We start from the raw sequence: 272,041 nt of genomic DNA, 5'->3' as shown, positions 1-272,041 counted from the left end.
ACAAACTTGCATCATTAAGTGCAATTTACTACTTGAGAACTAACCATACTACGCCTAGTGTTAAGAATCAATAGGGTGTTCAGCTGATTTTCAATCTTGGACTAGTCTTAGGTTGGATGGGGCCGAAAATTGATTAAAGTTGATAAGTAGATTGAAAATCGAACTAAATTTTGAACACCCTTACACCCAAATCCTTTGCAAAACACCACACTCGAATTCGATATCTCTAATTTGTTTTTGAAGTCAACTTCTGTCTTAATGTCACTTTGAGATAAAATCAATGTTTTTCTCGTTGATGAGAAAAATGTTATAATAAGACTCAAAATTATTTTGTTAGGATTCATTTTGTCATGACCCGATACTTGATGCGCATTTTAGTGATCTTTAATATTTTGTTATAAAATATTCATGATTAGTAACATTATTCAACGATAATAATGATTTAACACGATTTTAATCTATAATTTCATATAGGAGTAAATATTCATCAAATTAATCGAATTGAATCGACCAAATAAATGTTCAAACTAAACAAATTAAAAATTCAAAAAAAGAAAAGAAACAACTGAAAAAATCAGAAAATAAAAAAAATTAAAATTAAAATTTTAGTAAAAAAATGATATTATTTTTGACATTTTAGTTTTTTTAGGTATTTTTATTTTTTTTAATATAAAGACTAAACTAAAACAAAATGATCGAAACATTCAAATTTAAAAACTAAATCGAATCAAAATATAAATTAAATTAAATTGAATTATTAATTTTGGCCAATTTATTTTAATTATTTTGATTTAATTAAAATTTAAGTAGTCGTACATGTGTATGAAAATGGTTGCAAAATTTATGATTACCAAAGGGCCAACAAGAGCACGTGACGCGCACGGTGTTTCCGCAAGTTGCCAAGGTGGCACATCAACTGGCAATGGCATATCCCCCAAAATCATTTCTTTTTTATTTTTCTTTTCAGAAACCAATAAGATAAAAAGCCAACCCCCAAGTGCGATTTTGCCCTCTCTGTTCATCCCCCTTTTAACGGTGGTGAACGTAATTTGGGGGTTAAAAAAATAATTATATTAAAAAAAAATATTTTTAATTATATTTTTTAAAAAAATTATTTTTAATCACTCAAATAAATTAATTACTGAAAATAGTCACTTTTTAATTTTAATTATGTCAATTATTTTTGTAAGTTTGTTATTTTTTTTGTGAGTTCTAATCCATCTAATTTTAATCCGGTCACATTTTTAATTAAATTTTAAAAATAATATTTTTTAAAAATATAATTAATTTTTTTTAAAACAGTTTTGTAATTTTTTTCAGTTAAGGGGTTATTTTTTTAACCCCACTAACGGGGTTACGTTCACCCCCGTTAAAGGGGTGAACAAAATCACACTCCCCCTAACAATGCCACGTTTTTATTTTCATTTTAATTTAATTTTAAACCATAAAAAATTGTACACGTCAATTAATTACTTTATAAATTATTGACTTTTTAAATAGTTTATGCCATCCAAATTTAGAAGACACTCAAAAATTAAATAAAACCCACCACTTTCGAGAACTTTTCTTGATTAACGTATAATTTTTGAGCTAATTATTTTATATTTTTTAAAATTCATGATTTATCATTTTCTTAATCCCAACGAACTAATAAATGAGTTGTAGGCCAAAATATTGAGATTTGATCTTTTGAATAGAAATAGATTATCGACAGCCATATAGAGACAGATTCGAGTTCATGATCTTGCGGTAATTTAAATTCTCGGACATATGTGGTGAATCATTTACGCTATCTCAAGAAATTATCAATTTATGAGAGTTATTTGTCAAATTTATTTATATATATAATAATTCCTAAAAAATAGAGTTTAGATGGGGTTTTAACTTATTCATTTCTAGTCTACTTTTGTTTTGCTAACCACTTCTTCTAGATGGTCTCGAACAACAAATCGAGTCTTTCTCGGTGCTCTCCCAAACGATATTGTTCTCTGTTAGATCTTGTCGGTTTCTTATTAATTTTTTTTAAAATAAATAAATTTTAATTATTATATTCAAACAACAATAAATTCACTTCATTTGGCTTATGATGTTTGATTCAGTTTCCAAATAATATTCTTCTCCTTCATTTATCTATTTTTAACAAAAACCCTAACCAGAGTTTACTATTGAAATAATTTAATAGGTGAATTAAAACATTTAAATGATTAAAAAATAGTATTTTCTTTAATAAATTTGTCCAAAATAATATAATTGCAGACGCTGCAATAACGAATTCAGCTTCCGTCTCTGCTATATATCTAACAGTTGCAGTCAGAGCAGATTCATATGAAGCTCTCTCTCACTCTCTCTCTCTCTCACTGTGTAAGTTGATCGGAAGATATTTCGGATGGGTTTTCCGGTGGTTTACACGGAAGATTTGATCCCAAAGCTCTTCATCTGCGGGCTCTCTCTTCTGGGCTTAATCCGAAGCCTCATCCTCTCTCTGCTGCGCTTCATGGGCCTGCCGGAATTTCTCGAGCCGGCCGACGCTTCACTCCTGGAGAATCCGACCCGGGGACCGGAGACCCCGCCCATATCGGCAGTCCTGATAAGGGAGCTGCTGCAGGTGGCGAAGCTGGCGGGAGAGGCGGGGGAGAGCTGCGCCGTGTGCCTGTACGAGATGGAGGTGGGGGATGAGATCCGGTGGCTGAGGAACTGCCGGCACATATTCCACCGGAGCTGCCTGGAGCGATGGATGGACCACGATCAGAAGACGTGTCCGCTCTGCAGGACGCCATTTGTGCCGCACGAAAAGCTTGATGAGTTCAATCAACGGCTCTGGGCAGCCCCCGGCGCCGCCGACCCGTACAGTGACTACTACAGTTCAGTTTCGTCTTTGTAGACTAATATTGTAAAGCTTGATTAATTTGTTAACCAAAATGAGAAGAGAAGAAAATTTGTCTTTCGTATGAATTTAGATCTAATAACAATCCTTAATTTATATAAGTTGGATCGGTTATATAAATTTTAGATTTTTAATTATTTTTTTGTTACTAAAAAGAGGTATTTTGAATCAAGAGTTGGTCGTGTTAGTTCGATCAAACTAAGTTTTTTGATCATGACGGTTCAAATTCTCTCATTTTTAGTATAATTTATATTAAAGAATTCTTAAATTTAGTTTATTAAATCTCGAAATAATAAGATTATTTAAAAATAATGATGGCATGATCCAAAACTTTCCTTCTGATATTCCAATCTTTTAAGAGTGTATGGTGAATTATTTGTACCATCTGAAGGGATTAATTGTCCAATATATTTTCTTTTATAATGTGAAAAACTCAAGAGCTTCCTCAATCACAAATAATTTTCGATCCCAAGTCCACTTCAATATCTTTAAAGCTCTTAATCTACCTCCACTTCAATATCTTTAAAGCTCTTAATTTACCTGTTCTACAGTTTTAAGTAAATGGACAAATTTATTATAAACCAAAAAAAAAGAGTCTAGTTTTTCGAATAGACATAAACAATTACATAATCTACACTACACACGAAGGCAGCATCAGACCCACAACTTTAGGGCTCTTGTGATTACTGTAGGGCTCCACTTATCACACAACAGAACTCTGCTCAAGTAATCTGAAATGAGGAGCTTGCATAGCCTCGTGGCTAGTTTACTTGAGTGGAAAGTAGAAATATCTCATGTCATAAAAAAAATATATTATGTTGAGATATAAAATATGATTAAAAGATTAATTTTTCTTCACATTATGATGGTAGCAGCTTAGGAAAGTCCAACTGTAATTATTTTTATTGACACATCACTTAAAAAGTATCGTCTTTAAAGAAATATCACCAGTGAATGTTGTAAAAGTATTACGTTATTAAATGTATCGAAATTTTTTTCCTAATCAATATCACTTCGACTTTTTAAAAATACATAAAAGATAAATAAACTACAGTCTAACACCTTTAAAGTATAGATTAGATGTAAGTGACCCCCACAGTCATAGCCTACTGGTTGAGACCGTACACGCGTTGGAACCAAAATCATAAGACTTTAGCCACTATATAGTCGGTACAGGTCCCATGTTCGAATCTTGCTCTAAATTTCGTAATTTACCTCATTCGCTGTAATCTTAGAGTTGAACTACGAGGGCCTTTAAGGTGAAAGATTTCACATTTTGAAACCAAGACATAAATAATAGTCTCTAATTACTCGAGCAAGTGAGTAAATTAAGGAATTTAGGCAATGAATCTGTTTGCAGTTTTCCTTGACATTTGTATATAAATTCTCATTGTTAAAGAGAAATGTAAATATGCGACAGTAATTTACATTAATTTTTTATACATTTTTATTTTTGATGGTGTTGCTCAAGATATACCCTAACTTAAAGTTATAGACATTTTGAAATTTTTTAATGCAATTCTTACATAATAGATATAGGAGTTTATTCTCACCCAATCTCTTTCAATTTGGGGGAGACTAAACTTATTTAGAGGAGATTGGATGGAGAAAGGTTTCATCCAAACTCTTTCTATTTTATTATTATTTCTAATAGGTCTCTCAAACAAAGAAAATCATTTTCTATTACTTATTATTTCATCTATTTCTATTACTTCGTTATCTTCTCAAACACTTCCTAAATATAAAGAAATGACGGGGAGAGACTACTGTCCTACCAAGTGAAAGCAAACCTCTTATGTAGTGACGTCATTTTAAAGTTTATAATAATTAGATATACTTATTTTTAGTTTATATTTTCAATATACTTAGAAACGATACTTTGTTGTAGCGATCACTTTCCGCATCACAAAATTCCCGCTTTGCAAGCGATAATAAAGGATCATCTTTTTTATACACAATTTTATTTGTATTTTACAAGAACAGTATTTCTACAACTCGACTATGACCGACAATTTATCTAATCACAAGAAAAAAAATCAATCTTACCATTACTACCAATGTTCTTCGCAATAGTCAAGAAAATCAAATGAACAAACAAGCAACAATAAAATCAACAAATTCACACACAATGAGAATGATAATAAACGGAATACCAAGGCTGTGCAACTAGGTGCATACTAACCAGGCTTCTTATTTATAACACAAAACACACCTATAGTATATATACTGAGTTCTAGTGTTGCCTTGCTAATAGATAGATAATTTCCCTAAATCAACTAAGAATCTGAAATGGCAGCCATGTCCAGACAACAACTCAAGCCTTCAAATCATATGGTAAGGATCACCTGGGATAACCGGCGGGGGCTGGGGGGTAGCCTTGGCCTTGTGGCGGCGGGTAGCTTCCATATGGCTGCTGTCCGTAAGCTGGCGGGGGTGGGTATGCGGCTGGTGCAGGTGGTGGGTAGCCGACTGATGGAGGGACGGGCTGATCAATACGGGACATGTATTGAGGTGGCGGCACAGCCATTGCTGGTTGTGGCCCAAACTTGCCATCCCTTTTGTCCATTTCAACCTTGTGCTGTGTCTGCAATGTTCCACAGTAGGATCATTCGATACTGAGGATATGTAGGGGCCTAACAGTAGTAGTAGAGTTGAGAATTGGAATCAGGTAAAAGAGAGCCCATGAATATGAACCGACAAAATGGGTGGCGTACGATCAAAATTAATTGCGTAGTCATCAAACAATTCACTAAAGGTTCTTAAATTTTAAGAGTTTAAACCATCTGATTCCCAGTAAAGTTATGCGCATAGAAGATTTTTACTGTAGCAATGTTTAAAATCAATCGTGTCCATGGAGAATTAGGTTAAATACTACTTACAAACCAAAATGAAAATTCTTGAAAGGGTGATAGTAACTAACCTGCATACAAGCACAAACCCTGCAAAAAAAGGAGAAGGAAAATATGTAATGAGAATAAAGATCTCTTTTTTCTGAACATTTTGGTTCAGGTAAGAAAGCAATGTGTTAACAGCCTTACGTGCAATAAACCAAATCTGCCGCACATGACAGGATCTGAGACGCCTCTTGAAGTTCATCTATTCCAGAAATGCAAGCAACCAGAGAAAATATACAGGCCAATTGTTGAAGGCAGAACATGAAACCCTGTACAAGGACCAAATGAATATTAGTGACGTTGATAGATAATTAAGAACAAAGACCTGTAGGGAGAGACAGATAAGAGTACAATAATGCAGTTGTCACACTTCGTGGTCTGTATGTTGAACTCATCTTGCAGCATGAAGCGTGTTGACGCAACTGAATTTGCAAAGCATAAGAAAACCTGAACCAAGGAAAAAAAGTATTGAGGACTATGAAACAGATTTAAATAATATAATTTGAGTAGAGAGCAAGTGCACTGAACCATTTAGTGTAGTAAATCAAACTAAATTTCAGGAATAAGAGATCAAAATGAATTTCTTACCTCAGTGCAAAGACATAATTCGGGGCATTTACTTTCTCCACACCTCCCGCTGCAAGGCATGTAGCCTCCACAGCATGTGTATCTACATCACCCAAAAAAGAGACAGAAAGAACATCAAAGAAACTAGAGCGGCCTTTTCCTCTGATCATATTACATTATCACAAGATTTAATCCCACTAGCAGGGATCAGTTACATGAATTTTAGCTTTTCAATCATCTTATAGTTACATAAAATATTAAGGAAAAACCAAAATCAATACAGAGCAACCTCATCAAGTTACAGTACAAGGGCAAAAAATATAAACATTACCTTGACATGTCATTGTAAAGAGCTCGTTTGCGAAGCAAGTATGATACACAGGGAGCACTACATTATAGGAGAGAAATTAATCATGCTACATCATATTAATAAGATCACCTAACATTTGAAAAAAAACATAGCAAGTCTTTTCCTCATATATTGGCAGACAATATAAAATATAGCAGCTTGACAAAATGAAGGAAATACAAGACAAGTGTTAGTATAAAAAGAGGAGTTTGAGGTTGAGCATGGAACAAAAAAAGGACTTTTCCTCTTACATTATATAACAAAAGCAACATAGATAGTGGAACTTCACATGGAATTTATGAAGACTAAAGGATATGCTGACAAAGAGTCATTCACTTGTTTTGATTTATAAAGAACACTTGTTTATCTTGTGCCCATTTCCCTAGTAAAGATCAGCTCTCACTTATTTTATGGTATAAGGATTCACTCACCCTTTAAGTTGTGTTCATCTCTCTTCAAGTACTTGACATGGAAAACTGAAGCGAGAAGAAAATCTTCTCTTTCGAAATGCAAGATTTCTTCCCTTACTATACAATCATAGACGGTCTCATCAAGTTCACCTCAGTCTTCTTGTTTTTTTTTTATGTTAATTACATTTTTTCGCTCAAGGACTCATTAGGGTGAGTTTGCAGGCGTTATGGTCAAATAGGCTAGCACCAACTTTCCTTGGAAGTATAATTGATCACTTATAGCTCTCAGTTACAGGAGGATATACTCAAGTAGAGGCAGTCACAAGGGAAGGAGAGGGGGAGGGGGAGAGAAAGCTTCAGCGATACTGCATGAACTCTATTTAAAGAAGGCACAACAGATGGAGGCCAATTTACCTGGCCACAAGTGCTTGAATCAAGTTAACAGGACAAGTGAGACCTTTGGCTTGGCCTAGATTATAAATAGGTTCTACAATCACCGATGGCCATGATCATCTCACAAGCCTTAATCTCCACTAGGTGGGGTCAATTACATGAATTCTAACTCTCCCATCATCTCTATCCATGGCCATGTCATTGCTAAGAGTTTCCCACCACGTTTTCTTATATCTCTTTCGCTACAAATTTCTTCCACTTCATTTACTCACCTCATAAGTGCGTCTATTGGTCTTCCTCCCACAGGGTCAAACCACAGTTACCCGGTTCACTCCCACCCCCTGAACTGCAATTTGACTTGTGGTTTCCAACTCGCAGTTCGTCCAGGTCCCCAAGAATAGGGATCCCAAGCCGTGTATGAACTGAAGAATTGGGCCCTAGATTGCGCATGGAAATATATATTTTAGGAGATATTATTCTAGCACAAATATAGAAATTAGTATATTTTGTTTATTTCTTTCCTAGTTAATCTTTGATTATGTTTTCATTATTTAAAATCCTAGTTAGGGTAAGATTTATAGTAGTCTATATAAGGCCTTTTGGGTGTACTCTTTGAGGTAGACTTTGATAATTGAATTGATATTGATTTGAGTTTCTCCATTAAAGTCTTTGTTTGTGTTATTGTTCTTTGTTGGTTCTACATCAATTGGGATTAGAGCCAAAATTCAATCGACGACATCTGATTGTCACATCAGCAGAAACTCAGAACCAGGAAAAATGCCATCAGTTTCTTTCTAGAATAACCAACTTGTTCAACAGCAGCAACACCATTAATTTCGCACAACCATTTTTGCCATCATCAAACTATGGAGCCATTCAGAACAGAATGCACCAACCAGCAAAGCTGATATTGCCCTCATCATCATAGCACCATCATCATTGACATGAGCTTCTGACAAAGCTCTTCCAGTCTTAACTCATCGAAGCTGAGTTCTTTTTAGTCAGGGGAGAATAATGGAGGGCATGAAGGTAAATATTTTGGGAGATATTATTCTATGCACAAATATAGAATTTAGCATATTTTGTTTACAACTTAGCAACACTAAAACTTGACTGCTATACTCAGAGGCCTCCGCTCTCAAGAGCTTCAAGAGTTGCGGAGGACTATGGAGTTTGCTTTGAAAGTTTGCAAACGTCTACTTCGTGTACTGAAAATTGTTGGTCTGACCAGCAGTTATTAGGCATAATTGCTAGTCCCACTAGCAATTTTGCCTTAGCCAAAAATTGTCATGCCAGAACCTTTCTAGAGTGGGAAATGAGTTGAAAGCAAAAGTAGTAGTTTTTTTGAATAGTTTCAGGCCTGTAACATTTTTTAAAATTGTAATTTATCAACTATCATCACCTCATAATTTATCACAACCTATACGAGATCAGAGAGTACTTGCCTGGCTCCCTAGAGTTTACAACTTGTTACCTTTCTTTACAACCCACTACACCTAGCTAGCCCCTTCAGCCTTACCAGACATCCGTCATGACTAAATATAATAAAGTGGCTAACATTAAATCCAAATATGCTAACAACAAAGACAACGCAGATTTACATTTACATATGCTCATGTCGTATCCATTTTTGCAGAAGTAGCAATATAGTAAATAACATAACAAATAATATATTCAGCCCAGTCATCCGATCTCCACTCAAGCAGTAACTCACTGATCTGTTATAATTAATGCATCGTATAGGGGCATATATATTCAAGCTATCCCAGTCACCCAAACTAAACTAAGTCAACAAGACCCAACTCAGTAATGCAACCAAATTTTGTAAGATAAACTATAGCAAGCATTAAATGCCAAAGTATACACCAGATGCATCGACAGGCAGATTGATCATGAAAGCGACACTACGATATTGTCGCCGGATAACAGAAGATAGCATAAGTATCAACATAAATCCAACATTTCACAGTTCAGAGCAGGAAAATAACTCCACCATGACAAATAAATGTACCAGGTCATGCCGAGAGAACGATGATCATTATTTCAAAATCTTTTTCTTTTTACCCTAATTCGAAAGTTCATGTACAATGAAACACTGTAGAAAATTAAAATTATAAATTTCCTCTTCCTACAGGTTATCAGCCGCCAGAAACACGGATCAAATTTAAACTCCCTTTCGAAAGAGTAAAGAGTAAAAAAAAAAAAAAAACAATTCAGTAAACAAGATCGGAGCACTCACCAGAGGGTCGCAAAACAGCAGTCTGCAAACAAAGCGACACCACCAAAACCAAAAAAAAAAAAAAGTTCAAAAACTCGAAACAAATTTCAGAAATTGAAAAAACAAATCATCGAATCTGATAAGTCAAAAGAACAAGGAAACATCGGAATTGACAACGGCGCTCGGCTTACAGGCAGGATCGGCGCATATAGAATGCATGAGATCGGTGCGCCAGAGATTCCGATACCCCTGGCGAGCAGACATTTTGTCAAGATACGCCTGCGACACCATCTTTGCACGAGCAGATACTCCCTTGACAACCTAAATCCTAGGGAGAAAGTGTGATTCTAGAGAGGGGAAGCTCTTCCAAAGCCTCAGATTGTACCCTGCGATTGTTCGACAGAGACCGGTCAGCGTTTTAGGGATCGACGGAGATCGATATATATATAATAAGTCTTCTGATTGGCTAAAGACGCAGCCGCAGAAGAAGATTATAATATCTATCTATATATATATAGATAGAGAGAGAGAGAGAGAGAGAGAGTAAAGAATAAACTACTGATTCTGAAATGCGAATTACAGCTGGCCATTTCGCTTTTCTCGGAGAGAGAGGCGGGACGTACCTGTGGCTGTGGTTAGGGTTAGGGTTAGTTTGTCCGAACTGATTTTATATTAGATAAGATGGAAACTGAAATTAATAAAAATTTTAGATCGAAGATTGAATTATCTAAAAATAGTTAGGATGTGTTTGATAGTATAAAAAATATTACATCTAAAGAATTGAATTTCATGATATAATTATTAAAGCATGTTTTTATCTCTTTTTCATGAAAAATTTCATTTAAGGGAAGATAGTTTTTGTTTTTCTTAAAATATAATTTTCTTTTCAACTAAATGTTATCAAACAAACCCTTAATTGATTTAGTTAGATATAATTTTATTAAATTTGTATGTATGTCTAATATATTGTATTCATAACTTGTATATTAAAAGACAGACTAAATTTGAATGATCCATTACTAACAGGATTGAATGATGTATTGGGCATCTAGAAGTTGGAATGGTAGCATTTGTGTCAGGTGGAAAACTGTTTGTTCTTCGAGGAGTGTTTTATTACATATGGTGCGGGTGCAACAATCATTGTTTCGCAGTTTTAAGTGAATAAACAAGTTCGTCGCGAGCTAAAAATCTGAGTCGAGAGCCTAGCCCCTGGATAAATACAGTCAATTATACAGTTCTATGCGAAAGCAAAATCAAATTCACAATCTTGTGATATCCTAAACTCTTAAACTAGTGCGATGAATTCCCTACCCTATGCTAAGAGATGCGAGATTATTTATTAAGTTCAATCTTTGAAGGAGACAAAAAGAAAATACTTTTTTAATATTTTTTAAAAGGAAAATCATGATGAGCCAAAAAAAAAAATAAATTTGATAATTTTATTTTTTTATAAATTATTAATGATTATTTTCAATGTGAGTTTTGATTATTATTTTGGTTTAATTTGACTTTATTAACAACCTTCGAGAACAAACTTTGACAATTTGGTATGGTATGTTAATGGACCATTCTCTAGAACATTTACTATTTTCTTGTCTTTTTAAAATTTTTAATATAAGAAACTTGGATTTCTGCCGACTAATCTTATAAATCCAGATAAATTATCTTATTTATATAAATCAAATAAAACTTCATCACGTGATAGACGGAGTCTTGCAATAATCACAGACGCCACATACGACATACAATGCTTACACAAACTCTATCATATAACGTGATGGTATCAACCACATATAAACCCCATTACACATCATGGTAGGTGTAGCCTTATGAATTTAGTTAAAAAAAATATAATTTACATACCATCAATGTGACTCAAACCTACACCGAATAACTCCAAAATCATGGCAAGGGCCAATTTTGATAATCCGGAGAATTACTATCTTGTTGTCTATTATTCTCATTTTTCATTTAAGAATGATATTTTATTAATTTTTAATAAGAATATTACAATATAATATGATAATGAGTTGTGCAACTATATATTACATTGAAAATTTTACATAATTATTAACTAAATGTACATAATTGATAATTTAATGCAAATGTGTGAAAAAAAAGGTATTTTATTTGTGATTCATTTGCATATTCACTTTAAATTAAATATTATAATAATGCATTATCATCATTAATTTTATTTTATAGCACCTAACTAGAAGATAGCAAAAGTTTGATTTATTCGAAGTAATCAAATTGAACCAACTAAATTTGTCAGTTTGGTTCGATTTTTTTCTTGCATCTATTTAGTTTGGTTAATTTTTTTGAAAAATTTCATTTTCGATTTGATTTTTTAATTGGAAGAATCGAACCAACTGAATTTTAAAACGATATTATTTTGATATTTATAAAACAACGTTATTTTATTCGATTTTGTGTATTTTTTATCAGTTATTTTGGTTTTCTTTGATTTTTTTACATTTCTTCAATTTAATCGGTTCGATTTGATTTAAAAGGTTTATGTTTGATTTTTTTTAGTTATCGGTTAATTCGATTATTCAGTATAATTGCAATTTTATACCTCAATTTAATTTAATTAATTAGTGAATTTCAGTCAATTCGATAATCAAATTGATCAAACTCGTATAATTTAACACGTATTTACCATCACATTCAAATTCATCATAATTTAAATTTTACTTAAGAATATAAAATATATTTTAATTATTAAATATATTTTTAAATTTACATATATTTTAATTTACACGTACGTAACACCAGCAACCGCACACAAAATCCACCAAAATTTTTTAATTAATATTTTATTTTACACCTTTGAATTAATGTTGATTTGACCGTTCAAACCATCTTTTCTTTGACTTTCTATATCTAACACTCAACTTCAAAGGACTTTTCCTTTAATTTTTTGTTAACTTTATAAAAATTATATTTTTTATTTTCAAGTTAACAAAAATTGACTAAAAATATAAATCCTCATGGAAAGAAATATATTATTGTCTAAATATAATAATAAATTTATAGTTATTAGAAAGTATTCATTTTGAGTCTCTAATTTTTGAAAGACTTGTAAAATACAAGACGATTAGGGATATAAGGTGTTTCTTATATGGGCCATTCAATACTTAAGTCAGTTTCAAAAGAAGTATTTAAATAGTTTATGTAGAAGTTTTTAAGTATCTTGATCAGATGGATGATTCTCTATTTATAGAAGTTAAAATTGACAGGTAAATGAGCATTTACGGCTTTTAGGATTGTTTAGTCACAATCTCTAAGAAAAGATTTTGGATATGAATTGACATATTCTTGTCTTAAGGAGTCATAATTTGAAGGGTTTGGGTTTCTTGGAGACTGTACCTCTTGTTTTAACGAACTATAATTTGAAGGGTTTTCTGGAGAGTATATCTTTGGGATCTAGAAAAGGTCTTCAACTAAGGACGGATTTAAGAATTTAGGTTAGAATGGGCTGAAAAAAATTGGGTTGGGGTGGATTAGATTGAAATTGGGCTGAAAATTTACTTTCAAAATTTAAATTTCATTGTGGGTTGCCCTTGGCTTCAACCTAGGACAACTCACGTATAAATCCGCTCATATGGCTTCAATCTAGGGCAACTCACATATAAATCCGCTCATATTTTTAACAAGATCTCTCGAGAACAACTTTGTCAAGAAAATCTCAAGAACCTTATTTTTTGGCCTTTTTTCCTCTTAAACCTATTTTGGACTTGGGCCTACTTTTCTTGATAGACTAAGATCAATACACATTTCAAAAATTAATAAAAGTGCTGGTAAAATTACAAATAACAAAACAAAATTGCTTAAGGAATTTTAGGCATCTAAAAATATTTGTCATAATTTAATTTTTAATATTTAAAACCTTGAAATAAATTTTAAATAAAAATTTAAATTTTTATTATCAATTGTGTCATGAAAATAGTATCATGAAAGTAGTGTTAATAAAAATATCGTTAAGTAACCGAACATATTGTTATATCTATTAATGCTAAAAATACATATATATTTGTTTATATCATCCAATTAGGCATCGTTTAAGAACATTAAAACTATATTGTACAAATTTAGGATAAAAAACAAACCATAATCAAATCATCAAATACACAAACAAACACAAAAGATTAACGTAAAAAACTTAAATCGAGAAAATCACGAACAAAACAAATAAAATATCACTATGATGGTATCACTACTACAATAGTGATATTATTACCATAATTACAGAGTATTGAGTATCTATTTATATATCTACCACTCATCTATAGATGTATACTAAAAATGATTTAAACAAATCTATATTTTAATTAGAATATGGAACAAAAAAAAAGTAGATATTCAATTATAAATGTATCTCAATCACAATAAAATTTTACATTTCAATCACGATTAAATTTAAATTTTGAATCATAATTATAACATATATAATCATATGCATGGGCAAAATAACATCTTTTTAAGTCTAAGGGACATAGCAAGGTAACTCTCTCACTTCTTCGTAGCCCTTGTTTAATATTTGTCTTCTACAAACACCTACAATGTCGTCATTAAGAGGGACAGTTAACCAAATCAGATCCAACAAAAACTCACAGAATTCATCATCTGCCAATGACTAATTCTTCAATCCACAAAACCCAAACCATTTCTCTGCGAGTTTATGCACAATCTTGAAACAAATCAAGCTTCTTGCTTGGAGCTTATTGGATGAGTTGTAACCTAAGAATTGGGTATCTACAAGAACAGTCCAGCAGCTTCATTAACACCTCTACAGTACTACTGATTCTTCAATGAAATGGTACCTCGGTTGCGAGTTCTTCGCTAAGGGAGGCGGTCCCAAGAGAATAGGCATCTGAAGAAGCCAGAAGCTCTCTGTAATCCTTGCGGATGCTCCACATAATCTGTGCGCATTTCCTCATCGGCGGCCGACTCTGTCTGCGAGGAGCCAGACACTGCAAGGCGAGCTCGAGGATCTTCTCCAGAGCGTAGTCATTGGCCGGAGACCTGTCCAGCCTTGGATCCAAGACTAAGATCGCATCTCCGGCAGCGAACTTCTCCATCGCCTGCATTTATACCAACCCAAGTCGCTTAATAAGCCATTGACATCACTAGATCGTTTGCAAAAGCTGATTGAGAAGAGTAATATTGAGCAGAGAGAGATGCGTACCCATCTGGTTGTTATGCGCTCCCTTAACTCGTTTTTGGGCTCAATGGGGCGCCTGCCTGTGACAAGCTCAACGAGCAGTACCCCGAAGGAGTAAACATCACTCTTCTCGGTTAGCTGATAGGTTCTTAGGTATTCTGGGTCCAAGTAGCCAGCAGTTCCTTTGACTTGAGTGGAAACATGGGTGGCACCCGAATCAGTGTCAGCCGCCAATCTAGCAAAACCGAAGTCAGCCACCTTGGCTCTGAGCTTATCTGTCAGGAGGATGTTGGAAGACTTGATGTCTCTATGGATGATGGGATGATCTGCATTTGAAAGAAACTGTGACGCTTTCATCATCCAAACAGATTAAAATGATGGAGGGATGGAGGGATGGAGGAGACCTGTGTAAGTGTGGAGATAGGTAACAGCATGGGCCACATCAATGGCAATGTCTAGGCGAGCAGCCAGATCAAGAATGCTGCCGTGCAGACCTGCAATAGGTCCTTCCACCATGTTAATCCATGACAGACAAAGAAACAGATTAACAAGAATGAGGAGAAGAGAAGAGAAGAGAAGAGAAGACAACTTACAGTCCAAGTGTTCTCTAAGGGTTCCATTGGGGACATACTCCACAACGACAACCTTCTCCTCTTCATGCTCCAAATACCCATAAAACTTGACCAAATTCAGATGTTCCACATGTGCTAGAGTTTGAACCTCGCTCTGAAACTCGACCCCCAAGTGCTTGTCGTATACACTCTACAATACAAACAAGGACGAGTAGAAACCAAGTTAAAAAAAACCATCCAATTACTCTGTTTCAATAGTCCTTTCTTTCCAAGCTCTTCCATCAATTTAGGGAATTCGTCGTACCTTTTTAGCACGCTTGATCGCGACAAGGGTTCCATCTTCAAGTCGTCCCTTGTAGACGGTCCCAAAACCGCCTTGCCCAATCTTCAGCAAGGGCGAAAAGTTCCTAGTCGCCTTGTAGATCTCTGCCATGCTGAACTTGAGACTCCCTGGCTCTCTCGAGTGGGTAGAAGGACTAGGACTCGCATAGAAACCGCGACTGACCCTGCGCTTCCCCTCTCTACTACCACTCGAAGAGTCTAATCAAATGATCAAAAAATCGAACAATTCAGTCAATACAAACACATTCTAACTCTTATCAAATTCTTCTCATGGGGAAGCATCAAGGTATAGTTAAAGGTGCTTATAAATCGCAAACAAAGAACTTGTTCCAATTGATGAACTCTGTTTCTTATTTTCCTCAAATGTTTTGGCATTTAGTAGTGAATTGGGATGATAAGTTTGCTTCTTTCTTATGATTGTGAATCCAAGCAGAGTTCAGCAAGATAGAGATCAAGATCACAACTCAAGGCATGAGCTTGTTACTCTCTCATTACCCTTTCTTCCATATATGGTGTTTGGCTACCAGGAAAAAATGCAGGCAAATATCAATACCATTGCATTGTGCTACAAGGAAATTTTCAATATTGCTTACTGCATTTCTGACTTTTGATTAGTTCCAAACATCATTTCTCATTAATTCTCAACAATTTTCGTAGAAGCAAATAATATCTTAAAAGATAATGAATGTTATCGCTCTAAATAAGATCAATAAATTATTTTGTGCTTTCGAAGCATCAAATCAGCACTAAAGTATCAGTATTCCAAACCAATGATTTCGTGTCACGTCTTAGAATTAAGGGTAATCTAAATATGTCCCTTACGAAGAAAAATAATGATGTAAATACATTTATCGATTTATTCGAACTCCAAATTCTAAACCTTAAATTCTTTTTAATATATGATAACAAATCATTAGTTGGGGAGACCAATATTTGCCATTGATGTGGTGACTTTGAGGCATGAAATAATCTATTTAATAATATTTTTTCCAAATAAATATAGGAATATATATATATGTATATATATATTTGGTTGGTAGTTGGATGCAATAAATTAGTGAGAAAAAAAAAAAGAATTGAAGAAATTGAATTACCAGGAGATTTGAGTTCGTCTAGCGCGGAGAAGGTCTTGCCGGGCTTGGTCTCCGGTGGAGTGAAACAGCCGGATAAGGCTCCGGCTACGGCTCTGGCAGCGATCTTGACCGCGTCTTTGGCGGAGGTTGACTTCTGGGTGGAGGAGGAAGAAGAGTAGATGGAGATCGGTGACTTAGTGTTATTGTCCGACGCTCCAGTCAAGCCGGAGCTAGAGTTCCTGCTAAACGACGGCGAATTCCAGGTTCTCATTCTCAGAGAGAGAGATGAAAATGGCGGGCGAGCGGGCGGTTGGCGAGGGAAGCGAAAGGAAGAGTATTGCCACAGCGAGGAGACGATGACTTTGATATTTTCCATACGGTGGGTAGGGCTAGCTAACGTATGCTGCTGGAGTTCAACATTTTCAACTGGGCCCAATTTGCTTTAATTTGAATTTATGTATACAGTCTTTATCTTCTGCCCGGATTCTGCAATAGGGCCAGATTAAAAGAGAATATTTTTGAATGAGATTAAAAGATTAAAATTTCATAGTTTATTTTGTAAAGTGGATTACTGTTCTGCTCTCTCTATTCGTATGATCGCGATGCAATTGCTAATCGTTATTCGCCTCGTTATCTCGCCGCCTCGCTGCCATCGCCTCGTCGCATCTCATCGACCATCGCTGCATTCTCCGACGATCGACGAAGTGATGAGGCAACGAGGTGAATGGCGATCGGTAGTCGCATTGTGGCCATGAGAAAAGAGAGCAGGGCAATGACCCATTTAGCAATAAGGGCATTTTAGTTTTTTAATCCCCATTTGATATGTCCCTCAATAAGCCCTTATGGCTCTCAAAAAATTTCTTTTCTGCCCGTGTTGGGCAAGATAAGAAATGACTGATGCAGACGTGTCCCCCTTCCCGGCCCATGTATAAAACCCTTGCTGGAGACCCCCCAACCCCACATACATACATGCATGCGTAAATTATTATTTAAATAAATTATTAATTCTAATTTGTTCAGTTAAAATTATAATTATTTTAATAATTCTAATTATAATTAATAATTTATTTACTTTTTTAATTATAACAAATTTTATATTTTTTTAACTGTATTTGTTAGATAGTAATGTGAACAAATCAATAAAATTATTCAAATTGAACAGACTAATTTTTTTTTTAAAATTTAATCAACTCGATCGAATATATGCTCAAATCAAGCAGATTGAAAAATAAAAAAAATTAAAAATATTAAACCATTTATGTTATCTGACACTGATGTAGTTCAGCTAATAATAGACTTAAAACCCCCTCTCTAATTAAACTCTTTATTTCAACTCCCCCAAATTTAATCACGTCAGACTCTTCTAAATAATTTAATCAATTTGGTTACACTCTTATTTAATAGATACAACTAAAAAATATATAAGATATGTATAAATTATGTTATAATTAAAAATTAATTATGATTATAATTGTAATTATTAAAATAACTATAACTTTAACTGAATAAATCAAAATTAATAATTTATTTAAATAAAAATTTATAATAATATTTAAAAAATATAAAATTATATATATCCATGCGTGTATGTATGGTGGGGATGGGGATGGGGGTATATACTTTTTATATTTTTTAAATATTTTGAAATGGCCCCAAAATTTTTATAAAATTATAGAAACAGTCTAAAATGTTTGTTGGTGTATTTTTAATATTTTTTTAATATTATGAAATGGTCTAAAAACTTCTCTAAAATTATAGAAACAAGTTAGAAACGTGTTTTTTTGTGTGTGTGTTTTTTAACGTTTCAAAAACGAAAATGTTTCTAAAATATCAAAACAACACCCCCGAAATGCTTTTGTGCTTCATAAAATTTTATATTAATTCATTATATTATGTATCTAATTGATATAAATACATAATACGTTCATATAAAAATATCATTTTAAATGTTCAAATAACATTTCATATTCCACTTATGGCCTCAAGAGTAAAGCCATTAAATAACTTCAAAGGTTTCCATCAATGATTAAACTAAGTCATCAGTGAATTAATAATTAATAATAATGACATTAGATTGATAAAAATAATAGTAAATTAACTGGTGGTTTGATGTGTTAATCATGTCATTAATTTCAAGGGGGCCCACAAAGAGCTTTTATTATTATTTTTTTATAATATTAATTATTGTCTTAAAAATAATAATAAATTTATTTGATGTCTAAATAATTATATTAATTAATAATAAATATATTATATTTTGAACCATATAATAATATACAATAAAATTCTGGCCTAAATATTTCGATTTAATATTATTTTATAACTTTTTTGCTTAAATTGATGTGATTATCCATGTATTTTAAAAAATAACACGAACTTCCTATGCTATTAAAATAAAAAGCAAAAAAAACATTATACCCCTAACTATGTTACCCTTTTCCTCTCATATCTCTAACCTCTATTGTATCACGATGCTAATTTTTTATTGAACCCAAATCAAACGTAGACAATGAATGGAGCCTACTCACCTAAAAGATATAGATTTGAGATAAATGAACCCAAATTCATTCATCTCAAACTCAGGTGTTCTAGGTTCGATTATTGAACCTAGAAATCTAAAGATCTATCTCTAACAAAGTCTAAAGTTGGGTTCGATAGATCTATAGATCTTTATAACAAGGTTTAGTTGGGTTTATTCGTTATGATTAAAGGTTTCTTATAACATCTCGCATCGAGCGATAGGAATTATTAGAACAATTTATCCTGATGGTGTAATATCCCAAAAATAAAATAAGTGTAAATTAAATTTATCTAAATTAAATTTATTTAATTAATTAAATTGATTAATTTGTTTAAAAATTTTGTGGCTGTGCGCGTGTGCGTAGGGGTTAAGCAACTGACCATTTTGTCAAAGGGAAAACAGAGAAGAACAGAGGAGCAGAGAGTGAGAGATAGAGATTAGGGGGAGCAGAGAGTGAGCAGGGAGTGAGAGGGCTCGGCTGAGGGAGAGATTGAGGGAGAGAGATCGAGACCGAGAGAGTGAGAAAGAGAGATCGAACGAGGGAGAAAGAAGGAGGTGGCGGCCATGGGAGGCTGGCCGAGCTTTGCTCGGCCATGGCAGCGACAAGGAGCAGCTGTGGCTTGAAGAAACCGCAGCCATGGGCGACGCAAGCAGCTGCGGCGACGCAGGGCAGCGACGGAGCAGCAACGGGCCGCGGTGGCGGGCGCAGCCGTGGGTGGCGACGCCAGCAGCGAGATGGCCAACGAAGCCGCTGGCAGGGGGCAGCGACGGTTGGTGGGGTTGGGCAGCGGCGGTGGCCGCTGGTGCATGCGAGGAAGAAGGCACAGGGAAAAGAAAAGAAAAGAAAGGAAGAAGAAGAAGAAGAAGAAGGCACGCAGGAGCAGTGCGCGGAAGAAGAAGAAGAAGAAGAAAAGAAAAGGAAAAATATGAAAAACAATAGGATTTTGGGATTTTGTCGGCATGGGAAGTGATCAGGTACGTGGGTAAAAATTAATAGAAGCATGTTATGTTTAAATTATAAATTTTTCGCGATTAAAATTAATTAATTTGGGTCCCGGTTGTGTTATTTGTTAGGAAATGATTTAATTTGTATCGGGAGCTCGAGTGAGGTCAAAATCAGCCGATTTCAGGCAAGATCCTAATCCTTTCCTCGTATTCTTTAATTCCTGTGAGAAACCCTGTGATTTCTCATATTTTATACCCTCCATTCGTCTGTTTCGATTCATTTATTAATTATGAAAATTTGAGTCGTCTGATTTATATTTAATTTATTAAGCTAGCTTCGAGGATTTTATTAGCGTGATTTAATTTAAAATAAATATAAGACTCGTTGAGATTTTAATTGTGGTGCGCTTACGTGGGATTTTAGACGGCTAAATTAATTATATTGCACGGTAGATTTATTTAATTAAAGTCGCGATTTTATTTATTGCCAGCGAACGTTTTACTTCGCAACGGGTGCGCAAGAAAAGCAAGGAACGGCCGTGTAAAGGCAAGCTCTTAACCCTCTCTTCTTGATCTTTAATTCCCGTGAAACACCCCGTGATTTCCTGTACTTTATTCTCTCCCTTACTCTAATTCGGCTCCTAACCTTATTTGTTATTCTTATTCATTTGTTTTAATTTAAATTAAATCCGAGACTTCTAGAGTTTTATTTGTTGTGAGCTTATGGGGGTTTGTACCACCCCCACTCCCTTTGGGAATGATGCCAAACCAGCCTGGGAATTAGGTTCCTAGACGGGCGGATTTATTTATGATTTTATCGGGTTTATTTACAGTTTTTCTCGGATTTATTTATGGTTCGGTTAGAGCTATCGAGCAGTAGGGCAGGGGTCGGTTGTTGGTGACGCTGGGGTAGACTATTGTACGGTCCTGATGTGGACTGTCGGGTGGACACCCCTAGTCACTGGCCGTTGACCGGTGCCGGGCACTGCTGACTAGCTCTGCCGGTATGTGATTTACTGCATGATTAGATACATTGTATTACTGTTCATGATTTGATATGCACATGGGTATGGGATGCATATTGGGATATCCATTTATTGAGAATGCTTGGACACGGACATTCTAGTTTGGTTAGGTTGCATTCAGCGCGAGCATATGCATGGCGTGTGGTTTACTATGTGGGCGGAGCATGGCCTGATGCCTGGATGTATGGGCGCCTTGTATCACGTTGATGCTCATTACGCCGTTGTATTTTTATGTGCATTGCATGGATACTGGTAGTATTTAGTTCTCGGACAGGAGTACCGCTCCGAGGGAGCCTATGGCTCGGTTGTCGGGAGTACCGACGGATACAGGTGACGGGAGTACCGGCCTGGGACAGCGCGCGCAGGTTTGTGGAGATATTTGTTGCCTTTCAGGGCGGCGGCAGGTTGGTATGGGACTTGGGTGCTAAGTGTCTTATGTGGGCCCCAAGGACCGGTATGTGTTTTTATTTTGTTATGCTATTGAGCTTTTGTGTTGTAGCGTCTCATGGCTTGTGTGTACCTGGGGGTTTATTCTGGGGTGAGATTTCTGGTTTTGTGTAGCCTTCAGCCTTTTCTTCCTTATGCTTGCTGAGTCTCTCGACTCACCTTGCTTTCCATCATTCCAGGTAGTGGCGGCGTGGGCCATAGCAAGGGAGTCAGCTTTAACGGCAGAGTCGGTGTGGTGTACAGGCAGTCTCGTCAATCCCTATCCACTCTGATGTCTAAGTAGAATTTACTCTATTATTTAGTACTGTGCCAGGTCTTTTCTCGAGTCTCGTGTGTGTCGACACAGGAGTTTGTATTCTTTTACTTATGTTGTGACCGCTGTGTTAGCGGGGTTACCCGTAGTGCATGCATGTCTTGAGCTTTGCTTCCGCTGTTCTTATTTTTGTGTATGCATGCCGGGGTGGTCTTTGTCTGGTGTTTATTACTTTTCTCCTCTCGTAGGCGCTCCCATTCGGGTAGTCCGGGTGGCTGGGGATATCCGGGCGGGGGTGCTTACAATATTGGTATCAGAGCGTAGTTTGAGTCAGTTTTCGGGGACGAGTTAATGTACACCAAAGTTGTCGGGCTAACCTCAGGGTGTTTTCTAATGATTGATTGTCGTACTTGTACGACTGCTATGAGTTTGTGGCCATGCCATTTGGGCTGATCGACGCCCTTGCAGTATTATGGATTGATCGAGATTGGCGATAGAGATAAAGGTCTGGAGTTCCTTTGATCTTACCAGACGTTGTCGACGCCCTATTAAGGCTTGTGTCAATCTCATGAGAGATGAGGTCGTGGTAGAATGTGAGTTGGAGGTCCATGACTGGATTTTACCAGGAGTGGTACGGAAATGTCCCACATGGTGGAAATGTGCTATAGGAACCCGATGATAAACGGCAGATCCGTAGGCACCGAGATGTGTATAGGGTGTATTGGGACGAAAAATTGAAGGTTGGGAGATGTGTTATGTAATTGGATGTGAAGGCAAATTGAAGTCCTAAGGGGTTTGCATTTCCTTGGAGGTTTAGGGTAGCAACCCTGAGTTTAATCAAATCTGGATGGATAAATCGGAACACCAATACGACGTCCCAAGAGAGATCTATGATGGGAAGTAACTGAGGGACTATTATAGGAATTATGGACTTGGAACTTACAGTGGTTATGTTATTTGGAGATTTAACATCACGACCTAAATAGGGTATAGGTCTTTAGTTCTCACAAGTGAAGCGGAGTTCAGGTGACGCCGCGGTTGGCGTGACAAAGGGCTAAGGCTGTGAGATTCTGTAATAAAATGGATAAAGCAAAAGTGGTAGTAAATGTTTTAGTAGATGTTATGGGCTGCCGTGGAGCATCTTGGTAAAGTGAATTAGAAAAAAAAAAAGAAAAGAAAAAGAAAAAAAGAAAACCCCTTTAAGATTGTTGTTGTGAAAGATACCTGGGTATATAGCCAGGACCGGAGTTAGTTGTATGTCTAAGTAACTGTTGGGTTTTGCTGTAGGGATAGTGGTTGCTATGAGTACGTTCGGTACTAATCACAGACCACATGCCCTAGGGTCGGTTATTGACCTATTGAAGGGATGAGATTTCTCTGGGTGCTGGTCAAGTGGTACATCGGCAGAAACATGAGATAGCTTGTTATGCCATTCAGAGGAACGCTTAACCCACATCTTTAAGTTGCTTTTCATTTTTGAGAAGACTTATGAGATGCATTGGGGATTAGAACAGTTACTGATATAGTGAGGTGCTTTTAGTCACGCAGGCTACAGGGCAAATAACACCGGTACTAAAGATCGAGTCCCAACTACCGTATGAGGTTTTTGAGGAGGTCAGGGTTAATATTTAACGATTGAGAAGAAGTATGGCCAATTAGCTATTTGGAGTTAAGATTGGCGGCAGGTCAAGATTGAGGGTTGGTGGTCACCGAATAAGTCAAAATTGGGTGTGTTGATTCCTTTAAGGAGGGGAGATCTGGCGACATTTAAGATCTCGAGGTGTATTGAGTGGAGAATGTTTATTTCTTGATGATTCTGATTAAACGACTACCCATATTTATTGATGGGACCCTAAGCATACGTGGCAAATTGTGGGAGAAAGTACTGTCGAGAAAATGTTGTGTATCTGGTTAAGAATCAGTTGGAAAAAGTCAGACTAAAGGATATTGCTGCTGAATCCTTGATTAAGTATGTCGTATCGTTTCCACATTCCCATGGAGCGTAAGTACGTGGCAGGTTCCGGTCACGTTCTCGAATATTAGCTTCTCGCCATGCAAGAGGATGACCCCACTCCTATCGTTACCGAATGCACTTAAAGTTAGCTGCAGTTGCATTGAGATTTGTGTTGCAAACTAGTTAATCATTGAGATTTAATATCTCTGACTTTTGAGTTTGCCTTTAGGTTGATACGTGGTCGAGATAGCATTGAGGAACAGTTGGATTATGATATGGTAATAAGCGAACCTTGTGGTTATGAGTAATATGATCAATGATGTTCCTTAAGATGATTGAGGTATTAGTGGTCATAATGTGGTCCAATCGAAGTGCTGGATTAGAGAAGTGGTGCTGAGGTGACTTAAGTCAAGTAGGATACGTAGTAGACTTGGATTTGTGGGAACTAGAAAATGATGATATGGAATGTCCTGGAGGTGATGTTGGGTGATATCACGAGCGGTGTAAGCGTATCTTGAGGACATGTACTAGATGCGAATTTCGAGGACGAAATTCTATTAAGGAGGGGAGAATTGTAATATCCCAAAAATAAAATAAGTGTAAATTAAATTTATCTAAATTAAATTTATTTAATTAATTAAATTGATTAATTTGTTTAAAAATTTTGTGGCTGTGCGCGTGTGCGTAGGGGTTAAGCAACTGGCCATTTTGTCAAAGGGAAAACAGAGAAGAACAAAGGAGCAGAGAGTGAGAGATAGAGATCAGGGGGAGCAGAGAGTGAGCAGGGAGTGAGAGGGCTCGGCTGAAAGAGAGATTGAGGGAGAGAGATCGAGACTGAGAGAGTGAGAAAGAGAGATCGAACGAGGGAGAAAGAAGGAGGTGGCGGCCATGGGAGGCTGGCCGAGCTTTGCTCGGCCATGGCAGCGACAAGGAGCAGCTGTGGCTTGAAGAAACTGCAGCCATGGGCGACGCAAGCAGCTGCGGCGACGCAGGGCAGCGATGGAGCAGCAACGGGCCGCGGTGGCGCGCGCAGCCGTGGGTGGCAACGCCAGCAGCGAGGTGGCCAGCGAAGCCGCTGGCAGGGGGCAGCGACGGTTGGTGGGGTTGGGCAGCGGCGGTGGCCGCTGGTGCATGCGAGGAAGAAGGCACAGGAAAAAGAAAAGAAAAGAAAGGAAGAAGAGAAGAAGAAGAAGAAGAAGAAGAAAGAGAAGAAGAGAAGAAGAAGAAGGCGCGCAGGAGCAGTGCGCGGAAGAAGAAGAAGAAGAAGAGAAGAAAAAGAAGAAAAATAAAAGAAAAGGAAAAATATGAAAAACAATAGGATTTTGGGATTTTGTCGGCATGGGAAGTGATCAGGTACGTGGGTAAAAATTAATAGAAGCATGTTATGTTTAAATTATAAATTTTTCGCGATTAAAATTAATTAATTTGGGTCCCGGTTGTATTATTTGTTAGGAAATGATTTAATTTGTATCAGGAGCTCGAGTGAGGTCAGAATCAGCCGATTTCAGGCAAGATCCTAATCCTTTCCTCGTATTCTTTAATTCCTGTGAGAAACCCTGTAATTTCTCATATTTTATACCCTCCCTTCGTCTGTTTCGATTCATTTATTAATTATGAAAATTTGAGTCGTCTGATTTATATTTAATTTATTAAGCTGGCTTCGAGGATTTTATTGGCGTGATTTAATTTAAAATAAATATAAGACTCGTTGAGATTTTAATTGTGGTGTGCTTACGTGGGATTTTAGACGGCTAAATTAATTATATTGCACGGTAGATTTATTTAATTAAAGCCGCGATTTTATTTATTGCCAGCGAACGTTTTACTTCGCAACGGGTGCGCAAGAAAAGCAAGGAACGGCCGTGTAAAGGCAAGCTCTTAACCCTCTCTTCTTGATCTTTAATTCCCGTGAAACACCCCGTGATTTCCTATACTTTATTCTCTCCCTTACTCTAATTCGGCTCCTAACCTTATTTGTTATTCTTATTCATTTGTTTTAATTTAAATTAAATCCGAGACTTCTAGAGTTTTATTTGTTGTGAGCTTATGGGGGTTTGTACCACCCCCACTCCCTTTGGGAATGATGCCAAACCAGCCTGGGAATTAGGTTCCTAGACGGGCAGATTTATTTATGATTTTATCGGGTTTATTTACAGTTTTTCTCGGATTTATTTATGGTTCAGTTAGAGCTATCGAGCAGTAGGGCAGGGGTCGGTTGTTGGTGATGCTGGGGTAGACTATTGTACGGTCCTGATGTGGACTGTCGGGTGGAAACCCCTAGTCACTGGCCGTTGACCGGTGCCGGGCACTGCTGACTAGCTCTGCCGGTATGTGATTTACTACATGATTAGATACATTGTATTACTGTTCATGATTTGATATGCACATGGGTACGGGATGCATATTGGGATATCCATTTATTGAGAATGCTTGGACACGGACATTCTAGTTTGGTTAGGTTGCATCTAGCGCGAGCATATGCATGGCGTGTGGTTTACTATGTGGGCGGAGCATGGCCTGATGCCTGGATGTACGGGCGCCTTGTATCACGTTGATGCTCATTACGCCGTTGCATTTTTATGTGCATTGCATGGATACTGGTAGTATTTAGTTCTCGGACGGGAGTACCGTTCCGAGGGAGCCTATGGCTCGGTTGTCGAGAGTACCGACGGATACAGGTGACGGGAGACCGACCTGGGACAGCGCGCGCAGGTTTGTGGAGATATTTGTTGCCTTTCAGGGCGGCGACAGGTTGGTATGGGACTTGGGTGCTAAGTGTCTTATGTGGGCCCCAAGGACCGGTATGTGTTTTTATTTTGTTATGCTATTGAGCTTTTGTGTTGTAGCGTCTCATGGCTTGTGTGTACCTGGGGGTTTATTCTGGGGTGAGATTTCTGGTTTTGTGTAGCCTTCATCCTTTTCTTCATTATGCTTGCTGAGTCTCTCGACTCACCTTGCTTTCCATCATTCCAGGTAGTGGCGGCGTGGGCCATAGTAAGGGAGTCAGCTTTAACGACAGAGTCGGTGTGGTGTACAGGCAGTCTCGTCAATCCCTATCCACTCTGATGTCTAAGTAGAATTTACTCTATTATTTCGTACTGTGCCAGGTCTTTTCTCGAGTCTCGTGTGTGTCGACACAGGAGTTTGTATTCTTTTACTTATGTTGTGACCGCTGTGTTAGCGGGGTTACCCGTAGTGCATGCATGTCTTGAGCTTTGCTTCCGCTGTTCTTATTTTTGTGTATGCATGCCGGGGTGGTCTTTGTCTGGTGTTTATTACTTTTCTCCTCCCGTAGGCGCTCCCGTTCGGGTAGTCCGGGTGGCTGGGGATATCCAGGCGGGGGTGCTTACAGATGGGCCTACGCAAACTTCTCAGGAGTTACCATTCTTAAGCTTCCCTAACTCAATTACACTTAATTCGAGAGTTTTTTGCCTATATTCAGATCAAAATGTATCCAGCTAGTATTGTTTCATTCCTTACTTATTTTCGATATATACTACCATTCTTTAAACTCTTGGGATATTACATTTATAGGTTCAAGATGAACTAATCTAAAAAAATGAAGTAAATGAAAGAGATAACTCGATCTACCTAGAAAAATGAAGAAAGAGTGAAAGAAAGAAAGACAAAAAAGATGTATAAAGAGAATCAGAGGTCAAAAACCCTATTGAGAAAAGGAGAAGTACCTATTGTTGACGTCATGAAGTAAAAGGCATTGTTGCCCTTATGTTTTTTCCTTATTCCAACCAATGATTCATTTCTCTATTGTTGATGGGGTTATCGTTGAGTACACAACTCTATCCGCAATCAGGGTCGCCCTTGAGGGTAGGCAATCAAGACAGTTGCCTTGGACCTCCCACCAAGGCCGATCCTGGCCTAGGTGGCCTTATTTGAAAATCATTCCCTCTTCTCTTCAGGTTGCCAGTGCCATTTTTATATATATATGTATGCATATATATAATATTATATAATAAATAAAATTTTCAACTCAAAAAAGAAGTCTTCATTTTCATTTTGATGTTGCTCCAGCCCAATAATAAATAAAAATTATTTTTATATAATACAATAAATTTATTTAAATTCATTACATATAATTTTATTTTTAAATATTAGGACCCCATGTAAAATTTCGCTTATACCCCTCACATCTAAGGTAAGGGCCGGCCCTGTCCGCAATGGGTGGTTATCTTTTATTATGTCTCCCAAAGAGAAAGGGATTGTCTGTGTGTGTGAAGCCATGATCACTGGCAGCCTCACTAGTCAACTCTGTCGGTAAGTGATATACGAACAAGAAATAAATAGAGGAGTGAGATGGAAGAGAGATTGAAAGATTGGCAATTATACATATATATATATATATATATTAAATAAGTATATAAAAATTTGTATATATTCACTATAAAAAGAATAAAATTAAGCTATTTGAGACATTATTATTTAATTTTACAAAATTTGGGACCATTATCATTAGAATTTGAGACATGGAGAGACCATTAATCACCATTAAAATAGAGATGATTCAAACATTTTATTTAAAAAAATATGGGCAATTCTAAAAGATTTGAAACTTATCCTAACCTCAAACTAGATTCGAGTTCAAACCAACTTAAATATAACGATTTTTTGAAAAAATAAAACTTATTTGTTTTGTAAATTAATAAAATAAAAAAGATATGAAAGATGCTATCAATATGATTAAACATGCAAGAGAAATCCCGATAAAAGTACTTGTAAGATAGGTGGACAAAATAGAAATAAAATTCAAAAGATATGAGACAAGAGCAACAAAAGAAAATTTGGCGACAAATCCTTAAACACAACCGAGTCTTATAAAGAATATTGTCATGGATTGAGACAATTTAGGGTTTAGAATTCAAATTGATCTTATCTAATGAAACTAATGTTTATAATTGTTATTCATATTTGTTTACATAAGGAGAGACTAGGGATGTTCGTAGATCGAAGTAAACTCGAGAGCTACTCTAAACCAATACACCTTAATTGGCTTGGTTTTGAGCATTTTCTAATTTAATTTGGTTTCGATTTTATTATTCTTATCTAATTGATATCTATTTAAATCATCGTGTGTACATATTCAATCTAGTTCGACTCACACCATCAAAGTTGTGTTGTTTATTAATATGCTTTTTGTTTTTCTTGTTTTGCTCCAGCTCATTGTTTGTTTCCTTAGATTTATGTTAAAATGAGTTATGGTCAATTTTATGATTTTTAAATTATAAAATTTTGACATAATTGTATCTATTTTAAGTCGATACCAAATGAATTAAACCCGAATTTAATTAAATTGAGGTTAAAAAAATCAAATCGATCATCAGCTCATGATTAATTCAAGGTCAAACAGCAAAGAAAAAAAAAATCAAATATTTTCACGAATTTACAAATTTATCCAAATATTTCAATTTTAACAATCTTATACCAATAGCTACAATTGAGTGTAATTTTATCTAATATTTTAAATCAATTTAGGAGGCATGTGACGCGCCATGGGTAAATCACACTAAATGTTACAAAATTTTGGCCTTTTTTTCAATTTGGTCACTAAACTTTAATTCCTTGCAAAGTAATAACAAAATTTTAAAATGTTTTGCAATGTGGTCACTAAAATAATTTTTTGATGGTTCCTAATCGAAATTGCTGACGTGGTAATGATGTGGCGTTGATGTGGAGATAATATGACCATTGTCACATCAACAATTTTGGCGAGAAATTGTCAAAAAATCACTTTAGTAACCATATTGCAAAAACATTTTAAAGTTTTGTGATCATTTTGCAAAGGATTAAAGTTTAGTGATCAAATTGTAAAAGACACTAAAGTTTTATGACCTTTGATGTGATATATCCACCTGTCATAAAAAAAAATATATGAGTGGAACTCACATGTATATATATAAAAAAATAAAATTACACATGTGGGTCCCATTTATATAATTTTTTTTTTAAATGGATGGTTTATCATGTCAATAATGACACACGTCTCTCAAATTATATATATTATATATACCGCATATATTATTTAAATATACATATACATAAAAGTAAAGTAATATTCAATTTCGAGTCGAGCCGAACCGATCCAGCTCGTAGTCATCATCGAGTTAAAAAAAATAAGCTCATATCGAGCTCGAGCCAAGCTATGAGCCAACATAAAATCAATCGAGCTGAGCTCGAGCTGGGCCAAGCTCGGCTCAGCTCGGCTTATTGCTATCCCTACACGTCTGTCATAAAAAAAATATATGAGTGAGATTCACATGTATATATATAAAAAAAATAAAATTATATATGTGAGTCCCATTCATATATATATATATATATATATTTTAAGATAAATGGTTTATCATGTCAATAATGACACACGCCTCCCAAATTAATGTTGGGTGTTAGATAAAATTGCATTCGATTAAGTCAATTGAGATACAATTATTAGAATTAAAATGTTTGGATAAATTTATAAATTTGTCAATTTTTTTTTATTATTTGCCCTTAATTCAAGCTTGAATCTATCAAGAAAAAAAAATTAAAATTAAAATTTATATAAAACTCGAATCGATCCGATCCACAGGATTATTAGAAAGGAGAGATTTTGATTGAAAGTGACCTACAAAATTAGTTTAGTTTTATTAAGGAGGTCAATCACTTGCTACCATCGTTGATTAATAATTTGTTTGGTTGACTGGAAAAGTATTTGAAGCTCAGTGGACATGGACGTCTTAGTTGGTCCCCAGACGGAGTGTACACTCCGTTAGATTGGAGAGCGATGTGCACCGTCCGATTTGATATTTTTTGAGGTCAAACCGTATTTAACGGTTTGAAAAAATTCCTAAATTTGATATTTTTGGTGTTTAATTGTGTTGCTTGGAAAAATACTCGAGAGGCGAGTGAATTGGGTTTTTTAAAAATTTATAATTTTAGTTTTTGTTAAAAACTTTTAAATTATGATCTTATAAAAGGGTGATTGCAATATGAATAAGAATAATAAAATCAAGCAATTATAAAGAACACGAAAATTTTTATAGAATCTCGACTCTTAAAAGAGCCTACTCTTCTCTTTCAAGATTGAGGTTGAGGGTATCATTAAGGAAATATAATACTAATTTTTAATTAGAGAAATAACCAATATACAATCTCTTATCTAAACAAAAATCACTAGTACACTACTAGCAAATACAAATATTTTACACAATAAGTGAATAAAATAACAAACTTATAATTAAAAACAATTTCAAACAAGTCACCAAATATTGAAAATTTCAACAATCAGCACACTCCCGGCACTTTGAATGCTCTTCTAATAGTTTGCTCTATCTTTCTTTTAATCTCCATGCTCGCCTTATATATATAATCTCTAGAGAACTAGCTGTTATATAGGGGGACAAAAAACAATTTTGAAATTAAAAAATTCTTCAACTTTTTCAAGTTGCAACTGAAGCATTTCAACATCTATAGGTATTTTAGTTTACAACCATATCATAAAAATATATTGTACAAAAAATCAATCAGAGAAAGCCGAGGAGATAACCTAGTATCAAATTACTCATAACCTTTTTGAGACAAAAAGTTTTTAAGAGTTAGAGACAACAAAATCAAAATCTACAAAAGTGAAGTCAAAACATATTTTCTTTAAAAAAAAAAATTATTTTTTGCATGAAGAAAAGATATACATATTAGGATTGAAGACAGGGTGAAAAATATTTTACATAAATATCTTTGAATGTGTGTAACATTTCAAAATTTTGAAAAAAAAAATAATTTTTGTAATTAAGATGAATTATTAATGATTTTTGGATTTGAGAAATTTTAATGAAAGAAATTAAAATTTCTATATTTTGGAATAAGGAGATGATTAAAAGTTTTTGAAAATTTCTGGGATTTTAATGAAATTTTAAAAACTCAAAATTGGGATTAGTATAAATTTAATGATTGCATATTAATAAATGAGGAAGTTGGTAGATTGGTTGGCACGTATGTGCGAGGGGTTGGCTGTGGTCGGGGGTTCAAGCTTAGGGTGTGTGCGGGAGTGGAATTTTTACAACCAAGGGGGGTGCCAAAACGACGCCGTTTTGGGCACCACCTGGAGGCCTTGGGCTATTTGCTAATGCCACGCAAATGTTTCTTGAAATCCTTAGCTTTTCGATTGCTTCCAATTGCAAGCAATTGCAGCCACAAGAAATTGAAGCCATGTGGTGAATGAAAAAGCATTACTTGAGAGAAGTGAGAGCAACAACACATTAATTGAAGATGTGAATGGGCATTAAATTGATATGGAATTGATGAATTAAAAGAGCATGCATGAGATTTTAAAATTGGATTTGGCTACCAAGTAGCTTGTGAATTAGAAAACATGTAGCATGCAATCAAAATGTGAATTGAGTATGGAATTAAATTGATTTGAAGGTTCTGCGAGCTAAATAATGATAGCACGTGAAAGGGAGATGAACGAGAGTTAAAAATTTATTAAAATTTTAAAACAGAAATAGAGGAAGAGCTCTATAAATAAAGCACTTCCATGAAAGGAAAGTGCTTGCACTACAAAAAGTTAAAGGAAAGATAAAGCGTTAGTCATAGATTGTGCAAATAATTGAGCAAGTGAGAAAGTTGTGTTCATAATTTAAGGTATGAGGTCCAATAGTATATTCAAAAGTGGTTTAGTAATATTTAATTAAATAATTCTTTTAACCTATTATATTGAATTTTTGTTAGAAGAATTCTAACACATGACAACGATATTTTCAACACCTAAAGGAATCTATTAAGGCATCAAAAGCAAATGGTAACGGTCAATATATATTTTATATGCAAATTTTATAATCATAACTTATATGTGATGACAGAGAAATATCTAAGAGGCTATAAATTTTGGGGATTGAACAGAGCTCGTGTTAGGGTTCATGGAAAATTATATGGGGGCCACTAAGAATCCAAGATGGATGGGGTGGACAAATCTGCATGCATGAATCATTTCATGTTTTCATTTCTATGTTTGTTATGAATTGTGATTTGTTATTTTATATATGTAGCATTTACTGAGTCTTAGGACTCACCCCCTAGCTAACTATATAGATAACTCCGGCCTTAGTTTTGAAAATGTAGTGTGAGTGGAAGCATCGCCCACAAATGCGATCAAAGAGCCATGAAGAGTTTTTTATTCATGAATCATTTTTAAATTTGTGGTTGTAATAAAGTTGTGTGATAAACGACATTTTGGGGTATTTATGTGCGAATCTAGTCATACCTAATAAGGGGTATTGGGTGAATGGTTGGATTTGTTTATAGTTATATTTGAAAAGAAAATATAAGCAAAGGGGTATGCATATAAATTTATTTATAACTTCATTCAAATTTCTCTCAATCCCCAGGAGAGAGGCATCACAATGTGTAACAAAAGAAATGTAGAAAGCAAAATGCAACATAAATGATCGTTGGACTTCGGTCGATTGAAGTTACAACTTTGGTCGACCTAAGTCATCTAACAACTTAATGCATAACTTTAATCGAAGGATCAGTCGAATTAAGATCAGAGGCCAACGTTCTGGCCAACTTCAATCGACCTAATTTAAAATTTCAATCAACCTAAATTGCACACGAACAAATTTAAACATTTTGTCTAACTTTAGTCGACTTAGGCTTAACTATCAGTCGATTTAAGATACATAGTCATGAAAAACACATATTTTTCTTCAAAATAAACTAATAAAATAAATTTATATCAAAAAATATTTTTGTTATCATCAAAATCTTATATTCTTATCCTTAAACTTAACAAATTGATAAAAAAAATAAAAATTATTTTATATCATATACTACTGATGATGGAAGATAAGACTGATCACCAGGTACTGGACAAGATTCATATTTTAACCTTTGTACTTGCACTTTTTTTTATTTAAACACTTGAACTTTGTGTTATTTTCAATTACACATCTGAACTATGTAATTTTGAGTTAATTGCATCCTTGAATTTTTTGTTATTTCACTTATACTCTTAAATTATGCTTAATTCATTGTCCTCAACAAATTTTTCGATATGCAATTAACTTGAAATTGCATAATTCAAATGTGTAATTGAAACGAAAAAAAAGAGGTTCAAGTGTTTAAATAAAAAAAAATACAAGTACGAACGTTAAAATATGTATTTGGCCCCATATGCTTCCTCAAGAACTAGATCTCATGATTGACTTCTTAGGGACAACACGCGAAAGAGAATGAGGCGAGGCTAGGTTTCTTAGTATAGTTTATAATGCTCAAGTTAGTAAAGGAACAAATAGAAATTATGAGATTGTAGTCAAATGATTTTACTCGTAAGGGTTATCCCTTTATGGGATTTTTGAAATTATTCTCAAGATCTCGTCCGAGAGATTCCTAGGGTTAATTGTTTTCAGACATTTGAATTTAATTGGGGATAAATCCATCAGATCTGATTGAAGTCCTTTTAGATTGAGAACTAAAAGTTAGATTAAGGTTACTCCTTTGGATCTAAATTTGGGCTAGAGGAGATGACACATGTCACCCCTTATTGGCTTGAATTTCAAATATATAATGACGTTAGATTGGCTTCCTTAGAGGGACATTTTGATAAATTTGATATGTCACATCATAAAGTAATATATCAACTCAAAATCCATAAATCATTTTCTTATTTACACTAAACCTAATAAACTATTTTTTTTCTTTTGTCAAAACATCATTACATGTATGTATGTAACGAACTCAAGAATCATCTGCAATAGCCTAGCTAGACGACTAATATATGTACATAAGCAATGGAGTGTAAATTAATTTTGTAAAGCCTAATATCTTAAGGTAATGTTTATTAAAATGAATTGAAATATTTTTTAAATTAATATATAAAACAGTCAAGATAAGACTATGAAGTTAAATTTTTTATTAGACTGTTTGTTAATTTTTTTAGAATGTACTGAGAATTATACTTTTTTTTTCTATATATTTATTAAAATACATATGATAAGCACCGAGATAAATTTTTTTTTATCAAAATATCCCTCTCATGATCAAAATAAATAAATAAAACAATGGTGAGTGAGCATATGAATCTTTTTCTCTTATTTGTAAAATCCTAGATAAATTTATTTAGAGGGGGAGAAAGATTTACTTATTTGTTTTTTGATAAATAAAAAAAGTCATATGACTTATTTTCAATGGATTGACAAATAAATTTAACAAATATAATGAAAAACACTTTTATCTTTATTGCTTGCTATATCCTACTTTTTTCTAGCCCATATTTTGATTAACAAACACTATCTAAACAAGACAAGAGATGAACGAGAATTATTCAACACACAAGAAGCCCTCGACATTTAACCTACTTGTAGTTCATTTCCATATGTTTATTAAAATACATATGATAAGTATCAAGATAAAAAAAAATTTATCAAAATATTTCTCTTATTATCAAAATAAATAAATAAAACAATGGTGAGTGAGCATATGAGTTTTTTTCTCTTATTTATAAAATCTCAGATAAATTTATCTAGAGAGGGAGAAAGATTTACTTGTTTGATTTTTGATAGATAAGAAGTTATGTGATTTTTTTTCAATTGATTGATAGATAAATTTAACAAGTATATTAGTAAACATTTTTGTTTAGAATGATTTATATATCTTACTTTTTTTTGTTCATATCTTGATTAACAAACCCCACATAAGCAAGACAAGAGATATCGAGATTTAATATAAAGTTTTAGAGAATTATTTTTTAGAGTAATTTTGATTTAACTGTTTTGGTAACGGTATCAAATTAACGGTCACCATTAACCGAAGTTCCCCATCTCCCATTTGGCAACAAAACCTTGTTCATAGTCACCAACAAAATAATCCAAAACAAAGATCCAAACAAACAAGAGAAAAATCGAAAACTAGATTGGAAACCAAGAAGATCAAGAACAGGGCTTGATTGATCATCACGAAGCAGCAAAAATTGAGGGCAGCAAAGACAATGGAGACGAAGAGGCAGGGGAGAGCAGCAACGGTTCATCCTCTTCCTCTCCAAACCCACCAAAAACAGAGAGAATCCTGCCTCTGGAAATGGAGGCCCCGCCGTTGGCTGTGGACCTGGCAGTTGGGGAGGCCGAGCTCCACCCGGCGCCGTCAACACTGCTGGCCTCCGGCGAGGATGGAGACTACCCCCCCGTCCGAAGCTTCAACGACGCGAAAGCCATCTGGTTCATTGAGTCCGCGAAGCTGTGGGCGATTGCAGGGCCCATTGCTTTCAACATTCTCTGCAATTATGGAACCAATTCCTTCACCAACATATTTGTTGGCCATATTGGGGATTTGGAGCTATCTGCAGTGGCTATTTCCTTGTCTGTTCTTGCAAACTTCTCTTTCGGCTTTTTGGTTAGCTTCTTCTTCTTGTTGAGATTGCGATGAATTTGAATTAGCTCTGCACGAACGCTATGATTGTAGCAGAGTTACGTTGATTGTTTTGAGTCTCGTGTTTCTTCTAACATCGATGGTACTCGAATGCATGCAGCTTGGAATGGGAAGCGCGCTCGAGACTCTATGTGGACAGGCATTCGGAGCAGGGCAGCTAGAATTGCTTGGAGTCTACATGCAAAGATCATGGATCATCCTATTTGCCGCCTGCTTCTTCATCCTGCCACTGTACATTTACGCCACGCCGATCCTGAGGCTGCTAGGCCAGAGAGACGACATCGCAAGGTTAGCCGGGGACTTCTCCATCCAAGTGATCCCTCAAATGTTCTCCCTGTCGATCAACTTCCCGACCCAGAAGTTCCTGCAGGCTCAGAGCAAGGTGTGGATCATGGCCTGGATCGGGTTCGTGGTGCTGTTGGTGCACTTGTGGCTGCTGTATCTGTTCATCAGCGTGCTCGGGTGGGGCACGGTTGGGGCTGCAGCCGCCTACAACGTGTCGGCGTGGCTTGTGGCTCTGGCTCAGGTCGGGTACATTGTTGGTTGGTGCAAGGAGGGGTGGAAGGGGCCGTCTTGGTTGGCTTTGAGGGACCTTTGGCCCTTTGTGAAGCTATCTGTGGCCTCTGCTTTCATGATCTGCCTTGAGATTTGGTACTTCATGAGCATAATTGTCCTCACTGGCCATCTTGATGATCCTGTCATTGCTGTTGGATCTCTTTCCATTTGGTAATTTCACCAATTTGCTTGTTCAAAGTCGCAAAGAAAACTGCTTTCTGTGGCCCCTAAGCTTTTTGTGTTGCCTTGCAGCATGAACATCAATGGCTGGGAAGGCATGTTGTTCATAGGAATCAATGCAGCCATAAGGTCTAGTCTCGTACTGAGGACACCTTTTTTGTTTGTTTGTTGGTGTTACCGATCTAATTTTCTCTTCTTTTCTTGACCTCGACAGTGTTCGAGTCTCAAACGAGCTCGGAGCTAGGCATCCCAGGGCTGCCAAATGCTGTGTCTTCGTGACTGTGGCTCAGGCCCTGCTCATTGGGATCATTTCCATGGCCATGATCATAGCCACAAGGAACCATTTTGCTTTCTTCTTCACTGACAGCAAGGAAATGCAGAAAGCTGTTGCTCACCTGGCCTACCTCCTTGCCATAACTATGCTGCTTAATAGTGTTCAACCAGTTATATCAGGTAAGCAAACTAGTGCTCGAGTCAATCGCTCGAGACTCAAGATTTTAAGTCATCTCTGTACGTAGTCTTACCTTTTATTAACTGTTCTTCGATAATGGAAAAAAATTGCAGGAGTGGCTGTTGGAGGAGGATGGCAAGCCCTTGTGGCTTACATCAATCTGTTCTGCTATTACATTGTTGGCCTGCCCTTTGGATTCTTTCTGGGTTACAGAACAAAGTTGGGAGTGGAGGTATAAAATCAAACAGATCCTTTTTTTTCTCTGATTTTCTCTCTGATTTTCTTTGCTCTTGTTATAGGGAATCTGGATTGGGATGATTTGTGGGACTCTTTTGCAAACATTGATCCTTCTGTTCATCACATGGAAAACAAATTGGAATGAAGAGGTTTGATCACAAAGCTTTCACTATGATATGCATATTTGTTGTTGGGATATCTTCTTAAATTCTAATTTAATTACTATTGTTATCTTTGTCTAATAAGATTAACTTAATGGAGGAAAGACCTCTCAACTAATCTCTATAAGAGGATTGATTTTAGTTAGGGGATTAGAAAGGTTTGGAGAATTTAATTCTGTCGTGATTTTGATTTGGTGCCTATAAATACACGATCTTGGTTCAATGATTGATAGACTATTTTTAATAATCTGTGGAGAGAGATATCTAGATTATTGTACTTATGTGTCTAATAACTTGATTACTAGAATCTTGATGTGTAGTGTGACTAGTTGTCTAAACCCATGAGCTTAGTTTGTTTTGGTTAATGGATCATTCCCGTATAGTAAGATTGTAGGGTTAAATAATATAAATGATCACTGAATTTCAATTTAGTATATAATTCTATAACTATCGTCAACTAGTGTTAAAAGAAACTAATGAGATGTTGGCGTGGCTAATAATGTAAACAATTAAACAACACAAATGGTCATTAAACTTTATACAAAAGTATAAAAAAATTATTGAACTTTGTACTAAAGTACAAAAAATATTAACATTTTGTTAGTATCCTTAAATGGCAATTGAAGGTAATTATGGAATTATATACTAAATTGAAATTCAGTGATATTTTGATTATAAATTAAAGTTTACTGACTTTCTTGTATCTTAATGCAAAATTCAATGACCAATTATGCTATTTAGCTGTGATTGTGAACATAAACTATCAAGACAAAACATGTTAACTTTTTATAAATTATTATTTTTCTTATTTATTTTTTATTTATTATTTTTGAATCGCAGGTAGCACAAGCATCAGAGAGACTAAAACAGTGGAGCGGGCAAGAGCAAGATGAGATTTAATCCCTTGCAAAAGCCAATTCCTCACTCAATTGAGGTTTCATTTTGGTCATAAGTGACCAAATCTAATTACCTTTTTTGTTAACTCAAAAAGATTGCTTAAGACGTGATTTGAGCAACTTCCATTTTTATCGAACACGAAGAGGGTCGATTAGTTTTTTTTTTTTTTTTAAGATTGTTCTTAAACACTCACTAATTTAGGTTTTCTCATGTTGAAATCTTTATAATTTGTATATTTTTGTCTTATTCTTTTATTTTTCATAACAAACTAACCACAAGCTGACGTGTGTCCTTCTTATAAGAGGATGCCATGTCTCACGCTCTTTCTATCTTTTTAAAGAATCTTTTGTATCTGAGGTATCTCTCTAACTGATTCAAGAACTGTGGATCGATCACAATCGAATATCATGCCCCAAAAATTACACAAAAATCTTGTCAATAATCTCACTCACCCATTACAAACTAGGCTATATAAATGATACAATTTTTAGAATATAAAGCAAGACACATCCTCGTAATTTATTACTTTATCACGCTCCTCAGGGTGTGTTTAATAACAAGAAAAATATATGAAAAATATCACATTTAAAAAATTGAATTTCATTTTTGGTGTTTGATACATTATATTTTTCATGAAATTAAATTTCATAGTACAATCAATAAAACATATTTTTGCCTTTTTTTCCATAAAAAAAATTCTATAGAACACACCCTAATTTGATCTTTGAGTTAATTTTGAAGGACATAATACTTGCACTTGCTATAACACTATGGCCTCGTTTGTTACAGCTTAATTAAAGAAATTATAACATCTAGCTTTTTAGATTATAGCTTCTAAAACTTAGAATAAGTTGTGAACCTGTTTGCTGCACCTTCTTAGAAGTTGTAGTTAAGTAGTTGTGGTGTTTGATACCATAAGCTGTAAAATAACTTATTTTTGTATAATTGTTTATAATACCCTTAGTAATTATAGAATGATAATTGAAAAATTAATTAGTGTATATGTATAAGTTTCAAGTGTTATAAAAAAATTAATTAAAGTATAAAGAGAGAGGAAGATGGCGAGAGAGAGGAAGAGATCTAAAAATAGAGATGGCGGTGGAGAAGAAAAACCCATGATTGCGTAGACAAGAGGGTAATTCTTTGTTAAAAATAAGGGTAAAATTGTCATAAAAATGTAATTATTTAAGCAGAAGTTGCAAAAGTTGAGATACCCCAGTTTTGAAAAAGCCAGCTTCTACTCCTTCTAAAAGTTAGTAGAAAGTATAAGTTAGAATTCTATAAACTAAAACAAACACTACATTCCAACTTTTTTGAAGCTAGAAGCTAAAAATTACAGCTTTTAAACTGCAACAAACAGGCCCTATATGTTCCATACTCCAGTTCCTAACAACATTAATGCGCGCGCATATATATATATATGTATCATTTTGCCCATAAAATGATAGTTTTTAGTTTACTTTGTCCTTGAAACTCTAATTTTTTAATTTTTTTTTTGGCTCAAATTCACCTTCCAATTAAATCATTGGAAAAGTTCACGAGTGAATTTAAGTTAAAAAAAAAATTAGAAACTAAATTGACTAAAAAAAAATAAAAAATCATAGATTAAATTATAAGAGTGATCAAATTCGGACAAAAAATAATTGGTCCGATCCTTGGTCCTAATATTAACCATAATTAATTTTTGCTTCACCATGATTCAATCTATTCTCCATCTAAGATTGAAAATCTATTATAGTAATTAAATATTAATAATAATTAAAATAAAAAATAATACATAATATATTAAATATGCATAATATATATAATATTTATCGACGTTCAGAATTAGCCGACTGTAATTCGTAGGCCCGGAATGAGGTAAATATGTCCAAATACAAGAAGGAATCACAAAATAGAAATGACATATGGATTTTTTACGTGGTTCGGTCAGAACGATACTTACTCCACGACTGTTTTCTGGGCATTCCGACAGAGTAACAGTATAGCATTTTTCTTGTTCTTCCCTTACAATGGTGTTTTTAACCCTTATTTATAGCGATTGGTGTTTACAATTGTACAAGATATAAAAGTATAAAGATAAGATATGATGAGGGACTAGCTGTCCTTATCATCTGCATAAAATCGGGAGTGAGATCCTCATTACGAGGGATTTGGCTTGCCTTAGATAAAGTGAGTGGGTCCTTGCTTCCGATTGTTCAATAGCTTTGTTGCTATGCAAGTTGAATAGTTTGACTGGTGAGTTAATAGGTTAGACCAATAAGTTAGAAGCACTGTTGGAGGCTAGTTGGGTATATCGCTGCAAGCTTACTAGAAATCTTGCTGTGAGCTCGCTTGGTTCCGTGATTTGATCTCAGATTTCAATGATGTATGAGCTTGCCCTAACGAGCTCGATTGGGCCCATTGGGTTTTAGGCGATTAGGTCAGGTTATTTAACTGAATCTAACCCATAAGAAATGGTACGAGAAATATATATAACAATATTTATTTTTAAAATTTTATATTGAGAAAATAAAAAATCAGCTCTTGTGGTTGGATTTGGTCCTAACCCTAAGTAATCCAATTTTCAATTTGAAATCTTTACAAATTGAGATCTCTAATCTAGTTTAAACGGAACCAACTTCCCTAACAAATTCAAATTTCTTTCTTCTTTTGTATTAACAAAAAATACTAAAAATTAACACAAATAAACAAAAGTTTTATTCTCATAAAATGGTCTTAATCCTTTCAGCAGCAGCAACAGCAGCAGCCACACAAACCCCTCTCTCTCTCTCTCTCTCTCTCTCTCGCTTCATCATTCATGGCTGCGTTGGCCAGCTTCACCAAGAGAAAACCCATCATATTCAGAGCCAGAAGGTTCTCAACCCAACCCATTGCCGATTTCCCTGCATCATTTGTTCGGAGGCTCAGAGCTCTGCCCAAAGATCTTCCCGGCACTAGCATCAAGAGAGACGTCTCTCAAGTAACTGCCGCAATCTCTCTCTCTCTCTCTTCTTTGAATTTATTGTTCTGGTTTGGGGTTTTTCAATTTCTATCTTCGTTGTACTTTCTTGTCTTCTTGAGAATGTCCTGTGAAGTGGGTGGGTTGAATCGTGCTTTTGCTGCAGCTGTTTCATTGGCTATTAATTGGTGAATTGTTCTTCCCACAAGAAAACAAAAATGGAAAATCAAATTGAAGAAGCACAAGAGTATAGGAAGAACAAGCAGAATGGGAAACAGGACAGAAAAAAATAAAAACCTAACAATTAATTGCAGTCTTTTTGGGAGAAATTTGGTAATGGAAATGGAAAGGAATGAAAAATATATTAAATAGAAAATGATGGTTTTATCCTCTTCATGGAAAAGATAGCGTGTGATAAGTGCAGTGCCAATTTGAACTTTCAAAAAACTATTCAGGTTGAAGTTTTCAGTACACATGATTAAGTTTTCCATCTATTTTACCCAAATTTAGGACTTTGGAGGAGAATGGATGGAAAATGTTTTCATTCCCTTTCATTGTTGTAGTCTCTCTTAGTCTTAGATGGAGAGAATCATTTTCCATTCGTTTCCATTCCATCCCCTCTCCCAGAAGCACTGTAAATTCTTGGATAGCATTACTGATGAAGGCTTACATTGCTTACACCCTAGCTCATTGGAAGAACTCCCCTTGTGTATCTTAACAATGTTACTGAAGGCTGTGGAGCCTATGTTGCTGTCAAGCAAGAGATGATGCAACCTACTGCAAGCATCAAGGACAGGTGATCTAATTTATAAGTTCTTGTTCGTTATGGCTCCATTTTGTTCTTTTTGCCACATCTTGAAATTGATTTGTTTGGCTTCCAGACCGGCCTTGGCCATGATAAAAGATGCAGAAAATAAAGGGTTAATTACTCCAGGAAAGGTTAGCAACACAGTTTTTTTGTTTTAACTAATACGTGAGACACGATTAAGATAGTTTGATTATGAGAATAAAGCTAACAGAGGTTTATGTGAGAAGAGTAAATGGAACAGGACAAGAATTTAGCAAAGAAGGTAGGCCAAGACCAAGAAAAACTTGATGGGAGACTCTTCGGTATGATATGAGTTGTGAAGGCCATTGATAGAAATGATTGAAGAGTTAGAATTCATGTAACCGGCCCCATATAGTAGGATTAAGACTTGATATGTTGTTTTTGTAGCTACTCAATTAATTCGAGTCGGGAAACAACCTCTTAGGGAAAAAAAGGAGAAGATTGCGTACAAATATGACCCTCCTTGACCCTCGCAAGGCAAGGAGTTTCATGCATTAGAGATGCCCTTTTAACTAATTACCCTGTGATTAAGTCACTGAACTCTCTTGATTATCACTTGAACTAACTCTGAGGTAGGGGTAACTCATCAGACAGTGCTGATTGAACCAACATCAGGGAACATGGGGATAAGCATGGCTTTTATGGCAGCCATGAAAGGGTACAAGATGGTTCTTACCATGCCCTCTTATACAAGCTTGGAAAGAAGGGTAACTATGAGAGCATTCGGAGCCGATTTGATTCTCACAGATCCAACCAAGGGGATGGGGGGAACTGTTAAGAAAGCTTATGAACTTTTAGAATCCACACCCAATGCTTTCATGCTGCAACAATTTTCTAATCCTGCCAATACACAGGTACCCAGTCTTAAACCCTTATCTTTTTTATGCAGATGAGCAGTCTCAAATTGATCGCCATGAGTGATTTGAACATTGAAAACAGGTTCACTTTGAGACCACTGGCCCTGAGATATGGGAAGATACTTGTGGGACAGTTGACATCTTCGTTATGGGAATTGGGAGTGGAGGTACAGTATCTGGTGTTGGACGCTACCTGAAATCCCGAAATCCAGATGTTAAGGTAAAACTAGCTATAGAGCATTCTTTCATCTTTTCATGTTATGGTGATTTATATATCCTTGAATTTGATAGTATTTGTGCAGATTTATGGACTTGAGCCTGCTGAAAGCAATGTACTGAATGGAGGTAAACCAGGTAAAGTAACCACATCATTTCGATTTTCATTCTCCTGCTCCAATCTGCAGTTTTGCTTGTCTGTGAAAATGGAATGGAATATAGAACGAAATTCTACTGTAGTTAACAGTTGAAGGCAGCTATATGCCGCTACCCTCCATTTTTTCTTTTCTTTTCTCACCCACCTTTACGAAGAAATGTACCATAGGATGTCGGATTAATATGGGATCTCTTCCGTACAGGGCCTCATCATATAACTGGAAACGGGGTTGGCTTCAAACCAGATATATTGGACATGGATGTAATGGAAGAAGTTCTTATGGTATAACTTATTTGCTAGTCGATTTGGAGAAAGAATCAGTGTGATCTGCATAGAACTAGTCTCATTCCTTATGACCCAACTGATCAAATAGGTTTTGCTCACTCTAAATTTATAGGTTTCTAGTGAAGATGCAGTGAGTATGGCTAGAGAGTTGGCATTGAAGGAGGGACTAATGGTATACTATTCAACAACAATACTCTGAAATCATATTCTATCAATCTCAGTAGTGCAGATGCCCCTAATCTTTTCAGCTAGAGAAGTTTGAACCTTTTCTTATTCCGGTTTTAGTAGGTTAGATTAGACAGCTGATCCTTCTGTTCTTCTAGGTGGGGATATCATCAGGAGCTAATACAGTTGCAGCACTTAGACTTGCAAGGAAGACAGAGAACAAAGGCAAACTTATCGTGGTATGATCAATCTTTTACCTCCTTTTTAGCGTGCCATTAGTTGTACTGAAACTCAGGTTTCGACTACAAATCTTTTACAAAAACTGTTGTCGCTTCGAATGTCAGACTGTTCACCCAAGCTTCGGGGAGCGGTACCTGTCATCTATACTGTTTGAAGGGCTGAAGAAAGAGGCTGAAAACATGGAACCAGTCCCTGTTGATTAGTGCCAGAATGAGCAAAATGCAATGCTTGTTTCAGTTTGTCCTGCAAATGGTGTATTTAAAACTGTTGTAGTCTGGTGAAAAAAGTCATCTTCTAAGGTGTCAATCTTACTTGCAACTGTCAATCGCTGCATCAGAAATGGCCCCCAATCTTAACAAACAATTTTCACCATTCTTATGTTTTCACTTGTAAGGATAACTCTTCGAATTTTAGTTTGATTACGATTGTTGTCTTATTTGATAAGATGGAGGAAGGATCTCTCGAATAATCTTTTATTATATGATGATTTTATTTTTGTTAAGAGGGTTAAGATAGGTTTGGAAAATTTATTCCCGCCATGATTATGATTTTAATCATGATTTTTTATTTATAGATACACTATAGTTCGATGATTAATGGACCATTCATAATATAATAATCTGAGGAGAAATATATTCAAATTATTGTGATTAAGATTATTGTGATTGTGTGTTTCGCATTATATGTTCCACAACTTAATAATTAGAATCTTGTTGTGTGGTATGACTAGTTATTTAAAGTTATGAGATGAGTTTATTTTGACTAGTAAATTATCTCTTTGTGGTGACACCATGTAAGTTATTGGGTCAAATCACATTAGTTTTTGACATTTCATTGTTTTTCTTATTTGATTTTTGTTTATGTTTTTTAAGTTTGCACGACCACTTAGAAAGATTTGAAAACTTAGCAACTAATTCATAAAACTGGACATATTAATCAATGAAAGTATTTGGGCATGAAATTCTAACACTCGTAACTCCATGCAATAAATAATTGTTAACAATTTTATGACCATTAATTATGAGCATTACATGGAGTATTAGAACTACTATGTCTAAATAGTATTTTTGAATTTTCATAACCTAATCACATAAAACACCATATGATCAACAAGCACCCTTTGACAAAAAATAAAATAAAAATAAGAACCCAAATTTGTAGAGTAATAAATTTTTATCCAAATTATTTCACTTAATAAAGATAGATTAGTCATTTTAACTACTCGATCTCCGCATTACAAGAATCAACTAATTTTAAAAAAAAATATTATTACTTTATACACGTTTTATATGCATTTAAAAGTATTTATATTTCTATATTATATTAAAAATATTAGATAAGCATATTTTTTATTTTAAAAACAATCAAAAGTATTTTTTGTTACTAGCAAGAAATGTTTTCTTGTTTATATTTTAAAAAAATTAAAAATAAAAACAAATAGCCAACCCAAAAATAGAACACACACAATGGGCTAAGCCTTATAAGCCCAAAATCCAATTGGGCCTTGGCCCAGCTTACGCATAATGGGAGGGACAATAAGAATTGGCGGGAAATCGTGTTTTGCTTTCTTTTTCCTTTTTCCAATAATTATCGGTTTGCTATATTAGGGTTTGATACGATGGAAGCATGTGAATTGTGATGTGATTCTTGCAGAGATTCCGGAGAATATATCCGGTGACTCGCCGGCGAAATTTTCCGATCAGGTGCTCTTTAACCTTCACTTTCCTTTCTCTTTCTCCTCATCGTCGAGTTTATATGTGCTTAAGAAGAGATTCGTTAATTTTTGTGTTTGCTTTCGCTTGCCGATTTGTCACTTTGCAAACTTAAAAGTCGATTAGAAAGTGTTTTCAAGGGTTTAGTTGATCGGACGTGTTCAACGCGGCTAATAAGGGTCCTATATCTGCCGGGAGTTTGTTTTTTTTACATTTTTGGAGACATGTGCCCAGAGGAAAGTCCACAGGTTACCAGAAGAACGACAAGATTATCCGCTTCGTCCAGCCCCAATTTGAATACTCCTGCTAGAGCCACAAAAACTAGTAAATCCTTGCCTCTGACTCTCAATAATCTCGTGTTTGGAGACGAGCCCTTGAGCTTGGATGATTTGATTTCTAGTTTTCCCGGTAGGCGCATGCAGATTCTTGAATTTATAGGCCTTCTGGGTCCCGTGAATTCTCCATTAATTCCTCTGTTTATATACGGAAGTGCTTCAACGGGGAAAACAAGTGCAGTTCTTCAAATTTTTAGACACTTGAAAAGGCCCTTCGTGTACTCAAGTTGTCTCTCTTGCTACAGTCCTCGGATTTTGTTTGAATCCATATTGAATCAGCTGTTGCTTCATAGGAAAGTTGAAGGGAATGGTTACTCAAGTGCAAAGCGCTGTGAAAGGCCATCTGATTTTGTTAATCTTTTAAGGGGTGCTTTGTTGAGTGTTGTAAATAGTCTCCAGGGATGTACTGGAAAGCCAAGCTCAAAGAAGATAACAGGAGAGATTAATGGAAATATGGTTTACTTGATTATTGACAACCTTGAGCTTGTGCGGGAATGGGATAAGAGTGCTAATATATTGCCTTTTCTGTTTAAGCTCTATGATATTCTGAAGATGCCTGAAGTGGGATTCATTTTTATTAGTAAAAGTCCACCTGATACATATTACTCAGACACAGGTTATATAGAGCCAATCCCTATTTATTTTTCCGACTACACAGAAGATGAGATTCGTCAAATCTTGATCAGGAATCAAGGAAACCGAAAGCTTTATTCTTCTTTTCTTGAGTAAGAACACGAAAAGCTTCTTTGTTCTCAATGCTTTCATTTTCATATTTTCTGTTGCATGTTTTAGTCAATTAGTATGTATGACTTCTGGTTTGATTTTTTAATAGTGTGGTGTTGAGGCCATTCTGTAGAATTACGCGGCGGCTTGAGGAGCTATCAGTTGCCTTTTCACCATTGTTTAAGAAGTATTGTGAACCTTTAAGTGAGTTAGGAGTTGCTCCTAATGAAGAAACAAAGAGAAGATTGTTTAGTCATCTTCAACCGCACGTAGTGCCTTCCCTGAATGAGATATACAGGGTTTCGTCCCATCCCTGCTCTGGAATTGAAATGAGAAAGGAAAAGGCAAAACAGAAGGATAAAATGCAGAAATTGGGAGGTTCTCAAGCATTTGATGAAATAGATTTCCATATGTCTACTTCTGCCAAGTATCTTTTAATATCTGCCTTTCTTGCTTCAAGAAACCCTGCCACCCTTGATGCGTCATTCTTTGACTCAACTGGGGGCTCTGATAATCGAAAGCGTAAGAGAAAGTGAGCAAATGAAAGATTGATAACTTTATCCTATATAATGCTTGCTGGATGTGGTAGGATTTCCTGATCTATGTGTTTTAGCTTGTATATTTGCTAATAAACTTCTGCTGTTGTTGAAGCATTTTTCCTTCTGATGTCTATTACCACTCAAACTTCCTAATAAGGAAATTTTTTTGTAGGAAATCTGTCGGGTGATTCCACAATCTTGTTTGGAATGGATATGTGGCATTCAAATGATTAAGGAGGCAATTGTATTGTATTTCTCTTAAAAATAATGGAGGTCAAGTTAGGATCTTATTAAAACCATGCTATACATAAGATTAAACAAATACCTCCAATTGACCAAGTAATATAGTGATTTGAAGCACTTGCAATCTGTGGTACAACAGGCTTTTCTCATATAGTTTGATAATTAAATACCTATAACTTGTGCCTATTAGTACTTGCCTTCCAAACAGTGTTCCACCTTTCAAATATTGCTACAGCGTTGTGTTCATATAATATACTTCTATTTCATTTGTGATTGTACCTCTTGCTACCATGGTATCTGCTCTGCCTGGCTTGAGTCTCAGTAATTTTTTTTATTTTATTTTTTTCTTTGTTGAATTCTTCCTGCTTAGGAGTTCCGAAAAATCCATGGAACACAAGGAAATTGCAGAACAACAATCTATTGCAAAGGGACCAGGAACTTTCCCGTTAGAGAGGCTGTTAGCCATTTTTCAGTGTATCACATCTGTAGCTGAATGTTCCCTTGATGATGAAGGAAGTAACGGATTAAATATGGAAAGTGTAGATAATGGACTTATGTCTGATGTTCTCTTGCAACTATCTAGTCTATGCAATGTCAATTTTATCAGCAAAGGAGGAAGCTGTCCGTTAGAAGGCTCAACTCGGTACCGATCGATGGTATCTGAAGAAATAGCTTTGAAGGTATTTTTTCCAAAAGGAATGGAGGAGTTTTTAGTTCCTTGTTTGTGTTGAAAGCACGACCATTTAGTTTCTTCCTTACTTTTTTCCCCCTTTATGTTTATAAATGGTTGATAGGTAGCAAGAAGCCTGAAGTTTCCTTTGTCCAAGTATTTATACAGAAGATAGTTTGTGATGGAAAAGCTTCTTGTTCCGTATTCTTCAAAGTTTTTGAAGTTCCTTTTGAAGCAAACTTGAGATCAAAGAGATCATATTGTCTTTACATGAGAAGCGTTGGATGCACAATCAGCAGCACTAAGTGGAAGTAGCTGGCAGCAGTGTCCATCAGTTAGACATCAGACTGAAATAGGCTGGCAGAGATCTTGTTTGGTGATAAAAGTCAACCATGTGGTTGATGTGTGGCCAAGAGTGAATGTAGTATATTTTGACCTTGCCTTCTTGCCATTTTAAGTGAGTTTACCAGGGAGCTTAACAATATATGGTTATTGTTTTCCTACATTTTCTCATAATTGTAATTCTTCAAATATTTTCAATGCAATGCATGTTCTTCACTTTTGAAGCTTTTTTTATTATGTCCAATACTGTAACACTCATGTAGGACTGTTGTACTCCCCGGAACACTTCTTTGTTTTCCAATTTTTCTTTTGGAGATTGTCAACTCAATTTGTTTCATCCTTCATTTAAAACTAGTTCGTTTTGCTCTCATTCTTGTGCTGGTCTTCGCATGATATTAGGGATTACCATGAGACGGCCTACTTCTCAAATTGAGTGATGCTTTTGTTTTTCTGTAATCAATTATGCATTTTCAGGACTATTTAGCTTCAATGGCCTGCCAGCTTTCAAACATGCAGATGCAGCCTGCCTTGGACAGAATGAGTAAAGAAATCTTGTGTGGATTTGCATGTAGTGTGTACTCGTGCGTCTCTTCTCGTGTAATCTGAAGTCTTTCTTGCTCATGCTAAAGGTTGGGCTTTTACTCACTGTTCTATGTGGTTTTCTAGAGATTGCCAGGGACTTCTACTTAGACTTGCTCCAACTTAAAGTTAATCAGAACCTGTGGAACCCACTCTTAATGAATAATCTTATTGTCAGGAGCATTCGTTTAGAATGTGACAGGTTATTTAAGGCAAGGCATTGGAACAGTTCTTTATTTTTAATGGGTTCTTCTACAGGGCCAGACACATTGACAGAGGGGCTTATCGAATGAGGTCAAAAAGACCAAATTGCCTTTGCCCACAATACAAATTTGCAGGGGATGCCATTGCCTTCGCCTCTCTTTCCTCTCTCCCTTCCCATGGCCGCAACCGCGACCGTTGCTGCCATCGTCTCGCCAACTGTCGCTGTATCCTCCGACGGTTGGCAAGGCAACGAGGTGAGGCGGTAAGGCGACGGCAGCAGCGGTCGGCGACAAGGCGAAGTGGCTAGATGAAGGCAGCAGCGGTCGCATCGTGGCCATGCAAAGGGAGAGAGGAGAGAGGCGAATGCTGGGCAAGGGCATTTGGGTCTTTTCGACCCCATTCAGTAAGCCCCTCAGTAACCTTTTCTGGCTCTCAAGAATTTTCCTCTTTTAATTTCGTCTTGTGAGAGCTGCCCTTTTTTGGAAAGCATTTAGTGGGAGTGTACAGGATGATGATTTTATAGATAGGCCTCAGAACTTTTTCTCACATAGTACTCTGCTTCTCTCTGCAGTTTCTGGATTTGCAGAGTTTGATCAGAGTCTTCACTCTGGTAGACAGATCCAGTAGAAAGTCCCAATTTGCAGGAGAATTATTTGAAGCAACAATTATATATACAACTCATGGCAATTAATTTGTGGCAAAGCTTACGTTAGTATGGTGTAACGTCAATGGAGTCAGCTGTACCAACACAGCCAAGAAAGTGCTGGAATTATCTGGGAAATTTCTCAGCAATAGACAGCAACTGGTTGAAGATGGTAGCAGTGGTTCGGCCTGATCGGGATACTGAGGATACAGCAGGCAAGCATATATTGACATGGAAATAAAGTTACATTGCAGGTAGGATTATTAACTTCTCACACAACCAGCTTGAATGGGCAAGAGAAGCTACTGTGGTTGAAGTTGACTCGGGGAATTTCAGACTTTCAGTGACAGGTTTGTTAATTTATGTATGTTCTTTCTTTCCTTGTTAGCTGATTGTGAAGTATACTAAACAAACCGTGTCTTCTTCCCAATTTCATATATGCATATACCATGTTTTCGTGCAAGTTTGACCTCATCTTTATCTGATACTCATTTCACATAACATTTCTCATGATTTAATACAAGTTTTAGACAAAATCTAGTTGCTTATAATGCACTAGGCACTAGACTGGCCCGTATACTGTGGTTGAAGAAAAGCCATAGGACATCCAGTTGTAAGTCCTACAACATTGCTGTGCTGTCAAGCATTTACTGTAAGTAGGGCAGTTGATACACATGATTACCTACAATAAATGTTCCCCTTACCCTTTTATCATGCATTGCTTCTTGTTGTAACTTTCTTTATTCTGGCTGTTACTGTATTATATTATCTATTTAAGGATGTGCATTCATTTGCTTTTGCACCATTATTTACGAAATTTCATCTTGGACTGGGTGGTAATTTGTTTGTAATTATTTCTTCTATTAACACAATCATGGTAGGTGGCAGAATTTATTCACAATGAATCACATAAAAGAGTACAACATATCTTTAATTCTCATCTCATTCCATGGGTAAGTTAAAATGGACATTAGCTTCCTAATAATATATGATGCACGAAAACGTCTCGGGAGAGTAGTTTCGACGTTTCTAAAATATTTTGGTTTTTAAAATACCAAAAAACATTTTTAAGGTCATTTTTACAATTTTAAAAATATTTTAAAGTTATTTTGTAATATTAAAAATACATTTTCCATTTTCGTTCACGATGAAGAGATTAAAGACAAGAAAAAATCGTTTCTAACTCAATTTTTTTTTTTTTTATTTTCAAAATTTGTTTGGATGTATTATAAAATTTATGTTTATTTTTAAATTAAATAATTATTTTTATAATTTTTTATATTAAAAATTATATTTATAAAAAGAGCTTTATATTTTTTTTATTTATGTATTTTCCTCACGTTTTTATTTTATTTCATATCCATTTTCTATTTCCTTTTTTGTGCAACTTAGTTAATAATTTTTATGTATAATAATATTTAAATATTTTTTAAGATTGTTATATTTGATGTTATGTTTGAGGAGATTTTTCTTTTTACCTTTTTGTTTTTAATCCTTTTTATTTATTTTACTATAAATTTCTTTCATTTTGTCTACTTATCTCGATGGTATATTTATTAATTTTTTTTTCATATATCCAAATTGTCTTTTCTTTATTTGTTACTTTAATTATTTATTTTATGTTACATGTACAACAAATTCTCATCATATTTTTTACATATTAGTACTTATAATTGCCCAATATCTTAGTCATACTATATAGATGGTGTGAGACATTTACTAAATTGTCTCTTTTAGCTCTTATTTGTGTGCATATAAGGTGTATGATCGGTTTGATAATCTATTAAATCGACTGATTGAAATTTACAAATTAATTAAATCGAATTGATCGATTAACTCAAAAGATAAAACTAACTTATAATAGAAAAAATCAAATTCAAATCTTATAAATTGATTAATTTGATTAAACTGAATAAATACAAAAAAAAAATTGAAGAAAACTAAAGTAATCAACAGAAAAAATAAAATTGAAAAAAATGACCTTGTTTTATAAATATCAAAATAATATTGTTTTAAATTTGATTTTTCAAATTAAAAAATTAAATTGAAAATTAAATTTTTGAGAAAAATTAATTAAATTGAATTGATGTGAAAAAAATTTGAATTGACCGAACTTTAAAATAATGTTATTTTAATGTTTATAAAATGATATTGTTTTTTTCAGTTTTGTGTATTTTTTTATAGGTTATTTTGATTTTTTTTAAGTTATCAATTAGTTCGGTTTGATTTTGTTGTTCGATTTAATTTAATTAGTTAGTAAATTTTGATCAGTTCGATAACCGAACAGATTATATCCACACCCATAATTAGAATCACATGAATGAGTTGATTACTATAATATGAATGGCATTATAATGGGATAATAGTTAAAATTCATACATCCAAGCCTTTTAAGTATTGGATGAAGAATTGGACAAGAATCAATGGTGCTTGTATTGGTGGCATTGATGTGACCATTCCAATCAATTTATGTGAGCACTTGTACAGCAGCATTGCATTGACAGCATAAATGGAAGGCATTGAATGGAGATAACCCACCTCCTCTTTTTGACTCTTGAAACACATGAATGGCTTCATTACTCACTCACATGCATATTATGAGTCTAAGAATCCAATACCCTTTGAAAATACCCATTTATGACGTTTTAGTGATACTTGTGTCTTGCAGTGACCAAAGAGCCTGGGGGGTGAATCCATAACTTCACTTTTTTTTTTTTTTGAGTCTCCCACCATTTCAAGTCATCAACTATTAGGGTTGAGTATTTTGTGATTAAATTGCTCAAATCGAATAAGATTGAACATCTGTCAAAAATTAAACCGAATTGATTGAAATTTGAAATAACAAAGTGTAAAAATGACGTCGTTTTTGATATTTCAATCGATTCGATTATTTTGATTTTTTTTTAATATCAAAATTGAATTGAACTGAATCGAAATAATCACAATTGTTAAATTTAAAAATCGAATTAAACTGATCTATAGTTTAAATCGAATCAAATTGACAATTTCAATCATTTTGATTATTTCAATTTAATCGAAAGATTGCTCGCCTTCTCCAACCACAATATTTGTTCAAGTCATTTTATTGCATCTCCTGCCTTGCTTAAGTAAATGAACTTCTAAACTTAATCAATTTAGTTTCTTTTTTTGACATGGTTGATTTGATTGGATTTGAATTTATTTTACAAAAGATTTGAGACCCATTTGGTTATAGAAAATATTTTTAATTTTTTTTATTAGCTCTGAATACTAACTTTGACTAAAAACGACACTAAGTACCTCATCATAAATATCCACCAAAATCTTATTTTGATAGAAAATTTTTGAATATCAAAAAATACTATTAGGCCCCATTTGATAGTCATTTTTTTTTATAAGGAAATGGTCTTTTTCCTACCCAAATTTTCACTTCTATAGTGTTTGATAGCCATTTTTTTTCAAGCAACTCATTTTCCCATTTATGATTACGTGATTGGATTTTCTTTCAAATCATGGAAATCAAATTTTTCGATGGGAAGAGCTAGAATTTTTTTGACAATTGAAACAGCCAACTTATTCAGTGAGAGAGCCAGAGAGGTAGTAAACAAGAGACGGAGGGGAAAGCCAACGGCCGACGAAGGCAAGCAATGACCGAGGGCCAGAGGGCAACTAGTGAGATGGTGAGAACTAAGCTAAGATTGAGTCGATGCTGGCAAACGATGAAAAATGTTTAAGGCAAAAGCGATTGAGTGAGGTGAACGAGTAGCTATCGAGGAAAGCGAGTAAGGCAACGACAATCTGAGTTGTCCGATGGAGGCAAGGAGGCCGGAGAGAGAGAAAGACAATGGGGTGGGCTGAGATAACGAGCAAAGCAAGAAAGGGAGAATGGCAGGCGATTGGGCGGCAGTCGAGGAATGATGGAGAAAGGCAAGGGAATAAGGGAGGGTTTGCAAAATAATATATTTTTTATTTTTAATAATTGATAAATATAAATATATAAAAATAAAAAATAAGTATAAATTAATAAGTTTGGAAAACAAAAAATTTTAATTTTGTAATTTCTTTGGAGAAATGATTTAATTAACCTAAACTACGTTATTATTTTAATTTTTCTGTATAGGATTTAATAATTTTCAATATATTTTTGCCATTAAATTTCATGAAAAATGTCATTTTTCATGAAAAATAATACTTATCAAACACGAAATGTCAGAAAAATGATCAAATTTTATAAAAAATATTACCAATTAAATATTAAAAGATGAAAAATAACATTATTTTTTTGATAAAAAATTATACCAATCAAACAGTTTAAACTTTCAATTTTCATAAATTCATTTTTTTTCTAATTCAATTTCTTGAAATTTATTTTATTTTCACATAAATTTTACTTTTACAATCAAACACACCCTTAAAAAGAGTACGAGTAAGATAATTAAAATATCCATATAGTACAAGTAAGGTGGAATTGATAGAATTATCAGCCCATCCTTTACCTTTATATATATACATATTTTATTTAAATTATGAATATAAATGTATTTTAGTAAAATATATCAAATATACAAGTACTCATCAAATACCTATTACTCTACAAATATAAGAATAAAGGATTAACAAAATACCTTGAAGATAAAAATACTAGGACAAGAATAAGAATATAGATGCAAATATGAAAATGGACCAAAGAGTCTTTTACCTATGCCTTTCCATCCCCATCTCTAGTTTTGAGTTTTCAATTGAGATTGTGTTTGTCAATTAATATATGGTCTAAAAAAAATGAAATATGGAAAGTATATTGAATAAAAATATTTTTTTTATTATATTTGTTCAATTTATTTGACAATTCTTAAAAAAAAAATCATGTGACTTTTTATTTGAAATTTTTATATAAATTTATATATCTCCCTCATTTAGATAAATTTATTTTGAATTTTACAAATAAGAATAAAATGACCTATATGTCCCTTAATGTATTTCAAAAAATTTAACAAACAGTCTAATAAAAATCTTAAAATGTTTTTAATTTTATTTTAATAATTCTATATTTTAATCCAAAAATTATTTTAATTTTATCTTAATATAATTTTATTTTATTTATTTTAACAAATATTACCTAATGAATAAATTGATATATATATATATATGTTACGAGCATTTCTTAAACCGCCTTGGGCTATTGACAAAACTGCTCTGGGCTGGGAGTGGTCCAATGATAAAGCCCAACCTCTCGGAGTACAAAGGGCCCAAGAATGAAGATGATTCTGCGAGGTCGCATAATTGTTAAAACGCGAACTCTGATTACGATAACAAGTAAGCTCTCGGCCATGGCTCTAGCTTGCTGGTCAACCTGATTAGCTCGCAAAGAAGACCACAAAACAAAATAACCGGATCTGATGTCTACCTGTCCTTATCTATGAAAAGCCAAACCCACGTGGTGATGACTTTTTACTCCCCATTTTAAGGAGATAAGAATGGCACTTTTGCCCCTTGCGAGGTGGCCCCACCACATTTAACTTTGTGTAAGTTATCTATATCCCACACTATAAATAGGGGATCAAAAACTATTGTTAGGGGCATGATAAAAAATACATATTGTTACTCTACAAAAGTAATCAGAGAACAGTTGTGAATTATGCATCATTCTGGTTGAACCACGTAAAAAACTATTGCGCATTGCTTGTTGATGGTATTATTATTCTCTTCCCCTCGTATTTGTGATTATTGGATCAATACGGGCCAACAAAACTCGGTCGATCATTTCTAAACGTCGACAATATATATATATTTTTTTATGAAAGTACCCTTGGATTTTTAGCTTATTTACAAATATGCCACAAGGTAGAAAAGCATGGTGAGCAAGTACTAAGTAACTGATAATCTGACTAATTAAATGGATAAGGTACATTTGCTTTGATTGCATCCTCTGTTCAAGGATGGCAACCCAATGTTGTACTTGTGAAGATGAACATCAAGTTTTGACTAATATTAATTAATTTGCATGAGATAGATAATTATGTTAATGTTGCTATTGTCAACATCATCAAACAAAAAGAAATTACTCTTGTACTTGTTACGGCTTTGCTATGTTGCCCACTGTGGGGGCAACATAACATTTGCCTGACAGAGGGCGTGAGCCTTATGCACGTGGGGCTCTTAATACTTGTTACTATGTTTTTTTTTTTTTTTTTTAGAATAGTGATAATGATACAAAATTAGAGGTTGATTACATGAAATGTCAAAATTACCCTCGCATTGATTTTCATAATTTATAGTTATAAAAATCAATGAAGGGCAATTTTTGACATTTTACACCATCATTTATAGTTTCATCTCAATTTTTCAAGTCCATAATCATTTTTTTTCTTTTACCTATGAATTGTGATACTTTCTATGATACACAAAAATATCTCATTTGTGTTGTTTTGACATTTTTAAAATGCTTCATATATTAAAATATTAAAAAACAAAAAAAGAAAAAATGTTTTTAACCAATTTTTGTAATTTTAAAGACATTTCGTAATATTAAAAATACGTTTCTATCCAAAGAGGTTAGAGGCAAAAAAAAATGGTTGGAAACTTAAAATTTTTTATTTGTATTAAAATTTATTTTCAAAATTTGTTTGAAAATACAACAATATATTATTCTTTTATATCTTTATCTGAATCCAATTGAAAAGTATTGTTTCTATGTTCTCGTTTTATGCTTTACATATTTTTTGTTTTTATTTTTGTAGAACTTAAAATACTTAGTTTGAACCAAACTCGTTATTGAAAAGGTAAGAAACAAATAAAAATTTAACATCATTCAAGTAAAAAGTAAGAAACAAATTCTTGGTCCGATCCATTTTTAGATGGAGAATTTTGATCCTTTGTCCATGTATGAGTGGGAAGATGTTGGGCAAAGGGCTCGAATTCCGAATGAGCTAAGGGTGGCTGTTGACCTTTGCTTTGCCCAAAAAACCAAGCCCAGTTGACTTTTGTCACTCAGCTCAGCATGCATGCACCTTGCATTGAATTTCAAGCAAGTCAAAGCCACCCACTACCCAGTAACGAAACCACCGGAAGATGTTTCAGAGCCCAAAGATAAACTTCAAGATATATATATATATATATATATGAAGAAGAAAAGTAGAAGAAGAAGAAGGAGGAGGAGGAGGAAGATAAATAGATTCACGTAACCGTGGCAGCTCAACTCCTTATAAATTGTTGGTGGGTCGCTCACCCAACCCTAACCTGCAGCCCACCATGTGATCAAACCCTTTTTCCCTCATATATATATGTAAAATGAAAACTATATGTGATGAGATCAATTTTATAAGCACCCACAATCCAACCCAGAAATTAAACCTCACTGACTGTTGTTTTTGACTTGTAATTTTATTGGGTTTTTATTTATTTATTTGATGATGATGATGATGATCAATACTGGTGGCTACTCTCTCAACCAATCTCATTTATGTCTCCCCCTCTCTCATTGAATGCTTGAATTTATAGTACCCAGCTCCTTTTCCTGCAAATATTAGTTGTAGAGAGAGAAAGCTGCCACCAACAACCACCTCCCTTCTCCTACTCCTCCTCTGTCCATCTATATAGTTTCTTTCTTAATTTGCAGTCGCTAGCAGTTTGTGGTTTGTAGGATTGGGAGATTTGACCCTTTTAATTTCTCTCTCTCTCAATGCTGCTGCATTAATGGCGGTGTATCTGGTGGTGGTTAGAGAGAGAGAAAGGAGGGGGGGGGTGGGGGTGGGGGGATGGTAAAACATAAGCAAACCAGACTGGCCTCACTAATTGCTTCTCTTCTTCCCCTTTTCTCCTATAAATCACCTCTCCCCTCTTCACTCATCTCTCCGTCCATTCTGTAAATTGTTTCTCCTCCTTGGTTTTCTCGGGAAAATCGATAATTTACTTTCCGGGAAGATAATAACTTGCTCGTGATGATGGATGTGTCGATTGCCCTGCTGCTGTTCATGGCCGTCACGGCCTATCTGCTCTGGTTCACCTTCATCTCCCGGACGCTGAAGGGCCCCCGTGTCTGGCCCCTATTGGGCAGCCTGCCAGGCCTCATCGAGAACGGCGACCGGATGCACGAGTGGATCGCCGACAACCTCCGCGCCTGCGCCGGCACCTACCAGACATGCATTTGCGCGCTCCCGCTCCTGGCCCGGAAGCAGGGCCACGTGACCGTCACGTGCGACCCGAGGAACCTAGAGCACATCCTCAAGACCCGGTTCGACAACTACCCGAAAGGCCCGACTTGGCAAGCCGTGTTCCACGATCTGCTAGGCCAGGGGATCTTCAATTCGGACGGCGACACCTGGCTCTTCCAGCGGAAGACGGCTGCGCTCGAGTTCACCACCCGGACGCTGCGCCAGGCCATGGCTCGCTGGGTCAACCGGGCCATCAAGCTCAGGTTTTGCCCGATTCTCGAGCGGGCTCGGGTCGAAGCCCGGCCGGTTGATCTCCAGGACCTCTTGCTCCGGCTCACTTTCGACAACATATGCGGCTTGGCTTTCGGGAAGGACCCGCAGACCCTCGCGCCGGGGCTGCCCGACAACAGCTTCGCGGCGGCTTTTGACCGAGCCACCGAAGCCTCGCTGCAGCGGTTTATATTGCCCGAAGTCCTGTGGAAGCTCAAGAAATCGCTCGGCCTAGGGCTGGAGGTCAGCCTGAGCCGGAGCCTTGTCCACGTGGACGAGTACTTATCCAGCATCATCAGTACACGTAAGCTCGAACTGATGAATCAGCAGAAAGACAGCCACCCCCACGACGACTTGCTCTCTCGGTTCATGAAGAAGAAGGAATCCTACTCTGACAAGTTCCTGCAACACGTGGCACTCAATTTCATCCTAGCTGGACGTGACACGTCATCAGCTGCTCTGAGTTGGTTCTTCTGGTTGATCATCCAACATCCGACGGTCGAAGATGAAATCTTAAAAGAAATCTGCACTGTCCTGATGGAGACACGTGGCGACGACGTGGCCAAATGGGTTGACGAGCCACTGGCATTTGAAGAAGTTGACCGGCTGGTTTATCTGAAGGCGGCATTGTCCGAAACTCTCCGGCTATACCCGTCGGTGCCGGAGGACTCGAAGCACGTGGTCGCCGACGACGTCTTGCCGGACGGCACCTTCGTTCCGGCGGGCTCGTCGGTCACGTATTCCATATACTCCGCCGGAAGAATGAAGTCTACGTGGGGCGACGACTGTCTGGAATTCCGGCCGGAGCGGTGGCTATCGGCCGACGGGAAGCAGTTCCAAATGCACGACCAGTTCAAGTTCGTGTCGTTCAACGCCGGTCCGAGGATATGTCTGGGGAGGGACTTGGCGTATCTGCAGATGAAGTCGATCGCCGCCGCCGTGCTGCTGCGCCACCGCCTGACGGTGGTGCCCGGCCACCGGGTGGAGCAGAAGATGTCGCTCACATTGTTCATGAAGTATGGGCTCAAGGTTAACGTGCACCAAAGGGATTTAACTGCTGCTCTGGACAATGCCAGAGAATCTGGTGGCAAGTGTTATAAGAGCGGCGCCGGATTGGGTGGGGATACGACAGTCGGAGGTGCCTAAAGGCCCGCGGGCGGCGGTGGTTGGTGGTTGGTTTTGTGGATAGAGCCATTTACTATTCAAAACACAGGTTGACTGGCTGGCTGCTGTCTGGTTATGGTTATAGATGCATTCCATTTCATTCATTATTAAGAGAGATGCAGAGTTGGTGAAGAACAGAGAGAGAGAGAGAGATTACTTTGGTAAATTCTGGCTTCTTTTGGCCGACGGTAAAGTGGCTCTTTTTTTCTCTGCTTTTTGCACAAAAATCCTTTTTGTCTATAATGCTCGGATTTTCTATTTATTTGATCCAGTGTAATTTGGTACTTTTCTCATTAATAATAGGTTCAATGATGAAGTTACTTCCTTTTTCCAATAAAATTATTATTATTGGTCTTCTCTGTAATGGCAGCCTAGATGTTGCTTCCATTTTAGCTCTCTTCTTTCATTGTTTTAGGCTCTGCTTTAAGCACCCACCATGAATTCAATTCTGGGCGTTGGGTCCACCTAAATTTCTGTATAATTTGGGTCATTAAATACACCCCAATTGTGATTTATTTTTAGTATTTTAGGTGCTCATAGTTTTAAGATGAATATATTATTGATCTATAGGTTAAGTAAATTAACCGTATAGATGTTCTAAAAATGGTTCAAACTGCGAAGGGTCGGAATGGAATGCGTATCCACAAGCCATTCTTCCTTGAGGTTAGCTTGCAAGTTGCAAGAACAACCATTAATTAGCACCAAATATGAGATGAATTATCAGATCTTGCCACCACTAATCAGTAATCAGTTGATCACATAATGGGAGAGGAAGACACTACTAACATCCTCCTCCTCTGGCTAACATGAGTGTTTTTACAAGTTGTAAACCATCTAATTCTAGGTAAAGCTGTAAAAGCCATAAGAGAAACTTTAACCAACCTGAAACATATGAGGTCAACAAGCACCTTGAACTGATTATGAAAGATCTTGAGATTGATATGAGGTTTGATCCTTTTGAGAGATTACTTGAACTTTAAGCAGCTGTTTCTGTTTATACCCTTCGAGAAGGTGACTGGAGCCAGCCTGCCAAACAGAAGTAAATGCACCCTTTATTCATCAACCAAACAGGATTCTTGAAAACCCTTGTCAAAATGAATTTCATAGCAAAGACGGAAAACCTTGTCAATTTACAATGCACTACAGAATTTGAGCATGAAGGGGCAGAAACCAAGGCTTGTTCAAGTTGATGCATCAAGGCAAATACATCTACCCACACTGGAAATGCAAAAAAGTTTCTCTACATGTACTGCAGAGTTTTCAGATTGGATACTCACGTGCACTGGAAGGATGAGTAAATTTCAATGGACAATAAGGATGATCTTTAGAATATATGATTGTAGAACCAAGGGAACAAAGCAATATTTTTCAAATATGACATCTTAGATCCGGATTATCATTCACAAGAATTATGAAGATCAATATATGGATAGAAAAAATATCAATGCCCAGTTCAGAAAGCCTCAATTTCCTGTTTGGAGTCGGTAGACATCCATGTCAGAAGAATGAAAGTCAGTCCTGCAGTTACGATGACTGCAGTGGGAGATAATGAGCGCCCACACTACTGTCTTGATGAATCAGCTTCTGAGGAGTAGAAGACAAATTCCTTGTAGCTGCAGCCTTCCAGGATAAGACTGCTGGCTGAGCTGTGTGGCTGCTAGAAGCCACAGAATTTTCAGAGAGACCATCCAAGACAAGGTGCCCAAAATGAAACTTGGATTAACTCACTATGTGCATGTTCTTGTAGGCAAGAGAAAGCCAAGAGAAGATGGATATTGAGGTTACAAGGGGGAACATGACTGCCCCAACCTGATGATATGACATCAAAAAGAAAATGAGACAAAGGAACTGAGTTGAAAATGTAGACATATCAAAGGAAACAAGGGGGGTCAGGAGGGCATGATCAACATAAAGATTTTCCACAGTACTGGATAAAATGGCTGAATACCCTTGTGAATTCACCCTCTCAACTGGTGATTCAACAGAAACAGAAAAATCATACAGGGAACAATATTTTGACAAAGTCAAACATATACAGGTAAACCTATTTTGTAGAGTTGCTATACACCTTCTACTTATTGATCAAATGCACATATAGTCACATATTTTTCCCATACTCACGGAGTGAAATAAGATGTGATCCATTTTGTTTTTTTCATTTTTTCATGTGTGATGCCCATCAACTGAAGCAACCTAGCAATGGAGTGAACTAATCCTCCTGCACAGAGATTCTTGGAGAAATACATAATGCAATCTAAACATATGCATGGCATCCCCAAAAATTTCAAAGGCCATAAAAATGTATTTATAATGAGAACATATATAAGGCTAAAAAAAAGGGTGTCCTCAATGCATGAGGTTCCCTGCTTTGCAAGGATTCGGCAGGGTCATTCTTGTACATAGCCTTACCCTTATTTTTCAAAGAGATTGTTTCCAGTACAACTTGAACCCATGACTTTCCAATCATAAAAGAGCAACCTTACCATTACTACTAAGGCTTGCAGTTATACACAAGGGTCATAGACCAAAACATTGGTGCAGCGAGATTTGTATTGAAAGGTCTCGACTTCGCTCATCTTGAGTGGGAAATGGAATTATTTGATACATTCTGTATGCAATGATCATTTTATTAATAATTAAATAAGTACTTGAATGATCACCTTAATAATAAGCATCTAGGTTAAAGCAGTTTGCCATCTTCACTGTATGAATGATCATTTTCTTCTTAGACAGCAATATCTATGAGCAAGATCAACATATCCACTAATATTCAGCATAAAAAGATAAAAGAGAGGTGATAAGAAATTTTGAATAATTTTAATTTTTGGTATTAGAACTTTGATTTGTTTGAACTTAATACCTTTTGTGATAAGATTTTAGTATATAAGTAGGTACTTGTGATACAAAATAATGGATATGGTTGAGTTTGGATAAAATTATTTGGTTTATATTCTATTCTGTTTCCACTCTCTCTCAGGTCTCTCTCTTTGTCTTCTTCTCCCTCTCCCCTGGCTATTTTTTTCCTCTTCACTGTCTGATTTTCCCTGTATTTTTCTTCCACTTCCTACAATTTCTTTCAGTTCGGCATCAAATTTGATCAGAGAAAACCTCATCCAATCCAAGCTGTCTTGCAACCTATCAGCGGTCTCATTGCACAGCCTCTGTAACACCCTGTAATTTGATTGAGGATTTAAAGAATAAGGGTGAGTGAAGGGTCAAGAGTCAACCTACAGTTGACTGGAGATCAACTGTAGGGAGAGTTAATTTGCAAGATGAAGAGTCAACCATCGAATTTTGATCAACTATTGGAAGTGGTAGGTTAAAACTCAAGAAAGCAGCTGACTTTAAACTTGATTTTTTTAAGAGCTTACATGAAAAGATAATTAAGTGCATTTTGATATGTTGGCTATTGAGTCGTGTTATCATGTTGTACAAGTTAGTTTCGCAATATTAACCATGCGATGGCACGCAACCATATCAATTATTTATAATCACTACCATCTCATAAAACCTTTTCACATGAAAATAGTGTTGGAACTTTATTTCATCGTTTCCTCGCTAGAAGGTTGCGTCAAGAAGGGCATTCAGCCTAAATTTTAGCCACATTATTCTTTTGCATGGATTTGTATTTTCAATTTGGCTTTTAGAAATCAATTGACATTTCATATCTAAAAAAGGGGAAGAGTTCTTGTTCACACAACAAGGGTAATAAAGTATAATCTTATTTGTGTTTTTACTTATGAGCATTATTGTATTATGTGGGTTGGGTTGTAATTCCTTTAAACTTTTATCTGATTTGTAAAGGCAAGATAGTGAATTGTTGGTTGTAGTGTGTTGGTACTCCAAGCCAATGAATTTAGGTGTTGAACAAGTTGGGGTAAGCTTGGGTGAGAAAAACCCTAGTGTTTAAATGGTAGAACGCAAGATAGAAATTGATCTTGTAGAGTGGACGTACTACAAGTAATGGCAACGTACTATAAAAGATTTGTGCATATTGTGATTGTTTTCTTTGCTTGATTAATTTTATATTCCGCACCTAAAGAGCTACACAATCTAAAAGAGGTTTAAAAAGTTGACTCAATTACTATTAATATCAGAGCAAGCATCTTCATACCTTTAGAACACTTAGTCTAAATAATTAAGAGCAGATCTTAGCTCGTTACATATACTACATGGCATATACCCTTGACCATCTATCTAGGCCATTATTTTTCGATGGTCTAAAATACACCTACTAGAAAATGAGATGGAATCATTCCTACTCTCAAGTCTCAAAACCCTACAAACTTTGGAAAATAGATAAAGACGGGCTTGACTTATCCACTAAGGAAGAAAAATGGACAGGAAATGATATTAGAAATTCCATGTTAGATTATAGAACAAAATATATTATCTTATATGCTAGATTTTTGTCACGACCCTAGGGAGTAGTGTGTAATATTATAAAAGGTAGGGTCTAAATGATGAAATAACGGAGTTGGTAGAAATGTTGTGAACGGTTAACTAAAACCGTTGGGTAGTTAGAAGTTAGTTAATGTAGCTAGAGGTCCTATAAACATGGACCTACGACATTTTGAGAGATCTTGGAAGTGAATAATAAATTTCTCTCTCTCTTGATTCTCTCTTTCTCTCTTCTTTATTTCTGTTATTTTTCTTTCTATCAATTCTCACGTTCATATATTACCAAATTGCAAGCCCTAATTCAAGGGCTTGACAAAGTGGCATCAGAGTTGGTTGGTTCAGCAGTGGGTAGTAAAAACAGTAGCGAAAGGAACAAGCATGGCCCAGTACAATCGAGGATCAAGAAGTAATGGCCAAAGGAACACACTTGAGGCAACTGGAGGTAAGATTGGAACTATGTTGCACGAAAACGGAAACGAGAAACGTTTTCGATACGAAACGGAAACGCATAAACGATATTTTTCAAAAAAAGTTAGGAAACGGAAACGTGGGGTAAACTGTAATTTTAAAAAATATAAGGGTGTATGTGAAATTAATTTATAATTTATATACTATAAATAATATTAAGTTTAATTTTGTAAACCCTAAATTGCATTTCAGTGTTCACTCCTGTCAAATGGTCGACTGCCGCCGCCAACTTGTCTCGCCGCTCGCTGTCAATGGCCGACCATCGCCGCTTCATCCGTCTCTGCCACTGTCACCGCCTCTCTCGCCGTCGACACATCTCTTGCCCTCGCCCTCGCTATCGATCTCGCCTCTCACAGTCGACGCGTCTTTGCCATTGTCGCTGCCTCTCTCGCCATCGACGAGTCTCTTGCCCTCACCATCGCATTTGATCTCACATCTCTCACAGTCGACGCGTCTCTGCCACCATCGACGAGTTTCTTACCCTCACCCTTGCCTTCGATCGACGCATCTCTGCCATCGTCGCTTGCTTCTCACCCTCGTTGTCAACCACCGATGTACACTCCATCTCTCTCCTCACCGTCGACCGTCACCGCACACTCCATATCTCGCCTCGCCTCTCGGTGACCATTGTCTTCCTCGTTACAAGCGAGCTTATTCGTGGTCGCTGGAAATGCGTTTCCCACATGTTTCTGTAAATTGCGAAACCACCCTCGAAACGTTTCGTAATTTACAGAAACGGTCGCAATTTACAGAAACAGCCCGAAAATCATTTTGGGCAGTATTCGAATTTTCAAAACGGGAAACGGTTCAGAAACGCTGAAACTGCGCCTCTGAGTCGTCTCCGTGCTTCATAGAATTGAAAACCATGGAATTCAGCGTGAATAACACCCAAGAGGTCATGCGCCAAACAAGGGAAGAATTAACCTAGTGGAAGGAGCTCATGCAAGCCGCCTCGGAAAAGCAGCGAGAAACTGTCGAAAGATGCCAAGAATCGGTCCAAAGGTGTTAAGAAACGGTGAAACAAGAAGGGCAGAGAATAAACCAGCAAGATAGAAGATGAAGAAGGCCGGCCTCATCACCAAAACAATGAGGAAGCTGACAAGAAGAGACGAGGGAAAAACAAGAATTGACTCCTCCTTGCTGCTTGGTACATCTATTATTTATATGTGATTCTATTTATTCTACTGATGATGTATTTTGGATCACATTATCAACTCAAGTGTTAGTATGCTAAGAGTCAATCCAGATGCAGCCCTAACTTCAATTCTAAACAGTCAATCCCTTAAACAACCACCCACATAAATCCACAAACAAGAACAAGTCTGCCCAAATTGGGGGGAACAATGCAGAATTCATGTTTTCTAGGTGCCCACTCACATGTACCAGTACCAAGCTTGAGCCCCTCATCGGTTGCTAAATGAATTCAATTGTTCAATTAACACCAGTTCTTCATAATGCAACAATCGGGGTGGGGAAGGCAACAAATAAATTCACCAAATGGAACAAATTCATACTTCGATATATGAAAAATACATATATATATATATATACACATAAGGAGAGATAAAGCGACGGAGATTGGAATGCGAACCGTTGCCTGATGAACCAGGAAAGTAACAGAAATTCGGGTAAGAAGCATCGGAGCCATGTCAACCTCAATCAGGCTGTACTTTCACTCAAGCTCTCAGAAGCCATAGCTATTTCACCTCTCTCTCTCTCTCCCTCCTGAATAAGAGGATAGAAATACTCCATTTCTGTACTTTGGATATAATTCCCTTCCAGGCTTAAAGCCATTGTCGAAGAAGATCGAATCGATCGGGAACCCTCCCGTTCCCGTTCGGTTCCTGCATTCCTTTGTCTGCTAATATAAAATAGAATCAAAGTTTAATTTCGCCGGTCGGTTGAAGTATTAGTGACAAATCTGATATTTCGTCATTTTTAAAAATAATAATTTTTATTTAAAATTAAAACAAAAATAAATTGGCCATTGAATTTCAAAATTGGTAAAAAGCCAAATACATATTTTCGTCCCTATATTTTTACTTTTTTTCCTTGTATCACTCAATTTTTTTATTATTTTAATTACACTCTTATATTATACATTTTCAAATCAATTGCACACCCAATCAGAGCGTGCAACACGTGCACTGAAATACCTAAATTACCTCTTATGCAACTATTATCTCTGTCACAACTTATTCCTTCAATGGCCAGCAACAAAATAAGTCAACCCGACGACTATAGTAAAATGTGCAAAGATCGTTGTCGTTCAAGAAAGGCAAATGGCGAAAAGGCATAAGCATCGGTGGTGGCGAAAGATGCAAATGCCATGATCAGCTTCTACCATTGTTGACACATTTGCCTTTAAAGTTATTATTTTTTATTTTTTTAATTATGTAATTAATTTAAAATATAATGCATGATCAAAACTATCATTCATAATGTTTATTGATTGATCAATGATTTTTAAAAGTCTATTTTTTTACCTTTATTATTATTATGGATAAATTTTACATATCACTCTAAAGTTTATTTAAGTTACATTGACTACTTTTATATTTTTAAAGATATCACTGACCTCTATTACTTTATATATTGCATAATACTAAACCTCGTATCATTAAAGTAACAACTATTAAGGCTCTATTTTTTTTTTCAAGTTGTTTTTAGTTTTTTAAAACAATAAAAATGTATTTATTTTCATATTTTAAAAAACGCATTATCGAAAACAAAGAAAAAATTTGTAAATAAAACTAAAAATAACAAAAAGTCATTTTAACTATTTTCATCACAAATATACTCCAAATTTTTTTAATACGAAAAATGCTACGAACAAAAAAAAAAAAACACTCGTTTTTAAAAATCTCAAAATAAATACTTAGAATACAAAACTGAAAATAAATTCAAAATTTAAAACTAAAACACAATGAAAATAGCGTTTAAATTTTTTAGAATCTCCAAAATGTCATTTTTGTCTCCAAATACTATGATTATACCAACAAATATATATATATATATATATTGGGAATCGTTAGATAAAAATATAGATTAAGAGAGACATATAATTTATTTCAATCACCAACTGTACCACTGTTAACGATAAGGAGAAATCTTATTGGTTTTTTTTAGAGAAAATATCAATATGGGTTCGAATCAAATCTGAACCTAAATTGTTCTTTTCCATAAACAACCCCAGAAGATTAATCTGAGTTCAAATTGATTTGAAGCTATAATAGGTTTATGGAACCAATGTAGGTTCACTGAACCTAGAGGTGTCAAAAGGGCCGGGCCACCCGGCCCAACCCGAGACGGGCCGAGCTTTGGCCTAGCCTGTTACTGTTCAAACGGGTTGGGCCGAGCCCGGCCCCCTTATGGGGGCCAGGCTCGGCCAAAGAAATTAGGCCCACGGCCTGGCCCAGCCCGTCTAAGGGCCCGGCCCGTGGCCCATTGGGCCTAGCCCGTTGGGCCTTTATGGGCCGGGCCCATGAGGCCCTTATGGGCCACTCAGTTAGGCTTTTACTCATTTATTTTTTTAATTATGTTATTTTTTAGTAATTATTGATATTAGATACTAAAAAAATTACATTTCGCAATATATATAAATAATAATCATCAATTTATTTAAAATTTTCAAGCTAAATTTTTATATATTTAAATTATAAATAAACATTATCCTTTTTATATGTACATTATTTTTCATATCAATTCACAAGAAAATTTATAAGGCATATAGAATTTTGAAATATAAAATGATAAAATAATATTTAAAACTTAAGAATTAAGATAGAAAATATTTTTAAAAGGAAAAAAAGAAAAAAAATGATTTTTATATATGTATTATTTTGATATTTATATATGCATATATTATATGCATTATTTTTAAAAAAATAGAAAAAAAAGGTCGGGCCAACCGGGCCTGGCCCGACCCTCTAGCCCACGGGCTGGCTTGGCCCTGCCCGGCCCCCCTGTAGGGGGGCTGTGGGCCCGGCCAGGCCTTATCCACAGCAAAAGGACCTGGGCTCGGCTCGGCCCTTTTAGTAACAAGGCCGGCCCGGCCTGTTTAAAAAGCCCATGGGCTGACTCGGGCCGGCCCTTTTGACACCTCTAATTGAACCCTAATTAGCCTTGGTTTGATTCAAACCTAATATATATATATATATATATAAAGAGAGAGAGAGAGAGAGAGAGAGAGATTTACAACTAGATCATGGTTTCTGCATGACCCATTCTTGGTCGATAATAGTGAGGAGGTTTTTTATAGAAACCTGTAACATTATTACTAATTAATTGCCTTAATCATCATCAAGATAAAATCTTATGGGTTGGTTTATTAAAAATAAATAGACGTGGTTACTTGTGACCATTAAGAAATGTAGAAGGGAGAAACAAATATAACATTATAAAGAGGCGTCGTTATAATCAATGTGGAAGAGATAAGAGAAAAAATGAGATAAAATCAAGGAGAATAAAGATAATACAGAACTATGGAGAAAAATAATTTAAATATTGTGACAAAATAGTTAATGTACTTTGTTTGTTAAGGGAGGCTAGTGTTATTTTTAGAGAAATTATATTTACAGCCTAATATTTTGTTATCCACAACCACATTTAAGTATTACTAAAATAACCCTAAATGAAAACCCATTTTTGCCATATGTTTGCAGCCACACCTCTTCCCCTCTTATTGCCAACCCACCATCATCTTCTTTGTTCATCATCACCACCGACTTACTTATTTAATAGCGACGTGGGCATTATCATTACCTTTCTCTTTGCTTGGATGCGTTCAGACTCAACTGCCATCATCTCCATTTATCATTGCTAGTCACCCCATTCTCTATGTTGTAATCGCCGATGAGAGTGACACACAACCATCGTCTTCATTCAGGGGCTTTGAAAGGCTCTCAAACCCATGGGTTTATGGGCACTTGAACACACCCAAACCTTTTGAGTGCAATGACGGCGATCACATTTATCACAGGTGTTGGCAATGATACACACACCAAACACACAAACACATACACATATATATATATACACACACAAGCGCATACACACACACAATTGGAGAATCGGAACAACATACCCACGACCATAATCAATTAATTAATTAATTAATCTATATTTTTTTTACCATTTTAGTCGGTTGCCCAAAAAATGAAGGATCCTAGAATAAGTTGGAAAAACACACCATTAATTTTAATGATTATTTCTGATCCTACATGCTCACAACTCACTCATCGAAATATGTGAACCCCTAAATATGTACGGCCACTACGTCGTCCACAAGTTTATTGGCAATATCTCATCGTGAGAGGGTGTGATGGATCACTTCCCAAAGCCCTCTGCTAACATAGAAGATCCACGAGAAGGTTGGTAATAGTGTGATACAAAAGTAAACCAAACCAAAATAACATCACATGCATAACTGCTCAGGGCTAAAGATATATTAAAACATATACAAACCAGATCCTTATCACGCTACAACACATCGAAGATACTACATAACACATGTGAGCCCCCAAAATACAAGAGACATGGGGTCTCGGACTCAAACAAAATAAACTCTCAGGACCTTCCTTTTGATGAGCTTTGTACACATACAAACTCGGAGTCAGCCCTTACAAGACTCACCCTCAATCTGGTCCTTACTTTTACCTATAAAGATGGAAAGTGAAATAATGAGCCATAAGGCTCAGCAAGCATATACAAGGATAAATAAACAAGAGACAATAATAAAAAGATAGTGAGAGCATAATTGTTAAATGATGAGAATCAGAACCTGACTGCACTCTCACCCTGCAATTAAAACACAATAAAAACAAATCATAATAAAACTTTTATATTTTTTTTATTTTAGTGAGAGGTTTATACTCGCCAGTGTACGAGTGCAGTTGTAGTCCAAATTTATATTTATATTTTCTGGATGAATCCAGATCGTCCACTGAGAGATTTATTTATGGCAAAAGAAAAAGAATGTCACACACACGCACACGCATTTGGACAAATTGACAACAAGATTTTTTATGGTTTTGTTTTTAGACAACAGATACTAGAAAATAAAGTAAGGCAAAAATTAAAATAAACATTAAACGTAAAAATATGAATTTGGATAGTGCTTGAGTTAAGACAATTTCAGTACCAACCCGTTGATTCCCAAATTTTAGCATAAAAGATTAGCAACATTAATTTAATTTCAGATATGAGGATTTGTTATTAAATGCAATTAGAGATGATGATAGTTCTAGGTTAAGCAATCCCCATACATGATATGCGGGATTCTAATTTAAGCAACCACCATAAATCCAATTGCAATTAATACACAAAACAACTAAATTAATCATCCGGATTTGGGTATGATAGCATTTCCAGTTCTAGTAACTCTCATACATGGCATGAAAGCTCTAAGTTAGGCTTACGCTCCAATCCAAACCTAGTGATTTTTTAATAATTAATACACACTCATACTGAAATTTAAATTAATGTTACTTATTTAAAGCGCAGCTTTCTTTGGGAATCATTGGCGTTGGACACTGTCCTTGCCTTAACCCAAGATTAGATTTAGCTACTCATTTTTATTTGAAAGTTAATTGACATAAATTTAAATGACGTAATTTAAATAACAGAATTTAAATGACAAGAAATTTAAAGGCATAAACTAACCGGCCATTTAGGCGGTGGATAATTAAATGACAAGAATTAAAATTGCAGAAATTTAAAGGCATAAACTAACCGGCCATTTAGGCGGTGAATAATTAAATGACAAGAATTAAAATTGCAGAAATTTAAAGGCACAAATTAACCGGCCATTTAGGCGGTGAATAATAAAGTAATAATAAATGACATAAGAATTTAAAAGAAGAAAGAAAAAAGTAAGATTATAAGAGAAAGTACTAAAGAAAATGAGAAAGAACAATAACAATTCTCAAAGAGAGAATTATAAGGAAACAACTAAACTTTTATTCAAGAATAATAATCACACTTACAAATGCAATCAAGTGAGCTATTTATAGGCCACAAGATGCAATACAAACCACACAATTTCAATTATTCAATTAGACATAATTATATCTAATGGGCACTCACACACTTAAAGTTAAATGAATTTTAGCTATAATACACACCTAATATTAAATGGATTTTAGCTAAAATACATACCTAATAAAGCACTCATAAAGTTAAATGGATTTTAGCTATAATATCCACCTAATAGTTAAATGGATTTTAGCTAAAAAACACACCCAATAAAGCTCTCACATAAAAAATAAAAATAGATTTCTATAAATTGGTTTTTAATCTTCATTAGGATTAAAAATAATCCTTGGGCCTTCTCCAAATAATATTTTCCATGGGTTGCTCAAATTGGGCCTTAATTCTTCATGGGCTTGAATTCTTCATGGACTTTAATTTTTCATGGGTTTGGTTTCTTCATGGATTTGAATTCTTCATGGACTTGATTTCTCCATGGGTTTGATTTCTTCGTGGACTTGAATTCTTCATGGACTTTAAGTCTTCATGGGCTTGAATTCTTCATGCCTAAAAAAAATAAAAATAATTTAATGTTATTAATAAATTATATATTATATATATGTATTACACATGGCACATATATATATTAGATTATATTATATATATATTACATGCATGCATATAATGATATATATGTATTATATATAATTTTATATATTATTATTATTTACTTTAGAACTTCATTTCATTCATCTTTCAATTTAAATTTACATATAACCATAAAATATATATTAATATCTAATTTAAACCATATTTAAGATCGAAAGAAGGGTATAATTATAACAAAATTTTTACAAAATTAACCACTAATCAGAACCTGCATGAGCCACAAGCACACACAGCTCTCACCCCTAATGCCATTGTAAGACATGCATATATGGAGATTACCTATCCACCCTACACACACATAGGGATGGGTGTTCTGACACTTGGGTCTAGACAACTCCACTCCCAGGGTTGTGTTCATGAGTATCCACAACCCTTAAGGCCAGTCAGCTCCACGCAATGTCAAACCATATCCAACACCGCAAGGTCACTAAAGCCAGATAGCTCAACTCCTGGGGTTATACTATTACCCCACACCCAACCCTTAAGGCCAATCAGCTCCCACCTAGCGCCTCGGTTTACACGTGTGTCATGTTTTGGAACCAAGAGGATACCACTCAAAACTTGTTCAAATGGCTTGAATCCTATACCAAAAAGAATCCTATCGAGTCTAGTTTACAAAAAAAAAAAAAAAAAAAAAAAAAAAGATCCCAATTTCGATATTGGCGCAACAAGTTATGGCCGAAATAGTACAAGCTGTGCAGTGCAGTCTTTTTCATGGGAGTCGACTCTTGACACCTCCAATCGACTTTTGGGGAGTCAACTTGTAATACCCACTATTAAATATTAAGAGAAGTTTTGGAAGTTATGGGATCAAAATGGAATTTACAATAGTTTCGGGCTTAAGTGCAATATGCAAAACATAAACAAAAGGCGAGGGACTGTGTCAAGTAGGTCAACAAAGGTCAAAATGGTTCAAATAAGCAATACTCAACACAATCAAGGGATTTTCAAAGGTTTGAAGTCAAAAGTACACAAATAAGGGCGTACGGGCAAAAGTACAGATTTTGTAAAGTATCAGAGGGAGGTCGAATCGACGAATTTTTCAGAAATTCCAAAGGGAAATGGAAAATATAGAACTTGAGGGCCGTTGTGGAAGTGTTGGATAGTTCAAGGGTGTTTAGGGTTAGGAGAAAATACAATTAAAAATTAACTAGGGGCTAAACTGCAAATTCTCAAAAAAATGCCATGGTGTGAACGCGACCGTCGCACATGGGTCGCCGGCCAGCCGCCTCTAGACGCTGGGAAGCTCGCCTAAGGGTGCTAGGATGATCTTCAGGTGATGATGAAGCTTCAGGGGGTGGCCATTGGCCGAGCACGGCGGCGACGTGACCGGTTTTAATGGCGAAAGATTTTTCCGTTTTGGATGAATCTTTCGAGGGCTTAGGCTCGCGGTTTGGGTTCGTTTAATTGGTTTGGAAGCTAGATCTAGGGTTAAGGGGATAAGAGCAATCGATTGGTGGTGGAAATTTGGGTCGAGGTGGAGTATGGGTTCTCGGCCGAGAAGGTTAGCGCATAAGTCGATCAAATTCTGCCCATTTTGGCAAGAATCGAGCAAAGAGATTAGAGGGCTTTTGTTCTACAAGTTGCAAGTATCATTTCTGGAAATTTTCAAGGAGTTTCATGTACGTTTGGTAGAGTTTCAGTGGCTTGGCTGGAAAAGTGAAGGCCGCCAGACTGCGACCTACAACCGCCATTTAAGGCATTTTTCGGTGATCCTTTCGGGCATTTGAGGGTACCATTGAGGTCGCCTCATCGAGATCTTCAAGGCCCCATAGTTGTTTTGGCCAAAGGAGTCGCCGGAGCCGGAGAATACGACTGTACGGTGGCGCGTGGCTCCCACTCGCAGGGCTTCGGGGTGGCGCGTGAGGTAGGGTTTTTATGTGTTTTTAATTTTAGAATTTAGGTAAAATTATTTTAAGAATTATCACGGAAAAATATTTTGTAAAAGTTGATGTTAGGTATTTTTAGTGAATTTTCGAAAGTAGAAATGTTTGAAAAATAAATAAAAATAGAGAAAATTGTGGAAAAATAGAAATGTTGATTCCAAAGGTCTTAAATGATGAAATAGGAGTCAATTGGGCCGTTGGAAGAAGGATTACACAATTTTCGAGGTGTGGCACGTTTTTCGAGGCGAAATCTGGACTTTTCCGATTCGAGGTGAGTGGTTTGATTCTAGCTTTACCTTGTCTTGGAAGTGTTTTTAAGTGCTTGTGGTGGGTTCTAGTGAGCGGTTATACCCTCCTAGACTTGGGTTGTTTACAGGGCTTTACTTATGATCATCGTGTCAACATTTGTTACATTGCATTAACTGATTTACTTTAAAATGTTGGTGCATGGCGTGTAAATTTTCATATCACTTGGAGTCGAATTTCATGTCATCGTTGGGTTCGTATGGGGCGGGATGGGGTCTACCTAAGATCGGGATAATGTTAATCCAGGTGAACGGGTGTCGCACTGGGGCACTCGAGGGAATAATGTTAAACCAGGTGAACGGGTGTTACGACGGTGCACCCGAGGGAATAATGTTAAACCAGGTGAACGGGTGTTACGACGGTGCACCCGAGGGAATAATGTTAAACCAGGTGAACGGGTGTTACGACGGTGCACCCGAGGGATTAACATTAAACCAGGTGAACGGGTGTCACAGTGGGGCATTCGAGGGATTAAGTATGTCAGGGATATCTCTCAAGTTAGACGTGTCTTGCATGTTGTCGTTCAGTATACCATGCTCGTGTGTCTTTCATGCATTGTATAAACTGTTTCATGCCTTCACTTAGATGGTTTATCATCTAACATAGGTTATGCCCCTAGAACATTCAACGTTCCAGTCAGGGACAGCTGCGAGATCGAGGACACGGTCGGTGAGCCAGTGGTGTTTATCTGACAGTTGTTGCATTATTTTGGGAGCATTGATATTTACTATGTTATATGTATGAGTAATCGCTCGACAGTATTGTAATTATTAGTAACGGTGTTATATATATACCAGTGTAGAAACATCTTATGTGTAACACATGGTAGGCCACGTCATTCTGATGCTTAAGTATTTCGCTGTGTTTATATCGTCTCGTTCAGTTATGATTATGTTATTGTTAATTAAACGAGCAAGATTGGAACTCTCGGGGTTTATATCTGCATGTGAAGATTGTTCTTGAATCACTGCGGGTGCCGGCTGTAGTTTTGTGACGTGTGTTTCATCTGCATGTGAAGATTGTGCTCACGGCGCCGCAAAAAACGGACTTGGAGGAAAAAAAAAAAAAAACCCGAGAATTTCCTTATAGTGACACGCCTGTATAAAACAAGGTGTTACACAACTCCTACATCACCCCAATCGACCTGCCTGAGAACCCTTCATACAGAGTCAACTCTTCACACCCTCAAGTTAACTCTTGAGTCTAAAAATCCCAATGGATAAGTAAAATCACCCCAAATCTTGAAAACCTCAACTCTAATGCAAAAATACATATTTTTCAAGGATTTATAGGGTGGAACAATCCCTTATTAGAGTCTGAAGGAGATAAACAAGATCAAATGAAGAGGGGAAGAGATTTACATGCTATTTTACATAACAACCCACAATAGCTCTTTTCCAAAAATTAAAGGAATTCTCCCAAATCAACTAACTCCTCAACAAGAACAAGGAACATAGAAGAGAGGAAATGAGTAAGAGCTCGCCTCTTGGGGCTTTTTTTCAAGGTCTTGCTTGAGATAGCTTTCCTTCAATATACTCGTTCCTACACCCCAAAATGAGATTAATAAGTAAAAAAATAAGAAGATAAGCTAACCCAACTCGTTTAATATCTCTTGGAGGCACAAAATCAAGGAAAAATGGAAGATAAGATAACCCTAGCTCACCTTCCTTTTCTTGATCGACCTCTTGTTCTTTTGCTCTTTCTTACCTTCTTAACTCATTCTCTTTTCATGTAAAAAAAATCAAGCCCTTATATTTATATACACATATTATACTAATTACCAAAATGCTCTTTATACTCAATAAAAGAAATCCTTTATGCACAAGGGTAATTTAGACATTAATTAAGTACCGTAAGCCTCAAATAGTATTCCTTCACATACCTCGGTATACAATGGGTCTTACTTTACTAAGGTCAAATCCTTGACTTTCCCCGTCCCCCTCCTATTTGCCACAACCCCCAATAATGTCATATAAATATTTTAAAATTATCACCAATACAAGTAAATGTCCTAAATATCCTATTCCCACCATGACACCACTCGAACTCGCTACCGGGTCATTACACAGGGCGTCATTATCACCGAGTTGATGTTTAGCTTGTTAATAAGTGTGTATCCGACTTAAACACTCCTGAACACATAGGTTCGAAGGTGCCTGAATGCACCCGAACCACACCCCTGAATACATGAGTTCGAAGGTGCCTGAACGCACCCGAACCTTAGGGTTCGGGTGCATTGTGTTGATGGTGGCCACATTAGTCATGATTGTCGATGGGAGTGAAACGGTCGCTGGGGATGATGGGCGGCTACTTGCTATTGCTGCCTTTTCCTTGCCATGGCCACCATCTTCTCCATGTGGATCCCCAATGCTCACTTGTTGTGTGGGGGATAGTTGTGTGTGTGCAATTGTAAGGGTATTTTTGGTAAATAATAGGTGTAAATAGTGGTGAGTGTGATGAGCAAAGTGTAAAATTTTAATGAAAAATAAGCGTGGATAGCAAAAGATATGATTGCAAATAGAATTTTTCTATTTTTTTAAAACATAACCAATAAATTTAAATAAAATTTAGGGATAGTGTGTGAAATTTATTCTATTACTATCATAAGACTCGTTCCTTCCTTGCCAAGTATAATGAGTCATTTTGAGCAAAGAGCATCCTTAGTGCAACTAAGCTTATAAATGAATCTAATTTTAATTGAGAATTATCATATCCAATCTTAAAATCAATTGTGGCTTAAAATTTAATATCAAATTCAGTTAGTTTACGGATCTCAATAGGCATATTGATCAAATCATCAAACTATTTTTAAACAACCAAACATAATTACCAACTATTCTCAAATTTATAGATTCACAAAATTTTGTCATCTATCTTTCTTGTTATCTTTGTAAGAATATAAACCGAATGGAATCAATCGTTGCATGATACATTTACTCAATATTTAAAATAATAATTAATTATTTTATCAATCATTATTTTTATAACAATCGAACCTATTAACACTTAATTCTCAATATTTGAAATCAAATCACTTTATTTGGATCGAACTTATTAGACAGAGTGCAATTTTGTTCACCCCCTTTAATGGGGTGACCATTACCCTCATAATTTGTGTAAGGGCGAAAAATAACGAAACGGTATGAAGTGAATAAAATTGTCGTTTCGTTATTTTTCACTCTCATAATTTTTGTCAGGGTGATGGTCACCCCATTAAAAAAGGGCGAACAAAATTGCACTCTATTACACATGCATGTCCATTTATTATTATCCATCATTTTAGGTCATGAAATTATAGAACCAACATTTTCTTTTGTATTATAAAAGGGCAAATATTTTATTTTCTCTTCTTAATTTCTTCAAATTTACCCGTTCGCCAATGGCTGCTTGCAAGTTGCAATGGATTCAAAATCGTAAACCCTAATGGTAGACGCGTCGCAGGCTTGGTCGCCCGGTTCGATCGCCCAAGACGACGACGCGGCGAGCTCAGACTCACCAATCACGCGCAGCAGCCTCAACCCGTGCACAATTTCTACAGATTAGGCATATATATATATATATATATAGAGAGAGAGAGAGAGAGAGAGAGAGAGAGAGAGAGAAATCCCTTTCAATTCAACCCGAAACCTTTTCCCCAACACCGACTGCCTTATTTGTCCTCATTTCCAGACGCATACTCGAGCTTTTCTCTCTCTTATCCATTATCGTGGGTTCGCGCGCAGACCGCAAAATTTCTGCAACTCGGTATTGCTTCTAATCGTTCTCCATATCTTCTCTTTCGTTTCCCGACGATTTACTCCAGCAGGTATCCAATTGTTCTCTTTATGCGTACGTGATGCGCAAATTTTGCTACTGAACGTCGGGTTTTTGTTTTGTTTTGTCGTTTTTGTTACTTCATTTGTTTCATCTGGGATGTTTCTTCACTGTAATTGTATCGCAGTTGTTGTTCTTTGTTTGGGACTTGTTAGTGTGATGTATCCGGTGTAGGGTTGGGGTTGTCGTGCAATCGATGGAACTATGAAAAGAACTAATGAATAAGGGTTTTCGAATTTGATGTTTTTGCTAATGTTGGTTTGTGAAGTCCATAAATTTAGTTAAATTAATCATTTTACCAGGTTGAGTCGAAGACGTGCGGTGGCAATATTAATTTTTGGATTTTCCTGTTCTTTCTCCATCAATCACTTAGCAGGACATTAGTTGCACTAGAAAATTGGTTCTTGTGGCATTAGGACGTAGTGATGTTAATTGATTTGAAACTGAGGAATCCTCAAAATTCTGCAAGTGAATTTGATTCTTGCCATAGTTTTAGGAAGTTAAGTTGTTGTTTTGCTGCTCTAATACTTTGCATCTCCGTTTTCAGGTTGTACTTGAAAGAGATTCATATAATACTGTTTTTGGAATTTCCAATGTCAGATGCTGATATGGAAGGAATCAAACCTGAGGTTTGTTCTGTGCACTAGTGTATGCAAAGTATTGTACCAACGGTTGTAGTTATACCAACGGCTGTAGTTATGATCTTTTTTGTTTGTACACTTGTTCATTATGACTTTTTCCTCTCTCTCTCTCACGCGCACAAGCGCGCGTGAACAGACACAGTTCCATTACGAATTTTTTTTTCATTTGCCAGGCCTGCTTTATTTCCATCAAGGCAGTCTCATTATCTTTTCATTTTCCACTCCTTGAGTTATAATTTATAATTTCTTACTTCACCATCTAAGAGAAATTGTTAACTGTAGCTTTCTGGATGTACCTTCAGAAAGGACTAGGAGGGCTCACTTTGTGTTTCATGATCTTATATTAGTCCTCTTGGTAATTGTTTATGAATTGATTTTGATTGGCAGCATCACAGTTCAATATTTGTAATGGCATACTTGCATGTTATTTTTGCAGTCATCCACAATACCAATTGGGTGGTTCCTACATCGATGAGAATAAGGTCCTAGTTCAGCTACTCATGTTTAAAACATGTTGTCTATATGGAAGATATCATTTAAATCACTTGAAAAATAATTAGGCAATCCATCCTAAAACAAGAGGGAAAAAATTGTTACTGCTTGCAGATACTGTTATCTATATGTATATGTTGGGAACTGGACAGGGAATCTGATATTGCTATAATACCAGATTGGTGTGTGGACGTGGGGGCTAACTGATTGGATCAATTGGCAAAACAAAATAATAGTAAAAAAGTAGCAAATGTGGAAGAAACGTATAGGCACAGAGTTTAATGTGGTTTGGCTTTTAGCCTATGTCCAAGCACAAAGATGATAAAACAGATTTCACTAAGGAAATGAAATGAAGAGTACAACGAGATGACTATATGATAAATGTACATATAAAAGCATATTAGTTACAGTAACCATGGAACCAAGGAATTTTTTTTTTTTTTTTTTTTTTTTGGGCGGGGGGTTCAAGCATTAATCTCTAGTTAGCTACAAGTGATGTGTCAACTGATATATGACCTTAGCAACCTTCCTCTCAGGTCTGAGGAATTGTTCACATCTTGACTAAGAGATAAAAGTGCCTGGATTGGGCTTTGTTAATGGTCTCTCCAAAACTTGATCTGGTCTTTTAAAGCAATTCGAGAAAGATGGTGATGCCCCCTGCCTTTGCCCTATGTTCCATCCCTGCAATCTGAGGAAGTTCTGCTTTACATATTTGTTTAAATTCCTAATATCCTCCTGTTGAAGTAACTACTTGAATGAGATCCTACTTGTTAAATGTATATAGCACAATTTTAAAAATTCCAGCAATCTCTCTCTCTCTCTTCCCCCCCCCCCCCCCCCCCCCCCCCTCCACCCTCTTGTTTTTGGTGATGAGATGTGTATTCTGAACAAATCGCATAATTATTTTATAGTCTTTTCACCAAGTTGGAACTAGTTTTGCTGTTTATCTAGTTAAAAATTTGTATTCCATGGTGGTGAATTATATGATTGGTAGCTTCCCAGTCACACCCACAAGTATTTGTTGAGTTCTTCTATTTCAATCATCGTTGTCAATTTGAGATTGTATCATGAATTGGAAGGCCTAATTTTTGAATCGTGAATTGTATTATATCTTAAGATATAATAACAAATTGATAAATAGCTTAAAAATATAATCTAAAATATGTTTATACCTATAACATTAATAAAACAGACTCATTTTTATTAATTTTAACTCCCGTTTGACAATATTGATATCATTCATGCCACTAAATAAGCTACCAAGGATTCCAAAATTAACCATAAATCTTACATAAGTCATGAACTCATAAATCAAAAGTCGTAAAGTCTTAAAATGATGAGAAAATATTACTAAATTTATATCTAATTATCCTCCCTATCAAGATTAAAGTCACTATCACCACTACTATCATCATTGTCATCTAACACGGCCTAATTTCTGGATCGTGAATTATGTGATGCTTGTGATCCATGTGATTCAAAGCAAAATCTGATTCACTCTTTGGTTTGTATTGGTTGGGAGGAGTATTGAACCAAATCATATGATATGTGTTGCATACCATGCAATACTAACAACACTGATTCCCATTGTGCACCAATTGCTCATTGGATATGACAAGGTCCCCACTGCTCAAGTTATGCAGAAACCTAGGGGCTGTTTAGTTGTAGAAAATAACCCCAATTTTCCATAAATTACTCCATAGAAAATGGAAAATTAGAAGTTTAAATACAAAAAATTCCTAAATATAAAATGGAAAACTGGATTTTCCAATTTTCCAAAATTTAACTAAACTTGGAAAACTCCTAAAATGAGTTTTCTAAATTTACCTTACCAATTTGGAGATTTGGAGGACATGCTTTGCCATGCAATTGTTTCCAAATCATCTGCATCTCCTTCTCTAACATAAGTGACACAACAGAAAAACTTTTGTCTCTCTTTTTTGAATATATGTTTCAATTTTCTAGACTGGAAGTTAGTTTTATGTACTTTTAACATTTGAACGCGTTTTTTTGAATTTTCCATGGAAAATGAAAACTAAAGATTTTGTAGAAAATTGGAGATAGAAAACTGGGAGACATTTTCTACAACTAAACAGTCCCCTAGTATCCCAAAAAATGGAGTTAACCTCCCTCCTTATGTTTTCCTATGTGAAAGCTCATCCATTAACAGCTAAGCCAGCTAGAGAAGAGAAGTATGGAAGCCTCCAAAGATTCCTCCTCACACCATGTGTGACTCCCTCCCCCCCCCCCCCCCCCCCCAAAAAAAAAAAGACTTAACCCCCTCCCAGAATAAAACTCCATAAGAAAATTCCTTGCACTTTGTCCAATTTTCTAGTGATGGAAGCTGTAATTGCAAACCTTGACAGAGTACTCTTAAGCAAGCTTCTTCCCGGCGTGTAAGAAATATTTTCTGCCAATGCTTTAATCAACAAACTCTGTAGGATATACACAACGCAATAAGCAACAGTTCCCTTCCTGCAGCACCTGCACTTTTTTCATATCTATCCCTGGTGTGCTAGTTGCTACTGGCTACCCAACCTTCCCTTCCACTAGTTCCTTCACTTAAAAAGACCTATCCCTGCTGGAAGGTCAGTTCTCAAGATCTGTTATTAAGAGCTTCATAGGATTCAACACTAGTCTGAAAGTTGGGTTCTGATCGGATAAAATTCGGATAACAAAAACAGAGCAGTCAAGTAAGAGGGAAAATAAGAAACGGGCAACTCCCCACTAAGTGATAATGCAAGGCAACCACACTTAGATAAGAGCTGGGAATTTCGCCACACTTGAACAAGTGATAAGAAAGGACTGATATAGATTAATAGTCTGGATTCTTCAAAGATTCAAAGCTGTAAATGACTGGAGTCTTCCCTTATATAGGAGAGAAGCCCATGATTACATTGAATGTTTATGGGAATTATAATATACACCTAGGGGCCTCTTAGGTAGCTTAAATGCCTAGTGTTCTGGTGATTTCATGGGGAATATAGGTCAATAACTCAGTGGCATGGGGGAAGATGAGAGATGGATTAATGAGAGAAGCTGGTAAATTGGATCCTTGACTTTCTGCTCTTTACTGAGAATGAGCTGGCACCCATCGGAGGAGAACCTTGGCAGTTGCTGGAGGATTGTTTGTGGGTTGGAGGGCCCATCTTTGCCCTGTACCAGATTTGGGCAGACTGTTTTGGAGATGGCCCGGCTTATTGGACCTTGATATGTGTCAGGTTCAGAAATCTGTCTTTCCCTACCAGCCTGGAAAGCAGGGGATACTATGTCTCATGATTTTTTGAACTGCAATTCCATCCAACCATAAATTAAAAGTGAATGGAACGTCAGATTTGAAGTTCACACGGCAAGACTAGCAGTGATTCTTGGTACAAGCAAGACAGAAATAGTGACGCTTCCAATTGATTGACAGGGATGGCACAAATAAGCAACCAGATTACTAAGATGTGAATGTCGGGGGTGTTACATGACTATTTCCTTGAGCGTTTTTTTTTTTTTTCATATTCATTAATATGTATTTTTTTTCCCTTCAAGGGGGGAGGGAGTTGCAGGGTGTATCCTAGATTCCTTTTGAGAGGTGATGGATCTCATAAATGAACCTGCATGTTTCGGTCATCCGGTGAGGTTAAGACAGTTAATTTGAGATTTCTGGTTCTTGCTTCTGAAACCTGTGTGATTTATAAGATAAAAGGTCAGCTTGCTGTGGTGCATGGCTTTGTTATCAAACTGATGCCATGTTTTCTACTTCTGTGTCGGATTACAAGTCTGACAAGAGAGTTCTTGAGAAATTGAGAATGAGAATTGGGAGAGAATGGAAGATATTTGGGAGGGAGAGAGATTTAGAGAGAGAAAGAATTGGAGGGAAACTAATTTTCTATTTCATTCAACATGTGTAGCTTGGCGCTTGATCAGTTACTTATACTGATCCAGGCTAAGTTTGGGTGCCAAAAATGGTTGGTCCCTTGCCCATGTGTGCTTACAATGGCTAACAACATGCTGAAACATTTTACCAGCTATCCTAAAACGGAAATTCAAATTCTAGTAGCCTAACTACACATTTATTTAGATTACTCAGCTAGCTACCATAACAATCCCCACCCCTTGAAGTATTTCTTGTCCGCAAGAAATATGTAGCAAACTTGCAGCATTGGGAAATTGTTGGAGAAGCTCCGACAAGTATTCCCAGGTGTTATTGTCAGAGTGAAGGGAAGACCACTGGATTAACATCTAGATCAAAGGGACTCCATTGCGGTGTATGACCCTTTTGTCCACAATAGCAGTTGGCACGACGTCTGGAGGTGCTTCTCCTACCATAGGAGGTAATTTTGGGGTAGATCTCTGTGTATCAACGACTTTCTTGAGAAGAGAGATGTGGAAGACAGGGTGTATCCTCGCCTCCTTAGGCAGCTGCAATCAGTAAGCTATTGCCCCTATTTTCTCCAAAATTGTGAAAAGCCCATAATACTTGGGGTTCAACTTGGATATGGGTTGTTTGGTCAGTGCCTTGTAGTGTTGCTGGCTGAGCTTCAAATACACTTCTTCCCCCATTGAGAAATCTCATTCGCTCCTCCTTCAGTCTGTGGAAGGTATCATCTTGATCGAGCTGTGGAAGGTCGAACTGTACCACCACTGAGCCACTGCCAACCACTTGTGCCATCCCCTTGGCTACACAAAACTCAAGCATTGTAGATACCCCTCCAAGCACTGATTCTATTTAACCATCCGTTTATGGATGGTATGCTATAGACATTAGGAGTTTGGTGCTTAGGATTTTCATGAGCTCTTTCTAAAAGAGGCTGGTAAATATTTTGTCACGATCATATACAATTGACCTTGGGATTCCGTGTAGCTTAACCACATTCTCCAAGTAGGCTCTAGCCACTTCCTGTGCTGTAAAAGGATGGGTCAATCCTATGAAGTGGCTAAATTTTGTGAACCGATCCACTACTATCAAAATATAGTCATTTCCTTCAGATTTTGGTAGGCCTTCGATGATCGATGAAGTCCATGGTAATATTGGTCCATGCGCGGTCAGGAACTTCTAGAGGCTGTAGTAGCCCTTGGTGGGCTTCTGTTTCATGCTTGCATCTTCTATATACCTCACACCTCAAGATATAATCCCATATATACTTCCTTAGCTGTGGCCAAAAAAATATCTATCTAACCTTGTGATAGGTACTCTAGATCCCCAAGTGCCCTCCGATGGGTGATTCATGCAATGCATGTACTATCCTATCCTTCAACTCTTTACAATCTCCGATCACCATCCTGCCTTTATGCCTTATTACCTCGTTAGCCAATGAGTAGCTTGGTTTGCTGGCTGCATTAACCATCAAACGTCAATTGCTCTAGTAACTCTTTGGTCCATTCACCCTTTTTGTAGCCGTCAATGACTTCTTGGAGCCAATCGGGCACCATTGTAGAGATGGCTGCAACCATTCCTTCCTCATGGCAGCGTGATAAGGCTTCTGCCGCAACATTCTCCTTCCCTCTCTTGAATTGAATCACATAGTCTAATCTCAAGAGTTTGGTCATACATTTCTTTTATAGTAGGGTTTGCAGCCTCTGTTGTAGGATGAATTTCAAACTCTTGTGGTCCGTTTTGACTACGAACCTTCCATCTTCTAAGTAGTGGCACCACCTCTCCACAGCCATTAACACTGCCATCAGCTCTTTTTCATAAATGCTAAGACTTTGATGTCTGGGAAATAACATGCCCAATGTATTCTACCTGTGGCTGTGCAAAGGCACATTTTGACTACTTGATACATAGCTGATTGAATCGCATGATCTGAAATGTAGCTCTAAGGTGGATAAGGTGTTGATCAAAAGAAGGGCTATAGACTAATATATCATAAAAAAAAAACCAACACGAATTTTCTGAGGTGAGGTTCAAAGATTTGGTTTGTGAGGGTTTGGAATGTAGCTGGGGTATTTGTGAGGCCGAAAGGCATGACTATAAACTCAAAATGCCCATGATGTGTTTTGAATGTTGTCTAAGAAATGTCATCAGGGTCCACACTAATTTGGTGGTATCCTGCCTGTAGGTCCAATTTGGTGAATATAGTTGCATGTTTAAGTTCATTGAGTAGATCCTCAATGATTAAAATGGGGAATTTATCCTTAATGGTGATAGCATTGAGCTATCTGTAATCAACACAAAAGGACCAAGTGCCATCTTTTTTTTTAACCAATAAGACAGGGAAAACAAAATGACCGTGGCTAGGGCGAATAATTGATTGGTCTAGCATTTCTCTGACCATCCTCTCAATTTCAGATTTGAGTTTGGGTGGGTACCGGTAAGAACAAATGTTTACCGGTTCAACATGGGGTATGAGAGTTATGGTGTGGTCTAGTGAACGTTTAGGGGCAAGGCCTTAGGTTCTACGAAGAGATCTTGATATTCATTCAACAATGAATCTAAAAGAGTCAATTCATGTACCTGCCGGGAGGGTTTTGAGCATCCCCTCCTTGAATTCTCCTCCTGTTGATCAGTGGCTTCAATGGAAAATAGTTGAGCCACTTCTGCCCATTTCTTCCTAAACATTCGTTCCAATTTCTTGCCCCTCATCATTTTGCATGCACCCACCTCCATATTGCCCTGTAGAACCACCCTTTTTCCCATTTTTTCCAGTGTTACTTCCATATTGTTGAAATAAAAACTAATAAGACTCACCTCTCACATCCAGTCCACTCCAAGCACAATATGGCAACCCCTCAACCTAAGTAGCCTGAGGTTAGCTTGGAATTCCTCCCCTTGCATCTCCCAACAAAGCCCCAGGCAGGTTGATTTGTTGATCACTTTGTCCCCATTGGTTACCGTCACTGACAACGGTTGAGTTCTAGCCGTTGGGTACCTCATCCTCTTAGTCGTGGCTTCATCGATGAAACTGTGGGTGCTCCCACTATCGATCAATAGGGAATTATCTTGCACCTTCCCTTCAACCTTAATAATTTTGCTATTGGCTACTCCTTTGATGGCATGCAAGGATATGGCTCCACTGCCTTCCTCCTCCTCTTCTTCCATCACAGCCATTTCCTCCTCTTCCTCTTCTTCTTCTTGTCCATCCAGCAACAAAAGTTGTTTTCTACACTGATGCCCCAGGGTGTACTTCTCTCCACACTTGAAGCACAGTCCGACCATCCTTCTAGGGGCTGCAGGTAACATGGGGTACCTGATGCCAAGCCCCACCCTTATCGGCTCCTTCCCCATTGGCCTACTTCCATGGGGTATAATCCCTCCTTGCACTCCTTTGTTCTGCCCCCTCTGCTTCCTCATCAAGGCTTCAAACGTCATTTCTTGTAAGGAGGTCCCTTTTGCTACTTGCCAGAGCACCTGCACTGCTGATCTTAGCTGATCATTTAGTCCCCCTTTGAAACTCAACACGAAGTACTCGTCGGTCAGGCCGGGGTTCCTGTTCAACACCATAAACTTCAGCTCCTCGAATTTTGCTTGATAATCCATCACTGATCCTTCCTGCCTCAAGCGATTGAACTCCTTCACCACATCCAATCAGCCTTGTTCCCCAAACCTCTCATTAAGACCACTTGTGGAATCATCCCAATTATAGCTCTCCCTTGCTTTGGACTTGCCGTGAAACCACACATCCCCTGCATCATGGAGGTATGCTACTGCAAAGGCCACCCTTTGGTTCTCTGGCACCTGGTGAATTTCGAACAATTTCTCGCATCACCTCAACCACCATCAAGGTTTAACACCCTCAAATACTTGTAGTTCTAGCTTAGGTACTAGAAATCCGATCTGTTGTGCCCAGTCTGGTAACCCTCGTCTTCTCCCCAGCATCAATTCTTCCCTTATAGCTGGTTCCCCTTTTGATTCTGCCAGCACTACAGTGATGGACGCCAATTCTTGGTAAAATTGGCTCCGATCATTCTCTAGGTGGAAAATCATGAGAGATCCTCACTTGTGGTTGATTCGTGAACATCATCATGAATTATTGCAGTTGATCCCGCAACAAATTTCCCTGATCTTGAACTTCCTGCATCTTTTCTTGGATCTGCAAACGCATATCCCCCTTGAGGTGACCGGCTAGTGCCTCCAACTTTCTATCTACAACCGAACCTACTCTTTCCTCCATCGTTTCCACCCTTCCTTGCACCTTGGACACCATCTCTATCACTTGTTGGAGTTACATCTCCATCTGCCACATCCTAGTTCCATCTGCCATTGTTCCAATCATCCAGCAAATTTTGGCCAGGAGCTTGCTCTAATACCAATTTGTCTGATTACAAGTCTGACAAGAGAGTTATCAAGGAATTGAGAACGAGAATTGGGAGAGAATGGAAGATATTTGGGAGGGAGAGAGATAAGAACGGAGAGAGATTTAGAGAGAGAGAGAATTGGAGGGAAACTAATTTCCAATTTCATTCAACATGTGTATCTTGGTGCTTGATCAGTTACTTATACTGATTCGGGCTACGTTTGGGCGCCAAAAACAATTGGTCCCTTGCCCATGTGTGCTTACAATGGTTAACAACATGCTGGAACATTCCACCAGCTATGCTAAAATGGAAAATCAAATTCTAGTAGCCTAACTACACATTTATTTAGATTACTCAGCTAGCTATCATAACATTCTGTTTATTCTTCCTATAAGCATTTGGTACGTAATTTATTTTCTTTGCTTGGATCATATTTTATTGTCTCTTTGTATTATGATGAATTCTAATCCATGTTAGCTCTCTTTGTTGCTCAGATAATGAAGTCCTATATATGGCTTCAAACTGCTGATGGTTCAATTCAACAAGTAGAACAAGAGGTTGCAATGTTTTGTCCGATGATATGTCAAGAAATGCATGCAGGAATGGGATCGTCAAAGAATTACCCTATATCCCTTCCACCACGAGTCAATCCCCCAATTTTGAGCTTGATTCTTGATTACTGCCGATTTCATCAAGTACCTGGTCACTCTAACAAGGTTATCAATGTTCAAGAATCGTTGTTTCCTATTTGTGAATTGATGTTCATTTTCATCATTCATATCATGATTCACATGGGCTGACAGGTCGTATTTTGGATGGGTTATGTTTTTAGTGTTATTGTATTTGTATTTGAGCAAGATGACCTTACAATGATTGATTTGGGCTAACAAAGACAAAGAACTTTATATAACTCTTTTTGCAGGAAAGGAAATATTTCGATGAGAAATTCATTAGAATGGACACAAAAAGGCTTTGTGAGTTAACATCTGCTGCTGACAGCCTCCAATTGAAGCCCTTAGTTGACCTTACCAGCCGTGCACTAGCACGCATGATCGAAGGGAAAACTCCTGAGGAGATACGTGAGATATTTCATTTGCCTGATGATCTTACAGAGGTGTCTTGTGCTTGCAAACAGTGTATATGCTTTGCATGTCCTTCAAGTAGCCTTGGGATACAATGGTTCTGTATTTTATATGTTATATTGACATAGACTTAATTGATCCAGGAAGAGAAACTTGAGCCTCTTAAAAACATAACTGATGATCCACGAATTCGGCTCCTGAATAGACTGTATGCAAGAAAGAGAAAAGAGCTAAAGGAGAGAGACAGATTGAAGGTCGCTGCGGTGCTTTCTTTTCTATTCCTTCTTCAGTGCTTGTAATTTTCATTTGATCTGTCTATACTAGTACTACAGTTACGTGGTTTGGTTCAAAGCCATTGCTTGGTAGAAGCAAATGCTGAACCTTTAAATCTTTAACAAGATGCATGCTTGTTTTATACTGATACTGGTTCAGGCTTCCATGTGTTTCAGAATGCTGAACTTGAAGAGGATCGCGTGGATGACCGTTCCATCGATGATCTATTATCATTCATTAATGGAGGTATCTTTGGGATTTATCTCCTTGATTGTCTGTCTTGGTTTCATCAAAACTTGGAATCACCTTTTCTAGCTTGGATTGGATGAAGAAATTTTGCCTCATATATTCTATATGGTGCTTCATATTCTGCTTCTTTAGCTATATTACATGTCTTTTTTTGTTACTAACTGTTAAACACTACTTAAAGGCGTACATATACAACTTGGCAAGAAAAAAGGTGTATATCCAAAATATGTAAAGTGGGATAATGTCTTCTATGACAAAAGAGGGTGAAAGCAAAAACTAAAATCCTTTAAAGAAATGGCTTGAGAGTCTCCACAAATTGGTTCAATAACTGCTTAAGCCAACTATGGAAAAAGTTGAGGATTCTTATATTCAGTTTATATTTTGGAGTCTTACAAGATGAAATCAGGTATTATTCATCCCTAATAATCAACATAATCATAGGACTGATAAGCTCCTCCCCCCCCCCCCCCCCCCTCTCCTCCTCCTTGCCCGCACCATCTGCTTTTTAATCCACAAAGATATCCTTCATTTACCAAGGAAACACCCAAGCAATCCCAAATTGTACTCAATTTGAAGTCTTTAGCTCCTTAGACCGGAAGTTGAACTTGAATATTGTTTGTACTAAGCTGGGTGTGAAATTTCCATGTACTATAGGCTTATGTTAAGCTTGTTTGACATGGTTAGGTATAAGTTGGGTGAAATTTGATTGTATATAAAAGGAAATTGTTATCTTTGTTTATGCATGTATGTTTGCCAAGACAACCTTGTGAGGAATATGATTGTATATTAAAAGGAAATTGTTTATGTTTATGCATAGATGTTATATGTTTTCCAAGACAACCTTGTGAAGATGAGTCTTTGTTCAGTATCAGAATGAAGCCTTTTGTTTATTTTCTTGAAGAAAGTAGAAAAATTGTACTTGATCCATTAGAAAAATTGTATTTGATCCATGTACACTAGGGGATTAAAATTTTTTAGACCTATGAAATGTAAAAATGAGCATGAGGCTCTTATTTTTAACATAATGTTGTGCCTTGGCCAAATTTTGGAAATAATGTTTTAGGGTTTCCACTGAATGACTAATCCCCTCTAACCAAATTCCTCTTGCTTCATGGGACCACCTCCTTTTGCCTTTAAATAATGTCCTCCTATATTGAAGCTTTTAATAGAATTTTGCAGGATATTGATGTTGTCATGTTGTTTTTCTTGCTAAGCTTTTGTGTTTAGCCATATAAAGTTGGACTCTGTTTCCAATCTCAAATAGGAGCTTATAGCATATCCCGACATGAGTTTGGACACTAGTATGAAGTGCTGTTGGTAAACATTGAAAAATACAATTTCAAGACCTCTAGTTGTCTTGGTGGTGGAATCTTAAAAGAAGATTGCTGTTGAGATATCATAGAAGTTATGTCATGTCCCTAGGAGTAATGGAAGGTCAATATTGTAATAGAGATATAATAAAGGGGTAATCTTGTAATAGGTTTATAATAATTGTTAGGATGTATTTCAGGAAGTGGTTAGAAGCATATGGGAGCATGTGCTAGGCTGTTAGAAGGCAAATATGCCTATATAAGGTTGATGTAATGGGTTTGTTTCTTTATTTAGGAATTAATGAATTGAAATCTAATTTCTCCTCTAGATTTTCGCCCTTTCTTGATCTTCATCTCCTTCTTTTCTGTTCTTCTAATCCCCCTAACACTTCTTCTAATTTCCCCCTCATTCTTTCAAATCTCCCCCTAAATTCCTTCTGTTCTTGTACTTAGTTGAATCGGATTCTTTTGATTCCCAAACTGATCCTAGGTTAAACCCTAAGTTCATGACAAATTGGTATCAAAGCAGTCGTTCCTCGACTGTGAGTTCTGAAATTCAGTAGTTGTTCGATCCGATTTTAAAGTAAACAAGCCGATTTGAAGTAGAGCCTACAATTCTTGGCTGAAGGCGAAGAATTCCATAAACGATTTCATAGGCGCTGTAATTCAAGCAATTATCAAAACGCTGTATAGAGTCGATTAAGTCCGGAACATGGTGGAGTTAGGTGATCTAGAATCGGAATTGAAAGATGAAGTAGCATCTAGCCATTAGACAGTTGGGTGAGACAAAGGCGCTGATTCTGACAGGAAAGGAAGGCGCAAAGTGGAAGCAAGTTTGGGGGCAATCGTTGAATCTTAGCAATCGCACACAAATCTGTTGTAATCTTGTGGAGAGAGCGATCAGTGCAAGAGGCTAACGGCTTGTGGCTAAGACTCCAATCTTGTCTGGAATTAAAGGCAAGCAGGCCAGGAGGATTCACGATTGGAGCCTGTGGACGGTGATTGGTTGGCAATTGGTGCAAGGAGGAATTGGACTTGGATTGATTGAGCATCAATTTCGACAGAATCAGCGAGTTCCAGCATTCCAGTGAGTCTGGGTGGGCTCTCAGCAGAGGATTAATTCTCGGCCTTTGTGATTTCAGTAGATTTTAGTTCGAGTATTGAAGACAAGTTCGTCGTGACTCTCGGTTGCGAAATTCAAGAAGCGTGAGTTGCATTAGAGTTGTGCAACGTGCCGAGTGGCATTGATTGGATCCAAGTCGCTGTGTGTGTGTGATAGAGGCAAACAAACCCAAGCGATCTTGGCTATTGCTCCTTAGCAACGGATCTTGGCCATTGGCCACCTTCCGATTCCTCTTACTGCCGCTAAATTTTGTGGGGTCTAAGCCAAATTATAAGAGGCTAAAGTCCAAGATTGCAAGACTGATTGGGTGGTAGGAGGTGGACGAACAATTCTGGCCTAGATTGAGAAGGCTTAAGGTGACTTGCCCGTGGCTCCGGTGACAGGATTGAGCAGCGAATCAGTGAACAGGAATTCCGCAGGCGGTAATTCCAATCAAATTCTAGGCTGCTAATAAGGTAAACAAAGGGTAATTTGGACTTTGAATTTTGGTTAACTTTGTTTGAATTGGAGAGGTAAAGAAGAGCGGTATGTATATAGTTCCTTGGTTTTCAAAGTATGTTGATTGTGAAAAATAGGCTAAGGGGAGCAATACATGTAGGAGACTATTGGAGCCTCAATTGCAGCAAAAGAATGCTTCATTTTCAATTGGAATGGAGCCTTAATGGCAACCAAAGAAGACTGCCTTTTCAATTGGCAACAACAAGGATGAGGAGTAGTGTAGCCAGAAGAATCAAACATGGGGAAAGAAGTTTGAGAATGAGTCTAGCCGAAGGGACAAAGGAACAAACAGTGAGATTCATGAAGAGTGCGAGGAATTTGGTCGTATGTTTTGCGAGAAGCTATAGGAGTTTGCGATGATACTAATCAAGAAGTATCATTATAACTTTCTCGTTGAATACTTGAATGATTATCGCGGGAGTTTTAACAAAGATGAATTCCTTAAAATAGAGTAGCCGAAGGAGAAATTGAGCAGGCGGGAAGCAGATTCACTGCCTACCTCCAATACGGAGTGGAAGAAGTATGCCAAGGTGGAATGGACAAGAAAGGTGACAATAATGATAGTGCTGGCAACATTTGTGGGGGTTCAGTACAGGGTGTGTGGGCAAAAAGAGAATTAAAGGAACACACTGGTTCCTTTGGAATAGAAGTTCTTGATGAGGATGTTCCAAATGAAACTCATGGAAGGCCAAAACTAGAGCTGAATGATGCAGCTAGCTAGATGATAGAGATAACAGGAGGCAGCCAGGAGTTTTTGGAGTTGGAAAAAAATTATCCGATTGAGATTGACAAGATAAAAGAAGAATTAATACGTCAAAGGGCAATTACCAAAAGTTTGCAAGAGGAAAGCTGGGAAGTATTTGATCGAGTGACCAACAAAACCAAGGCGAACTTGTTACCCTTGGCATCTAATGCATGGACTGAAGGATTAGATAACATGGAGGGTTCTTTGTCAAACGATAAGAGGAAGGAAGATAACACCAGCAGAAGCAAGACTTGCTGATCCTAAACCATGCCACTGTGTTGCTGTCAATTTTGAAGATGATGAGAGGAGGGGAGCATATGTGGTAACCTGTCAGATGGGTGAATTTTGGAATGAACATCATTTGAAGGCTTTAGGGTGGCAGGTTTCAACTGCTACCTGTGACAAGAAGCGGCCAAATTCACTGAAGGCACTAGATGTTGACATATTGATGGGATTTGGCATCATATTGGATTCTCAGACTGTAGGTATCAGCAATCTTAATTTGGTAGCTATTATAAACCCAAGGGAAATGGTCTGTTACTCCTTGAAGAAAGATGCAGCCTTGACTGCAATAACCATCATTTTTGTTCCAGTTGATGAGAACTTAAGAACAAAGAAGAAGAGACCTAGAAGTAGAAAGAAAGAAAGGAGGATGATCCACATAGAGAAGACTAGAATTGGATGAAGAGCAATGGCTACTTGCGGCAAGTTCTTGGGGACAAGAACTCTCTCAAAAAGGGGGGGAATTGTCATATCTCTAGGAGTAATGGAAGGTCAATATTGTAATAGAGATATAATAAATGGGTAATCTTGTAATAGGTTTATAATATTTGTTAGGATATATTTTATCAAGTAGTTAGAAGCACATGGGAGCATGTGCTAGGCTATTAGAAGGCAAATATGCCTATATAAAGTTGCTTTAATGGGTTTGTTTCCTTATTCAGGAATTAATGAATTGAAATCTAATTTCTCCTCCTCCAGATTCTCGCCCTTTCTCGATCTTCATCTCCTTATTTTCTGTTCTTCTAATCCTCCTAACAGTTCTTCTAATTTCCCCCTCATTCTTTCAAATCTCCCCCTAAATTCCTTCTGTTCTTGGCCTTAGCTGAATCGGATTCTTCCAATTCCCAAACTGATCCTAGGTTAAGCCCTAGGTTCATGACAAGTTCATTTGTTAATTTTTGAGGCATCACTGAAGTATGTTCTGGTGAGAAACACACCCACACATAAAAGGATACACTGGGTGACACTTAAAACTTGCCCAGCTGATAGCTTCTTTGAGGTCTAACATGCACTTGGATGGCTTAATATTTCTTAATATATAATTTGTATTTCTCATTTTTCTTAGCATACTTAAGGATACATCTCTTTTGGTTCTGATTTTTCATAATATACTTATGCAGTTTCTAGTACAAAACTCTGCCTAATACCCCTAGCAATTAAATTTACTTGTCTCGTGAATGATACCCCGTGATTTGCACATTCTCTAGTTTGTTAATTGCATGTAACGTACCTTTTGAGTTTGCTTTATGCTTTGAAGCCTTTTTAATCTTTATTCCTGGAACCCTGACTTGTCTTTGACTCCTCAACATTCCAAGTGAATATTCAAACTATTTTGTGCTTGCATTTCTGACTGCACTCTGGGGACCTGAGAGCATAGCCTGTGAATTTTCAATGGCGTTACTTTTCTGTTGATTTCCAATTGATACATTCTCTGATACTGAGGAAATTATGTTATGCAGAACCAAAGGAAGTCAAAACTTCTAAAAACAAAAAGAAGAGTCGGAGAAGAAAAGACCAACAGAAGAGTGTTTCTTCCTGCAATGCTGTTTTGAGTGGTGGCTCTTCTTCAAACAATACACTTGAAATTCATAAGAAGGTAACTGTCATGGTCTTTCTGAATCTTCTCACTTTCCATTGTGCTGTGTTAGTCTTTGCATTACAAATTTTCTGATGTATTATGGCCAAGTTTTTAAATGAAAGTAGCTTAGCTAGACAGGATAAGAAAGAAAAGGACAAAAAAGAAACAAAAATTACATCATGTTCGTAATGCCTTTTACGTGTTGCAGGATTCTAATGGACCTTGTGATGTTCTCCCTGATGATACTGAAATTCTAAAGCTGCAAGATGGTGAAGATGACTGTTTTGCACCTGATGATGACTTTGACGAGGATGATATGGATGATGAGATAGATCCTGCAATGAAAGAAAAAATCGATAGGTGGGCTTCAATCATAGTCTATCTGAATACATACATGCACATGCACCCATAAAGTTCTTCAAGATATGTACTACTGTTTATTTTTGTAGAGAAATCATATTTTTCCTATGACTGAGTAGCATCCTCATGCATTTTCTGCACCTTCCATGGGTACATAGGCTGTATTTTGAGCAACTAAATGGACCATAGCTAATCAAGGAACAAAGGCAAAAAGAAATTCATCATGTTCAAACTCTGTGTATGCTTTGAAATATTAGATCTTTGTCTTTGTACCAGTGGAAGTTCTAACAACAACAACAATATATCCAGCCTTTATTCCACTATGTGGGGTCAGCTACATGAATTCTAGACTTTTATGTATTTATATCTTTTGTCATATCTTCATTTAAGGTCATACACTTCATATCAAACTTTAATGTCTCTCCCAAAGTCTTCTTGGGTTTGTCTCTACCTATTTTTTTGATTAATTGTTCTATTTCATCAACTCTCCTCACAGGAGCGTCTCTTGGTCTCCTTCTCACATGATCAAACCATCTTAGTCTAGTCTCTCTTATCTTCTCCTCGATTGGCACTACTCCTACCTTATTACGAATAATTTCATTTCTAATTTTATCTTTTCTTATATAGCCGCACATCCATCTTAGCATCCTCATCTCCGTACTAGTGGAAGTTTCGTGTGATTAAAAACATTCCTTGCAAAAAACTCTGGAACTTAAGAACATCTAGTTATTTGTTTTTTCCAGTTTCTCCATTTACCAAGGTTTGTGGTATTAACTGATCACTGTTCTTGGTTCTTTTGCTTGCCATGGCATTTGGTTTAGCCCGTGCTTTTATTTTTTGTTAGCTTGGATGAGGGAAAGAGAGCCAACACTATTTCTAACATTTATTTTAGTTAAACTGCCAGCAAACCAAAAGTAAGATAATAGATAAGAAAGATGGAAAGAGAAGAGAGGAAGGAAGGTGGGTATTGAGAAACAACTAAGAGCTTAGATTATCTCCTTTAACCCATGTATATATGTGATGTGGTAAAAAATATGCAAGCTCAATTAATTTGGTGTATATATCTTTCCGTATCCAACTTGTGAACAACAATACACTAAGCCATAACTCCACACTGATCTAAAAAAATGGCACACAAGTCAGTGCCCCTTATTGAGTTTTTCTTGCGAACTGTGGATCAATCTTGATGTGCTTAGTTTTGTTATGATGAACTTTGACTGTGAGCAATTTTATTCTCAGAATACAGCTTCATGGGTCCATATATTCCTAAGACTTCTGGTAGGGTCTGAAGCCCGATAAGATCAGATAAGCTTTTTGTGAGATCGAGAACCACATCCTTTTCCTTGACCAATGATCATAACACATCTCACAGCATTGGGGCCAGGTTTTCCTGTTATTGTTTTGAGGCGCTCCAAGGCACACACAACCAAAGTCCTTACTAGGAAGAGAGGAAGGAGCAAAATGTCCCAGAAGACATTGGCAAGGGTTCTTAAATTAAGAATTCTAGAGGGATCAACTGATGAAATAGGTAGAACTGTAGAAGCAATAACATTGCCACAGAATGAGATCCAAAGATGGTTTCAAATTGAAATGTTGACCCCCCATGCTGGGGGGGGGGGGGGGGGGGGGGGGGGAAGTAATTGGAAGTAACAGAATTCCTCTTTTCCACTGTATAGATGTTAATCAAACTGGCATACTTGACTGTTCATGGCTGAATCAATTTGATTTGGTCTACATCCAATATCAATACCTAGGATAGTGGAGGTGCAGTGGTTGATGGAGTGTGTTTTGATGGGAAAGATTTGGAGCATGAAACCTTTGGTTAAGGATTGATGGGTGAGGAGAAATCTCATGATGAGACAAGTCATGGACATGACCCCATGACACTCTGTTTATTTAGTTATGCTAAGTTGGTCCCAGCAGGGAAAGGTTCAGGAGGAGAGGGTGAATGGCTTTCTGGCCACCTTGCAAGGCTGTCTTATGATGACACTCCCTTAGTTGAATGACTCCAGTGGCCTGGCTGTTCTGCTTAGGTACTTAATAATGTGTTTTGAATGGTTTAGGATATTTCTGAATCATTGATGATGATTAATTTTGTGGGTTGTCACTATTTCTTTGGTTGGCTGCTGCCGTCATCATTTGGAAATAGGGTTTCCTATGTGATATTTCTGACTAGGCATGAGCAGGCCCCTTCCTGGGGGAATGTTACTTTATTATTATTTGGCTTCAAAAGGACTATCTATGCGTGGGGGGCCCCTGATTCTTCTTTGGATGTGCTTTTTGTGGTTTGGTTTTTCCTGTCCTTCTATTATTTCTTTTTCATTAATTTGTTGTTGCTGACCAGATGGTAGTCAATATAATAATAGTAATAGAACCCCCCCAACCCCCCCCCCCCAAAAAATAAAAATAAAAATAAAATAATAATAATAATAATAATAATAATAATAATAATAATAATAATAATAATAATAGTAACATAACTACTTTCATTCTAAGTCTTATGCTCTTTTCATCTTTGAATAACATTCTCTTTCCCTTTCTTTCTTTCTTTTTTTATTTTTACTTACTCAGGGAGGTGGAGGATTTTGCACGGAGACTGAATTCACTCTGGCCTGAAAGAATACAAGAGATGTTTTCAGTAGGCCAAGATCAGGGACCTCTTAATCTCTCTTCCAGTGGCAATGGTCCCTTGAAAAGATATGATGGTATTTAGACTATTTCCTGAAACTCTATTGGGCTGGGCTTCAAAGAACTGCTTAGTTTCTATTGTCCCCCCCCCCCCCCCCCCCCCCTCCTCTTTTCCACTCACCCCCTCTTTTTCCCACTCATTTCTTTCCTTTTTGCATCGCCCTTCCCCTATTAATGTTAATATATTTTTTTTTGTTGCATCTTTGGAGCGCTACAAAAATAAGAGTACTATAACCAGAATCAACATGCTTCTTTGTTGTATAGTGCTGCAACATAGATAGATTATATCACAACATTTCTCTCATTTCTCCTATATGCATGAGCTCGAGCACAATGTCATGACCATGATGATCCCTCGAGCCGCTACTTGACACTCAACTTGACCTAGGCCCTCCCTAGTGTGAAGTCAGTTGTCCAGACCCGAACCATCCCCACCTGTGCCATGCCTCAGATTGACCCTTAGAAGCTAGCTAGGCTCAACACGATTCTCTTAGAGGAAAACTCCCACGCACACTTTCTAGTGAAAGTGGCTCTCATACGCACAACCTTTGACCTTTTACCTACCTAGACCTTACACATTACAAGAGAACTACTAGATGTAGACCAGAACCTGCGAGGACATTCAAGAATAATCTGGAGAACTCTAGGGCAATATAGAACCCTTACCGTGAAATCAACCATGTAATTTGCCTAGTCATAACTAGGGTTGGCAATGGTTCGGTTTGGTTTCAGTTTTTGCCAAAACCATAACTAAACCAAATTTAAACTAGTAAAACCAAAACCAAACCATTACCCATTGGTTTTAAAAATTAAAAACCATAACCAAACCATTCGGTTTCGGTTTTAACCATGGTTTTTTTAGTTTGATCCATACTCCTGCCAGGTTTTATTTTTTTAAAATATTTATTTAGTTATTTTTATTAATAATTATGTGATTGTAAAAAATAAAATAATTTAAGATTAGGTTTTATTTTTATTTGTTAATTACTTTATAAATGTTAAATATTTTATATATTTTAATGCATTAGTTTAAATACTTGTAAAATAGTCAATGTATATTATGTGTATATATAATATTTTAAATAAATAAATATATTATATATATGTATATTCGGTTCGGTTACCCATACATTTGGTTCGATTTTGGTTCGGATTTTGGTTTGAATTTAGTGAAAACCATAACCAAATCATACCCATTGAAATAGTATTCGGTTTTTCCCCAAACCAAACCATTACCCAGTCAAACGATTTTTAACTGCGTTGACCGGTTCGATTTTGGTTCGGTTCCCTGCGATTTCAGTTGCAATTGCCATCCCTAGTCATAACTCCTGGCCTACATAGTGGTTGTCTATTATGCCACCATGTAGATACCGTTGAGTGTGCCATGCAACTAGTTGAGTTAGGCCTGTGTGGTGCTTGCATCGTCTTTGGTCCTGCCATGTCTAGTAAGCATGTTGTGCAACTGCATGGGTTATGTCTATGTCTTGTCTACATGGCACTTTCATGGAGTTAACTCCAAAGCTTTAGTGCGCGACACTCTTCCCATGGTTCTGTCCATCTCATTTCTGAGCCCTTTGCTCTCTATCTCTACCACTGTGGACTCATTGCATGGTTCTGAGTTGTTGGGTTGAGCCAACTTTGCACTCTGCTTCACCTCTAGATCAATAGCTCCTTGTTTCACCTTCGCCTTGATGTCTGCGAGCCGCATTCTCTTCATTCTTGGCACAACATGCTCTACCTCTAGGGTTTCAAGTTGCAATTGGGAGCCTCCAATACCTCCTTTAGGTCTTTGGCCCTCGACTAGCTTACCATGGCTCCCATCAAGCACAACCGTGGACACTTACTAAAAATGTGAGGACCTTCACACAGCAGGCACTTTGCCTTGGACACAAATGCCCTTTTTCTCTCTTCGCATGTCTCACACTCAGATTTACCACGATCCTTAGACCTAGTATCCCAACCTCGAGTCTTCTCATCCTAGCCCTCCCACCAAAGGCATGACAGATCCTTGGATAGTCTAGCCAGGCCTTCACCTTTGCCCACTCCTCTCATCATTGTGCCCATCCCCACAACTAAATTTCCAACTGGCACATGGAAAGCCCTAGTCAAGCTAGGTTATTATACCACTTGTCAAGGCCTCGGGCACTCCCTCGAACCAGCCACACTTCACTGTCACAACCCCAAGGATTCCCAAGAATTGGTTAGTAAATATAGTAGTAGTAGCCTACTTGCATTGCACAATAATTGTAATTCTCTTTCCTTTTTCTATTATAAGACTTTGTCCTTAACTATAGGCAGTTAGGCTATTTGTTGTATTGTACATGGGTGCATGTGGGAAAGTTGTTAGGCTATATATAAGCCACAACTGAGGATGGGTAGGATTATGCTTTTAAATTGATAATTGAATCCAACTTTCCCTCTCATCAAATTCTCTTAATCTGCCTCTCATTTCCCTTTGCAACTCTCCCTCGTTTCTCTCTAATTTCTCCCCCCATTTTTGTCTAATTTCCCTCTCCAATTGTTCTGTTCTTGACTCCAAACTCCTCTGATTTCTCTCAATTTCCAATCCAACTCTAGGCTAAACCCTAGGTACGACAATTGGTATCAAAGCAGTTGTTCTTTAACTGCGGTTCATGCAATTTTGGTAGTTGATTTCGATGATTTTCGGCAGAATTGATTGAGCTGAGCAGTTGATCGTTTTCTAGAAGCTGATCATAGATTAGCGATTTTCAGAAGTGTAACAAGCTAGCAATTATCGGAAGCTGGATTTGGAATTGCGAGTTGGTTTTCAAAAGTTGCGAGGTAAGTTGCGAAAAGCGACTTTGAAGGACTGAGCGAATCACAGGAAGTTGGTTCTCGATGGATTAGTTGCCAATGGTTGCTACAATGTGCAATCCAGGAAGAGTCATTTGAATTCCAAAGCCAAGCCAGGGTCATCCTGCCTTTGGACGGTGATTGGGGGTGTGGGTCACAACCGTGTAAGTCTTGATTGGCGCAAGTGCAATGATTCTTAGGTTGCTAATTTTCGATTGAATCAGAGCAAAGCAGTTTCAGCTTGAAACTATAGGTGGATTCCATTTGAAGAGACGGATTCCTCCGACTTCTTTCGCTCCTAAGATCCGACACCCTAGGCTGTTAATTTCTGATCACCTCACGGTCCTAATCGGAAGGCATTTGAGGCGATAGGAGACTCCTGTAGCAGGCAAGCCAGGAGGTGGAGTTGGACCTATTGCCTAGCAGTTCATTTTGCTGGGGAATTGAAGATCATTGATCCATAAGTGAAGTGGATCTTGAGCGATAGCTGATCCATTGTGATCAGCTTGGGTTAGGAAATTGTTGAGTTGCGGCTGCCTTCAGTCCTAATTGGTGATCTGGTGGAATTCTGGCGATCTAGATGGTTGTTCGACTTTGGAGCAGTGATGAATTCCAAAGCAATTCCTTAGTCTTTGGTTTCTTTTGCTTGTGTAAGTCCAAATTTCCTAGGGCAGAATTCAGTGAACAATCCGTTGAAATTGAAGGCAATTTAGATCCAGTGATCCTCGGTCATTGAGTTGCGGAATTGTGACAACATAGTGGAAGCGTGGTGAACCCTATCGAATTGACTGAGCAGTGGATTTTCCACGTTTCAGATCTAAGTCGGAAGGAAACAACATTGATTGGAAATTGACAGCGAGCAGTCCAGACAGTTCCAATGTGCATTCCGATCGATTATTGGCTATGATTTCTATTCAGAATTTGAAGGTAACCTCAGTGAATTGATTCAACAGCAAATTCCAGAATTGGAAGTTCCAACAAGTGACCCTCAGCCACTAATTTCAAAGGTGACTGTTGTGAGGTAGTTATAGAAGGAAAGTGTGGGATTTAGGATGGAAAGAGCTCCGATTTCTTGGCCTGTGGCTTGTCCCGTCTGTGAGATTTCTGCCATGATGGGCAATGCACACATGAGACCATGGGAGCCTCAATTGCAGCAGAAGAATGCTGCATTTTCAATGGGATGTCTTGCTCATGAGGCCATGGGAAGCAGTGCACACATGAAACGAGTGGATCCTAACTTACAACAGAAGAATGATGCATTTTCAGTTGGAGGCAGACATCATGAGGAGTTTCACCAGAAGCCTCAGGCATGGGAAAAGAAGTTTGATAATGAGTTCAGCCAATTGGACAAGGAAACAAGAAGAGTGATACACAAATCGAGCATGGAAATAGGCTGTGCGCTACGAGAGCTACTGCAGGTGTTTGCAAGGATGCTGACTAAGAGATATAATGTCAGTTTTTTCGCTGAATTCTTCGATAAACCGAGAAGGAATGTTGCAGATGACCGCTCCGGAAATTCTAACCAGAAGAAGATTGATTCAGACAATCAATCATCAAGATTGGCTTACCGTAACAGAGGACTCTTGGAGGAGAAAAATGTTGGGAGTGAGCTTCTGAAATATTCAAGTGAACAAAAAGAAGAAGAGTTGCTGGACTACGGACAGGGGATCCTCAAATTCTGACAGAAAAAGTAGTTAAAAGGTTGTTTTGCAGCTAGGGGAAGAGCTAATACATTTGGATGTGCCTAATGAGAGCTGGCAGGAAAAAAACAAAGGGTATTGAAGGGATTGACAAAGGAAGCAAAGCCCCTTACATTACCGCAGGTGTCTAGCCCAATATATGGAGAATCGGCTAATGTGGGGGATGTGGTTTCGGGAAAAGCTGAGGATTCTTTGGCTCAGGTTAAAATATGCAGCGAGAAGGTGAAGACAGCATTAGCTGGAGGGTATCTTACCACCAACATAAAAGACACTAGCACTAAACAATGTGATGGTGTTGCTGCCATTTCAGAAGGTGCAAGCCAGATTGCAAAAGGTGAGAACCCGTTTTCAGTGCTGGTGGTAACAGAGGTAACTAAAGCAGGGGTTTCAAGACACATTTGCTGAAAAGAGAGATGCCGATTTCTCTTTCAGCCGAGGGAAATCTTCTACGAGTTATGACCCTGATAGTAACCTCCACCAGCAGCAGATTCAAAGTTGTGAGGAATGTTGGAAGCCGGCTGTAGCTGGAGAAAAGCTAAGGGAGATAGCAGAAGAAGTCAACGGTTTTGTCGATGGGAACAAAACTCCCGCTGCTGTGTTGGTTCTTCCTCCAACTGGCAAATCCAAATGCTTGCCTATTGCATTGAAGGATGAGCAAATGGCTGGAGAACTAGTTGGTCAACCCTCTGTGCGACTTTTGGCCTTCACCTACCTAGAACTTTAACATTACAAGATAACCTTACTAGAACATTCTAGAATAACCTCGAGAACTCTAGGTCTATTCAATATCCTTGTCGTGCAATCAGCCAAGAAGCTAGCCTAGCTATCGCTTTGTTCCTGCGTGTTGTGCCGCCATGAAGATAGCATGCAGTCTTCAGCCCCCACAGGTCAAATAAACATGCCATGCAGCTGCCTGTGTCATTCCCACACTGTCTTATGTGGTGCCTGCATGGAATTTGACCCCCAAAAATTTAGTGCACGACAACAGGCTCTTTGGTTTATCATGTTTGTTTATAGATATACTTTCTGATTGGTATTTGCTTTATAGAAAAGATGAGTTGAGTTGATAATTTGAATGATCATCCTAATTGGCTGCTTCTCTGGGGCTCTTCCTCTAGTCTTTTCTTCCACCCTATACTTTCAACCTGCATTTCACGTGCCCCTCCCTCTCTCCTTTATCCCAAACAAAAACTCTGCTTTGGGCCCGTTGCCAATCTCATTTACATAATATAGCAACAGAATATAAAATATATACACTGCTACCCCTCATATATGCTTTTCGGGGTAGGAGGATATGTTGAAGTAGAACAGTAGTTTCCTACCATGTCTCCAAGCAATTTTATACTTAATTGTTTTTATTAAATCATAACTAACTAAAGAGGCATTTATCATTTGTTAAGACTTGATTGCTGCTACAATATTATGCTATAGCATGTGAAATCTTGTTTGAATGGGCAGGACAATCCATGGGCAAGAATAATCCTTGATGTGTGGGGTGGGGGAGTTTCACAAGAGTGGCCGGTGGCTGGCTGGCTGGAACAATTTTGACCGAGTTAACAGTGCCATTTACAAGAGTTGTTCTTCAGTTGGTGTATGTAAGCTAAGCTAAGCTAAGCTAGCATTTCGTTAATTGATTTTGATGTTTGTGTTGGATTCTATAAAATGCAATTTTGGTTGGTAGAATTTGGCATACTGCAGGGGAAATAAAGACCCAAAGAAAGGAAAAAAGAAGGCGTGCTTTTTTTTTTATGAGCTGAATCTGGAAGGTCTTTCTAGTTGTGTGCATTTTGATATCTCAGTAGTCCATTCTCATAATGCTTCACTTGTTGGTGCAGCAGATTTTGACCATGTCTTGTATGAGGGCGGGAGCGCTGCAAATGTAACCCAATTGAATAGAATAGAATAGTTTTAAACCTTTTTAAGTTCAAATATTATTAGCTGCTGCGCTTTTTTTTTCTTTTTTTCTTTTTTTTTTGGTCTGAAATGTATCTCCAGTCCCTCAGTTACAGATTCGGCCACTCAAGTCAGCTTTAATCACATTCTTGGCCGAAACTCAAGAGAGTCTCACCGGACAGTGAAAAAGGTTCCTCATGAATTTTTATTGAAACAATAAATAATAAAACGATTTTTAATCTTAGGCTCTTCCATTACTCGAAATTAATTCCTAACTTTTGTCCGGCAGCCCTATATTGCAGATAAAATGAAGGGTATACACATTGTTTTGTGTCCTAATATAACAGATTTAAGAGAAGTATACAGCAAACCTAGATTAGCTATAACCGTATGGTTTCAGAATTGGCTACAGGTTGGTTATCTGCTGTATATTAATTAAAGCAGCAGCTACCATTCTCTAAAACTTTTATTGGGGCGTTGGTTGTGGATGAACGTGCGGACAAGGTCTTTCTGGTTCTCCTCTCGTCCAAAGAATCTTGAGCTCGCCTCTCTTTTTCCCCAATGTCAAGAATGTTCCTGCAACAAAAAAAAATGCTTTACATGTTTCAATCCTTTTCAATCCTACTAGCCGGGCCGGGGTCAAGAAGGCTCCGAAACGATGGCATAGCTTCTTGAATCTCCATAATCATCAGAGAACAATACTCCCTAAAAGAATAATGATATGGCTAGTTCGGGTTTGTTTTGTTTAATTTTGATCTTCGTTTTCATTTGCCTCATGCTAAATACAAATAGCCAAAAATTACATTTGATAATGCTGTCTTTTTCATAATTTTAAAGATAAAAGCTGAAAATTACTGTGTATTTATCACATGATTGAATGTGTAAAAGGTTACTTTTATTGACAAAAGCTCTCCCATCCCCAAGCCCAAAAAATTGGTTGGGTTGATGTAAGGATGGCTAGAAAATCAAATGGAAACAAAAACATAAACTCTATTTTGGTGTTCTTAGTTTTTCACCTTTTTTGAAAACAAGAAATGAGACAAAACTGAAAATGGCGACTCAAACAAACCCTTGTTCACATCCATGCCTGTGGAAGTTAAAAAATTAAAATAATTGTCAGGGTGGGGCCACGTACCTAGAGTGAAAGGAACAATGTAAAGCAGAGCTGGTTGGCCATGTCCGTCCATCAAGTTGAGTGCCACATACGTTATGAGGAGACCTATACAGAAAATTTTGCACAAAGTTAGATTAATGATTACTTTGAGAATTAGTGCAATCCATAGACACAAGCGAAACGGTCACAAGAATTATCCCACCTCATAGCTTCATCACTAGAAAGAGTTGAACTGTACTAGCTTGAGATCTGGGATACCATTCGTCTATTTGTATTACTACTTATCATCACATTGCATTATTTTTACAGAAACACTTCCAAAACTCGAGTCGAGGAAAAGATATAAAAGCAAAGAAGCCAGAAAGAAAATGACAAATGGTGGAGTTAAAAAGATTTTTTCATACCTAATCCATAAGCGATCATTGCCCATAAGAAGTATCCACCTTGCAGATTCTTCTTTGACAGCCAATCATACCTGCAAGGATCAAACACATCAATCTGACGACAGTCCAGGAAGAAAAAACCTGGTTGAGCACAACAAATCTAATGCGAAGAATTCAATGCTCAAATTCCAAAATCAATAACTTGGAAATAGAGTGCATAGAAAAAATAGAAATACTAAACTCCCTTGATGCGTCACTAAGGAGAAAAGGTAAAAGGTCCGAGTACTGCAGGTAAAATCCTAGGAGAATCAACGCACTAAATACATTATGCTAGTGTTGCAGTATGGTATCAGGTAGGAGTGTCAACCAAGGAGACATGTTTGAAGACAAAAGATGCCATGGTGCATTTTTCATCAGCACTCATAAATATTATTCCCGGAATCAACCAACCTTAGTGAAAATGCTACTAGCAATCCTGGTAAGATAATGTCACCAAATCCTATGATACTGTAGCCACCCCAGGGATCAAACATTCGAGGAATCTTTAGCAGCATTGGTATGCCATCTTCTCCGCTATTGTCACCACGAGCAACCTGAAGTAGAAGTAAAGGGACTTGGACATTTATATGCATAGGTCATTTGTATATTGTACAGGTATGCCAGGAATGTCTTAAAAGAAGTACTTACCACAATCATCACACTCTCGTGGAACCACCATTTAGAAACAAACACCCAAAAGATATCATAAAAGAAAGCACAACTGAGAAGAATTGTTCCAACCTGATTCCATCAAGAATGTCATCATTTTACAACACTATTTGAGAGCAATGAAAAACTAATTCAATAGACATTTGTTATGAACAAAAGATTAACAAATGAAACTGTTTCTAGAGCATCCAGTAATACACAAAGAAGTACATCTAACGCCAACCATCTTAACATGTCAAAAATTGGTGTTAGATGAAAGACCTGAAACAGTAGAATATGGTTTCTTAACATCACAAAATTGGTGGGACCAGAACCTAGTAATGGCATTTTATTGTGCTAGATGAAAGACCTGAAACAGTAGAATATGGTTCTCCCTAATGACATGCTGCAATAGACAAGGCAGAAAATGAGGAAACTGGTTCAAGACTTAAAAGAAGTTTGAAGTTCAACTTCTCTGGGCTGTACAATGGGTAAAGAAGATTTAACATCAGCCTCTTAAAGGTGAATCAAAAAGTAAAGACCCAGCATCTGCACTTGTCATTAAAAGAAGGAAAGGGAAAAAAACAAAGATGACAAGGAAAGCAAGAAGTCTATCACAACAACCGTCTGATTGAGAACGTCAAAAGAAAGTACAAAATTTGTTGCCTGCCTAACAATAGAATAAAATATCACCTTCAGATTAGGAACCCGTATAATCTGGAGAACTGTGATTATCAAAGCAATACCCTGTTTAGAGACAAATGGATAAAATAATCATTAGTTGGATCCATAATCAGTTCTATAAATGGCCTTGCTTGGATATGAATTTAATAATGCAACTGCAGCATCCATCACATGGAAGAGATGCGCATTCTCTAGAAGCAGGGGAGCCTACATTATCATGACAGTCAGCACATCAGACTATTCTAAAATGTGTATTTTTCCTTGTCCAATCATATAGATTAACAGAACAAATGCAAATCATCTCATTAGAAGTATAGGATAATGCAAACAAGGCAATCATGTAATACACACAAAAATTAAGGTTCAGTGCAGTAAAAGAAGCAATGCACACAAAAATGAAGGCTAACTCAAAACATATAACATGGCTGAAACCTTTTCCTCTTTAACAAAAAATACAACAGCAGGATGTTCTGATTGTCTTCTTTTCTTCTGGGCAAAGGGTACAAGGGGAGAGGAGGTGAGTGTGTTGTACAGTTCTCAGTAACAAAAGTTGATCAACTAAAAATGTTGAACTGTTTATTTGCAGTCACTGTTGAAGCACCTTCTCTGTCAAACATATTGTTTAAACATCTTCTCTCTCCCATACAGATTAGGTGCTAGTACAACAACAATCCCATGCCTTAAACTGCACTAGGGGGGAAGTTAAGTGCTAGTGAAGTGAAAAAAATTGCAAATATGGATGGTTCTTTCAAATTTGACGTTTTCCCACCTGCAGAACTCCTAAATTTTAGGAAAAAGGCAGTTGTATCTTCATTAATTGTATAAGAGTTGTAAATGCGATAACAGGCAGGAAGTAACATTACAAGGAAGTAACATGATCACTTATTTCGTATGAGGGTTGTCTGAGGAAGGAGGCATTCTTTGTTTCTTTCTAGCTTCAGGAATCAAAACACATAAAAGTGATAGAGTTAAATAAAGAAAATACAGTAGAAAGTTGTTCCTTACAAGGATATCTTGTCCTATCCAAGCAAAGGAGACGCGGCGAAAAACAGCCCAAACAACAGCAAATACTATGCAGAATGGAGAGACAGCTAGTGTCAGATGTGATACAGCTCCAAGGAAAGGTACTTTGACAAATGATTCTGAAGAATGCTCAAACCATCTGAAACTATATTTTATTACATGGTCAGTTCATACTTCAAAAACAAATAATAGTTAATGAACTCAGCCCCAAGAAAAATAACAGAACCATAAGTAAAACATACATACCTTGATAACAAAGCCACCAAACAAGTTTGCAGACCCTGTAAATACAATGAGACCCAAGATTCAGCATTCATGAAATGTGAATAAAAAATTCATAAAATATAACGCTCATGCCTTGATCAATTGTCATATCCCAAATTCTCCCTACATGGAAATAACCAGATTCTCAAGTTTATGTCAGGTTTAAAGCTCAAACCTCTGTGCCTGTGTTACAAGAGCTATACATTTTGTTTCTGTGGCAAACAAAATATTACACAGACAATGCCTTGAGGGCGTAAATCCTGTACGAGAAAAAATCCCCAAGCAAGAGAAACCTGTACATCTAGAGGCATGGACAGGTCATCAATTGAATGAACAGGAGACTAGAGACAAGAAGGGGAAAAGAAGAGGGGCAGGGTGAGGGGCCTATTCGACCATGTCTGTTAAATAAGATCAATTAAGTGAAATTAAGAGACTTGTTCACAAAGCTGTAGGAGAAGGCCAATTTGTTTATAGGCAAAAGACTAGTTTAGTGCCTGAAGTACATCCAAAGCTCAGTTTGGTGCCTATGCTTTTCTTTTTTGGACCATTTACCTGACCTGACTCCACTTGATGGTTCTTCTTACGTTCTAGAGATTGTTCTAGAACCCATCGCTTATGATGGGTGAGATGAGAGAGAAGAAGAAGAAGTTGTGACCCATTGAGCACCATGTGAAGAAGCCATGACCCACCGAGCACCATAGCCACAGTTGCCAACACCTTTTTCTTCACTGTCACCACTGCAAGACCGCCACTCCGATCTTGTCTAATCTCCCTCCTCCCTCAATCTTTGTTGGCCGATACCCCCGGTACCAATGTTTTGCTTTCTCTCTGTGCTCTAATCTGTTACTGACTGATTGGATTAACAAAATTGGATATTCATTGACAGACATCTGGTGCGGCTAACAGAGATCTGAATCACGTTAGCCACGCCAGTAAAAACCGTAAAGTTGAGTTGATTTTTGTTGTTCATGTACTAAATTGGCCCCAAAAAACGTATAGGTATCGAACTGAGGTTGAGTGTATACTTCAAGTACTAAACTGGCCTTTTGGCTTATTTATATTAACTTATTTGTGTTGGTAGGTCATTTTTAAGTTCCAACCTACTTTTATATTAAGGATTATGATATCCACATTCATATTATGGATGTGTGATAGGCACATTACCACTTTTTAGTAGTTGAAATATCACCTGTATGGAAGCTGTGCCACCAAGAAACAAGAGGTATTCATATTTAGTGCAGATAAAACCCTAATAAATTCTTGAGTGTGGTTTTTGTGTGCAAGAAATTCCAGAACCTGAAACTTTGCCTTCCCTCTACTGCTGTTGGCAATCTACCTTGCCACATCTCATCTTTATGTCTCTCCGAACTCTGTTTCTTGCTATAACTTCTTGTTTTCTACCACTTCTACTTGGTTTCAGCAATGCCTTGTTCTCTGGAATCTTTCTCCTCTGTTTCTGCATCTTCTTGTCCTTCCTGTTTCTCTTAACTATTTCTGCTCTCCTAGTCATTTTATTTCTATTTTCTTCTCTTGGTTCCTCTACTGAATCTTCTTTGTTCTATTTCTTTGTGCCTTCTTCATCTGCTGAAACCACTGCTGTGTTCTCCAGCTGCTGCTTCCCCCCATTGTTACTGCTCCTCTTGTACAACTCCCAGTCACTAGCATCTTATGGTGCTAAATAAGTTTGGCACCTCTTTCATTTCTATGTATTAAAATATTGGCATGTCACTTTCAGTGGTTAAATTGAGTCCTATTACCATTTCATAGTTTGGCTTGTGCGGAGATCAGCCAATTGCTTGGTACATACTACTTCAGTTTTGCTTATTTTGTATAGATAGTGTACTTACTAGAATGTGAGGTATATGACACTGAATTTTTAAAGTTTTCCATATTCATGGTACAAAATATCTTGTAAACTTAGGCTGCATCTCTAACCCACTATCAGTTACATGTTTTCCATCATTGCTCTCTGCTTCTCTTAGTTTTCATTTTAAATGTTCAATGAATTCCAATTTGTGCTAAAACTATCATTTTAAAATGTCTCATGGTGTTCAGTAAATCTCACTGAGTTTGATATGCTTTGGAGAAACATCAAATTCATATTCTACCAATTTTTCTGATCAGCTCCCTCCAAATGGAACATTTTTGCAGTTTTCAAAAGAAAATAAACAATATTTTGTTGCTTGCTTCGGGGAAAGACCACCAGAAGTGAGCCATAACTATGCATACAGACACATATTGCAAGAATTTCAGATACACTAATAATTATGCAAGTCTACATACAGAAGAAAAGTTAGATGTTGGAAAAAGGAAAGCCTTTAAACAAGAATAATCAGGATTACTCCAAAAATTGGCAGTGCTGACAACAAACTACCCTGATGGCTTACTTGCTGTTAATTACTTAATTGGGATTTAGGTCTCAAAATTTTAGAACAAATGCTGATAAGTCATTACATGATGTGAGCATGCATTCAGAAAGTCTTGACAAGCATAATGGGCATACCTCTGCCCCACCAATGGCAAACAGAACCACCAGAACCTCAATAAACCAGAGTGACATCAGCTTGTAAAGCATGATCAAGAAACATGAAGCAATCACAACAAAGAGAATCGCTGATGTTGTGCTGATGTCTACCACACTGCTTGAACCAGGGGCCTCCATGCTCAAAAACTCATCGGAACCATCCTACATAGATGGCATCAACCCATAAATCAAGTGAAAGTAATAGAGCTTTCTACAAGTATCCGCATCCTGCAAATGTGAACCTTCAAGAAATAAGAATGCATAAGATAATGACCTTTAAGAGCTTGTCCTGTTCAATAGCTGCTTCCCGGGCACTCCATGCAGACCAATAGGAAGAACACAAGATTGTGCCAACAGCCATAAGCCACAAAAATACTTCAGCTACATCAACCTCTGGCCGCTTTGGGGAGTACAGCTGCACTTTAACTGAACAGGAAGGAACTAATAATCACTAACAACAAAACCATATTGCCTGAGGCAAAGAATACACATAAATAAAGAATGTTAGGGTCGCCCCCTAAGTTAGTTTAAAAACAGGGAGTATCTCTAAACTTCCAGAAATTACATTAAATACCCCTATTGTACAAAAGTTGCATTGCATTACCCCTCCCATTTCATAGCCTTTTGTGAGATGTTCCATCATCAAAATTGCTGAGGAACATCCCCAAATGCCCTCAATTTAGGTTAATGTCTATTACACCCATTGTAAGAGGTTGTAAGAATTAACAAAATGACCCTGTGAGATGTTTGCAAAAGCGCTAGTCCACCTGCAACAACGATGGCAACGGGATATTCAAGGTGACGAGCGGCAACAGCATGTTTGAGAGAATATTTATATTTGATTGTTTGGGGATTGATGAGTACAATCCAAGAAGATCATGGACAGATTTTGCGGTGGTCCTATATTGCCTCTAATCACCATAATTTGCACATCTGTGAAGAACCTAACCCAAATCTGAATCACAGCCACCAAAATCTGACAAATCCAGAAAAACTTCTTCACAAAATCTGAATCACAGCCACCCAAACAAAGCTTTCTTGATTCCGGGTACCAAGCCGAACCCAGAAATACCAATTTTAAATCCCACAGTTCTCTGTATTGGATCTCAGCTGAGGTAGAGCAAGCTACAACTCTACTCTGCTAACTGGATGGCAAGTTTTGGGAGGTGAGCCATGTAGAGTATAAAGAACAGCAGGGAGAATGGAAAGCTATGACCAAATTGAGCTATCGACAGCACAAATCCATGAGTTTATTTTCAGAACTTTGGTTGAATCAAAGAAGGCTATCTGATGGGGGTGGAACTGACCCTTCTGCTGGAAACTGGAAATCTCAAGGAGGCAAAGATCATCAAAGGGGATATATTTTTTGCAACTTGTACAGAGAAGAGATAAAAAAGGAGTTTTAACTTAACCCCCCCCCCCCCCAAAAAAAAAAAAAAAAAAAAAAAAAGATATAGATACAAGGAAAATTCAGTCTTTTAACTTGACTCAATATTTAATATTTTTCATTAAAATTGGTAAATGGTAGTTATATTTATTAACAGTTGTCAAACACAGAGGTGGTTAATGTAATTTCTGAAATGTGACAAGTACTTCTTGTATTTTCGTAAAACCTCAGGGGGGCATGGTATACTTTACTTGTAATTTTATGTAGTTAAACATGCATTTGCTCCTTTAATATTTCCCTACAACCACGCAGAATAAGGCTTACCATGAGAGTTGTTCTTCATAATGTCTTCCAAGCTTCTACCAGCATCTTGTGGCAGCATGACAGCAGGTATGCCTATTGTTACATCAGTTTCAGTTTCTTCACAGACCATCTTAAATAGTTCTGCACAACAAAAGACAGAAAACAAACAAATGAGATGTACCTGACTTGTGCTCTAATTACTTGTCAGTCTCACAGATAAAACATCATAATGGCTTTGCCTACAGCATTAATCCTTATTTTATTTCTAAAATATAACAACTTATGCAATTGATTTGCCTAATAGCTTGATTGTTTTGAACAAAAGGAGTAAATTATACATTATAATAAAACAGAGAAATGGCTTTAGACAGGAAATTCTCTTTGGACAAGTGTACTTAAAGTAGTTATCAACTGATTGTTACAACTAAGACAGTATGATTTCTAATGCCACCATGGCAGCTTCAATATGAGCACCCCTTACAATTAATCTTAATATGTATATGGAACAATTAACATTGACCGTATAAGATTGCTTATAACTTTCAAAAATCCATAGGAAAGCTAAAAAGCTTTTGTCCAGAGCTCCTTTTATGAACACCAATGTGGATCAATTTTACACAGGCAAATTATCCTAACCAAGAATAAGTAATATTATCAATGCTGGGCATCTGCATCCACATTAATAAATCAACTACAATTACACAACAGCTTGATTAGGGCATTGCAAAATACCTGTACGGTTGTTTATAATAAGGATGCCTGAAGCACCAGCATCTTCTGCAGCATTAGCCTTCACTGTGAAACTACATTGACCCCGATACACAATGATGACCTCACCAGTAAGCTACCAAACAACAAGACACTCCAAATTACAAGTTCGTGATATTACTTGGTGCACCTAATGCAAGTGGCATGCATCTATGACTAGAAAATGAGTGGCTAATGTAAAAACATAGTAGAAGAAAATGGAAACCTTGTTTTTCAGTTTACTACAACAATCAGGTGGATCCGCAAGAGCAATTTTAGTTTGATTGGCATCCTTCTCCTTTGATTCTAGGGTGACGCCAAAGCGAGCACCTACACCTACAAATTCGGCCACTTCTTTACCATCAACATAAGTTGGGACTTTCACCTAAAAAAACAGATTCAAAATTCAACTGTGAACTGATAGAGGAGTAAAGAATCAAGAAATTAACAAACCCTGCAGTTACAAACCATGGAGAAATGAGGTCACTTAGACAATGTAAGAAAAGTGTCATACATGCCATGCCGTCACACATGCTCAGTATTCAAATTCAAACCAATCTTATGCGGCACTCATAATTTGAAAAGCCAACAGTCACGTCAATTAGCAGATAAATATGCGATTGTTCGCATATGACCCAGAAAATACAGCTCCAGAAAGGCTTCGCAGTCACCAATTCAGAACATAAAAAAAGGTTACACTTATCAATAGGAAGAACTATTAGAAGAGACAGTTTCTACTGTAACAATTACTATTGTTTCCCCGTTAAAACAAGGAAACTTGAAGACCATCAACCATCAAATCAGTACAAAACAATTTTTAGCAACAACACTCCTGCAAAAAACAGGGGGCAAGAAACTGCTGAAAGTGTGAGAAAACCAATTTGCAAAATCATTTGGCTAATAGTTATAAATAAATAAATAGCATTAGAAGTAACACGGATTGTCAAAACAGGGAAGCAATAAGTAAAACCAGAATAATTCATAAAACAAATCCTAAAGATGAAGCCCGGGTAACAAAAAACTATAACGAAAGCATTAGTAACTAATGATGACAACATCAAAACCAACTGAAAGTGTAGAGGGAAAAGGGCAAATCCTGCAATTAAAAAAAAAAAAAAAAAAAAACTAACACCCCCTTCAATAAAATCCAAAACAAATCGAAAAAAACACGACCTTCTGCTGCAGGTCTCAATTTCCCCTGTCGCCAGCGCAACAATCAGCATAAATCCTAACCGATACAAACCCCAACTCTCTCAAAAACCATTAACTATAAATCTCTAAATTCACAAAAAAAAAAAAAAAATCCGCCTCCACTGTCCAACGTCAAAAGAAGCTAAAAAATCACACTCCACTGCGCGCATCAGTTTGTTCCATCACCACCACCATCAAGCCATCAATCACAGTCGCCTTCCAGCGCCAAACGAATACAAGCTCAAAGAAACCAGTACACGCGCACGTCTACGGATTCACACACACGAATATATCAAATAGACAGACGGAGAGAGACTCACCAGAACGAACTTGTTGTCGCAGCCAGGGCGCTTCGGGGCTTTATCGTCCTGGTGGACGATGTCCCCGGCGCCGGCTGGCGAAGCCCAGAGCAGTAGCAGCAGCAGCGCCGCACACAGAGCTGGCTTCGAGTCCATCGGCCGGCGATCGAGATCACGATCGAGGCGGTGCTTTGGTGAATTTAGGGCTTGGATCGTGGCTCAGGCGACGGAGAACCGGCAAAAAGTACAGCGACAGAGAGAGAGAGAGAGAGAGAAATGGCGGTGGAGACGACTGCTTTGCTGCCGTATTTAAAATACCGTACGCTTTTTATTTATTTGTTTGTTTGGTTCATTCTTCTCTCTCTCTCTCTCTCTCCCCTTCTTTCTACTCAATTATTATAAGTGTACGACAGGAGAGAGAGAGGAGGGGGTCATGTGAACAACGCGGTGCCCTTAACTGTTCACCTGACTTTCTTAACTTTTCTCTTCCACGCGCTGCCACGACCCGTGCCACTCGCCATCCTTCCGCACTTGGTGGAGAAATACTAATAGCATAACCCTTTGGTCCACCAGCGCGTCCTTATCGTTTCATTTGTTAAATTGAATAGATAGTAGAAAAAATAAATGTTTTTTAAATTAAAATATTAAATAATTAAGATAAAATTATAAAATATTTTAATATTTTTATTAAATTTTTTAAAATGTATTCACTGATATATATGATATTTTTTTTACCCATAATAATTAAAATAAGCTTATCATAACTTCTTATATAAAAAAATTTAAATAATAAATTACGTGACTTTTTTTTAATATGCGTTAAATAAATTTAACAAATGTAATTAAAAATACTTTCGTCTGAAATACTTTTCGTATCTTAATTTTTTAATTTTTATTTTGATTAATAAACATTATCTTAAAAATATATTTTTGGACTATTTCTATAATTAAAAAATATTTGATAATTACTTCGTAATATTAAAAAAATGCAAGAAAATATTATGAATATATTATAGAATGTGAATTTATGTTTATTTTTTAAATTGAATATATATTTTTAAAATTCTTCTATTCAAAATTATATTTATAAAAGACCCACATATTTTTTGTTATTTACGCATTTCTCGCATTCTAGTTTCTTATATTTTAAAAAAATATTATTTTTTCATTTTTGTTTTATATAATATATGTTTTTTGTTTTCATTTCCGTGCAATCTACTACGATCAAAAGGAATTAATTTGCATGTTGAGAAATTATTAAATAATATAATAAAACACTACACTATTTGATAAATTATTACATTTCTTTCAATTTGTTTTTAGAAGCAACGAATTACAATAAAACATCTACTCTCATTAACAAATTCAATTTGCCTTAATTTTCACCCTTGATATTAGATAAATTTTTAAATTTTCTCGAACTCTAGTAATGACATACAACAAAACACATTACTCTCAATAATAATTTTAAGGAAACTTGAAAATTTTGTTGAAATGTTGAGCAATTTAGAAAAATGATAGGTAAAATGATGAAATAGAATATATTGAACTTGTTAAAGTGATTGTGAGTTTGACTCTTGAGATGTCTTTTCTTGTGGGGGTCTCCGTCGCTCGATTCCATAATTGTTGATGGTAGATGTATGAGTTTGACTCTTTAAAACACGTGTTCCAACGTGACATGTTAAGTTAAAAGAATTGTAATCATTTGTTAAATAGTTTGAAAAGTATAGCATTTTGTTAAAATGTTTTTAAAAATTTTGATTGAATGTCTGCATGTAACGGTGTTCAAATTTCAATCTAAATCAAGAATTCAATTTGGATCAATTAATTCGATTCAAAATTAATTAAAATTTAGTTTACTTCTTGTTGTCTAGAAAAACACCCAATATGGGGTAAATTGAGTCTTTTCAAAAATTAATAATTTTAACTCTTTTAAAATTTTTTAAATTTGTGATCTTAATATATGATGATTGCAGTATGATTGAAATCAATAAAATCACACAACCACACAGAACAAAAGAAATTTATAGAGGTTCGCCTCTAAAAAGCCTAATCTTCTCTCTCGAGACTTAAAGGCTCTCAAAACTTAGTTTGAGATTCCACTAGAGAGAATCAACACTACATTTTAATTAGAGTTATAACCAACATATAATCTATTGCCTAAGCAAAAACCACTAGCACACTACTAGCAAATACAATTTCCTCACACAACAAATGAGTAAAAATAACAAATTTATAACCCGAGACAATTACAAATAAGTCACAAACGGTTGAGAATTCCACAAGCCAACACTTCAAACTTCTCACTCTTGTTTGAATGTTCTATCAAGTTTGTTCTACCTTGAGCCTCCATATTTACTCTATATATATACATCTTCCAAACACACTAACTATTAAATAAAAGGTTAATATGAAATTTAAAATTCAAAATTTGTTTAGACTTTCTCAAACAATAAGAAAACATGTCTCACATTTAATTCAAAATAAATTTACTTTTTGTATGAGAAATCAAGATTTGAAAATTCAAATATAAGCTTTTGAGATATAAATGATTAAAACAAGAAAACATATCTAAAAGCAATTATCCTTTAATTCAAAATAAATTTACTTTTTACATGAGTAAGAGAAAACATGTCTAAAAATAATTATTTTTTAATTTAAAATTTAAAAATTCAAATATAATCTTTTGAGACATAAATGATTAAAACAAGAAAACATATTTAAAGACAATTCTCTTTTAATTCAAAATAAATTTACTTTTTACATAAGTGAGAGACAACATGTTTAAAACCAATTCTCCTTAATTTAAAATAAATTTACTTTTTATATGAGAAAGATAAAACATGTTTAAAAGCAATTATCCTTTAATTCAAAATAAATATACTTTTTGCATAAATAAGAAATACATTTATCAAGAAATGAAAATTCAAATATAAATTTTTGAGACATAAATTATCAAAATAAATAAACATGTCTAAAGACAACCCATCTTTAATTCAAAATAAATTTATTTTTTGTTATATGAGAAATAAATATATTTATATAATAAAAATATTTTTATTATCATCAAAATCGTATTTACTTACCCTTGAACTTAACACTTCTCGATTTACATTTTAACTTTAATCAATCTTCAATTCGGTCTTTCACAAAGCTACCTTATTTAAACACACTTGAATTGGTGATCATGCTCTAAAGTATTATGAATGTCACTTTTGACATATGGGGTGTCTTGGTTGTTTTGGAAAATTTTAAAGACCGATTTGACACAAAATAAAGTTTAAGGGGTATTCGGGACAAAGGTTAAGAATTAAGATATATGATCAATTTACTTTAACTAGTTAGCAGCAAAACGAATGTCAACACCGAGTCTAAAATATTTAGTAATCAATTTGGTGAAATATATTCATCTTTTTGCTATTGTATGATGTTATTTTGTCCTACATCTATGTTTATATATGTAATTAATTTTTTAAAAATATTTTACAATTCAAACAAACATCAAATAATAAAAAATTGTCTAAAACATTTTACTTGAACACCTTTCATGTGATTATGTGAACACATATTCTTAAATTAAAATTTAAAATGTCAATCTCTAAAAGTCATATCTAACTAGATAGAATTAAGCTTGAAGGAATAAGAATAGGAATAAGATTTTTATAATATGTTGGTTGCTCGTTACGAATTAATGTAATGATCTATCATCTAGATAATGACAATTTTCCTAAATTTATGAAAAGACATAGAAAGTTTTTGCAATCAATTAAAACGAGTGCTATAATTATAATTTTACCTTCAAATTTAATGTGAGAAATCTCTCCAAAATATATCCAGTCGCCATCATCCATTGTTGTCCATTGTTACAGAAATACTCATATATCCTTTATCGCATACACCTGACATCACCACCACCAACCCCTTATTTATTCCATCATCGAGATCACTAGGAACTAAAGGAGAGTAGTCGGTTGGTTTTATTGAACTGACTAAATTGCTAAAACAGAAAAAAAAAATGGTACCTTTCTCAAAAACCAAATTGAACCGATCAAATAGTTGCTCAAACCGGAAATATTAGGAAAAAAATACAAAATGCAAGTAAAAATAAATAGTTAAAAGTGAGCAAAATTTTGATTAAATTAAAATAACAAAATCAAATAAGCCAATCATGATAAAAAAAAACAGCATCGTTTTTTACATTTGAGTTTGTTTAGTTATTCGATTCTTTTTAATAAAGAGACCAAAACGAACGAAAATAATAAAAAAACTCAAATTTAGAAATTAAAGCAAATTGGTTTACAAATTAAACTTAACCAAATAGTCAATTTCAACTAATTTTGCTTGATTATTTCATTTTAACTGAAATTTTACTCACCCTTACCAAGAACCAATATAACCTTTCACCTCATCCTTAATAGATTTGGCCAGAAATATTTTTATAACATTTATTTGATAATTATTTGATTTTAAGAATTAAATATAATTTTTATAATATAAAAATATAATAATTTTAATTAATTACTTTTACCATTTCATTCCATCAAAATCAAAACCTATCAAATATTACAATCAAATAAAATAATTATCTTATTCTCACTCATGCCAAATATATAACAACATGAAATAGACTTTCTATTATATTCCCATTTCCTTTCCATTCAAAACCATTTAGTTGAATCAAACTTAAACTAACATTTATTACCCCAATCTACCTGAATTGTTAAACTACTCATATGTTTTGACCTGCTCCAACTTGGTTATTTCACTAATTAAATATGTTTTTTTATTAAAAATATTAAATAATGATAATTAAACAATACATTTAAATAAATGACTAATAGCCTGATTTATTCTTAATTTTAAATTATTTTTTTATTTTAATTTATTTTAAAATTTACTTCAATTTGGGTTTAATACTTTAAAATTGATGTCAATTTTATCATAAATTGACATGGCGTGAGGACCACTTGACCTAGCGTAAGGCCCACATGACATAGCGGCCAAGGTAGCATTATGATTTTTCTAATAATTTACGCATCAGTAAAACGATGTCATTTTACTTTACTATTTCTACGAACCATTGAATAAGACAAAATGACATCATTTTATCTTATGGTTTACAGAAAGAGTAAGGCAAAACAACTCAATTTTATTGATATGTCAATTATTGAACAAATCAGCATGCTACCTCAATTGGAGCATGCTAGGTCGATCTATGATAAAATTGATATAAATCTTAAAATATTAGACCCAAATTGAAGTAATTATTAAACGAGATAAAATTAAAAAATGACAAAAAATTTAGAATAAATCAGGCTATTAACCCTCGAATAAAATACCTATCATACTTTCGAGCTAAGGTGAGAAGAAAGATTGAATAAAAAATAAAATATTTTAATCTAAACTACCAATTGAGAATATACATCCCTCTCAACATAATGAATATATAAAACATGTTGAAAGATGCACTTTCAATCTTGAAGTCATACTCTGCACTTCTTCTTAACTCTCTTAGTATTATTAATTTTTTTATGCGATTATCCACATTTTATGATGAAAACACTCAAATACTCTAGAAAATGTTTAGTTGGTACAAATGCCATATTTTTTTTCTCATTTCCCTAAACATTATTTAGTTTTTAATGTGAATGTTAATATTTTGAGTTAAAAATACCCAAATATTTCTCTAAGAATGCTTTTAGAGCATAAATGCCATATTTTTTCTTTCTCCTATCCCGAAATTATTTTCCTTTTAACGTGAATATCAATATTTTATGATAAAGAGGCTCGATTACTCCTCAAATATGCATTTTATTTTACATATAAGTTTTGATATCAATTTTATATTGAAAACTAAAAAACAAAAATACAAATTTCAGTCTCGACTTCAACGAAACTCAATCTGTCATCAGCTATCGTATGGGTTGACAATTGATGGCGGATGCTGACAAGAAATAAGAGAAGTTAGGGGGTAATAGGGAAAATAATTATATAATCTGGGGGTAAACTGATTTTTTGTTAAACTTTTAAGATATGGTGCTTACTAGTACAGGGGAGTGGGGCCCAGTACAGCGCGCTGGGCAAGAATTATCTGTTGTCCGGACGGTTACCGGCTACCGGCGGGACCGGTTGTATATTCCGTATCCACCCGTACGAACAAGGCGGCATGGTAATTAATTAATTAAGTCACAGGCAAGGATCCGGTGGGACCAACCTGGACACGTGGCAATATTTGACTGGAACGGGCCCGATGGATTAAGCCCATGTGGCGATGCCTGAATTTTCCATGGTTATTGCTTCAATTAATAACAGAGGAGTCGTGTTTACACAAAGCTGCAGCCCCACGCACACGTCGCGTCGAGTTTTCTGTACGCGCCCAGGCACCAAGTGGGCTTCACCCGTGCCGGGGGGTGTGCACGTGTTAATTAGTACGTTTGAATACCTATTTTTATTTTCAAAATTTTTAAAAATTTCAAACACGTAAATTTTTTTTCATATTTCAATTTCATTTAATAAATTAAAATAATCAAATTGAACTAGCCAAAATTACCACTTCAGTTCAAATTGTAGGCCAAAATTACCACTTCAGTTCAAATTTTTGGTCGTTTTGATTTAATTTTCAAGTTTGATAATTTCGATTAGGTCAATTCGACATTCGTATTAAAAAAATCAAAAAACAGAACCGATCAGAATGTTAAAAATTACATCATTTTTACATCTTGTTATTTCATTATTTTGCTTTTTTTTTTTTTATTTTTTTAGTTTTTTTTTTCAAATTTTCAAATTTTCTTATTAGTTCAATTTTTTTAGTTAATTTGATTTGAGAATTTATTTGGTTGAATCAGTTAGGCTGCGTTTTCTTTGTATTTTTAATTTTTAATTTTGAGTTTTAAATTTATTTTTAGTTTTTTGTTTTGATAGTTTATTTTTAGAAAATTGAAAATATGTTTTTTTTTACATTTTAAAAAATTATTTCTTAAAACAAAAAATTAAAAATGAGTTTGCTTTAAAATTTTAGAAAAAATTATTTTATGATATTTTATTTAATGAATTTGATTATTCAATGATAAAATTAACTCTTTTTAATAAAATTTTATTATTAAAATAAAATAATAACTTTGATTAATAAATTGCTAACGTGATAATTTATATTAAATATTATTATACATATGAGTAATATACTTAATAATATATTATATGTTATCATATATTTTTAATTATAATATATATATACTATAATTTTAAAATTTTAAATAAATATATAATTTTATTTTTAAAATTTAAAATATTTTTTTCCTTTTTTTTTTTACATCGTTTTTTTAGAGTAAAACATGAAAAATGGATTGTGTTTTTCATATTTTAAACTTAGAGATTGTTTTGACTGAAAACAACCAAAATAATATTTTATTGTTTTGAGTTTTCTTTATAATTTTTTTATTATTTTCAAAAATATAATAAAGATATATATTTTTTAATTTTTTCAAAAAATATATTTTTAAAAATAATAAAATAAACGCATTTTCATTGTTTTAAAAAATTAAAAATGGTCTGAAAATAATAAAAAGAACGCAGTCTTAGATTTTTGACACATATTTAGTTTATTCGATTTGAACAATTCGATTAATTCAATAATCGATCTAACCATCTATGTTACACGAAAACACTTCATAGGAGTCGTTTCTCCATTTTTGAAACGTTTCCTATTTCCGTTTCGGACCCTATTTATACTTATTTTTTTAAAAAAATGTCCGTTTCCATATTTCCATTTCTTATCGAAAACATTTCCCGTTTTCGTTTCCGTGCAATATAACCGACCATATAGTCACTCCTACTAATTTGGTCGTTATTAAAAATATCAACTGAGTTAGTTTAATTCAACCCTGACAAACCCATAACTTGATGGATTATGCCAAACTAATCCAATAACTAGTGACCCTTAAGTACAAACTCATTTTATTTTATGATTTAAATAATGATATATAAATTTCAAAATATCTCTTATCATAAAATTAAAATCAATATATGTTATATATTTGAAACAATTTTGTATAGCTTAATGGCTATAAACTAATCATTTTTTAACTTATAACACAGTTGGTATCAGAATTAATGTTATAAATTCTATAAAATTATTGTTTTTAATTATTAGAACAGGGTAATCGTGTGTAGTTTGGACTCGTTTGATATCTCTATTCACTGGTCATATACTAATATTCAATTATCTTCTATAATTTTACTTATTGCTTATTCTCAAATTATTTTTTCTTTTACATGAAACAAATTGTTTAGATTTTATTTTTTTAAATTTTAAAACTAACAACCGTATCAAATTTCATGTCTTAAAATAAAGAGATAAAAACCAATTTGATCCGACCTTTTTTAGTCTGATCCGAGTTAAAGGGAAACAATGATAATAAACTATACCAATAATTAAAACAAAATTATCCACTTTTTGCTAATACATAGCTCGAGCAAGAACCCGAAAGCAAAATCTTAATCTTGCAATGTCCCAAAACAACCCAATCTCATCGCCCCTTCTCAAGCCCCTCCTCCTCACAAACTTCACCATCCAATTATCAGTGAACACGTAGCTCCTGTTCAATCTCCATCTCTTAAACACTAATTCATGAGTAGAGTCAGTATCCATATCCCAAATAGTAACCCTACGTCCACCCTCCTCAATTTCGACCATTGCCGCTCCTTCTACCTCCCACAAAGGTAAGATATGGTTCTCGACTAATCTTTTTGATAGCATTAGCCTACAAAGATTGTTCACATCGCTTTCTTGAAGGACTTTCTTGATCCGCCATGGATCCTCGAAGAGCTTCAGCTTTGTTGAGATGCCCAGTCGCCGCTCCTCAATTTCTTCCTCGACACTGTAGAATCGAAAACTCCGAAGTCTCATATTGACTCTTCTCCTTTCAACGTTTAACCCCTCATTTTCTTCGATGCCAGATGAATCATGTGAATCTTTTCTATCTAATATCTTTCTCTTCTTGGCACTCGTCGATGAACTTTCCTCTTTGCATGGGTTAAAATGGCTTTTGGCTGTAGACTCCATTTAGATTAACAAAGTTTGATGTGGAATGTTAATGATGGATTAAACATATGAATAAACTTAATTTGATGGCTTTGAATATATAGAGGAAATTAATCAATTTCTTAGTGGGATTTTGAATCCATGTTCGTGAAGAAGTTGGTTTTGAAAGGTTTAATTAATTAGAATCTAAGCTTAATCTTTCACGAACTATGATTCAAAACGTTATCCTTCATGAATTGGGATTGAAAGGTTTAATTAATTATAATCTACTTAGGATTATAATTAATTAAACGCATCTTACAAATGTCCTAATAAGACTTAAGAAGTGCATTAAAGACACTTAGTAGCAAAACCATTTTTTTAATTATCGTCAATTTAATGAAAATCTAATAATAGGATTTTCTCTTTGGGTATATAAAATCTAATAAGATTTAATATATTTAAATATACGAGCAAGCGATCAATAATATTGAACAAACTATTATCAATTTAGAATTAAACATTTTCTCTTAACTGTTAAAATCAATGAATAATATTTAATTTTAAAAATAAATTGCATCCTTAGATTTTTGTAATTTATAACAAATTAGTTATCATGTTTTAATTTTATTACTACAGTCACTAAACTTTGATTTATGTGATAATTTATTTTTTATTAAAATTTACTAACAAAAAAATATTTTTGTATCTAAAATATTTTTATATTTTATTTTTTAACTCATATATTAATTAACAAATACTATCTAATTCGGGGGAATTGGGCCGAGTGCCACATGTTGGGTAAGAATCATCTGTTATTGATTATATATTATAGGAAAAAGCTTCTTGTACATTGAGAGTCACACCTTGGGTTATATCCAAGTGCACAAATGACTAAAATGCCTGCACAAAAATTGTAAATTTACTTTCCTTGTCATTGGTTGTCTCTTATCTTTTATATTCCCCCTTCTTCGTACTAGTACCTGCTATAATCACTGGTCGCCGCCTTTCTCTTATCGCCTTTGCCTCTTCTCGCGCGGGTTGTTGCATCGTCTTTCCTCGCACCAATCTTCACATTACCTTGCCTTGTGTTAACTGTCACAGATAGGAAGGATCCGCGATGGTCAATGCAAGGTGAGGCAACACAGCGACCTATATATTTAGAAAAAATATTTCTTATACACTGAGGGTCACACTTTAGGTTACACCCAAGTACACAAATGACCAAAATATCCTCACAAAAAATTATAGATTTGCTTCTCTTGTCATTGGCTGGCTCATCTCCCATTTATTTCCCTTTATTTCCATGGCCACCTATTGCTATCGTTGGTCGTTGCCTTCCTTTAGTTGGTCATTGCGTCACCTTTTCTCATGCCAATTGTCACCTCACCTCGTATCGGCGTGAGGCGATGTAGTGGCTGACGTGAGACTAAGGCAGCGAGAGAAAGGCAATGATTGACGATTACAACGAACGATCGTGAAAACAAGGGAAAAGAGATGGGAGAGGAGACGATCGAGGGCAAGAAAAATAAATTTATAATTTTTTATAAAAATATTTTAATCATTTGTATACCTAAATATAACTCAAAATGTAAGACTTGAGTGTACAATTAGGTAATCCTACATTTCGTATCCAACGGTGCACACAAGCGGCGTGGTCATTAATTAATTGAATCACAGGCAAGAAGGATCAAGTGGGACCAATGTGAACACGTGACAATATTGACTGGAAGGGGCCCGATGCTGGAATTATCCGAGGTTATTGCTTCAATTACTAATCGGAGGAGTCATATTTACACAAAACTGCAGCCCCACGCCCACGCCGCGTTGGGTTTTCAATACGCGCCTACGGACCACGTGTGCTCCACCGGTGCCGGCCATGCTCTTTGCGAGAGTGATCTTTGTGTACATCTTAGATTATATAAAAATATATCAATAATAAAAAAGTCTCTCATAAAATACATAAAGTCGGGTGAGGCATATGTAAGGCGAGGGGTATTTTGATCATAATACCTCTTTATGTAATCTAAAATGTACAAAAGTGATATACATCTAGCATGATTCTAACTATTACTCATTTACTTTGATTTTCAAAATTTTGTGAACATAAAACACAAAATTACGTTTGATTATCTATTTTATTTAACATCTTATTAACAATAAATCAAGATGGTCGAACAAGATCAGTTGAAATTATTAATTCAATTTGATTTAAATTATATATCAGTTCAATTTTTAAGTTTGATAATTTCAGTTATTTTAATTCAATTTATGTACTAAACAAATTAAAATTTTAAATTGATTGAAATGTTAAAAATGATATCGTTTTTACATTTTATTATTTTAATTTTTTAGTTTTTTCAATTTATTCCGTTTGATAATCTATTTTGGTTAATTCAATTCGATTTTTAACACAAGTTTGTTCTATTCAATTTGAACAATTTGATTGGTTTGGTAATTTAACCGAATTGAATGCTCACCCTTCAATTTTCTCTAACTTGTAACTTGATGGGTAGTGCCAAACTAATCCAATAAATATTATGGGCCTTAAGTACAAGTTCATTTTATTTTATTATTTTTAAACTATGATATATGAACTTTAAAATAACTTTTATAAAACCTCTGACACAATTAGTCTAAGAATTAATGTTGTAAACCTTATAGAATTATTATTTTTAGTAATTAGGAGAGGATAATTGTGTGTAATTTGACCCGTTTGATATCTTTACTCATGACTCATACACTAATATTCAATGATTGTCTATTATTTTGACTTATTATTCACTCTCAAATTGATTTTTTTACATCGAACAAATTGTTTAAATTTTATTTTTAAAAATTTTAAAAACCAATTGTGATATCAAATTTCATGTCTTAAGATAAAGAGAAAAAGGGGAAAATACAAATTTAATCCAACATTTTTTAGTCTGATGTGGTTTAAATGGAAACAATTAACAATAATTACAAGCTATACCAATCATCAAAATAAAATTATCTACTTCTTACTAATACATAGCTCGAGCAAAAACCCGAAAACAAAGTCTTGATCTTGCAATGTTTCAAAACAACCAAATCTCATCACCCTTATTCATCACAAACTAACTATCAATAAACATGCAACTCTTGTTCAATCTCCATATCTTAAACACCAATTCATGAGTAGAGATATTATTTAGGTCTTAAAGAGTAAACTTATGTCCACTCTACTCAATTTAAACCCTTATCGCCTTTTCTACATCCCACATCGATAAGATATGGCTTTCGACTAATTCTTTTTGTAGCATCTCAAAAAAAAATTAGAGATAAGTAAAAATAATTAATTTGGGTGTTTGAGGATATTTTAGAATATTTGAATATTTTTTAGGAAATACTTATTTATGATATTTTGAAGAAATAAGAAATTAAGGTGATTAATTAAATTAATTGAAAGTATTTATAAAAATATATATATATATAAAACAAAATATAATAAATAATAATAATAATAATAATAATAATAATAATAATAATACTAATAACAATGGTAATAAAAGAGTTAATCAAATTAAATTAAATTAAATTAATTAATTAACATATATATATATTTATATGTGTGTGCGCGTGGCCTTGTCTTGACCATTAATTTTTGTGGCTTAAAAGCCACTTGAAGTTGGTATTTATATAATGCAATCTTGGGCAGCAAGTATTGAAGCCAATTTTGGCCATTCCAGTGGCCATTTCAGCCACTTTTGCTTCCAAAACAAAGAGAAAAAGAGGGATAGGAATGAGAGGAGAACTGGAGAAGAAAAGGGTGGCGCACGGCAGTGAAGGAATGGGAGAAAATAGAAGAAAACTTGAAGAAAATAAGGGATTTTGAGGTTATTTGGTGTTCAAAATATTCAAGTAAGTGGATAAAAATTAGTAAAAGTAGTATATGTTTAAATTATGTATTTCTCACGGTTAGATTATGTGGATTATGTCGTTAGATTTAATTAATTTGAGTCGTTAACTTGTTATTTTATATAGAACGTTTTACTTTGCAACGGGAGCACAAAAGAGCCAGGAATCAGCTGGTTTCAGGCAAGCTCCTAACCTTCTCCTCGCGTTATTTATTTCCCGTGAAAGTATTCGATGTTTCTTATACTCTAAACCCTCACTCACCTTAACTTGGTTCCACGCATCAATAACAATAATCCGTGTGGTAACCACTTCATGACTTTTATTTTATTAATGGGTTTATTGTTAATGGAATGGGCTAAGCAATGACGTCATGGTGTCTCTCATTTCAACTGTCACGGAGATTCGTATCACTCCGCTTTCCTTAGGAATGATGCCTAGCCCGTTAGGGTTAGGTTCTTAGAGAAATTGGTTATGGTCAGAATTAGGAGAATGTGTTAAAGAGTCTATTATGTATGTTGAGATGGTTTTCTATAAATGAGGAAGAACGAGAATGATATCATGATGTCATGTGGTTATGTATGTGAAGAGTTTTGGAGAAACGTTGTGTAATGTTAAGTTTATAAGCTAATAAGTTAATGGTGTCAGTAAGTGTCTAAGGGTATGGGTACAAAGCCACTGACTGTTGATCATGGGTCGTGGCAGTTGATGGCTGGATGTATGGACGCCAATCATCGGTTGTTACAATAAGCGCTAAACGGACCAAAAGAGCTGGTACTCCAGATTCCCGCCTTGGTTTGTGCATTTCATGATGTGTGTGCTACAAGGGGCTGGGTTGCATTCACGTGGGGACATGCTTTGTATGTGATGGGATGTATGAGCATTTGCATGACCCGGTTGGTCTAAGAGCCAATTTGGGTATCCTGGGTGAGCATATGCATTTAGAGCATGCTGCATGTGTGTATTCCTGTGTGAGGCGTAGCAGGGCCTGATGCTTGGTTTATGGGGGCCTTGTCATCATGTTTATACTACAACGGCCATTGCATTTCTTATGTGTTGCATTGCATGATTTTATTGTTACTGTTATTCTGGTCTGAGTACCGACTCATGTGAGCTTCGGCTCGACTTATATATTAGCTCGGGATTGGCCCGAGGGAAGACCAAGATTGCGGAAGTATATGTTCATGTGATGTATGACAGGAATAACATATGAGGGTATGATGGGTATCAGAAAGAGCATGTAACAAGTATTAGGAAAAGCCGACCATGTTAGGAAAATGTGGGTCTTTATGAATAATGAAATGGTAGCCAATGTTAGGCTACAACAGGTTTGTATGTGGGACCCGGGTGCCAATGTTTGACTTATGTGGGCCCCTGGTTCCTTATGTGCAGTTAATTTTATGTTATGCATGTAGAAGTAAGGTACGTATAGCTCATGACATGGCGTGATTGCATTGACATGAATTGCATGGGGTGTTATGGGAAGAGTCATATCCTAAACCCTCAGCCTTTCTTTCTAGAGCTTGCTGAGTCTCGCGACTCATGTTGTTTTACATCATTCCAGGTACGTTCATCAGGGTTGGGTCTAGATCGGCGTGTCATGATAGCAAGTGCAGAGCTCTCCCAAAACTAGATCCTGGGTGTCATCGTATCTTAATAAGGTTAATGTTTATGTTTTCATAGTATGTCACATGTTATATAAGCCTAGGTGGGCTCAAGTGATGAATGATTTGTAAAGATTATGATGAGATGTTATAATAAAGAAAAATTATGATTTCAAAAAGGGTTATGTGTGTGTTGTAGGTGCGTAATTGTTCGATATCATTTTTATAATGACCATCTCACGGATCCTCTATCCACAGTAGAAGCTCCGGAAGGCAGGCCGTTACAATTTTGATAGCATTAGCCTATAAATATTGTTCACATCGCTTTTCTGAAGGAATTTCTTGATCCGCTATAAATCCTCACAGAATTTCAATTTCGTCTAGATGCCTAGTTGTTACTTCTCATTATCTTCTTCAACACCATAGAATCAAAAACTCTGAAGTTTCACCTTAACTCTTCTTATTTCAACATTTAACTCCTTATTTTGTTTGATGCTTGAGGAATCGCATGAATATTTTCTATCTGTTGTCTTTATTTTCTTGATACTTGCCGACGAACTTTCCTCTTTATAGGGAGTTCAAATGGCTTTCTTTGACTATAGACTCTATTTGGATGAATAAAGTTTGATGTAGAATGTTAGTGATAAAATGTGTTGAATATATGAAAAAAATTAATCAATTTCTTAGTGGAAATTTGAATCCATGCTCACGAAGGAATAGGTTTTGAAATGTTTAATTAATTAGAATCTAAGATAAATCTAATAGAATTTATAACCTAATATTAAACACACCTTACAAATGTCCTAATAAGACTTAAAAAGAAGTGCATTAAAGACACTTAGTAGCAAAACCATTTTTTAATTATTGTCAAATCAATGAAAATTTAATAGAATTTCCTTTTTGGGCACTTAAAATCTAATAGGATTTAACAGATTTAAATATATGGGCAAGGGATCAATAATAAATTATAAAATTAGAATTAAACATTTTCTTTAAGTGTTAAAATCAATTAATAATATTTAATTTTTAAAATAAAATAAATATTTAATATTTAAAATATATATATTTTTATATTCTTAGATTCGGATATTTGGATATAAATATAAATATATATAGATAAAATACACTTGGTACCTTTAAGTTTGGCAAATGATAAAGACACCCATAATATTTGAAAAATAATAAAATATTTGGGTATCTCAAATGACAAGAGTAGATGGTAGACATATATGAGATCTCAAGTTTAAAATATTCTTAAGACATTATATAGAGATTAAACCGTGATTTACTTGAGAATGGGTTGAGATGAGGTCCTCTTTCCTTAAAAATAATGGTAAGTAAGTCTTAATACTTGGGTTATCAAAAGAAATAAAAATAAAAATTATTTTCTTAACTTTACAACTCTAGTTATAGTTCATTTCACATGATAGTTAAATTTATTAATATAACTATTTTCTCTTGTAATGAATGAATCTCGTGATTCTACCAAGGAATTGAGAAGCCTTTTCGAGCATAGAATATCAAAAAAGTTCACAATGATAAAAGTAAGGCAATTTATCAACAAAAACAAATTTTCAATACAAATAGGAAGTCATCAAAAGAAAACGAAAATATTTTTATTTTTTATTATTTTTATTTTGTTTGATTCTATTTATATATTTTTTTATTATCATCGAATTAGAGATGGACAGTGAGAAAAAATATAATTAAATTTCAACTAATTTGTGTATGAGTAAAAGAGATTGATGATGAGAAAAAATATAAAGATATTTTTATCGTATTAAAATTTTTAATATATATGAAATAATATAAAGGAAAAAGTGTCATTAAAGTAATATAATTAAGAGATTTTTTTTTTTGTATTTTTTAAGTGTTAAAAGTATATTTTAAAATTAAGAGAAATATTAGTAAAAAGAGGTGCTTAAGTGTAATTTACTTTATTTAGGTTCGTGTAATTGATCCCAAATTTCGAGAGAGAGAGAGGGGGGGAGAGTCGGCGTTCCGGAGCAGAGCCGAAATCGAAATCGAAGAAGAAGAAGAAGCAGCTGCCATGAAGGGCTTCGGAAGATTGGTGAGGCGAGGACTCGTCCATAGAAGATCGAACCAGTTCCTGGAAGGAGGGGCTCGACGCACTTCTCGTCGCCCCCTATTCGCATGCTCAACGGCGACGAGTAGGAGGCCATATTCGATCTTTCAGAGCCACGATGCATCGTCTGGTTTCACGACGTTGAAATCTACCAGTATTTCTTCATTGCAATCCGCAAAACTGGACCATTTTAAAGGTGAATTTGGCTTGTGCTTTATCTTTCCGTGTGTATTTTGGATTGGCCTCTGTTTGGTTACGAAAAAAGGAAAGGAAAATAGTTTAGGGAATCGATGGACGTTCATTTGTGTGCGTGTCTTCATCTTTATATTTATTGTTCGGTTTCTCGCACTTCATCGGATAGCTTGTTTTATTGGTCCAAAAAACGAAGTTAGTTTGTTACATGGAAGAAGAAAAGGAAAGACAGAAGGGAACTAAGATTGATTTGATATAGGTAGCTTTGACAGCTTGGGAAGCCTTTGTAGAATTTGCAGCTTTTGAACTCTGCATTTCATGCTGTCAGGAAGATGCGTTGGTCATCTTTGTTCATCCTTTGGATTTTGGCTCAGATATTAGTGATTACCCATCATTTGGATATCAAGCAGGCTAAAACTTGAAGAATCTTTTAGGGGCTGAGGCTTGAAGAGTGGGAAATGGAGAGTTTAGCTTCTGTTGGCGTACATGTTGGACTGTCAAAGTAGCGTATAATTCAGAATCAAAAGTACAAGTTTAAAATTGGCAGTTTGCAAGTTGTTTATGAGAGAACTGCAAATTTTTTGGGTTGGTGTATTGATTTTAAAATAAAGAAGGGTCTATTTTGGTTTAGGGACAAACGAGACACTAGCGTTCTCTTCTTGTACTTCAGCCTAAGTTTTCCTGTGGAGAATATCATATGTTAGGAGTTGGTGATGAATTGGTTAAACCGAAAAACTTAGAATATCATCACTATGGGATGTTCCTTGGGGAGATATGAACTTCAAAATGTCCTTTTGGAAAGATAGGTAGAGGCAGCAACATGGGATGGATGTGCCAGCAATGGGGGAGAGAGAGAGAGAGAGAGAGAGAGAGAGAGAGAGAGAGAGAGGGATTTTCAAACCCTTAAGAATTTGGTAGATAGAAACAAGTATACACAAAAAACAAAAGATAAAAACTGGTTGCCTCTGCTCCCTAGAGGGGGTGACTTCACTTCTTTTTCTTAATCAGGATTGTTTGGTTTATAGGAAAAGGCGTGGTTTGTTAGGTTAGAAACTTTTCTAATAGATAAAATAGATGAATTTGTTGTTGAGGCAGGGGTCTTCATCCCATCCTAGCTCTTCGTCTACTCTCCTAACCATTGAAATAGCTAAGTTTCAAAATTTTATTTTATTTTACATTTTTTAATCCCAATTCAGTAGAAAGGACCGTTTTATGGTTTAAAAGCAATAAGAAGAAAGTGAAATATTTAACTTTGTAAAGCAATTCTAGCCACACTGCGGGGAAGGGTTAGATGCATCTCTTACCAAGACTCACTCTCAACTCTTGTCCATGACTTTTTATCAATGGTTTTACTCTTTTCTATTTGTATCTTTTTCTGCTTTAAAGTTTATGGTGATTTTTGAATTGTTGTTAAAAAAGACCTGGTTAGTCTTACAACGGTTTGTTTTTGTGGACACCTGATTCTTACACAGTCTTATCTCTTGGGATGTTTGCTTGGACAGGGCAGAGGAGGACCATGTTTATCCAAACAGAACCGACTCCTAATCCTTCATCCCTTATGTTCTATCCTGGAAGGCCAGTCATGGAAGTTGGGAGTGCAGACTTCCCAAATGCTCGTTCAGCCATGAATTCTCCACTTGCAAATTCACTGTATGGGATTGATGGTTAGCTTTCCTTGTTGCTTACTATCATGTTTTTTTTTTTTATTGTTTGGCATTCTTATTTATTGAACCACTGCTGGCTGGTGTATGCTACCTTTTCACGTTGATTATGCCACCTTTCTTCAATTAATCTAGCTAATGGAACTTGGCTGATCTTTTGAAGTGCTGAGATAGGTATGGAGTAGCACAATCCTCTTGTTTACTTTGAAAAAGAAGTAGAAATAAATAAAGGGTTGCTTGTATAATTGTAGTTAATTTAATGTCACTTAGGCTTGGGTCTCTTTTTTAGGGTAACTCATCCTAAGCTACTTGGTCTCCTAGGGGTCAAAGGCTTGATTATGCTTCTTATTACCTACTTTTAGTTTTGAAATCTTATCTCTTAATTTTCTCTATATGTCATTGTTGATGGGAATATTGAGAATCTGTAACACATGATTTTAACGAACTCATTTGAACTAGGGTTCCCTCTCCTCAACTCTCCACACCCACCTCAAAGGAAAAAAAAGACACTGCGATATTTGATATGAAATTCGGCAAGTTTTAAAAGAAATGAGAATACACAAGCAAGAATCGAAATATAAACGAAGGCACTAGGGATTCAGTGAAATTTACAAAATTGTAAAGGTATTTAGTACACTTAAGCACTAACATGTCATGTCTAGATTGTTCTAGGTGTTGGTGTAATACATAGGTTAATGCAGTTTTGAGTGCATCAAGCTATTGTGTCAAATATCTGGATTCTAAAAATGTTTGCATAGTCTTATGCCAGTTCTTTTATTTTGGTGTATACTGTAGAACGATGTCTAAATTATTACTAACCATATACTTGTTTAAAATTGGTCAGTCATCATTGATGAGGTAGACTGATTTGTCTTCTGTTGACACAGGAATTTCTCGAGTGTTTTTTGGATCAGATTTTATAACTATAACAAAATCAGAAGATAATTCATGGGATCTTCTGAAACCTGAAATTTTTGCTGCAATTATGGACTTTTATTCTACTGGGAAACCACTTTTTCTGGACTCTAGTACCGCTGCTTCAATGGACACTGCTATCCACGAAGTATGTCTTTCAATTTTTGTCTTGTTATAAGAATTCTTTGATACTTATTAGTTCCCACTTTTACTGTGAGAGTACTTTTCAGGCTTCCAGAGAATCTTAAAGAAAACACCTTAGACATGCCTATGCTAGTGAAATTCTATAGGTTCATACCTCAAGGTGCAAGGCACTTGTGTTATGCCTTAAGTGCACCCTTGTGCCTGATTGCCAGCCATATGGGCTCTTGGTGCAGACTCTTTGGAACTTTTAAGTTCTTGCTTTAGATACTATTTCAGTTTTCCTCACAACACTCCTCATGTGCATGTACACAGGAAAATGGCTTGAATATCTATTCCAGCTTGCTAAGATATGATAGCCACAGATTTGGGCTCATTTCTCCTAAACTTGATCAAGTTTAATAACTTACTATTGCTTCTCTTGATGTTAATATAGATGTCCAACTTGCCAAGAATGTGAAGAAAACAAGCTTTGGTGGTTCCATTCTGCCAAAACGGCTAAACTTTGGCAATGGCTTTGTTGTTTATTGTTTTTTATTGATCAAAAAAAAAAAAAAAAAACTACGCTTGTTCCTTCTTGCTAAACTTGGCTCCTAGGTTCTAAGCCTGATCTGTTGTATTAACTGAAAACGTCTCTATGTTTCATGATCTTGGTAGTTAAAGTAAAAATATAAACATATGGGAGATGTTGTGCAACAGAGCACATTTTGTCTTTAGCAGGCATAATGAGGGAAATAGAACAGACATGTTGCATGCTCTTCCTCCATTTTGCACGTTACAGGATGGGTGGGCAGAACTTGTTTGATTTGGTATGTTATTACATTCATGGAACATGGTAATTGAGATTGAGAGAGAACTCAATCTGATAGGCAGAACTCTAGAAGACTTTGTTGCCAACATGGTAAAATTATATATACCTATTGAAGTGCAAGCCCCAGAATTATGATCATCCCATGCTCACCTGCAGGATGATTCAGAAACAGTTGCAATGATTAAAGAACTATTGGAGACTCGCATTCGACCTGCAGTACAAGATGATGGTGGAGATATTGAGTACCGTGGATTTGATCTGTAGGTTTCTTCTCTCCTATTGAAATTAGATTCTTAATGTTGAAGACAATTGAATGGTTTTATTCTTTTTCTAGCACATAGTAGTTAATCCCTATGCATATTTTGCTTTGCTCAGTGATACTGGAGTAGTCAAACTCAGAATGCAAGGAGCATGTAGTGGCTGTCCAAGCTCATCTGTTACCCTGAAATCTGGCATTGAGAACATGTTGATGCACTACGTACCAGAGGTAAGAAGCCATTTTTTCAGATTGTTGCTATCAATCACTGTAGTGAAATTACGGGTTAATCATGAGGACTGACTCTTTGAGCAATCTGCAATAATGGACTATTTATTGAATGCAGTATGTTCTACGAATTTAATTTATTTACAATTGTCATTATTATTGTTTTTTTGGGGTAAGGCAGTTGGATTGTTTGGTTAATCTCACTTGTCAATGAAGAAGTATCTGGTATTAGCTCAATCAAATTTATATTTTGTTGAATTGCAGTGGGAAACTTACATTAATGCAATTAGTATTGGCTTTCCGTTGTGTTACTAGTTGGGAACTGGTAGAGATACGAGAAATACTATTTGTATCTTGTGTTAACTAAAATGCTCAAGAAATAATGGATGGTTCATGTTGGATTAGCTGTTAATTAGCTATTAGACTAGTTATGTTAGTAGACAAGTAGACAACTAGGCCTTAATTTTAGGAGTAATTTTAGCCTTAATTATTGTACATTCCTACTATAAATCTCAATAGAAAGAGGGTAGGCCTCACTAAGTTCTCTGATTCAACATGGTATTAGAGCCACCATACAAACCCTAGATCTAGCCTCCACTGCATGAGTCTCCTCCACCTACGACGTTCGTCCCCTTCCTTCCAATAGTGGCCGTTTCCTTCCCAGCGTGTAATCTTCGTAACCATTGTAGCTGCCTCCAGCCCCTCGCTGCCTCGCTGAAGAGATTCTGTAAGATCTTGTTTGAGCATTGCTGTCGATCCTACTTAGCTTGCCATCGCCGTTGCTATTCTCCATTGCAGCGCCACAAAACGCGACCACTGTTGCCGTTCACCACCGCAACGCCATAGCCCGTGACCATCGTCGTTGTCGTTCATTGCCACAGCGTTACAACTGTCGTTGCCGTTTGCCGCTGCAACCCGTGACCTCCGTCCTCCTGCCGCGGCTCACAGCATCTCTGTCCCTCAGCGATCGCACCTCGAGACCTTTGCCCGCTCCTAGATCTCACGGCCATTGGCTATCGCCAGCTCTTCCTCCCAAATCTAGTCGCTGCCACCCTTAATCCGCCCAGATTCGGCCGCCGATCGCTACTGTTGCAGAAAGCCGTAGCCGCTGACCTTCAGATTTTGGACCAGATCTGCTGTTGTTGCCATCTCTCGTCGGCTGTCAACCTCCAAATCTAGACCAAATATGTTGTTGCTACCATCTCCCGCTAGCCGTCAACCTTCAAATCTGGTCGCGTCATAGTTCTAAAAGGCGCGAGGCGCAAAGGGTCCTGCAGCCTAAGGCGGGAGGCGCATATTTCAGGAAAAAAAACTCAAAATCTTGTAAAATCATAAAAAACTATCAAATTATCAATAATAACACATGCATATCATTAATGATTCATTATCTTTAAATTCTAAACTAATATCATAAAGTTGATTCATTCATCATGCAAATTCTAAACTAGAAATATTATCAAAGTTCAAACTTAAAGTCTCAAACTCAAACAAGTACCAATCATCATGCAAAGTTTTAAACAAACATATAAACACTACAAGTCCACAATCAAGAAAATGTTTTCATTTTGAAAAATGCTATTTTTCTATGTCTGGAAGATTAGCGCATTATAAGAAGACATATAAGAAAATGTTTTCATTTTGAAAAACTATCTCCCGGTATTTTGATAGCTAATATTTATTGTTGTTAAAATGATTTTTAATGAATTTTTCAAGAAATAATAGGTATGTATTTTGAGGGTGCTAAAATCGCTAAATTCCAAGTTTGTACTAAAACCAAAATTCTATTTTCTTATTGTTATGGATTTTGATTTTTTAGATATTTTTATTGAATCTAAATAGGGGATACTTTCTTATTTATATTTATGAATTAAAGTAAATTGAAGGTAAAATATAAATAAAAGAAAATGTAGACATTTACTTAAACTAAAAGAAATATAAACATGTTGTAATGCATATATGCTAGAACCAAGAAGAGGGGAGGAATTGGGCTGCCTAGGTTTTCATTAAAACCTAAGTTTCATGAGGCGTGCCCCTCGCCTCGACGCCTCATCATGCAAGGCGAGGGCCTCGCTGAAATCGCCTCGCCTCAGCCCAGGCGAGGCGCCGATTTGGCGCCTAGGCGCGCCTTTAACAACTATGGGTCGTGTCTTTCTGATCTTCGCTATTCGTGACCTCTTCAGCCTTCGTCGGCCCCAAAAGTTTTCTACCTTTGAAGTAGAAGCCATATCCTTTAATTTGTGAGGAGTCAAAAGCACTCCTTAAAAAGGAGTAAGCTGCTGCCAACTCATATCTCAAATCCAGATCTGGGTTTAACCTGACATGCTAAGCACAGTTTGTTTCAAATATGTTAAGCCTAGATCTAACCTATCAGACTAGATTTGACTTGCCATAACTGTTCAGACCCATCTAAACCAGATCCACTCCAGTTCCGACTGATTTGCCATTGAAAACATTTCAAAAACTACATTCCATCCAAAATATGGAGAGTCCATCATCTTTAGTCACTTTCGGATCTAAATCTGTAGGTTTTTCTTCATTTTTTTCTTCCTCACCTATCATTACTTTTGACGAACTAGTTGGAAGTAGCAGTTACATGTCTTGGGCTGCCTCTGTTAAGTTATGGTTCATGGGCCAAGGAATGGAAAATCACTTGAGTAAGAAAGTAGATGACATTCCTGCTGTTGAGAGAACATGGAAGAAAACTGATGCTCTTCTTTGCAATATGTTATGGTAGACCATTGATCCAAAACTATATGTCATTTACAAGGCATACAAGACTTGTGTTCAGGTATGGACAAAGGCCAAATCTCTTTATACAAATGATATCCAAAGTCTCTACTATGTTGTTTTCACTATCGTTCATTTGAAACAACAAGACATGGATATTTTTGAATTTCTTGGCCGTCTAGAATCCTTGAAGAAAGAGTTCAACTCTCTGTTACCAGTTGGTAATATTGCAGAAGAATAGTTGCAAAAACGAGATAATTTTTTTATGGTTTTGGGATTGATTGCCATTTGATCTAACCTTGCTCTGGTCCAGGATCAAATATTATCCAGTCCCATTGTTTCGATGCTAGAAGATGCCTTTGCTAGATTTCTTCGGGTATCTTCCTCGTCTTTAGTCATCGATGGCTCTCAAGTTGATTCCTCCGTCTTGTTGTCACAAACCTTTGGCAGAGGAGAACAGGGGAACATTCGAGGCGGTAACTCACAACGAGGTAACTGTCCTAAATGCAGTTACTATCATAGGTGGGGCCATCTTCGAGAACGGTGCCACAAACTACATGGTCGACGTGCTGCTAATGTGGCTCGGTCTGTAGCAACTAATTCCCCATTAACACCTTTTGAGAATCATTCTTCTCCTTCCTTTGTTTTGACTAGTCGTGATTACGAGGACTACCTTCAGTATCAGGCTTCTAAATAGACTGTGTCATCATTCACTGCTTCTGTGGTGTACACTGGTAATTCTATTGCCTGTGTTACTCGGTCTACCACTCCTAGACCATGGGTTCTTGATTTTGGTGCAACCGATCATTTCTCTGGTAACCAAAGTCTCTTTTACTATCTTTCTACTTCTTCCTGTTTGCCAACTGTTACTCTTGCCAATGGTTCCAAAACATCTGTTACAGGCATTGGTCAAGCACGATCGCTCCCTTCGTTACCTTTAGATTTTGTTTTATATGTTCCCAGAAGCCCCTTTAATCTTGCTTCTATTAGTAAACTGACACGCACTCTTCATTATTCCATAACCTTTTTGGCTAATTATGTTGTCGTAGAGGACCGGGGTACGGGACAACTGATTGGCGTTAGATGTGAGTCACAAGGACTTTATTATCTCGGCAACCCATCTTCACCAGCAGCTTTCATTTCTACTGAATCTCCAACTCTTCTTCATAATCGTTTGAGACATCCGAGTATATCCAAATTACAAAAGATGGTCCCGCGTCTTTCCACTTTAAATTGTGAGTCGTGTCAGCTTGGAAAACAGTCTCGTACTTCGTTTCTAAAGCGTGTTAATAATCGGGCTACATTCCATTTTGAACTTGTCCATAGTGATGTTTGGGGTTCTTGTCATGTTCCTTTTGTTTTAGGTTTTTGGTATTTTGTCACTTTCATTGACAATTACTCTCGATGTATTTGGGTGTTTTTACTGAAAAATCGTTTAGAGTTATTTACTATCTTTAAGGACTTATGTGTTGAAATTCAAACTCAATTTAATGTTTCTATCCGTGCCTTTCGCAATGACAATGCTAGAGAATATTTCTCGGCTCCTTTCACTACTTTCATGGCTTCTAAGGATATTTTACATCAATCCTCATATGTCTATACACCCCAGCAAAATGGTGTTGTTGAGCGCAAAAATCGTCATTTGATTGAAATCGCTCGCACTCTTTTATTACACAGTCATGCTTCTTTTCATTTTTAAGCTGATGTTGTTCTCACTGCATGTTATCTCATTAATCAGATGCCTTCCTCTGTCTTACAACATGAGGTCCCTCACTTTATCCTTTTCCTTACTCAAGAGTCTTTATCTCCTTCCACTTCGTGTTTTTGGGTGCATTTGTTTCGTTCATGACATGATCCTTGGTTGTCCCAAACTTTCATTTTTCAGTTAAGGCTGTCAAGTGCATTTTCCTTGGTTACTCACAACTTCAAAAAGGCTATCGGTGTTACTCTCTTGATCACCAGCGTTATTTTATCTCTACTGATGATACATTTTTTGAGACATCTCCATTCTTTCTCTCATCCCTTGTCGAGAGTCGTCCAGTTTTTGAGATTCTTCCCACTCCCTACCTTTGTTCTCCTTCATTCGATACTACTCTTACTGTCCCTAAACATCCCCTTTAGGTTTATCATTGTTGTCCACATCCTCTTGCGGCTGCTAACAAAGAATCTGATAACTCACCTCGTGCTCTGACATCTTCACCTGTCTCGAATCAGCCAGTTGCTTTTGAGCCAGATGTTGACCCTTTTCCTGAACCCATTGCCACTCGAAAAGGTATACACTCTACTCGCAACCCTCACCCATATACACATTCCTTAGCTATCATCGCTTGGCTTCTCTCTATTATGCTTTTGTGTCTACTTTATCTCCTATTAGAATTCCTAAAACTACTAGTGAAGCACTTTTAGATCCAGGATGGCGTTAGGCTATGGTTGATGAGATGGATGCTCTACATTCTAGTGGCATTTGAGAATTGGTTTCTCTTTCTCTTGGTAAATCTATTGTTGGTTGTCGCTGGGTCTATAATGTGAATGTTGGTCCTGATGGGAAGATTGATCGCCTTAAGGCACGTTTGGTTGCCAAAGGCTACATGAAATTAATCTGCGATAATCAAGTTGCCTTGCATATCGCCTCAAATCTAGTCTTTCATGAGAGGACCACACCCACACACATAGAAATTGACTGTCATTTCATGAGAAAAAAGATTTTAGCTGGATGTATTGCCACTAACTTTGTTAATTCAGCTGAACAACTGGCAGGTATCTTCACTAAATCTCTTTGGGGTTCTCGTATTAGTTTCATTTGTAACAAGTTTGGTGCATATGACTTATATGTTCCAGCTTGAAGGGGAGTGTTGGATTAACTGTCAATTAGCAATTAGACTAACTATGATTAGTAGACAAGTAGACAGCTAGGTCTTAATTTTAAGAGTAATTTTAGCCTTAATTATGTACATTCCTACTATAAATCTCAATAGAAAGAGACTAGACGTCACTAAGTTCTCTGATTCAACAGTTCAGATATCACAATCAAATTCTTCCTGATATTACTGAGTTTGATCGGTGTGATGGCCTGAACCGAGCGTGCTTACAGTACGAAATTCAGGCGTAACAGATCCTTTGCTTACTCTGTCTATCCAGTGCTTATCACTTGCAGTCTGTTTGTTCACTTGATTAGTTCTCAAATTTGAGCCCTTCACTCTGCTTTTGTAGTCGAATGCATGTTGTCGATATCACAATCTCTATGCTTTTAAATTATCGAGTTAGTTTTCGTTGATAATCAATTGCGCTTGAAACTTATGCAAGCCATCATCCTCGTCTCTGGAATTTGTTTGTCTTATGGGAACTTTGCTTACAGGTCAAAGGTGTGGAGCAGGAACTTGATGATGAAGATGAAGAGGCAACCCTACCTGCTTAGATGAAGGTGCTGAATAATCTCTCCCCCAGTTTTATGATCCATTCTCCAGATAGAACAACCTTAATTTACCAGAAAGAAGCGCCTCCTTGTATTTACTGTTGCTTACAATGTCATCTGAATCAGCCAATTCCAACTCTCAAGCATACCTGTAAAGATAATACTTATTTCAGTCCTCTGTTGTATTTTTTTTTTTGGCTAAGACAAGGAGAACTAGTCATTCTGACTTTGATATGAGTTATTTGTTTTTGACGGGGACCTGATATGTGTGCTGTGGGGATGAGATAGATACATGTATATATAGGGTGTGAGCTTCCAGTCGGTCCGGTGCTCAAACCTCGAATCTGTGTCAAAAATTGAACCGAATTGACCAAATAGATTCTTAAATTGAATAATCAAAAAATTGAAAAAATCAAAAAATATCGAAAATACCAAACCCATCAAAAATATTAAAATAGATATATGTATATAGGAAAATGTTATTGGTACACTCATTTTGTACATCTTGGGTTACATAAAGGGGTATTATGACAAAAAAATCTCTCATGAGACGCATAGAGGTGCGTGAGGCGTAGGGTATTTTGGTCATAATACCCCCTTATGTAGCTCAAGATGTACAAAATGGGTGTACACCTAGCATGATTCATGTATATATAGGGTGTGAGCTTCCAGTCGATTCGGTGCTCAAATCTCGAATTTGTATTAAAAATTGAATCGAATCTGTGTCAAAAATTGAACCGAATTGACCGAATAGATTCTTGAATTGAATAATCAAAAAATTGAAAAAACCAAATAATATTGAAAATACCAAACCCATCAAAAAATTGAAATAATAAAGTGTAAAAATGATGTCTTTTTTTGTATTTCGATTAATTTAATTATTTTAATTTTTTTCAATTATAGAGATTGAATTGAGTCAAAATAATTGAAAGTAGTTGACAGCTTGAATTGAAATGAACTTGAATCAAAATAGCCAATTTAGTTTGGTTATTTCAATTTAATCAAAATGATGCTCACTCTTACGCGTGTGTTTATGCACGTGTGTCTATGTTTGTATATATTTTGTAATATTATTTGTACATAGTGATATTTACCCAATTATAAATATTTTTTCAAGGAATATCCAATATTTCTTTATGAACGATTAATTAAGTTAAAAAAAATATAAATATAGTGTTTGTAATTTTTAAAAATACTTAATAATTTGAGGGAAAAAAGTTAATTTTTTAATAAAGTATTGAATGTTTAAATATTATGTTCAAATAGTATTATTGATACATATATATGAATAAAATTATTTTTAACCTTGGATTGTACTTGTTTTTTGTAGTTTAGATTATTAAATATTTTAAACAATTATTTATTTCTTTATTAATGAACATTTAAAATATTTTATAATTTGAATGGTAATGAAAATCTAAATATAATAGCAAATATATATTTTGAATAATTCACTTACAAACAATTAATAAATTATCATATCAAAATGAAATATTTTTACTAAGAAGGAAATGTGGGAAATTTTATATTAGTATGAATATTTGTCACCACGATCACTAAACTTGAGTTTACAAAAAGATTATAATGGTTGATGAATCAATATGAATTAAGTTTGAAAGTATTATGTATTTTGTAATAAATTAGTTATTGTACTTAATTTTTATCATTATAGTCACTAAATTTTAATTTGGTATTTCTTTTGATATTTTGTGAAAAATGATGTTAAATAAAACATATTTGATATATAATAATATAAACACAAAAATCACTTAATACTAAAATATCATATAATCAAGTGATTTTGAAATTTGCATTAATATATACCACGTTAGTTTTTTTGATAGAATTTTACGCAAAATCAAAAGAATGACTAAATTTGAATAAAAACTAATGTTTAGTGATTGATGTTGTTGTTGCCTAAATATAACAATAAATTTATTTGTAATGAAAGAATATCTTGATTAAAGTCTTCGAGAGAGTTATAAGGAAGGAAATTGATTAAGACCTCATATGCGAAGCCTTTAATGTTTAAGTCAGTCTCTTGATTTAAATGCAGAGTAAGTAAAACTATATTTAATATAGAGTTTGAAGCATATTTTGATTGAATGAATGTTCTCCTATTTATAGAAATGATGATATTGGAAAAACTACATTATTTGACAAGTATATGGGATGCCTTATGGATTTGAAGGTAAGAACATTAGAGTTAGGTTTGACTTATTTTTTACGATCTCATGTAAATAATGTCTCAGGATTGGTAGGTAAGAACAGTTAGGTTTGACTTATTTTTTACGATCTCATGTAAATAATGTCTGAGGATTGGTTTTTTCAGGGTTTGTAATATCTTGAAATGGTCTTTCACGCTATTAGGATAAAAGCTTTCGGGTTTCAGTAATCTACGAGAATCTCTTGAACTAGGGCCTTCTTGTAACTGGGTGACCTATGAATCTCTCTTAGAAGGGTCCCCCAAAGACATCAAGAGAGGTTTTTAGGAGAGGTCACCCGAATTTCTTATTCTGAAATTAGTCACGCCTCTCTATTTAAGGTCACTTAGTCTCTCAATGGGCTTTTGAACATTTTTCTTTAGGTTTGGATCTATTATCGAACATAATAACTTTGATAACAAAAATTAAAATACAATGACTGATTACAATATACAAAGTTAGAGACTATCAATATAATTTACCTAATTAAAATTAGCTACATACAATAATTATAACCATTAAAACAAGAATATTACCTACATAAGATTTTTCGCTTTTTAAGACTGTTTTCGCAACCAAAACTAAAATTTTAAATTTATTTACAAAAATGCTATTTGAAAACTCAAAATTTGATATTTGATGTGATATTTGTGATCGATGCGTATTGTATTGTGTGTTATATTAATGTAAATATATAATATATAAATAGTGCAATACAGTTGGTTTGTCGGTGGAGCGGAGAGGCTTTGATGAACCCTATTTCCCGCCATTTTGCACATTGAAATCCCGGGAGCACAAATCGATTCAGCACTTGCAGACTCGAACGATCCAACCGACCGATTTGATTTCCCGATCAATATCGGCATCGAAATCTCAGGCCTTCGATGTCGCCATTCGCTTCCAAATTACAGCGATTGGATCAATTCAATTAGGTCGGAGATCAACAAAGCCTGCGATCTCAGCTCCGTCTCAGTTCTTAATTCGCTTCAATCAAGGTTCAAACTGTTGTAATTTCTCTTATAAATTCATGTATTTGAGTGTATTAATGTCTATATTTGCTCAGGATTAATTATAGTATTATAGTTTACTCGTAACCTTGGTTTTTGATTGCTGCTCTAAGCGTGTCTTTGTTTTTGGGGGGCGCATATCTAACGATTCAATGGCGGATGTGAAGGAAGATACTGGAAGGGGGTTATGAGGAAAGTGAAGGAGAAAGGGAAAACATGGCACCTAATGATTTTGAATTGAACGTAATAATGTCATTTTGTGCTTTTTGCACGTCCGTGTCTTTATCTTTCTTTTTACCTTGTGTTCGCGACAAAGAAAACTTTTCTGATTGCATGTGAATTTTCATTTCGGTTTGACATTTCAATTGTGTTTCATACTGCAAGCAAAATGGATCTATCTATTTCGCATTGTTTCTTTCTCTGTAGTTGCAGCTCAGCAAAGCAATAGCCAAAACATAATTGTGATGCACAAGTATATAAAAAAATTATTGGTGTTTATATTATACCTTTAATTTTGATGCACTGAAATGGTTCGGTTGAGATTTGGCAAAGAAGCAAAAATCATTATGTAAGACTGCCTGATTTTTCATTCTAGGACTCGTTTCCTACTTGCTTAACCTTTTGATGACTAATGATCTAACACGCTATTTGGTGCAATAATAGATGTTGGATTCGTTTCTGGCACCCACATTTGTTTCCCTGTTTGGTTTGTCCTTATTTGTTTGAACTCTGTTTGTTTCTCGCACCCATTGTATGAACAGTAAGGTTGGTAACTTATATCGTGAAAGGTTGCCAAGATCTCCTGGTAATGAAAACCAATCTCACAGCTATGAGGTTCCATCTACCTCTACTGGTTAGGTTGTCCCCGTCTTAAAATTTACATGTCATCAACGGGGGGACCCAGTCTATGAGAGGTTTCATTGGTGCAAGGGTGAAGAGATGAGAGACCCTGCTCCTCTTGGGAAGTTTTCAAACTTGGTGATGCCGGGTATGTTGATGGGTTTAGTGTCTAAATAAATATTAAATGTCAAATATTAAATTTTAAATATTAAAAATTATAATTTTTTAAAATTTAAAATAAATTACTAAAACCTAGGTGGGTTCACGAACGTTTTTTCAGAGACCAATAGGACTTACCAAGCCTATGCTACTGGAAGATCCTTGGAACAATCAGCGAAACAAATTAAGTAATTTATAGCTTTTTTCACAATATATTTTACTAATTCAGTCGAAGTCAAACTGTAAACTAAAAATCTTGCCAAAAATGAAAATAAAAATGAAAATTTGAAAAAAAAAAAGACAAGAAAAGATGAAAATAAGATACTCAATAAGCTGGTTCTCAATGAGCCCCAAAATGGTCCCTTCTGTTTCGGGGATCGTGGAAATTGATGTAACTTCTAGTATTTCTCCAAAGAAATATTATTGGTATCCCAAATTCTCAATATAAAAAGGATTTTATTTGAAAAATTTATTAGGTCCACAAATTAAGTATTAAAATTTATTTAAAATAACACTCATTTAGTGAACCCAAATAGGTATGGGTTCCACTTTTTTTTCCCAATGGTATAAAAAAGGACTTTATGGGCACAAATGATATGGGAACTTTAAGGGAAAAATTTCACTTCCATTGCAAATCTAGATTCTCAAAAACTTAATTCCAGTGACAGAGCTCTGAAAACAGTACATGTGATTCCTTGATTGACACTAGATCTCCGGAGTACTGAAAAGACTCGCCAGCAATTCTCTGCTTCCCAATAGAATTGGAATTGCTACTGTTCAAACTCATCTTGGTCTAATTAAATCCGAGGTTCCAGATTTGTCCAACAATTGGGTGGTGCCCAACTTAGTACTTCTGTCGGCAAAGAGCTGGAGGCTATTGACTTGTTGGAGTCCAAACTTTGACCATAGATTTGCAAGGGAAGGAAAAACAAAAAGGAAAAAATGGAGGAGAAAAATTAATAGATTATTTTATTGTTTTCATTGGATTAGGAAAAATGAATAACTTGTTGAGAAGGTTCAATTTTTGCTTGGCTCTTCATAAAAAACGACCAGGTTTAATAGTTGATTGGATTCGGAAAAATGGAAGCATACCTAAAGACCTAACTTTTCTTAGGCTACAGATAAAAAAAAAGATCTACGATTGAGTTGTCTATTTTCTTTTCAATTTCATTTTGCTTTAAGAAAACGAATATCCAATCGTAACAGTATTGTAATGTTTAATTGGGTTTTGAATTATATATTGTTTAGGAAACTAGTTGGATGACTTATTGGTCCATGCTTGAACTGATGGCCTACTGATTTAATAAATTTTCGTGATTCTATTATCTCTTAAACTAATTCCGGGAATGATTTTAAAATTTTAAGGCCTTCTTTGCTGTAGGGTTTTTTAAACTTTGAATAACATCTGGCAATTATTTTTCCTGGTTTTCAAGGTGATATCATTACTAAATCTTTGAGTTGATATCCCCAAAGGGTTCTCTTTTGCCAAATCCAGCTAGATAATGTAATCCCGTTCCTTTATAATATCCACCCATTAAACTAATCATCACATTGGTTGAACTTTCTTTATTTAATAATGACCTTTGTTTATTCCCCTCGACTCACAGCTATCTTTATCTTACGCAGGAAGACGAACAAGACACAAGGCGGCCTGTTTCAATGATTGACAAACTTATTGCCGAAATATTTTTTGCAAAAGGCAAGCATCAAGCAAGTGTGAACTGTTATAGTAATGGTAAATTTATTTATTTATTTTTTTGTGATTAGAAGATTATGAAATGTGTTATAAAATTATTTTTTATCAAAAAAGAGTAAAATTACATTAAAAAAAAAAGTAATTATCTTTTCACACTCACAAAATAGGAAATCTTATGCACTGAAAATATCTTCTAGGTAGCGTCAAGCAATGCCCTAGCCTTGTATTCCTTAATCCAATTTTATTCCTCAAGTTTTCAAGCTCATAATAATACATATATATTCAGCTAATTGCACGAGATAAGCTGCATTATTTTTAGAGGCTGTGATATGAACTTGCAGTGTCTTTTCTTTCTTCGGCCGGTTTGTGAAATTTGGGATTCTTTCGAAGACATAATGTCCAAAAGATAAGCATCCAATGCTTAAAGAAAGCTGTTTTAAGTGGGAATATTCATGACCCGGCCCTTAGAGATGTTAGCCCACCCCCCTCTGATTGTCAAGAAAAAGTTAAAGCAACATGTAAGTTAAAAAGAAAAAAAAAAGGAATTTGTTCTCATAATAATTCACAATGAAGCATTTTTGGCATGAATAATATAAGAAATTGTAAGACAATAAAATAAGCATTACAAAACAAGGGTGTTACCAATCAATCTTCTATATAAAACATTACATAATCTTCTAAGACTATTTTAAATATGGTTGTTTCTGTATATATATAGAGACCTTCCCTATATTTTATGATTTTTAGCATATGATATATTTTTGGCAAGGACCATGTCATCTATACAATGTTACATGACAACGACTAAGTATAAGAACTTTGAATATGTAGCTTTTAAACTCAATTGAGCATACCAAGTTTGTGATGCACTGACCTAATCTGATTACCTAATCTCAGCCAACTCTGTGCCAAACTTAGGTTATTCCTTCAGCAGCTTGAGAAAATTAGCATCTGGAAAGATTGCTGGCGAAATTAAGGTACACCAAATTGACCATTGTTAACAAGTAATTTGGTTTTTAATTAAGGCGTTTCACCAACTGCGGCATTTATCAAAATTGGTTAAACTTTTTTATTCTTTTTAGATGCCAAAGGTGTTTAAAACTTTGGCTTTTTTCTAGTACTGTTCTGGAGGCAAAGGTGGGATGGGTGTTAATGCCACGCATTGCCCGCCTTAACCATGCAGATATAAAGTTGGTGGGGGGTACGACAGAAATAGGCGTCAAAAGAATGTTTCTTGTGGTCCTCTTGTGTACCCCATTCCGCCATCCTCCCTAATTATTTTGCATCTCGTCTGGTGTAAGCAACAGAAAAGCAGACCCTTTTGCTTTGTTGGCCTGAAACAATAATAAATTCAAAATTTTATCATCATTTTTATTTATGTTATATTTTTTGTAAGGTCATTATATTCTACATCATATTTAATGATTTTCTGTTAGCTTGTATTGTTCATCATCTCTCTTTTGTTATAATTTTTTTTTTTTATTTCATTCAATTATCTCACAAGTATCTCTATTGATCTTCTTTTATGTGGCTAAAGTATTTTAATGATTCACTCATTTTTTTTTAAGCAAACTTTGTTACCTTACAAAACGGGGAGGGGAGGAGGAGCTTCTCTCTCCTTGTCTTGCTGTGTGTGTGCCGTGTCTTTCTTTGATTAGTTAAGGGAAAGTACAAGAATAAGACAAGGGAAGACAGAAATTAAGCCTTCGCTTTCTCATCACCATCTTATTGAGCTGCACACAAAAAGCTGTAATTAACGATGAGGACCATGGGATTTTCATGTGAATGGTCCCAATTTGGTACCACTTTGACTTTTATTTAGCTTAAGACAAGAACAGTTTAGATTACTCCAAACACTCAACAACTTTATGCATGCTTGTATATCATTCTACTATTTTTATAACATACATTGATGGGCACTTGATACCAATCTCATTACCTAAGTTGACAAAATAAAGAATTTTCACATAATAGCCACTTTGTTGATATAATATCACAAGTTAGTGAGAAATAATCTTATTTGTCCTTATGATTTTATTTTATTGATCTTAGTGGTAAAATTTTTGGTATACTTTATTGGGAACCAAGGCATTTCTTGATATATGAATGTATGGATGCATGTAAACGTTAGACAAAACCAGGGGAGGGGTTTTTGTGCATGAGGGCTACTTTTATTTTTTGGCTAAAGAGTAGTTTACATTGCTGAAATCTGGAGAATGTTGATTGCATTCAACATAAAAGAAAATTATTAATTCGACCAATGTAAGTGAAAGTTAAAATATCATCTATAATCACAATAGAAAATTATTTTGGACTCTACTTGTTCTCGATGGACATGAATGACGCGGTTACTTGCTAAACACAATCAATAAATAGAGTATTGTGGGTGTCATATCGACCAACCAACCTTTATTTGATGTGTTTTCTTCTTCATGAGACAACTTACTATTGATTTATTATTTAGGGTTTACTATTGATATATTATTTCTGTGCACAACACTGCCAAATGGAAGTATGCACATGCATTTTTGGCTCAAATGAACACATTGTCTGGTAATAGAGCTTCTTGTTGAAGGCTTACTAGATGAAGACCGCAAGAAGCTTCAGCACTAAATTAGTGACCTTTCCTCTCATTTGATTTGCTAATTGAGTGAAATAAAAGCCCTGATTGTTGCATTTAGTTTAGGGTCGTTTTGTTTCTTAACTAAAGTGGCTACATTCACATAAAAAGCAGAACCTGGCTACGACCAAATTAAAAACCTCTCTTGTTTGGGTGCCTCCTAACAGTTGGGATGTGATTCCAATTTCAGTTTATCTAAGAACAAATTAAATATTTTTAGATAAAAGAACTAGACATTGATTAATTATTTGAGCAATGAAACATATAATAACTAGTATAGTTACTTGAATATTTTCATGGTTGTTTGAAGCCTGTTCTTTTAAGATTCCCCTCATAAGAAGTCCATAAATGCTGTCATTAACAGAAAAATTATAAAAAACGATATTAACCAAAGCATGAAGTTTGTGTTTGATACTACTTTCCAATGGGGCACATTTCTTTACATTTTTTGTAGGGAAACATCTTATTATTTATGGCTTTTTCTGTGGTACCTGCATGAATGGGAGGCAAACCATTTGAATTCAAATTAGATTATTGTTGCCATAAAACTGCAATGATAGCTTCACGAAGATCAACTTCAGCACCCTGTTAAGTCTATATTAGGGAAAGCTAACAGACTATTTGAAATGCAATTATAAGATATTAACATGCTTTGGAGTTTGCACAAAGGAAAATAAACTTTTATTCTTAGCTATCACCTGAGATTGCTCAGATAAAGAACTGCAAAACAAAACCAAAAGAATTGCAGTATGGAGAGCTAGCACAAATAATCAACTTCGGATTCACAAATCTACATAGAGAGAGATTGAATTTTTTTTTTTTTAAGGTGTAAAATTGTACATCACAAATTTTGGGATGGGTTGTAATTTTTTTTAATTAAATTATTATTAAAGATTATTATTTTTTACATTAAAAAAATGATCATTTGAATAGTACCATTGGAGGCGATTGTTATCGCATGTGTGAGATGTTTTATTTTTAAGAATGATAATAGATTAGCTATGTATTGTGAGTTTTCTTTTATATTTTTGTTCTTGCGTTTGTTTTTACCATTTCTCATACTCCTAGAGTAATCTACTCAATTCCTTATTGTTATTTCCACCAAATAACAAATATATATTGGATGTTCATACTCATTTAATTTATATAAAAAGGTAAATATTTTCTATCTATGATATTTCTTTAATTATAAAATAAATAAAAATAAAATATAGAATGAAGAAGATAAGTAACATTTCATGAGTGACTTTAGTGAAAAGAATAAGGGGTAGATATGCCTGAAGTCTCATATTTAAAATCTTTTAGAGGTATTATATGGAAATTATATCATAATTTATCTTTCCTAAGAATTACTCACACAAAATTCATGATACCCCAAATTAATAAAACGATAATGACCTTATACAATACTCCAATATTAATATAAAACAAAAATAGAAATATACGTGCTCCGTGCCCAGAGGGATTCGGAGAAAATTTTAAATTGAGATGAAAATTATCATTCCTTGTTTTACATGAGCTATAAGAAATTTCCGCGTTTTAATCATATTTACAATTCTGCCCTTCCTCCAACCTTTGATTTTCACCATCACCCTTACAAAAGGTCTATCTACAGTTTGTAGTGAATTTGTTCTCTTTCTCTTCATGTCCAACGTGTAGGTTGAAAACATGCTGCTCACCACTAATCTGCGAAGTGTCACCTAGAGAGAGAGAGAGAGAGAGAGAGAGAGACATTGACGATTGATGATCGTTGAAAATGGTACTGCGGGAAGGAAAATGGAAGACATCCTCAAAGTTCTCCTCGATGGAAATCTTGGAAAAAGCTCTGATTATGGACCCACCAACAAGAACCTAGGTAGCTCGCTCATTCTTCTTTCTTTCTTCTCATACCGTCACTCCTTGGAAGCATCCTAAGCCTCTCTCTCAAACTTTTACTTTCCAGCCTTTCCTTTTCTGCAATCTTCTTCTTCCTCTTCTCTCTCTTCTGTTCTTCCACTTTCCTCAGTCTTTAATGGCTGCACGACACCTAGCTTCTCCATTGTAGTTAATAGGTGGGTCGGCACTTCTGCCATCTGGGTCTCTCTTTTGGTTTGTGAAGAAACGCAGAAAGCCCAAAAGGCAGAAAAGTTTCAATTTAACAATATTTTGGTTGTTTTTTCTTCTGGGTCTGTGCTGGAATGCTAAGAACTTGCACGCGGTTTAATTTGGGTCATCCAGGTTTGCAAAGCTTTTACTTCTTGGATTTCCACTGAGAAACCATTCAGTTTTGATAAAGATTTTTTCTTTGTCTGGGTTGTGGTAATAATACTTGAAATCTGAAATATTAATTTGGGTGGGTATTTCAAAATTTTATTTATTTATTTTCTTCTTCTTCCTCTTTTTTTTTTTGGTTTGGGGCCCGGGGGTCAGCCAGTTGAGTTTTCTTTGGTTGTTAAAGCAACCCTGAAGGAAAGTTTCACTCTATCTAATTCATTTCCATTTGCAGAGAGATGGAGAAATTGGAGTATCAATCACTGTCAAGAAAACTGTAGAGAGTTAAGGAATTGACACTGTAGGCGAATCCTGGAGTCAGCATAGGCAAAAATTGTTTGAAGCAATCGGGAGCAAAAGAGGTTTTGGGTTGAACCAATCGTCATGTGGTGGCAGCATATTTCTTAGGAGCCAAAGATCTGTTTCAGTTCCTTGAGCTTCATTTTGTTTGAAAGATTTGAGGATTTGAAAGTGGAATTTATTCATCTTCACTGAGAGAAGAGTTTGCTGCGTATTTGTTCTTGAAGGCTCATCAACCCCGAGGGTTCTGAATTTCAGGTATTTTGTCCTTACTCTGTTTCCTATTTGCCAATTTCATATAGGCCCATCAATTATTCGATTTAAAAAAACAAAATTGCCGTACAATTATGCATTTTGTGTCCATAGATGTGCTATGTTGTTGACTTGATTTATATGAAACAGGCACTCTGTTTCCTTTCTTGATGCTTAAAATCTCAAGGTATAACAGATGTCTAATTAGAATATTTTATGGGTTAGCACTCAGCAGTCCTCCTGAGAGGTTTATGATGATTGAATTTTCTACCCTCTTTGTTCTAAATGTTCCAAGACAGCAAGATCCTTTTTGATGTTTTTTTTTCGAATTTTCAGTATTTTCTTTTATGGATTAAACTGTTCTTTCATAACAAATTGGCGTCGAAAACATGTTAAGAGTCCCAAATCTTCTACTTCACTCCTCAGTGTTTGATTATTTTAACAAAATCCTCCTTCTTATGCTGACATAAACTATATAGGATTCCAGTTTTTTAGTTAAGATGCCGGTAAGTGTGTTCTAGAAGTTCACGTGCTGTCTGGTTGTGGAGTTCACATCATGGATTTACGTTGTTTTATTCGTAGGTTAGGTAGCTCAAGTTATATTGGTATTATTGTTTACCCTTTCGTACCTGCATTTCTATCAGGTTGTCCCATTACTGCACCAGCATTCAGCAGGGAACTCTGAATGAACAGGAGCTGCTGAGGGAGAGAAATCCAGTCAGTATGGCAAAGCGATCGCGACGACGCCCTGTACGACATGAAAAGGATCAAGCAGGATGTATATGGGGTTTCATTAGCATCTTTGACTTCCGCCAAGGGCGATCAACTCGGAGGCTTCTTTCAGATAGAAGGCGCCCAAGCAGGCAAGTTGCTGGTAAGAATGTATGATTAGATGAAGCAACTAGTTTGTCTGATTTGAAAACTTTTCCCATTCTTGAACTGAAAAATGTAGCTGGAGAATGCTCCTATGTAATGAGTTTATTTTATGCATTTGTTTCACCAAAAGCATATGTGGAATAATAGGCAAAAACAACAGTTTTCTAATTCTTAATGGTGCTTTCTGCTTATGGATTTTTGAGCCTTTTTTTCCTTCTTTGTCTTTGCTAGGTGCTCGGTATGCTGGTTCTGCGCTGCACATGATGATAAGCCCGGATGAGAATTCTCAAGAAAATTGTGTATGTATTGACAAGTTGTATTCATAGGGAATCTTATATGCTGTCTCTCTTTTCTGGGGATGCAAGATTTGTTGTTATTTTATTTTATTATTATTATTATTATTTTTTTTTTTTTTTTGGGGGGGGGGGGGGGGGGGGGGGTGGGGTGTTCTTGGCAGTTGATTTGCAGAAATTGTTAACTTTAGGGCACCGAATTATACGAGAAGTCTTGACTTTTTATTCGTTAATTGGCTATTAATGTTTCAGGATGGTGAAGAAAGAGACGGTAATGCTACTAAGACAAGTGTGAAGACACTTATGGAAGAAGAGATGCTTAATGAACAAGGCCAGAAGCAGCAGATGGGCAGTGCCAACAGTGAAATCAACGGAGCTGATTCAGAATGTAGAGGACATGGGAAAAAGCACCGCAAACGAACAAGAAGAACTAATAAGGGGTATTGTGACATACACTTTGAGTTGGATGCTGCTGAAAACTTGGGACCACAAAACTCTTATCATCAAGGTTCAGAGGAAAAATCTTCAAAAAACCTTGATCTGGAGTTAAAAGAGAGGGAGTTGTACGAGCAGATCTATCAGAAAAGTACTAGTTGCCTGAAACATGACTTGAACAATGATCTTGACATGCAGTCTGAGCAGACATACGCTGTGTTCGACAAGGGATTAAGTGAGGCAATTAAGGTATTTGTAGATCAGACATTCAAAGATGGGAAACATGTGACGGATGATGGGAAATCTGACCACCCAAAAGAATTTATCGATGCACTCCAGACATTAAGTTCGAATAAAGAACTGATTTTGGAACTCCTAAATGATCCACAGTCACTTCTGGTGAAGCACCTTGAAGACTTGGAGTTGGCTCAGGCAGAGAAAAACCGAACTTCCAACCCATTGGCCGGATCCAACTTGTTAGATGGGGAGCTAAACAACTCAAAACCAACTGTGCCTGTTGCCCCTAAACGACATAACTTCTTCAGGAGAAGGACGACCAAATCTCAGGAAAAGGTCTTACTGAATGGAGATGAAAACTTTCAAACTTCAAGTCGGATCGTCATTTTGAAGCCTGGACCAGCAGCAGTTAAAATTTCTGATGCCGAAAGAACACATGGTTCATCTTTGCGATCTAATCACAGTTCTGGGAGTAAAGTGGAGACTGAGAAAAATCCTTCCCAATTTTCTTTTACCGAAATTAAAAGAAAATTAAAGCATGCTATGGGAAAGGAGCGGCATGTGGTCCCTTCAGATGATCTTTCCTACAGGTTTCCTTATGAGCGACGCAATTCAGGAAATAGTGACAAAGGCATTGGTGGGGAGAAAGGTGGATGGAATTCTCCAAATAGAGACCATTTCTATATGGAAAGATTTGCCAGACCTGCCAATGGCAGCAAGAACAAAGAGAAGAACAGCAAGCCAAGACACATTGAAACAAGCAAGGGAAATGGAACAGTTGACTGTACTGAGCAAAGGGTGTCTAACACCTATATTGAGGCCAAGAAACATCTCTCAGAAATGCTGAGTAATGGAGATGACATTGAACTTTTTTCAGGAAGGCAGTTACCAAAAACATTGGGAAGGATGATCTCTCTTCCGCAGTTCAATTTATCTCCTGGAAGGGACAAAGAACACAGTTTTATAACAGCACGTCAGAGGATGTCCCCTTACAACCCCTGTCATGTCGTCAACGAGGACAAATTGCAGATTGCACCAGAAAGCCGTTTTAGTCATCTAGGACCTTCACAGCAGAACTCAAATAGTCAATCCTGCATTAATGACAACCCTGAACATAAAGGAGAATCATGTAACTCAAGTTCTGATGGTTTGGATGAGCTTCACCATCCCAACTACCCTGAAGATAAAGGCGAACCTTTCAACTCAAATTCAACTAGCTTGGACGAGTTTAATAATTCTAATGTGCATCCGTGTTCTATGAAACCCGAGAAGAGCTCTGAAGGTATTATTTTCCATGGTCCAACTTATTTTGAGAAGTATTCGGTTGTGTCTTTGTGCTGGATACTGATTGATTAGTTCATAAAACTGGCTAGATGATGTGGCAAAAGTACAGACAACTGATGCAGTAGTCAAGGAAGAGAGCACACAACCGGAGATTTCAGCTGACCAGTCCAGCTCTTCTGTTGTTAAAGATAACCAACGTGATGATCTCCCTGAAGTTTGTACTAAAGAAGAATCTGTCCACTGCTTGAAAATGGTACAGTTTGTTGTTAAATTGATTAGTGTCTCTGTCGTACAAGTAGTTATATGCTATTCAAATTTTCCATTCTTATTAATTTCACACATTTTTTGGTGTGATCATGTATGCTTATGCTTACAGATTAAAAAAAAATCTTATGGATTTTATAGATTATAGCCAACCCATTATATAGCTAATGTTGACATAAGTATTGTGTATTGTGATTGCATTTGTTTTGTACTTTCCCATCTTCCAGCAAACAATGCAACTTGTTTTGAATCCTAGAAGCACAGGTTTCACAAATTTCTAAAATGCAATTTACCTTCTGGGGGAAATGTATAGAACCAATGCCGTGGATCACTATGTGTTTGTATTTATTGGTTCTGTCCTTGTGTTTCTGATGCATTTCGTCACTATGTTTCTAGGACTCTTTTGAAGAGGACCCCTTACCATCCTCTCCATTAGCATCTCCACCAAGCTCTTCAGTAACTAAGCACGTTGGAGATGTAGACAGTCCCAATGAAAGACCAGACCGACCTAGTCCTGTATCTGTGCTTGAGCCATCATTCACAGAAGATGACATCAGTCCTGCAGGCATCAAATCCCGACATGGTATGTTCCCATCAAGCAACAACCATAACGAATGATGCTGCTTCCACATTTCTTGTCATTTTTAATTTTTATTTTCTCATGTTTCATTTGCTGCTGTACTAAGTTAAGCCCCAAATATCTACAGTGGAACCTCCAATGCAGCCTCAGCAGATCCATTTCGAAGAACAGCTTTCTCCTGCTGCAAATCATGAACTCTGTGTGAGAGCTTGCATTGAGGATGAGGAATCTGCATTTCAATATGTTGAAGTAGTTCTGCTGGCTTCTGACTTGAACTGGGAGGAATTTCTCTTAAGGTGGCTTTCTTCAAACCAAATTCTTGACCCATCATTGTTCGATGAAGTAGAGTTGTTCTCAAACCGGTCTTCTCATGACCAAAAGCTTCTCTTTGATTGTACCAATGAAGTTCTAAAGGAGGTCTGTGAGCACCATTTTGGGTACACCCCATGGAAACCTAATATTAGGCCAATCCCAAGGGGGAAGGATCTTATTCAAGAGATATGGGAAGGAGTGGAATGGCATCTTGCATCACAGCCTTCTTCTCAGACTCTGGACCACATTGTCAGAAAAGATATGACAGAAAGGGAAACATGGATGGACCTCCGGTTCGATGTTCAGAGTATTGGTACTGGTATGGAAGAAGCCATTTTTGAGGAATTGGTGGAAGACACCATATGGTGCTTCAAAACTTATGGTCCAGCAGATATGGACTGATCTCTACTTACCCCCTCCCCCCCAGAGTTGATGATAGAATAATGAGTCCCACCGACCCATAAGTTGAAGCCAACTTTCATCTAATCCTCTTCCCAAGTGGTGACCAATTTGGCTCGAAGTGAACAGATCATTTCGTGCTTACCATATTATCACAAGGGGCGTGCCTCAAGGACATCTCACCAAGAAGGTTAGGGCCCTTTTTTAACACTTTCATTCCCAGCAGCTTTATGTAAAGAAATCATACATGCTTTTTCTCATGATGAAATTTTCTAATTCATCTGAAACTTAGCTTATAAGAGCTCTCTTGGAAATAGCTATGAAATGAGCCATTGAGGGCCTGATGAAAACATAATGTGCAGTAGTATCTGGGTAGTTCCACGACCATGACAAGCCGTCTTTAACCCCCGCGGCAAGTTAGAGGTGTCGGTGTTGGTCATTTTGTACAATTTGTGGAGTTTGGTGGTGTGAAAACTCCATGTTGTATTATTAATGCTATTGAAAATCTTCTCTCATTTACATAGTTCTTATCTAATGGTTTTACTGATTTGTGAGTATTGTGGGAGGAAACTAGTCAGTTATAATTGTCTGAGAACAAGATTGTTGCATGAATTTGACTCTCTCTCTCTCTGCTTTGATGACTAAATTTGTGAAAATCCAGATCATTTGCTACATACATTCTCATCAACTGATGTTGGAACATCCAAAAGTGTCATTTCTTATGTGAAATCTTGAAATGAAAATTTTGGGGGCCTAGAAAGCTGACCCTATGATTAGGGGGGTGTACATTTAGTACTGATCTAAGAACTAGACCAGCTCAAATCCAATTATCCGTGCAGTTTAATCTTCAATTTAAAAAATAACATTTTTTTATTTTCAGTCTGGTCTGATTTGGACCGGAAACCAAGTATATATATGCTTTTTACTTAATATAAACATATTTGAATTTAAATTACTATTAATTTTGTTTGATCCATATATATATATTTATATTAAACAAAAATAAAATTAATTTATTAGATTGATTTGGGATCTATCATAAATAGAAACGCCTCAAGGGTGCCACATTAGCATTAGCATTTCCAAAACGTCTCTCATACTGAAACATTAAAAAACACAAATATATATATATATATATATTTGAATCATTCTTATAATTTTAAAAATATTTTAAAATTATTTCATAATATTAAAAAATATATATATCGAAGCGTTTCATTCACAGCCACACAGAGGCCATAATAATAAGAAGCTACTTGCGAGTTAAACAGAAAATTATTTTCAGTATAATAATAACAATAACAATAATAATATTTTGATTTTTAATCAAAATCAAAATATATAATTATTTCCCAAAAAATCACTGACTTATAGATTAAGAACCAACTGTTTATGTCTCTATCATAGTAATTGTACATATTGAAACATCTGAAATTCCTACTGAGCCTTCTCAAGGATTGATTATTCTAATTCAGCCGTTTTAGTTATTTAGATTAATTTCAGTTAGCTACCTGATTTCAGTTACCAAATTACCCTATGATTGATCAAAATGACCAAATGCTTTAGAATCAAGAAAATCCAATGGGAGAGAGAAAGGACCAGTTTTGAAGTCCATATGGTTGATGAAAAGGTAATAACATGTCACAATCCATGTACAATTTTCAAACACAGTTAACTTCTTTACACGTGCTTCCCCCATAAACCATAGTTGAGGATTAGCAATCAATCCTCAAATCAAACCAAAAATTGCTAAATGATAAGCACATTAAGAGAACTAGACTTCTAACTCTTTAAGATCTCACTTTGGCTGGGAACAAACTTACTTCCCCTTCTTTTTCTTTGGTTGCAAGTATGGGTTCAAGGGCACCGCTCTCTTTTTGGAAAACACACTAGTTCTACTATCTAAATTCTCCTCCTCATCCTCATCGCCTTCGCTATCTCTCGCATTAGGGCTACTACATGCTTCGTTACTTCTAGCGATATTTCTTTTCGCGACACTTAGTTTAGCATGCAATTTCCTTCCAACAGGGTCACTTAAAGGTCCAACCTTGGATTGCCGTGGAACGGTTGCACCTATGCCTAGCCTGTGAAAGGGTTAATTGGTAGAAATTAAAGAGAGCTGCTCTACTTTCAACAAGAAGCAGAAGCCAAAGCCATGTAAGTAAATTAGGTTGTAAACAAGTAGATACTGACCTATAAGGCCGATCCTCTAACCGTGCTTCAGCTGATTCATCTTCTGTTATTTTTGTCATATTGTTTACCCATTGCTCAGCCTGTATATAAACATTCAGCAAAACAGATTTTTATCAAATTGTTATCAGCATAAGCAAATGGAACCTAATGATAAAACAATGAAAGCTGCTGCTGCTGCTATGAATGAAATCACTCAAAACTCATCAAAATAACCAAATCGATCTAAACTACAAAAGAAATGGTCAGTTGTGGTTTTGACAATTTTCCAAATGGCCTAAAGTTGTTTTCTTTGGGTTTTAAGTTTTGGTAACCCACCCGCAAAAATGAAGTTTTTTATAGTTTAAAATTTTCATTTAGTCACAAAACTACGAATTTTAGTTTATTATAAAAAAATAACAAATTCACAATTTTTGATTTAATAATTTGATCTAAAACCTTTTAGATAATCAAGATGTCATCAACTTTTTTACCTTACTATCGACCAAAAATAAAAATATCGTTGCTGTTAGTAAATTTCCTATTGTTTCTTTTATTAGTTATTGCTAGTTGTTATAGCTGAAATCGCCCAAACCGCTAGGCCAACCACCCATGGAAATTAAGTGTTTTATAGTTTAAATTTTTTATTTAGTCACAAAACTATCAACTTTAATTGATTGTCAAATAGAATAACAAATTCGAATAAAACCTTTCAAATAACCATATGATATCATCAACTTTTTCACCTTACTCTCAATCAAAAATAAAAAATATCATTGTTATTGGTAAGTTTCCTAGTTTTCTTATTAGTTATTACTAGTTGTTATCGAAACCACCTAAACCACTAAACTACGATTTGGGTGATTTCATGCATATGGTGGTTTAGTTATGATTTGAAAGATAGACAAACCACTAATGCCGATTTGATTTGAATAACACATTCCAAATCGCTCCGAACCGACCGACACACAGCCCTAGACATGAGAAAAAAATCGGTGTAAAACATGAGATGAAAGTAAAGACACAAAGTAGCCATATGACAAGGGTAGGAAGACAGGTTCAATCGTTTATACATCTACATATTCACACAGACAAGCAACAAGAGAAACCAACAGTTTGAATGGGATGAACTTTTACCAGTTTGTATGCCTTATCCAAGGTCACCAGTTGAGGGCGAGAAGCTTTTCTGGACGACTCCTCCATGCTTTCAGAACAAATAAGCAACCTGCGGAAATCGAAGTCAAGAGAGGATCAGGCTTACCGCCGGCCGCAAGGCGTACGACCCTATTCCCAGCGAAAACCCTAGAATCTCTTGGAACGGAAGTGAAGAGGAAGACTGGAAGCGCAATGAAAGTACTGAATGAATTGAAACCACTGATTGAGAAGCGCTAGAGAGTTTCAAGTTCGGCTAGGGTTGCAATCGAGCCGAGCTTTGGCTCGGCTCGGCAAATCTGAGCTTAGGCTCGATCTCGATCAACATAGCCCGAGCCCGAGCCCGAGCGGAGGCTATACCTTAAGAGTAAGAGAGGCGAGAGAGGCCGGGCGTCGGCGAGAGCGGAGGATGCAGCGGCGGTCGGCGGCGAGACCAAGCTCCGAACGGTGAGAGAGGCGGCGGCGGTCGGCGAGAGGCGATGCGGCGACAGAGATGGAGGATGCAGCGGCGGTAGGCAGTCGGTGGCAAGCGGTGAGACGGGTCGGCGGCGGCGGCGGCGGCGGCGGGTCTCTCTCTAGCTGGTCCAAACCTCCAGCAACTTTGCAAACCTACGATTCAAATGGCTGAATCTAGGGTTACAACTTAAATACTATTTATATTATATAAATTATAAATTAATTTTACATATACCTCTATTTATTTTATTCTAACTTTTATAATTTTAACTATTTTTCACATATACTCTATTTATTTTATTTTTAAGTATTTTTTATTCTATAATTTCTTTTTTTTTAAATAATAATAATTATAACATCATATTATGATGCTCAAAAAAAAATTTTAATTAAACGAGAAACATACATATAGATGGTAAATTATAATATATAGTTTGATTGATTAATTCTTTTGATTCATCAATTGATTCTTGTGTTTCATATATATGATTAACAACTATTAAATATATATTTTTTTATTAATATATTTATTATAATAAAATTAATTAATAATAAATAGTTAGATTTTAAAAATAAGATATAATAAATATATATTTTCTAAAAATTAATGTATGATGTTAGTGTATTTTTTAACATATAATATATAAAATAAAAATATTTGTATTCTATGTATTATTCAAAATATGTACAAATTTTTATATCTTTTAAATAATTATTATATTTTCATGACAATATTATTTATATATATTAATGTAACATTGCATAATTCATAATATTTTTATTTAAAATTAATAATAATTCTAATTATCATTATGAATTATTATTAATTTTTGGTATAATTATTATGAATTATTATTGATTTTAAATAAAATTATTATAAATTTTACAGTATCATGCTAGTTTATAAATTTTGTTTGTAGATAAAATACTTGAAATGTACATTTAATGATTATGTAATTATTAATTTTTTAAAATTTAATGTAACATTAGTCGAGTAAACTAGATATTACTCGAATGAGATATGCAATTATAAGAGCAAGTCTTTTTGATACTTGAGTAAATTATAATTTTACTCGATTAATATTTATTCTTAATTAATTAATGAAACAATTATTGAGACTTGTCATTTTAACCTAAATATATTACTCAGTTAAATGTTATAGTTACTCAACTACTATACCACTTAGCCGATCAACTATTTAGTTATTCAATTAATATTATTTCATCTTATATTCAAGTAAAACAAATATATAATCGATTAATCCCTTAAATATTTAAATCTTACTTGATTAAAAGAAAAATTAGTTCAATATAATACTTGTTAAGTGTTATATAACTAAAGATTTCCATACTCAATTAAAACGATAACAACTCTATTAAACTCATATATTAGTTGATTAATTTTCAAGTCATAATATATTTTATTATCAATACATTCTATTAGTGATATTATTATAATCATGTAAATTTTGATAATTTTATATTAAATAATATTTTTATAAATACATATGAATAAATTTATTAATGTATTTATAAATAACCTTATCCATGAGCTATTCCCAAGCCAATAATTGAGCATACTCATGAGCCTTTAAACTATCTAATTCGCGAGATTATAATCAAGCCTGCTTGCGAGCCTTTAATCGACCCTATAATATAGACAACTCGCAAGCCTATACTCAAATCAGCTCATGAGCTACGAATCTCGGCTCTTTTACAAATTGAATTTTAAAGTTAAACTCAATCTCGATTTGCATACCTTAATGAACAAACTCAATCGAGATTTTAACAAGTCCAGTACCGGGCCGTTTGCGAGCGGCTCGGCTCATTTGTGATCATGTCCAATATTAGGGGGAAAGCAAAAGTTTGGTTTACCAAAACTAATAGAACGAACTTGTTGGTTCGGTTTGATTAATTTTTATCAAAATTTCATTTTTCGGTTTTTGGTTTGATTTTTTGTTGAAAGAACTGAATAGATCGAACTTTAAAATGATGTTTTGATGTTTACAAAATGATGTTGTTTTCTTTGGATTTATGTGTTTCCTATTAGTTATTTTAGTTTTTTTGCGTTTCTTCGGTTTAATTGATTCGGTTTAATTTTTTCAGTTATCAATTAGTTCAATTTTTTTGATTAACCGGTCGGTTCAGTTCAGTTTTGCTTCTCAATTTGATTTTATTGATTAGTGAATTTTGATCGATTCGATAATTAAATTAATTGTTTGTACACTATAATACCCCATGATCGTATGAGGTTGCCACGTAATTTCGATGATTTTAGAATATCGAAAAATTAGTTTGATAACAATTATAAGTACCGAATCGACTGTAGGTAATGCCTCGGAATAAAATTGTCTAAGGAAAATTATATGGTTTCGATGAGCGTTTCAAGATAGAATTTATGGTATCGAAAGAAATCGAATTGGGAACAGTTTTCGGTACAACTAAGATACAATTGTCATTTAGGCTGTAAAACCGAATTGTCGTAAAGGACTCCCGAAAAATCAACGGAACCCTAGGGGGGCTCTGGTTTTGCGTAAAGATTAACCCTTCAGTGGTTTCGGGATGAATCGATAGCCCAGTGAGGACACTGGAGCGAAATCATCTTTTTTAACTAAGCTTCAAGTTATTAATTTTATGTTTTCGGTATCGTAATGCTAATTAATTCAGTGTTTGAGGATATCATTGCAATTAGAGAATTATTTTAATAAATTTAGGGTTAAAAATAGGATTTAAATATATAATTTTTAATTTTTATAATATAATATATAATTATATATATATGCGTGCCTAGCACACAATAGCCATGCAACACAAACCCCATACCCTCTACAACTTTCACCCATATCCTGCAACTTTAAATCTCCAAACCCTACATGATTTGGAAGATTTTGCATGCAAGGAAGATTTTGCACGCAATAAAGAATGGCTGAGGCAGGAGTGAGGGTTGTGGTGTGAGCCTATAAATAGACTAAGAGTGGAGAGATTGAGGGAAGCAAGAAATGGCAATGAGCCATGAGAGATTTGATCGAGAGATGTGAGAGAGAGTTCGAGCCTGGGTTGAGGGAAGAGAGAAGATGATCGAGAGTAGGAAGAGATGGAGCAGTAAGGTGCGGTCATGGCAGCCGCGAAGCTGCTGTTGTAGCAGCCAGGCACGGCCATGGCTGCGGGCAGCGAAAACGACGGAGGAGGCAGCGATGGAAGGCGGCGCAGAGGCGACTGGAGGCTTGAGTAGTGGCGGCAGGGGCGAGAGGAAGAAGAAGGAGGAGGAGGAAGGAAGGAGAAGAAAAAAAAGAAAAGAAAAAAAAGAAAAAAGGAAAATGATGAGGAAAAATCTTAGAAAATCTCGAAAAATATGAAATTATGTTTCGGTAATATCCTGAATATTTTAGCGAAAAAAATGACTCTGACACGCTTTTTGAGGATGTGGTATGCATACCGAGGAAGCCAAATAAGCTAAGTTAGAGTAAGTAAAATTTTCTAGAAAATTCTAGAAATTTAGGAATATTACTTTATGAATTTTTGTAGTGAAATATTCGATAAAATATTTAAGAAATATTTAGTTGGGATTTATTGAGGAAGAAATAGAGAGAAAAATAAAGAAAGTTCAAGAAATTATGTAAAAATAGGTTTTAATATTTATTTAAATAAATATGGTGATTAGGATGCTTGATGATTAAAGTTGAAGTGACTTGTGCAAATTTTGAGGTTGGCACGCAAATCAAGGTGATGCACATATTTCGAGGTAATGCACAAATATCGAGACAGCCTAATAAGCTTGAGAAGGTAAGTAGTACTTCCCAACTGAATTTAGTTTTATGGAAAATATTTGGTTTGTAAGTGATTTATATTCCTCAAAAATGTTTTCATCATGTTGATATGCTCAGATATGTATCCATCACGTAGACTGCATACATGACATGCTATGAAATGCATATGTACACGTTGATATCATTGATTACGCGTATTGTGACTGTAGGGAGTACGAACTGGCACTGCTACTTTACCAATAGTACACCTATACACCCTGGCTTCGAAAGAAGTGACCGCAAAAATGATAGGTAGCATGAGGGGTGCAATTGACACTTATGATGAGTAAGACATTGCATTCATGCACGAAATATATTTTCTGTACTCTTATTTAGATGATTTATCATCTAACTTGGGTTTTGCCCCTGGAATATTCAAACGTTTTAGATGGAGATTATAGCAGACATGAAGATAAATGAGGCATGAAGTGGTACTTAGCAAGGTGCATGATAAATAAAATGTATGTAATGTAGCCCCTATATTTAAGTTCTGCTACTTTGAATTCTGGATGTTTTGAAAGCATGATGATGTATAACTTTATTTAGGGTTAATATTAGTTGAGAACTTATGTTTTGTATTAAGTTATGTTAAGAAATAAAAATATAAGAATTGATTTATGATTAATATTAAGATAACAGGTTCAATCTTTACCTCCGCATCTAATGTGTATAAGGATTCTCTTTCGAGAAAATGATTGAAAATTCTGAAATGGATTCGAGATATGATGTGATTTAAGATTGGTTTGAAAAGAAAAAAAAATTATTTATCATCCTAAAATTATCCTAGGTCATAACGCGTCCAGAAAAAACGGGGCATTACATACACCCCTATCCAACACACCGTTGGAATTAAAGAGATGAAGTATTAATTTTGAAAAAATTACAGCCACCTCTCTTACTATAAAAAAAACTGAAATGATAATGTTTAATTTTACTATTAAACGTAGAGACAATATTGTTAAATTTTCTAAGTATATTTGTTACACACACACACATATATATATATATATATTAATCTTCATTGACCATTTAACATTTTTTTTAATTAATATAAACTAAAATGCACCCCATAATGGAAGATATATTAATGTGAGAGAAAGAACACAAAAGATTCCACTTAATGGTGGTATGCATGTCTGTCTCACCAAACCCTCAATTTTTATTTTTTCATATATTATATATGAAAAAACTAAATAAATAGTATATTTGTTTGTTTTTAGGTAAATTAATTGTTATCACATCGTTTTAGTAATATTTAAAAAAACAATACAACTTTTACCTTTAAACCCTTTTAGATTGTTTTTTATATATAGACTATCCCAAAAAAATGCCAAAATTTTGCTTATTTTTAAATTATTTTAACTTGTAAGGTTATTTATTATTATTATTTTTTTATAACATGGGACATTCGAGCTTTGAGCTCTTCTATATAAATTGTTCCATCCACGTGAGCTCCATAAAATTTCATACGTGATAAGTCGAGCTTTGTAACAATCACAATTAATGGTGGAATCAAAAAAGAATTTTAGTTTGGGTCAAAATATAATTTTAATCCTGATCAAATTATAAAAATTATAATTATTTATAATAATATATATAAAAATTTAAAAAAATAAAAAAATCAGTTGGGGCTGAGGCCCGACTAGCCAATACGTGACTTTGCCATTGATCACAAGAGACACAGAATATTTATATAAATCCCACTGCATAAAGGTGATGGACGGAGTATTACATTAATTATATGGGACATGCTTGATCACACAAACCCACCACACATTCAAATGATTGGCTATTATTTTTTTTTTTTACAACACAAAAATTAGAAAATTCCCAATACACAACATTTTTTTGGCGACAATCATCATATTTTTCCTATAAATTACAGATCAAACCCATAACAACAAGCAAGGCAAACCAAGTAGGTCAATGTCAAAACTCATGTCTTGGCTCCTCGATCAGCAATAACTGATATACAGTCGTATTACCTAATATTTGAACATGTTATTTTAGCATACCCAACACTTAAATCTTGTGAGAAGAACCGCTTGTACTAGCCTAAGGATTAGATGATTGACTATTGTTAACAATTTAAAAATCAAGCCATTATGCACACTCTAAAAAAATATATATATATTATGTTACCTAAAGAGTATGAGTATTCTTGGAACCAAAAGCTGAAATATCTTATCTTGAAAACTTCTGTAGTTCAGTCTAAAAATTTTTGTAGAAAGTTAAATCACGAAATTTAACGGTAGGATTCGAATACAGGACCAACACCGGTTATACAATAGCTAAATCCAAGATTTCTTGGGATCAACGCATGTACAGTCCTAACCGCCGGACTATGCTTGTGAAGGCAAAAGTATGAGTATTCTATATAATATGAAGGGTGTTTCATATAATGTTAAGAGTGCACGTCACTTTTTATTGTTGTATAATACATCGTTTATCTTATATAAAACACCATTCATGTTATGGGTTTGATGGGTGCACGAGATCTCATAGCATTTTTTAAGAAAGAGTATGATAAGACAAAATAATATTAAAAATGAATTTCAAATATAAGACAAAAAAAAAAAAACTATTATTTTTGGGATTATAGGTGGAGCATAGTTTTCTAAGGTTGGTGGAAGGAATCAAAGGGAACCAGTTCGCAGACATGGCAGAAGGCGAAGATCTCTTTGGTTTCATTGCAATCATAGAGAAGCATGTGACGAATATAATCCACACCACCAAGTTTCAATGTTCACAAGCAAAAATTTCTCTCTGCAAGCAAGCTTCGTGGAAATTGACGGCGAGTTGCAGCTGCTTCAGCACCTGGGTCTGCATTGTTTGATCGTGATCATGGTGATATGGATTTCTGTGGGGAAGCTTTGATTGAATTTACCCTTCTGCTCTTTTCCATTTGAAGGTAAATGTGATGTTTCGTTCAGGAAATTCCACAAACAGTTGGTGCCCGTGAAAATAATTTCAATCTTTTCAATCATTTTGTTGCAGATTGACTATCAAGAGTAGCTTTACCTGAGAATTCCAGAGAATTAAGCTGAAAATGGAGAGCATATCGAGGTCTGATGAGAACTGTGACCTAGGGTACCCACCTTCGCCTTCCTCCATGGATCATCAGATGGTGAGAGAGGGTTCGTTTGCGTACGATCGATCAAACTCAGAAATCTCAGGCTTTTCAGAGTCCACAGACGACAAGCCTGGCAACGAAGAGCCACCCGATTTAGGTTAGTTCACATAATTTGTGTTTTCCGGCATGACAGTAAAGAAACGAACTGTTTAACTCCCATGGCAATGAGAATGAAAACAAATATTGCAGAACTTGAGATGATGAAGGAAAGGTTTGCAAAGCTCTTGTTGGGAGAAGACATGTCTGGAAGTGGCAAAGGAGTTTGCACTGCAGTCACAATTTCCAATGCAATAACCAACCTCTATGGTAAACATATATATATGTATTTGTTCTGGTTTTGAGAGGGCAATTCTTGGTTGTAATAATAAAGTTACTCCTTAATGATTAGAGGGTCTCGGGTCTAATTGTGGAAACAGTTTCTTTGTAAAACAAAGATAAAACTGTACAAAAAATGACCCTTACTGAGTCCCTCAAAGCGGGAGCCTTGTGCATTAAGGACATCCTTTAGTTTTGGTTATATAATGTATGTGTGTGTGTACATGTATTTGTTCTGGTTTTGAGAGGGCAATTCTTGGTTGTAACGATAAAGTTACTAGGTCTGGGTCTAATTGTGGAAACAGTTTCTTTGTAAAACAAAGATAAGATCGTACAAAAAAATTACCCTTATTGAGTCTCCCAAAGCGGGAACCTTGTGCACTAAGGACGTCCTTTGGTTTTGGTTATATAATGTATGTATGTGTGTACATGTATTTATTCTGGTTTTGAGAGGGCAATTCTTGGTTGTAACGATAAAGTTACTCCTTAATGATTGGAAGGTCTCGGGTCTAATTGTGGAAACAGTTTCTTTGTAAAACAAAGATAAGACCATACAAAAAAATGACCCTAATTGAGTCTCCCAAAGCAGGGGCCTTGTGCACTAAGGACGTCCTTTGGTTTTGGTTTTTGGTTCATGTTCTGTTCACGCTTTACTCTGCAGCTTCTGTGTTTGGTAAACATCTGAGATTGGAGCCCCTGCATCCTGAGAAGAAGTTGATGTGGAAGAGGGAAATGGATTGCTTTCTGTCTCTGTGTAATAACATTTTTGAATTCTTCACATCAGAGAGCCTACGAGATGGAACAACAGTTGGGGTAAGAACTTCTCTCGAAGATCCACTAATTTGCAATGAGTTCTTCAATCTCAGCCTGTTTCAACCACGGATAATCGGTCCTTTCAGGTGTTGAGAACCAGGCCAAGATCAGATATCTGCATCAACCTACCTGCACTGAGAAAACTCGATGGTATGCTCCTGGTAAGACAATTGTTGATGTCCGGAACTTCGTTTTCTTGAAGGGCTGTGGCTTAAGCACAAGATGGATTTGATTTGGCAGGACATATTGGAGAGCTTTCAGGATCTAGGATTTTGGTATGCAGAACAAGGGAGCATGACATGTAATGCTACGCGATCAGGCTCGTTCAGGAGGGTCGTGCAGCCTCAGAGAAAGGAGGAAAAATGGTGGCTGCCGGTTCCATGTGTTCCTCCTTTCGGCCTCTCAGAGAAGTCAAGGAAACACTTGCGACACAAGCGCGACTCTGCTAATCAAATTCACAAAGCGGCAATGGCCATCAACAGCGCCATTCTAGCTGATATGGAAATTCCTGACACATACATGGCATCGCTCCCTAAGGTTAGCCCACAATATGCTGGTTCTGTAGAATTTTTGTGGTATGAATCTACCCTTTTTTTGTCAATCCACAAACTTAAGAACAATCAGAATTTGCACACTTGATTCAAGTTCAAGCAATGGAAACTACACCAATCTTTGAGTGATAGATCAAGAAAATCAAATCACAAGAACATCTGTAGTGGTCACACTTCATACATTTCTCAGATGCAAATTTTCATGTGGAAATGTTTGTTTTCAGAGTGGAAAAGCAAGTGTGGGCGAAACAATTTATCGGTGCATGTCAACCACAGAGAATTTTTTGCCTGAGCGTCTACTTGACTGTCTCAAGATAAGTTCTGAGCATGAAGCGCTTGAGCTTGCAGACCAAGTCGAAGCCTCAATGCATACTTGGAGGCGAAAAGCTTGTATGAATCATTCGAAGTCCTCGTGGGACTTGGCAAAGGATTTGATGTCTAACGTGGATCGAAGTGACAAAAATCATGTCTTGGTGGAGAGAGCAGAGATCTTACTCTTCTGCTTGAAGCAGAGGTACCCTGAACTTTCGCAGACAAGCTTGGACACTTGCAAGATCCAATACAATAGGGTGAGTTTCCATTCCTTTCTAGCTCAAACCAGCTAAATCATGATTTAGGGCTTTGAGATGGAGAGTTAAAAGACAGAATCAAATAAGCCCAATTTGGTCTAACAAGAAGCACAACAGCATTATGTGAATTCTAAACGCCAAGTATCGGTGTGTTCTTCATCTTGCAGGATGTGGGGCAAGCAATTCTAGAGAGCTATTCAAGGGTGCTGGAAGGTTTGGCATTCAACATTGTTGCTTGGATTGATGATGTTCTATTTGTAGATAAAACCACAAGGAGCCAAGACCAGTAGAAGCCACAAAAACTTTAGAATTCCGAGCGGTAATCTCATTATGTGGAGTCAGTTATGTAAATTCTAACTCACCGTTCAAAGAGAGATCATTTCCCAAGAATCCAAAATGCCCTACCTGGAAGCCAAATTTGTTCAATGTAACATCAGAAGGCCTTTGGTATCCCAGAAAATAAACCCAAAAAACTTTTCAATTTCTGTGCAGTTTTGATGCTTTGAAAGTTCCAATTTTCCAGGGAAAATACTTTCTAGGAAAGAGAATTTTGTGTCCCAAGCACAGAGCCAGTTTCTCTTGAAGCCAATACAAGAGACATGCTATATGTCTACCATGATCTTAGGGCTTATTAGGTCAAGTTCACATTAACAATGTCCACTATCATCTCAATCTTTCCAAATGCCCATTTTCCAGAGAATTAAACAACTTCTGCCCCGTTTGGTTCGGCTTTAGTTTTCATTTTTTGTTTTTAAAGATTTCTAAAATTTTTGAAAAATCTTTGGAAAATTTGAAAATAAATAAAAAGAATTTGTATATATATATATTTTTATCTTTGTTCTTGTGTTCTTCTCCCTTCATCACCCTTCACGGTTAGCTGTCCAATGTCACCGAAAACCTACTAGCTGCTAGTTCTTCACGACTGATGACCTATTGTTGGTGTTGTCTTCGTTGATGTTGTCACCAAACTCTTAAATCATTATTAGCTTCAATGAGAGTCGATAATTATTGAATTTCAAATTTAATAACCGACAATAATTGAATCTAAAATTTAAGAGTGCCAATGACTTAATGCTAGAGTCGCCATCGTTCTTGTTGTAGCTAACCTCTCAGATATGATGATTTGGGAATTGCTAGCTCCAATGGGAATCAATGACTAGTAGATCTTAAATTTGATAACTGACAACTCTAAAATCTAAAATTAGATCTCAAATTTGATAACTGACAACTCTAAGATCTAAAATTTGAGAGTATCGATGACTTAATATAAGATCGTCGTTGTTGTCGCTCTCCCTAGACTCTTAGATCGGATGATTTGTAAATCACTAGTTCTAATCAGAGTTAATGATTAACAAATCTTAAATTTGATAATAGACAACTCTCAAATTTAAAATTTATGAGTAATAATGAGCTAATGATGGAGTCATTGTCATTGTCGTTAGAATTCCAGATATGATGATTTGGGAATCTCTAACTTGGAGTTAATGATTGCTTGATCTCAAATTTGATAAACATCGATGCTATCAAACAACATTATAAATTTTATAACTTTTAATAAAAACGAAAATTAAACCCAAAAGATTGAAACTAAAAACCAAGAACACAGAGCTAAAAGGTCCTATCAAATGGGCCCTAAAACTGAAACATTCCAAACAAGGAGACCACTGTTCAACCAGTCCCCCAATTTTAATTTGAAAGTTCTCTTAATCTGAATGGTTTCCAAAGAAAACCATCAGGTTCTGTTCCAATGATGCAAAATCGCATCGAAGGGGGAAAACAAAGAAGCAAAATTCATACATACATATATATATATATAGATATATGTTTATGTACTGATTAAGGTCACACATCGGTGAGGGAACCGCTTCGGAGCCTCAACGGCGGCAAGGGTTTCTTCTTCGTCGCCGGAGCAGGAGAAGACGACTTGAACGCTTCCATCATTGACTTGCACTTCTGGATGTCGCCTTTGTTCACCTCCATGCATTTCTTGAAGGCTTCTTCCATTTCTTCATCGCTTGGAGACTTCGTCTTCTCCGTCTTCCCGCCGGCGCTCTCTCCGCTCACTTCAGCCATGGTGCGAGCTTCTCTTGCTAGCGCTGCTAAAGGCGGAGACCTTTAGTCTATATAAAGAGAGAAGGGGCATGAAACGACAGTGATCTTAAGTAGCAAGCAAGAGTGAGATGGGTGTTTTGCTTGCTTACTATTGACTATGCAAGTAAGGGTACAATCGGTATTTCATTTACTCGATCCTTGTAATCAACGTGTTAAGTGGGCAAATAAATCTTTCGAAAATTCTATTGACAGCCCACGATATTATTCTCAACAGCCCACAAAAAATTTAATTTGTATTTTTATTTTTGTAGCCACCATAATTACTCATTGCATCCCATATATTCTAAATTTATCCTCTCAGACACTACAAACCCACACCTTCTCTCTCTCTCTCTCCATACACACACATACATATATATATATATACACACACTTGCGACAGTCATGACTGTCGACCCACCGCCATTGTCAAAGTTGGTCGCCACCCACCGCCATTATTCTCTTTCTTTCTTTGTGCGACGGTAGCAAAGTCGACCACCGACTCATCGCCATTGCCAAGGAAGGTCGGGAAACTCCCCAACCCATGCCCATAGGGGGTTTTTGGAAGCCCCCCGATCAGCAACGAACCCCGAGGTTTGATGACGATCGGGGGTTCGCGGTGGGTCGACCGCCATGGCCAACCCAGCTCTTATCCGGGCGGCCATGGTCGCAGCCCCACTCGCGTGTGTTGCATCTTGTGTGTATGTGTATGTATATGTCATGGTCAATCGGCTAGGGCAGTTGAACATGGGGGCTGCGAGGTGGGTCGAGCATGGCAACCGTGTGTTTTTGTGTATGTATATATATATATATATAAAAGTGCATAGTGGTTGCATGGTTGTGGTTGTAGTGAGAATTTTGGCAGGGATGGAAAATGAATTTTGGGGGGAGCCACCAAACCCTGGGATTCGGGGGTTTCTTGAACCCCCGAATATCGGGGATCCCTCGAAACCCCGAACCCTGGTATTCGGGGGTTTCTCGAACCCCCCGAATATCAAAGTTCGAGGATTAAATATGGATTGTGAAGAGTAAATAAACAAGATAAAAAGTGATTACAGAAGGGTAATAAATGATTTTTAATAAGAGTAGTTGGGGGATATTAGATGTGGGTTGTGTTGAGAAATAATATGGACTGCGAATAGAATTTTTCTAAATCTTTATCTAGTTATAGAGGAATGGTATATTATTAGTGTCGGGATGCGGGTTAACAATGGGGAGTGATGTGTGGCCCTCTCTCAATTTATCTGCATCGAATAAATATTATATTATTTGATGTGAGAAACATAATAAAGTGCTCTGATTATATATAGAAAAATAGTGTTTTGTTGTGACGGTATGTGTGGGAAGGTATATTATTCTACTTTTTAAGCATGACATCGACATCTATGTCAAAAGTAACAAAAGGGTGGAATATGAGGTCAAATGGTGTGAGAATCACATTGATTCCATCACTCACGATAAGATTGTGAATGCAAGGGCCAAATGAGAAGTGAATGCAAAGATCAAATAGGGTTTTGACAACAAATGTTGGTATTTTAAATCGATGATTTGTCGTTACATATAGTAATTGTAAAAATAAATTTATAAGTATTTTCGTGTCATTATTTTACTAGCTAAATTGCACCTAGACCACATGCAATTTGAGCCGTTTGTAAGGTGATCATTATAGCTTAAAATTATCCTTAAAGATCCTTATGTCTTAATTTTTGTTTATCTGAACAATTTATTTAGAGACAATTTTAAATCCAAACCTTTAAATATATTTTTAAATCATAAAGAATTTTTTGTGAAAATAGCTCAAATGATAAAAAGGGATTAGTGTAATTTATCCTATTTTATATATTTATGATGAGAATATAATTATCTTTTTAGAAAATTACAGGGGTACTCTTGATATTTGACACAATTACAAAAACAACCTTGATGCTTAAAAAAACACGAACACCCTGAGATTTAATATTATGTTATAATTTTTTCATATTATTATTAAATATTATATATAAAATGGTCAAATTATCCTTATATAAAAAAAAAAGTCTCTTTCTTTTAGTCTTATTTCTTTTTTTCCTCGCACGACTGTAATGACTTCTCCCTTCATTGTCAGTCGTTACTTTCCTTGGGTGCAAAAGGTGAAATCCATTACCTTAAGGGCCCCCACACACATGGAAGGGATTAATCATGATACATGGCAGCGCACCAAGTAGGAGGCACAGTGCATAGTGCCCATAAAGAGCCACCCCCACAGGAGGATGAAACTCCCACATTGTGGCTATCATGACTCGAACCTGCATCATTGAGTGCAATCTGCTACTTAAGAACCAATCGTACTACGCTTGTGGGGACAGTCACTGCTTTCCTCCCTCTCACTATTGTCGCTCATCACCGTCTCAGTAAGTAGAGGTGTTCAAATTTCAATGCGAATTGAAAAACTATGTCTAGTCTAAAACAGAATAAGTTCAATCAAGTCTTCAGTTTGAAAATTTTGGAAGGCCTTCAATCTGGTTTGGTCTGATCTAGTCCTAATTTTGAATTGAAGACTGAATAATTTACTGTAAATACAACAGTATGCATGTAACATCTTAGCCATACAACAGTATGCATTGTTGTATTTTTACTGTAAATACAACAATACATACGGTTTGTGAATGTTGTAAATACAAAAGTACATATTGCTATAAATACAATAATTATATATTTTAATTGTAAATACGCCAATACATATTGTTGTATACAGGGTGTAGATACAACAATTTACTATATCGAACCGGTGCAGTATATATGCTGTAAATATGACAGTATACGACTTTGTTGTAGCTGTAAATACTGTTATACTTACAGCAGTAAATATTGTTGTGTTTGTATATTTTGGTTGTATTGCTACATGTACATATATACACACAAATTTAACAAGATCCAAATGGACCGAATCGAACTAAACCAGTTTGGATCGGTGTTCGGTCTAATCTTGCCTTCATAAGATCTGATCTTCAATCAAAACTTTTACCAATATGGGTTTTTGTCCAATCTAGTCTAGACTGATTGAATACCCTTATCAATACATTTCTTTCCTCTCGTCTCTCTATATATCTATCTCTTTATGTTTCGGGTTCTATCAAACCTAGAACGGTTTTAAAGACTCGAATAATTTGGGTTTCTTCAAGACATTTGGGACTTGACAAAACCCAAATGTTGATACCCTTTTGCCGATGAGGTTTGTTGACAAAGATTTCACACCATGTTCTCTCTTTCTCTCTATATTTTCAAATATGCAACATTAACACCAATGGCCGTTGACAACTAACGACTGGTTATCACTGGTTTTTTTTTTTTTTTTTAATTCTTTGTTAAAATCATAAATTATTTTTTATTATGAGGATAAAATTGTTATTTTATCATGTTACGTAACATCTAGCTCAGAGTAACACTTTTTGCTATTTCTAAAATATTAAGTATATTCCTCCAATTGGACCAAACTTTTGAAGTATTTTGAGGAATTTATCCTATTTTTTGGCCAAACCTATATTTTTAATCTCGTAACGTAGTCACTCAATTTTTTATTATTTTAATTACATATTTATATTTGTATTTTTGAATCAATCTAATCCTTGTACTTTGAATATTTTTTATGTGATAATTCAAATTTTTTATTATTTCGATTATATCTCTTAATCTATATTTTCGAGTCAATTTAATTCCTGTACTCTGACGTCAACAGAATGTGATATGTATTTTTTTATCTCACTTTATTTTATTTTTTTTACACTTGAAAGTACATGAATTAAATTAACTGAAAAATACAACTTTAGAGATGTAATTAAAATAACAAAAAAAATATTAAAGTTCAAGAGTTAAATTAATTTAAAAATCAGATTTAAAGGCATAATCAAAATTATAAAAATTATTTATCCTTCTCAAATAAGAGGGAAGCATTATATATTACTTTTTATCTCTTTTCTTTGAAGGAAAAGAAAAATCTTCCACTCAAGTCATTTTAATTTCTTTCTTCCAAACAGGCCTTAACTACTGCAGATTCCAAGGCTTGAGACTTGATAAGGGCAGTGGGAATGAACGGTGACCCGCCGTCGGATCAGTTTGATCGATGATTTTAAGTTAAAAAAAGTAAATTGTCCCTTAATAAATTTATATTTTTGACATTATATTTTCACTTTTTTATATAATTTCTTAAATTTTTTATTATTTCAATTACACTTTTAAATTTGTATTTTCAATTCAATTTAACCCTAATATTTTAATTTTTTCGTATAATAACTTAATTTTTTTATTATTTTTATTACAATCCTAAACCTATATTTTCAAGTTAATTTAATCGATGTACTTTGATATAAATAGAACGTAATATGTATTTTGTTATTTTATTTTATTTTTTATATATATATAAAAGTACATAGGTTAAATTGGACCGAAAATACAGGCTCTAAGGTACAATCGAAATAACAAAAAATTTTAAGTTGGCACATAAAAAAAAAGTCAAAATACAATGATTAAATTAATTCAAAAATTATATTGAGATGTATAATAGAAATAATAAAATGTTTGAATGGTCACACCAAAAAAATATGAAAGTATAAAAATAAAAATATAAATTTAGCCTATTTTTGTTTTTGTATACATATTGTAACCATAACCACGTAACTATGGATTTTTATAATTGTTTTTGTAATTGACGAATTAATTATATTGATGATTTTTATCAATAATTATTTTAATAAATTATATAATTAAATAAAATTTTAATAAAAAATAAAATTATTCATTAAATTAAGCAATAGGGAGGAAAATATGAAATTGGCAATTAGAATTAAAAATGCACATTTAAATTAGATTTATACTAATAATATAAATTATAATTGGCCTCAAGAAATCAAAATGAAAATCTTAAAATGATTTATATATTTTATGAGAAGTGATTTTGTTGTTTTATGGAATATTGTTATAATATATTTTAAGCGAACAATTTTCTTTAATTGAACTTTGTTGTAAATAAATTACAATTTAAGGATATTTTTTAATATATAAAAATTAATATTATATATATAATTATCAATCATGGCTAGAGTTACATTTTTTTAGTTATAATTATTATTGTGCCTAATAATTGGTTCGAGTTTGTGAAAATCTAAGTGATGGACTGGGCTGAAAATTAATGTGAGCCAAGGCCACAAGAGCCCAAGACCAAGTCGGCCAAAGTATTGGTTTGGGCCTTTGTAAAGACCAAAATAAGCCACAAAGTGAATAGTCAAAGAGAACTCTATCATAATTGAGTAAGTCTCTCATTTTGTTGATTGTTATTCAAGCCACATGCCATCTCACCATCTTGAGTTGTGCCCAATCACAATTATTACAAATATACAACTTTGTGCACAAGACTCAGGAGCCAATTAGGTGGCATCTCTCTATGAAGTCTCTCTTGACATAATCGATAGGCCATTTCAGTACATCTTTCAAGTTACTTGGTTCCTCTAAAAAAATACGAGAGACTCTTGCGAACCATTTGAGCTCAAAAGCCTATTTCCAAACCATGTGAGAAATTTTATCGAGAAACACGGACAGTATGCCATCTGCCAAGCTCTTCATCATTTGTAAATTGAAATGTCGCCTCTTCATCGAGGGTATGCTCACTCTTGCACTTAGATTATTTATTTGCACTCCAACAATTAATATTTTTAAATATTGACTTGGACATCGAATGATTTACTAAAGGACACTTACCTACACCTTTAACCGATTTATTTCTCAACAAATCTCTCATCACATTGGAACTCTTTTGTCACTCAACATGTCTTCTATTGCTTTGAGACTTTTTCATTACTCAACAGGTATATCGTTATTCTAAGACTTTCTCATCACTTGATTTAAAAGACTCACACCCATTCCTTTAGGATTATTACCCAACTAATTAAGTATTTTGCATCTCACTTTCCCATATTATAAAGTTATCGTTGCAACAATAATTATATATCAATTATGGTTATAATTGTATTTACGATTTTTTTATAATACATGTAATTATAATTGTAACTAATAATTTATATTTTTTTTAACCATAGTCATATCTACATTCATTTTACTTGGTTTTCAACCATGTATGACATATATGATTATAGTTTTTTTTATCTACAAATTAATTGATACACTTTAATCTACTTTTTACATACGCCAAGAAAGAGTTTAGTCATCGTCAGCATTGGTAAGTTTTAGTTTGTCGATGCTAATAAATTTTAGTTATTCTTCATTTAGTTTTTCTCTTTAACAACACTATATTTACTATCAATGCACTATTGAAAATATGGTGGCCTTTATAATTATTTTCAATACATTTTTTATTTATCTAATAATAAAATTCAATAATTATTAGGGTTTAGTCATTGATGATACCATGATGACAACTTCCTAATCAACGGTAATCTTTTAATTTGACTAAAGTGATAGAGATTGAGTGAAAAAGGGAGAAAAGAGATAATTACGGGGGAAAAATAGTTATTCTATCTTAAGTTTTAATGAAAGAAGAGATTTCTGTAATTTCTTAAAGTAAATGGACAATTTCTATAGTTATGCCAAACTTTAGGGTATCTTGTGTAATTTACTATAAAATGTATAGAGAGAGAGAACTCTCACGGCGTTGAAACTCCCAAATTGCCCTCCCGTCTCAGCCACCTATATATATATATATATCAAAACCTCAAACCCTAGTAGACTCTGTTTTCGGCCCGTCTCCGAAGGTGAGGAACAGATGATCCTTAAAACCCTAGCTTGTCCATTGCTGTTCCTCAGATCTGATTTCTGCTTATTTTGTCCCAGATTCACGTGAGGATTGTCAAGGAAAATCGCCATTGGAGCTGATTGGTAAGCAACGAACCTCTACGATCTGTTTATCTAAACATTAGCTTAATTTCACGCATCCGCGATGGATCACTCTGTAGTTTGTTAGAAATGTTCCCATTTGGTTCTGTGAATCCGTAAAAGTTAGCAATATGCAACAACGGAAGAAAAAGCGGTGAAATCTTGCCATTTTTGTTTAGAGTTTTGAGTTTAGGCCTTGTTTCCGTAGTTTAGCGTTCCTATGATGTGAGTGCTTTGTTACCTAGACTCCATAGGAAGACCGTTTTATGCCTTCCCAATTCTCTTTGGTAGCGTGTTTGTATCAATTTACGGTTTTGTTTTTGTTTTCTGATGTTTGCATCCTTTTATTCCTTCGTCATTAAAGGAAGCTCTATCTATGACTAATGCTTGAAGGGTTACTGATTCTGTCATCTGCAGTAATCTTATTTTCAAAGTACATTTTGGATGAATTTACACTCTTAAATAATCCTGATTTATTGTGGTTTAGTTGGAGGTAGTTACTGAATACTGTTAATTATAGTGCAGTAACTTGTGAAAAATGTTGTTCTCGTCAAAGTGTGTAAATTATAATTTATTGTGATCCAACCTCCACGAGATTCCTTCTCAATGTATGGGTAACGAAATTCGTTTGGAATATGCATGGCCAAATGCTTGGAATTGTATTATGTTGCCTTGTGCACTGTTTGGGATGCGGTTACATTGGTGTTTTAAAGCATGAATTTTTGTCTGTTGCTTCAATCCCTCTCTTCTTGTAAATTTATCAATAAACTTGATTTTGTGCTTGTGTTTTCAGGTGATGGCTCCGAAGCAACCTAACACTGGCCTCTTTGTGGGTCTCAACAAAGGGCATATTGTAACCAAGAAGGAATTGGCTCCACGACCTTCAGATAGAAAGGGGGTGAGTTTCTTGTTGTTTATCTGCCACACGATGTCATTTAACTAAAATCAATACTTCAATAGAGATTTACTTATTTGCTTTCTCTAATGCAGTATAGCCTGTGTTTCCTTCTTTTTGTTACATGCAATAACTTATAGCTGCTTGATTAATGCTGTCTCTTCGTTCATCATTTAACTACTTGGTTGGTTTGCATAACACTCTGAAATTCTGATATAATAATAATATTTCCATTCTCTGTTATTTTAAACATTCAGAAAACAAGTAAAAGAATCCATTTTGTGAGAAGCCTCATCAGGGAGGTTGCTGGTTTTGCTCCATATGAGAAGAGAATCACTGAACTTCTTAAAGTTGGAAAAGATAAGCGAGCACTGAAAGTGGCAAAGAGAAAGCTGGGCACGCATAAGAGGGCAAAGAAGAAGCGTGAGGAGATGTCCAATGTACTCCGCAAGATGAGGTAAAGGAAACATGCAGCACCCGCGCATTCTACATTTTTGTTTGTTGCATTTATTCATGTGAAGTCTGGACTATGATGAACCAACTTTTCTTCTTCTTTTTTTTTCTTTTTTTTGTTGTATTTTGCAATTGATTATATTATATATATATTGGCTTAATCAAGCTCTTATAATTTGTTTCTGGGCATCCTTTCTATAGGTCCGGTGGAGGTGGTGAGAAGAAGAAGTGAGCTGTTGCAAGTAGATCTCCTCTTAGAGTTTACTGGCAAAACAGATTAAAAAATAGAGTTTGTTTAGCTTGTATGTCTTTCTTCGAAAACAAGTGCTTCAAATGTTGCAATTTGGGCTCCCAGCGGAGACTATTTAAGTTTAAGACAGGTACTTCGTGCCATTTCCTTCCATGCCGAATCTCTTTCTTTTTGTCATTGAACCTCATTGTTTTTTCATAAATGGTTTTTTCTCTACCCTCCGTGTTGCAGTATGAAGCTTTCTTCTCATTAAATTAGATTGTAGTGTCTTTTAATCTCTAATAGACTGACTCTCTGTGTTGTCATCAAGTGAGTCGGGATGAATGTTTGGCGTGTTGCTTACCTCTGTAGCGACTAGCGAGTTTTTCCCAGCCCCCAGAGTTACCATTATTGAATGACTATCACATTATATGGTCTCATTTGGCAGGATTTTTGCTTTTGATTTCAATTTTTGGTGTTCAGTTTAACATATGTTTTTAGCTTTAAATTTGTTTAACATGTTTGATAATTGTGATTTGTGTTCGGTTCTGTTTTTGATTTTTTGTATTATCATACTTCCCTTGCTACCCCTCACGCTACTGCCCACCCTGCTGGTTCTTCATTTGATGATTGGTTTTAAGTCATGGTGGGGCGAACTGTGTGGCTGACCAATCATCCTCTATTGAACTGGGCTGGTTCTTCACTTGACTGGGTTTTAAGTCATGAACCAAACCGGCTGGTTGGCCAATCCGCAGTTGAATTAGTTGGATCAGCTGATGAGTGGTGGATATTGTGTTTGGAGTTTAATAGATTTTAGTTGTTCTTCTCTTACCCCAGGTCACTTGATTCAAATGGTGAAAGAGTTTATAACCTTTATTAAAGCTGAAAAAGGCCTATTGATTATGGATAGTTTTGGCAAGAATTGCAGGGCATTGACTTGTTGCTATATGGATAACTTGGGTGGAGCTGAGGGTTGAAATGGGAAAAAAGGGGTACATTTTATGCTACTTATTGTTAGATTACGTTATATTTCAAGTCTTTACAGTGTTATTTTTAAATATAGCTTTTAACTTAATGAAATAGTTTATTTTAAAAAAAATTGAGATACTAACAATAAATCATACAGAAAATTGTCTCCGCAAACAATCCAAATTGATAAAATTTAACTATACCATAACCAGAGAAGGGATGCATGAGGCATGACCTGGCCACAGGGTGAGCCCTGTACAATCAAGCCATTTTTGGGCGTGCAATAACAAGGCAGCAACAGTCCCTTCCAGACTTATCTTTTTACTTGCATGCACTCCCTGGCAGGATCAATAGTCTAAATCAAATTTCTAATGCAGAGGATCCTCTTAAGAGGTAACTAGAAGCATACTCTTTTCATTACTGTGCTCACATCTTGTACCATCATACCATCTTGAATGGAATAACAAAGAATCAGATGAAAAAAGTTTTAGAAAGTCATTAAGGAACTCGCTAGTTTATTCTTTTCATAGGCCATAAGATGTCCTAAGTACTACAAAAAAAATATCCAGCGAAGGTCAATTTTGTTGATGAGTCTTAGGACTTAGAGCTTAAATCTAATAAGGCTTAGACCCAATCTTTAAGTTCCAAAAAATCTTTCCTCATCTTTGTCAAGTCTAATGTGCTTCATCTGGTGAATTTTGAATCGGATTGTTGGTCTTTGTTTGGTATGGGTCTTTTTGTTAGTTTCTACTGTCGCTGAACACAAGAAAAGTTATATGTGCTTGGTATAACTTTCAAAAGCTATTTTTTCAATGAGGTGGTCAACTCAATTTTTTGATTTCAACCAACCCTTTTGATTGGGTTTTTGGCTTCTGAGCCTAGGGTGAGCATGGAACTTAACTGATCCAATTGTTTAAATTGAATAGTTTGAATTTATATGAAAAATTGAATTGAGTCAACCAAATAAACGTTTAAATCAAAAAAATTAAAAAAATTCAACTGACCGAAAAAAAAACTGAATATTTAGTCAAAAACAATGTCGTTTATGACATTTCAATTTTTTCGATTATTTTGATTTTTTTTTTAAATAGATATCAAACTAAATGGATCTACTGTTGAACTGAATTGATCAGACAATTTTGACTGGTTCAGTTTAATTATTTTGATTTAATCGAAATGTTGTTTACTCTTATTTAAAATTTTTAAAAAGTAATTTTTTGTATTAATAGACCAAACACTTAAAAATGTTTCTCATAAACCAATTTAAAAAAAAAACATTCAAAAATTTAAACTTAAACTCCATCATAAGTCATACCAAACAAAGCCCAAACTTCCAAAAATTAGGTTGTTTCTCATTAAAAAAATATAACTTTTAAAAGTTGTAAAAATGCATGAAACATCCTTTTTAACTATCAATAGTAGAAATGAAGTCTTAATCTTATGAAAGATCCCAAATTAAATAAGTCTGTCAAACTTCTAGTGTTATTTGAAATTTTAATTCTCTTCGATCCTCTTAATATATCAACACATAAGTTTGATTGAAAATATCATAAATGAATGTTTAAATAGCATTATATATATGGGTAATGTCAATTATTTTAAACAAAGTGTATTGTTTTTAATTTTAAAAAATAATATTATTAACTAAGAGAATATTATAAAATAAGATATATTTATTAATAAAATTATTTTAAAACTTATTATCCTCTTATGTGTGGGTATATATATATATAAAGGCTTAAAGCATAAAAATGTCCCTAAACTTTATTATTTTGGTCGCGTGTCACTTTCAACTCAAATTTTGATTTGTGGATGCAGCGACAATCGAGGGGCGAGAGGCAAGGCAACTTGAGACAAGGAGGCGCAAGGCGACAATGATGAGGTGAAGGTGACTACGACCATGGGAAAGGGGAAGAGATGAGAGAGACGACGGCCACAAAAGAGAAGGAAAAGCAATTGCAGAGAATATGAGTGTAAGAGGCATTTTTGTCATTTTGGCGTGCTTTTGTCAGCCAATGGGTAAGCCTCAAAGGCAAAGTAGTATGGTTCAAACTCTAGTCCCTTCATCCATCGCCATTCAACATAAGTTTAGATATGTTATTTTCATTTTTTGTCCCTTTAGTTGTCCCTCCAATAAAAATAAGTCACGTCATCAAATTAATATACATTATCAAATAGTGATTATCCAAAACTAATAATAAAAAACTTAACATTTTTCTTTCAAAATTCATTATGCAATTAAAAAGGAAGATGAAGATATGAGTTTTTTTTTCCTGTTAATTATAGAATAAATTTTGGAAGAAGAACATTAATTTTATGTTGTTAATTTGAGATAGTCACTATTTAGTGATGTGTATTAATTTGATGACGTGATTTATTTTTATTGGAGAAACAATTAAAGAGACAATAAATGAGCACAACAAATCTAGACTCCATCCAACATATTTTGCAATTTGAAAGTGCGTATATATATATATGTATATATATAATGTCTTAAAGCATAAAATATTCCTAAACTTTGTCATTTTGGTGGTATGACACTTCTAACTCAAGCTTTAATCTCATTGCATCACTTTATGTTAGGGTTGACAATTTTGGACACGACCCAATTACACGACACAGAGTTAAGCGGGTTAGGGTTAATCGGGTTCGGGTCATAAACGGGCCAACCCATTTATGACACGATTATTTTCGTGTCTTAGGCGGGTCAACCCGTTTAAACACGAAATGACTCGTTTAATTAAACATGTTAACGGGTTGACTCGAACACGTTAACACGATTATATACGAAATAACACATTTAATTAAAAGAGTTAGTGAGTTGATCTGAACACGTTAACACGATTATATACGAAATAACACGTTTAACAAGTGACATAACACGACCCGTTTAAATTAAACAGGTTAACAGGTGACACGACACGACACGTTTAGTTAAACGGGTTAAACAGGTCGTGTCGTGTTATACATTTAATAAATATATCGTGTTTGGGTTTAAGAAATTTGACACAACTATTAAACGGATCGTGTTCGGGTTAGCCTAATACGTGTTATACGTGTGTCTCGACACGACACGATTACAATCTGCCAACACGAATTGTCACCCCTACTTTATGTAATGCGTTATATAAAGATTGTACGCAGTATATAAACTAATTTGAAAGATGCCTACATATTATAAATATGAGTTGGGGTGTGGCAACCAAAATGGCAAAGTAGAAAGGCATTTTTATGCTTTTCTGTATATAAACTTCACTCCCTTCATCCATCGCCATCCAACGTACATTGCAGTTTGAAAGCGCCTTCGTAGAACGAACAGCTGTAACCGTATGGACAGCTAGGCGGGTCGAACCATACGAAATCCCTAATTTAATCTTCTTCAACCTCTCCAATCTCGATCTTCTTGAACGTACATTCATTTTTCCTTTGCTACCCTTCTCGCTACTGCCCACTATGCTAGTTCTTCATTTGATTGGTTTTAAGTCATGGTGAAGCCAACTGTCTGGCTGACCAGACCAATCCTCTATTGAACTGGGCTGGTTCTTCATTTGACTGGGTTTTAAGTCATGAACTCCAATCGAACCGGGTGGCTGCCTGGCCGGCCGGCCAGTTCTCCGTTCAAGGAGAGGCTGTCCTGCCAGCTGACCAGTTCTTTTTCTCAGCAGCTTTTAAGTTGTGTAAATGTTAAAAATTAGGTAAAATTTAAATTGATAAAATATTTAGATAAATATGCTTTTCAGTTATCAATTATTAGTTATATATTTAATTTGAAAGAGCACATAAACTATTAGAACTTGACAAAAAGATAAAAATAAATATATTATTAAATAATACAAATAAAATTTATAAAAATATTAATTTTTAATAAAGATTTTAAATATATTAATTCAATATATATTAAAATATATATATACAGAAGAGGCAACAACGATGGGTTGAAGACAACTGGCTAAGGCGATGGATGATGACGATGCTTGATGATAGATGATGAACAACAACGATGGCAATGGTAATGGTGACGGCGACAAAGATGGGTTTGGCTGGAGGCTAAAGGTGGTGGTGACAAGAAAATGCAGAAAGATGAAGAAGGTATTGGGTTGGAAATATGTATTTTATTTGAGGGCAAATCAAACATTTTCTTGGTCAAACACAAAAAGCTTCTAGGAGTTTATTTGGAAAAGTTAGGGGGACAACTTTTCTCAAACGCTATTGGAAGACCTTATAAACTACAAAGTGTATGAGCTTTTAAATGTTGACAAATGCATCAAAAATAAGTTATGTAACTTATAAGATAATCTAATAGCTTATAAGTGGTCAAATTGATAAGGCAAACACCCTCTTAGGTCCTGTTTGGCTAAGCGTTTTTTTGGAAAGTTTTTAAGTGGTTTAAAGTTTTTAAGCTAGATAACATTTAACCTAATAACGTGTTTGGATAAATATACTTTTAACCTATCAGTTAATAGTTATATTTTTTGTTTCAAATAGTTGATAAACTATCAAAACTTAATAAAAAGACGAAATAAACATGTTAAATAATATAAATAAAAAGCATAAAAATACTAATTTTAATAAAATTAAATTATAAATTAATTTCTAATGAAAAATTTTTATCATTAGTTGTTAATAAATTATATATAATTATTAAAAAAAATACTAATACAATATATATATTATATATATACACCCACAAAGAGGCAGTTTGGAGTGATGTAAGTGACGAACAATAGGTGATAAAGGCTGGAGGTGGCGGACGATGGAGGCTAGAGGTAATGGCCAACGACGATAGTGATGGGTCTGCAGGAGACAGCCAACGATGATGGTGGAGATGAAGGTAGTGGTTGACAGCTATGAAGGAATTGAAAGCAATGATAACAACTGGAGGGAGGCGATGAAGATGGAGATAGTAAGCTGTGTAGATGAAAATAGATGAATATATTAGAATTTTAAAAATTATGTACGGTTAAATATGTCTTTTACTTGGTCAATTGCCATAAACCCTTAATAGTGTTTTTAGAAAAGTTGGGGGGGGGGGGGAGAAATTTTTGTCGAATGCTGATAAATCAGTTTTAAAGCTAAATAGCCTTTAAGTTTTTGGCGATTGGCAAATATTTCAAAAAAAATAAGTTACACCACTTATAAGTAGTCAAACCGTTTAGCTAAACAGGCCTAACTTATAAGCAGTCAAATCGGTCGGCTGGGTGGCTGTCCGGCCGACGGAACTTTCCTCGGTTGAATTGGTTGGATCAACTAGTGAATGCTGGATATTGTGTTTTTGAGTTTCATAAATTTTAGTTGTTCTTTATTTGATTGGGTTTGAAGTCACGAACTTCGGTGATTATAATATTATCAAGTTCAATCTTGGGAGGAATTTATTTAAATATTATTCTCTTAAATCATATCTATATATAAACTCCACTACCTTAATCCATCACCATTCAACGTGCATTGCAGTTTGAAAGCGCCTTCGAAGAACGAACTGTAACCATATGGACGGCGAGGCAGGTCGATCCCTACGAAAACCCTAATTTAATCTTCTTGAACCTCTCCAATCTCGATCTTTTACCACTCTCTACTACATCTCTGCCTTTGTGTTGCAGTGATCGAGTTTCTAGGTTGCGTTCCCCTCCTTCAGAGGCTCCCGAGTTCCTCTCTCCGGAAAATTGCCCATCTCGTCGCCGTTAAACACTTCGGTTACTTCAATTCTCAGTTTCGATTCGTTTTTTAAGATGCTTCCTGTGTGTATGTGTGTTTTTTATGTTTGGAACGAAATTGTGTTGAAGAGCGCGGAGAGTATGTTGTTCGCGAAGGGGAGGCCGGGGATGGAATTTACTTCATTTGGGATGGAGAGGTAATGTAATTTTGTTGGTTGGCCTTTGAATTGCTTTGCTGGTGTCTTATGAGAACATTTCCATGCATGTGTTTGCGTGTGAATTCACAGGCTGAAGTTTGCGGCTCTGTCCATTCCGAAGATGAAAATCGTTCGGAATTCCTGTTGAAACGTCTTGACTATTTCGGTTATGGTGAGCGGCTTATGATCAGTAGTCTTCATGCATTTTTGTTTGTTTTCAGTTGACATTTTTGGAAATTTTGTTCCCGTTCAATTTAGAAGTGGTCCAGACACAGCATTAAAGTATTGTTTGTGGGTATTCTTGATCTGACATTGTTCCAGCCATACAGAAAATTCTGGCAACTGCCAATTCTTGCTGCTAGTTTTTTGTTGTCACATATTGGTACTAGCATTGGAACAGTAGGTCAGCAGACCACTACTTGTTCTACTATTTTGTTCACCATTATGATGCCTGTTTTTTTTTTTTTTTATATGAACAGGTATACATTAGTATGTGCATAAAATAGCATTTAAAGATATCAATAGTTTTCTAGAATATCCAAAGACGTTTTCCTAAAGCTGTCAATGGTTGCTTTTGACTAAAACACTAATCTTGATCCAAATTTGCAGGTGTAGATGCTCAACATGCAAATGTAATTGCGTTGTCTAAGGTAACTGCACTTGCCTTTCTCTTACATTTTTTCCCAGCGATCAAGAATTCTAAGTGTCTTGGAGCGAAATTCTTGGGATACATGCACAACTAATGTTTATGTGGATGTGGGTTAAAAGTTCACCATGTTCCTATGTCTGGATGCCAGCTGACCTGTTTAGTGCTGTCCCATGAGTATCGTGATCTGCTGCGACCAAAGTCAATCTGGAGTGAGGATAAAACAGAAGAGACATGTTCACTTGTGGAGAATATACTGCACTTGGAGCCATTAGAAGTATGACCTCCCTGATTTTTTTTTAGTATGTTCCTGTATGAAGTTCACTGATATGTATATGCAATGATGAACAGATCTCTCTCTCTCTCTCTCTCTCTCTCTGGGGTAATCTATAGATTATGAGTTTTTTAGTGTCCAGTCTAGCTCTTCTGATATATTCCTCAAATCTACAACAACATTTTAAGCCTTAATTGTACTAGGTGCGGCCAGCTACATAAATTCTAGCTGGCCAATCATTTCTATTTATGGCCATATTTTTTGTAAAGTTCTTCTAAGTCATATTATCCTCAGGAGTTTTCTGCCACGTTTTTCTTGGTCATCTTCTACGTTTTTTTGGCTAAAAACTTGTTTTATTCTAGCCACTCTTCTCACAAGAGCCTCTATTGGTCTTCTTCTCACATAATCAAATAATCTTAATAGTGTTTTGCACATCTTATTTTCAATAAGAGTTACTTTGAGCTTATAATGAGTAACCTTATTTTAAATTATATACTTTCTTGTATGGTTCCACATCCATAGTAACATCATTATCTCCATTACGTTCATATTTTGCCGAGTTGGTGCTTTACTACCCAACTTTTAATGCCATACAACAAAGCTAGTCTTGTAGTTGTCCTAAAAGTTTTCCTTTTAGCATTAGTGGAGTATTATTCCTTATATTTATCTTGTTATTTCTTATGCTTTATGTCCTTGAAGTTAACCGCATTTTTTCATGTGTTGTACTGCAGAAAGATTAATTACTGTCCTTCTCTATACTTCTGATGTTTGACAAGCAGGTTTTACCAAGGATTGATTAAAATTTACATAGTCACATGAGAAATGGTGGCGGAGCTTCTGTATTTCTCGAGTCAATCATGAGATTGAATAGCTTAACTACTTGCTTATTGAACGCTTGATGCTAACATATTATTCTCAAGTTCTGTCTTGAGCTAAAATGTTCTTGCTCACACATTGGGCCAAACCCTCAAGGGGCGGGGTGGGGACTCATGCTGGGTTTCATTTTTCAATTTTGATTCAAGTTTATTTTCTAGTCTTGAATTCCTACAAATTATTTCAGTCAGTTTCTCGGCTTTTTGGCATGTGAGAAAACTTCTTTATGTTATCCTGTCAATGTGCATTTAGCCTTCCCACAATAGTGGGAGAACCTTGATATGTGGCCAGATGCATTATTTTTTCTTCTTATATGGTGTCTTCATGTATATTTCTATATATATAGCTAGACAAGGTGATGCGAATACATGTAGGAAACAGTGAACTTTCCCTTTTATCTGGCTCTTTTATGAGCGGAAGCCTTTTACTGATGACGCATCCAGGAAATGAATATGTTAGTTTACACCCCAGTTAATTTATATTTTTTGAAGGTGAACCTTTTCATGGGGATCACTTTGCCCAATGCTCCAAAATTCGGGAAGGTGTTTGGAGGGCAATTTATTGGGCAGGTATGATTAGCCTTCTTTCTTCCACTTGCTTGTTTCTGAACTAAAATTTTAATTTCTGAAAAGAAAAATACAGAACCATCACTTTAGTCTGTTTGATAAATTTTAACTTATGCAAGTTCAATTATTGCTCTTTTTGTTTGATAATGTGACAATTGTCACAACAACACTTCTTAGTAGCATAAATTTTTAATTTTATATTATGCTGTAATTCGTAACACTATTTTTACTGCTTGGATCTCTTAATTACTGCTGTAACTTCTAGAATAGTTTGTTAGCAGTTTGTTAGCCAATGATTGCCACGTGTAAAGGGGCTAGAATAGGACAAAATATGTTGTTACAGCTGTTGGGGAAGGAAAGGATCGTCTGTGGCAGCGACCATCCTAACTGAGTATATCACCTTCCAAGTCTCTCTTGGAACGGTAACAAAGATCAATAGAATTTCTGAATTCCTTCTCTCTTCTCTCTCTCTCTCTTTCTAAATCTCTCCTACTTCTCTCTTTCTCTCTGTTTTCTCTGCTAAACTGATTTTATCTTCCTAATTCAATCTGAATTAGGAGTGCAATCCTATTGTCACTACACAACTGTGACAACAATGATCTTGAAACCACTGGAACTTTTGTTCTTTACTAGCTTACTGCATAGAGTTTGCAGATAATTCATCTTGTTGTATTTATAACATCTCTCTTTTTTTTTTCTTTGCTGATGAAATGCTTACACTGATTTTATTTTCTATTTCCTTAATTTTATCATTTCAGTTCACACTTAAATGAAGTGTAGAAGCATGAGTCTCAGTGGAGAACTAAAGTGCATAAACAATAAATAACTTAGCATTAATCTCTTGTATTGAATTGGAGTTTTACATGTAATGAATGTCTTGTTTTAACTATTTTTCTTACTAAACTGCATCTTGTCCCGGGCAAATCTTGGGTTATTTTATTTTTGGCTCTTGATCTTTCATTACAGTCAATGTAATTACTTTTCTGATGGTGAGAGTGAACATTATACCCTGATTTTCAATAGTATTAAAAACTCCCATCTTTTCCTGGTCATTGATTGTGATAATGATCTTAGATTAAATCAATCTCTCTCTCCCCCTTTATTACAGTCTGCAGGCGATCTATGTAGCAGTTCCTTTACATACTCATAATTGAGGTCCATAACATGCAGGCACTGGCTGCAGCATCAAAAACTGTGGATTGCCTTAAGTTAGTTCATAGTCTGCATGCTTACTTCCTTATTGTTGGGGATTTTAATTGTAAGTATATTTTTTTTCTCTTTAAGCAGATTGAACAGTTGTTTATCATTTCACTAGCTGTAAATTTTCTTTCATATCTGATGATTTCTGTAAATTATCCATATCACCTGGGAAACTTGTATTGATTACTACAGAAGTGCTGGTCCAAATTAAACAAATATCACGTATGTTCCAAAGATTAGTTGACTGATTTGTTTTTCCTTTATAACTGAATCTAGTTTTTTAACACAAGTATTCTTTATAAGCCTATGGAATAGCCCGTTCAGGCTCAATTGTGATCTTGGTTTTGATCATACTATTCTGAAATCCATGTACTCTCTCTCTCTCTGATATTTTATAGTTAGTTTCTCTGTACCAATCCAAGTAATACACATATAGATTGTAAATTGATATCGAGTTGTGGAAAAGGAAAACCAATTTAGGAGATACAAACCATCCTGTTTTCCCTGAAGTTGGAATGCAAGATGTAATCTTGATGCAGAACAAGATAACAGGAAACAGGGTAGAAATAAGAAGTTGACGTGGCAGGTTGCCTTCATTTAATAAATCCTGGATGTTTTCTCTTAGATACATATATCTCTGAATTGAAGACATATATGGTAATTTACTGTTTGCTAGACACGGGACCTTGTAGTAGTTTATAGATCAAGTTCTAATGACCTTTTTTTGGGTTAAGTAACAGTTATTTGTCACAAAAGAAGTATGGTCTTAATAGTTCAATAATAAAAATTTTCCTCTTCCTGGAGCTGTAGAATGGTATGGCATCTTACAGTATATATCAGCTAAAATTGATGTATGAAAACTTGTAAGGTAACAAGCTTTTGAGGCTTTCTTTCCTTTTTAAATGTCTATGTAATCCTAACATTAGGCATTACTTTATATGATTACTAGGGTGTTGTCTTCGTAATGTTTTATTTGTTACACATGGATTATAATAGTAGTATATCTGTCTATTTTGATTTTGCTCTTTATGTATGGTCTGTTCTCACAAGTGTTCCTCTTTCATCCATAAACGTGCCTTCCAAGACCTGGTGAACATTAAGTCATCCTCATACCATTTTGTCTTTATTTTGATGCCAAAATCTTTATGATAAGATGTAGTACTTTTATAAATAAAAAAAAAATGATTAGTAGTAGCACATAAACAACATCTCCAGCCTTAATCCCATGGGTGTTGTCGATCACAATGTAGTTACTATGTGCAACTCTACTAGCCCAGCCCTGGTAAATTAAGCTGATTCCATCCCTTTTCCATCAAGAAGCTTTTTAATCCTCAAATCTTACTCTGTCAGGCATCATAATTTTGAGTTCCCTAAAACCTGTCTAAATTATGTTGGCTTCCTAGATCATCATCAACAGCATATCATGCATTAATCCCACTACATCATCAACCTATATAAAAACTGGAAAAAGCTTTCTTTCTCTTTGTCAAGCTTCACCGTTGTACTTGGAATGTGGACTTGTATAAGAGGTTAATATTAAGTATCTTCCTATACTATGCCCCACTATCTAGCCAGTGGATCACTATTTGTTAACCTGTGGTCCATGCATTATATAAAGGAAGAAACATGCCAAGAGGGAGGATTCAAAGAGTTCTTCCTGCAAATTGGGCAGAGGGAAAGGAAAATAAAAAACCGGGGGGGGGGGGGGGGGGGGGGTGTAGTACCCGGGAATCTCTTGAGACTATAAATGGAATTTTATGAAGGGCATGAATGGAATTTTCGGAAAAATGAGACTATAGAGTACACTAACACAGTTTTAAGATACCGAATTAGTTGAAGGAAGTACCCCAGACCTTAGATGCTTAAGGAAAATAGTATAGTACGGACAAGCGATTTGAGATATGATTTTAGGAATCAAAAGAAGTTGGATCGGGAATAGTTTCCAGTACAACTGTCTACCGGGCTGAGAAAACTGAATCGATGTAGGGAACATCCGGAAAGTCAACGGAGTGTCTTGAGAACTTAGATTTTGTATATGAAACAACCCTTGAGCGATTTCGGGTTGAAACGAATGGATTTAGGATCAAAACGACCAATCGGGCCAATGTGCAATTTTCTAATTTTGCTCGAGAGAGGTCAAAAATGTAGTTTCTCGAAAATTTTGAGGGTTAAACGAAGAGTACGAAACTTGTGGGCCTTAGTGGTATAGTTGGATAGATCATGGTGCTTTGGAAAAGGCCAAAATGACATTTGAAGAAATTAGGGGGCCAAAGTGTAATAAAAGCAAATTGCAGTGAGAACAAAACAAGCCAAAAATCAGCCGCCGCCTTCCACCGCACGTGGCCGCTGTTTCCGGCGATGGGACGGCCAAGGGAGACCTAGGGAAGGTCGTATACGGCGTGGACTGGCTTGGGGGCCAACCCTTGGCCGGTGATTGGCCGAGAGGTGGTTGGAAATTGCTATAAAAGAGGGGCCGAGGGTTTCGAATTTTGGGCAAGAAATTGGCCGCAATTTGGAGTAATTTTGAGAGAGTGGATAAGGGACTATTGATTCTTGCATCAAAGAGAACGTTTCTAAAGCATTTGGGAGCGGTTTAAGTGCATTTGGTGGCCGTTTGAAGGTCGGCTTGTAACTGGAAGTGCCTCCACCGCCTGCAACTACTGATTTGGGGGCTTTTTCGGTGTCCTTTCGACCAGCAATCGGTGCCATCTTGATCGACTAGGCGAGGGCTTGAAGGGGGTATCCTTGGTTCGGCCATCGGAGTCGTCGGCGGCGGCTAAAAATTATAGAAAAAGGTGGCGCGTGAGCTGCACGCGCCACACTTCACGTGCAGCCACGCACAAGGCGCGTGAGCAAGGGTAATTTCGAGATTTTTCTTCTAGTATTTTCCTTAAAATATTTTAGGAATTATCATGTGAAAAAATTGGGAAAAATGTTGGAAGAAATAATTATTTTGGAATTATTGAGGTGAAAAATGGAGGAAATTATGGGAAAATTGAGAAAAAATATATTTTGATGCTCTTTAATTAAATATGGTGTTTAGGGAGTTTCGTGGCTTGAGGTTGAGTATAAGTTCGGGTGTTTGTGATTTGACACGCAAATCGAGGTCGTGCACGTGGATCGAGGCATTCTGAATACATTAGAGGTGAGTGTTCTACCTAAAAACTTGGTGTTTGTTCTATCTAAATATGTTGAGATTTCATGCAAAATGGTTTTGTGCATGCAAACGATAACTTGTGACAGTTGGTTTTCATGAGGGATGTTCGTCCCTAAACGTTTTGAACATGTGCATTGCATTTTATAAAATATTGTTTATATGATGCATTGAATTGTGAAATGTGGCATTGTCTTGTGTTTGTGTTGTTCATATGGAATGTCGGCCTAAAATGTTGTCTGGATAGTGTAGCCATAATTCTCCAAAGGTGTGACGGAATAATAGGGGTATCTTGTGCTAGTGTGCATGCCGGGATAGTCGCCTTGGTTTCTGTGCCAGGTCGTTTGGTCAGGGAAGTTGCACTAGGATGATTAGGTGGTCTATATGAGTTTTGAGTTGGGATTGTGTGGTGGTTCCTGGATGCTTAGAATGAGAACGTAATCTCCGACGTAAATGTAGTGAGCCGAGTTCCTGCGTTGATGTGACCCTCATGGGCCGGGAGTTGGTAACCATTGTTCTCGAGATGTTGGAGAGATGTGTTGACTTGCCCCTCTTAAGCTAGAACCGTATCGTGTCGATGTGTCGGTATGGTGACATGGCTTTTAGAGAGATTGTTCTTTCCCCGTGGTAGGGTTAAGCGCTGTGGGATTCTCTTGGGCTAGGGCTTACCGGGTTGTGTTAGTTTATTTCAATCTTGCATTCATTCATGAAAATGTGTTTTGAACTCTCATTTAGATGATTCATCATCTAATATGGACTATGTCCCTGGAATATTCAACGTTCCAGGTGAAGGCAGCTGTGCGAAGGGAAAATGAATTGTCGAGAAGTGACGGCAAGTAGTGGATAGTTATATTATGTCGTATTCAGTTATATTGTTATTTTGATGACATTATGTAAACGTTGGTTCGGCTTTATGATATAAATAAAGTGGGTTCGGTTATGATTTATTTGAGATTTCAATCTACTTTCCTCATTTAAGAAGATGTACCTGTATTAGTTTATTAATGTTTCTAAGTTAATATATTGAAAAGGTGTAACGGGATCTTCGGGGTTCGGTTTATGTGTTGGGTTTCTATTTGGAAAAAATATATATTCTCGAAATCTTACGTTACCTAATGCCCTGGGAAGGCGGGGTGTTACAAGGGGGGAGAGGACAGCTGACCTTTATTTTATCAACTATTTGGTAAAAGATCTTCAAAGGATGCATCTGGCTAGTTGAATAGCTTCATGCATTTCTTCAGCAAAATATGTTAAGGACTGTGAATAAACTTGAGAATTTGAAACATGAAAGAAGGCTAGGAGACCTTTTTGATGACCATTATTAGAGGGTATGGTCTTCGTTGCCCATCACCTAATGATTTATCCCATCCTTCAGATTTATTTTATTGTTACGTGCCTGGAAAATTGTGTAAAGAGAATTGGTCTTAGCATTATCACATGTTTGTCCGGTATATCAGATTGCGTCATAAACCATGGTTGCTTGAAAAAGACAGAGCTGAGTAGATGCAACAAAATATGGAGAATCATCTGTAGTAGTGACAGAAAGTAAGTCTCCAATGATCATTTACTTTCTCACGCTGTTACTGGATATTGTGAGAAACTAGCTACACCATTGGTTTCTCCATTCAAGTAGGGCCCAAAAAGGAATAGATGTAGGCATGAAAAGACAGTTTTAATTGTTTCTAAGAACCATAAAAGTAATCTTGGCGTACATGTGAGTCATTTAAATGCTCGATGTGAAATTTGAGGAACCTTTGACAATGAGGAAAGTGCTTTTAATGAAAAGAATAAAAGTTCATATTGCACGTGAGCATGGGATTTGGTGATACAGGCATCATATTATCTTCATACATCTCCGCCCTGTCTATGTGTGTGCCTGTGTTTGTTGTTGCTGATGGAAAACAAAATGAGTCACCACCACAAGTTGCACAACACAAAAACTTTGAAAAATGGGTCCTACGTTGTTCTGTGCTTGAAATTTTCATTATAATGTATTGCTCTGACAACAGCTTTTTATTTTCACTCAAAGTCTACATAGCTGCTTTAATAAATAAATAAATAATAATGCATTTTCATAACAATTAGATACATTCCAAGGACCTGACATATTGTCTATTTGATTACATAGAACCTTAAAAATTGCAAAGTTATTGGTCATTTGAATGACTGTGCAGTGCCAATCATATATCAAGTTCACCGTCAACGTGATGGGAACACTTTTGCCACCCGAAGGGTAGATGCAATACAAAATGGCAATGTTGTATTCACATTGCTTGCTTCATTCCAGGTAGAACTGTTCTTCATTATTTCTATGAATCAACAATCCAAAGAACTCTATTCAATGTTTTGAATGCTGTAACAGACACAAACATCAAGTGAAGAGATTACTAACATATAAAATTCCTCCATCGAAGTGGAATAATTATTTACTTGATTTAGGTTTTGAAGGATTACAGTCCTTGCAATTTTTATTTGTCATCTAATTCCCTTGTTATTTGGTTCTACACACCCACCTTAACATCTCATCTCCTTTAAGCTCATATTTTGCATGTTATTTAGTTTGGATGTTACTGTCACTGGTTGCATTTTTATTAATTACTATGTCTGAGATTTCTGTATAATAGTATTCCACACAACAGAACCTTGTGTCTGATGGCTACGAGATTGGTTACTCAATTTGGGATAGAATGTTGGTTCAACATGTGTAATGGAGATAGGGATGTTACAATGGAGAAATATAAAATCTTTGACTCCTATTAAAGATAATGTGGAAATCAAGGAGGTTCGGAAGTCATTATGTGAGATATTAGGCTGCTTTGAAGCAAGGATAAGGGTAATAAGAAGCTGTGCAACGTGCATGGATAAGGAGCCGAATTTTTAGAAGAAGATAATGCTATTTATCTCATCTCGTTTTCTGTTAAATTCCAATACTCGATTTCTTCATGGTATCAGAGCAGGAATTATTTCCTCCTGTTATCAAACCCTAAGCAGCCAGTTGTTGCGGCGACCAACCACCTCTTAATCTCCTTTCTTCCTTCTACAATGGCCAGCAGTGGCAGTAAGTCTACCCAGATTATTCCCGCACCAAGCAACAATGCTGTAACCATGGATAATAACAGCATGATCACTATTATGGGACACAAACTCAGTGGTCAGAATTATCTCCAATGGTCACAATGAGTGTTGATGGTCATATGCGGCAAGGGCAAAGTTGACTACTTGACCGGAGCCATAGCCAAACCAGGAGAAGAGGAACCATGATACAGAGGTTGGAAGACAGAAAATAAAATGGTGATGTTTTAGCTCATCAATTTTATGACGAATGAAATAGGTGAGAATTTCCTTCTTTATGATACCGCACAAGAGATTTGGGAGGCTGCTAAGGAAGCCTATCCCCATATCAAAAATACTTCGGAGTTATTCGACATAGAAAGCATGCTTGATGACCTAAGGCAAGGTGAGGGAAATGTTACACAATACTTTAATTCCTTAAGCAAGTGTTGGCTTTAATTGGATAAGTATGATACTATCCAATGGAAGTGCACAGAGGATTTAGCAAAATACAAGAGTATTGTGGAAAAGAAGAGGCTGTACAAATTTCTCATTGGTTTGAATAAAAACCTAGATGTTGTACGTGAGAGAATTCTTGGAACAAAACCCTTGCCAAGTCTTAGAGAGGCCTTTGCTGAAGTTCGAAGGGAAGAGAGCCGAATGAAGGTTATGCTCAAGCCTACAAGTCCAACCTTGGAGCAATTGGCTCTAATCACCCGAGGAAGCCATCTAATTGCCTTCAAACAAAAGAAGGACAGACCTTGGTGTGATCACTGTCACAAGACAGGACACACTAAGGATACTTGTTGGGAAATTCATGGTAAGCCACCTGATTGGAAACCAGCTCATGAAAGGAAGAGTAAAGGTGTTTTAGCTTCCACAGAGAAAACCACAACAGCCTCATCAGCTTCATCACCTAATCTGTTCAGCAAGGAACATATGGAATGGCTTCAAACTATGTTCGGAAAGACCCAATTTTCTTAGCCCTCTAACTTGGCGTCCGGTTCCATAGCCCTCAAAGGTAAATCATCTCATGTTTTAACTGCCAAAAGTGAGTTTTCTGCTATATGGATTGTTGATTTAGGGGCTTCTGATCACATGACTGGAGAGTCCAATCTACTAGCAGTAAACTCGTTCAATCCAGCAACTATTTTTCTCTTAAACCAGTTGATTATCTATCTAATTTTCATTCCAATAATGATACTATCATGTTATGGCACTATAGATTAGGTCATCCTAATTTTGTTTACTTTCAGAAATTGTTTCCCTCATTGTTCAAGAATAAAGATCCCCATTTGTTACAATGTGAAATCTGTCAATTCTCTAAACATATACGAAACACTTATCCCAGCCAAGTTTATACTCCATCTTCGCTTTTCTCCTTGATTCATAGCGATGTGTGGGGGCCTTCTAGGGTTAGAAACATTATTGGGGTTCGTTGGTTCATATCATTTATTGATGATCATACTCGCTTAACGTGGGTATTTCTTATGAAAGAAAAATCTTAAACTGGTTCTATCTTTCAAACCTTTCATTCAATGGTGCAAAGACAATTCAATGCCAAACTGACCACACTTTATTCATCAAATGGTCCTTGAAAGGTAAATTGACTATTCTCATTATATATGTGGATAATATCATTGTTACAGGGGATCAGTCACGCAAAGGAAGTATATCCTGGATCTTCTTAAGGAAACAAGAATGTTGGGTTGTAAACCAGCTGAAACTCCTATGGAGTCTACGGCAAAATTAGACATCGGCAAAGAGAGTAATCCAGTTGACAAAGGAAGGTATCAAAGGTTAGGAGGAAAGCTTATATATCTATCACATACCGGGCCGGATATAGGATTTTCTGTTAGTATTGTAAGTCAATTCATGAATGATCCCAAAGAGGAGCACTTGAAAGCAGTTTACCGCATCCTAAGGTACTTAAAATTAACTCCAGGCAAGGGGTTAATGTTCAAAAAAACAGCAAATTGGAATCACAGTCTATACAGATGCTAATTGGGTTGGTTCAATTCTGGATAAAAGGTCAACCTCAGGGTATTGTTCATTTGTATGGGGAAATCTAGTGACCCGACGCAACAAGAAGCAGTCGGTTGTATCTAGAAGCAGTGTAGAGGCCGAGTTTAGAGCAATGATTCATGGATTTTGTGAAGGAATATGGCTGAAAAGACTACTCCAAGAGCTGAAAATAGATATAACAGAGCCGGTACAGGTGTTGTGTGACAACCAATCTGCCATCAGCATTGCTAAAAATCCGGTTCATCATGACCGGACTAAACATGTGGAGATTGACAGACACTTTATCAAAGAAAAACTGGAAGAGGGAGTGTTCAAGCTGATCTATACTCCTACTAGTAATCAAGTGGTTGATATTCTCACTAAAGTTCTATCTAGAAGAATATTCAATGAATTGAGTTGCAAGTTTGGCTTGAATAACATATTCAGCCCAACTTGAGGGGGAGTGTGGAAATCAAGGAGGTTCGGAAGTCATTAGGCGAGATATTAGGCTACTTTGAAGCAAGGATAAGGGTAATTAGAAGCTGTGCAACGTGCATGGATAAGGAGCCAAATTTTTAGAAGAAGATAATGCTATTTATCTCATCTAGTTTTTTGTTAAATTCCAATACTCGATTTCTTCAGATAAGATGCATGAGACACGATTAAGATGGTTTGATCATGTGAGAAAAAAAGCAATGGAGACTTTTTTGAGGAGATTGGATGGAATGAAGCAAGCATTTAGTAAAAGAGGTAGGGAAAGACCCAAGAAAACTTGGTGGAGGACTCTTAAATGTAATATGAGTCAAAAGGGCCTTACAGAAGATAAGGTCATAGATAGGAATGATTGGTGAGCTAGAATTTATGTGGCCAAGTTCAAATGGTCTTGATATGTTGTTTTTGGTAGCTGCTATTTTAAAGACCTGAAGTAATTACAGCAGCCTCACCTGAGGTTCAGTTTAATTGAAATGCTCTTCTGATATTATTATGAAGTTGGCAGTGCATTCTCTGTGATTTGGCTGGCTGTCTGCAATGTATTCCCACTTTGGTAAATGTGCCGTCATTGAATGCATGAGATTTACTGACATAGTATTATTGCATAAATTTCTCATAATATACTGATGTTCCTCGTGTTGAATCAATTCCAGTAGGTTGAGTAAATATGAGCTTGGATGTAGAAAATAACACGACCAAATTTGGTCTCTCCAGCACTAATGGAAGGCAGTGACTATCACTGGCATGTACCCTGGTCCAAACAACAACAAAACAAGACTTAATACCATTAAATGGGTTTGGCTACATGACTTCTAGACTGCCATTCATTCCTAGAGTGGTCATATCTTCAGCAATGCTCTTATATCCCATATTATAGCTAAGAGTCCCCCATCAAGTTTTTCTTAGTCTTCCTCTACCTCTTTTGCTAAAAACTTGCTCTATTTCGTGCACCCCCCTCACAGATGCCTGTATTAGTCCTTTTTTCACATGATCAAACCATCATAATTATGTCTCGCACATTTTACACATACCCTAGTTCTAGTGGGGGAAATTTTTCTTGCAGTTCAGCCTCTTCCTTTTCTTGTAGGCATACTTTATACAGTGAATTTAATCTCTCTGATAGGTATGGTAACTGTATATTATTTATCCAAAAAAGAGAGTATATTTTGGAGTTAATTTACCTCTTGCTCAAGAAGAAAATAAGAGAAGTTTATGCTGTTAACTTCAGGTATAGGGTATTTTTCAACTGCTTAACTTCATTATTGATTTGTGCTTAATGGGAAAAACAATCATTTTTAGGATCTGGCATCTGGACCAGCTTTCCAAAGACAGGATATTATCTAGTTAAAAGTCGGAATATCATTCACTTAGCCAAACATAAAAGGTCAGAAACTCAGAATATTTTTTTCTTACAAAAAAAAAAAGAAGTCAAAATATCATTCTTAAGTACCATCATTCAGACTGGCATGGCCTAGACTCCCACCATCAGCACTTTCCTCTTGAGAACCTAATTAACTTTCTGTTGGTCCCACTGGAACTCCACTGTCCACACTAATACTCCCTAGTATTGGGCTATTTAGTCTACTCTAATCCTCACCGTGAGCATTTACTATTTTGCTAAGGAAGCAAAGAGTAGAAAGTCCTAATTCCTCAGGATAAATCAGTTCACTGCTTTTCTCATTGTGCTTAGTTGACAATGTTATGTAATGAAATCAAATATTCTTGCGGAATTTTTACATAGGAAACTTTACTAGCATGATATGGTCAGGGTTTTCTAAAGCTGCAGAAGGGTGCAACATTGTGTACTGCAGGTATATGAAGAAATTATGGTCCATTACCAAAACTAATATTTTCTTTGAAGTTAACACTTGTATAAGAACTTCAATTATGAATGAAACATTGAACTTAACAAGGATAATTTGACACTGCTATCTCCACTATGTTCACACCATTGGAAGTATTGCAGTTCCTCTCTCTATATATTTCATGTCACTTGCAAAGGCATTGCTTCCTAATCCTTTATTCTCTTCAACTGCCTGCTTCCCATTTTTTGATTCATTTTCCACATATCCATCAGCAAACAATGGAGATAAACTTCAAAACAAACTTACAACATCATGTCATTGTAACTGTATCCAATAAGCAAGGACAATGGAGGTAAACTTCAAAGCTTCCTTGCAACATCATGTCGTTGTAACAAGGTTTGGGGTAAATAACAAGTACTGAGCTAAGAGATGGGCTTGGAATAATAGTCTAGAGCCTCCTGGATTTAAGCAAATGAACTATGAGTAAGAGAAGATTATGAGCTAAGTTGTAACTCTTCCAATTGACTGTGTATTCGCTTATGAAGAATATGTCCTGAATGCATGTAAGATGTGATTGATATGATTTTGTACAGAAAGAAGAGGGAGGGTTTGATCATCAGGAAGCAATGATGCCCTTGGTGCCTGACCCTGAAAAGGTAATTAACACTCCTTTTGTATTACTGAAAATTTCTAGTTAATTGCTTGTGTAGCTTGAACTACCATTTGTTTGCAGCTTTTATCAATGGAAGAGTTGCGAGAGAGACGTCTTACTGATCCTCGTCTTCCCATGTAAGATTTATGTTCTCTGTGACATAGTGCAAAGGGATGTGTAAGCAAAAGGAGACACAGGAATTTGATCTCCCTTTTCCTTTCATCCTCTTCTGCCTTTGGTTAATTGCATGTGAGACAGAATGTTTTAACACTTGTATAGAATACTAGGAGTAAGAGTAAAGGAATTGGATTGAGCAGATTTGGTTCTAAGGGTATAACACCTGAGAACTTCAACTAAGTTTGTGGAAATCAAACTCGTTAATTGATTCCATGAAGAGAATTCTACTTATACAGTTTCTAGGCTATCTAATCCTAATATTTAGGAGATAAGATACAACAAGAAGATAAAATACAACAGAATTTAAGCAATAAATAATAAAAGATAATAATCACAACTATTCCTATTATTTCTTCTGATTTCTAGGAGCTTAATCTTCAAACTTTCTGCTGCCTTTATCCGGTTTAGACTTATCTTTCGATCTTATGCACCAACTTCTTTAGCAGCTTAGAATTCCCTTCTTTATCTCTTTAATCTCGGTGGCACTCCCATTTCACTTAGGACTCTCTAACAGCAATTAAACATTCAAAAGTCAGAGAAAAGAAGAAAAAGCTCTCATTTTTATTTAGCTCCACTTTTCGTAGAGCACAAAATTAACTTAATAGCAAAAATTTTAACCTTAACAGGGTGCTAATTAAGTCTATAATAAAGCAAATTTCCAAAGTTGGAAAAAACGACTCAAGCCTTAATCCCTCTATGGTTGGCTATATGAATTCTCCAATTATTTGTGTCCATGGCCATATCTTCTGCAAGGCCATTCCAAAGTTGAAAAAACAAAACACAAAATTGAAAACCCTTTTATCTAAGGATGTGGGATCTCAGGCTGGAAATGACAGGGTTGAATTCTTATTGCACAGAAGAAGTAAATGAATAATAGAATCACAAAAATTTAAGAGTCCCAAAACTAATGAGATTAACAATGAAATTTGGACAAATTTCAGCTTGGTCCATGGAAGATGATGAATCTTGATCTCCATGACATGCCCAACCAAATTACTTAATTTTGCGTGATACTGTCACTGAGTCTGCTGCCTCGAACCAGAGTAGTGCCTTTTGAATCTCCACTTAAAAAATTTCATGCCATGCACTCATATCCGCAGCTTTTGCCTTTAGATATAGTTCTATAGTTTCAACTTTCAAGAGGCTGACATCTTTTGTATGAAATGCAACTCTCCCTTGTTAGGATATCATATCTGACAGTATAAATTCTTAGCCAATGGCGAGAACTAGGGCAGAAAGTGGCGAGAATTAAGGAAGATAATAGGGAGAATTGAGAGGAAAATTGAGAGAGAAAGAGAATAGAAAGATCGGGAGAGAGAGAATTAGTGAGAGAATTGAGAAACTGAAATTCAGTAATTCATTCAATGACCTCCAAACAGATTGGTTAGCTTTATATAGCACTAATCAATCAACAGTTACAATCAGTTACAAGTTGTAACTGATTCTCCACAGAATTAATGTGCTACAGCTGTTATGCAAATTAAACTGCTACACCCTACTGAAATCCTAAGAACTTGACATCCCTATTTTTATCCTTTTGTTATTTGCTTGACCTTCAATCAGATCCATGCATTAGCGACATCAATGTGCTTCAATGACAAATGCTGCCTAGATCTTATATCAGCTATTAGATAGGAGCTTTGCCATCTAAAAGTTAACTTGATCAGTCCTGTTTCAGTTCATTCTGTTACAAGATATATCATATCTATGCTGCTATTATGTCTTTGTTTGATGTAATTGGTCCCTGCTTATATTTCTTTATTTGTTTGTTTGCTTTTCATTTTGTTTGTTTGTTTGTTCTGTTTTGACAAGTAAATGATATTGAACGGAAAAATAAACAACTGTATATTTGAGGAAGAATGAAATCAATCAAAACTCCATGTTTGCATTGATTGAACACCATATAAATACAGCTCATGACCTACGAGTTTTACTCCTAGAGATAAACAATACAATATCTAATCAAGCTACTAATTTACAGATAAATAGTATACAATATCTTAAGTTGAACTCATCTTCTTATCTCCTATTTTTTCGCTTCTTGATAACCTAATCATTGGCAAATTATCCTTTTATTCGAATGCTTCTTATCTTGGCTTCTTCTACTTAATCTCGATCTCCAACACCCGCCCCCAAGTTGGTGAATAGATATCTCTCATTCCCAGCTTGCTAACAAGAGATTCAAAACCAGGTCTTGACATGGCCTTAGTAAATATATCTAGCTCCTGATTTTCTGTTGGTAGATAAGTTAGTTTGATTCCTCCTTGATCAATCTCTCTTTGGATAAAAGTCCTATCAATCCTAATATGCTTCATCTTGTCATATTGGATAGGATTATTAACAATACTTATAGCTGACTTACTGTCACTATAAAGTTTTGTTGGTGGTGTTAAGAGGATTTGTAGATCTTCCATTAATCTGGTCACCAAAATTAACTCACATATACCTTGTGCAATTGTCCGATACTCGGCCTCTGCATTGCTTCTTGATACTACTGACTGCTTTTTACTCCTCCAAGTGACTAAATCACCCCAAAGTTTGGTGCAAAACCGGGATGTTGATCGGCTATCCATTATGGATCATGCCCAGTCAGCATCTGCAAAACCTTCAGCTCCTCTATTATCAGTCTTCTTAAACAACAACCCCTTACCTAGTGTTCCTTTCAAGTACCTCAATACATGATAGACTGCATTCATATGTTGTTGAGTAGGTGAGTGCATAAATTGGCTCACAATACTCGCAGCATAGGCAATATCCGGTTGGGTTAGGGATAGGTAGATCAATCTTCCAACTAGCCTTTGATACCTTCCCTTATCAACAAGAGGGTCACTGTCAGTTATGCCATACTTCCAGTTCCTTTCAAGGGGAGTGTAAGTTGGTTTGCTTCCCAGCATTCCGGTCTCCCTTAAAAGGTCAAGAGTATACTTTCTTTGAGTGATTAAAATGCCTTCTTTGCTCCTTGCTACCTCCATTTCGATAAAGTACTTCATAGTCCCCAAATCCCTGACTTCAAATTCCTCTCTAAGTCTTCGTTTAACTTCTGTTATTGCTTGAGTATCATCGCCTGCAAGGATAATATCATCAACATACACAATTAAAACAACCATTTTTCCATTGTTTGCATGTTTGGTGATCAATGTGTGGTCAGCCTCTCCTTGTTTGTACCCGAACTTAATAAGAGTTGTAAAATTTCTTGAACCATGCTCTTGGGGATTGCTTCAATCCATAGAGTGATCGGTTCAACTTACATACCTTGCCCTTGTTTTCTCCTTCCTCCAACTCTCCATTTAGGAATGCATTTTTTATATCTAGCTGAAACAACTCCCAATCAAGGTTAACAACAACAAATAATAAAATTCTTATGGAATTTAACTTTGTTAACGGTGCAAATGTTTCTTCACAGTCTATCTCGTAGGTTTGAGAGTATCCTTGAGCAACCAGCCTTGCTTTATATCGATCTATGCTTCTATTTGATCGGTATTTAACTATAAAGACCCACCTACACCCAACAATCTTTTTATCTTTTGGATGATCAACAATCTGCCATGTATTGTTACCAACTAGAGCCCTCATTTCTTCCATAACAGCCTTTCTCCACTTGGGTTCTGTTAGTGCTTCTTGGATATTTCGTGGGACAACAACTTCATCCATTGTAGTTGTAAAGGCCTTGAATGTAGGAGACAGACTAGATCCTATAGACTAGAGTATGTCAAGTAATTAGAAATAGGGTATTTAACACACGATCTTACCCCTTTTCGGATGGCAATTGGAATATCCATGTCACATTCAGCTCTAATGATTGGCCGAGTTGAGGACCCTTTTGTCGTGGGGAGTAAACTTTTACAGGTTTTTCTGAATTAGCTTCTCTTTCAGGATTAGTATCCACATGTTCAACTGGTTGGGTGATAGGTTTTTCAGATAAGGATAGGTCAGGTTCAACAGGTATGGGCTGCTCTTTTGTAGCTGATTCAGTTTGATCAGTTTCTGAAGGGAATGAGACAGAGGATGGAAGGGATATAGGCATGGAAATTGTAGGATCCCAATGGTCTTCATCACTTGGTGTTGCTGTCCATGTGGTTCCACTTGGGTAATAGGATTCATGCTCAGCAAAAGTCACATCACAAGAGACAAAAAACTTTTGTGATGTGGGTGAATAGCATTTATACCCTTTTTGAGTGGGAGAATACCCAAGAAAAACACACTTAATGGCCTTTGGTTCAAGTTTATGATGGTTAGGTGTAATATTACGAACATAAACACTGCAACCAAACACTTTTGGAGGGAGAATTTAGGATCCGAGAATTAGGAAAAATGCTCAGCAAGATATGCAAAGGGGTCTGAAAATTGTGTACTTTAGAAGGCAGCCTGTTTACCAAATAAGAAGCTGTTAGGATAGATTTTCCCCAATATCTATTAGGCATAGAACTAGTGAACATTAAGGAATGGGCAACCTCAAGTAAGTGGCAATTCTTTCTCTCCGCCACACCATTTTGTTGAGGGGTGTATGGACAGATACTTTGATGAAAAATTCCATGAGTTGTAAGATATTGGGTAAATGGGTAGGAAAAATATTCTTGGGCATTGTCGGTTCTTAGGATGCAAATAGGGGACTGAAAAACATTAAGAACCATCTTGTGGAAATTCTGGAAAATAGCACATACTTATGATTTTTCCTTCATAAGGTATGCCTAACACATCCTAGTATGATCATCAATAAAGATAACAAACCATCGAGCCTCGGACAAGCTAGGAACTCTAGCTGGTCCCCATATGTCACTGTGTATAAGGTAAAAGGGTTTTGATGGTGTGTGGGAGTGAGAAGCATAAGTGCTATGTGTTTGCTTAGAAAGAATGCAATGTTCACATTGAAGCACTAACTTCTCTTTATTGATGAATAAGTTGGGATACAAATGTCTTAAGTAAGAAAAACTAGGATGTCCAAGGCGTTTATGCCACAATAAAATTTCAGAAGTAGAGCTAACTATAAAAGAAAGACACTTATGTGGTAGTTGATCCTTAGGAGAAGCCATATCATTGGAAACCCAATAGAGTCCATCCCTCTCCTCAGCACTGCCAATCATCTTTCCAGAAGACCAATCCTAAAAAATACAATGAGAAGAGAAGAAGATCACAATACAGTCCATATCTTTAGTCAATTTGCTAACTGACAGCAAGTTGCACTTCAAATTAGGCACATAGAGAGCAAATTTTAATTGCAAACCAGATACTTTTATGTCCCCTTTACCCCTAACAAAGTCATAGTGTCGTCTGCCATTAACACTTTTAGCTCCTTATTACTGATCTGAAATTTATCAAAGGTGGTTGTAGACCCAATCATATGATCCGATGCACCTGTGTCTACAACCCAGCCACTTCCCTTAACTCTCTTAGTTACTAAAGAGTATAGTAAGTTACCTTTTTGAGCAACAGATGCAATGGGGTTAGTGGCTGGTGTCTCGTACTTCTTTGTAATGGGCGAGTTACTCAAAAGTTTCTGCAAAAATCCACTTGTTCAGTGGTTAGATTAAAGTTGATACCTTCGTCAGCAGTAGGGGTAGCAGCTGAGATATAGGCTGGTTTTTGTCTTTCTCTCTTGCCCTTCAGTTTCCAGTTTGTTGGCTTTCCATGCAACTTCCAGCAAGTATCCCTAGTGTGGTAGGGTCTATTACAATGGTCACACCATTGTTTTTCTCTATAAGACTCCTCCCTTTTTGTTGTGGTAAGTGCAGAAGTTGTATTTGAATCAACCATATTCTAAAGCATAACACATTTCCTGCTCTCCTCTCTTCTCACCTCAGAAAACACTTCTCGTAGTGATGGGAGAGGTTTAGCACCAAGAAGCCGGCCTCTAACCTCATCTAGATCAGCATTTAGGCCTTGGAGGAAATCAAATATCCTCTCTTTTTCCAGCATCTTGCTGTATTTCAGACTATTTGTGGAGCGATCCCACTTCGGATCATAGAAATGATTCATCTCTTGCCATAACTCCATCAAGGTGTTATAGTAATCAGTGATACTGAGAGTACTTTGCTTAGTGTTTCTAATGGCTGATCTAATCTCAAAACACTGAGTTGTATTTTCAAGATCAAAATAAATTTCTTGAACTGCATCCTATACCTCTTTAGCAGTCTTGTAGAAGAGGTATGTCCGGCCAATTTTGGGTTCCACCGAATTGATAAGCCAGGCCATGATGATAGAGTTTTTCGCCTCCCATCTCTGGTAATCGGCTGTATCCTTTGCTAGAGTGAGTACATCTCCTGATAGGTAGCCAAACTTCCCCTTGCCTTTGATAACCAGCATAACGGACTGGTACTATTCTCAAAAATTCCTTCCATTCAACCAGTGTTGAGTAATCTGGAGGGTATGGTTGCCGGCTGATAAAGAGGTAACCGGGATTGCAGGGGCTGGGTTTGCTCCTAGTTGAGAGTTTGGGACAAAAGAGGATCCTACAGTTGTATGAACTGCATTATGGGGATCAGAAGAAGCCATAATATCGGAAGTCTCGGCTAGAAAGAACCTTGCTCTGATACCATGAACAGAAAAATAAACAACTGTATATTTGAGGAAGAATGAAATCAATCAAAACTCCATGTTTGCATTGATTGAACACCATATAAATACAGCTCATGACCTACGACTTTTACTCCTAGAGATAAGCAATACAATATCTAATCAAGCTACTAATTTACAGATAAATAGTATACAATATCTTAAGTTGAACTCATCTTCTTATCTCCTATTTTTTCGCTTCTTGATAACCTGATAATTGCAAATTATCCTTCTATTCGAATGCTTCTTATCTCGGTTTCTTCTACTTAATCTCGATCTCCAACAGATATAATAAAAAGTTAAGAGGGAATTACAATAATTAATGTCCTTCTCACCTGACTAAACAACAGAACCAAAAGCAGGCATATAACTTGATCAATATAGTCCTTAATGAGTCAATATTATTCAAGTTTGTCAAATTTATATTACATCAAGCAAAAGGTCTCTCTTTCATTTTCTGAAAGCATGTCTAATACACGTCTAGGAGCAAGCATAGCATCTCGGGTGCTAGTGGATGCGATGCATGTCTAATGCATTGGACCAAATTGAGAATACCTACAAAATTGTATCTATAGCTACATAAGTTTATGCTCTTTCAAAGAACATGTGTAACAGAATAGTTTTGTACTCTCTTCTTCATTTGGAGGAATAGGGAACAGGAGAAAAGAAAAAGAAAAGAATAAAATGTTATATTGCTATTGTATCTACAAGAGCAGACATCGATATTTCTAGCTGTATGAATTGGCGCCATTTTTTCTTCTGTATCAGTAATGTTTATTTTCTCTTTTTCTCCTTTTCTTTTCCCCATCTTGTAGATTTTGCTATCATTGTGCTGTCAAATGTTCTGATTCCTATCAAAGTGTATTCAAATTAAATGCATTGTTCATCTCAGTAGTTTGAGATAACAGATGCCCTTCATTTTGCTCCTCAAGGCTGGTGAAGACTGACAATTATTTGTAACAGAACTTACAGGAACAAGGTCGCCACTACAAAGTTCATACCATGGCCCATAGAGATAAGATTTTGTGAGCCTAATAATTCTACTGCTCAAACTAAATCTCCTGCAAGGTTAACTCTAGTTCTATCTGTCATATATGAATTTTCTTCTGATGACATAGATATGTAGGTGATTCTAGGGTGGTTGTATATACTTACTCATTGACGGTTATTACTTATTGAAGGCGCCAAATTCTTGTTGCAGATTAAGGTTTTGGTTTAGAGCAAAAGGAAAACTTTCAGATGACCAGGCTTTGCATAGGTATTAACTGCTTTTCAATTGTTTAGCTGTATGTTCAGTTGTATTTGCATGGAGGAAAGTTGAGCAGGATTAACCTAAAGCTCATGTATAATTTCATTCTTGTATATGATACATCTTCAGGAATGGTTGGTTCTTTCCAAAATGATGCATGGTTTCTGTTATATACCTAGATATAATATGTTTAAGATGGCTTTCCAGGAACTTTGGTTCCATCCTTACATACAAAAAGATGTATATATTAATTATTTTCTGATAAATAAATGTAATTAATCATCTATCTTACAAATTATCCATGTACTGATGGTCCTTTTGTTTGTTATTCGAGCCTTGTTCTTATTTTGATATGTGAATTATCTTAAAGATACACATAGAGCGCATGGTATGTTGAGTTTTGTTGAACCAGACCTCAAGGCTACCTTGACTCAACTTTTGAACCTAAAAGTGTCTCTTTATGAACTTTCCTTCAAGAATTGGTCAATATTAACCCAAGTTGCATTGATAGCCTACAATATATATAACATATCAAGCCTTAATCTCACTAGTGGGGTCGGCTACAACACGTAGTGATAGCCTGACATACATTTTTCAAATAGGTTAAATTACATCTACCTCCCACATCTTCTTTTGGAAAAATATCCTACAGTATTGGAGGCCAAAAAAAAAATCCACCTTTTGTATACTGTTGAGCAACATTTCTCCCCCCTTTTTTTATATTTTCTTCTCCATATTCCATATGATGAAGGAAACAAGAATAGCCTTTTTGATTATGGGTCATTTCTGAGGTGGATGTTAGGTGGTCATAATGGTTATGACTTATGCTGGCTGGTGTAGTGGTGGTCATGGTATGAGCTGTATAGGTTTGAGATGGCTTTTAATCAGACATACAGTATAAACATTTTTATGCTTCTAATGATTTCATCAGCTGCATTGTGGTCTGTTAGGTATGGGAAGTTGGCATTTGGTGGTAACTAGCCTAAGTGGACAGAGAAGGGAAAGCATTGGTGGGAAAAGGATTAGTGTGGCAGGTTGCAATCATGAGTTTCTGTCTTTCTGATCTGTGTTTGGAGGATGGGCCTTTGGTATGTGGATGAGGATTGGATGTGGCTTGGCCCCTGACTAGAGTGAGGATATACTTGGTTCTGTATTGGTGGAAATGGGGAAGAGAGAGAAAACGGTAGACAAGGGCGAGAGAGGGGATATTCAGTTGAGGAAGGGGAGAGAAATAATAATTAGGTAGATGAGGTAGGTTTTTGTCAGTGAAGAAAAGGAGGAGAGAGAGTGTAAGAACCTGGTAAAATCATGTTAAAGCTAAGGTTAAATTTGTCATCTAAACAAATGCCATTTCTTCCACTAACTGAATAACTGTGATAGAGTGCCAATTGTTCCACAATCACAAGGAGGGGGGGAGGGTACTAGTCAAAAACCAAAGACGGGTAGGTGTAATGTTCTCTTTTAAATGGTAAAAAAAGATACAGCAATTGTTCCACAACTTCAAGAGGGGGAATGTATTGGTCAAAAACTTGAAAGAAGATAGATGTAATTTTTGGTTTTAAAGAAATAGACACACACAAAGGAATTGCATACACTTAACAAATATACACCTGAAAAAAGTACAATGGTTTCCTTTTTACATTTCAATTATCTGATTGTGCACTTATCAAGGCAAATGGCAAAATATTATATTTGATTGTATGAAGTTGTCAGCATCCATGTGTTGGAAATAAGTGCCAATAAAAAGTCCCCACGTCCATGTTAGAATGCTTTATTCCTCAACACATCGGAATTTTTTATTTTGGACTTAATTTAAATTAAAGTCTAAAAATAGAAATTAATAACTGCAATTTCCTATTTTCCATTTTCTGCAATTTCCTATTTTCCATTTTTTAAGCTATGATGTCTTCCATGTGTTAGCAACTATTGACTGCCAAGAAGTTATTCTTAGTGATGTCTTTCATATGTGTAGCTAAGTGATGTACATTTCTTCCATGAGCGTTTAAAGCATGCCTAATTCTAGAAAAGTTTATTAGCAATATGACACATTTGGACACAAACACATCCATGTCTGTCCAAATTTTGGTGTTCTTGACCTAAGCTACACTATGAAACCAAGAGTTCGCGCTTTGTAGATGTGAGCTTTGCTGATAGGAGTTCTAGAATCATTTACAAGCAACAAGACTACACTACCCATCACTACATATGCCACAGCACAAAGTTTTTGTTAAAATTTGAGCCAGGAAAAACTATCAAAAATAAATCTAGAAAAAATTTTGTAACGAATTATGTTGACAAGCATCTGTGAAGCGGTTGTTCGCTTTAATGATATGGATCCTATTTTTTATGTGTTAATTATTTTTCCCATGTTTAATTGCAGATGTGTAGCCGCATTTGCTTCAGATCTAATATTTATATCTGTGAGTTTGAATCCTCACCGCAAGAAGGGTTTAAAAGCAACTAGTGTCAGTTTGGATCACTCGTAAGTAAAAGGTGTTCTTTTGCAGTATGATAGTATGGTGCAAATTACCAAATATTTATTGTATCTGGAATAATTTTAGTTACTAGGAAATTAATTCTAGGGCCCAATCAGCCTGGTCTTTATCAGGCCCACCCTTTGGGGACAAGGATTTGATTGTGGTATAAGAGTGTAAAACTGGGTGGAGCCTGTTTTTAGACTGCATGGTTTGATATTTAAGTGTTGATGACTTGACGTAATTGGAGTATGATATGAAATGGACTTTTCATTTTGATATTATAGTCCTCGTTACAGCAAAAAATTGTTTAAAGTTGAGCCTTTCAAAAATGTAAAGAAGTTTCAAGTTTACAACTAACATGGGAGCAACTGTATTGGAAGGTTCACCTTTTTGAGCTCCAGTTTAGTAACCCATCCAGGTTACCCCTGACACTCAAATGATACGTGGAGCATTGATGGTATAATTCATCTTGCTCTTTGGTGCTCCTCTGTTAACCGCCTTTATTGAGAAAGAAATTTGAGGTTTTGAATAGTTTAAGTAATTACATCGTGTGCAACTTGTACATTTCAGGAGCTTACTGTAGTTGAATCTAAATCAGGCTGACCCTAAAAGAAAAGATTGGATAAGAAATACAGGTTTATAATTCAATTTTTACATCTAGGCTTAGATTTTTAGACAAACTAAAGAGTTCTTAATCAGGTTTTTCCTCCAGTAGGCCAGCTTGATGGTGATTCCTCATATACCTAGTCAACTCATATAGAATATTAAGTCCTGTATTTTTCTAGTTCATTTTCTTGGGACATTTATTCAGTTGCCAAATTCTATTCAATCTCAAGTACTTGACTTCTAGTTTGACTCCGTGTTAGTATATCTATCAATAGCTTTAGAACTTTTTTCCATGATAGGAGATGAAGTACATTTCTCTTGACTTTCCCATAATTTATTCACTTCTCAAGTGCTTAATTATTGAGTGCATATCGAAACTTTGAGTTTTCGCTTACTAGCAGATATCTATGATAATACATGCTTATTATGCCTTGTTCAGTAGGGATAAATACTACTTTTTTTACTGGATAGGTATAGTGCAAACGTTTACTGCTGACTTTATTCTCTAATGATGGTCGGGACTGATGTTTCCTGCAAAACCATTTTGGCCGAATGGATTAAGCTTGAGTAGATTCCAGTCTTGAAATCCTTAATTGCCAAGCTACCTTGACTGCATGATTTTTTTTATAATGACTGTAACTGTTCAATGAAGTTATATATATTCACATCTTCAAATTAACCAACTAATTAGCCTGGAAAAGCCTGAGAAATAATTTTCCAGATGGGTTTGACACCATAAGTAGAATGCTTTCCTTCTTTGAGTTTTATTTATAACACAATTATGGAAAGTTGTCCATAGAGGAGCTTGACACCCAAACCAAAATTATTGTTTTCACGTGCTCTCCTTTGTTCATTTTCTTGTCATTAATAGAAAATGTTTGCCTTCTTGTTGAACAAGAAGCAATATTGTTGTGCCAAAGCTATTTGAGGGTGTGGGACAAGACTAGATGATGGAAAAAGACATAAATGTGGTTTGGTAATTGACTAAGGTGGTTAACTTTTGGTTTCAATGCACTTGACCATGGCTCAGTTTGATTCCCATATCACGAATCTCTTTGATCATTAAATCTGTTCTTCAGCAATTTCTTTGACCTGTAATTTGAAAATATTAGACGCAAATCTGACTAGGAATCCATTGCGACTGGCAAGCAATTTCCTTCGTTGTTAAGTTCTAATTAAATGTCTACTGTTTCTACATTCAACTGGATGTTTTTCCCATATACAACTTCAACACATCCTTAATGGTGTCTACCACACGGGTGAAAGTTTTAGAATAAAACTGAAAAGTTGCAGCACGTCTTTCTTAGTCTAATGGAAAATGACATTCCTTGATATGTCCTCCTGTTTTGTCCTTCTGCTTCCTCAGAATGTGGTTTCACAGGCCATTTAGAGCTGATGACTGGTTATTGTACGTGGTGGGTACCAAAAAGCATTCCAATTTTGTTTCTGCATTCCAATTTTGTTTTGGTTTTGTAAGTGGTGTGGCAATTTTTTTTTTTTTTTTTGCCATGTTTTTTTATGCAGATAGTGAGTCCTACTGCATACAACGCTCGGGGCTTTAGTTCTGGCCAGATGTTCGACAGGAAGGGAAAGGTAAATAAAACATGAACTTAACTTGATAGCCTTGCCTTGTACCCAGAATGTGTTGAGATAGCCTTGCCTTGCACCCTGAATGTGTTAAATTTTGCTCCTCCAATAATGATTTGTGATCTGTCTGCGATGGCCAGCTTGTCGTATCATTGACTCAAGAAGGCGTAGTAAGGAAGGCGAAACCACCACCCATTTCTGCTCTCCCACCTTCAAAGCTTTAGTTAAATATACTGGAGATCATCAAAATCACACTAGTCTGGTGATCCGTTTCAATACTTTCGGGCTCCCAGTATTCTGCTCCAGGGTATTCATTTTTATTCGTTACCCTTGTATTATGTATCACAGTTTCAACAATCATAAATTGCCCAAATAAATCATTTAGACGCTACTTATGTACGAGTCATTTAGTCACATGTCACTTGTTCCTTGATGGAAGTCTGAACAAAATGCTTGTCATATTGTATGGGATTTAATTAAATTTCAAAATCATGAATAATCATCGGTTGAATTGGAACTAGTTATCTGTGTGTTTCTCCTTGATGTATACTGCTGCTACAGGGATAGATGCTTTTTCTGAAGATATTTTAGCAATAAAAACAATGCATCTTTTCTTGCCAAATCGCTCATTTTCATAGGTGAATTCTTCACCCTCTGGAATTGAGGTATCCTTGATGGTTACCATGGTTGCTTTCCATCTAACATGATCTCATTTGGGCAAGAAAATAACAGAGTACAGCTCTCATTAGTCATTAATCACCCTCAATCATTCATTCCAATTATTAGGGCACACAGTTAGCCATCTAAGATGAACAGCCTTGATATTTCATCAGAGAGAATGTATCACAGGTTGCTATCAACATGACATTATGTTACACACCTAGACAATACAGTTTTAAGTAATTACAGTACACTACTGCAGATTTGATTTCGGGAACTTGTGATCCTGCTAGAGTCAGACCCTTGCTCCAGAAGCTGGATGGATGGATCACACAATCAGATTGAAGCCTTGATCCACAACACAATATATTTTCTAGGAAGAATAGCACACAAGTCTAGCAAATTATGTTCACGAACCGAGTTAACCCTTCCTTTTCCTTTTAAAAGAAGGATGGATGGAGCCATTACATGATTCTAGGCTCTCAAATCGCGAGATGCATCGTTTCATCCTTTCAATAAGGACAGGCATGGTGGAGAAATTATTCGAGATCTTTTGTTTAAGCAATTGTGCTTTCTCAGCGGTGTCTTGATCTTGTTCTACTGGTGAGGGCTCTTTACCTGATTGAGTGGGTGCTTCTGCATTTATGTAAAATAACAGGAACGGTTAGTCATTTACACGTTGAGGGTAATAATAGACGCAAAATGGCACAAGGAGAGCTGGAGAATTCCTGAAAAGCAGGTACATCTGGATGGTATGTTGGATTAAGCTTATTCCACTGAAGAAAACAAGCCATTAGTGTCTTTTTGTTTCTACAAGAGAGTATTTCCCTTTCTTCATGAAACTAACAGTATCAACTGAAACTCAAGAAACAGAAGCCCAGATCAGATAGCAGCTGCACCAGTACCATGGCACTTTCTAGCTTTAGAGTAGGAAACAGTAGCCAAAATCTTGTATTTGATACTATAATGTAAGAAAAAGTTTTTCTACCAATAAGTTTAGTTTGGTTTGGCTTAGTTTCCAAGGAAGTTCATTTTTGAAAAAATAGACACCATGCATGAATCACTTCTAGGAAAGACTGCAGTGCCACCACTATAGGTATAAAGTTTTATTCCTTTTTACCATCATTCTCATCAATCACCAATCCTGATGCGGGCAGCATAAAGTTAACCAGCACCAAGTTCAATCAACCCCGCAACAATTTCAGAAACAACACTACATTACCAATTCAAACTACTTGTATGTTATTTCAAATTTTCCACTTTAGGCAAACATCATATTCTATGACCAATTATTTACTTCGTTTTACAGCGGAATGGATAAACCACACACCGACCACATAGCAGCAATAATTGTGCAACTATGCATCTATGCTAGTTCAGTTCACAAACCAATGAAGCATTGGAGCTAAGTTCCAATATGAAGCAATAACCAAGTCCATATTTAAAGCAAGCTTCTTCATCCATCGCAAAATTTGAATAGGATATGGTGTTATGGTCTACTCCATGAACATTTATATTTAACAAGCTTTCTACCATTTTTTCCTCCAAAGCTCAACCAACTTTCCTTATCAAATAAATGAGTGTTAACTAATCCTCTTACTTGCTTCGAATTAGAGCCATAATACTAATAATCATCACCTACTTCTAAATAGGGTTGCAATAGAATCGAGCCGAGCCGAGCCTGAGCTCAGCCAACTTCTAGGCTCCAGGCTCCAGCTCGGGCACCTGCTAATGAGCTCAAACTCAGGTTTACCAGAATCTATTATTTTACTTAAACCTAATTATTTTGTTTTATTATATATACATATATTATATTATATTAAATGATTAAATTAATATATATTGATTTTAAACAAATTCAAATTAATTATATTATTATAATAATTTAAAGTTTGATAACTTTATATTAAATAATATATTTATAAAAAATAAATGAATTTATAAATGAGTTTGTTCACGAACTTATAATCAAGCCTATTAATATTCATGAGTCTCTAATAGAACATGTTCGCGAGTTTTAATAAGTCGACTTTTATTGAGCTCAAACTCAGTTCGTTTATAAATCGAGTTTTAAAGTTAGACTCAAACTCTACTCGTTTACCCTAACGAACAAACTTGAACTATCTTTTGTTAAGCCAAACACCAAGCCACTCACAAATGGCTCGCTCATTTGCATCCCTACTTCTAAAAAGGACATGAGGAAAAAAACTACATTTACAAAAGGGCAAGTGCCGGCAGTTGCACAGAAAAGATCATCACACATTTTTAAGACCATCTAAATGACTTGAAAGATGTTATGGTAGGTTTACAATACATATCTTGAAAGACGTGGGGTCTTTACTGTCTAGAATGACAAGGGAATCAACAATAATTAAGGAACAAAATAACAATAAAAGGGTTTATAGGAAATCCAAATACAAATCCGCAAACCAATAAAAGATTTGATTGAGAAAACAATTGCACATTTACAACGAGACATGGAAGTTCCACATGAAGTTTAGTGCGGTGTTCAAACAGATTGCAATGCACATATTTTTCGTCTTATACATTGTATTTAATTTGTTATGGATAGTGTAAATACAATTCAAATGAATATACATAATAACTTATGAATATGTCAACAACATAATACAACTACCAAAACATACATAACGCCAGATGAAGTTTCCAGATGACTCTACTGTCTAAATAAGAGAAAAAAGGGGTCAATTTGGGAAAATAACCCAAATTGAACATGAGTTGATATTTAGCAACCTCTTGTTTGGCCATCCACTTGCCAGCTCCTTTAATGCTAATATGATTTGGCCAATGTAGTCGACAATTTGATGAGAGTTTTAACTCTCACAAAATCTCTTTTGAAGGGAGTTAGGCTCTGCCTCATTAGAGGAATTGTGTCTATTCTCTTACTTGCACGCTTTCTCTCCTTTCTAAGTCCTACTTTGGCGTTAACACATTAGAGATGTAGCCAAAAAAAAAAAAAAATTCTATGCAAGCCAAGGTGGTTTGAATGAAGGATTTACCACTAGCTGGGAAACATGTGTACTGCCCCTAGCTAGTAAGGGACGAAGCATTAAAGAATTTGAGGTTTTCAATACGACTCTATGCACTCATGGGAAAGAGGCTGTGGAGGTCTGCACTAGAGAGGCATCAGTTTTGGAGGAAAGTTGGCATAGAAAAGCACATGTGTGCCTACGGTAGTTGGTCTATAGGGTCAGTCATATTAACACACGGTTGTAAATTCAATTGAATAGAGATAAGGCGGTGAAGGGTGGTGGAACTTTCTCGATGGCTAAGATGGAGATGAGTGGCCCTCAGAATTTGTACAAAATCCTCTAGACTAGGAACTTGACTCCCTGATTTTGTTCTTTGGCATGCTTAATGGACATCCTCCCACTGAACTAGGAGGATAAATGGCATTGGCACTCATCAAGCAAAGGATCTGTCGTATCCCTTGGATCCGACAGGGTTTCTCCCTTAATAGGAGAGTTTAGGCGGGAATTTAGAGAGTGGAGGGAAGAAGAATAGAGAAGAATTAAGAGGGAGAAATTGAATTAAGAATCCATTCAAATGTTCGATGTCTACGAATGGCCTTGGGCTGAGTTTATATACTCGGTTCCTAGCGGTTGGCGCCAAACAGAATAGCGGTCGTTACCACATTCAATTGTAAAGAGTTATAGTAATTACACTTGCCTCCCTTACTTTGTACTTATTACAATAGATCCTCATAGGTACACGACAACTCCCCTCCCCTTGAGCTAATTCTTGTCCTCAAGAATGGAAAGCAGGTTGGCAGCATTAGGGAACTAGTGGAGAAATTCTAGAAGATATTCCCAAGTACTGTTGTCGGGGTGTAATGTAGATCATTACACTAGCACTGGAGTGATAGGGGCCCCTTGTTGAAAGATCACCCTCTTGTCTAAGATGGCCACTAGGTTGGTTGCTGGCTCTTGCTCTCTTAGAGGCACTGGTAGGGGTTGGCTAACTATTTGAGTTTTGGTAGCTTTTCTGAGAAAGGACACATGGAACACGGGGTGGATTTGGCTTCCTTCTGGTAGCTACAATCTAGAAGCTACTGGTCCAACCTTTGCTATAATGGAATAGGGTTCGAAGAATTTTGGACTTAGCTTAGTCACTAGTTGCTTCGATATGGACTTGAGTTGGGGTTGGCTGAGTTTGATGTATACTTCTTCTGAATCTTCTCTTACCTCAAACTCCTTCTCACTCCTCCTTTTATCTGCCATCTGCTTTGTCTGGTTTTGTGCCTTAGCCAACTCAATTTTTAGAGTTTGTAGGATGTCTTGCTGGTGTTGTAGGTATGTATCCACATCTTCCACGGAGGTTGGCTCCCTGATCATCCATACTAAATGGGGCTTGTACCCATATAAGGCCTCAAATGGTGTCATCCCAATAGAGCGATAGTGGTTGAAATTATACCATCATTGCACTAGGGACAACCATTTGTTCCATCCCTTAGGCTATGCAAAACAGAAACACCTGAGATAGGCCTCCAAGGACTGGTTGACTCCCTCCGATTAGCCATCTGTCTTGGGATGATATGTTGTTGACATGAGAAGCTTAAAGCCCAATGATTTCAACAACTCTCGCCAAAATAGGCTAGTAAACACTTTATCCCAGTCTAATATTATAGTATGAGGTACTCCGTTCAACTTCACCACATGATCCAAGAACTCTCTGGCCACTTCTTGTGCCGTGAATGGATGCGACAAGCTAAGGAAGTGGTTGTATTTAGTCAATCGGTCCACCACTACTAGCACACAATTCTTCCTTTCTGATCATGGTAGCCCTTCTATAAAGTCCATTGTAATGTCAGCCCAGGCCTGGTCAGGTACTTCCAGTGGTTGTAGAAGACCCGATTTAGCTACTGATTCATGCTTGCACCTTTTACAAATGTCACACTTTAGTATGTACTCCATAACTGATTTCTTTAATCCTGGCCAGAAGAATACTTGCTTCACTTTTCTATACGTGTTTTGAATTCCCAAATGTCTTCCTAGGGGTGAGTCGTGCATAGTTTGAAGTATCCTTCCCTTTAGTGTCTCGCAATCTCCTATCACCAGCCGTCCCCGGTATCGAATCAGGCCATTATTGATGGTGTATCCTGGCTTGCTATTACTGTCTATGTTCAGTTGTTCCATTAATTCCCTTGTCCATGACCCTTTATCATAACTGGTTGTGACTTCTTGGTACCAATCGAGTATCAACACTGAAGTAGCTGCGCAATGCCCTTCCTCATGGCATCAGGATAATGCATCTACGACCACGTTCTCTCTTCCCCTTTTATACTGAATCATAAAATCCAACCCCATCAACTTCCCCATCCCCTTTCTTTGCAAATTAGTGTTCAACTTCTGGCGAGTCAGAAACTTAAGGCTTTCGTGGTTAGTTCTTATGATGAACTGTCCAACCTCCAAGAAATGCCTCCATTTTTCAAATGCCATGAGAACTACCAATAATTCTTTATCATACGTGCTTAGCCCTTGGGGCCAAGGCTTGGCTCATAAAAGCTAAAGGTCAGCCATCTTGAGATAGAACAGCCCCCACTCCTGTTCCACTCGCATTCGTCTCTAAGGTAAATGGTTTGTTGATGTCAAGGATGCCAAGTATAGGAACCTCACTCATGACATGTTTAAGGTTCCCAAATGCAGCTTCTGCCCTTTCATCCCACTTAAAGCTGTCATTCTTCAATAGGTCAGATAATGGCTTGCTTATTACTCCATAATTCCTTACGAACCGCTTATAATAGCCAGTCAATCTCAAGAATCCCCTCAATGATATGACATTCCCTAGTCTAGGCCATGATAACATAGTCGATATCTTCTTGGGATCAATTCTAACTCCAGCACTAGAGATCACATATCCCAGATACTCCACCTGCGTATGAGCAAAGACACATTTGGACTTTTTGATGCACAACCGATTGAGCATAAGGACTTGGAATGCAATTCTAAGGTGTTCTAAGTGTTTGATGAAAGAGGGACTGTAGATCAAAATATCATCAAAGAATACCAACACGAATTTGCGAAGGTAGGGTTCAAAGATATGATTCGTAAGAGTTTGGAAAGTTGCAAGTGCATTGGTTAAACCGAAAGACATTACAGTGAATTCATAATACCCATGGTGAGTTTTAAAAGCGATCTTAGGAATGTCAGTGGGGTTCATCCGTATTTGGTGATATCCGGACCTTAGGTCAAGCTTAGAAAACACTGAGGCATGGGTTAGTTCATCGAGTAGGTCTTCAATGATAGGAATAGGGAATTTATTTTTAATGGTGATGATGTTAAGTTAGCGATAATCAATGCAAAAACACCAGGTTCCATCTTTTTTCTTAACTAAAAGGACGGGGGATGCAAAAGGGCTTCTGTTGGGACGGATCAAGGATTGGTCCAGCATTTCTTTAACCAAGGTTTCAATCTCAGTTTTCAGTTTAGGAGGGTACCTATACGATCGTATATTGACTGGTTCTGTATTTGGCTGTAGGGGAATTGTGTGATCAAAGGGTCTCTTAGGGGGTAGGCAATTAGGTTTTGCAAACAAGTCCCTAAACTCAATAAGTAGTGCATCAAGAGAAGACAATTCATGTACCTTCCATTGTGTGGTGGTTGGGATATTGTTGGCCATCAGACATTGACCTCCCTATTCTTCCTGATCATCATAGGCCTCAATTGTAAAGAGTTGTGCCACCTGGGCTATCTTGCACTTAAGTAACTTGTGCAATTTTTTTCCTCTAATCAACTTGCACACCCCCGTTTCCACACTTCCTTGTAACGTAAATCTCTTGTCCCCCCCCCCCCCCCCCCCCGGGGCCAACATAACCTCCATTTTGTTAAAATCAAAGCTGATGAGATTGACCTCCCTCATCCAGTCTACTCCCAAAACTATTTGGCAGCCTCCCAATTTAAGTAATCTAAGATCAGCTTCAAATGATTCCCCTTGCATTGTCCAACAAAACCCCAAACATGCCGATTTACTCAACACTCAATTCCCATTAGCCACTGTCACCGCTAGTGGTTGAGTGTTGGATAACTCACACTTCATCTTCCTTACGGTTCCTTTGTCAATGAAGCTATGTGTGCTCACACTGTTGATCAACACCATGAGGGATCCCTCTAGTACCTTCCCTTCCACCTTAATTATCTTGGTGCTAGCCATTCCCTTTGTAGCATGGAGAGAAATGGTGCCATTGTCTTCCTCTTCGCCTTCCTCTCTAGCCAAGAGAGTTTCCTCCCCTGCATCTTTCTCCAATTCTCCTCCTTCCAACAATAGCAATTGTCTGCCACAACGATGCCCAGGGTAGTACTTATCCCCGCATTTGTAACATAATCCCGAAGGTCTCTTCGACTCCATCACCCTTCCTCCTTGCTGCATCACGTTAATTGGTGGTGGCAATGCTAGTAACTTTGGTATTGGCCCCATTCTGTACGTCTCTCTTATTGGCCCTCTTCCCATCGTTGGGGGTTGGAACGAATCCATATCCCCTCGCCTGGCTCCTCTACACCTTCATCATCGCTTCCACATTCATCTCCTGAAGCAGAGCACTCTCCACTGCTTCTTGTATCGTTCGTGGCCTGGTCATCTTTACTGCTGACCTTGCTCCTTATTCAAATCGCTCAAAAAACTCGACACGAAGTAATCTTCGATCAGATAGGGATTGCAGCTCAACATTAGAGACTTCAACTCCTTGAACTGGAGTTGGTACTCTTGCACCGACCCGTTCTATTTTATCTTGTTGAATTCTTCCACGATATCCATGGTTCTCTTCTCTCCAAATCTTTCACATATCCCCTTGACAAACTCCTCCCAATTACAATCTTCCCTCACCCATGACCAACCTTGGTACCACACATCTCCTACATCGTTCAAATAGGCCACCGCTAGGTTGATCTTCTAGTCCTCAGCCACTCAATGTATCCCAAACAATTTCTCGCACTAACGTAACCACCAGCAAGGCTTCGTCTCATCAAACACCGGTAATTCTAATTTCAGAAGGGGAAATTTGGAAGGGGTAGAATTCACTTCAGTCTCCGGTCCTCTCCATTCCATTATATCCCAATATTACCAGATCACCCTCCACCTCTGACAAGCCAACCACCTTCTGGCTCGTACCGACTCCTGGCAAGATCGGATCCGATTTTCCTCTCGGGGGAAAGTCCGGTGATAGCCTCACTTGAGCTTGACTCAAGAACATAAGCATATACTGTTGCATCTGATCACGCAACATATTGCTTTGGTCTCTCATCTCTTCTCTAATTTGGTTTTGCATATCTCCGCGCAATCAATCTGTTACCTCCTCCAATCTCCAATTGATCACCGATCCCAACGAGTCCTCCATGGATCCAACTCGAGTTTGTACATCCACCACCGTAGTCGACACTTGCTAGAGTTGTAGCTCCATATGCTTCATGCGAGTACCATCCGCCATTGCTGATTTCCTCAATTCTTTGAAAGCCAAGAGTGATTGCTCTGATACCAATTGTTGTATCCCTTGGATCCGACAAGGTTTCTCCCTGAATATGAGAATTTAGGCGGGAATTCAGAGAGTGAAGAGAAGAATAATAGAGAAGAATTGGGAGGGAGAGGATTAGAGAATTAGAGGGAGAAATTGAATTAAGAATCAATTCAAATGTTTGATGCCTACAAATGGCCTTGGGCCGAGTTTATATACTCGATTCCCAATGGTTGGCACCAAATAGAATAGCTATCGTTACCGCATTCAATTGTAAAGAGTTCTAGTAATTACACTTGCCTCCCTTACTTTGTACTTATTACAATAGATCCTCCTAGGTACAAGAGAGGATCCTTTCCCGTGGATACTTTGCATGGCACTCTTAATGATCAACAACTGATGCATACCCAACGGAATGGTATGCAAAGAACAAACACCAGTTAAATGACTTTTTGGTTGTATTGTCATCTAGTGGAGTGACGGGCTAGTACAGATGACGGGCTAGTACAGCATGTGTAAGATTAACAAGTTTGTCAATCACCTTTACCTCACTGCGCTGCAGCTACACAGAGGTCTGGGGACTTATATCCTTGATTATTCAGATAAACTGAGTGATGCAAGCATCTATGCTAGAGCTTTAAGGTTCTAGCACCAAGGTCAAGTATACTTGGGTTGTCATTCTGGATTGCCTAGTGTGGGCATTTGCAGAGAGAGCAAGTGGAGGGCTTCATGGCGTAGCTCGTAATTCAGAGGGAATCTTTCTTATTCCTTAGTTTTGTAGACAAAAGAGGATCTCTCACTCTTTAATTTTTTTTTTTTTTTTTTTTTAAATCGAGGGCCTTTCATGGCGTATAGCTTCCCCACCATGGCTCTCTACACCTGATCAATGGGATGTGCAAAAAATTGTATGGTCGGTCCATTGAAGGAGAGGAGCTATTATCAGAAAGTATCCAACTAATACAAACTAATTCGTATGCAGATGATCATGCTTGGAGGATAAAACAAACGGGTACGGGGAGATCCAATGCGGGAGGCACGTGGATGATTACATGACAGACAAAGCCAACACACATAAATGAATACTCAGTAATGTACCTTGACAATTGATATGCGTCGTCGGGGCGACGGGCCTCTGAGCAACGAGATCCGAAGAGAGAGCGTTCTTGATCCGACTTGGTAGAGTGGTTCTGAACTCTAGTATCTTCTGTGCCATTTGGTTCACATCTGCCTCCAGCTTCTCGACTTCATCTTCTTCTTCGGATCCGAGGCTGCGGATTTGGTTCGCCATTTTCAGGCGCAGCTTCAATTCTCGGTGGTTCTGAAATTAATTCTGCGGCTATCCGAGGAGAGATGAAGGGAGGGATAGAGGGGTTTTCTAGGGTTTTCAATTTGAAGGTTCGAATTCGCAACGAACGAGCCTTTCGTGTAATTAATTTGAACCAAGCGGCAATTTTGTGTCCGCTGCGCACCCCCCTTTGAAATTTTGCGGCGCATTTTAGAATTGACAGGCTAAATTGACTGTTATACCCTTCACTTTCTCTCCCTCTCTCTGTCTCGCTCCGACTTCTCCTTCACTCTCTGGTCTCTGGTTTGCATCGAACGCAATTGTACCATATTAGTAGTTATGATGCAGAGAAGCCTTTTGCATGGTTTTTTTTTGTGGAAATGGCAAAAAATAATCACTATTTAAATGTAAAATTCGTTTTTATCCCATTTTTAAAAAAAAAACGTTTATGTACTTTCAAACAAACTAATTACATGAAATAGCCACTTTGTCAGATTTGACCATTATTTATTTAAAAAAATAAATAAATAAACACAATAAAAGTAAAATACTAAAATACCCCTCAACCCCCCCCCCCATTACTCCTTTCACCCACCCACTTCATCTCCCTCACAAAGCAACCGCCCGCCGCCGCAGTGACAGCCACTTGCCGCCGCCGCCGCCGTGATGCCACTCGCCGCCGCCGCTGTAAGAGCCACTTGACCCGCCGACATCGATCTCATCTTGGCTAAAAAGGTAAGAAAATGTTTATTTTAATAGTTAGAAGCTGGAAATGGTCGCCGACGAAGCTTCGTCGTCGGCGACCATGGAGATCGACCGGGCTTCGTCGCGAACGAAGTCCCACGGTTGGGCTTCGTTCGCGACGAAGCCTGCTGGGTAGAAGCCCGACGGGCTTCGTCAATGGCTTCGTTGCAGACGAAGCCCGATCGGGCTTCGTCTGCAACGAAGCCCCCTCCCTTCCGATCGGGCTTCGTCTGGAAGCGAAGCTCGATCGGGCTTCGTCTGGAAGCGAAGCTCGATCGAGCTTCGTTTCCAGACGAAGCTCGATCGAGCTTCCTTGGGTCTTCAATCGAAGCCCGATCGGGCTTTGTCTGTAATCGAAGCCCGATCGGGCTTCGATTGCAAACGGCAAACGAAGCCCTATCGGGCTTCGTTTGCAGGGAGAGGAAGCGCCCGATCGGGCTTCGATTACAGACGAAGCCCGATCGGGCTTCGATTGAAGACCCAAGGAAGCCCGATCGGGCTTCGATTGCAGACAAAGCCCGATCGGGCGCGACTAAGCCCCACACCCAATTGGACTCCCCCGACTGTTGGGCTATGACACAGCCCGATTATCGCTGCCCAACAAAGCCCAATCAAGTTTGGGTTGCGATGATAAGGTTGGGACAATTGGGCTTCTTCTTCTTTTACTTGTGCTTTTACATGTGCTAAGACAATTGTTGTTTTTGTATTTTTTTTCTTACAGATGGCTGAACAACAAACTACAAAATTTACTTATGTTCATGCTCACCGAATATTACCCCCCGGAATGCGAGTTACTACTCATTGTGGGATCAAACACCTTGAGGCGATGCGTCGTGCTCTAGACCGATACAAGTTATTGGATAGATTCCTACAGGGCCCATTAGGACATTTCTTGAAGATGCCTTTGTCCCTCCATTTGACTGCACCACAGTTGATATATCATGTTCTACTTAGGGAGGTGACATTTTCGAGTGCCCACCACGATGAGATGTGGTTCGAGATTGGCGGCACACCATACAGATACGGGAGGCATGAGTTCATACTTATTAGTGGACTCCGATTTGGGGCTATTGATAGGGAAAGCCTTGAACCCAAACCTATTGAGCCAGAGAGTTTACGTGCTCGACTATTTCCACAACATAAGAAGGGGGTGACTGGAGACGACCTTGAATTACTTATTAGTACCAAAGAGGATATGGTTTCAGAGGATGCCCTGAAACTGATTTACATTGCTGTGGTCGACATGTTTTTGTTGGGCCAGGATGAGCGTGGGCATGTGGATGATTTCTTGTGGACTATGGCCGAGGATTTACAAGCATTTGAGATGTTCCCTTGGGGTACATATGTCTACAGTAAGAGTCAACATTACATTCGGTTGGCCACGAAAGAAAGAAAATTGACTGGTGAAGGTGGGAAGAAAATTAACCTTTATGGTTTTGTATGGGCGTTTCAGGTACTCTTTCCTTATTGTAGATGATTTGCCGTACTCATTCCTTATTGTATATGATTTGTCTATAGTAACTAAATGTTTGTTTTGTTTTCTAATTTTTATTTTCATTTCTTTTTTTTTTTTTTTGCTTTCTACAGTGGTGGTTGATCGAAACGTTCCCATGGATTCAGAATAAATGGGCCGTCAGACTGTCCGAAGCAGACATTCCAAGATGCAGAAAATGGCTATCTAAAAAAAGGCCACAGATAAAAAATTACGACGACTGTCTTAGGAAAGAAGTAAGTGTGCAACTTACCTCTAAATTTAGTTTATTTTTAAATCATATCTATCTATATAATACAATTTTGCAGGCACGAGGATCGAGTCCGACTCTTGAACCCACTGATGATGAGAGGGAAACGAATTTTTGGAGATCTTTTAACCCTCAACACTCGGTTGGGGTCGACGTCTATAAATTTGGGGGCAGAGGGGGTGAAAAAAAGGAAGAGAATGACGGGGATGAGGACGAGGGCGGGGATGAGGACGAGGCGGGTATGATACATTTAGATGAGGAGGGAAAGGAAAAGAATGGGGAGGAGAAGGATAAGGAGGAGACAAGATTCCCTGATAGTTCGCACCACGGACAATACGAGACAGGGGTATGATTTTTATTATAATAATGGTTTTAATTTATATTTTTTGTAATTGTTTATATATTTTTTATAGGAGGGAAAGGAGAAGAAGGATAATGAGGAGGCAAGGTTCCCTGACAGTTCACATCACAGACAATACGAGGCAGGGGTATGATCTTTATTATAATAATGATTTTATATTTTTGTAATTGTTTATATATTTTTTGTTTGCCTTTTGTAGATCACCGAGATGCTGAAACAGACTCTAGATATGTTGCGGAGAATAGATGGGGAAATGGGTCAGGTGAGGACACAATTGTTGAGACTAGAGAGGGCGCAGGAATCACTAGAGAGGGGGCAGGCAGCACTATGTGCTCATCTACGCATCCCACATATTTCCCTAGATCGCAGCGATCATGCTCATGAGCAGTCCCAGGGTGGTGATCAGGTAGATCTTGATCATCACGATGAGGAGCAGGCATCTACATCTAGAGTAAGTTCCAAATTTACTTTTATATGTTTTACTTCATTCTAAAATACTATTTTGTAACAGTTAGATTTTGTTCAGCTACAGGAGGAGGAAGTGGTTAGGGTCGACAGACGACCTATGCGAGATAGATTGCCATCGCAATTTCGTCGGCCACCCTTCACCGATCCAACAAAATATAAAAGGAGAAAGAAGGATGCCGCTTTGGAGGGGTCGGACGTGGACTCGACGCCACCGGTACTAGACCTAATCCCGCCGGACATAGAGACAGTGCCCCCTGAGGGCTATATTGAGTTCATAGGTTCCAATGAAAATATTAGGTAAGTAACAATATTTATATTTTTTCTATTTGCATCAACAATATATTCTTACTTTTATTTTTCTTGGTTGTTGTAGTCTTCACACTGGTTTCATTCTCAACCTAACACCGGATGACCTCCGAAACATAGAGAATGAGGCCAACTGGTTGGAGGGTTACCATATTGATAGTTACATGTGTTGCTTGAGACGTATACAGTCTCGGCGTCAATATGACACAAACTACGCTATCATGTCAACCTCGTTTTTTGTGAGTTTGCACTACTTATTTATTTTTTTTATTTTTTTGCATTTAATTTAGTCTATGACCAATATTTTTATTTTATTTTTCAGGCATCCATAGTAAGATTTTGGGAACAGGAGTACGGGGGCAACAGGAGGTTTTTTGCGCCTTCTATCGCATCTATCCCGGAAGAGTGGACCGGTTTCGTCGACGGGCGCACTGACAGGAGTCTCCCTTGGTGGACGGTCGATTATGTAAGTCTTAATTCATTCCATTTAATGATTTATTTATTTATTTTCGTACTACTGACGTATTAAAATAAAATACAGGTGTTGCTCCCTTGTAATGTAGCGAATTCTCACTGGTTTCTCTTAAAGATTTGCTTGAAAGATAGGAGAATTGTCATATATGACTCCAATGCCATGAATGAAGACAGTCGTAGGAGCAGGGTCGAAGCTATACAACCACTTGTGAGCCTCTTACCCATTCTACTAAAGAAAGCTGCATATTATGAACATGTAACCACAACTGCGACGCTAGACAGAGATTGGGAAGTAGAGAATACTGATCCTCAGAAGTTGCCTCAACAACCGGATGGGTAAATTAATTTAAATTATATTACATAGTCAATTTTCATGAAAATATGGTTATGCTACCAATGTGTGTTATGTCTAATACAGGGCCAGCTGCGGGTGCTACGTTATCAAATATGTCGAGGACATACTGAGGCATAATGAGGATCACTGGCAGATGCACCCGACTGTGGATGTCCGTACCCTCCGGAGACAGATTGGAATATTTTTGTATAGACATAGTACGATAGTACGGTAGTATACTTGTAGATTAATAGATTAGAAAATTCTTCGTTTTGTGTTTTTATTTTCATCTAGTTTAAATGTTGTATATATTTTTGTATAGGTATAGCAAATAGCAAATTATGTATTGTTCACTTGATGAAATGTGGTTTGTGGTGTTGTTGAGGGTAAGGGATAAGTGGTTGTGGTGGCAGTATGTTGTTGGGAAGAGAGACTGAGTCTCTAATGTTGTGATGTTGTCATGTTATTCCATTGTTGGACATAGAGACTGAGTCTCTAATGCAGGTAGGATGACCAAGAAACAGGGGAGACTCTGTCGAAATTTTTAAATCACACTTGTGGGGTAATTTGAAGATCATTACATCATATTGGTCAAATGTTAGTACTTAGAACAATTCATCATGTATTTGTTGTGCATTCTACCTTCAACTAACCCAAACAACGTAACAAGAGATCATTTTAGTGTTAGTGGAAACCATAGATTGAGAGGAAAAAAAAAAACTTGAAAATGACAAAAGAAATTTTGAAGTTGTTCCTCACACAAAGTGAAAAATAATGACGTTGTTGTGATATATACATTATGGCTTACTCAAATAACATTAAAAGACATCATTTTAGTGTTAATGGAACATACTAATTTGAAGAAAAATCAAGAAAAATTAAAAAATTTCATTTTCGGGCTTGGTGGGCCACAAAGCCCGATGGCCGAGTTTCGTGGCCCACAAAACCCGATGGCCGGGTTTCGTGGCCCACAAAGCCCGATTTTTTTTTCGATTGAATTTTTTTTTTTTTTTTTTTTTTGTAGTTTCCCACTATTTGCCTCAAATAATAATGATTGTTAAGACAATACACTCTAATTTTTGAGCAAGTTTATTATCATAGCATTATTATCTTGATTTGTCCAATTATTAGTACCAATTGTGATCATGTGTTGGTTGGGTTGATGGTAGATGGACATCAAGTGAAAAATAATGACGTTGTTGTGATATATACATTATGGCTTACTCAAATAACATTAAAAGACATCATTTTAGTGTTAATGGAACATACTAATTTGAAGAAAAATCAAGAAAAATTAAAAAATTTCATTTTCGGGCTTGGTGGGCCACAAAGCCCGATGGCCGGGTTTCGTGGGCCACAAAGCCCGATGGCCGGGTTTCGTGGCCCACAAAGCCCGATTTTTTTTTCGATTGAATTTTTTTTTTTTTTTTTTTTTTGTAGTTTCCCACTATTTGCCTCAAATAATAATGATTGTTAAGACAATACACTCTAATTTTTGAGCAAGTTTATTATCATAGCATTATTATCTTGATTTGTCCAATTATTAGTACCAATTGTGATCATGTGTTGGTTGGGTTGATGGTAGATGGACATCAAGTGAAAAATAATGACGTTGTTGTGATATATACATTATGGCTTACTCAAATAACATTAAAAGACATCATTTTAGTGTTAATGGAACATACTAATTTGAAGAAAAATCAAGAAAAATTAAAAAATTTCATTTTCGGGCTTGGTGGGCCACAAAGCCCGATGGCCGGGTTTCGTGGGCCACAAAGCCCGATGGACGGGTTTCGTGGCCCACAAAGCCCGATGGCCGGGTTTCGTGGCCCACAAAGCCCGATTTTTTTTTCGATTGAATTTTTTTTTTTTTTTTTGTAGTTTCCCACTATTTGCCTCAAATAATAATGATTGTTAAGACAATACACTCTAATTTTTGAGCAAGTTTATTATCATAGCATTATTATCTTGATTTGTCCAATTATTAGTACCAATTGTGATCATGTGTTGGTTGGGTTGATGGTAGATGGACATCAAGTGAAAAATAATGACGTTGTTGTGATATATACATTATGGCTTACTCAAATAACATTAAAAGACATCATTTTAGTGTTAATGGAACATACTAATTTGAAGAAAAATCAAGAAAAATTAAAAAATTTCATTTTCGGGCTTGGTGGGCCACAAAGCCCGATGGTCGGGTTTCGTGGGCCACAAAGCCCGATGGCCGGGTTTCGTGGCCCACAAAACCCGATGGCCGGGTTTCGTGGCCCACAAAGCCCGATTTTTTTTTTGATTGAATTTTTTTTTTTTTTTTTTTTGTAGTTTCCCACTATTTGCCTCAAATAATAATGATTGTTAAGACAATACACTCTAATTTTTGAGCAAGTTTATTATCATAGCATTATTATCTTGATTTGTCCAATTATTAGTACCAATTGTGATCATGTGTTGGTTGTGTTGATGGTAGATGGACATCCTCACACAAAGTGAAAAATAATGACGTTGTTGTGATATATACATTATGGCTTACTCAAATAACATTAAAAGACATCATTTTAGTGTTAATGGAACATACTAATTTGAAGAAAAATCAAGAAAAATTAAAAAATTTCATTTTCGGGCTTGGTGGGCCACAAAGCCCGATGGCCGGGTTTCGTAGGCCATAAAGCCCGATGGACGGGTTTTGTGGCCAACAAAACCCGATGGACGATTTTTTTTTTTTTAAATTGAATTTTTTTTTAAGATGGTCCCAGTAGTAGTCTCAAATAATAGTGTCCCTTGTTTCTAGGCCATTGAAACTGCATTATATACTCAGTTCTCTACTCAACAATATACTACAACACAAGCTGTTAATCATTAATTATGAGTTTAGATGAAGGAAACTGAAAGATTACGAATATGAATAAATCCCAATTTCAAATATTAATGTAAAAAATAATATTCATTACTAAACTCCCAACAAAAAGAGATTTGATTGATGTTGTCATCCTTTTTGTATCGTGCCAGTGATTTTTAAGCATTGCTGAAACACAAAAGATATATGGTCAGAAAAAATTCCATTAACACTTTGCGAGTAAAAAACATGTTTTTTTTTTTTCACAAACGATCTAACAACTATTGATAATATATGTGATAACATTTGTGATAACATTATATCATACCTGAATGAGTTAATGCCTATTGATTGTTTTCTTCATTGATAATATTATCATCACCTGGAATTGACAATTGTATAGGGCACCGACGACGAGTGTGTCCAGTCTCTTTGCAAATGCTGCATTTTCGGCTTGCCCTTGCAGAGGCCCTAGCAACGCCCCTGGATTCTGGAGTAGTGGCTGTGCTCGACTCTCCAATGGAGGAAGTCCATTCATTAGGGCAACCAAGACTATTGTGTCCTAGTTCACCGCATTTTCCACATTTTTTTCTTCGACGAGCTTCCCCCATGGAAGGAATTCGACCATTTCTCGGTCTACCCGGTTGTCTTCTTTGCACAGGTGGGAGTATAACCATCTGTCTGACGTACGCTGGAAGAATCCAAGCAGTCTTGTTAGGGAGAGGATTGATGGGAAGTGCATATGCACGTCTGACCCAATCTGCGGTGTAATATGAATGGCAAAGCATATGGTAGTGCACCCTCATGAAACTGTCGCATAAGGCAAAGAAACACATAGTGTTAACATATCACACTAAATTACGAACATAAGACGCAAATAAAAGTCAAACCATGATACCTGCTAACAGCAATTGCATGAAGACATGGCATTTGATCAATGTCCCACTTGCGACAACTACATGTACTCGCAACAATGTCAACTATCCCATCGCCTTCCTTTGCATGTTGCACGAGGTATTTGTTCCCTTGTATTACAGGAACTACACGACATCCTCGGTCTAATGTTTTGGCATGCGCCAAATTGACATGTGCCACTGCAGCGGAGGTCACAATGGTTTCGAGTCTGGCAGCTGCAGCACGCCTATCACTAAACCATTTCTGAAGCATATGTCTCAAAAATTCATGTGCACTTGTTATAGGCAACCGACGTGCTTTCATCATGCATTTATTGAGAGACTCGGCAATGTTGGTGGTCATCATGGAATATCTTCTTCTTGGACAATATGCTCGTGACCACTTTTCTGGTCTTGCTTCCATCAATGTCAGATGAGTCTGAGGATGCATCGATTGTATTTCTGCCAAGTATGTATCACACTCTATTGTGGTGTAGCTGTATGCTGCAAGGTAGAATGCAGTCATCACATCTTTTCGTTGTCTACAACGTTTCTTCAAGTTTTGCTTAAGGTGGAAGAAACAAAAGACATGTGGGACAGAAGGGAAGACACGACTCATCGCATTTGCAATGCTTTAGTGACGATCAGAAACAATGACTAAATCTTCTCGCACTCCGATAGCCTCTCTCAATTTTGTCAAAAACCATATCCATGATCTGTCAGACTCACCATCTCCAAATCCAAAAGCGATGGGATAAATCATTTCCTCCCCATCTTTGCAAGTGGCAACGAATATCACCCCTTTGTGTTCACCTTTCAAATGTGTGGCATCAACGGCAACAACCGGTCTTATGTAAGACTGGAAACCATGAAGGCAAGCTCCGAGTGCAAAAAATGAATATAAAAAACAATTATTTTCATCTGTCTCTATTGCCGTGATGCTGCCAGGATTTGTTTCTTTTAACATGTGAAAATATGAGGGTAGTTGCTGATATGATTCATTAGCATTACCATAAGTAAGTATCTTTGCATGTTGTAAAGACCTCCAAGCTTTAGTATACATAATTTGCACACCATGTTGCTCCAACAACTCCCCCATTAGCATTTTAGGTGTATATTCACTACTCGTCACTCTTTCAGAGAACAAACTTCCGATGACAATAGCCTTCACACTTCGAAAATGTGAATCGTAGACATCCGGAGTACACGTGTGACTAGGCATAAATTTCACCACATGCCAAAACGAACAACCAGGTCTGCATCTTGCACGAAGCATAAATTTGCAGTTCACATCCTTGCAACCAGCCTCAAATCGAATTGTGCACGAACGTCTGACTCGATAGTCCATCTTCACATCAACACAATATTGTCCAAATGCCAAAATTAGTTCCTGTTTACTTCTAAAGAGTGCACCCATGTGTAAAAGATCACCCTGGTATGGAATTGACACTTCGGGTCTTGTTTCCTCAATTGCATAATTTTCTACACCAGGAACAATCCAGTTTCTTTGTAAATGGTTGTCCTCAAATTGTGAACCTGAAAATCTTACTTCTGGGTACTCCGGACTCACTCCTCTTTCATCACCACCACTATCACTATTATCACCATCGCTATCGTCACTATTATCATCAGTTTCATTATCACAATCATCATTCGTGTCTGGAGCGTCATCTGACAAACCATCCATACCATATATACCAAAATCATCATTTTGTAGTGGACTATGTGCAGATGTAAATGGAACGGCACCTGAATCTTGATTACCACCACTACGTAGGTTACAAACTCCAATATCTTTACAAATCATATCAACATACATCACTTTATATTTTCTGTCATCGCACATAATAAACCTGACACCGTAGTCGTCCTTGATAGGGAACTTGGTAGCTGGAAGTTCACTTGAGTGTTCCGTTACAAAATGAATGGTGATGTCGTATCTTGTTTTATCAATTCCTGTCACCGTGTACACAATCTCAACCAATTGAGTAAAAGTCGTATTTTTGTAGATTCCCGCACACATCCTATTACCCCCAATATACTTATTATCATTCCATTCCCCGTTCCACACGATAACCAACTGCACTAAATCCATTGCTGTAAGATTGAAAGGAGGAAAAAATTAGTCTCACCATTACCATGGATGTAACGGATCCACACACACCCAAATCGGGTTAATTTCCTCATTAAACCAAGTCATAACTATAAGTAAGTAAGTTTATTTGCTTTTTGAGATTTGTATTTTATTTTCTTTTTCTAAAGAGTTGATTTGTACAATTAAACATGATTTTTGACTTATAAACCAACAACCAAGTCATGATAATTTTTCATATGTAGTTTAAGAAAAATATTTAAAAATTTTATGAAAAATATTGGAGGATTTTAATATAACACATTTAGGCACAAATGCTTAAGAAGTGAAATTTTGTTAAATAATATGATAAAATTAAATATATTATATTAAATTATATTATTTTACACTCATATATAATATTAAATTATTTAACAAAATATTCATATTATTTTAAAAATAATATATATAATCGTGCTTGTGGGCTATAAAAATCATAATCGGGCTTAGTGGGGTAACAAAGCCCTATCGGGCTTAGTTTGGGAACAAAGCCCTATCGGGTTTTGTTCCCCCACTAAGACCCATCGGGCTTTGTTCCCCCACTAAGCCCGATCAACTGTTATCGCCCACAAAACTCGTTAACGATGTGCAGTTTTGATTTTTTTTTTTTTCACCCAAATTAGTGCAAATTTGGAATGATATGTATCAAAATATGTCTTGCCAACAACTACAATCATTCTACACAACCTTAATAAGCAATGTGAACACAAAAATTATTTTAAAAAAATTAAATAAATTGTAAATCGAATAAATACCTTGAGATTGGGTTTGGAGAGAAATAAACTTGTTGAATGGGACTTCAGTGAGGTCGCTGTAATTGATAAAGAAGATTGAATGACCCAACAAGCAAAAAGATTGAATGTATGAAGAATGACTAAGTTTGGATAGTTTGACAATGAAAAGATAGAGAGTAACGTGAATTTTGGAAGAAGAGAGAGAAGAAAGGTTATATAAAAGAGATAAGGGTATTTTGGTAAATGAGACTAATAACAGTAGGGTTTTCTATTTTAAAATTTCATTAAGGGTATTTTTGGTATCTTACATAAAAGTGGCTATAGAGTGTAATTAGTTTGTTTGAATAGTTAAAAACGTTTATTTTCTATGAAAAGTACAAAAACAATTTTATACATTTGACTTTGGTCAAATGTGAATTCAGCCCTTTTTTTTTTTACGTTTTTAAAATATTTTTATTTTTTAAATACTAAACAAAGTTTTTAAAAATTATTTTTAATTTTTATAATTTTAAAAATATTTTAAGATCATTTTATAATATTAAAAAATATAAAAAAAACGTTTCTATCCACGAAAAGGTTTTCTTCTCTAATTTAATTTTTTAAAATTTATTGTTTATTTTTAAAAGTAAGTAAAATTTTAAATTTATTATTTGTATTATATTTGATTATTTTTTAATTTATTTTTTGTTTTTAATTAATATGTTATGATTCATGGATGATAAAACTTATGTTTATATTTGTTTGAATATATTATGTAATTTATGTTTATCTTTTGATTGAATAATAATTTTTTATATTAAATTTTATATTTACAAAAAAATATCCCTATATTTTTTTATTTACACATTTCCGTTTTCTTCTTTTTTTTTAAATGTCATATTTTTTATTTTTATTTTGTATTGTATTCGTTTTTCATTTTCGTTTTCATGCAACTTAAATATTTAAAAAATAACTCTAACTTATTGTTCAAGTTATTGGTTGTGATGTCGGGTGGTGTTAAAAGGATTGCAACCTTATTGAATTGACATAAAAATTTGGGAGGATAACGAAACAAATAGTGAAAAATATGAGAAAAAAATGGAAAGAGAAAGACACATCTGATTGTTGAGTGTTGAGAGATGACTATTATTATAATGAGAATTGAAAAAGTATAGATGAAGAAAAATTAAAAGAGAGATGGAATAATTAGTGAATGTATTGTAGTTGTCTTTGAATAATACGTTGTTTATGAAAATAAGAATGAAATAATTAATTTATAAATATGAGAAATATATTAGAACAAGAGATGCTATGGCACACACCAAGAGGGGGATGAATTAGTTATTTAAAAAACTTAATTTAAAATTTTGAAATCATTTTGATTGAAAATAAAAATTTAATGCAAGTGAGGATAATGAAATGCTAGCAATGATAAACAAATCAAAAAACATAAGTAAGAGATAACACAAATATTTATAGTGATTTGGTTTAACCCAAGCCTAATCCACTACCTTAGCTCCTCACTAAGGGTTTTTCAAACCATCAACTATCAACCTCCTACTTAAACCAAGTAGGTCCTCTAGTCCAAGACTAGGGGAATACAAAACCTCCAGCTCAAATGGGCCCTCTAGCTACACAAGCTAGAAAGAATAAGAAATATAGAATATGAGATAATCTAAGAGATGAATCTCTTAGTTACAATGTCTCTCAAGATTAAACAAGGCTTAAATGAATGTATCATCAATAATAGAACAAAACCTTGGAAAGAAAAGTATAACAATGAAAGCACAGAACACTGTAAGCTCGATTAAAATGATTTGTAATTCATAGATCAACTTATTTCCATCAATTAGTCTCTCTTGATCATCCTTGAGTTGTATTTATAGGCTTCCCAAACAATTGAAGAGAAACGTAGCCGTTTTGTGACCGTTAGAGATTGAAAAATTAGTCGTTGGAAGTTTTCTGCAAAAGATATAGTCGACAGAGAAAATAGGTTAGTCGACTATTTCATCAAATAAAGCTGAGCATAGTCGACAGACAGAAAATGATAGTCGACTATTTCTAACACAAAAATCCCATAGTCAATGGATACATAAGTATAGTCGACAGATGTAAAAATATGAAGAGGATTTTAAATTCTAAGAAAAAAAATAGTCGACAGATGAAAAACCATAATCGACTATCCTTATATGATAGTCGACAGATCCAGAAATAGTCGACAGATGCCTTAAATAGTCGACAGATCAAATCAGCATAGTCGACTATCCTTATGCATAGTCAACTATCCTTATAACATAGTCGACTATTTTTAAGCATAGTCAACAGCATCAAACCACATAGTCGACTATCATTTTAAAAATATTGAAAACTTAACAAATTCTCATTTTGATATTTTTGAAAGCAAATTGAGATTATCAAAAGTATATTTTGAAACAAACCTCACTCAACCATACTCAATATTTCTTCTATAGGTTTTCATATCTTGCTTCAAAATTCATATATTACAAATTTATTTTCTCATTCATATAATCCATTTAATAGAGATTGATTTTCATATAGTCATTATCAAAATAATTTTATTACTAAGAGTAAAATATCAAAATATGATAAAGGTGCATTTTAGGCATTTAGAAATTGATAGTGGTTATACATTAATGTCATGAAAAAATTCAATAAGGATTTTAAAGTATAATTACTACAATTATTTATATATTGCGATGCCTTATAATTTAAGGTATATAGTGTCATTCATTTTGAAGTCAAGTCTAATGAGTCTTAAGTATATTATTTTTTTAAATATTTATAATTTAAATTAAAAGTATATATATATATAAAAATCAAAAGAGGTGTTGAAAAATCTTATTTTATAAATAGTGGTGTGATTGAATCAATTTTGTTTGAATCTTTATATATATTAAATATATTTTAATTTTTTATATGTATTAAAGGATATATAGGCTTTATGGTTTATCATCAAATTTGTAACATAAAAAAAATTAAAGCATAATAAACATATAATAGTAATAAAGATTAAACAATTATAATATCATATATTAGTATGATATTATATATATTATTTATATAATAATAAATAATAGAGAGAGAGCCGAAAAAAGAGTTAGATAACAAATGGTTGATGGCGAGAGACGGAGCAAGATGGCAACAATGAAAGGAAATATAGGCAGAGATTGAAATAGGTGAATCTCGATGGAGATGGACAAATGTAGAGTTTGATAAAGATGACGATAAATATGGCTTTAGTAACACAAGTAGAGATGACAGATGTTGATATAAGTGAAAACAAACAAAAGAGGAAAAAGATGAAGATGACAACTAGCACAATGATGCAAAAAAGTAGATCTAGACAAAGACGATGACTGGTATGACAAAACAGGTAAGGGCTGACGGAATGCGATAAAGACAACGAAAAGAATGACTAAGACAAACAGATGAGGCTGAGCTCGATGGATAACTATGAAAAAGGCATTGAAAACTCTAGAAAATGACTTCTTCATCTCAAATCAATAAATCACTTTTTTGAAAAAAATTTACGTTTTAGTGTTTCACTTCCCATTGATTCCAATTATATATATATATATATAGTAAACAACGTATATATATAGTAAACAGTTTTTACTTAGTCGTCGATTCCAACCAGATTAGTATCGGAAAATGTTTAAAAATGAACAAATTAGCAAAATCAAGCTGACCGTTGGGGCCGTTGTACGCCACAGTTCCACCAATGGAATTTGTTCAGAAACGAAATCGTTCGGTCATGCAAACGTCGCATGATTCCGCTGCTACCTTGCCACCCATCAAACCCGACGCCTTGTACAAATCGAAACCCAGCTTCCTCAGCTCCAATCGTCACAAATCAAGGCGCGGAAAGAAAATATCTAGTTTGTCAATCTACCAGGCGATGGACACAAGGTCTTCGTTTTCTCAGTTTTGATTTTTTCAATCTGATCCACCGCTACCATTCAAGGCAAGCAATCTTGGTATCTTCAACCTCGATGAAGACCCGTTTGGATTGTTACCCATTAGCTGTGACTTCACCATCATCTGTCAGAAGCTCAAACGTTTCCTTTTGTTTTCTTCAACATCGCATATCATTGTTACTGCTTCGCCTCGCGGTCTCTGGTTTTCACTCTTATTGGGGCTGGGGTTTGATCTGTTCTCTCTTTGATGGACGTCTCCAGATCTTCCTCACCGCCTTCGGAGGTGACACTTCTTCTAATTTTATCTCACAGTATATGTCCGTTATGTGTTTGTTTGTTTGCCGATGAGTGTCTATACGCACGCAGAGACCAATATTTCTTCAAAGAAATCATTTTCGCATTCTGAATTCAGTTCTGTTTCAATGGAGTTATAGCTCCTAGCAGTGTGTGTGAATGATGGTGCAGAAATCATTTGCGTAATTTGAAGCATTTATTTTGTTAAGACAAGCTTTATTGATAATTATTGCGTGTAGCTGGTGTAGACAAGAACAAGGTTTAAAAAGAGTGTTTTAGTGTTATATTTTTGTGAAACATCAAATGAGGCCCAAAGGTTGGGGGGCCACTTGGCAACCGTGGGCTGCCCCATTGGGCGCCCACTGGAGGGCCATTTTGGTAGCCACCGTTGGCCCGAGCCCAAGCCCTCTGCCTTTTGCCTTTTGTCGCGTAGCCTGCAGCAAATCACCCTTGCACGATTTCATCTGAGTCGTTGTTGCTGCCTTTATCCCTTGCCATTGCAGCCGTCCAGTTGCCTTATTTATCACTCACCTCGAGATTGATGAAGTGATCGGGAAGACGAAAGAAAAGAGAGGGGGGTTGGCCGAGAGTCTGTCATTTAGGGTTTTTTTACTCTCTCTCTCTCTCTGTAAATTCTCTGTACAGTCTTCGTCTTCTTCTTGTCCATATGTGTTATCTGGTTTGATTCAAGGTAAGTTTCTAACCTATTCAAAGTAGTTTTGAGCGTTTTGTATAGAGAACCAGGGTTGGTTTGTTTTGGTTTTGTGTATGGTTGTAATCGGATTGATTTATATAGTGGAGCGAGCTCTTCTCACCAGAGCTCAAGTGGACGTAGCCCCTATTTGGGGTGAACCATTATAAATCGTGTGCCTCTTGTTTTGTTTATGTTTTTAATATCTGTCGTGTTTTGTTTATACTCTCGGCCATTAGAGTTGTTTATCAGCAGTGCTTGATTTTGACCGTGTAAGGAGATTTGCTATCTTTGTTTATTCGTAACATTTAGGATTGCAAGGCAGATTTGATGGGATTATAGGCCAATTAAGGCAGGAAGGTTACTTGTGTCAGATCCGAGAGATTTGACAAGAAGTTCTAAAGAATTCCTTAGAGAATTCTAGAGAATTGAGGAAGAATTGGTAGAGAGAGAGAGAGAGAAAAGGGAGGGAGCGAGAGAATTAGAGGAAAATTCCATAATTCAATTCATTAATGGCATGGCCTTCATCGGGTGATATCAGTTTATATTTATACTAATCTCACCAAGTCAAGTGGGACAAGTGGGGATGCTTCCTGCAAAAAATTATAACCGCCTAACCACCCATGTGCTTTGGCTACTATTATTTTCTCGCCTACAATTTATTTAGTAAGTACATGACATTTTACTCTCCCCTTGAGAAATTTATTATCCTCAAGAAATACATAAGTAGGCTAGCTACTCTAGGGAACTGTGTGAGCAAGTTAGGGAGGTATTCCCATATGTTATGGTCATTACGAAGATGAGACCATTTCACCAGTGCCTGGGTTATGGGGGCTCCATGCTTGTAAATGACCATTCTGTCTAGAGTAGCTGTTAGTTCTGCCTTAGGTACATTGCTGCTTGCACCCTGAGGCAAGCTTGCACTCACTCACAATCCTCCCACACATTTCTTCAAGAGTGACACATGAAACACTAGATGAATCTGGGAATTCTCTGGTAGTTGCAGCTGATATGCCACCTTACCCAATTTAGCTACAATGGAGACATGGCCATAGTACTTGGGGCTTAACTTGGACACTGGTTCTGTAGTTAATGCCTTGATGTGAGATGGCCTTAGTCTTAGATAAACCTTATCTCCCATTGCAAACTCCCTTTCACTTCTTCCTTTATTTGCCTGTTGTTTCATTTTGTTCTGAGCCATAGCTAAATCCCTTTTGAGCTGCCACAAAATCTCCTGCCTTTGTTGGAGATGATCATCTACAGTTGTCACATTGGTAGTCTCCTGAATAGCAAGTAGTAGAGGGGGCTTGTACCTGAACAAGTCTTCAAAGGGTGACATCCTGATGGAGTTGTGGTGGCTGGAGTTGTACCACCATTGGGCTAACGATAGCCACTTGTGCCAACTCTTAGGGTCCTGGAAACATAGGCATCTCAGGTAATTCTCCAATCACTAGTTGACCCGCTCGGTTTGTCCATCAGTTTGGGGATGATAGGCTGATGACATGCTTAGCTTAGATCTGAGGGACTTTAATAGAGCCTGTCACAAGAGACTGGTAAATACTTTATCTCGATCAGAGATGATAGTCCTTGGAATCCCATGTATCTTAATGACATGATTGAGGAATACTCTATAGCAACCTCTTGGGTGGTGTAGGGATGAGCGAGGCTTAAGAAGTGAGCAAACTTCATAAACTTATCCACCACCACTAATATACAATCCCTCCCTTTTGATCTAGGCAGCCCTTCGACAAAATCCATTGACACACTCTCCCATGCTTGCCCCGAAATAGCTAAGGGTTGTAACAACTCGGGAATAGCCACATTCTCACGCTTGCACCTCTTGCAAGTATCACAAGCCATTACAAACTTAACCACAACTTCTTTCAATTTAGGCCAGAAGAAAAGTTGCCATACCTGATGGTACGTGTTTTGGATTCCTAAATGCCCTCCCAGTGGGGACTCATAGAGGGTTTGGAGTATCCCCTGCTTGATGGCTTGATTGTCTCCAATCACTATCTTCCCTTTGTATCGGACCATTCTTTAGCATGTACCTTGGCTTGTTGGTTGGGTTCAAGATCATTTGCTCTAACAATCCTTTGACTTGCTCATTGGAATCATAACTGGTGGCCACTTCTTGGTACCAATCCAGTATGGATGCTGTTTCTCCCTCTTCTTGACATCTAGATAGAGCATTTGCTACCACATTATCCTTCCCTTTTCTTGTACTGTATAGTGTAGTCAAGGCCCATTAGTTTAGTAATCCCCTTCTTTTGTAATTGAGTGTGAAGCTTCTGTTGTAGCAGAAACTTTAGGCTCTGGTGGTTAGTCTTGATCACAAATTGAGTCCCTTCCAAGTAGTGTCTCCACTTATCTACTGCCATCAGCACAACCACAAACTCCTTCTCATAAATGCTTGGCCCAGCATGCTTAGGGGCTAATGCTTGGCTGAGAAATGCTAGAGGTCTACCCTTCTGCATTAAGACAACCCCAATTCCTGTATCACATGCATCCGTTTCTAGCACAAAAGTCTTGTTGAAGTCGGGCAAACCCAACACCGGTGCCTCACTCGTAACCCTTTTCAATTTTTCAAAGGTTGCTTTAGCCTGTGCATCCCACTTGAAACTCTCCTTCTTAAGAAGTTCGTTAGAGGCCTACTAATGATCCCATAATTCCTCACAAACATCCTGTAGTACCTTGTTAAGCCTAAGAATCCCCTTAAGGCTTTAAGGGTGGTAGGCCTTGACTAAGATTACATGGCTACCACCTTCTTTGGGTCTGTGCTAACCCCTCAGCCTAAGATAATGTATCCAAGGTACTTCATCTGCTTTTGAGCAAAAGAGCACTTCGACATCTTAATATACAATTGGTTGACTCTGAGGATCTCAAAAGTGGCTTTAAGGTGTGTCAAGTGTTGGTAAAAAGTGTGGCTATACACCAGTATATCGTTAAAAAATACAAGAATGAAACTTTTTAGGTGGGGTTCAAAAATTTGGTTCATCAAGGACTAAAAGGTAGCTAGGGTATTGGTAAGGCCAAAGGGCATTACCAAGAACCCATAATGGCCCTGGTGAGTTCGAAAAGTAGTCTTGGGTATGTCTTTAGGGCTCATTCTGATTTGGTGATAGCCAGCTCGTAGGTCAAGCTTAGAAAAAATGGTTGCATTCCTCAATTCACCTAGTAGGTGCTCAATGAGTGGAATTGGGAATTTATCCTTGATTGTCATGGCGTTTAACTGGTGGTAATCCACAGAAATGCTATGATCCATCCTTTTTCTTTACTAGCAGTACAGGGGATGCAAAGGGGGGTTGAATTAGGGATTGCTGTAGCATTTTTTTGACCATTTGCTCTATTTGTGTTTTCTAGGCTAGGGGGTATTGATATGCTTGGGCATTAAAGGGTTCAAAGTTTGGTTTCAGATTGATCGAATGGTCATGGGTTCTAGGAGGGGGTAGGGCTGTTGGCTCCTTAAAAAGATCCTCATATTCAACTAAAAGCATATGAAGTAGGTCGAGTTGGTTTACCTCCCATTCCATTTGAGATGGGTTGCTAACCACCAGTAGCAGCTCACTATCCATCCTCTGGTCCTCATTTTCCCATTCTTCCACTGCCTGTATAGAAAAGAGTTGGGCCACCTAAGTTATTTTCTGCTTAAGCATCCTCTGTAGACATTTCCTAGTGATCATCTTGCACACTCCTACTTCCTTACTACCCACCAAGGTCATCCTCTTCCTTTCCTTCTCAAATGGCACCTCCATCCTGTTGAAATTGAAGCATATAGGACTCACATGCTTCATCCAGTCTACCCCTAGTAACCACATCACAACCTCTTAATTTGAGCAGCCTTAGATCTGCCTCAAATTCTTCTCCGTGCATCTCCCAACAGAAACTAGCACAAGCTGATTTGCTCAATACCTTACTCCCATTAGCCATAGTTATTGTGAGTGGCTGAGTGTTGATCAATGAACACTTCAATCACTTGGTAGTATCTTCGCCCAAAAAACTGTGGGTACTCCCACTGTCAATAAGGATCATTAATTTGCAACCCTCAACCTTCCTTTCTACTTTGATGATCTTATTGTTTGTCAATCCCCTTAGTGCATGCAGGGAGATTTCCCCATTATCTTCCTCTACTCCTTCGGATGTTTCCAAATTCTCCTCATGTGATTTCTTCCTCACCTTCCAACAGCAACAACTGCTTCTTGCATTGATGCCCCGGGTGATACCTGTCCCCACACCTAAAGCAGAGGCTAGCCTGCCTCCTTTGCTCCATTAACCTTTCCCCTTGTGTTTTAGGAGCCGGTAGTGCTAAACTTTGAAATCCCTGCACCCCTCTGCTAGCTTCCTTTCCCAAATTCTTACCCATGGGTGACAACACATTATGTGTCCCACCCCTATTCAACAGCCTCTGCTTCTTCATAAGTGCTTCTACTGTTAACTCATGTAATCTTGCACTCTTTGCTGCATGCTTGAGAGTCTTTGGTTGTAGCACCTTCACCATCGATCTCAATTCCTCATTCAACCTGCTTATGAAGCTAGAAACAAAATAAGCTTCGGTGAGGTAGGGGTTGTGGATAAGCATTAGTGGTTCCTCAAATTGTCATTGGTATTCCAACACTGATCCCCCTTGCTAGATCTTATTGAATTCCTCCACAACATTAGTCGTTCCTCTATCCCTGAACCTCTCACATAATTCTTCAACAAACTCCGACCACTAGTAGTCTCCTCTCACCTTAGACCATCTTTGGTACCAATCATCTCCCACATCATTGAGGTAGGCCACAGCCAAGGCCACCCTTTGTTGATTTGGGACTCCGCACTAGTCAAACATTCTTTCACAACACCTAACCCACCATCTGAGACTATTCCCGTCAAACATAGGAATATCCATTTTAGGCATATAGAACCCCAGGTGATTGAGTCCCCCGATCCCTTCCTGCCTTCTACCCCTCACATTCTCTCCTGTCTCCGCTAGATCCTCTTCGATCTTGAAGTTCCAGCTCTCCTATGATTCATCCCCTGTCCCAGAAGAATGGGATCCATCCTTTCCCGAGGAGGAAAATCAGGAGAAAGGCTTACTTGATGTTGTCGTGAAAACATAACCATGAACCCCTGCAATTGCTCTTTGATTTGAATTCCCACTTCCGCTCGTATTTGAATGATTTCTTCTCGGATCACAGTAGCCGCCCCATTAAACTTCCGATCAATGGAAATGATCGCCTCACGATTGTGGTTAGATCCGAGCTCCAATTGATCAACTCTCGCCTACAAATCGACTACTATAGAGCAAAATTGTTGCAATTGGAATTCCATATTCTTCATCTGTGTTCCCTTCACCATTCACCCAAATTCCGTGATTTGATCCGGTCTAGATCGTACTTTGATACCAAATTGTTAGATCTCTCTCAGATCTGACAAGGAATTCTTGAGAATTCCTTAGAGAATTGAGGAAGAATTGGTAGAGAGAGAGAGAAAAGAAAAGGGAGGGAACGAGAGAATTAGAGGGAAATTCCATAATTCAATTCATTCATAGCATAGCCTTCATCGGGTGAGATCAATTTATATTTATAGTGATCTCACCAAGTCAAGTGGGACAAGTGGGGATGCTTCCTGCCAAAAATTACAACTGCCTAACCACCCATGTGCTACGACCACTATTATTTTCCCGCCTACAATTTATTTAGTAAGTGCATGACAACTTGTTTATAAAGTGACATTGGTTAAATTCTGAAAGAATAAACTAAAAAATCTAGGTACTTTGGGTCTTGGTATTGTTGAGGGAATAGAACCGTGAATTAAATCACTTATGCTTAGAATTATATTATGGTTATTAAAGAAAAAGATTTGTGAAAAATGTCTGGTTTTTTCTTCTCATTTTCTCAATCCAACTAGAAAAACAAAAAGGCAAGAATTGATTGGTTTTGTCCTACATTTTTATCTTCCTTTGTTTTCCTTTTCTTTTACCTTAAAAAAAGGCCAAGAAATGTGCAAAGATTGCTCATCTCTTATTACTAAGAATCACAAGCCTTATATGGAACTAAATTTTTCAATGGAAAGTGAAGGGACAAAATTGAAATATCTTATGCACATGCATTTTGTAAGAATTGTTATTTTCATTTATTCTAGAAATCCCTGTTTGTCTTGAACACAGTGTTAGGGAATTTTGCAACCATTAGGAGATAGGAGCCGGAGGCTCCAGTGAATAGCAATAGAACTAAATTTTGGAGAGTTTAAATGTACACATGGACAACACATTCTACTTTGAGTCATGGGAACCCTGTTAGTTATTGTTTTTAGTCAAAAGGTGGAAATTTTATTGTCAAGCATGCCTTAAGGGCTTAAAAATCAAGCTTTGCTTCCTTGACTGACACTCAAGGAAGCAAGAAGTCCACAACTATGATGAGCTCATAAAAAGGGTTTATCCAGCACAAAACGTGTCACCCTGTTACGTTCCCTTTGGGATAGAGTTAGGAGGCTAGGGGCCATGCCCCCCTTAGTGTGCTTCTCCCCCTCACTAAGTTGACTTGGTAGTTTGATGTTTTTAGTTAACATTTAGATTATTGAGGAATCAAGGATTTAATCTCTATATCTAAGGAAATTTACTAAAAATGTTATAAAATAAAAATTAATTGTTTTCCTTTCACCTTTGTTTTTTATACAAAATTCTTGTTCAAAATGCACAATGACAAAAACAATCACAAGCCTTTATCCCATTAGGTGGGGTTGACTCCAACCATCTCTATCCATAGCCATATCCTTTACAATCATTATATCCTATGTCATGTCAAAGGGTTTTCCACCAAGTTTTCTTGTCTTTCTCTCCTTTTGCTAAAATTTCCTCCATTTTATCCACTTGCCTCACAAGTGTTTCTATTGATTTTATTCTCACATGTTTAAACCATCTTAATTGTGACTCTTCTTGGTTCCTTATGTAGTGGAATTGACTCAAGAGGAGGGGGAGGGGGGGAGGGATTGAGTCTTTAAATTTTTTTCTCGTGATCCTTGAATTTCCACTCCAAAAACAATTTGTTGTGTGTTGGTAAAAATGTAACTAATGCTTTGATGTATAAATTTGTGCTTAAGATGATACACAAGTTAATCCATACCAAGATACACCACAAGTGGCACAAGATTTATAGTGCTTCGACACCTCAACATATCTATGCCCACTTCTCAAGGCAACATGCTTCAAATTTCATTATGACAACATACCAGTTGAGTTTGCACAGGTTCACTCCACAAAACCCGTGCACACAGTTTTTACAGGATCACTAAAAACCTCACAATTTGGTTTTCACAGGCTCGCTAAAAATCAAATTTGGTTTTTGCAGACTCACCAAGAACCCAACCTTAGTTTTGAGGGCTCACAAAAAATCCAACCTCACAACAACAGATGGTGTTCTTTTTGACCAATTATATTGCCTCTATGTAGGCTGATTTGTGCACAGATAAACACATACAAAGATATAAAAAATAAAATACTTTACAAAGTTTTTTCAGAGAAGTTTCTCCTCAATTGTTAAATAGTTGAGAATGCTGTTGAAAATCTCTAATTTGAAGTTGCAAGACCTTGAATTGTTGCTCTTTTGAGGAGGTCAAAGCAAGATTAACTTCATTTTGCACTTGTACCTTCCTCTTGGCAGATGTATTCATGAAAACTCATTAAATACCCTAAAACTTGAATGTAGAGAGAAAGGTTTCAAAGAGATCTGAAACTTAGTGCATTGTCCTTCTTTTCTCCTTCAAAGCAAGTATATATATGGGAATTCAAATTTCAAATGTTTTGATGCTTCTAACATTTCTTTAACCAATTCAATGTGCTTCTATTCATTTTCTTCATTCTTCATGGAATTTGGAAACCGTCTTCTCTGCCTACATTCAGATGTGAAAGTCATTTAGCTCTTCTGGGTAGAGTAGGATCTTGTGCATTGTTTCTACATAAAATGATTGCTTTTTACTTCTTTCTTTTTTTTTTATCTTTATTCCTCTTTTCTGGCAGTTTCTCATTTTACATGCATTAAGAAAAAACTGAGATTTTCTGGCAGCAGGTGCAATCACGAAGGATTGATTCTGAAGGACCGTATCGCCTTCTTTACTGTTCAAGTAAGGGCGATGAAGCTGGTGTCTTAGAGGAATTAGAGAAAGGTGTAGAGCTTAACCTGGCTGATTATGACAAGAGAACAGCACTTCATTTAGCTTCCTGTGAAGGACGTACAAAGGTCATTTCACTACTTCTCAAGAAAGGAGCCGATGTGAATTCAACAGACCGGTGGGGTCGCACTGTAAGTCAATACATGGTTACATTTAACTTTTGGATATTTCAATACTTGGTGACATAGTTATGGCCAACAAGTATCTTGTCTAATGCTTATCTAAGGTGATAATGTGTTTGTCTTGATATTGAGCTGTTAGCTAAGATTTTCATTAATGGAAGCTGTACACTATTTCATTCTGGCAAGTCTTTTAATCTTGGAAACTCAGTCACTGGTTGATTTTTTCCATTCTGTTTTCAGTGGTGATCCAATTGGTACTTCTTAGGTGCTACAAGCATCACAATTATTAACATTTTCGTCAGATTTTCATTTTTCCAAGTGAAAATAATGACAAAAAAATGTAGTAACTTGTGAAATAAAGGAATAAGTGTAAAAAAGTAATATAACTGGTGCTGAACTTAATGGGCAAGTTGCTTTAAGTACCTTTTCTCTTTCTAATTTCCCTACAATTAGCAGTCCTTTCTGCATAGATGTCTAATTTGCTTATCTGGCATCATGCATACTGATTCATAAATGTATGAATGTCTGCATGCATGTGGACATAATGATTTATTATTTCTGCTTAGAAACTGATGATGCTTGACTTAAAGCAGGAATCTGGGATCCAATTACTCCTGAGAAATGAAATGAGAGTCTGAACTGGCTGGTTTCTTTCGGATATTATAATTGAAGTTCAAATTTTCTTCTGTTTTCAAATTATTGTTCACATTTTCCTATCTTTCTTCTAACAATCGATATGAGCTTAAAATTTTTGTACAGTACTTGAAACTATAACTTGTAATTCATATTTTAAATTATTCTTTGCAGCCACTGTCAGATGCTCGTAGCTTAGGACATGAGGAGATTTGCAAAATTCTGGAGGCGCATGGTGGAATTGATCCGGTATGGCACTTCTCAACATTAAGTTTAGTTGCAGACATCTTGTCTATAAAATGAATTATAAATGCTTTTGCTTATGTACATTTCAAACTGTTCAAATGTACTGATTGATTGCAGTGGAATTATATTATGTGAGATATCAAGTGTTCTCTCTTTGATGAACATAGTAAAAGATGGATGGAGGGGAAGCCAATATTTGTTCAATTTATTTTTTCCCCCGCCTAGCATATCAAATGGTCATGTAGACAGATTTCAGAACATGCATGTTGACACCCTGATGGTCTATTTCAGTTTATTAGAAGTTGAAGGTTAGATGAAATGCCACATCCACAACTTCTGTAGTAGAATGACACTGGCTGCCTTTCTCTTTTTGGTGGATAACTAAAAAAAGGTAAGGGTTGTGACTCTTTCACAGGATGTGACGTGTGACGTAGATGACCCCTATCCTGCTAGACCCAGGGGAGAGCCAGACGAGACACAGCACTGGCTGATCATGCCAACATTTTACAAATTTTATTATTATTCTTTTTGCTAGGTACATTTTAGAGATGATTTTGATGGCGAGTTTAGTAAAAAGGCAGGAATGATGTTGGTCTCAATAAAATGACAATTCAAAACTTTCATGTTGTAGCCTACTTAACACTCAATAACATGCTACCCTGTCTTGCACTTGGAAGGGGCAATAGATTGACCAAATAGAGTCTAGCAAATGCACAAGAGAGAGTTGTTAAACATGAACATAACAAGGAATTAGAATGTGCAAAAGAGGGTGGTTAACATGTACATAACAAGGAATTAGAATGTGCAAAAGAGAGTGGTTAACATGAACATAACAAGGTCATGAGACATATACTGCAAGACTTGAACCCAAAACCTACTAGAACAAGAACTCTTGCACAATGATGGACGCTACGGGGATGCTTAGTTGTGAAAAACGTTTTCTAGTTTTCTATCTCCAATTTTATATAAAATCTCTAGTTTTCATTTTCCATAGAAATTTTAAAAAATGTGCTCAAATGTTGGAAGTTCAAAAAACTAGTTTCCAATCTAGAAAATTGGAACATACGCTTAGAAAAGAGAGAGAGAGAGATTTTTCTTTAGTGTAACGTATGTTAGAGAAGGAGATGATATAGAGAAAATTTTATTGATAACCACATTTTTCAAGTCTCCAAATTAGCAAGAAAAATTTGGAAAACTCATTTTTAGGAGTTCTCGAGTTCATTTCAATTTTGAGGAACCATGTTGTCCAAATCTCCATTTTCTATGGAGTGATTTCTGGGAAACCAGGGTTGTTTTCCAAAACTAAACAGCCCCTACTTGTTCCAAAAGCTTAGTACATGAGAAAATGGGCCAATTAATGCATATCAAGCTATCTAACCCATAAAAGAGAACTGAGTGAGGCTAAGAAATCAAATTTGTTTTAAGATAACATAATTCATATGATTAAAATACTTAGCCATGATGGATTGGGTAAAAGAGAAACTTGTGACCATCTGATACTAATATGAAGACAACTGACCACCTCTCTTATTTGAAAGGAACATGATACCTTGTACAACTTTTTCAGCTTTGGGCCATATATTCCCTTCTTTTGTTGTTTCCTTTTTCCTTGTTTTATTTTTTCTTATGAATATGTGATAATACTGTTTTCAATTCATCAGATGGACCTTGGATATGGCCAAAATGATGCCATGAGCATTTGTTTGCTTGAGTTCCATAGAAAAGTCATACCAAACCTGTGGAAAATTACATAAAAAGTTTATAGATGTAATTCTAGGCAGACATAGTGTTGAAATACTCAGGGATGTTGGTGATAAGAAATAATCAAATTCATAAAGGTTCAATAGTTTAAGTAGTTTAAAGTAATACTTTTGGTCTTGAATTGAGCTATATGGTAGTTAGGGGCCGCAAAGTGTACCATTTTATGCACATGGAACAGATTGAGCCTCAAGTTGCAAGTGTCTTTGTCATGTGCTAGTTTTGCACATTTTGAGTCATTGTAAAAAGGCACGATCGAACACCAAGTAGCTGGTTTGGTAGATGAAGCAGGAAGCTGCTACACCCCTTCAATAATTGTTAAGCCAATGTTGTGCTCACATTTTGAACTGCAGAAGTGTTGATTTTATTCCTTGTTCAATGGTCAGCACAGAATCTTATATTTCTTGTAAAAGAAAACTAAATATTTCTTATCATTTTGTTGGAGATAGATGGGGCTTGATTCTCAGAACCCGTGCTATGAAATAGATTCCTCTGAGGTGTGTATGGAGGAAGCAACTCTAATTGGCGAAGTAATTCCTGACACTAAAGCATTTCTTTCTTACAGACCAGCTAAACCCTCGTGTCAATTTTCTTTATTCATGTGTATTGACAAATTTAAGCATTTCAGCAGGGTGCATATGGTGAAGTTTATTTAGTGAAGTGGCGGGGCACAGAAGTAGCTGCAAAAACAATACGTTCTTCAATTGCATCAAATGAGTTGGTAAGGTGAGTTTTTCATCCTTTTAGTTTCTAACAGCTTTTGATTTTTTACATCTGTTCACCAATTTGGTTTTCTCTTTTTGCTGCAAAATAAAAGATTTGACAGTTCCATCACATTAATACCTGGGTTTGTGGGGATGACTTACAACGCTAATAATAAAAGAAAACATGTGTAAATTGGAATTATAGTATGCAATGAATTCATTGACCATTAAAGTGTGCTGGTAAAATTGAGGAAGAAGAAACTGAAGCCCAAAGAAAGTAGTTTTCCTGTAAGCTGGATCTTGTTGCCCTTTATTTTAACTAATAATTCTGGTATTTACTTTCTTTTGAGGCATAATACTGCAAAGTATTTGGTTTTACATCAATCTTCCTTGTCTTGCTGCAACTTGTGCATATTTAAAGTTCAAATTGCAGTTTGATGTATAATTAACAGTGCCATAAAATTGAGTTCAGCACTTGCTTTGCATTGATAAGATCTGAACTAACAGTAAGTAGCCATTCTGCTTTATTTCTATTAATGGTTCGGTTTCTTTGTTGCTGTTCTACAGGAAAACTTTCTTGAAGGAATTGGCTCTATGGCAAAAGTTGCGTCATCCAAATATAGTTCAGTTCCTCGGTGTTCTTAAGCACTCTGACCGCTTAATCTTCCTCACTGAATATCTTTGCAATGTGAGTTCTTCCTTCTGAGTTGGAAGTTTTTGGAGTTTCATAATCTGATATCCCTTTTGACTGATATGCTAGGGAAGTTTGTTTGATATTTTAAGGAAGAAAGGAAGACTTGATCCGGCTACCGCTGTTGCCTATGCTTTAGATATTGCAAGGTAAATGTCATAGATCTATGCTGTTGATTTAAGTAACTATTGTTCCTTGAAGATAAGGATAACAACAACAACAACATATCCAGCCTTTATCCCACTATGTGGGGTCGGCTACATGAATTCTAGACTTCCATGTATTTCTGTCTTTTGTCATATCCTCATTTAGATCCATATATTTCATATCAAATTTTAATGTCTCTCCCAAAGCCTTCTTGGGTCTACCTCTACCTCTTTTTGTGACTAATTATTCCATTTCATCAACTCTCCTCACAGGAGCTTCTCTTAGTCTCCTTCTCACATGACCAAACCATCTTAGTCTAGTCTCTCTCATCTTCTCCTCGATTGGCACTACTCCTACTTTATTACGAATAACTTCATTTCTAATTTTATCCTTTATTGTATGTCCGCACATCCATCTTAACATCCTCATCTCCGCTACACTCGTCTTTTGCTCATGCTGGTATTTGACTGCCCAACATTCTGAGCCATACAGCAAGACTAGTCTTATAGCTGTCCTATAAAATTTTCCTCTCAATTTTAATGGGATTTTACCATCACATAACACCCCCGATGCATTTCTCCATTTTAGCCAACCTGCCTTAATTCTATGTGCGACATCCTCGTGGATTTCTCCATCTTTTTGAATCACTGATCCCAAATATCGAAAATGGTCTTTTCTTTGTAAGATTTGGTCTTCTAATTTTATAATAACATCATCTACTCTTGCATTTTTACTAAATTTGCATTCCATATATTCTGTTTTCTTTCTACTTAATTTAAATCCCTTAGATTCTAAATTGTTTCTCCACAACTCAAGCTTAGTGTTCACTCCTTCTTTTGTTTCATCCACCAACACTATGTCGTCTGCAAATAGCATACACCATGGCACATCTATCTGAATATCTTTAGTGAGTTCATCCATTACTAGGGCAAATAAGTATGGACTTAGTGCAGAACCTTGATGCAGTCCTATTGTAGTTGTAAATGGTTCAGTATCCCCTCCGCATGTTCTGACCCTTGTTTCTACACCATGATACATGTCCTTAAGGGCTTGTATATAGGCTATTTTGACTCATTTCTTCTCTAAAACCCTCCATAATACTTCTCTAGGGACCCTATCATAGGCCTTTTCTAGATCTATAAACACCATATGTAGGTCCTTCTGATGATCTCGATACCTTTCCATTAGACGCCTCAGTAAATATATAGCTTCTATTGTTGATCTACCAGGCATGAAACCAAACTGATTTTCTGACACCTTTGTTTCCTTTCTGAGCCTCTGCTCTATTACTCTCTTCCAGAGTTTCATGGTATGACTCATTAACTTAATTCCTCTATAATTTTCACAGTTTTGAACATCTCCTTTGTTCTTGTATATAGGAACCAAAGTACTCTTCCTCCACTCATCTGACATCTTTTTTGATTTAAGGATGGCGTTAAATAGTTGCGTTAGCCAGGAGATGCCCTCTTCTCCCATGCATTTCCATGTTTCTATTGGTATATTATCTGGTCCCACTGCCTTATGATTTTTCATATTTTTTAATGCTTGCCTTATTTCATTTGAACTTATGCGTCGATAGAATGTGTAGCTCACATTCCCTTCGGAGTTACTAAGATGTCCTAACCTAACTCTTGTGTCACCACCATCATTGAATAATTTTGTGAAATACTCCTTCCATCTCTCCTTAATCGCTCCCTCATTTACTAAAACATTTTGATTGTCATCTTTTATGCATTTCACTTGATTTAAATCCCGTTTTTTTCTTTCTCTTGCTTTAGCTAATTTATATATATCCCTTTCTCCATCTTTTGTATCAAGTCGTTTATATAGATTCTCATAAGCTTTTGACATTGCTTCACTAACAGCTCTTTTTGCTGCCTTTTTTGCTTCTTTATAATTTTTTTGATTTTCTTCATTGTTGCATTGATATACCGCCTTATAGCAAGTTTTCTTATTTTTAATTTTCAATTGTACCTCTTCATTCCACCACCAAGACTCCTTAAGGTTAGGGGCTCTACCATTTGTCTCTCCAAGGACTACCTTTGCCGTGCTTCTCAGAGCATTAGCCATTTCTTTCCACATGTGGTTTGTTTGTCTTTCTCCATTCCATTCCCTTCTACCCCTTAATTTTTATTTGAAGATTAGTTGTTTCTCCCCTTTTAAATTCCACCACCTGATTCTTGGATTTTGTTTTATGTGATTTTTTCTCTTCCAATTTCTTACTTGGACGTCAAGTACTAGAAGTCTATGTTGAGTAGTCAAACACTCTCCTGGTATCACCTTACAATTCCTACAACATAACCGATCCTCTTGTCTCATGAGGAAGTAATCTATTTGGGTGCTTGAGGTGATATTTTTATATGTGATTAAGTGTTTGTCCCGTTTTTTGAACCTAGTATTGGTTATAATGAGCCCATATGCCATAGCAAAATCTAGGATAGATTTACCCTCATTATTAATTTCCTCGAATCCATACCCTCCGTGTACCTCTCTATATCCGTTTCCGTCTCTACCCACGTGCCCATTTAAGTCACCTCCTATAATCACTTTCTCTCCTCTTGGTATCATTTGTATGAGTCCCTCTAGGTCCTCCCAGAATTTTGCTTTTATCTCATCACCTAACCCCGCTTGTGGTGCATATGTACTAAAGATATTCATAGTCATTCTCCCTAGACTAATCTTCACCATAATAATCCTATCTCCTATTCTCTTTACATCCACTACCTCATCTATTAAGCTTTTATCCATAATAATCCCCATTTCATTTTTCGCTCGATCAGTTCCTATGTACCATATTTTATATCCAGCTTCTGATAAAGTTTTTGCTTTTTTCCCTACCCATCTCATCTCTTGAAGGCACATAATATTAATTTTTCTCCTAATCATCACATCCACCACTTCCATAGCTTTGCCTTTAATGTTTCTATGTTCCATGACCCAATCCTTAATCTATGGTTTTGTTTTTAGCCTTGACTTTGGATTTGATTTTGTTTTTGGCCTTGACTTTGAATTTGATTTTGATTTTGTTTTTGGTTTTGATTTTGATTTTGGACTAGCTTCTTTACCTACATCCGTCCAAGTAAATGCGGGAACCCTTGCTCATTTATCACTACATCCGGGCGCCGATGCAGCGGCCCTAGCTCACTTGTCACTACACGGGGGCAGTGTAGCGCGTCGCTATGAAGGGTTACGCCCACGTCCAAACGATTTTTCATAATTTGTCTAGAGTTCATGTTTTGGATCCGACTAAGTTTTACGTTGGTTGTCGGCTACCTAACATAACCCTCCTCCTTTATTCGGGCTTGGGACCGGCAGTGGATAACATCCCCAGGCGGAGTTCCTTGAAGATAAGGATATAGGATGTTAATTAGCTTAGCAATTTTCATATTGTATATGTTGGTTTTAGAGTATCAACTATGTGATGGAACACGATCATATCAATTATCTTCGCTTGCTGCCATCTCAAGAAACTTTTCCATATGAAGATGGTGTTGGAATTTCATTTCATCATTCCCTCGCCAGAGGGTTGCGTCAGAAAGGGCATTCGGCATAAAATTTTGTCACATTGTTCTTTTGCATGGATTTGTATTGTTACTGTGACTTTTAGAAGTCAATTGATATTGTAAATGTCGTGCCACTGACCCTAACTTGGTTAGGATAAGGTACATATGATGATGATCTAACACAACTTTGGTTTTTTTTTTTGGTATATGGTATCCCATTTGACTTAAGGGTATGATCTGTTAAATGAAAATTGCATCAGCTTCAGGCGTTTAAGTAGTAATTGATGTTCACTGATTCCCATTCAAAATTTTTTATGGTTTTGTGCACATAATACTCACGAGCTCTAAAGGGTAAATTCTTGAAGTATATACCAAAAACTTCATATTGACTCGACACCATTTGAGTTTGAGTGTGGCATGTAAATTTTATGCTTATTTATGCTGAAATAGTTGATGCATCATGAATAAGTTATGTTCTTTCCCATTGATGTCATAGCTACTTAAAATTCAGATTTTGTCACAGCTACTTGAATTCAGTTCGTCTGTGATTCTTTTGTGTGCTGACTGCTGAGCTGATTGTTTGTGTTTGTAGAGGTATGAATTATCTTCATCAGCATAAACCTCATGCTATTATACACCGAGATTTGACTCCAAGGTAATTCAGTACAGACCTTTCTTCTAGTCTTTAATCAAATAAATTCAACTAGTGGATGTATTCAAAACTTGAAGAAATGCAGTCCCCATTTGTACATAATGGAAAAAGAACAATTACAAAATCCTTAAAAATTTTCCTTTTTGCTTTGTCATTACATCAGAAATGTGTTACAAGATGAAGCAGGGCGCCTTAAAGTCACAGACTTTGGCCTAAGCATAATTGCACAGGAAAAGGATACCGGTTATAAAATGACTGGAGGAACAGGATCCTGTAAGATGTCTATCTACTGCTTCATTGAAATTTATCAAGCTATAAATTTTCAACATCAGCTCTGATGTAGTTATTACGTTAAGCAGATCGTTACATGGCTCCTGAGGTTTATCGTCGAGAATCATATGGGAAGAGTGTTGATGTATTTTCCTTCGCTATAATATTACATGAGGTAGTAAAAGTGGTTTTGGCAACCAATGCTATAAATGTTTTCGTATTATGAAGTGTTTGTTTGGCATGCTTTTATCCAGAATTGGTTTTAAAAAATTACAATTGCATATGAAGTGCTAAGTTATATGTTATGATTGTTGCTGTGTTGACACAGATGTTCCAAGGTGGACCCTCAAATAGAACAGAAACTCCAGAGCAAGTTGCTGATAAGCGAGCATACGAGGATTCACGACCACCCCTATCTTCCCTTCTATACCCTGACCCAATCAAATTGTAAGTAATTGCTGCATGCATCTCCCACACATGCCTGCCGTAATACACAATTCTGGTTTCTGAATGCCTTTAGAGGATACACAGGCTTGCAGTGATAATTTGATTTCAAAAAAGAAGCGGTCACGCTGTAAAGGATGTCCCTAGTGCATGAAGGCTCTACGCTTTGGAAGGGTCAATAGACGGCTGTTTCTATTTGCAGGATTATCTATACTTTGCAAAAAAAGGCTATTTTTAAAACTCTGAGCTGTGACCTTTAGCCGCAAATGAGCAACTGTAGAAGGAAAAAATAATTTTATACCATTTCTAGTGCTTAAGAGACCCCTTTTCACAGAAATTTAGTTTACGCGACCCATAATCCTTGACGAATGCTTTTTCTTTTTTATATATGAGGAATAAGGATTGTTAAATTTTATGTTTGATATTTGAATATTTGGCTGATTTATCTTGATACACATCATATTGGTTGGATTTTAGATTTTTGTCTATTAGTTAGGTTTTATCTCTTACTATAGCTAATTATGTTTTAGTTAGGAATGGATTTCAGCCTGTAACTAGACATGACGCATTCAGAAAATTTGCGCTTTTGATTGGATATTGAATACAATTGGCGATTTCTCTCTCTGTCTATTCTCTCTCAATTCTTCTTCTTTTCGAATTTTTGCAATCTTTTTGCCGTTCCATATCAGTTTTTCTCCATATCATCCATCGGTGTCTACACAAACACTTTGACCATTAGAACTCGAGAGTTCAAGCACTAAACACAAATACATTTGTAGTAGTTTCATTCATAGCTTCGACTGATTTGCATGATCAAACGAAGCCATTTTATCGTTTGCAGGCTTCTTCGAGAATGCTGGCACAAGAATTCAGACAGCAGACCGACATTCGAAGATATAATCCATCAGCTGGAGATGATCCAACAGGGCATGCAATACAAGAAAGGCATCGGAAGCTGCTGCAGCTGCACCATTTCATGAACTCATTTCTCCTGCTTGTGATGGTTCCTCCTTGTTCTTCTCACACACATAATCCTTCTTGTTTTTGCTTAATTGCCTATGCATATTGGTTTTTCCCCTTTTATGATTTCCTTGCAAAATGTTGTAACCTTTCAGAACAGAGAAAGAAATATCAATCACAGTGAGATCTTATGCTGCAACTGCATTGCCTTTTGAATGAACTCATTTTTCTTGCTTGTGATACCACTAATCCTTGTTATTTGATAGAACAATGTTTTAGTTATAAGTTTGACAAATAAATTTTCGCTTATTTATCGTGTTCAACATCGTCTCATGACGACATTTAGATTCTTTTTCATTTAGTTAAGATTATCATATCACCCATAACCAGTGGCAGAGCCACGTACAACCAAGGGTGGGCAACTGCCCAATCTGGATTTAAAAAAAAATTATTATATATAATAATTTAATATTTTTTAATTTTTTTTTCTAAATGCCCACCCTTAATTTTTAAAAAATTCTAGATTTTGAGTATATTAGTCGATGAGCATAAGAGTGTCGGGTGAATGCCTTTGTTTGTCGAAAACCATCGGCCATGGTGGCCGGTGGCAATAACCAGTGTGTTTACGCGCATTGGGTTTGGCTAAAAGTTTAAGTTTCGATCTATGAAATTTGGCCATTAGATTTTACTGATTTTCAATATGTTGGTCGATGGAATAAATGTGTCAAGTGGTTGCCTCTAATCACCGAAAACCACCGTTCATGGTGGCTGGTGGCGACTGCCAGTACTTTTTTCAATATTGGCTGAAAATTAAAAATAAGATGTATGAAAATTTGACTTACTTTTCTCTTGTATATGTTAATCTCCCTTGACCGTTTCTTTAACTATATTATAATTAAAGGGATTAATTTTTTTCATTTTTTGTTACAAATTTGTCAATTACATATTTGAAACTATGGCAAAAAACATATTTTTTTATCATGAAGTTTGTCAAGATCATAGTTCTAAAAGGCGCGAGGCGCAAGAGGCGAGGCGCGCCTTTGCAAAGCGAGACGCACATTTTAAAAAAAAAACTCAAAATCTTGTAAAATCATAAAAAACTATCAAATTATCAATAATAACACATGTATATCATTAATGATTCATTATCTTCAAATTCTAAACTAACATCATCAAAGTTGATTCATTCATCATGCAAATTCTAAATTAGAAACCTCATCAAAGTTCAAACTTAAAGTCTCAAACTCAAACAAGTACCAATCATCATGTAAAATTCTAAACAAACATATAAACACTATAAGTCCACAATCAATAAATAAGTTTTAATCAATCATCATCAAGGAGATCATCAACATCAAGGTCAATATCTTCATCATCCCCTTCAATCACCCCTTCATCTTCTTCTTCTTGTCCCAATTCTTCTCCCTCTTCCAAGTCTTCATCATCTCCGATCTCTATCTCACTTTCCTTCTCCTCTTCAATCACTTGAGTTACTTGCCGCTTTGAAGTTGAAGCCGAAGCCGAAGTTGAACCCAATTGTGATTGAGTTTGTTTAATACATTGGGTAGATACATTGAGTCTTTTCCTACTTTGAGGCAGCTCCTCCTCCTCGTCATCATACCTTTCACCAAATTGAAAATCATCATCTAATAGTGCCATATTTCGCTCATTCTTGTTATTTTTCTTCTTTTGCATGTATTCTCCAATCTCTTATTTTACTAATAGAGGACATTTTGGACAAGTTTTAGTACTCTCCACAATCAATAAAGACTACAAGTCCACAATCAAGAAAATGTTTTCATTTTGAAAAATGCTATTTTTCTAAATCTAGAAGATTAGCGCATTTTAAGGAGACATAAAAGAAAATGTTTTCATTTTGAAAAATTATCTTCCAGTATTTTGATAGCTAATATTTATTGTTGTTAAAATAATTTTTAATGAATTTTTCAAGAAAAAATAGCTATATATTTTTGGGGTGGTAAAATCGCTAAATCCTGAGTTTGTACTAAAATCAAAATTCTATTTTTTTTATTGTTATAGATTTTGATTTTTTAGATATTTTTATTGAATCCAAATGGGAAGTACTTTCTTATTTACATTTATGTATTAAAGTAAATAGAAAGTAAAATATAAATAAAAGAAATGTAAATATGTTGTAATGTATATATGCTGGAACTGAGAAGAGGGGAGGAATTGAGCTGCCTAGGTTTTAAGTTTCATGAGGCGCGCCTCTCGCCTTGGCGCCTCACCGTGCAAGGCGAGCGTATCATTGAAATCGCCTCGCCTTGGCCCAGGCGAGGCGCTGAATTGGCGCCTTAAGGCGCTTTGCGCTTAGGCATGCCTTTAACAACTATGGTCAAGATTCGACTATGTAATTGAATCGGAGATTAATGATTGAATGACAATCTATCATGAAACTTATCAAGACTTGGCTGCGCAATCAAATTGAAAATTAATGATTGAACGACAATTTAGTTGTGTATATTGAAAAATAGATATTTAATAAAATTGATAATGATGTTATTATGCGACGTTATTAAAATATGAAAATACGTCGATTGTATAATTTATTAATATATATTTTTTAAAATTATATTATTTTAATTTTAAATAGAATTTAGAATTTAAGATTTAATTTTTACCCGCCCTATCTAAAATTTCTGGTTTCGCCAGTGCCCATAACAGGTTGAATCTCATCTTAAAAATTATTTTCTTAATTGTTAAGATCATTTTATCTCTAGTAACAGTGGACGAGCTTTTACTCTGAATTTATTTATTTTTTCTTTCTATAAGTATTATAGATATCATTTAATATAGTCTCTTTTTAAGACTATATTACAAGACATATTTTTTTTGTACTCATATAAATAATTTTTTTTAATATTTTCTTAGTCATATTAAAAAAAAGGAAATTGTGAACGCACAAAATATAATTATCACATATTTCATGCATAGAAATAAAATTTGTTGAAACTTTAGTGCAAATCTATAAAAAAATTCTTTTTTTTTTTAAAACTTGATAAGTCAATGTAAATTAATTAAAAGTAAATTAGATTTTATTATTCTCTAAGTTTAAATAATAATTTTAGATTTTTTTAATTAAATAACAATAGATTCATTTTATTATTAGATAAAATAAAATTATTGTACTTTACTTAAAATTTATCTCTTATGCCGAAATCGAAAATACGAGCGGTTGAGAATCGCGCAAAGGTGGTAATCTTAAAATAAATTTATTGTATTTTATTTTTAATATTTATATCATTATCTTAATTAATAATAAATATATTATATTTTTATTATGTAATTAATTAATAAAATATATTTATTACTGTTTAACCACTGTTAAAATATAAGTTTTTTTAGAAATTGGGTCGGGTCAAGGGTATTGCAATTGGATTAGGGGCATTGCCCCATTTTCATTCCAGCTGCAAGCTGAGAAGAGAGAGAGAGAGAGAGAGAGAGAGAGGTGTCTGGGTTCCGCCAGCGGCGAGTAGTCGCCGGCGACGTTGCAAGGGAGAGGAGGAGCTCGGCTGGGTCTTCGCTCGCCGGTAAGTTTCTCCTCTCTCCTCCTCCTTCGTCTCCGGCGACGCGCACACCCTCCTTCTCTCTCTCTCTTTCTCTCTCACACATGCGAACATACACCCAAATCAGTGGTTCTATGCACTATGCATTATCCAGCGACCACTTGCCAGCGCCGAAGCCATCGGTTTGTGGTTGACCCTGATAAATGTTAGACAAGGAAGTCTCCGTCAAGGCGTCTGGGTGGTGTAGTTGGTTATCACGCTAGTCTCACACACTAGAGGTCCCCGGTTCGAACCCGGGCTCAGACATCTTCTCATGACGTTTTGTTTTTTTGTGTTTTCTTCTCCATTGTGCTGCTAGGGTTTGGATTTTACATCAATTGACAGCCCCATTTTCTGCATTCATTCTGCAGTTAAAGCTGCCATCAATTGGGTTTCCATCCAAATTTCAGGAAAAATGTATCTTCAAACTTCAAGATACAGCCTGGGCCCTGCAAAGCTCACCCCTTCCCCAACGGAGCAACACTTGAGACTTGTGCACCCTTCAATTGTGAGATCTGGGTTTTGCAGTGTGGCCACGAGAAGCCATAGAGGCTTTGTTGGTGTCAGATGTGAAGGCAAAGAGGATGATGGCTTTTACATAAGGAGATGTGTGGAGCTTGCAAGGAAGGCCATTGGGTGTACTAGCCCCAATCCAATGGTGGGTTGTGTTATTGTCAAGGATGGCAAGATTGTTGGTGAAGGGTTTCACCCCAAGGCTGGGCAGCCTCATGCTGAGGTACTGCTGCTACCTCTCTTGTCATTTCTATTTGTCCGCAAAAGCTTTGGTTTATTTATTGCTCGACAAGAGCCTTGGTAGCAATGGTAAAGTTGCTCTTTTGCAATCATGAAGGTCGTAGATTTGAGTTGTCGAAACAGCCTCTTTGCCAGGCAAGGGTAAGGCTGTGTGTGAAAACGAGTCCCCTGTCTCTTGCTAAGCTTGAGCCTGTGCACCAGGGATGCTATTTATTTGTTTATTGCTCAATAATAGAGTCGGGGGAAATTTCTCTGGTTCTAGCAAGTATTGTAGCTCTGTCCTGATTTTGAAGTTACTGGATGCTGTAAATGTGATTGTTGAACGGGTGGTTTTGGTTTGAAGGGGAAAGAGATGAAAAAACATGGTGCAGGAGGTAAGAACTAGGCAAAAGGAGAACATTTTGGATGCTTAGTTTATCACATTGCCATGGCTGTTTCAGCCAAAATAGGATAATTGAAAGGGGAGGAGGAACATTTCTAATGCTCTCATCTAGCTTCGTGTTTGCCTTTTGTTTTACTGTGTATTATGTGTGTGTGTGTGTCTTGCCTTTCTAGTGAATGATTTGAATTAGGGGCCGGAATTCACAGGTTTTTGCCGTCAGGGATGCTGGGGATTTGGCTCAAAACTCCACAGCTTATGTGAGCCTGGAGCCGTGTAACCATTATGGTAGAACCCCGCCCTGTACTGAAGCTTTCATCAAAGCCAAGGTGAAAAAGGTCGTAGTTGGGATGGTCGATCCTAATCCCATCGTGGCTTCAAAGGGTGTGGATAGGCTTCGAGATGCAGGAATCGATGTGACAGTTGCTGTCGAGGAAGAATTGTGCAAGAAACTTAACGAGGCCTATATACATCAAATGCTAACAGGAAGGCCATTTGTTACACTCAGGTCAGGTTTCTTTCCTAAAAGCCATATTTCATCCCATCCTGTTAATTTGTAGTATTTCTCTTCATTTCACTTGCCAAGTAATGGGAAGTGACTTATGTTCTCCAGTGAAGACATTATCTTGGCATTTGTCAAGCATGGAAATCGCTCTTTTTGATTTCTTGTCAAACTTGCAGGTACTCCCTCTCCATTGATGGCCATTTGCAAGACCAACTTGGAGAAGAAGTCACTGAGCCTGGGGGATACTACTCACACTTGTTACAAGAATACGATGCAATTGTACTTTCCTCAGCCTCAGTAAATGGTAAGCCTTCATTTCCAGCTTCCAAAGAACCTGGAGCTAATCAACCTCTTCAGATTCTAATAGCGACAGACCCTAGCTCCCCAGTTCAGATCCCGGCAATCCCCGCAGAACTGACTTCTAAAGTGATAATCTTCACGGACAGGGAGGCAACTGTGCACCCAGAAACTGCTAAGAGGGGAGTTGAAACTGTAGTTTTGGACAGATTAGATTTGGGAATGATTCTGGATTACTGCAAACAACGCGGTCTATGCAGTGTCCTGCTGGATCTAAGGGGCAATAGCAGAGATTTTGAAGAGATCCTGAGAGTCGGGTTCGAGCAAAACTTACTGCAGAAAGTTGTGGTGGAGGTGCTGCCGGTTTGGGGTGGGAACAAAGAAGAGAACCTTCCTGTGGCGCTAACAAATCTGCAGCAAAGGCTGAAGTTGAGGAATTTGACCTCAAGACACTCAGGACATGGTGTCTTATTGGAGGGTTACTTTTGATGTTTACATAGTTGGATGAATAAGTGGACACATTGCTAGTTTATGGAACCTTTTCTTCCACAGCTTTGATTTGTAATTGTAAGTGTGCCCATAGGATCAGAATGACAAATTCAGCATCGATCCGGGCATTATTTTTCTGGCTTTTCTTTTTGACATTTCATCAACGATTGAGCACTCGCAGCTAAGTTAGCGGCATTTTCTACAACTTTAACCGCCGTTTTAAAGCTATTGTCAAAGTTTCGAAATATCCCGATGTTTTTCCAATGGATAGCTCACATTTGCCGGAAACACAAGAAAAAAAAAAAAAAAGGAAGTCGAGGGGACCCCCATTTCTTGTAGTAATAACAAGAAGCTTGTGAGGTAGGATTGATGGATTGTATTATATCTCTCTAGTTATTTTTATTTACCGTCATATGACAATATTATTTTTATTTTTTTTATTTTATTTTCTCAAGCAAGATATTACTTACCTTTTTGGTATTAAAGATAAAATTATAATTGAGTCGAGATTTGCTCAATTCAAGTTTTGTTTGGTAAAAAAGTATTGAACTTGAGCTCGAGCTTGTTTTATATAAGCTTGAGTTGGATTCATGAAAAACTTTTATTGAATTGTGCTCAAACTCTCTAGAAGCTTCTAGTGACTCAAGCTTGAGCTCACAAGAACTTAAAACGAAGAGAATAGAGGACAAAGAAAAGAGAAAAGGCAAATAGGAGAAGTGAGGTCACCTAAAAGATATGAAGATGAAAAGAGGCAAGTTAGCTTGAGAGATTTGAGATAAAGATGAAGGTGGAGACAAATGGGCACAAGTTTGCCCTTGAGAGTTTTGAGACTAAGATAGATACTATGAAAACAAAAGACAAAACTAAAGAGAGGTAAGTCTATTTGAGAGATTTGAGACAAGATGACAATGAAAAGGGAGTGAAAAGAGGTAGAAATGTCTCGTAGAGAGGGATGAGGGGTGTGCAATGCCACTATGAGCAAGTCGAGTAAACATGAGAAAGAGAGAGAAAGTTAAGATTTTGAAAAACTATAAACAAATGGAGATTATTTGGTAGCAGAGAAAGAGAGAGCAACTAAAGATTATTCAAAAAAATAAAGAGTGAGAAAGAGAGCATAAATTAATACTTATTAGTTGATATATATATATATATATTATGTTAATAATGACATAATATATAATAGTTCTAAGTATATTAAATTTAATGGTGTTATTATAATAATTTAAATTTTAATATCTTTATGTTATAAATAAATTTATTAATATATTTATAAGCGAGATTGTTCACAAGATTTTAATCAAGCATGTTCACATCTAATCAAGTTTGTTTACAAGTTTTAACGAATAAAGTTTTATTAAGTTTAAGCTTAATTTATTTTAAAATTGAATTTAAAAATTAGATTTAAATTTATTTTGACGAATGAACTTGAACAAATTTTTATCGAGTTGACAGTTAAAGTAACTCGCAAATAACTCAGTTTATTCGCAATCTAATTAGAGAATGTATTCTTAGTTCACCATATGATTCTTTTATTTATCCATTTACGTAACAAATATTATAATTCAATGATTACTTAGAGAGAAAATAGTAACATTAATGATTGTGTTTTAATAAGCTTGTTAAGGTAATACACCTTTTTTCTAGAAAAAATAAATTTATTTAACGTTATTTTCAATACTTAAACAATTTTATTAATTAGTAAAATATTTTAAAGCGTGATATACTTATTACTAATTAATAGAAATATTTAAAAATAAAAAAATATATAATAAATACACATCATTTGAAAAAATATACACTTAATATTTTTTTAATTTTATTTAATCTTATTTCTTAGACACATCGACTTATATATTCAATTATGTATTCAAATGTGTAATTTGATTTATTTATTCTAACAAAATTATCAAAATACTTTTGTGGTGCTAATGAGTATTTGATGATACAACTCAATTTGTGCTTGTAATTTGACAAAGTTATCTCAAACTCAATATGCATATCCATCAAATTAATATTTTGGTAATTTTGACTCATAAACACATAAATTGGGCTATATCTTAAAAAATTATATTATTTTTCTATCATATATTTTTAAATAAGATTGTTCATTTGATCTGGATCTATATTAGGTCAGATCTGAAGTAGAATCGAAATTTTTAAGAATCTCAAATTGAAAATCAAACTAATCATAATTGGTCTTAATTTTTTTTTCTATTTTTTAGTGTAAAAATTTTTAAAAAAATATTTTTATATCATTAAACAAAAATTTTAGCCAAAATCAATTAGTTTACACTTTAATAATATATTATACAATTATTTATTATATTAATAAATAAATATTATTTTGTAAATAAACAACGTCACAGTAAAGTTATGGTTGCAGCCAAACACACCTCTATTCGGACCGGGCGAAGGCGGCAGGCCAGCAGCTTCAAGCTGTCTTCTTTCCCGTATTCTTCTTCTCAACTCCCTTCCTTCCAAAAATCTCAGAAGCAGCATCCATGGAAGAACCCAACCCACCTGAAACCACACCCCTACCTGACGCCACCCAAAGCCTACCTCCACCGCCCCCTGAAACCATTTCCTCACCTGCCCCTAACGCCGCCCAAGGCCTCCCTCCACGGCCGCCGGAACCCACACCACCACCCGCTCAAATAGCAAACCCTAACGCCGCGGAGAGCCTCCCTCCAGGGCCGCCTGAAACCACACCCCCCACTCAAACCGAAAACCCTAAGGCAGCCCAAAGCCTCCCTCCGCAGCCGCCTGAAACCACACCCCCGCCCGCTCAAACCGAAAACCCAAAGGCCTCCCAAAGCCTCCCTCCGCAGCCGCCTGAAACCACACCCCCGCCCGCTCAAACCGAAAACCCAAAGGCCGCCCAAAGCCTCCCTCCGCAGCCGCCTGAAACCACACCCCCGCCCGCTCAAACCGAAAACCCTAAGGCGGCCCAAAGCCTCCCTCCGCAGCCGCCTGAAACTACACTCCCATCCGCTGAAAGCGCAAATCCTAGCGCAGCCCAGAGCCTCCCTCCACGGCCACCAGCGCCGCCTTCCTTGCCTGCTAATAGCAAGAAGAGGCCCCTTGACCAAATTGATCACATTAAGAACTCCAGGTACTTCAAGATGCGAGCTGTTCTCAAAGACCTTCGGCCCCATTTCATCGAGGTGAAGTACACGTTTTTCAAGGATGTTACAAATTTTGGCTTAACTTAATTCATTTTCAGAGTTTGTTTCTGATGTCGTATATGGGTTTTCTTTCGCAAGGATTGACTTTCATTTGGGCATGTTGCCACTAATTTTGCTTTGTATTTGAATTTTGTGATTTTTCTACTAGGATTTTCTGATTGATGGACATGATATGGCCATTTTAATGTTGGAGCGACTTTAAGAAATGGAAATAGTTTGGTCAACTTGATCCAGTTCGAAATCCTCTTTTTTATGTATTTAAGAATTGATTTTAGGATGTGAGCTCGTGGTAGACTGTCCACCTATATGCTATGGATGGAGAAATCACTAGGTGAAACTGAGAGGGGAGGCCTTGCAGGTTGTGAGTTTTCTAGGAAAAGGAGGAGTTGTAGATTTGAATGTTGACTTGGCCAAAGTCTGAGGGTATTTAGAGGCTTCTTGATGCGATTCAAAGCTAAGGCACTGTGTGCGGGGAAGAAAGCCACATTTCTTCATGTTGATGCCTGGCTCAAGAGTTGGCATGCCATATAGAGAATGAACTAGGTGCCTACAATGTGAAGCATGGTCTCATACATCCATGGGAAACAGCATCCTTGAAGATTACTTGGGTGCCATATTTATAGAAAGAATTGCTCTCTCTTTGCAAGAAAGGGTTTTGGTCTAAGGAAAAGAAGAGGGTTGGTGCCTTACTTCTGGGGCTTTCTGCAACCCATGTAAATAATGCTCCACTCCCATTTCAACTCTGCATGTTGGGGAACATTGATATAAGTATTTCAAAAACCAAGGAGTTGCTTGTGATTTGTATGTGTTCCCAAGAATATTTTTGGAATTCATATTGCTAGAATTTAACCTTCTTGTGCCTCAGGCTGTTACATATGCCCCTTGTGATGGTATTGCCACACACATCCCTTGTGATAGTATTGCCACGGCCAACTCTACTGCGCAAATGTCCATAACCACAAGTACCACTGGCACCAATGCTTTTCCTCCTGCTGCCAGGGAAATAGACTACAACTTAACTTGAAAATCAGGAGGAATACATGATTTTAGATGTGTTATTGGTGGTTGTATTCTCTAATTAGCAATGCACATTCAGAGTTTTTATTGAAGTAAACATTGTGGTATAACTCATATGTGTTGGGTGGTATTTGGTTGCCACGTGGGGTGGGGGACCAAAAAGATAAGATCAACGCAAATGTTTTTAACCAGTTTGCTGGATTTTTTTAGCACTACAGGATATGATTTATTAATAGCGTTTACCTTTAGGGTGGTTTCTATGTGTATATGATTTGAAGTTAGTTTCCTTTATCATGATTATGGGTTTGAGTTATGGAAATAGTTTCTTTGCCAAAAGAAAAGGGTGCAAATATGACCTTCCCCAATCATCATGAAGCGGAAATTCTTGTGCATTCGGGATGCCCTTTTACATGCAATGAAACATAGTTCAATATCTTTGGCTTTCTTATGTGTTGATGGAACGAATGGGACACTGATTTCCTTCTTGAAAGTTTGGGGAAAACTTCCTTTGTTGGTTAAGAGAGTTGGTCAGGTGCATCTAAATGGGATATTGGAATCATAATGGTAAATACGAAGCTATCGGGTCATAATGGTAATGATCGAGAGAGAGTAATGCAAGGATGTTTTGTCACAATGCTGGGAAAATTTTGAACTGAGTAGGCCATGATCTATGATTGTTCATTGCACATTTGTCGTTTAGCAATGAATCAGCTGCCATCCGTGCAGGCCAGCTTGAGTGGCAGTGCCAATGCATAAACGCACTTACCAAGTGCGCTTATTTTTCATCTATAAACGCATGCCAATTGGGTTTATGCCTTTGGCACTGCCACGTAAGTGAGCCTTCTTGTGTGGCAGAATGAATAGCAACCCCAATACTATTCTGGTAATTGTTTTGTACCCGGTACTGTTCTGGTAATTTGTAGAACAATATTATTAAAAAAAGAACCTATGCGTCATCTTTATTTTTGATAGATCCTGCAACTATTATTTATGATTATCTAAGCTCCATGGAAGAGGTGTTCTCTTGTAAGAAATCATGTTAAAGAGTGAACATATGCATTTTGTTATGTATTATTTGGAATTTGGTTGCCCAATTAAAAATTGAAATTTAATAATAGTCATATTCATTAATAATGAAATTTAGAATGCACAAGTGGTTGAAATTGTGATTCCCTTTGCGTCAAGGAGCTGTGCTCCGGAGCAGGGAGCTGATTTTTGTGCAATACACTTTCTCAAAACAGGTGTCTAGCCACCTGGGTCTTGTGAAATAAAGAAACAAACAAGCATTTCATTCCTATTTGGAAAATGATATAATCTTTCTGACCTTGAAGACTTTGATCTGAAAAATCTTGAATGGAGTTTTCCAGATTTAGTGTATCATCCTTCTTTTTGAATTGGAAATTTGGAA

The 272,041-nt window shown here is 36.2% G+C and overlaps 23 protein-coding genes, 1 long non-coding RNA gene and 1 other non-coding gene across 51 annotated transcripts in view; 17 read left to right on the top strand and 8 right to left on the bottom strand.

Annotated features, from left to right (window-relative positions):
* The first annotated feature begins 2,312 nt into the window (after positions 1 to 2,312).
* LOC127787123 (brassinosteroid-responsive RING protein 1-like) lies at positions 2,313 to 2,985 on the top strand. Its single transcript, XM_052314996.1, has one exon. It carries the CDS (start codon positions 2,387 to 2,389, stop codon positions 2,879 to 2,881), a length of 495 nt encoding a protein of 164 aa, XP_052170956.1. The 5' UTR covers positions 2,313 to 2,386; the 3' UTR covers positions 2,882 to 2,985.
* A 2,006-nt stretch (positions 2,986 to 4,991) lies between these two features.
* On the bottom strand, positions 4,992 to 10,237 carry LOC127787122 (uncharacterized). Its single transcript, XM_052314995.1, has 8 exons — positions 9,907 to 10,237; positions 9,737 to 9,758; positions 6,677 to 6,733; positions 6,367 to 6,448; positions 6,130 to 6,225; positions 5,923 to 6,047; positions 5,805 to 5,823; positions 4,992 to 5,468 (listed from the first exon to the last, which is right to left on the bottom strand). Exons 1-8 carry the CDS (start codon positions 10,004 to 10,006, stop codon positions 5,226 to 5,228), a joined length of 744 nt encoding a protein of 247 aa, XP_052170955.1. The 5' UTR covers positions 10,007 to 10,237; the 3' UTR covers positions 4,992 to 5,225.
* A 3,985-nt stretch (positions 10,238 to 14,222) lies between these two features.
* On the bottom strand, positions 14,223 to 17,274 carry LOC127813941 (calmodulin-binding receptor-like cytoplasmic kinase 2). The gene is made up of 6 exons (XM_052355087.1): positions 16,891 to 17,274; positions 15,759 to 15,994; positions 15,476 to 15,644; positions 15,287 to 15,376; positions 14,907 to 15,208; positions 14,223 to 14,802 (listed from the first exon to the last, which is right to left on the bottom strand). The coding sequence occupies exons 1-6, from the start codon at positions 17,243 to 17,245 to the stop codon at positions 14,527 to 14,529; spliced, it is 1,428 nt and encodes a 475-aa protein (XP_052211047.1). The 5' UTR covers positions 17,246 to 17,274; the 3' UTR covers positions 14,223 to 14,526.
* Positions 17,275 to 35,888: 18,614 nt separating this feature from the next.
* LOC127787237 (protein DETOXIFICATION 34) lies at positions 35,889 to 39,046 on the top strand. The gene is made up of 7 exons (XM_052315184.1): positions 35,889 to 36,389; positions 36,526 to 37,151; positions 37,233 to 37,289; positions 37,375 to 37,613; positions 37,725 to 37,843; positions 37,911 to 37,997; positions 38,850 to 39,046. The coding sequence occupies exons 1-7, from the start codon at positions 36,078 to 36,080 to the stop codon at positions 38,907 to 38,909; spliced, it is 1,500 nt and encodes a 499-aa protein (XP_052171144.1). The 5' UTR covers positions 35,889 to 36,077; the 3' UTR covers positions 38,910 to 39,046.
* Positions 39,047 to 41,642: 2,596 nt separating this feature from the next.
* Positions 41,643 to 45,065, top strand: LOC127787065 (bifunctional L-3-cyanoalanine synthase/cysteine synthase 2, mitochondrial). Of its 7 annotated transcripts, XM_052314915.1 has the most exons (10): positions 41,643 to 41,868; positions 42,534 to 42,643; positions 42,729 to 42,786; positions 43,267 to 43,530; positions 43,616 to 43,753; positions 43,836 to 43,887; positions 44,109 to 44,188; positions 44,304 to 44,363; positions 44,515 to 44,595; positions 44,701 to 45,064. In XM_052314915.1, the coding sequence occupies exons 1-10, from the start codon at positions 41,707 to 41,709 to the stop codon at positions 44,797 to 44,799; spliced, it is 1,104 nt and encodes a 367-aa protein (XP_052170875.1). In that variant the 5' UTR covers positions 41,643 to 41,706; the 3' UTR covers positions 44,800 to 45,064. The 7 variants fall into 7 exon arrangements, 4 of the variants coding, with proteins under 4 accessions (XP_052170875.1, XP_052170879.1, XP_052170876.1 ...); XM_052314917.1 differs by lacking the exon at positions 41,643 to 41,868 and having other exon boundaries at positions 42,591 to 42,643; positions 43,292 to 43,530; XR_008020092.1 differs by lacking the exons at positions 44,109 to 44,188; positions 44,304 to 44,363 and having other exon boundaries at positions 44,701 to 45,065.
* Positions 45,066 to 46,222: 1,157 nt separating this feature from the next.
* On the top strand, positions 46,223 to 49,388 carry LOC127787063 (origin of replication complex subunit 5). The gene is made up of 4 exons (XM_052314914.1): positions 46,223 to 47,368; positions 47,476 to 47,898; positions 48,519 to 48,828; positions 48,943 to 49,388. The coding sequence occupies exons 1-4, from the start codon at positions 46,533 to 46,535 to the stop codon at positions 48,991 to 48,993; spliced, it is 1,620 nt and encodes a 539-aa protein (XP_052170874.1). The 5' UTR covers positions 46,223 to 46,532; the 3' UTR covers positions 48,994 to 49,388.
* A 9,116-nt stretch (positions 49,389 to 58,504) lies between these two features.
* Positions 58,505 to 60,571, top strand: LOC127813996 (cytochrome P450 86A8-like). Its single transcript, XM_052355199.1, has one exon. The coding sequence runs from the start codon at positions 58,506 to 58,508 to the stop codon at positions 60,129 to 60,131; it is 1,626 nt and encodes a 541-aa protein (XP_052211159.1). The 5' UTR covers position 58,505; the 3' UTR covers positions 60,132 to 60,571.
* Positions 60,572 to 78,218: 17,647 nt separating this feature from the next.
* Positions 78,219 to 104,860, top strand: LOC127814087 (SKP1-like protein 21). 9 transcript variants are annotated; one of them, XR_008026272.1, is made up of 12 exons: positions 78,219 to 78,653; positions 79,209 to 79,290; positions 79,739 to 79,784; positions 88,515 to 88,736; positions 88,943 to 89,134; positions 89,246 to 89,356; positions 89,552 to 89,621; positions 95,043 to 95,179; positions 95,370 to 95,521; positions 98,093 to 98,226; positions 104,182 to 104,314; positions 104,562 to 104,860. XR_008026272.1 is itself a non-coding variant. In XM_052355344.1 (11 exons), exons 3-11 carry the CDS (start codon positions 80,439 to 80,441, stop codon positions 104,208 to 104,210), a joined length of 1,050 nt encoding a protein of 349 aa, XP_052211304.1. In that variant the 5' UTR covers positions 78,219 to 78,592; positions 79,209 to 79,290; positions 80,331 to 80,438; the 3' UTR covers positions 104,211 to 104,860. The 9 variants fall into 9 exon arrangements, 7 of the variants coding, with proteins under 7 accessions (XP_052211304.1, XP_052211299.1, XP_052211303.1 ...); XR_008026271.1 differs by having other exon boundaries at positions 104,559 to 104,860; XM_052355344.1 differs by lacking the exon at positions 79,739 to 79,784 and adding an exon at positions 80,331 to 80,441 and having other exon boundaries at positions 78,219 to 78,592; positions 104,182 to 104,860.
* Positions 104,861 to 104,880: 20 nt separating this feature from the next.
* On the bottom strand, positions 104,881 to 115,568 carry LOC127814086 (signal peptide peptidase-like 4). 2 transcript variants are annotated; one of them, XM_052355337.1, is made up of 14 exons: positions 115,244 to 115,568; positions 113,959 to 114,117; positions 113,718 to 113,829; positions 113,007 to 113,126; positions 111,570 to 111,721; positions 111,275 to 111,457; positions 108,754 to 108,788; positions 108,490 to 108,646; positions 107,494 to 107,547; positions 106,801 to 106,893; positions 106,564 to 106,706; positions 106,135 to 106,205; positions 105,752 to 105,835; positions 104,881 to 105,192 (listed from the first exon to the last, which is right to left on the bottom strand). In XM_052355337.1, exons 1-14 carry the CDS (start codon positions 115,376 to 115,378, stop codon positions 105,083 to 105,085), a joined length of 1,608 nt encoding a protein of 535 aa, XP_052211297.1. In that variant the 5' UTR covers positions 115,379 to 115,568; the 3' UTR covers positions 104,881 to 105,082. The 2 variants fall into 2 exon arrangements, with proteins under 2 accessions (XP_052211297.1, XP_052211296.1); XM_052355336.1 differs by having other exon boundaries at positions 108,490 to 108,652; positions 115,244 to 115,566.
* An 8,109-nt stretch (positions 115,569 to 123,677) lies between these two features.
* LOC127787658 (putative B3 domain-containing protein At1g78640) lies at positions 123,678 to 124,283 on the bottom strand. Its single transcript, XM_052315717.1, has one exon. It carries the CDS (start codon positions 124,281 to 124,283, stop codon positions 123,678 to 123,680), a length of 606 nt encoding a protein of 201 aa, XP_052171677.1.
* Positions 124,284 to 131,695: 7,412 nt separating this feature from the next.
* Positions 131,696 to 142,489, top strand: LOC127787407 (nifU-like protein 4, mitochondrial). The gene is made up of 6 exons (XM_052315440.1): positions 131,696 to 132,003; positions 133,502 to 133,663; positions 134,548 to 134,723; positions 135,684 to 135,787; positions 135,903 to 136,014; positions 142,094 to 142,489. The coding sequence occupies exons 1-6, from the start codon at positions 131,772 to 131,774 to the stop codon at positions 142,151 to 142,153; spliced, it is 846 nt and encodes a 281-aa protein (XP_052171400.1). The 5' UTR covers positions 131,696 to 131,771; the 3' UTR covers positions 142,154 to 142,489.
* A 9,843-nt stretch (positions 142,490 to 152,332) lies between these two features.
* On the top strand, positions 152,333 to 158,705 carry LOC127786924 (uncharacterized). Of its 4 annotated transcripts, none has more exons than XM_052314692.1 (8): positions 152,333 to 152,531; positions 153,162 to 153,484; positions 154,123 to 154,352; positions 154,586 to 154,653; positions 154,900 to 156,601; positions 156,693 to 156,856; positions 157,264 to 157,450; positions 157,575 to 158,705. In XM_052314692.1, exons 3-8 carry the CDS (start codon positions 154,202 to 154,204, stop codon positions 158,159 to 158,161), a joined length of 2,859 nt encoding a protein of 952 aa, XP_052170652.1. In that variant the 5' UTR covers positions 152,333 to 152,531; positions 153,162 to 153,484; positions 154,123 to 154,201; the 3' UTR covers positions 158,162 to 158,705. The 4 variants fall into 4 exon arrangements, with proteins under 4 accessions (XP_052170652.1, XP_052170653.1, XP_052170654.1 ...); XM_052314693.1 differs by lacking the exon at positions 152,333 to 152,531 and adding an exon at positions 152,553 to 152,727; XM_052314694.1 differs by lacking the exon at positions 152,333 to 152,531 and adding an exon at positions 152,553 to 152,893 and having other exon boundaries at positions 154,123 to 154,341.
* Positions 158,706 to 159,788: 1,083 nt separating this feature from the next.
* On the bottom strand, positions 159,789 to 162,052 carry LOC127813987 (uncharacterized). Its single transcript, XM_052355187.1, has 4 exons — positions 161,840 to 162,052; positions 161,465 to 161,552; positions 160,352 to 160,431; positions 159,789 to 160,242 (listed from the first exon to the last, which is right to left on the bottom strand). The coding sequence occupies exons 2-4, from the start codon at positions 161,528 to 161,530 to the stop codon at positions 159,978 to 159,980; spliced, it is 411 nt and encodes a 136-aa protein (XP_052211147.1). The 5' UTR covers positions 161,531 to 161,552; positions 161,840 to 162,052; the 3' UTR covers positions 159,789 to 159,977.
* A 6,274-nt stretch (positions 162,053 to 168,326) lies between these two features.
* Positions 168,327 to 171,927, top strand: LOC127813916 (rop guanine nucleotide exchange factor 3-like). The gene is given in 8 exon segments (XM_052355050.1): positions 168,327 to 168,652; positions 168,739 to 168,971; positions 168,974 to 169,180; positions 169,851 to 170,002; positions 170,089 to 170,163; positions 170,243 to 170,539; positions 170,778 to 171,122; positions 171,290 to 171,927. Coding segments are annotated over 7 exon segments (1,380 nt in total). The 5' UTR covers positions 168,327 to 168,652; positions 168,739 to 168,790; the 3' UTR covers positions 171,413 to 171,927.
* Positions 171,928 to 179,894: 7,967 nt separating this feature from the next.
* LOC127787363 (60S ribosomal protein L36-2-like) lies at positions 179,895 to 181,888 on the top strand. Its single transcript, XM_052315371.1, has 5 exons — positions 179,895 to 179,953; positions 180,033 to 180,077; positions 180,868 to 180,972; positions 181,227 to 181,426; positions 181,624 to 181,888. Exons 3-5 carry the CDS (start codon positions 180,871 to 180,873, stop codon positions 181,652 to 181,654), a joined length of 333 nt encoding a protein of 110 aa, XP_052171331.1. The 5' UTR covers positions 179,895 to 179,953; positions 180,033 to 180,077; positions 180,868 to 180,870; the 3' UTR covers positions 181,655 to 181,888.
* Positions 181,889 to 182,653: 765 nt separating this feature from the next.
* Positions 182,654 to 184,735, top strand: LOC127787364 (uncharacterized). Its single transcript, XR_008020148.1, has 2 exons — positions 182,654 to 183,013; positions 184,439 to 184,735. It is a non-coding gene; the product is annotated as an uncharacterized LOC127787364 (long non-coding RNA).
* A 3,222-nt stretch (positions 184,736 to 187,957) lies between these two features.
* On the top strand, positions 187,958 to 216,347 carry LOC127787361 (acyl-CoA hydrolase 2-like). 2 transcript variants are annotated; one of them, XM_052315369.1, is made up of 17 exons: positions 187,958 to 188,122; positions 188,218 to 188,310; positions 188,401 to 188,468; positions 188,559 to 188,640; positions 189,078 to 189,118; positions 189,266 to 189,391; positions 190,753 to 190,830; positions 191,998 to 192,085; positions 197,356 to 197,468; positions 203,127 to 203,189; positions 203,267 to 203,322; positions 210,875 to 210,979; positions 211,113 to 211,169; positions 213,541 to 213,642; positions 215,610 to 215,658; positions 215,768 to 215,836; positions 215,971 to 216,347. In XM_052315369.1, the coding sequence occupies exons 1-17, from the start codon at positions 188,107 to 188,109 to the stop codon at positions 216,052 to 216,054; spliced, it is 1,290 nt and encodes a 429-aa protein (XP_052171329.1). In that variant the 5' UTR covers positions 187,958 to 188,106; the 3' UTR covers positions 216,055 to 216,347. The 2 variants fall into 2 exon arrangements, 1 of the variants encoding a protein (XP_052171329.1); XR_008020147.1 differs by lacking the exon at positions 215,610 to 215,658 and having other exon boundaries at positions 215,971 to 216,049.
* A 278-nt stretch (positions 216,348 to 216,625) lies between these two features.
* LOC127787362 (uncharacterized) lies at positions 216,626 to 226,512 on the bottom strand. The gene is made up of 2 exons (XM_052315370.1): positions 226,050 to 226,512; positions 216,626 to 217,126 (listed from the first exon to the last, which is right to left on the bottom strand). The coding sequence occupies exons 1-2, from the start codon at positions 226,240 to 226,242 to the stop codon at positions 216,912 to 216,914; spliced, it is 408 nt and encodes a 135-aa protein (XP_052171330.1). The 5' UTR covers positions 226,243 to 226,512; the 3' UTR covers positions 216,626 to 216,911.
* A 499-nt stretch (positions 226,513 to 227,011) lies between these two features.
* Positions 227,012 to 230,903, top strand: LOC127787657 (uncharacterized). The gene is made up of 12 exons (XM_052315716.1): positions 227,012 to 227,115; positions 227,400 to 227,598; positions 227,705 to 228,436; positions 228,571 to 228,711; positions 228,784 to 229,071; positions 229,139 to 229,213; positions 229,286 to 229,537; positions 229,613 to 229,851; positions 229,928 to 230,099; positions 230,183 to 230,326; positions 230,402 to 230,670; positions 230,753 to 230,903. The coding sequence occupies exons 1-12, from the start codon at positions 227,012 to 227,014 to the stop codon at positions 230,901 to 230,903; spliced, it is 2,766 nt and encodes a 921-aa protein (XP_052171676.1).
* A 2,945-nt stretch (positions 230,904 to 233,848) lies between these two features.
* Positions 233,849 to 234,933, bottom strand: LOC127787656 (uncharacterized). Its single transcript, XM_052315715.1, has 2 exons — positions 234,403 to 234,933; positions 233,849 to 234,314 (listed from the first exon to the last, which is right to left on the bottom strand). Exons 1-2 carry the CDS (start codon positions 234,921 to 234,923, stop codon positions 233,849 to 233,851), a joined length of 987 nt encoding a protein of 328 aa, XP_052171675.1. The 5' UTR covers positions 234,924 to 234,933.
* A 79-nt stretch (positions 234,934 to 235,012) lies between these two features.
* LOC127787655 (uncharacterized) lies at positions 235,013 to 237,528 on the bottom strand. The gene is made up of 3 exons (XM_052315714.1): positions 237,284 to 237,528; positions 235,127 to 236,494; positions 235,013 to 235,029 (listed from the first exon to the last, which is right to left on the bottom strand). Exons 2-3 carry the CDS (start codon positions 236,490 to 236,492, stop codon positions 235,013 to 235,015), a joined length of 1,383 nt encoding a protein of 460 aa, XP_052171674.1. The 5' UTR covers positions 236,493 to 236,494; positions 237,284 to 237,528.
* Positions 237,529 to 240,902: 3,374 nt separating this feature from the next.
* LOC127813945 (integrin-linked protein kinase 1-like) lies at positions 240,903 to 260,680 on the top strand. 4 transcript variants are annotated; one of them, XM_052355097.1, is made up of 12 exons: positions 240,903 to 241,462; positions 250,210 to 250,443; positions 251,242 to 251,316; positions 253,521 to 253,601; positions 253,700 to 253,797; positions 254,343 to 254,463; positions 254,536 to 254,615; positions 258,709 to 258,771; positions 258,932 to 259,041; positions 259,128 to 259,213; positions 259,367 to 259,485; positions 260,324 to 260,680. In XM_052355097.1, the coding sequence occupies exons 1-12, from the start codon at positions 241,427 to 241,429 to the stop codon at positions 260,460 to 260,462; spliced, it is 1,242 nt and encodes a 413-aa protein (XP_052211057.1). In that variant the 5' UTR covers positions 240,903 to 241,426; the 3' UTR covers positions 260,463 to 260,680. The 4 variants fall into 4 exon arrangements, with proteins under 4 accessions (XP_052211057.1, XP_052211058.1, XP_052211056.1 ...); XM_052355098.1 differs by having other exon boundaries at positions 250,207 to 250,443; positions 253,703 to 253,797; XM_052355096.1 differs by having other exon boundaries at positions 250,207 to 250,443.
* A 3,157-nt stretch (positions 260,681 to 263,837) lies between these two features.
* On the top strand, positions 263,838 to 266,575 carry LOC127813893 (riboflavin biosynthesis protein PYRD, chloroplastic). 5 transcript variants are annotated; one of them, XM_052355006.1, is made up of 4 exons: positions 263,838 to 263,993; positions 264,419 to 264,744; positions 265,350 to 265,648; positions 265,822 to 266,575. In XM_052355006.1, the coding sequence occupies exons 2-4, from the start codon at positions 264,424 to 264,426 to the stop codon at positions 266,429 to 266,431; spliced, it is 1,230 nt and encodes a 409-aa protein (XP_052210966.1). In that variant the 5' UTR covers positions 263,838 to 263,993; positions 264,419 to 264,423; the 3' UTR covers positions 266,432 to 266,575. The 5 variants fall into 5 exon arrangements, with proteins under 5 accessions (XP_052210966.1, XP_052210964.1, XP_052210967.1 ...); XM_052355004.1 differs by having other exon boundaries at positions 264,380 to 264,744; XM_052355007.1 differs by having other exon boundaries at positions 264,328 to 264,744.
* Positions 264,202 to 264,275, top strand: TRNAV-CAC (transfer RNA valine (anticodon CAC)). The gene has a single exon. It is a non-coding gene; the product is annotated as a tRNA-Val (tRNA).
* Positions 266,576 to 268,818: 2,243 nt separating the features above from the next.
* The window catches only part of LOC127787279 (leucine-rich repeat extensin-like protein 3), a 6,082-nt gene continuing 2,859 nt past the window's right edge, over positions 268,819 to 272,041 (top strand). Inside the window, exon 1 of the mRNA XM_052315246.1 lies at positions 268,819 to 269,595. Coding sequence (XP_052171206.1) covers positions 268,933 to 269,595 — 663 coding nt within the window. The 5' untranslated portion in view covers positions 268,819 to 268,932. The remainder of the gene's footprint in view (positions 269,596 to 272,041) is intronic.

This window comes from Diospyros lotus, chromosome 12, assembly GCF_014633365.1.
Source record: "Diospyros lotus cultivar Yz01 chromosome 12, ASM1463336v1, whole genome shotgun sequence".
NCBI lineage: Eukaryota > Viridiplantae > Streptophyta > Magnoliopsida > Ericales > Ebenaceae > Diospyros > Diospyros lotus.
This window is presented reverse-complemented; position numbering and strand designations above follow the sequence as displayed.

Excerpts from the sequence above, each read along its gene's own strand:
- LOC127787123 (XM_052314996.1), top strand. The coding sequence starts at position 2,387 with ATGGGTTTTCCGGTGGTTTACACGGAAGATTTGATCCCAAAGCTCTTC.
- LOC127787122 (XM_052314995.1), bottom strand. The coding sequence starts at position 10,006 with ATGGTGTCGCAGGCGTATCTTGACAAAATGTCTGCTCGCCAGGGGTAT. Across the intron at positions 9,759-9,906 it reads TATATGCGCCGATCCTGCCT|ACTGCTGTTTTGCGACCCTC; the intron begins GTAAGCCGAGCG and ends CTTTGTTTGCAG. Across the intron at positions 6,226-6,366 it reads AATTATGTCTTTGCACTGAG|GTTTTCTTATGCTTTGCAAA; the intron begins GTAAGAAATTCA and ends TCCTTGGTTCAG.
- LOC127813941 (XM_052355087.1), bottom strand. The coding sequence starts at position 17,245 with ATGGAAAATATCAAAGTCATCGTCTCCTCGCTGTGGCAATACTCTTCC. Across the intron at positions 15,377-15,475 it reads CCTTAGAGAACACTTGGACT|GTCTGCACGGCAGCATTCTT; the intron begins GTAAGTTGTCTT and ends GACCTATTGCAG. Across the intron at positions 15,209-15,286 it reads CTATCTCCACACTTACACAG|ATCATCCCATCATCCATAGA; the intron begins GTCTCCTCCATC and ends TTTCAAATGCAG.
- LOC127787237 (XM_052315184.1), top strand. The coding sequence starts at position 36,078 with ATGGAGGCCCCGCCGTTGGCTGTGGACCTGGCAGTTGGGGAGGCCGAG. Across the intron at positions 36,390-36,525 it reads ACTTCTCTTTCGGCTTTTTG|CTTGGAATGGGAAGCGCGCT; the intron begins GTTAGCTTCTTC and ends GAATGCATGCAG. Across the intron at positions 37,152-37,232 it reads GTTGGATCTCTTTCCATTTG|CATGAACATCAATGGCTGGG; the intron begins GTAATTTCACCA and ends GTTGCCTTGCAG.
- LOC127787065 (XM_052314915.1), top strand. The coding sequence starts at position 41,707 with ATGGCTGCGTTGGCCAGCTTCACCAAGAGAAAACCCATCATATTCAGA. Across the intron at positions 42,644-42,728 it reads ACTGCAAGCATCAAGGACAG|ACCGGCCTTGGCCATGATAA; the intron begins GTGATCTAATTT and ends TTTGGCTTCCAG. Across the intron at positions 44,189-44,303 it reads TAATGGAAGAAGTTCTTATG|GTTTCTAGTGAAGATGCAGT; the intron begins GTATAACTTATT and ends CTAAATTTATAG.
- LOC127787063 (XM_052314914.1), top strand. The coding sequence starts at position 46,533 with ATGTGCCCAGAGGAAAGTCCACAGGTTACCAGAAGAACGACAAGATTA. Across the intron at positions 47,369-47,475 it reads CTTTATTCTTCTTTTCTTGA|TGTGGTGTTGAGGCCATTCT; the intron begins GTAAGAACACGA and ends ATTTTTTAATAG. Across the intron at positions 48,829-48,942 it reads CTGAAGAAATAGCTTTGAAG|GTAGCAAGAAGCCTGAAGTT; the intron begins GTATTTTTTCCA and ends AATGGTTGATAG.
- LOC127813996 (XM_052355199.1), top strand. The coding sequence starts at position 58,506 with ATGGATGTGTCGATTGCCCTGCTGCTGTTCATGGCCGTCACGGCCTAT.
- LOC127814087 (XM_052355339.1), top strand. The coding sequence starts at position 79,262 with ATGCTGATATGGAAGGAATCAAACCTGAG. Across the intron at positions 89,135-89,245 it reads TGCCTGATGATCTTACAGAG|GAAGAGAAACTTGAGCCTCT; the intron begins GTGTCTTGTGCT and ends TAATTGATCCAG. Across the intron at positions 95,180-95,369 it reads CACTTGAAATTCATAAGAAG|GATTCTAATGGACCTTGTGA; the intron begins GTAACTGTCATG and ends TACGTGTTGCAG.
- LOC127814086 (XM_052355336.1), bottom strand. The coding sequence starts at position 115,378 with ATGGACTCGAAGCCAGCTCTGTGTGCGGCGCTGCTGCTGCTACTGCTC. Across the intron at positions 113,127-113,717 it reads TATTATAAACAACCGTACAG|AACTATTTAAGATGGTCTGT; the intron begins GTATTTTGCAAT and ends TTTGTTGTGCAG. Across the intron at positions 108,653-108,753 it reads TTGGTGGCTTTGTTATCAAG|TTTCAGATGGTTTGAGCATT; the intron begins GTATGTATGTTT and ends AATAAAATATAG.
- LOC127787658 (XM_052315717.1), bottom strand. The coding sequence starts at position 124,283 with ATGGAGTCTACAGCCAAAAGCCATTTTAACCCATGCAAAGAGGAAAGT.
- LOC127787407 (XM_052315440.1), top strand. The coding sequence starts at position 131,772 with ATGAAGGGCTTCGGAAGATTGGTGAGGCGAGGACTCGTCCATAGAAGA. Across the intron at positions 133,664-134,547 it reads TTCACTGTATGGGATTGATG|GAATTTCTCGAGTGTTTTTT; the intron begins GTTAGCTTTCCT and ends CTGTTGACACAG. Across the intron at positions 134,724-135,683 it reads TGGACACTGCTATCCACGAA|GATGATTCAGAAACAGTTGC; the intron begins GTATGTCTTTCA and ends GCTCACCTGCAG.
- LOC127786924 (XM_052314692.1), top strand. The coding sequence starts at position 154,202 with ATGGCAAAGCGATCGCGACGACGCCCTGTACGACATGAAAAGGATCAA. Across the intron at positions 156,857-157,263 it reads CTGTCCACTGCTTGAAAATG|GACTCTTTTGAAGAGGACCC; the intron begins GTACAGTTTGTT and ends CTATGTTTCTAG. Across the intron at positions 157,451-157,574 it reads AGGCATCAAATCCCGACATG|TGGAACCTCCAATGCAGCCT; the intron begins GTATGTTCCCAT and ends AAATATCTACAG.
- LOC127813987 (XM_052355187.1), bottom strand. The coding sequence starts at position 161,530 with ATGGAGGAGTCGTCCAGAAAAGCTTCTCGCCCTCAACTGGTGACCTTG. Across the intron at positions 160,432-161,464 it reads TGGATAAGGCATACAAACTG|GCTGAGCAATGGGTAAACAA; the intron begins GTAAAAGTTCAT and ends GTTTATATACAG. Across the intron at positions 160,243-160,351 it reads TTAGAGGATCGGCCTTATAG|GCTAGGCATAGGTGCAACCG; the intron begins GTCAGTATCTAC and ends ACCCTTTCACAG.
- LOC127787363 (XM_052315371.1), top strand. The coding sequence starts at position 180,871 with ATGGCTCCGAAGCAACCTAACACTGGCCTCTTTGTGGGTCTCAACAAA. Across the intron at positions 180,973-181,226 it reads GACCTTCAGATAGAAAGGGG|AAAACAAGTAAAAGAATCCA; the intron begins GTGAGTTTCTTG and ends TTAAACATTCAG. Across the intron at positions 181,427-181,623 it reads AATGTACTCCGCAAGATGAG|GTCCGGTGGAGGTGGTGAGA; the intron begins GTAAAGGAAACA and ends TCCTTTCTATAG.
- LOC127787361 (XM_052315369.1), top strand. Across the intron at positions 190,831-191,997 it reads GAGGGCAATTTATTGGGCAG|GCACTGGCTGCAGCATCAAA; the intron begins GTATGATTAGCC and ends CATAACATGCAG. Across the intron at positions 210,980-211,112 it reads CAAACTAAATCTCCTGCAAG|ATTAAGGTTTTGGTTTAGAG; the intron begins GTTAACTCTAGT and ends TTCTTGTTGCAG.
- LOC127787362 (XM_052315370.1), bottom strand. The coding sequence starts at position 226,242 with ATGGCGAACCAAATCCGCAGCCTCGGATCCGAAGAAGAAGATGAAGTC. Across the intron at positions 217,127-226,049 it reads GACGCATATCAATTGTCAAG|AAGCACCCACTCAATCAGGT; the intron begins GTACATTACTGA and ends ACATAAATGCAG.
- LOC127787657 (XM_052315716.1), top strand. The coding sequence starts at position 227,012 with ATGGTCGCCGACGAAGCTTCGTCGTCGGCGACCATGGAGATCGACCGG. Across the intron at positions 228,437-228,570 it reads GTTTTGTATGGGCGTTTCAG|TGGTGGTTGATCGAAACGTT; the intron begins GTACTCTTTCCT and ends TGCTTTCTACAG. Across the intron at positions 230,671-230,752 it reads TTGCCTCAACAACCGGATGG|GGCCAGCTGCGGGTGCTACG; the intron begins GTAAATTAATTT and ends TGTCTAATACAG.
- LOC127787656 (XM_052315715.1), bottom strand. The coding sequence starts at position 234,923 with ATGACTGCATTCTACCTTGCAGCATACAGCTACACCACAATAGAGTGT. Across the intron at positions 234,315-234,402 it reads CATGCAATTGCTGTTAGCAG|TTTCATGAGGGTGCACTACC; the intron begins GTATCATGGTTT and ends CTTATGCGACAG.
- LOC127787655 (XM_052315714.1), bottom strand. The coding sequence starts at position 236,492 with ATGGATTTAGTGCAGTTGGTTATCGTGTGGAACGGGGAATGGAATGAT.
- LOC127813945 (XM_052355096.1), top strand. The coding sequence starts at position 241,427 with ATGGACGTCTCCAGATCTTCCTCACCGCCTTCGGAG. Across the intron at positions 254,464-254,535 it reads TCACTGAATATCTTTGCAAT|GGAAGTTTGTTTGATATTTT; the intron begins GTGAGTTCTTCC and ends CTGATATGCTAG. Across the intron at positions 259,214-259,366 it reads TCGCTATAATATTACATGAG|ATGTTCCAAGGTGGACCCTC; the intron begins GTAGTAAAAGTG and ends GTGTTGACACAG.
- LOC127813893 (XM_052355006.1), top strand. The coding sequence starts at position 264,424 with ATGTATCTTCAAACTTCAAGATACAGCCTGGGCCCTGCAAAGCTCACC. Across the intron at positions 264,745-265,349 it reads CTGGGCAGCCTCATGCTGAG|GTTTTTGCCGTCAGGGATGC; the intron begins GTACTGCTGCTA and ends CGGAATTCACAG. Across the intron at positions 265,649-265,821 it reads AGGCCATTTGTTACACTCAG|GTACTCCCTCTCCATTGATG; the intron begins GTCAGGTTTCTT and ends TCAAACTTGCAG.